This window comes from Dipteris shenzhenensis, chromosome 14 (genome assembly GCF_047967505.1).
Source record: "Dipteris shenzhenensis isolate YYH24624 ecotype China chromosome 14, Dip_SZ_1.0, whole genome shotgun sequence".
In the NCBI taxonomy this organism is placed as follows: domain Eukaryota; kingdom Viridiplantae; phylum Streptophyta; class Polypodiopsida; order Gleicheniales; family Dipteridaceae; genus Dipteris; species Dipteris shenzhenensis.
The window spans coordinates 54,919,722-55,208,079 of NC_141609.1; the positions used below are offsets into that span (position 1 = coordinate 54,919,722).

General features: G+C 44.4%; 2 protein-coding genes across 5 annotated transcripts; one reads left to right on the plus strand and one right to left on the minus strand.

Moving 5' to 3' along the window:
* Positions 1 to 35,945: 35,945 nt before the first annotated feature.
* On the minus strand, positions 35,946 to 206,468 carry LOC147894839 (alpha/beta-Hydrolases superfamily protein). Of its 2 annotated transcripts, none has more exons than XM_087384502.1 (18): positions 206,152 to 206,468; positions 190,381 to 190,565; positions 190,134 to 190,238; positions 189,944 to 190,015; positions 179,510 to 179,657; positions 179,197 to 179,279; positions 176,669 to 176,724; positions 161,235 to 161,359; positions 146,781 to 146,871; positions 96,686 to 96,751; positions 86,216 to 86,441; positions 74,964 to 75,065; positions 58,537 to 58,622; positions 38,782 to 38,904; positions 36,820 to 36,889; positions 36,609 to 36,703; positions 36,410 to 36,514; positions 35,946 to 36,333 (listed from the first exon to the last, which is right to left on the minus strand). In XM_087384502.1, the coding sequence occupies exons 1-18, from the start codon at positions 206,430 to 206,432 to the stop codon at positions 36,217 to 36,219; spliced, it is 2,136 nt and encodes a 711-aa protein (XP_087240628.1). In that variant the 5' UTR covers positions 206,433 to 206,468; the 3' UTR covers positions 35,946 to 36,216. The 2 variants fall into 2 exon arrangements, with proteins under 2 accessions (XP_087240628.1, XP_087240627.1); XM_087384501.1 differs by having other exon boundaries at positions 179,510 to 179,660; positions 206,152 to 206,441.
* Positions 206,469 to 224,636: 18,168 nt separating this feature from the next.
* Positions 224,637 to 226,605, plus strand: LOC147894840 (Plastid-lipid associated protein PAP / fibrillin family protein). 3 transcript variants are annotated; one of them, XM_087384903.1, is made up of 8 exons: positions 224,637 to 224,811; positions 224,899 to 225,012; positions 225,095 to 225,226; positions 225,415 to 225,501; positions 225,602 to 225,682; positions 225,820 to 225,906; positions 225,981 to 226,057; positions 226,151 to 226,605. In XM_087384903.1, the coding sequence occupies exons 1-8, from the start codon at positions 224,668 to 224,670 to the stop codon at positions 226,269 to 226,271; spliced, it is 843 nt and encodes a 280-aa protein (XP_087241029.1). In that variant the 5' UTR covers positions 224,637 to 224,667; the 3' UTR covers positions 226,272 to 226,605. The 3 variants fall into 3 exon arrangements, with proteins under 3 accessions (XP_087241029.1, XP_087241028.1, XP_087241030.1); XM_087384902.1 differs by having other exon boundaries at positions 225,406 to 225,501; positions 226,151 to 226,603; XM_087384904.1 differs by lacking the exon at positions 225,602 to 225,682 and having other exon boundaries at positions 225,406 to 225,501; positions 226,151 to 226,604.
* The last annotated feature ends 61,753 nt before the right edge of the window (positions 226,606 to 288,358 follow it).

The following is a 288,358-nucleotide window of genomic DNA, read 5'->3' on the forward strand; positions in this document are numbered from 1 at the left end:
GATTCTTCCATATTGGCATCATGATTATCAACCACAAATTGACTATAGATAGGAGATTCTAGGTGGTCCATTTTTGTCTTCTCTAAGGACAACTCTCTTATAGCATCCTTAATAGCTAGTAATGCTTTTACCACCTTACACAAAAAGCCTTGGGATATGGTTGTGACATTTTGCAAGGCTTCCCAATCCTCTATAGCTAATGGACCATTTTAGCTACATAAATATGCAAGAATGGATTCTAATTCTAGAACAAGATAGAGGATAGATGGGATGTCATGCACACTAGAATTTGAACCTATAGCGCTCAAACGGGAGATTATTTATCCATGTCTAAGGGAGGGAGGGATGGGAAAAGAAGAGAAGAGAAGAGAAGGGAGGGGGTGGTCAAGGGACAATGGGAAAAGAGTTGTGGAGGATGTATATGTGTGTGTCTATGATAGGGGAGGAGGGGAAATCTTATTGTAATATACCTAGTGGCATTTGGGGGTGGACATTGGGCTAATGATATGTGGGGGTGGGTATTAATCTTAAACACCTAATGGTATGTGGGGATGGTCATTAGGCTAGCATGCTTGGGATAGGCTGCCAAACATCAAATGCTAAGGAGTGGTAGAGTACAAGACCAAGTAATGTTGTTCAGGGAGGTGGACAAGGGCTTCACATACAAATATGGAGGCTTGTAAAGTAGGTCTCCCCAAAGTCCAGGGATCAAATAAGACCACAATTGTGTATGGTATTAACATACCTCAACCAACGCAACAACATGGTAGCATAGCTGCCATGCCCATGGCCTCATGCACCAACACTTAACACATCATCGTGCATGCATGCCCATGATATTGGATGCCACATCATCAAATGAAAGTCTCCCTGTCAACATCTCCATCATATCTCCATCAAGTAAAATTTTGCAACATGTGCTACCAAATGAATATATATCACCTCAAGTGAGGTGTCCCATGCCATGTAGTTGCCACAAGTGTGCCATTGGACATATTTGCTACCAAGGCAACAACATTGTAGCATAGTTGCCATGCCCATGGCCTCATGCACCAAGCATTAACACATCACCATGCATGCATGCTCATGATATTTCATGCTGCATCATCAGGTGCTTTGGGGCTGGATACTACAGTGTCTCCGATTCCTACCCCTCAAATATGTAAGATATGTTTCTTTCCACCATCCACTTAATCAAATGAGAGACTCCATGTCAACCTCTCCATCATATATCCATCAAGTCAAATGTTGCTACATGTGCTACCAAATGAATATATATCACCTCAAGTGAGGCATCCCATGCCATGTAGGTGCCACAAGTGTGCCATTGGACATATTTGCTACCAACAAGGCCCCTTGTAAACTTATAGTTTAGGTTTCATTTCACACATCATGAATTGCATTACATATTATAATACTCCTTAGCTCTACTACCCATCACCTCTTTCATACTTGTAAAGAGGAATGAAGAGATACATTGGCTACCCATTATGGACCTCTTCCCCATTCCTTGATCAAGGTATCTAATGCCATGCACTTGAATGGGACACATCTAGATGACAACTCTTTTGCCATGCACAGTCATTAGCTTCTTGCCCTTTGCATATGCTAGATAGCCCCTCATATCCATATCTAACTAAGGTAACTAGGTACACCTAGGATGCCACATTAGATATTAGAACCCTTGGTATCTTGCCATGCATTAACTCTTTATTATTTCAACTACAATGAGTGGGGTAATGCCACCCGTTGTATGTTTCATGCTACTCTGTGTGTTCTCAATGTCCCACTTTGCTAGGAGGAAACCAAAAGTGGTCATTCTTAGCTTGCAACCTCCTTTAGTATATACTTGTACCTTGTAGGTTGGGAAATGAACTAATTTTATAGTTTCTTCTAGATCCTTTTTGCTACTATTTGTCCATTAGAATTTATTGGTTTCGTGACTCTTATGTTGTAATTTTTATTGTATTAACTGCTTTTTGCTTCTAGAAACTTCCTCTCATAAATTTGAGACCTAAGAATTGTTTCTATTTCAAAATATTTGGGACATCAGAGATTTTTCTTTGTTGGACAATTTCTATATTGACTTAGAAGAACTCATAACGTTTTGAGTATAGTTCTTCACCTTGCTTTGGCTATAACTACACATGTTACCTAATAGAACTACAACTCTTTGTCCCATATATACCTTTGACATGCTTTATGCTGTTTTTTCCTCTTTGTTGTTATATACTTGCATTATAAGTGATTTTATATATTTACTTGTGTTCTGAGTGGTCCAATGATATGTTTGTGTGTTCCTTTTTTAAAAGAAGAAAAAGTATGTATTTGTTGATCAAAAGATTTTACATGATAGCTCCATTTTTTCACACAAGGAGTTACAAAATTGTTCACTTACATAGAAAAGGACAACTTCTACAATAATCATAATAATAGAGTTATAACCATCATAATTACCAAGAAACAATTGAATAATAATTAGAGTGGTTCTTCTTTGACATCAGAGTTAAAAACTTTGGTAGGAGGATGGGGATCATCAACAACATCCCTATTTGTTACAATAGGAGTTGTAGCACTCTACAGAGTAATGAAAGGAGGAGGTTATGTGGTTCTTGGGCCATCTCTAGTAAACTCTTTGACCTCATCCTGAAACTGGTCTAAAGAGTTGTTGGAGATCTTCACAGCTTGACTTAGCTTTTCATGTTATTGGACGACTAAGATACAAAAGCCATTTCTGGATTATTATGCACTTGTAGTGCAAATTATTTCTAGCTATCCAAATCAACCACAAGGCATTAGCTCTAATCAATGTCTAGTCATCTTGTTTGGTTTTCATCGTGTCTCCAAGAAGGATTTCCTTCCAATTTAGTGGCTCTTTAATGCTTATCTAGATTATTTCCAAACTGCTCTTAACTGAGGGCATACCATAAACAAATGAAAGATGTCTTCCTTGTTGTTGCACCTTCTACAGAGCCCATCCCCTTTGCCTATTGATAGGCTCCTAGCATTGGTCCATAGTACCATGTGCACAATGAGCCAGAAGAGTGCAAACTTTCTCAGGGATGTTTTTATTCCAGATTCTATCAAATGTGATCTTCCATTTCTTTCTACTATCTTGAAGCTTCCATATGCCATTCAAGACTCTATATATCTCTTATATGGAAGAAGAGGGTGTGGGTATAGGAAGAATATGAGTGCTGCCTATCCAATTAAATTCTTTGTTGTAGTTGACGGAGGAGACCCCTTTCCATTGTTTGTCACCATTACAACGCTCTATTTGTCCCATGACTAAGGCCTGGTAAGAGTTGGTTGGGGCAAATTCTCTCCTTATTTAGGCTAAGTTTTCTATCTTAGATTTTCTCTATCCCAAAGGTGGCCCCAACTTTGAAAACCTTTCTTAAAAATAAGCATGGTTGTCTCAGGATCCACATCTTTTAAAGGGTTATCTTTATGTAGTATTGACACCCAGATACAATCAAGAGCCATAAATTCCCCTTTTCTTGAGAAAATAAATTGACATCATTCCAGTGAGACCTCCACAAGGGGCTTCCCTTCATAGAATAGGGTTTGAGCCACACAATGCAGCGAGGAGGGGGTAATTTTTCCACATGGGAACTTTAACTGATCTGATTAGTTTGGCACATTTCATTAGTATTTGTCCCCAGTTCTTATATGGATTCACTATTCCACCAAGGTGCTACTAACTTCTTGGTTGCTTTATTAATGTTTACCCCCCCTAGGCCACTTTTAGATTTTGGAGTTCGGCCAACGGTCTAGCTTTTGAAATCTTGTTGTCTCCCCCCCAAACAGGCATTGGTTTGGGCTTCTTCCATGGGAAATTTTCAACACTATGGCTTTTCAACCACACATAAAGTAGGAGTTGGGAAAATTTTTGTATGGATCTCTGTAAAGCAATGCTTTACTTGGATCAAGGAAAAAATTAAGGCTAAGCTAATGGCCTAAGTTTGGGCTGGAATGCCAGGGTTCTAATAGTGAAGCATATCTTGTCAGCCTCAATTACCTATGCGGCAATGATCTGGATCTTTTCTAAATCTCAGTGGAACGAAGTGGAGAAACTCTTCAGGGCCTTCTTTCTTATGGGTGGAGGAGGATGGAAAAAAACACATGCACTATGTTGCGTGGGATGCCTTGAAAGTGATGAAGTAGGAAGGATGTTTTGGATTGCCGTAAATTTTCTACATGAACATCTCCTTTGTAGGTAAGTGACTCTCGACATATGCTCTCTAGTAATGGCCCATGGGTTATGTTGGCCAGGTGGTTCATGGAACACGAGACATGAAGGAAGGTAGGGGGGTTTGGAAGGGGATGGAATGGTATAAAAATTATTCTTTGATTTCCCTCTCATCGTGGAGGGCTCAAATCGGGTACAGGGTTTAATATTGGCTTGGAAGCGCTTCATAGCTTAACTCTCCTAGAAGGGGAAGGGTGGACTGAGGGGGGATGCCAACCTCAATGAATCGATCTAGTGGAGTGATGCAGTACACATAGTAGGCATTCAATTGCTAGATTGGACTTATTCCTGGCACAAAAGATCTATAGGAAGGGATTAATTTACTGGTCCCAAATTTGGGTGCCCTCAAGGGGTGAGTGGATGCATATTAGGGACATAAGCTGCGCATTTATGTTGTCGGTGCAGGAGACAGCCTTTATACATAGAATTCTCTGATTGCTGCCAGAGGATTGGCCATTAAACTGTGTCGAGCAGAAAAGCCAAAGGTTGTCACAATGGTTAATGGGCAAAACATGCCTAAAAAATATCTTTGGAAGAGCGATTTCTAAGAATGTGCTAGCTCCTCAACAACTATACTTTGAGCTAAACAGCAAATGGGGACTACGTCGCTCCCTAGGATGGTGGAGAAAGAAACTATAGGAAATTTAGCGAGGGTACCAACTACAAAAATTAGCCTTTCTGCTTTGGAAGGTCCCATAGTGGTTACCGGTCCGCACAAAATTAGCCGAAAGGTTTGAAGTAAATCCGATGTGTCCATTGGGCAACAAAGCTCATGGATCGCTAGTTCACTTGATGTGGAGGTGTGATGGGTCCATGGTCTCTGGTGCAAAGTAGAAGCTGCAATTAAAAAGTGTGGGCTCATGGATTCATTTAAGCTTGGCCAAAACTGGCACTTGGCCCTGTTGGGAGATGCTACTAAAATGACCTCCATGGTGGTGGCATGCTAGCCCTATGTGAGAGCGGCCATGTTGCTAGCAATCTAGTACCAGTGGAACCAGCTCGTATTTAATCAGAAGTTCCCAACTTGGTTGCAAAGAAGAATCCATGATTAGTCTGCTGAAATCGTGTATTGGGGATTCCTCCAAATTGATCGAATCTAGTGACTCGGGGGTTAGAGTCTCTGGCCCTGGCCAATGTGGCCAAGTTTCTCTAACTTGCTACTATGTGTAGGACTAAGTATAGGCCTTGGACTCTATCCTTTAGTTGGTTGACTTTTGTATATTCTGGGTTTTTGGGGTTTGACCCTCCCCCATTAATACAAGCTGACTTTTTTTTTTTTTTTAAGAGAGATGAATGAGATACATCAATAAGACCCCATACATCCGTATGCACAAGCTCTAACTTTTCTATCTTCTTTTGTTTCACAACTTTGAGAAAACTGAATCTATTTTGTTTTCCATAAAAACAGTTCTCACAAAAATCCAAATCAACTTGCTCCACTGGCAACAATTTTCTTGAGTAAGAATGAGCATCCCCTTGTCACTCATGTGTCTAAACCTATGTTGCCACAAAGCTGTATCTACTCTTGTAAAAGCTAAAGCAATAGAGGAGAAAGCATTATCCGTACATAAATACATCATACCTACCTTGTCTCCTTTTTTATATTACCATTGATCCTTTAGTGACCTTCCACAAATTTCTTGGAAATGTGGTTGTGCAACCTTCATCATTCGGCTATCTTGCTAAAATTAAGTTTCTTTAGGAACATGCAATTTTATAAGTACCTTACCCTTTCCAACAACCTTACATGCTTCATCGTCACCTAAATGTACTTTCTCAAAAGTCACCTTGAACATAGTCTTGAAAATATCTCCTATGAGGTGTAGCATGAAATGAAGCCTTTGAGTCTCCTACCCATGCATTATTAATATTTATCCAATGAAAGAATTAAGGCATCTTGCAACATATTACCTACTACAATTGCTTCCTACGTATTCTCTTGTTATCCATCTCCTTCCTTTTTCTTTCGTAACTAATGGCCAACACTCTAGATTCCCTTTGGATTTGGATCTACTTCTTCTTGATTGGTTGCCTCTCTCCCTTTGTCTTTCCCTGTTCTCAAGATTCAGAGCATTACATGATGTTTCACCTCTGCTTTTTAGTCACATTTAGGGCTAAGGAGAAGACCAAAACAACATCATCAAACTTTAAAGCATTTGACCTAGAAATAGAGTCAAGCCATCGCAAATTTTTGGCAATGAGCACAAAATCAAGAGATTTCAAACCTCATCACCAAAGTTTATCCCCTATAGACCTTAGTTGGCTTATATTCATATTGAACTAATTCAAATGACCAACTATAGACCCACCTTCTAACATCTTCAGATTAAATAAACGCTTCATAAGAAATACCTTGTTAGAAGCTGATGGGTTTTCATACAATGTATCCCACGTGCTCATCAAGTCCTTTGCTATCTTTTGATTGAGGGCCTTGAAATCCACTAACGCTTCCAAACAGAGTCGTATCATTCCTAGTGCCTTTTGTCAAGAACCTCCTAGTTGTTGGCTGACATACTCACAGGCTTCTTTGCTATCCCACCTATCGGCACGAAAAGGTCCTTATGGTATAGATAATCCTCAATCTACGTCTTCCAATGTGGTAGTTCTTGCTATTGAACTTCTCAATTTTGAACTTGCCTTCTTGCATGGTCATTGGTCTCACTCGAACTAGGAACCTCATTCCAAATGACACAATCTCATGACAAGTCCTACAATCCCCCTTCATAGTGTTAGTATTCCAACAATCTCATGACTATTCCAAAATCATAAAAGCGCTAGTGTTTGAAATGTTGCTTATGTTTTCATTGCTTTTTCTTTAAAAAGACTTTTGACAAATACGAAGAGGGGAGAGGAGAAGAGTGGAGATGAGGAGAGAGGGCATAGCTACATAGCACAAAATGACTAACTGTACACTAGATCTAGTTGAAATATACAAACCCATTTAGGGTTAGGGCTAGGGCATCTAACCCTTTCCTTTATAGCACTCTATTGGGTTAGTGCTATGCAGATATGATCACATGATGATGCTATGCACATATGATCACATGATGTTGAGCGTGATCTCTCATTACCTTCTCTCAAAATCAACATCATGAAGTAGGCCTTCCCTCAAGATGATGATTCCAGGGAATCGAAGAAGGACTGAGCATTACATTCCATCACACCCCTTTAATGGGAATGTCCTTCCTCTACATTTAACCAAGAGCTAGTCGGTGTTTCTCGAAAAGCTCTTTACGAAGTGGTTTGGTAAAGATGTCTGCAACATTTTCTTTGCTATCACAATGCTACAATGTGATGTCACCAAGTAACACTCTTTCTTTGATGAAGTGCTCTTTGACATCAATGTGCTTTGTCCTAGAGTGGTATATTGATTCTTGGCCAATGCTTGAGCCGATCGATTATCACAGTATATTGTTGTTGCCTTTGATTCATCAAAGTAATCTATTTTTTACAATAGTCTTTTGAGACATATAGCCTCACATGCACCTGTAGTGAGTGCTCTATATTATGCTTTAGTCAAAGACAAAGAAACTGTTGGTTGTTTGTTGGAAAACCATGCTATAGCACCTTGACCAAGCAAAAATGCATATCCCTGTGTGGATCTCCTGGTCTCATGATCTCCAGCATAGTCACTATCATAGTATCCATGCAACCTTAGATGACTTCTTCTGTATTCTATTCCAAATTGTCTTGTACCTCTAATGTATCTCAAGACTCTTTTGATTGCATTCCAATGAGACTTTTTTGAATTTTCCATAAACTGTGCTAGTGAACTTATTGCATAACAAATATTTGGCTGTGTGATCGTCAGATATATAAGAGATCTAATGAGCTACCTGTAGTACTCGTCAGTGACTATAGGATTTTTTAAATCTTTAGTAAGTTTCAAACTCTGTCCATGGGAGTGGCTGCAATCTTGCAATCTGCCATAGGAAACTTCTTCAGGAGACTATCAACATACTTGAGCTGACTCATGAAGGTGCTATCTGAATCTCTCCAAAACTCAATTCCAAGATAATAATGCATAAGTCCAAGAACTTTCATGTCGAACTCTGTAAATAATTCTTGTTTTAGCTTTTTAATGAAGCTATCCTTGCTTCCGGTCACAATCGGATCATCTACGTACAAAAGTGCAATACTAATGTCTTCCCCTTGAACTTTGTAGTAGAGTATGATCTGTATTGGACTTCATGTATCCTAGATTAGCAAAATACTTGTCAATTTTGTTGTACCAACTTCTGGGTGCTTGCTTTAAGCCATAGAGACTTTTCTTAAGATGGCAAACCTTATTCTCCTTTCTTGGTTCAACATAACCTGCTGGTTGTTGCATGTAGATTTTCTCGTCTAGATAACCATTGAGAAATGCATTCTTGACATCAAGCTGGTACACATTCCATCTGCTAAGTGTCACTAGTGATATCAAGAATCGTATGGAATCCATCTTTGTTACTCGAGCATAAGTCTCATCATAGTCTTGACCATATTGTTGTACAAATCCTTTTGCAACTAGTGTGGCTTTGTATCATTGAATACTTCCATCTGGATTGTACTTCACTTTGTATACTTACTATGGCCTTCTTTCCTAGTGGAAAGTCACATAATTCCCAAGTATTATTCTTATACAAAGCATCCATTTCTTCATTCATAGCAGTTTGCCATTCTGGCTTGTCTACTACATTTTCAAAGTACACTGGCTTTTATGTAGCCATGATGGTAGTCATAAGAGCATAGTTGGTGGTTTCTGTTAGATATCAATACTCCACTCTCGTGTAACTACGCGGGAACCAGCTAACTCTACTTGTAAGCCCCCCATATGAGGAGAAGGCATTTGAGTAGCTCGGTTATCTAGTAGGTCCTGGTTTGGACACCAGATGGGGGCCATGTGTGGCCTGATGGTTAGATGGCTTTAGATAGAGTTGGCACACCACCAACTAGGCTACATGCAAGTGCGGGAAGGCATCCCTTGACTGACCGCACTGAGGGTAGATGGAGCATTTCTCAGGGCAGCCCACTCTTGGGTTGCAGGGCCCGTTTGGAGCCTCAGATGATCTCAGATGGCTATGGGCTGAACGGAGACCGTAGGTTAGTTGCTCTGTTTTGCACACTGGTTCTATCGTATGGTCGGTGGCCTATTGTGGGACCGACCCCCAGTCGACTGTTTTGGGTAGACTAGGTCGGCCACCCAATTAAGCCTAACCGCCGACTATGACTGGTGGCTATATAAGAGCAAGCCTGTGAAGCCCATTTCATCACTGGCTACGGCAACCTTGATTCCTTAGCATTCAGCCTCCGTCTTCTACTGTTTCTAGCATGCCATCGAAGCTTCTTTCACAAGAGCACACAGCTAGGAGGCAATGCCATCTATTGCATCAATTCTACAGTGATCAAATTTTTTATTCTCCATACTATCTTGTTTTCTCTCTTGCGTACGAGATCCTATTATCTGTTGAGCACAGACGTTGTATTATTTTCTTACATGGTATCAGAGCCTGGACTCTAGCAAGAAGATTTGGTAGTGTGTTTCTGTTTGCAAGCAGATTGTGAGAGATGGCCTAGCCCGCAAGACTGCGAATCCCATCGTTTGATGAAAGCGAAAAGTTGGACGGCTCTAACTATCCTCTCTGGAAGTTCAAGATGAAGACCATCCTAAGCGCATATGAGCTTTGGGACACTACTACTGGGGTGGACGTGAGGCCAGTTCCGAGACTGAATCCAACCAATGCAGGACAACAGATAGTACCAACTACGGATGAGATTCTCGCGTGGACAAGAAGAAATGCAGATGTGCTGTGTTCTATTGTCTGCAGTGTTAGTGATTCCATCATGGCATTAATTCAACATGTCACCACAGCGGAGGAGGCATGGACGGTCTTGAAAGATCAGTACGAGACCATGAATCAGACATGGATTCAGAATCTGAAGACTCAACTCATGAATGAAAAGTCAGATGGAGTTGTAAAACAGTTGTCCAATGTTCTTTATGTGCCATATATCAAGAGGAACTTATCCGTTTTTACAATCATGGATCGGGACCTCAAAGTTCAATTCGATAAGAATGGTGCACAGATCCTGGATCTTCAAGGAAAGGTTATTGGTAAAGGTACACTGCGCAATAACATTTACGAACTCTCAGCTTTTAGTGCTCGAGTGGATGTGAAGAACACTAAGCTATGGCATGGGAGGTTTGGTCATCTAAACCTTAGTTCTTTGAAGGAGATGCATAAAAGTGGAATGATTGCAGACCTACTAGAAATTTTAGATCTACTCGATGTATGTGAAGCTTGCATGATGGGCAAGTAGCATCAGCAGCCCTTTCCTAAAGAGGCCAGTAGAGCAAAGGCTCCTCTAGAGCTCGTTCACACAGACCTCTGTGGAAAGATGGAGATGGAAGCTTTGGGTGGTTCCTTCTACTTCATGACGCTGATCAACGACTACAGTAGAAGGATATGGATATACTTCCTGAAGATAAAAGATGAGGCTTTCAGTAGGTTCAAGGAATGGCATGTAATGTTCGAGAAAGAATCGGGGAGGAAGGTGAAGAAGTTGGGATCAGAGACAGAGGTGGAGAGTTCACATCGACTGAATTCGAAAGTTACTGCAAAAGTCACGGAATCAAGAGGCAGAAACCCCTGCCACATACATCACAGCAAAATGGAGTAGCAGAACACAAGATGCGCGTCATCTATGAAATGGGCCGAAGTATGATGAAAGGGAAAGATTTGCCAAAGACTTTCTGGGTGAAGCATGTAACATTGCAGTTTACATCCTCAATCGTAGCTACACGAAGGCTGTGAATGGGGGATGACTCCACTGCAAGCCTTTTCTGGTAAGAAACCTTCAGCTACACATTTCAGAGTTTTTGGATGTGACTGTTTTGTGCATGTCCCTGATGCTACTAGGACCAAATGGGAACCAAAGAGCTGGAAGTGTATTTTCTTGGGCTACAGTGAAGAGGCGAAGGGTTACCATCTCTATAACCCTGTTACCAAGAAGGTAATTGTAAGTCGCGATGTGGTCTTCTCAGAACAATCGCATCAATTGAAGGAGGATGCTTCCTTCCCAGATAACCAAGACCAGGATATCCATCCAGTACCGCCACCAACAGTAGATCGAACTCCCCCAATGGTGCTTGGGAGGATTCAAGACAAAGAAGATGAAGAAGATCCTGTAGAACCACAACGGCAACGGCCATTCCCGAAGTGGGTAAAGCAGATTTTGGATGACAGAGAACCTCTAGCAATTGAGGAGGAACCATCCGAACACCGCCAGTCCAAGAGATTAGAGGAGCAAAGAAGGGCGCAGGAACACTTGGTCAACTATGCTTTGATGACAGAAGTGATCCGTGCTGATGAACCCAAGTGTCTTGAAGACGCACAAGGTGATGATAGGTGGATCGAGGCTATGCACTCAGAGTATGGCTCCATAATTAAGAACAACACTTGGGACCTTGTGGATCGACCACCAAAGCGCAAGGTAATCGAAACCAAGTGGGTGTACAACATCAAGTACAAGTCTGATGGCATGTTGGATAAGTACAAGGCTCGGCTCATGGCAAAAGGATTTGCACAGGTACATGGTTTTGATTATCAAGATACTTTTGATCCCACAACTCGACTAACCACAATTCATAGTGTTTTGGCTTTAGCTACCCAGGGAAGCTGGCCCGTTTTTCAGATGGATGTGAAATCCACCTTTCTAAATGGAGATCTCAAGGAGGAGGTATACGTGGAACAACCACCAGGTTTTGAGATCCCCAATTCCTAAGGTAAAGTCTGCAAACTAAAGAAGGCACTTTATGGGCTGAAACAGTCCCCATGAGCGTGGTACCAGCAAATTGATGCCTACTTTCTATAAAACAGGTTTAGCAGGAGCCCATCTGATGCAAATTTGTATATCTTCAGAGAAGGAGGCAGGTGTATGATCATGGTCCTTTATGTGGACGACCTTGTCATAACAGGGAACCATGAAGAGAATATCTCCCAGACGAAGCATTTGCTAGGAAGACAGTTTGAAATGACAGACCTCGGACTGATGCATTTCTGTTTGGGGATTGAAGTTTGGTAGGAACCAAAACAGATCTTCATTTTATAGTTGAAATATGCTGGAGAGATAATGAAAGCATTTGGCATCGCTGAGTGCAAAATAGTTGGTACCCCTATGGAGGTTGACCGAAGCTCTCAAATGAGGATTTATCACCACTGGTGGACTAAGCGAAGTACAGAAGGCTTGTGAGTAGCTTGATCTACCTGTGCAACACACGGCCGGACATCAGCTTTGCGACTAGTGTACTTAGCAGGTTTTCCAATAAGCCCCGGGAGAACCATTGGAGGGCAGGGATGTGGGTGCTGAAATACATTGATTATGGCATCACCTATACCAAGGGCAACATCTTGACCGGATTCTGTGACTCGGATTGGGCAGGAGACATGGACAGTAAGAGATTAGTGACAAGGTACTGTTTCTCACTTGGATCTGGAGTTGTGTCATGGGTCAGCAAGAAGCAACCCATAGTTGCTCTTTCTTCTACCGAGGCCGAGTACAAATCTGCATACTTTGCTTCTTGTGAGGTAGTGTAGTTGAGGAGGATTTTAGGGGACATGGGTGGCCTACGCAGTTATCATGTGATAATCAAAGTTGCATGGTGATTGCAAAGAACCTGCACGCTCACACAAAACGCATTGAGATTCAATATCACTTTGTATGCGAGCTGATCATGGATGGAGAGGTCGACTTGGTGTACTATTTGACTACAGAGAATGCTGCGGACATCTTCACGAAGGCTCTTGGAAGAGACCTCCTAGAGAGGCATCTTCATCGACTTGGCATTGGGCCGAAAAAGTAAGTTCACTTGCGGGTGGACATTGAGGGGGGTTGTTAGATATCAATGCTCCACTCTCGTGTAACTACGCAGGAACTAGCTAACTCTACTTGTAAGCCCCCCATATGAGGAGAAGGCATTTGAGTAGCTCGGTTATCCAGTAGGTCTTGGTTTGGACACTAGATGGGGGCCATGTGTGGCCTGATGGCTTGATGGCTTCAGATAGAGTTGGCACACTACCAACTAGGCTACATGCAAGTGCGGGAAGGCATCCCTTGACTGACCGCACTGAGGGTAGATGGAGAATTTCTCAGGGCAGCCCACTCTCGGGTTGCGGGGCTCGTTTGGAGCCTCAAATGATCCTAGATGGCTGTGGGCCAAATGGAGACCATAGCTAAGTTGCTCTGTTTTATGCACCGGTTCTATCGTATGGTCGGTGGCCTATTTCAGGACCGACCCCTAGTTGACCATTTTGGGCAGACTGGGTCGACCACCCAATTGAGCCTAATCGACTACGACTGGTGGCTATATAAGAGCAAGCCCATGAAGCCCATTTCATCACTGGCTACGGCAACCTTGATTCCTTAGCATTCAGCCTCCGTCTTCTACTGTTTCCAGCACGCCATCAAAGCTTCTTTCACAAGAGCGCACGGCTGGGAGGCAGTGCCATCTATTGTATCAATTCTACAGTAATCAAATTTTTGATTCTTCATACTATCTTGTTTTCTCTCTTGCATACGAGATGCTGTTATCTGTTGAGCACTGACGTTGTATTATTTTCTTCGAGTTTCAACCTGAATTGCTTTACCTTTCTGAGCATATGTCAATCTGGCTGGAGGTCTGCTTTCCCTAATAGACCGTCTGAGCTGCTATGACTTTGCTAGCAATTCTTGCTCTTCTTCATCAACCACTTTTGTAGATGACTGTGAAATTGATGCATCTATCTCCTCTGTGTTTGAGGTTTTCCATTCCGATTCCTCATCAAAGATTACATCTCTGGAGATAATGACCTTGTGGTTGATGGGATCATACAACTTGTATGCTTTATTTTCTTCACTGTAGCCAACCATGATGCATTTGCGTGACTTCGCATCTAATTTCGTGCGATGATCATCATGTATGTGGGCATATGCTATGCAACCAAATATGCAGAGATGCCCAATGTGTGGCTTATGTCCAGTGAATGCTTCATAAGGTGTCATACCCTAAATCGGTTCGGTAGGAAGCTGATTAAGCAAATAGTTTGCAGTGGCTATTGCTTTTGCCCAATACTAATTTAGAAGATGCTTCTCACTAAGCATTGCTCTAGCACTGTTAGCTAAAGTAACATTCTTCCTTTTAGCTCTTGCATTCTGCTAAGGAGTACCTACACAAGTGAATTGTCTTCAAATGCCGTGACTTATGCAAAAGTTCATGAATGTTGAAGACATGTATTCACCTCCTCTATATCAGTATCATCCTCAGCAACATCAGCATTAGCAAAGAGGAAATCATTCCAATTGAGGAAGATAAGGAGGAGGGGATGCATCTACCAACATGTCAAACATCCAGTGCAACTACTGTCATAAGTTTGGACACTATGAATGAGATTGTCGCAAGAAGCAATACGACCAAGGCAGTCAATCCACTAGTAATCGAGAAAATTTTTGCGGGAGAGGAAATCATCGTGGTAGAGATTCTAGTCATAGTCATTTTAATGACCATGGGAATATGTTTCTTGCAAACGAGGAAATGCAGAAGAATGATACAATGTATCTAGACAATGTATCTAGACACTGATTGCAATCCAAAAGAGGATTTCAGCTATCAAGTCGACCAAGTAGAATAGGATTCTTGGTACATCGACAGCGGTGCATCATCTCACATGACAAATCATCAGGAATGGTTCACAGAAATGAAAACATTAGAAGGTCAAAAGAATGTCATCTACACAGCAGATAATACATTGAATCCAGTTCAAGGGACATGCATTATCCCTAAGTCAAACAATTTCACTAGTACAAAAGGATTGGAGAAAGATGTACTCTACGTTCTGAAGCTCAGCAAGAACCTCTTGTCAATAGGTCAAATGACGAAACACAACTATCGAGTCATCTTCGACGGAGATGAATGCACTATCAGAGATAAATCCAAAAGATTTCAGCTAGTAGGAAAAGGTGTCAAGGAAGGATGCTTGTACAAAATGCTAGCTACAGTACCAGATATGCATGCCATGTCAAGTCAACTGCAACAGATGCCACTATTCGCAAAATGGCACAAGGGATATGGTCATATTAATTTCAAGAGCTTGCTAGATCTTAGGAATTAGAATATGGAAATTGGGATTCCTAAGCTACTATTTCTTGGAAAAGCTTTCGAAGGATGCTGCTTCGGCAAACAAAAGCAAACCAACTTTGACAAAAGTACCTCTCAAGCTGGAGGTGTTCTTAATTTGATTCACATAGATGTATGGGGTTATGCCCAAACCTGCAGCATTACTTTACTTTCATCGACGACTACAACAAATATTGTTGGGTCTACTTTCTGAAAGAGAAATCTGAAGTGTTTTCCATATTTCAAGAATTCAAAGCCATGGTAGAAAATAAGACAGGCATAAAGATCAAAGTCGTGCAAGCTGATGCTAACTTTATTATTGATGATGACCACTTCTCTAGAATGATCTACCTCTGCCTCTACCTCTGCTTCTGTCTAAAGCTGTAAATGCCTAATCATTAGAATGACCTTTGTGTGCATGAATGGCCTGAGTCTTGAGTTCTTTACCAAGTAAGATTGATTAAAGTCCTTTTAGTGTTGGAATTTGTTGTTGGATGGCAATACTCTAGACAAGATTCTCATATCCCTCTCCTAGTCCATTCAAGATGACTTGAACTATTTTTACAGGACTCATAGTCTCTCCTGCTACTGCAAGTTGATTGTTGTAGTCTTTGATCTTGAATATGTAAGCATAACCGGTTTCATTGATGTTGCGAAAACTCTGGTTGATTTGGTTTCTCAGTGTGATAATCTTGGAAGTGTTCTTGGACTCGTAGAGAGTTGTGAACATACCCCATGCTTCTTTGGATGTCTTGACAATGTTGAGCTATCCTAGCATATCTTGCACATTCTGCTTGATCAGATGATATGTGTACTTATCTTTCTTATCCCATTCTGCCTATGCTCGGGCAATGGCAGGATCTGCTATAGGTGCATAAACTGTTGTGTAGCTGGAGATCCCGCTACTGGTGCTGTGACAATAGGTGGAGTAGAGCTACTGCTGGCTAGATCGTCCAATGGTCTAGGTGCAGATCCATTGACATACTCCCATTTGTCTTGAAGTATAAGAATGGTCTCCATTCAATATTTCCATGTGCCATAATTAGAGTTGTCCAGCTTAGTAAATGCCTCTAGATTGAGGTTGCTAGTCGTAAACATGGTGCAAGAAATGTATTCAAAGTGTCGTGAAAAAACACTGTCTGAGTCTGAATCAACTGCAAAACACTGACTATGGGATACTCCCATTTGTCCTGAAGTACAAGAATGGTCTCCATTCGGTATTTGCATGTGCCATAATTAGAGTTGTCCAGCTTAGTAAATGCCTCCAGATTGAGGTTGCTAGTCGTAGACATGGTGTAAGAAATGTACTCAAAGTGTCGTGAAAAAACACAGTCTGAATCAACTCTGCAAAACACTGACTGTGGCAAGTGAATTCTGAACTGTCGGTGAAGGTAGAACTGCAATATATAATCCATTCTGAATTACAATGCTTGTGGCAAATGATGGTGGGAATAGCCAAGAGGCTTTGCAAGACTAAAATGATGTGCACAATGCCATGAGATAGCCAAATAGGCTTTACAATGATGGCATGTGTGTGTGAAATAAAATCATCTGCTATTTGCCCACGGATCATTCGATCGGATAATGCCTTTGAACACTTTGAAGTCTGCTCACTCAACTGATGAACGTCAAATTTCAGGTAATATGATGTGAAATTGTATGTGAGCATAGGGACTAACTCCGAGTAGGAACTAGTCGAGAATTTTGGGCATGGCTTCGATTGGCAACTTGGGGAGATTCAAAGCATCCCCTCTATGGCGATCTAGTCTACCCTGATTTAGATCTATACCAATCATCGATCAATGAAAGAACAACAAATAATTTCTTTTCTTTGGTTCTTTTTATGTGCTAGGTCAGATGCATCGATGTAGAGGCTGATGTGTGTGTAGGAAGTGGATTTATTAGCGAGGCTCAAAAGTGAGTGGTACTTGCACCAAAATGTACGTGTGATGTGACGAGCGCGTAGAGCACAAAAAATCAATCGCTTTACCTTTTGGTAGTACCCTTAGATTCCTCCTAGATCAAGAGATATGGCTTGATCTAGGTGGAGGGGCAAAAAATGAGTAAAATGTACAAAATGATGATGTGTCACTCTGAGTCACATGCAATGATGATGTGGCACTGTGCTTAGCAAGAGGTGTTCCTGTGGAGCAGTGTGTGTGAGGTGGCACCTGTGTTCACACGTAGTGGACCATGTGTGCTTGCCAGGGGGTAACTGTGCCTACAGGGGCACGTGGCAGTGATGATGTGGTAGATGATTGGGCATTGACATGGCAGTGATGATGTGCAATGATGATGTGGTAGCTGACTACAGGGGGTCAATGCCACATGGTAGTGATGATGTGGTAGCTGACTTGCTAGGGGGTAACTGTGCCTGCAAGGGGTCAGTGCCATGTGGTAGTTGACTGGGCATTGATGACTAGACTGATGATGTGGTAGGCACAGGGCCCGGATGGTCATGTGGCAGGCGGTGACATGGCTACCCTTCATGTTCTACCTCAAAATTTGCTCATGTCTACCCTTCAAGTTAGTGGATTTGCATTGTTAGGTTCAGTCAATTTTACATTAGGCATTGTTTGATTGATGTTTCTAGCAAAGAAACAATATGATCCATTCTACTATAATCAATATTCTCCTCTATGCAAATGAAACTACGGGTGCTGATTTTTACTAAACGCAACTCCTACATCAGTTCTCTTCTTACATTCTCCCCTAGCACCTGAAAATTTGAGAGCACTCACCCAGGCACCATATGGTAGCTAGAATTGCCCCACTCATTTCAGATCATGTGTAAGTCTGAGTGGCATATGCCACAGTTTGTAATTTTATATGTCACATCGTCTACTCTGGTAGCCCTGAACACACACCGACAAAAAAATAAACTTAAGAGATTTGAAGGAATTCAAGAGGAAATAAAAGGAGCAAGGGATGGCAAGGATGGGAAGCATTGGAAGTATACTATGAGCTCCATTCATGGGTTGATTCCAAGCATCACAAAAGTACATAGCGAAGAGAAGGGATAGATCAGATGACAAAGTCGACTAATATGGAAGGAGCAAGGCATGGATTCTTGTAAAAATGGGACTCAAAATAGTAGCAAAGCATGACAAATTTAGCAAAGATGGAGGAGGACATTTTTAAGGAAGCTTAACTACCTGGGTAGAGTGAAGTGATCATGTGGGAGTTATAGATGCAATTGAGGAGGAGATGTGCAAAGCCCAAAGGAGTTTAGTAGCCTACTTTATTATTCAACATATCAGAGCTAGAGAATTTGCGAGATCAAACAACCAGGCAACACAAATCTGGTTATGCATGCGAACCATGAAAGAGGTAAAGGAAACCCACATGAAAGCAAACCTATCGAGCGGCAAGCATCTCAATACTAATTGGAGATGGGTACATGGAGTAAAAGTAGTTTAAAGAGAGCTTGAGCTAAGAAAAGTGCACAGAATGGGAATAGTTGAAATTCAAAAAATCCAAGGGTTGTAAAATGGCCATGTGACTTAGACTTTTAATTTCATCACACTATGGCATATGCTACCCTGCATAACAAAGGAGCCCAAATGTTTCGTCGTCTTCTTCCACCCAAATGTTCCGGCAAGCATCTCGATACTAATTGGAGATGGGTACACATAGTAAAAGTAGTTTAAAGAGAGCTTGAGTTAGGAAAAGTGCATTGAATGGGAATAGTTGAATTTCAAAAAATCCAAGGGTTGTGAAATGGCCATGTGACTTAAACTTTTCATTTCATCACACTATGGCATATGCTACCCTGCATAATAAAGGAGTCCAAATATTTCATCGTAGTCTCCTTTCTCTTCTACTCCATTGCCATTGTCACCACCATCACTTCCACAACTTCGATCTCCCTCCATTCCCTACAGCACCCTACTCTACCCCACCCCCCTTCCATCCCTATGAATTCATTTTTCTCCATCTCATTTCCTCCTTCCTCAAGCACCTTATTGTCATGCACGTACTCCTTTGCTCACCTGTAAATTTCTCCCTCTCCGTATCCTAAAGACTCTCCATTTCCTCTCCATAAGAATCAGGGCTCCATCGGCATCACCATTGAAAAATTTTGGCCTGCTACATTCTACATTGAAAGCTATTTTGTTGCCTATGCATACTTAGGCAAGTGCATACTTATCCCACTACTGGTTTTCGGCATGGTGGTTAAAGCAATCTAGTATATGAAAGTGATGATAAAATGAAAGCTATTTTGTTGCCTATGCATACTTAGGCAAGTGCATACTTATCCCACCAGTGGTTTTCGGCATGGTGGTTAAAGCAATCTAGTATATGAAAGTGATCATAAAATCAGCTCCATCCATGACCCCAGTGTCGATAAGATTACTTGAGTGGACAACCCATTGAAAATGACTCGAGGTCAAGCACGCATCATTCTGTAGCCTAGCGTCTATAAGAGGATAATGGGTTTCAGAATGAGCGCAAGTGCTAATTCAAGGTGAGGGGTCCATCCACTGGACCTTTTCTATCATGGAGTAGATGGCTTGGAAGAGAAAGCAGCCATGGAGGAGGAGTGTTGGAAGGCATTGATGGAGTTGGCATGCAATCAGGACCTTTCCCAATGCACATTTGGAGGGCAAATGGAGGTTTAAAGGGAGGTTTTGGGTACCTCCATTGCACATCCAAAGCATCCATTTTCAACGGATGAATGGAGCGATCACATCTATTTCAATGTTTCATCTGGTCAAACCTCCAAACATTGAAACATTTATTTTGCATCTATACATTCATGCATGTGGCCGTGCTCTAAGGGATAGTGCCATGATGCTAGTAATGAGACATGGGTGGAGCTCTTTCGAGGGAAATTGAAGCACCATTGATGTGAAGATTGGCACCTTCATTTTGGAGGGTGCCATTTCTATCACAAAAGCGCCATTTCTTCCCATATTATGCCAAGTGCGCATTCTCTAAGCCTAAGCCTATGTTGCCGTTGGCACAAAATGGTGTCAAGGTGTAGATCTAGATGAGAGCGATGAACGAAAAGTCGCCAACCCCGAACACCAAGAGCCACATCCCTCCCTACTTCCATTCATACATAGCTCAAAATGCATTGGTACGCTTGTTGTAGTAGAGTACAAAGGTAATCCGGCGTTGGGAGCCATGAAATTCCTATTCCAATGCCCTTGCTGCTCCTGCTTTTGCTTCTTCAGGCGCAAGAAAAAGCAGGATCCTCCTCACGAAGTCCCGCCCAGCAATCCGCCCGCTCGGCCTCCAAACCCACATGACGCAGGCTAAGCTAGGAGAAGGTCGCAGCTGCTGCTCTTTTATCTCTAACTTTAAAGACGCGCCCCAGGTACCCAGCAATACCAGCACCAGCACCAGCAGCGCGCGGCCATCCACAACCGCAGTGCGATCTGTTTTCCGGGTGTGATGCACGATGGCACGCTGCATTTAGAATCCGCTTTAACAAGCCTATTTTAGTTGCGCCGTTTCCCCCCCTTGGATGACAGGCATTCTTCGTCGCTGCGTTCACGATCTTGTTCTCCCAGATACTCTCCACTGTGTATTCTATAGTTTCAGCATCAAATAAATTCAATTGCAGATTCTCTTTAGGCATCTCCATGGTTTGAGAGAGAGAGAGAGAGAGTGACTGACGCCGAACCAATGTACCTGCGCGTGTGAGAGAGAGAGAGAGAGAGAACAGACAGAATCTGCTCCAAAAAGGTGATGAATGGATCCATGCAACGCCGAAACGACGTAACGGGCCGATCAGGAGTACAAATCGACCAGCGACAAGTCGGTCTTCCGATAGCTGGGATCGCATAAGACATTAACCCCTTGAGGGATCTGGACGAGCATTCAAATTTCGAATTCTTGATTCTACGCCAGGCGTCCACTGGAGTACATCCTTGTCAATTGCGTCTTATCATACTTCTCATTGTTCGTTATCTTATCGAAGTTTACAGTTTACAACTTTACATTGTCCCAAGTCCATTACAATGCTTTTGAATTTTCGTATCTAGAGAGGGGGCATAGAGAGGAATCACGATGTGGGCAACTAACCTTACAAACGATAAATATGGAATCTACATGGGCAAATGTAATGGTTAGCCTTTACAAACAAAAAATATGGAATCTATATGGGAAAATGTAATAGTTAGTGTAGTTGTAAAAAAGAAGATGGGCTTAAATTGCACTTACGTAAGCTCATTGATGGTTAGTTCAATTATTGGAAAGATAACCCTTAATCTTCTATTCTATGAACTCATACATTCATTTCTCATGACTCAACCTTAGTAAGCTTAAAACACAAGCTCTATCCGAGCTACTTCTTAAATCTTGCAAGAGCAAAACCTCCCATTAAAGCTACATTTGATTTATCTCATTTCAAAATGCAATGATACTAATGCTTCCATGCTAAAGACTCTACCAACACATATCGATTCAAAAGCCAGTAAAAGTACACACTGCAACGTGTATAGGCCATTATTGTGAAATCCTAAAAGTGCGTATATGTCTACACTGGGCTACAAAATTTTATAGGTTTTGTCGCTCAAATAAAGTATAGCATTAAAAGTGGATTATAACATTCATATCTCTTGAACAAATTGACACTATGATAAACATAAATAGATAATTTGTACTTTGGGTTTTTCTTGTTCACATGACGAGATGGAAGATTGAGACTCAAAAAATAAAGTGAGCATTGAAATTTTTCTCTTTCTTCACCCCACTTGAGCAACTCTACATCATTAATCCTATTCTAGTATCTCACTGACATTTTCGCTATATCAATCGGCAAACAATGTGTGCTATAGAAAAATATTTTCTCAAAATTAAAGCCCCCCTTTTGAGAGAAAATAGACTATTTCAAATTGTGATGGCTTGATCATCTACATATCCATTATGAGTCCATTACCAAGGAGCAAGAACATCTTCTCTAACCTAGTGTCGATATTTTTATTTATTAGCCTTCAAACAATTTTTACTATATAAAACATGCCTCCTCAATATTAGATCCCCTTTTGGGAGAAAATAAATTAATTCAAATCATGATGGCCTAATTTTTAGTCTACATGTCCATTCTAAGTTAGTAAAGGAGAAATTAAATATGATGATAGTCTTCTCCAACATAAAGAAAAGCATATGTAAATGCTTAAGCAAGATTATTAGGACCTCATTGATATTGTAGTGTATCCCTCTACTCTATTTGTAGTCCATTTAACTCTTTTGTATATCTTTGTACATTAGTGGTACCCTAAACTCATTAATGATATAGTGTATCCTTCTACTCTACTGTAATCCATTTAACTTTGTAGTGTATCTGGGTATATTAGTGATATGTTTAAAATCATTAGTGGTAAGACTTTTCTCACTAATTCCAAAAATGATTTTTCTCATACAAATTATCTCCTTGGTTGCATGGCACATTCTATCAATATACCTTTTAGTATAAAGCTTAGGGGAGTCATTAGGTATAACCCTATATATCATGTGCGTTCAATGACTATTTATAAAATCTCTTATTTGTAATTTTTCCATTAGAGAATTAAAAAAACTGTGAAGGGTTTGGATAAATTCCTTACTATTAAAATTTTCCCTTTGAATGCATGTGCTATCTAGGTTTTTTAAATAGTATTGAGAAAAATAAATATCTCTGAATAGTATGGATGAATAGTATAATTGATAACAAAATGATCAAAATCACAAAAACATATGGCATTTGCTATGCAAGAAAAACATAATCAAACAAGTTGGCACATGGAGCTATTAGATACATTTGTCACCTGGAATCTAAAGATAAATTATTTTTTTAATTTTAATAAAAATAGCCTCCTCCCCCAAAAAAGCTACAAGGATAGTTCCAAAAAATTCACTAGTATGTATCTCAACATCATGGTTTATGATATGCTCTCATAAAGGGTTATATTTGTTTCTAAAAAGAGACCATTGTTGTTTAATAGACTTCACATAATAAATAAAACTTATTTTCTTAATAGAGACTTTATAGTGGTGGTGGTGTGATGGACCAAGGGTTTGACCAAATAACATGATCTAGTTCAATAATCTTATTGGCAAATTTGTTATACCTTAATAATTTAATGAATGCAAAGAAGGTATACAATCTATATCCATTGGGATATTTCCATAATTTACAACTAATTAGGATTAACTTTGGCCAATACTATAATAGGGGGAAGGATACTACATCCATCCTCATAATTACATTGATTTTTGTCAATGGCATCAACCTAAATGAAAACTTGCATTAGAAACACAAAGGGAATCTTGTGGACAAAACAACTCACATTGATAAGGAAATTTAATGCAAGCAAAGAGTTCAAATATTACAAGGCACACTACCAAAGGGTACTTATAAATAAAATCAATCTTAGCTATTAGTATTAGCATATACGATTTATACATAGGGGGCAAAAGAACACACAAATAGATTTGTAGATATTTCCCCTAGAGGGGTTAAGATGGAGCATGGTGATGGAGGTTGTGACATTGATGGGGCTCTCCCTGTAGTCCAAGTTACCTCTCCCTCCTCTCAGGCTAGATTATGGTTACTCAAAAGCTTCAAACCTTTCTCCTAGGAAATAAGAGAAGCTACTACCAAAATTTTCTTTTCTCCTTTGAAATGACAAAGGATCAATATAAATCAGCTTAGAACTTGACAGTGAACTCAGAAAGGAATTTCTGGCATGGACCCTCAAAATGTGAAACCTTATCCTACCAAGATGACCATGCACAATGAGGAGGGCGGCCCTCTTATGCCCATGTTGTAAAGGCATATAGAGGTGGGTTTTTCTCAATTCCCCCTAGGTTGAGAATGAATGTTGCTAGCTCTCCCTTCAATGGAGAGGCCTCTATCACTCCCTCCACCACCATCGAGAGAGGGTCAGCTACAAGATTAAGAGGAGAACATCACCCAAGTGAAGTTAGAAGAATAGCTTTTGATTAAGAAGGCAAGAGGGGAGGAGTCGCACCCCCAGATTAGTCCATGCTTGGAGGATACTCTCCCTTAATAGTTGAACAAACCTCAAGGGAAACCAACCATGAAGCAGATGCTGCAAGGGCTGGGAGAGGCAATATTGTTATTGTCTCATAAGAAAAATCCATACTTTCTCACCCATTTGAGGAGACAATAAGTGAAAGCACGTCCCCAAATATCCTACAAGAGGAGCTGTTGATGAGCCCAGAGCACAAGAAGGAGCACAATAAGTTGCCTAAGAGAGGAATGAATTTGTGGTAGCAACTTTGACAAAATATTTTACAAGTACATGCGTTTCAATCTTCTTTGATGATAAGCTTGATATGGAGTCGATTGACTGGTTGAGAATGCATGCTCTAGCTGGCTTCCTATTAGGACCCCATCCCACCAGCCTTAGTGCTTGAAACTTGGATGAGAACGAGCCTGATACATAGGGGAATCAATGTCATAAATGTACGATTTCTCAAGAAAGATTATTTTGTCTCTCTTTTAGAAACATCAGAAATGGCAGAGAGACTTTGGACCATGACCTATGGACCATTAGAAACTAGCCTTTCTACCTTGGATGGTGGTCTATAGACTTTTCTCCTGATAATCAAAGATCCACCAAAGTCCCTATTTGGGTTGAGTTGCCTGACTATCCTTTGTCTTTGTATAACCAGCTTCCAACCCTTTGTAGCAAGTTGGGTAAAGTCCTAGGTATTGAAAAGTAAAACTTTATTAATCCCAGATGTAATCCATAAATGTGTATGCTTATGGATATGGCTAAAGACCACTAACCCCCAACACCTCGGTGATAGTCAACAAAAATGGATCTATTTTTAGAGAGAAAGAGCTAGTATACAAAAATTCACCCAACTCCTACTTTTTATGTGGTTGAAAAGCCACAGTGTTAAAAGTTTCCCATAGAAGAAGCCCAAACCAATGCCTACAGCTGCCCCTTCATAAACACAACCTCCCTAAGGAGAAATTAGTTCCTAAAGAGAATCAACAAACCCCACCCACTCTAGTATCCCCTAGTAAATCAAAGTAAGGAGTAGTCAACTCATAGGCTATCTTGAGTAGAGGCAAGCACAAAGAGGTCACCATTCCCACTGAAAATGCATTTGATGGGCTGATTGACAAGGAAATTGAGTAGTGGATTAGAGAGAAGAGAACGGAGAGGGTGACATGTAGCTAGAAGGATAGTCAAAGGAGTGTGAGGATGATGTCAATAAAGGGGACAATATGGTCACAGAGCTACTGCGGGAAGAAGATTCTCAAGACGATAGTCCCCACCCAATTATTGGAGAGAAGAATTACTCACTTCAGGGTAAGGTCTTCACCACTATAAAAAATAAAAGAAGTCAGCCTCCAATTAAGGGTGTGGTCCCTCATGTGAATAACTCTAATCCTAGGGCTAATAAGGGTCAAAGAAAGATTGGTAAGTAAATCCATTTCTCTTATGACTCTAAATGTTATGGGTCTTATTGACCTTGGAGGTGCGGATAAACTTTCTCACTGGCTGAGAGCTAAGTCCTCTCTTACACTTTTCTAGCTGTATAGGATGTTAAAGCTATTAGTCCCATTTAGAGGCCAGACTAAGATAGGTAGATAGGAGGAGAGAATGGTACTTTACCAATCATCAAGATGAAAGAGGAGGGGTTGTTGTAGGAATTCTATCTTTCTTAAAAGAAGGTGTCAAACACTCTCTTCTTGATCCTCTTAATAGCTATATGTCATTATATTGTGAAATTGAAGGTTGCTCTTTTAAAGTGGTTTTGAAGTTTATGCCCCTACTATTGTACAGTCAAAATTTTTGACTTGGGAGTCACTAATAGTTTTAGGAGGAAACACTGTGGTTCTAGGAGATTTTAATGATGGCTAAAGGGGGTTACCAAGGAGATCTGAAGAAACTTTTAAGTGCAAAAAAGGAAATGAGAATCCAAGAAAAAATATAACTCGCAAAGACTAGGTTGTATTTCAGAGAATGGTGGGCACGGAAAATGGATAGACCAACAAAAAAACACCTTCAAACTAATTATAAGGAAGAGAGCAAATGAGGAAATACTTTTGCTTAACAGGAAGGATGGTACAATGGCCAACCCATGGCCAACAACATTGAAGACAACAAGTGAGCTCTTTGTGACCATTACAAAGAACTGCTATCCACCTCCATTGTGCCTAATGAATCAATAAAAAGAGCAAGAAGAATATGCCAAGAAGCTAGAAAAAAAACTGCCCTAAACTTTGATAACTTATACTTGGAGACTCCTCTCACATTGAAAGACCTCAAAGGAGTAGTGAATGTAATGGTAGATGGGAAGACTCCAAGGGAGAATGGATTACCCATTGAATTTTATGAATTTTGTTGGGACTTTGTAGGCCCTTGTCTCCTTTTGTTGTGGAATGAGAGTGTGGCAAATCAACAACTTCCTTACCACGTAAATGGAGGCATCATCAATTTGATACCCAAGGAAGGGAACAAAAAGAGGATTAGAAATTGGAGACCACTCACTATACTAGATTGTAGCCATGAAATTTTTGCTAAGGCCTTGGCCCTTAGAATTTAAAAAAAAATGGACAAGTGGATTCTAAAAGAACAAGAAGGATTCATTACGAGGAGACACCACCGAGAAGTCATAATCAACATTTGGGAAGGCTATGAATATGCAAAAGAGACTAAGCATGATATCCACTTTCTCAAGGTAGACTTTGATAAAGCCAATGATAGACCTGAGTGAGATTTCCTTGTCCAATCTCCCCAAGACATGGGGTTAGGACCTACTTTTATTTCTCAAGCTCAACTCCTCCCAACCAATGCCTCAGCCAAGTTTTTTGTGAATGGTGAAATGACTTAGTCATTCAATTGAAGAGGTGTGATTCAGGTACTCAATTAAAGATGTCAATAAGACAAGGTTGGGCTTTGGCTCCCTTGCTATATGCAATGGCTACTGATGCTCTTGGATGGCTATTGCATAAGAAAATTGAAGATGGCTTAACCAAAGTCATTAAACTTCCATCTCGTCACTAGCTCTTGAACCAACTATTTGCAGGTGACACCAATTTGACACCAAGGAACACAAATTAGGATATCCAAGGAATCATGGATATCTTAGACATATTTTGTACTACATCTAGTTCTATTATTAATCATGTCAAGAAAAAATATTCGACTTTGTCAAGATGAAATCAAGTTTTACTTGACAACAAGGGATGCCACAAAAATAGCAAAGGCGCAATGTTTAGATTGCTAGGTATACCTTTAGGTTTTGAGTTCACTATGAAACACAGATGAGAGTAGTTCCTAGAAAGATCTAGGAAGAAACTGGATAGGTGGATTTCAGGCCAATCTAGCAGGAGGAAAATGGTTCTTAACCATTGTATCTACTCTCTAGGTATATTCTACTTATTGTGCTTGTCTCCTTCTCAAGCTGGGCTACACAAGTTTATCAAACTCTATAGATCTTTCCTTTGTGGGGAGACAATAGGATTTCAAAAGTCAGGTGGACCTTTGGCCCAACTCTAAAATCTAAAAGTGACCTAGGGGTGATAAACATTAATGAAGCAGCCAAGAAGTTAGTGGATTATTAAAGCAATAGTGAATCCATATAAGGACTGGGCACAATTACTAATCAAATGTGCCAAACTAATCAAATTATTTAGAGCCCCACGTGGAAAATTTTCCCCCTCTTGTCTGCATTATGTGGCTCAAACCCTGTTCTACAAAGGGAAGCCCCTTGTGGAGGTCTCATTGGAATGATGTCAATTTATTTTCTCAAGAAAGGGGGAATTTATGGCTCTTGATTCTATTTGGGTGTCAGTACTACATAAAGATAACCATCTAAAAGAGTGGACCCTAAGGCAACCAAGCTTATTTTAAAGAAAGGTCTTCATAGTTGGGGCGAGCTTTGGGATAGAGCAAATCTAAGATAGAAAACTTAGCCTAAATAAGTAGAGAATTGGCCCTAGCCAACTCTTCCCAAGCCTTAGTCATGGGAAGAATAGAGCGTTGGAATGCTAACAAACAATGGAAAGGGGTCTCCTCCCTCAACTACAACAAAGAATTTAGTTGGATAGGCAGCACTCATATTCTTCCTATACCCACACCCTCTTCTTCCATAGAAGAGATCTATAGAGTCTTGATTGGCAAATGGAAGCTTCAAGATAGTAGAGAGAAATGGAAGATCACATTTGACAAAATCTAGAATAAAAACATCCCTGAGAAAGTCTGCACTCTTCTTTGGCTCATTTTGCACATGGTGCTATGGACTAATGCTAGGAGCCTATCAATAGGCAAAGGGGATGCGCTCTTTAGAACATGCAACAGTATCTTTCATTTGTTTATGGTATGCCCTCAATCAAGAGCACTTTGGAAATAATTTAGATAAACATTAAAGAGCCACTAAATTATAAGGAATCCTGCTTGGAGACACAATTAAAACCAAAGAAGATGATTGGACACTGATTAGAGCTATGCCTTATGATTGATTTGGATAGCTAGAAATAATCTACAGTTCATCAAGTGCATACTAATCCATAATGGCTTTTGTATCATAGTGGCCCAGGAACATGAAAGACTCAATCAAGCTGTGAAGATCTCCAAAAACTCTTTAGACCAACTTTAGGATGAGGTGGAAGAGTTTACCAAAGATGGCACAAGAACCACCATAGTTCCTCCTTTCACTACTCTATAGGGTGCTACAACTCCTGTTGTAACAAATAGGATGTTGTTGATGATCCCCATCCTCCTACCAAAGTTTTTAACTCTGATGTCAAAGAAGAACCACTCTAAGTATTCTTTACTTGTTTCCTGATACTTATGATGGTTATGTCTTTGTTATTTTTTTTCTAGTAGAAGTTGTCCTTTTCTATGTAAGTGAACAATTTTGTAACTCCCCGTGTGATGAAATGGAGCTATCATGTAAAATCTTTTGATCAATAAATACATACTTTTTCTTCTTTTAAAAAAAGAACACATAAACATATCATTGGACCAGTTAGAACACAATAATGCAAGTATATAACAACAAAGAGGACAAAAGAGCATAAAACATGTCAAAGGTATATGTGGGACAAAGAGTTGTAGTTCTATTAGGTAACATGTGTACTTATAGCCAAAGCAACGTGAAGAACTATACTCAAAACATTATGAATTCTTCTAAGTCAATAAAAAATGTTGTCCAACAAAGAAAAAGCTTTGATGTCCCAAACATTTTGAAACAGAAACAATTCTTGTGTCTCAAATTTATGAGAGGAAGTTTCTAGAAGCAAAAAGCAGCAAACACAATAACAATTACAACATAAGAGTCACAAAACCAATGAATTCCAATGGACAAACAATAGCAAAGGATCCCCACCGCTTTTGGTTTCCTCCTAGCAAAGTGGGATATTGAGAACACACAAAGTAGCATGAAATCTCCATGAAATAGGCAATGGGTGGCATTACCCCAATCATTGTAGCTAAAATAATAAAGAATTAATGCATGGCAAGATACCAAGGGTTCTAATATCTTATGTGGCATACTAGGTGTACCTAGTTACCTCATTCTAGACATGGATATGCGGGATTATCTAACACATGCAGAGGGCAAGAAGCTGATGATATTGCATGGCAAATGAGTTGTCATCTAGATGTGTCCCATTCAAGTGCATGGCATTAGATACCTTGATCAAGGTACAGGGAAGAGTTCCATAATGGGTAGCCAGTGTATCTCTTCATACCTCTTTAGACGTATGAAAGAGGTGATGGGTGGTAGTTGAGGTGGATTATAATATGTAATGCACTTTGTGACGTGTGAAATGAAACCTAAACTAGGTGTTTACAAGGGACCTTGTTGGTAGCAAATATGTCCAATGGCACACTTCTGGCACCAACATGGCATGGGACACCTCACTTGAGGTGATATATATTCATTTGGTAGCACATGTAGCAACATTTAACTTGATGGATATATGATGGAGAGGTTGACATGGAGTCTTTCATTTGATGAAGTGCAGTGCAATATCATGAGCATGCATGCATGGTGATGTGTTAAGGCTTGGTGCATGAGGCCATGGACATGGCAACTATGCTACCATGTTGTTGCCTTGGTAGCAATTATGTCTAATGGCACACTTGTGCCACCTACATGGCATGGGACACCTCACTTGAGGTGATATATATTCATTTGGTAGCACATGTAGCAACATTTAACTTGATGGAGATATGATGGAGATGTTGATAGGGAGTCTTTGATTTGATGATGTGGCATCCAATATCATGGGCATGCATGCACGGTGATGTGTTAAGGCTTGGTGCATGATGCCATGGGCATGGCAGCTATGCTACCATGTTGTTTCCTTGGTTGAGGTATGTTAATACCATACACAATTGTTTCCTTATTTGAACCCTAGACTTTTAGGAGACCTACTTTACAAGCCTCGATATTTGTATGTGAAGCCCTTGTCCACCTCCCTCCACAACATTATTTGGTGTTGTACTCTACCACCCCTTAGCATTTGATGTTTGGCCCATCCCAAGCATGCTAGCGTAATGACCAGCCCCACATACCATTAGGTGTTTAAGAATAATAGCATCCCCACATATCATTAGCCCTATGTCCATCCCCAGATGCCACTAGCTATTTTACAATAAGATTTTCCCTCCTCCCCTATCGTAGACACACACATACACATCCTCCACAACTCTTTTCCCATTGTCCCTTGACTGCCCCCTCTCCCTTCTCTTCTCTTCTTTTCTCATACCTCCTTTCCCTCCCTCCCTTTGACATGGATGGATAATTTCCCATTTGAGCGCTATGGGTTCAATAAATAGAAATTTCTCTAATGTTTATTCTAGGGTGCATGACATCCCATCTATCCTCTATCTTGTTCTAGAATTAGAATCCATGCTTGCATATCTATCTAGCTAAAGTGGGCAATTAGCTATAGAGGATTGGGTAGCCTTGCAAAATCTCACAACCATATCCCAAGGCTTTTTGTGCAAGGTGGTGAAAGGATTACTAGCTATCAAGGATGCTATAAGAGAGTTGTCCTTAGAGAAGACAAAAATGGACCACCTAGAATCTCCTATCTATAGTCAATTTGTGGTTGCTAATCATGATGCCAATATGGAAGAATGCTTTATATTCATCAAATATGCCTCCTCTTTGTCATGCAATTGTTTGTATAGTTGTTCTAGTGATTAGGTGAAGTAGAGCAACATGTAGCATGGTGGTGACCCCACCACAACGGGATGATACAAACTAGCCTAATGCGAGCAACATTTATTGGATTGAGTACATATTGTTGTTTAGCCATACATAAGGGAGGAGCCTATAGCTATACCAATAACTTTATGCAAGCACTAGGAGCACAAATTATAGTGTGTGCTAGATTAGTTGTTACATCCCTCTAACATGTTCTTACGATATTTTCAAGGTTAAGGACTCCCATAGGCACATTGGGATTTATTAGCTTTATGTTTGTAGTTTCTTGTCTACATGATACATGATACGAATTGAAGTTTTTTGTTCTTATTTCTATCTAATTTTCCTTTGTAAGCACTAGCAATGACAATGTCTACTAATACAGATGTGGCACCAGATGTTGAGGCTACGGACAAAGTACTTTCTCTCCCACCTGTTGTATGATTTGTTTTGAATGGAATATATCACTCTTTTCTTTTATAATTTAGGGTTTAAAAAACTTAAAGGGATCTTAACTCAACGCAAATGCAACCAAAATTATACATAAGCTCAAGAAAGGAGTTGGTTGCCCAATTCATTGCCTACATCAAGAGAAATAACATGCCTCTTCAAACAAAGGTAGAAAAAGGCTAAATAATCATGTTAAACTTCTTTCTTATGTTTCCTCACGACCTTGATTGATTTGATTAAGTACACACTTGAGTGAAATACTAAAAGAATCAAAGAGGGCCATTTTGTACTTTAATATTAATTTAGCAATGATAATAGGCTTTTTTAATATCAATCTAGCAATAATCACATGCTGGTTTAATTTTGTTTATATTCCTTTGGCTATAGCATCTATCTTTTCAAGCAAGGTTTTATCATTTGGGAGAAACCTTCTCATGTAGGTTACTTATGTCTTTGTAAATTTCCATCGTTAGTCAAAGGGGTAATGTCCTTATCCTTTCAATTGCCAACTTGGAAATACAAACCTCAAGTGTGTCATGAGTGTTATCTCTTGCCATAGGCAAAGTTGAAGAAAAGGAGACATCATGCTGGAATGCTTTAGTTGGGTGGTCAACCAATGTTTTTCTCTATCTTAGGTTCATTCACTGTTAGAATTTGAATTCATAGCGAATGCTGAGTCACAGTGAAAAGGGAACAAAAAAGGATTACTGGTAATTATTATCATGTTGCGAGTTGTTTGTTAGATATGTCGGTAGATTAGCAATAAGAGATGATCAAATTTGATATGTAATCTTGCTCAGTTCTTAGGTGGCACAAACTGCTCAAGATCTAGCAAAAGTCAACAAAAATAATCTTCATCAAAATTTTCAATTGACTACTCTCCATTGTTGGGCTCAATGATTTTAGGCATGAATTTGTTGAACCTATAACTTTTATAACAAACTCATAAATGTCCCTCACAAATATTGACTTTAGTTAGGATTTTTGTTAGCCCATAAATAATAATTCCACAACATAGTCAAGCATTTGACAACGGTTCCAATGATGTACATGTGATTTTCTTCTGTTTTTTTAAAACAAAGAGACTTGTTGAAGGAAAGTTTATTTGTAGCCAAAATATTTTGGGAAGTCTCCAAACTATTGTGCAAAAACTATTGACTCAAGGAGGGGAAACAAAAAGAACTCAAAAATAAAAATGACAAAAATAGTCAAAATTGCAAGGATTGATAATAAGATTAAAAAAGGGACATGGTGTGAAGTAGCTACCTTCCATTGCTCTCTCATCATGGTGGAGATGACTCTTGCTACCTTCCATTCCTCTCTCAGGGTGGTGGAAATGATACTAACTAGCCTTGGGATAGAAATACAATGATATACAAAGTTTCACTTACTATGATACGATAGAACAACCCATATCCCAAGCAATAGGGTAAAACCTTCATTTCTAGACTTCAGTTGCATCAATGATGAGGGTTGCTATCCTAAAGAAACTCCCCATATTCTATCACCAAGCATTATGGTTCTCACTATAAGTAGCACACAAGGGCATAAACATGAGAATCCCTAAGCTTCTTGTTTTTAAGGACACTCATCAACAATTACACTCAATACTCAACCAACACTTGTAGCTTGTGCAGAGAAGATGTGAGTACTTTTTATTAGGTTGTAGTGGAAACATATATGCAAAGTATAACTCTACCGTCTCCCTCTATTAAGTTGTATTTGATCCTGACAAATGCTAAGTTGATGCTGAAAATGTTTGAACATAAGTGACTTGGTGAAGATATTTACAATTTATTATTTAGTTGAAACATGAACAACATCTATCTCACCATTGAGTACTCTTCCTCTAATAAAATGATGGTGGGCCTTAATCTATTTTGTTATGGCGTGACACATTGGATTCTTGGACAATCAAATACTACTCATATTACTTGAATGCAGTAGTGTGGACTTGTTGAAAGAATCTTAATATTTGAAATAGGTCTTTTGAACCATTTTGCTTTCATATATAGCATTTGTTGATTCTCTATATTATGATTTTATGAAAGATCATGCCATAGTGGTTGAACAAGGTTTACTCAACCAAGAATTAATGAAAGACCACTTCTGCATCTTCTGTCATATACACTACTTTCGTAACGTACATCAGTGTAACCAAAGATATGAATATCCCTCATATTTTAGTCCATAATCCCATGTACCCTAAAGATGCATATGGACTCTACTTCTACATTAAGATGATAATGTTATGCGTGAATTGATTGAGAACATGAATTGCATAAGAAATATTGGTTCTAGTGATTTTCAGACAAAGGGTCTTGCATCTCATCTACCAATCTAGCATGGTAAGCATTCAAGTTATGGGATACTTTTCTTCCTTTCCATGTGGATCAAGTATGTGTCATTCCATGAAGGGAGCAAGGGACATGACTATCAATGCACTTACAACATCAATCAACTTCTTGGAACTTTTGAATATGAACGATTGTAAATCTCAAATTCATATTTTGAAGAATGTGAGAGAAGTCATCCTTATTTTCTTCTTGCAAATTACTTTTTTTTCAGCTATAATTTCTTCTAGACAAGAATTATCTTGGCTTGGTAGGTAGCGATGGGGGACATAAGGTCGCCAAATTCCAAGACTTTTGGACACAATCGTTCACCCCAAAGTCTGGGTAAGTTGAGGGATTTAATTAGAAGAGGAAAAGCAAGGATCCTTAAATTGGGATACCATTCCAAAAACCCTCGTATATCATTTGAAGAACTCTAATGGAATAAATTCTATATATTTATCATAGCATAAATTTAAAATTTTTTGAACATATTAAAATTCCCATTTGATAGTCTTACTTGTGCAAATCAGCACACACTACCCACTGTAGGATTTTTGGATGATACCGAATACACACAACTTAAGGCAAGGAAATCCTTTCATTATCCTAAAAAATAAAATAGAATCATACATAATGTACTTTAAGATGTCTCATACAACAAAATCACCACAATCACATGCTAAGTCAACACAAAATACAAAGAATGTAAATCCAAATTATGGAGTTAGGAATAGAGGTTGACATATATTTGCAGAATTTTGATCCTTGGAAGCGGTAGTATAGTCATCTTGCGCTGCACAAGCGCTTCTTGTCTGTGGTTCCTATGAATTTGGACTTGTGTCTAACCAGATCACCATCTAAGAAAATTGAGGCCTCAAGCTACAATGACTGAGTTGAGCCAACCTATATGTATTGAAAATGCAATAGGTTAATAACGGTTTCATTGTGTTGTACTTACCTTGTTGCATGACAGTGATGGTAGTTCCAGTAGTAACAACGTAAAGGAAAACTAATATGAGATAATTTGTCATGGCAGACCTCCTTCCTAACACCTCTTGTCCTTCAGAGATTTCAAATGATCTTAATTGTTTGGGCTATTTAGTGCACCTTAAACATGTAGGCGATGTATCCAAAACACTGGCTAAGAAAGAAATGTCTTGGAAATGTATATGCGCTTCTGCCTAGGAGCTTGAGGAATAATGGTAGCTAAAGTAGGCACGGCTTATAGAGCCATCAAGGTGTCTATCATGTCATTAAGGAATCTCTCTCCCAACACCAATAAATTGGAATATTTGGTGCATTGCGTCTTGCAGATGAACTTGACCAGGTAATCAAATTCCGTAGGTCCCGGGTGGAGTGGCTTCTTTGGAGTAGGTAGCAGACCAGGTGTGTTGATGCTCAAAGCCATTGTGAATGGGTTCTCAAATTGTCGAATAATATTGTATTCATGCAAGAAGGTGTTTTGGAATTAAAACTCATTGTTTCTTTTTCACCCACATAGAGCAATAACTGAACTTTTGGTGTCAACCATCTGGGTGTTTTTTGTGGTGTGTGATTTCAGTGAGCCTATATTGTGGGCCTCTCAATGTATCGGTTTTAGTTGGTCCTCATCTTAAACTGAATAACTTGCAACCAAAGAACACATCTACTCGATGAGCGTGATTTTTATTTTGCCAAAAAAAGAAGAAACAAGCTCAATAGTGAGATCTGAATTGCTAAGCTGTGCTCAGATATTTCTTCTGTACATAAGTATCCAATGAACTCCTGTGTTAAGCAAGCTCCCGTTTCAGCCATTGAAGTATGCTTCTCTATATTTATTACAGTGATGCCTCCTCTAGCTCCACATAAATAAGCAGACATAATACACAAAAATATCAGGAGGTGACAAATTTATTACAGAGCCAGCCATGCTAGCTGTCGAGGTTGTCAATATGCACAGGTTGAATATTGTCAGCCACTGTAAAACCCCCGAGTACACGAGCAAAGAAAACCATCTCTTGCTCCAGTGTATACTTTATATTCTCAGCCTGCACAACAAAACGTAAGAATGTACCATTGAAAGGAAATTGTGGAAATGAGTGAAGGTCTCAAGCTTTTACACACCTTTCGAAAACCATGCTGCTCCCCTTCATATTCTATAAGTGCAACAGGAATATTTTTCTTCTTTACTGCATCATAGATAAGGCGAGCTTCCTTTGCTGGGACTACCTGCAAATTGAGTAATTCAATTGAGTCAAGCATGTGGATACATAATCATGCATAAACTTGTTTTCATTATGAAAAATCACATTGCAAAGTTTACCTTGTCTTCCAGGCCCTGGAATAATATAATAGGACAAGACAGCTTCTCCAGAAAATTTATTGGTGATCGATCGAAGATCACCTTATTATCAGTACCTGAGTACATTGTTGATACACACTGTTTTATAACTCCATCAGCTGTAAATTTCTTAAAACAGTATGAAGGTAAAAAATGTTCATTTAAAACAAGACCTGCATTTTCAGCTGCTTACCAACCAGGGATTCAATGTAATGTGATTCAAATTTATGAGTATCACCCACCAGGAGGAACAAATTACCAATCTGCATGACAATAATATTGGAGTGTAAACTCACTGAAGGCTCTCTGATGCTGCACAGGTAATATATCGAATTCCCCACACAATGAAGTACTGTTTTAGAGCATACAACTATGGAATCAATCAGCCGTACAACTATGGAACCAATTAGCCGTAGCACATCTACATTTTTAAAATTGCAATAGACTCATACAATGTATACTGGTGCATACTCTTTTCCCTACCTGAAGTCAAGGATGCTTTTGCCAGAACACATAAGGTGGTCAACCACACTGCTCCCTTGCCTTTCCATCAAGACTATGACAGCCTCTAGCTTTTACCCATTAATAAGGCATACATATCCTAATGACCCTGGCCATGGCTGAGGTTGACCACAATGCAAACTGTAAGAACAAATGCTTTTGTGCTGTATTGATATCAGGAGACCTTGAGAAACAGGGGTTACGTATGCATTGGTTTGTCAATCTAAGAAAGAAGTGAGTCATGGGAAGTCCACCTTGGAGTCTCGTAGCCTTACAAAGCATATTGACTCTGAAGCCTCCATCCATAGTGGCTTCATACCATATAAGTACATTGCCAATTTGCAGGTGTTGTTATCCTCTATGCTAGGATAAATGAGGGATACTTCAACACTTCGGCGATGGTGGAAAAGAAAAAAGGTGAAGTGACAAAAGATGAAGATTGGGAAGTCACAAGGGATGATTCCATATGAAGGCTTCCTTGCAGACCAATTCTTAGCCAATCTGACAATGTCATAACTGGATCCAGGGTTGGGAGCACTAAGCCATCATAAGGTCATCTTGAACTGCATCTCCCAAGAATTACTTCTACTCACATTTGGGGGGTTGGGATGATGAGGATCTAGCAACGGCAACATCTCCTTCTCAGAATATTTTCTTCTCATATGAGCTGTCTGAAGTGGAGGTAGGTTGCAAAGGTGCTCCTCTGCTTGGCCATAAGACTTGTCTGCTACTTGGGATGTGCTCTTTTGAATATTGTCATCACAAGGGAGGTGGCTGGGTCTTCTCCTGCTTCTTAGTCATGGCTCTTGCCTTGGAGGCACTTGCCCTTGTCACCAAAGCTACAGGCAAGGCTGGGTCAAAGTAATTGGCATGGTGGATGAAGCACCTGGTGTTCCAAGGATGAAGATTCCTTCAATGATAAGAGGTGACATCAGTGCAGTAGCTCTCAATTTGGGAAAACCTCAGGTCTAATAGTCCTTGGACTCAGGGCAATTTAAAAAAGGAGAAGCACTGTTGGGAATTGAACACATTGATTGATGATGCCCAATTCTTCAAAATTTCTAGTCCAGGATGGATGTCTCATCCATGGCTGCTAAGCAGGCTGGTGATTGCAGTAGCGTATACTTGCTGGAATGCATAAGATAGGAATTCAGAGTATTGGTTAAGGCCGTGTATAGGTTTGGAAATAACTTGGGACGATGGAAGAATAAACAATGAATGGTGAAACAAGACTTGGGTGGGAAGTGTCTACCAAGTAGTCAACCACCACAAATGGATAGTCGCTTGGGTTGCTGGAGCTTCTACGTCTTCGTGATGTACCAACATTCAATAGAGTCTTTGCCAGGGCACTCACAGAAATGTGCACCATTCAAGTTCCATGAATGAACAATTTTTGTGCTCGTAATGTCTATGTCAGATCCTCGTGAAATTGGATCTAAGAACTGAGGATGGATCTGTCTAATATAGCTTGCTGATTGGGGCACCCAAAAGAAAACAAAATTGGTCACACTTTGGGGGGCACAACGAGGGTGTGCGTGTGTGGATGGGTGTGGAGAGAGAGAGAGAGAGAGAGTTCTGAGAGATCCAAGGGACCTATAACCCTTGGACATAAAAAAATCAACAAACAAGTAAAAGTGTTCTTTGCAAACGTTACCCCGTATAAGGAAGCACCAGCCTTAAATGTATTCTTAAACACAAGTGCTGCCAATGTAGTATACCCTCCTGCTGAGCCTCCATCGATACAAATCTGTTCACTGTCCACCTTCCCGGAATCCACCTAGAGAATTGAGCACCACATTAGCACATCGTGGTCTTTATCTGCCCAAACTGATATAATGGATGAACTTCCAAACCATAATTTTCAATCCAGCCTTAGTATCAACATAATAGATCCAATTAAAACCTAATTCATTCACTTAAAAGAGTGTCAAAAGCATGCTTGTGAAAGAGTGATTTCCCATACCTCTTTCATTAAATTTTTGAAATTTTAAAAGCCCCACAAACTGATACTGACATTTAGAACAACAGAAACTTTAAAGTGCACATATACTTTCAGGAGATGGGGTCTACAAGAACTAAAATAAAGAATTTGACCCAGCATGGCGTTTAAATGAGGAGAAACCCATACCAAGATATTGAACCTTGGCATATTTATTTATTTCAGTTATACATGGTTGTCATAGAATAACATGTAGAGATTGGAACAGAGCTCTAGAAGTACTATCCAGGACAACCCAAGTGGAATCTCTTCACATTCAAGAGATTACAATATGATAAGCTTGTGTGTTATATAAAATGACCCATGAAAGATCCAAATCACAAGTGTCTCCAAAATCCTGGCACTATCCACAACTCCGCAAAGTATAAGCTGAAATTAGTCCTTCAATGACAAGTGATCAATCTCTCAAGAGAAAATGCTGCAGCCCATTTCCGATGTCCATAGAAAATGGAGAACCGGTCCTTCACGATGCTTGAAAAGCATTATGGATCTTCCAATACAGACGTAAGCACAACCAGAAATAATAAACATTATTGATTTTATCCACTACGTGCAATGGGCCAAAATACCTTTAGTAAGCTTAACATAAGATTAAGAGCAAACTGAATCTGTGAACGACCTTTCATATCGCTGCTTAATAATATCAACAACACTTCGTTTGCCACTTCGCTTTGGCCATCAATCTCTGGAAAAAGGAAGATGAGCTCCAACTTGCTACAAATGAGACGTATGACTCCCTTGCAGTCTGAATATCAACACTGCTTTCAAACTTACAAAATTACTGCATAAAATATGAGATCCTGACAGAGAAATAGACCCAAAACGACATAGGATATTGATCAAAAGACCTGACCTCTGCTCAGCCCGACCAGGCTTGTTGCAGCTCACAAGATAATGACTAAAGGACTCAAAATTCTGCCACAAAGATTAACTACAGCTATAGAAAGCTTGCCACACAGGAAAATAAGATGATTACCCACACAGGCTTACAAAGAGCTTGCTGCAGCCTGCCACAGAAGCACCTCTAGAAATATATCTCCACACAGGACTAGAAAAAGAGCAACAGTTGCTAAAGACTCGATAACCATGCCACTAAGAGCAGCAGACTCACGTAGTGACCTGCTCGTTTATAAGGAGAAGATGCATCACACCGAATCGGCGACTCCACGCCTTCACATGAGCTTCAATCCAAGAGTGTGCTTGTTACTAGCCACGAATTACCAGGGAACTCTCCAAAGGTCATGCAGCTCCACATGAACACCGGAACGTAGAGCTTTGCATGCTTCCACAACACATAGCTTTAGATTATTCAGCACTCTCAAACCTTAGAGGAGTATCCACCACCCCAACGAAGTTTAGACCAGCTAAAATACCAACATTTCCCCCATAAACTGAGTAAGGGATAAACTGCCAAAAGAAAAACACTGCTATCCATAAAGGACAGAAAGCCACTCCAACAAATTTACTGCAAAATAATCGTCCACACACGATTGAAGGGAAAAAAAAAGGGAAACTGAGATAAAGACCGAGGATGCTTCCACATAGGAACCCGAAACTATCATGAACTCAAAATCCTGCAAATTGATCATGGTGTATCAGATGTTTCTACAAAATTTCCTGCCTGTCCATCTTCAATTTTGCAAGCCTTTAGGCCTTATTCTTCATATCAAAAGCTTTCTTGTAACAATGTGCCTATCATGTCCACAGTGTCGCAGATTGGTAAACTCTTGCCATCTTTATCTTTCCTCTTTTCTTTCACAATGTAATCTGGTCCACCTCTTCCTGGCATGCTCATTTCTGCCCGTCTTTCTTCACTCAGAAGCATAGATACTACATCACGAAAATTCAATCTTAAAATTCTCACGATTTCAGAATATCTGGGTGGAAGACTGATCAGCAAAATTGCCTTGGCATCGCCATCTTCAACCTGTACTCTGAGAGCTTGGAGTTGCTTCACAATGGTTTGCATCCTGTTGAGATGTGTCCCTAGGGAATCTCAACCTCCCAAATAGAGCCCAAAAAGTTCCTATTTTAGTGTGATTTTTGAATTCCTGACCCTTGAGCCAAACAAAGCTCTAGGACTGTGTTAGAAATGTCCACATGGTGGAACAATTTGACTCCTAGAGCCCTTCCTAGAAGACCCAGGGCTTTCTCATTCTTCAAATTCCAAGCATCCTTTTTTCGAGCCCTTGGTGTGTTCTCTAATTCTGAGATGACCCCCAAGAGTCCTCCTCCATAAAGATAAGTCAGACAGAGAGTTGCGGAAGGGAAGTTCTTACCATCGAACTTCACAACAGAAGTTTCGGGTAGAACTGACTTGGAGACCACTCATCCATTGTGACTAACAGAGAGAGACCACAAACGCCTCGTAACCTGGCTCTGATACCACTTGTCTAAATGAGACATATAGCTCCCTGACAGTCCAAATATCAACACTCCGTTCTCTTACAAAAGTACTGCATAAAATACGAGAGCCTGACAGAGAAATGGACTCAAAATGACATATGACATTGATCAAAAGACTTCCTAAAAGTTCCGACCTTTGCTCAGGACCAGGCTTGTTGTAGCTCACAAGAGAATGACTAAAGGACTCAAAGTTCTACCACAAAGATTAACTATAGCTATAGAGAGCTTGCCCTCTAATTTGGCAATGGTGAATACTCCTCTAAGGTTTGAGAGTGCAATTCTTGTGGATAATCCTCTTTGTGGCAATGGGGGAAGAGTGTCCTTGCATTTGTTTCTTGTTTGACTTATATGCAAGGTGATGGAAAGAAGTTACTTTTTTTTTTTGGGGGGTGAAAATTTGAGTTGCTTTATATTACAGAATCACCATCCCAGAATGGGATGATGGAAAATACATCAAGAGAAATCTCAAAATAGGATAGATACACATCATGATCTATGTACTTGGTCTGCAAACAATCATAGAAGGATTGCTGCAGAGAGTACCTAAAGAAAGAAAAAAGTGAAAAAGTAGGATCACTAAAGACTCTATGATTTCTATCCTTCCATAGAGTCCAATAACGAACCCCAACAAAAGATAAATCAAAACCCTGTTTAGGTGGGTGTATCCCAAAAATCCAGAAAAACTTTCCAAAGGTATGATTTGGAAATCAAGTTCGTAAGCGCTGCCCAAGGAAACTGAAAAAATCACGAGTATGGGAGCAATGCCAAAGAAGATGGGACACAGACTCCCGTGGAGCTGAACATCTGCGACAAACAGCCGGAGCAATATTCCTGTGTGCCAAAAGTTGCCCAGATGGAGAAAATCCCAACAAAACTTGCCACAAGAAGATGAGATCTGCTGTCTGAGTGGAATTTTAGAAATCTAAATTTGTCTCGATCTCTTCCGCCACCACTTTTGCGCTATTCATTCGCCAAATCTGATTCAGCTTGTGAGAAACCCATGGTGGGGGCAAATTTCAAAAGCACTTTGTATAGTGAAGAGACACTAATATGTGACAACCGTAAAGGGCGTAAAGATGACCCTGGAGAAGAAAGAGTCCAGTCCTGAAGATGGTCTTGAAGTTCCAAAGGTGGAATGGGCTGAAAAGGCTGAAGCATGCCAGTAATAGTCTGCCAAATAGATCTGTAATGCATACCAAGAACTTTGCAGCAGCCAAAGGAAAAGGAAGGGAAAATCCATCATCCCAAATGACATCTGCAACAACTGAGTGGATCCCCTTGAAACTAAGAAAATAAGAGCATCTAGGATAGAAGTTACACATGCATGTAAAGTGATAGAATGATGCTTTTCGTGATCATGAAGGGATACCCCTTTATTAATGTCCCTTGAGAACCCTCAAGGTCCGAATTTCCACTTAGACCTACCTTAGCCTATGGCTCATGTACTATTACATAGTTTAGTAATACCATCAGTACCACTTGATCCAATCAAGATCCGAAGGCTCCAACATAAATACAAAAATATGTGTCACCACCAATTTGGCACATAATGTAATAAGTTTCTAATGTCTATCAATTAACAAATAATGTAATAATATTTTAATGTCTATTAATTAACAAAATAATCAGTTTTCCTTGTCATGACACTCCTCTTGCTTGGATGAGGAAAAGTCCTCTTCTAGAATGCCTCTTACCTCTTTCTCTTGCATACACTTTCTCTTTTTGCTTTTTAATTTGCATCATTTCTTTATAATCTGGTGGAAAATCTATAAAGAACTCTTCTTCCATCCATTGTGCATCATGGCTGGCTGGTTTTTTAACTTTTCAGAAACATATATCTCTTCTTTCCACATGTATTCTTCTCTTGATGGTACTTCATTTGTTTTGGAGTAAGAGCTTCAATCCTATCTACAAGTCAGGTTCCTCAGCATTGCCCAAAAATGCAGAAGCATCACCGCGGTATCTCTCACATGAAAGACATTCTTCATGCACTAGTGGCCTAGTACTCTCAATTCATAGGCTCGAGACCCTTCTTCTAGATACAAAGCTTATATATGCCTTTGTAAGACTAGAATATATCCAATCATACAAATTTATATTTTTTCTTGTTCTAAAGTACAAAAATCTACACTGAAAATAAAAGAGAAAACGAAAAGAGAAGAAAAAAGAGGAAACATAATTTTTTGAAAAACAAAAGGAAGACATACTTAGCAAGCAAAACAACACTTATGTCATCAGTGCCGAAGCATAAGCAAATATATTGGGTTTCTAAAGACCCGCGGAGTCTCTTGGGTTGCTGAAATCTGAAATGGACCATAAACTTCAGTGCTAGCTTAACAATCGTGCACTCACCTTCACTGATTTGATACTTCTTTTGTCAATATTGTTATAAACAAACTCTAGTATGGGTAAGAGTTATGGACATCTTGTACGTTGCTCATGAACGCAAGCTTGAAGTAAGGTAATTATGGTTTGATTGGGTATTTCAACTTTCAAGTTGACCATCTGCTCGAGGATGGAAGGTTGTAGTATTTCGTTTTGGTTCCAAGGTTTTCAAACAAGGCTGTCCAAAAGTTACTAATGGAAGTCATGACTAGTTGCTCCTGCAGCTCCCCGTTGTGACTAGCTCTTCCTCCCAGCTTGACCTCCCTTCAGCCATCTACCTCCTGCTTCCCCCTCAGCTCAGCACCCAACCTCTAGCTGGTATTTGCTGCAGCCTCTACATGCCTTGGAGGAACACAGTTTTTGCGACATTTTCTGGTTCCAACAAGCCGTACACAACTGGGCCATACATCCGTAAAACAGGCCTATGTTTTCTGCATTCAGCTCATCTGATTAGCTTTTACTGCTGCCAGTCTTGCGCCTCTTCTGCAGATTATTAAGGCCAGGAAAGAGTGGTACACTGGGCTGTACTGTACCGTCTAGTACCGTACACTTTGCTAACTGTAACCCGACTGGTGGCTCCTTCTGCACGTTCTCATTCCCAGCCTCATTTTTGAGGCTCTAACTCTACAAAGATCTTGGCTTTCCCAGTTTCCTCACCAAGGCAGCTCCAGCTATCCTAGTACACTCCTCCACGCTCTCCCCTCCACCACCCTCTTTGCACGCATACATGGGTTCCACCCTTCCAAATCACAGGCTAGGGATTGGATGCTTGCAGCCTTACCTTTGGACCTCACCTAGCACCTTACTGATATTCAACTTTTGGGAGACAAGGTTTCTTTCAGGTGGCTTTTGATATTCCCAAAGCTGCGAGCATAATGCTCAAGGCTAATTCATTAGTGCTTGGTTCCCAAAAGTTTTTTCTCACGCTCTTCTCTCTTGGATTCGACCTAGGAGAGGAGGGCACCGCCCTTCTCTGCCCTCGCAGCTCCCCCTCCGACGCTACTCTCCTGCCCTCCGCTCCTGCTCCCCGCCGACGCCTCAGCCTGCAGCTCCCGCTGCTGCCCCATGCCCCTCCACCCGCGCTGCTCCTCCCTCCTGCGCTGCTCCCTCTCCCTCCCGTGCTCCTCCCTCCTCCCACGCTGCGCTGCAGCTGCTGCAGCCCCGCCTGCTGCTGCAATTCCGCCCGCCGCTGCAGCTCCCTCCTCAGCCCGCAGCTCCCTTCTCCGCCCCTCCGCCCGGGTCTATGAGACCCAAACATCCGAGACCCTATCTTGTACCATCTGGAACTGTAATGGCACCTTATGGTCAGAACCAAGGAACTTCTCGGAATCCTATACAGGTCACGACATAGTCTTTTACACATAGACACATCAGAGTCTAGAGCGCCCACTACCAGTAGTCAGCGGGTATACATGGGAGTCTGCCTACAGAGATGAGACGAGGGCTACAGGAGGGGTTCGAGGGTCAGGAGGAGTTGCGGTCCTTTACAGATCCACAATTTTGGGGGCCATCTCAGTGGAGTAAAGAGATCCATACTCCAAGTTTCTCTGGATCCGGATTCGACACATGGATAGCCGGGATTTGTTTATTGCATTTTGCTACTTCCCCCCCCCCGAGACCTCTTACTTTGCCAGAGATACTCGAGGGGAGGATGAGACATCCCCATTCGCTGCTCTTTACCAGTCCATTGTTGACTTCTGTAGCCGTGGGGAAGTCCTCTTAGTTGGGGACTTCAATGTGAGGACAGGGGCTCGTCAGGCACCACTTCTCGACTTCAAGGATGATTCCACTCTACTGCCATACATTGACCTTGAGGAGGCAGGTATGCTATAAGTTTCAGCTGACAGACGAGGACTGCTCACATCTTATGGGTAGGCACTTTTAGACCTCGGCAGGATGCATGATCTTATTATCTATAATGGTCTTGACACATGGCCCACATCAGATGGCTTCACTTGCTTTCCGCATGGGGGAGGCTGCAGTGTTGTGGACTACATCATGGGATCCCCTGCCTTCACATCTCCAATCACTGACTTTACCGAACCACCTCTCCTCCCAGGGGCTGATCACACCTATCTTTTCTTTAGCATTTCTACCCCCCGCCGCACAACACTTTCTACCCTGTTGAGTTCTTACTCCACCTACCATGATACACGCTTTGATCGTGATCACTCACCTACTTACTTTGGCCGTTTGTACATACTTCTCGCATACATTGACTTTATACCCCTATTAGAGGATCATGCTGCCCTAGTCACTCGCTCACTACACGAGGCTGCTCTTCACGCCTTCCCCCATACCACCCGCTCCATCCGCCCACCACCACCTGGGACCGTACCCTATAATAGTTGGTACGATGATGAGTGTAAGGCTTTACGACGTCGGCTCAGATTCGAAACAAAAAACAACCTTCCGGGCGAACCAGAGACGCTACGCGAGTACTGTCGTCTGGTACGCAGGAAGAAACTGGACTTCGTGCGTCGGAACGAGGAGGAGCTACTAAACATTCTGTTCAGTAACAACTCTAAGGACTTATGGTGGAGATTTCTAGAGGGACGATCCCCCCCACCACTCACTGACACTCACGTGTGGACTGATTATGCACGTACGCTCTATGATATTCCAAATCAGCCAACCCCTAACCTATCACATGTGCCACGCAGAGCTACAACTAGGAGACATACCAGGACTGCACCCTTGGGGGGGCGACAACACTCTATTGCTGACCTCATGCCTCCACTTCCACAGCCCCATCCATCCTGATGTCCTACTGTTGTTGATGATGATGATGATGGTTATGATGATGTCGACGGTGATGCTGAGATTGATATATATATAGTCGAGATATGACTATGTTGTACTTAGGATTTAGTACTGTCATTTTGCATTTTTTGCATTCTGCATTGGTATGGATGCTCGTTTAGTAGCTCCATTGCCACAACTCATTGTATCAGGTTTCTCACAGTCTCATAGACCCATCGGTCTTCCGAAGACTTTAATAAACTTTCTTTCTTTCTTTCTTTCTCTAGACTCCTTTCATTGATTGAGGGAAGCAGGTGGCTCTTGCCTCATCAACTTCTCTGAGTGTAGGGATTTTATGCACTCCGGTGCTAGGCATCTTTCACAAAAGCTCTTTCTTAGCCTTGGTGGACTATGGTGAGTAGGAATTTTCTCCCTCTGGTGTGTTTCATTGCAATTCGCAGATAGCTAATCCGCAATCAATTTCATGGAGCGTTTACTGGTGGTTCCAAATTGGATGCTAGAGATTGCACAAAGTCAGGTAAATTACTGTCAGGTCAAACTTTTTGCCCAAAGTCAGGTCAAACTTTTTGGTCCCTTGCTTTGGGCACAACGGGGGGAACATGCATTTCAGTTTCAGATTCCTTTCTTCCCCTTTTGGTTAGACACAGTGTCATTATGCCCTCAAGAGCACAATGGATCATTTTATTGATTAGTGGGCACAAGGTTGGTCTTCTCAACCTTTATGCCCCTAACAACAAAGGAGACTGTGTCCTTTTCTGGAATTAACTTTTCTCTTGTCTCCACTAAAGAGTCATGGATTACTCGAGGTGACTTCAGCATGGTGGAGTTATGTTTAGATCAAAAGGGGGGAAGAGAATGTGACATTCATTCTCTGGAGACATGGCATCCCATTGTCTTTCAGTACACTGGCAGAGATGCTTGGAAAGATGATGCCTTTCACACTTTGCCACACTTGCTTTAGTTGTCCTGGTGGAATAGGAGGGTGCACATGCCCATCCATGTACGTACCGTATAGACAGATTCTATGTTGATGATTGGGCACTTGACAGAGGAGTTTCACTATGCATTGCATTAGGGGTCCACTTTGGATCATTTCCCAATGGTTCTTGTGATCTCTGAGCCTCATCAGAGGCACCACTCTACTAGTATCAAGATTTTTGATGCATTGTATGTAGAGGAGGCCCTTATAGAGGATGTTTGCCATGCACGAAGCCAGTCTACGTATCATGAATAAGGTCAAGAAGAGTGGGCTGCAAACGTCAAAGTAATTGCTTTGGACAAAGTCTTGTAAATTGTTCCAAATAAAGTGATGGGTATCCATTGGGAGATAAAATTTTCGCATCCTCCTTTTGGAATAAGATGAATCAGACCCTCTATAAGTGAATAGAAACATTGTACTAGAGTCCCAAACGACTAAGGTAACATGGTCCCCAATTATGTCGTAGAAAGCAATAAAAAAGGACGGTGTTAGCCAATCTGAGTCCGGGTATCTACCCTTGTGGAGGGTAAGAAGTGTAGTCCTGAATTCTTTATTGGCGAAAGGGGCATCAAGTAAATCTTCTATATGGCATTTCACCAATACTTAATACTCTGCCAAACTATATGTCTGGCATCATCTCTCGGAAGTGAATCAAGATCTATTGAAAGAAGGAAGGCAAAAAAATCTGTAGCAATTTGCATGATGGCATCAGGATCTCTGTGCAAAATCCCATCAGGATCTCTGTGCAAAATCCCATCAGAGTCAATAAGCTGAGATACACTCTTTCTACCATGTCTTGGCTTGAGAGTTGAGAAGAAGTGTTTATTGACTCTTTCTCTCATCTGGATCTAGGACTCCCATGCATGAAAGACATAGTCTGCTCTTTGGTCTAGCAATATCTACATATGAGACCTTGCTGCAAGACCCTGCTGCTGAATCCAAGCATCTAAAGGCCTTTTTTGCTCTTTCCTCTGGAGAGCTGCTGACTGTCGAGGAAGACCCCTCTCCTAGTGTTAGCAATAGTCTGATAAAATCACTAGCACCAGACAAGACTGCTGAAGACCCCTCTCCTAGTGTTAGCAATAGTCTGATAAAATCACTAGCACCAGACAGGGCTGCTGAAGCATGTAAAGGAGAAGACACTCCACCCTGCAAATGAGAAACACATATCTTACGAAATGCTTTGCCTAGTAAATGGGGTGAAGCTAAAATCTCATATCTACATCTTTTAGGTTTGAAAAAGAAACAGTTTGTTGAGATTGATAAACTCCTTGGCAAGAGCTGCAAATGTATTTCATGCCCTCCAAGCATTGGATTATCTTGGACGATCCCTTCCAAGAAGTGAGAAGGAGAAGTAAAGGAAGGGGAGGAGGAGAGGGGAAAGAAGAAGGAAAAGGGGCAGGGAGTGAGGGGGGAAGGATAGAAAAAAGAGGGGGAAGGATAGGAAGAAGAGAAGAAGGGAGAAGGAAGGGGAGGAGGAAGGGGTATGATGAGGCCTATATGTAGCCTTTGAGGAGTCACCGGTCTCCCCACTAGCAATGCTCGCTCACCTTAAACCCTCCACCGGAAGAGATTGCCTTGAGTGAGAGGAGTGGTGGAGGGCAAAAGAGGACGAGGGAGGGGGAAGAGATTACCTTGAGGGGGAGGAGTGGTGGTGGGATGGTGGATGACCAAAAGGGGGAGGAGGAAGAAGGGTGATATAGTAGCCAAAAATATTTCATTCCTTTACCACCCCCCATCGCCCATCCCTCCCCCCCTCTTGCCTCACTACTAAATTCTTGCCCGTTCATGTTTTGCACCCCCTTCTCTTTTTTAAATCTCTTCCACATATTCCCTTTTTCTTGCTCCCCATTTTCCCTCCAAGTCACCACCATCACTCCTCCCATTTCATGCTCTATCTTTTCATGGGTATGTCAAAATGTTGAGCACTAAAAAGGAGATGTGCTCAAATTTTTAAACCTTTGACACTATGTCCATGCACAAATGTATTAATTGGAGTAAGATTATGGTAAAATGCCAATTTTAACGCATGTTCACTTCAGAATTTAAGCATGTATGGAAAAGTTTGAAAGCATAAATATCTTTTCCTTATGGCAAGCTTCAAATTGGGTTATGCAAAGTGGCTAGCACCTTGCCATTCTACTCTTGGATTTTGAAAAGGCATATGACAGAGTAGATTGGGGATTTTTGGAAGGTACCCTTGCAGACTTTGGATTCTCAGATGCATGGATTACAGGGGTTTCTTCCTTATACAAATCAGCCCACAACCAGGGTACTCATCAAAGAAGAAAGGGGAAAAGGATTTCATATTTCTGGATCAGTTCGACAAGGATGCCCTCTTGCACCTTTCTTGTACTTATTTGTGGCTGAAGCGACGAGCAGGATTTTGAGATGCTAGGTGATTTCACTGTAAGGACACGTGGCTAGGAGAATTATGAGATCAAGGATCCCACTTCAAGTTGTGGGACTACTCAGGTCAGATGGGAATGCCTTGTCTTTGATGTTCACTCTGGGGGCATTCTAGATCAGCGAATGATATTCTTATGCATATTGGATTTCTGCTTGTCAGAATGTAGGTGATGTGGAACAGTGTCTTTTCAAGTCAGGATGGCACTAGACCCTAACCCAGGTCACATTCCCTTAGGCTCATGGAATCTTTGGCTCTATGGAGGTGGTCCCATAAAGTGTTCGCAGTGGGACCAGGGGCGTGGGAATGGATTGATGTAGGGCACCGAGAGAAAAGACTTTCGATACACGATTAGTTATGCTAGGAGATTCCAGATTGGAAGCCCACCAGAGCTCCTCACTAGGAGAATTTTCAGATTTCTATTGATCTGCAGAAATCCTTTTGGAAGAGAATCTCAAAATCCCTCAGGAATAAAACAACCACTCTTTTCTTTTGGCTTTCTATTCATGTAGGGTTTGCCAAGAACTAGTGGAGGTGTACGTTCGGGGCAAATTTCACTTGGTCTCATTGCCTTTCTGATGATGAGTCTATTCAGCGATGCTTAAGGGACTACAGACAGGCAAGGATTATTGGAAGGGGATTGCTAAGCTATTGAGAACCTTTATGCGTTCTCCTTTCTTCATGACCTAGGTCTCAGTAGCATGGCTTTCTCTTTCGGGGCCTCAGATGTTCTACGAGAGACATGACTCATCTTGGGCTCTTTCAATTCGATGGCATTTGGTTGAGTCATGTTCGTTGGACGAGGTTCGTGCTTCTCTGGAGTCTGTACAGATGTGCGCATGCATTTGTGGATACTTTGTGGGAGATTCTGGCGAGCATATCAACGTGGCATATTTGGAGAGCCAAATGTATAGAGACTTTGGATCCTCAAGTCACCTTGCACACACATTGGCTAGGAGGACACAATACTACTCTGGTATCCATTTGGGCGACTATGTAGGGATCTTCATGAGCAGCCTCTACCAGGAAGAGTGCTTTCTTGAAGGAGTGGAATGGCTGCCTATTCATCTCGAAAGCCCCACAGAGTTGAGGTGGCACTATCAGCCTCAACCTTGGTTATTTCCTCGCTCAATTATAAGAGCTTGATTTTGCCATTTGGTTTTGTTTTCTCATTCTTTGCATGATGTATCCCTCCATTGAGTTTTGCTCTTGGAGGTTCTTTCATACTTTATGGAAGTCTCTTTTTTGAAGGAAAAAAGGTTACTAATGAAAGGGGCATCGTCATCAAAAGTAATAGATTTTGGCAATCCATGTAACCTAAACATATCCCTAATGAATAGCCTTGTTGTTTCAGGAGTAGATAACTCCCTTTTGAAGGAGATAAAATGGGCTTGCTTACAATGACGAAATTTTGCTCAAACTGACCAACCTTGGGGAATCTTGGCACAAAATCCCACCTTTTAGAGGGAATAGGTGAAGGCTGCAAAAGTCCAACAGTTTGCTTGTGTCATATTTAATGCATTGACATACATCACATTGTTGAGAAAAGTTTGAAACTTCCTTTGGAAGTTTAGGCCAATTGAAGTACCTCTCGATATTATCAAATGGGCCCTCTAATGCCTCTATGTCTTGAATGTACACTCGCACGTAACTCCCTCATCACTAGATGTATAAATGTTTTGGGTACACATTGTACTCCCCAATAGTGGGTATCCATCCACGATGAAGTATGCCTCTTTTCCCTAGTCTCATTATGTTGGGTCCTTCCATAAATTTCAGCGAAGTCCTCTTAGAAGGACAAGCTTCAAACATTGCTCCTAGTGCCTTCTCCTTAATCACAGAAATGTGATGAACTTGGGGTCATCTACTCAAAGCATTGTCTCCTTCTCTCGCTAATATTCAATATTTGGTTTGATCACAAATTGAATATATTTAGGCCATTTGATTTATCTTGAAAAGACAATGGGTTGGGAGAATAATTGCTTGATACTTTGATGGTCAGTCTTAATCTTGAAAGGAGAACCACATAAATAATGCTTGGATAATTTCAAAGCACATACAATTGCCATTAACTCCTTCTCATATGCCATATATTTCAACTCGGCCCCTTGGATCTCTCTGTTACAACAAAGAACTCCTTGCCCATATCAAAGAGTGTAAACACTGGTGTAGTGACCAATGTTTTCGAAAGCTGCTTGATGAACCTCTCCTAACTCGTACAAGGAATGTTTCTTTAACAAATCTGTTGATGGGGAAGCAAGTTGTGCAAAATTCTTTATGAATTTATGATAATAACTAAACATCCCTAGAATTGATCCCAAATCATGTATGTTTTGGGTATTGGCCATCCAATTATGGCCTTGGCCTTTTTCAACCCGTATTCCCTCAGCAGACACAATGTGTCCCAAATACTCTACCTCGGTCTTAAAGAACCCACACTTCTTTGTATTAAGGAACAATCGATCCTTATTTTCTTGTTCGTTCTTTGTATTCTCAATCCTTCCTTAGGAGCTCCATCACCTTAGCAAAGTGATCCTTATGTTCCTCTTCATTTTGGCTAAAAACTAGAATGTCATTAAAGAAGACTATGACAAACTTTCCCAAGTACGGTTGCAAAACCCTTCGCATTACCTATTTAAAGTGGCTGAAGCAAAAGGCAAAACCAAAAACTCATAATGTCAAGAAATAGAGCGGAAAGAAGTCTTATGTTTATCTCCCGCTTTCATCCTCAGTTGATGATAACCAGACTTTAAATCCAACTTACTAAAGACCTTAGGCACATCTAATAAAGCATTCACTCTTGGAATTGGATACCGGTTCTTAATCTAGACTTTATTCAAAGCTCGATAATCTATAGACATACGATATGATCCATACCTTTTTTGACCGATAATACAGGTGATTTAAATGGAGAACTACTTGGTCATATTAGGCCTTTCTATAATAGATCATCAATTTGTTTTTCTACCTACTCCATTTCTATCCTATTCATCCTATAAGGAGCTCTACATGGAAGAGAAGCTCTTGGCTCCAAGTCTATGGCATGATCATCTTCTCTTTTCATAGGCATTTCAAATGAGCCGTCCTTGAAAAATCTCATAAGCTCTACGGAATAGCTCTTTATTTCTGATTCTTTGTGAGCCAAATGATGAATAATCTCCTTCAATATAAGAACATAACCCCAAGTGATATCCTGCCATATGGCAGCTAGGGTAACCGCGGGTGGAACTGGGTGCTCACCCATCACAAGATTGCAGCGAGCCACCCAAATGTTCCAAGCCGTGATGCTGGCTACCACCTCCCAGACCCTGTCCTCCTTAGGAGGAGGAGGAGCTAGACTGTCAAGGAGGACTGCCTTGTGGAGTGCGATCCTCTGGATGCTCTGAGCTTGTATCCAGTAGGCTGGGGAGATCTCATCAATCTGAAACGCGTGTCCTCCCTCTATCAACCAAGCCACCATCCCCCAGGTGTAGTCTCTATGAAGACTCTACATACATGTCATGATCCTGAGGGCTCCCATCCAGATCCTCGCTGCGCTACGATAGCTCCACAGGCAATGCGGGATAGTCTCCAGGGCACCATCGGAGCAACAATGCATTGCACGTCCACTCGCATCTGCTCCAACCACGGTCCGATGGGCAAGCCTCCGTGGGCGATATCTTCCTCAGCTCCAAGCTGGACCACAACCGCGTCCAAAACTTGGAGCACACATCCTGGGGTACTCTCTGGATCACCCAATGTCTCTCCCTCGAAGGGGTCCCTCGACGAGTCCATCTGAAGCCTCCTACCAATCCGTGTGGTGTAGGAAAAGAAGGGCACCTCAACCACCTGCTCAGCTGGGCCGCACCTAGAGGGCCAGAACCACTCTCCCGGATCCCACTGGACCTCCCTTAGGGGTCTACCCTCCCACAGCCAAAGGGGCCATCTAGAGGGTCCACCTAGGAGCGTGGTACTCCAGGCTCCAAGGCGACTATCGAGAGGCGTGCTCGTTTCTACAAGGCTTGGCCTATAGGTGTTTTCTACATCTTCGCTCTGCGAGGGATTCGCTGGATGTATAGTCCCCCCACTTGGCTGTTAGCCCCAATTCCAGAGATCCCCTAGGCAGTGAGCTGGGTTTCTCTGGAGCAGGCCGGTTTTTCTTTCAGCCTTTTCCGGTTTTTTTTCATATTGAGCACCTTCGGGGCTGCTGTCTTGTATGAAAATCTTTCAAGCATTAATAGAAGGTTCCTTTCTTTGCAAAAAAAAAGGGGGGGGATAAACCTCTAATGAGGGAAAAGTGCCCCTAACCCACTTATTGATATTACATTGGTCACGGCCTAGAATATGGCAATAATTCTAACAGTTTTAGAATACCCAAACAAGAAGTAAATTGAGAGATATTATCCAAATTTTGGTGTGGAATGTGTGGGTATCTTTTCCCTATCCAACATTTGATGGTTACTACGTAGTTGCGTCTTTTGCGGATCAATCTCTTTTGGATCAGGCCATTCTAAAATTTTACATTTAACTAATTTAGATGCACCTTCATCTCGACTTTTGAAACAATATGACCTAGAAACTTGATTTTCGAAAATAAGAACCATTCGTTTTGGGAATAATGAAGAGCAAAATTTTCTTTAAATAATATCTTCAAGTGTTTCTTGTGTCTGTCTTCATTCTCACAGACAGACAAGGATATCATCAAAGAAAATGAAAGAACCATGTTTTAGAAATGTTTTGCTAAGTCACCATCTGTACAGGCGACCATAGATGGTTCGATTGTTTTAAGAATTAACAATCACTAGGCTTGACCAATACCACTCATAAAGGCCAAGAAAAATTCAAAGAGCTATCTTGTGGGTATCTTGTGTAGCAATCCTGATTCTTCACATGATGGTACCCCTTTTAAGGTCTAGATAGATGAAAATGTTGGCTCCTCTTAAACTGTCCAAGATCTCATCTATGCATGAAATAGGAAGCTTCTTCTTTATTGTCATCTTGTTTGATGCCCTAGTCCAAATATATTCTCCAAGGTCTACCCTTCCTAAAGAAAACATAAAGATGGACTCCTTGGTGGGATAGACACTACACACTCTGATGACCATTTGGTTGAGCATGCAGGGGTCTTCCTCCTAGGAGGACTATCTTCCTTAGGGAGTGGAGAGGCTCTCCTTTCTTCTCGGAGTTCACCACGAGTTTTGAGGGTCCTTTTGGGATCTGCTCTGAAATACTGGGAGGGTCAATGTGCCACTCCTTCCCCAAACGGCCCACCACTCTGATCATTTGCCAGTGTATCCCATCAAGACTCCCATCCATCTCGGGGTCACTCTCAGTGAGTGGCTGTAGTAGGCCTCCAGGTCCTACACGAAAGAAGCCGGGGTGAGTGCTGCCGCGCTGCATCACCATCCTCAAGGGAACACCAGTACGGGAAAACTGCTCCAACCATCTGCTGTCTCTCCAAACGTGAACTCCTTCCCACCAGGACTCTGGAATGGCTAAGTCAATCTCACCCATCCGCTGCCCTGCCCCTCGCAGATGCACTAGGGCATCAAGCCTCGCCTCTGTCTCCATAGGTAGTCTGCTCCAGCGGCCAAAGGACCCTGCTAGACCATTGTTCCACTGTGCCCAACCAATGTGAGTCTGCTCTCCGAGCATACGGCCCTCCTGATCTCTAATCTTTGGGTGCCACATAAGGGGCTGGTGCTCAAACTCCTCTCTGCATTTGGACGGAGTACGGATGAGATCCACTGCCAGTCTCTGCCATATCCTGTGAAGACTCCTCATCAGGGGAGAGCCCTTCCCCGTAAGGGGGGCCTCTGAGAAGATCCATCGATGTGAAGGCTGCCAATGTCCCCCAGTGCGTGGGGTGTTCCTTAGAATCCCTCGCTGTAAGAGGAGCTTCCAAGGCTCTGCACCTGGGGTGAGGCCACGAGCCACCAACTTGCCCAGAAGGACCCTGCTCTGCATCTTCGGATCAATGATACCCAAGCCTTCCAATGCCTGCGGCATGATTACTGTCTGCCAAGCTACTCGGGCCGTAGTATTCCTCGTGCCGTCTGAACCTACCCAGAGGAAGTTCCGTACCAACCGTTGGAGCTGCCCAATGCATCCTCTGTGAAAGCACCAATAGGAGACAATGTACCACGCAGTGGCAAGAAGGACTTGGTTTGCCACTAAGGCGCGACCTGCTAGGGAGAGTTTGGCCGAGCTCCAATAGAGAAGCTTGCGCCGAACACTCTCAAGGACCGGGACAATCTGCTGCTTTGCTGTAATGTCAATACCCACTCGGCATCCAAGGTATCTCGCTGTCTGGCCCCTCGGTATCCATCTGAAGCCAAAGTCACTCCCCCACTCACGGATCTCCTGTGTCTCCTCAAAACCTGTGAAGAAACCTATAGATTTTATCCAGTTGATCCATGCCCCGAAGGCTTCACAGTAATAGCCAGGGCGCCCTTGACTCTCTCCAGACTTGGTGTGGTGCACTCAATATCCAAGGCCGTGTCGTCTGCAAACTCCGAGTCAAGAAGCAGCTCCTCCTATTTGATGGGAAGCCTCAACCCTGTGAGACCTGCCACTTGTGATCTCAAATAGTAGCCCAAAGCCTCCGCCACAAACAAGAAGAGAAAGGAAGCAAGTGGGCAGCCTTGGCAGACTGAGCGAGAGAGAGGAAAGGCCTTGCCTGTGTGTCTTCCGATAAGCATCTGGCTAGAGCTCCCTGCATATAGTGTTGAAACTCATGTGTGTCCTCCTCCGCCTAAGGCGTGAGCCTACAGCTCCTCACTGCTCCTCTGAATCACATCGGCCACCCACGCAGCCCAACCCTCACATGGTGCCGTCTCTGACTGCTCTCAAATCCCTTCCATGACCTGCTAAGTCACCTCGTCTTGCAGAAGGTGCCCTGGAATGCGGACCCCCTTCTGGGAGAGACCTCGGCAGGGCTGATCCAAGTGAAGTACCACTGGAGAGTGGTCTGACATAGTGGTACCTGCCAAAATCCCGGTAGATCCGCCTTTGTGTAGTGCCCAGTCCCCAACATAGAAATGGTTTAGTCTCTCTAGCAATCCATCGTGTCTCCTCTGTCCAAAGGATAAGAGAAGCTGCCAGGTATCCTGCTGAAATCTGGCTCTCTCCACGGGTCTCTGCCACTGATCATGAAAATGAACTGCTCCCAGGTTGAGAGCTGAATTGAAAGCTACATTTGACATGTTAGATTTGGGCATGTTACATTTTTATTTGGGGATCCAGTTCATACAAGAGAGACGTGGCATCATTATGTCTCAATCCAAGTATGTGCAAAAACTCTTGGATCGGGTCAACATGCAAGATTGCAAGCCTATAGCCCCTCCCATGGAGCCAGGACTGAAGCTTACTATGTATGAAGCAGGTGAATCAGTAGATGCCACACTCTACAGCCAAGCTGTAGGAAGCCTCATTTATTTGTGCAATACACAGCTCTATATTCAATTTGCAGTATCACAGGTGAGCAGATATATGCACAGCCCAAAGACAACACATTGGCAGGCTGTAAAACACATCTTCTGTTACTTGCAAGGCACAAAGTCTTATGGCTTGATGTTTCCCGGGGGGGGCGACTTCCAGATGCATGCTTACAGTGACTCAGATTGGGCTGGAGATTATGACACTAGGCAGTCCACAAGTGGTAATTGTTTCTTTTTGGGTCATGGTTGTATTTCTTGCCTAAGCAAGAAACAATCTAATGTGGCTACTTCCTCATGTGAAGCTGAGTACAGGGTAGCTTTCACAGCAACAGTTGAATGTGTTTGGCTGCACCGTTTATTTGCTGATCTTCATCTTTCATTGGAGGGTCCTTCTCCAATTCTCACTGATAGTCAGAGTGCTATAGCAGTTGCAAAGAATCCTGTGTTTCATGCTTGCACAAAGCACATTGAGGTTCATTATCACTATGTCAAAGAGCAGTTGCATGCACGGGAGATCAGTATGATCTATGTGTCAACACATGACAATGTTGCAGACATCTTCACCAAAGCACTTCCACGTGAGAAGTTTGAGGCATTTTGCAATGCCCTGAACTTATCTCCTTTTGGTGATTGATCATTTCCTTGTACATCATCACATTGGCACTGCAGGGGGGTGTTAGAATTATTGCCATATTCTAGGCAATGATCAATGTAATGTCAATAAGTGGGTTAAGGGCACTTATCCCTCATTAGAGGTTTTCCCCTCTAAACTCTGAGCTACCACCTGTTCCAGGCTGTTTCTCAGATTAGAAGCGATTAATTCGTTGTTTTGGCAAGGTTTTGCCATAGCTGAGACTCCATCCTAAGCTGTCTCACCCTCTCCTCCAGCTCCATATTTCTCCGCGTGACCTTCTCTAGTTCCGCATCTTTGGACTTCAAGCGCTTGTTTAAACCTTCCTCAATAGCTGACAGAAATGCCTTGGGAAAAAATCATTAAATTAAGTGCTGATTAGGAATGCATCATAATCTTCTCAATGTATTTGAAAACTTACCAGATATTGTGCACAACTACAACAATCATCCACATCCACTTTGCCCCATGAGCCATAAAGTCTCTCTCGATATTCTCTTCCATATCCTTCACAAATAAACATAGAAATTAAGTTCAAATCTGTTCAAAGCAAGCACAAATGAATAGATGCCTCAAAATGTTGTTATCATGTTCACTCATGATTAACAATCTGATCATGAAAGACAAAGGACAAATTTAGAACAAATGAGTGCATATACATCCAAATAGGAAAGAGTCAACCCGCATTGAGAAAAGCACCATAGGACAAGCGTTGAAATAAATGGACCCGTATGCATGTATAAAGCTAGAAAGTTACTAGTTTGGCAATTATTGGAACATTACCCAAGTTACCCATGACCCTTCTTTACCATACTAAGCTATTCCTACTGTCTTTACAGCCATGACATATGTACCCCATCCTGGCGTATCAAATGTATTAATATTACATTCATTCCTTTCATTGGTTATAGAGTATCATACAAATTATTCTGATAACATAAGATCATGGAATACTCTTTATATAATTATTCTAAATGCATGGAGGCTATTTTCAGGTATATCGCCCTTAATGCATTCTGTCTTCTTGTCTAAATAAATCCTTGAGAATACTACAAAACTGTCATGACCTAGAAACTTCACATTTGCGGGCAATGATTTGATGCTTCTAAAAGGATACCATATGCCTTCGCTCTTTTATTCATTGAATCAATTGCTCTTGCCATTGCATCAGTTTATGAGACTTCTCTTGTAACCCTTTCCCACAAGTAATTGATCTCATCTTGTAACTCTAAAGAGTTTCGATAGAGGCTGCAATAAGTTGCTTACAGATTAAGCATTGAATGACTGGAATTTGGCATGACATAAGAGCTCATAACTGTAACCTCTGTTGGCAGAAAATCAAAACCTTTTTCATGAATGTGTCACACTGTGTTTTTTGTACTAAGACAGAACAGTTGAAGCCACTCAGTCATAATGTAGATGGAAGAGTATTTCCAGGTATTGACTGTTGATCTGCCAAAAAACCAACCTATACTTCCATCCTTCTATTGCAATAAATAGGGCTCACTTCATTTCATCAAAGGCATGTGACTACTGTGAAGCTTCATGCTGCCAAGTGGCAAAGTGTGCATGAGAAGTGGGTCACACGGTCAAACGATTCACTAAGAGCTCTCAAAGATGGGTTGAAACTGCTCTTTTGTACCTATGCGATTTGTGAGTTTGTACGACAAATAGTAGCAGGGTTGCGTAGAGGAGGTAACTTGATTGACCTTACTACACCCACTGGAGATTTTTTCCAAGAAAAGGGATAGTATATCTCCAAATACTCTTGTTGTATTACCAAGGATGTAGAGCAACCACATTTGTATGTAAAAGAAAGAAATTAAAAAAAGAAAGAAAAGAAAGAAGAAAGTTTATTAAAGTCTTTGGAAGACCAATGGGTCTCTGAGACTGTGAGAAGCTTGATACAACAAGCTGAAATGGTGGAGCTACCAAAACGAGCATCATCACCCATGCTAAATGCTAAATGCTACATGCTACTTACTCATAAAATCATCAGTACTACATAGTCATAAAATCAACAACATGATGATGATGATGATCATCATCCTCGTCATATCACATCAAATCCAATGCCAATCTGGTCCGATACAACAGATACTGGAGGCCCTAAAAGGGGAGGTCATGATGGACCCAGTGGCTGGTGGGGCTGTGGTGGTATAAGAACAGAGATAGAATGTTGGCGGCTATCTATGGATTTGGTTTGGCGTGGCCTCCTGACGGTGGCTTTGCGTCTAACAAGGGCCACGGTTAATCCCTATCTATGGTGCCCCGGTCTTGAACATGGAAGGGATGTCTCCAACCATAATCTGTGTGTGTCGTGTCACTGGCTCTAGATCTCTACCTTGTTGACTGCCTGTGGAGTGGCGACCTGTGTGGTCTGGTCGGAAGACTTGCAATCATACTATGAGACGAGTCTTGTCGGAAACATAGTGTGCGGGGGAGTGAGAGAGAGAGAGAGAGAGAGAGGCTAGGGAGTGAAGGCATGGTAGACAAATGTAGAATCCATGAAGGCTTTCATTCATTCATCTCACTTAAGGAGACAAGTGAAGTACAAGCCTTATAGGCTAGACACACACACTTGCACCAAGTGCATATGGGATAAGACCCAGAGTGATATGTGGCACTCACACATGACAAAAACAAGGACTAGTACTAGATCTCCTAGTACTACACACCAACACATCACATCAACATACCCTTTGGCTATGATATCTCCAACAAATCTACCTATGTGTCTCGTCCTTGTCTTTGTGGTCTTAAGTAAGCGCTCTCGGTGCCTAGCTGCCTCATGGATGAAGGCGTCCAGATTAATAGAAGGAACTCATTTGATTAGCCCAAAAAACAAATAAGAGTCAAAACTATAAAGGTATTCAAGGAGGATATTCTAAAATATTAGGTGCTCACAATGTACTACCAACCCGTGTAAGTGTGTGTGATGCTTGTTATGGTATCTCTCCGAAGTTGCATACCAAGTTAAATATGAGGAATGTAATAATTCTTAATCAAATGGGCACATCCAAAAGCATATTATCATGCCAAATGTTAAGTGACACACTAAATTTCATTCATGTTGATATATGAAATCCTTTCATTCTTTTTTAATGCAACAGATCCTTCTTATTGATTGAACGTTAATCCAACCACGTGGTTGATTTAAGATCGGTATGCTGAATCGGTTGTGCATTTCTAGGGGTTGAAAAGGGCTCTTCATATTGTTTGTCCAATTTTAGAAATAAGTATGTATCATCTACAAACTCAGTCCCCAAGCTCTACCTCCTGTTAGATTAGGAGGCGCATCTAGACCAAAGCTTGGTCCTTGAGATTTTTGAAAGGCCTCTACTACAAAAAGGATGCCATGGCTAAGCTACAATAAGCACTTGGCTCAAACTACTAGTCTACAATCCTGTAAGCAATTTGCCAAACATGAAGAAAAAGATGCTTTTCATGCCTTACCATCTTCACTCCTATTTTCCTTGTCAAATAAGACGTGTTCGATGCCCATCCATGCATGCATTGATAGATTTTATGCTGATGATTAAGCTCTTCATAGAGGTGGCACGATTTGTATTGCGCTAGGCATGTTACATACGATCACTATCCAGTCATACTTACTCTCTTTGAGCCACCATCTGCTTCTGGTTCAGCCCGTGTCAAAACTCCATAGGCTTTCTATGCAAAGGAGGATCTTTTAGAGGTAGTTACCCATTTATGGGAGTCTTATTTGAAAGATGGGGTGTCAAGATTCCTGAGGCTTTCTATGCAAAGGATTAGTCATCCAGTCATGAAAGTCTTATTTGCCCCTCCTACTTTGTAAGCAATTCTTTTTCATACTAGTAGTTCTATCACTTGGTATCTGGGAAAGGAGGAGATGGCCTATAAGTTCTATCATTCAGTCTCTAGGACAAGAGATAGAATGTCCTTGGGCAAGAGATTGCCTTATGAAAGTAGTTTGCATCCCTACAAAGGGAAGAGCAGCAAAGACTATCAAGCACTTGGGTCATGAGCACCTTGCTGCAGCAAGTACTCATCAGCAATCACTTTTTGAGCATAAAGATGAGTTTTGCACATTAATCATTTTGGGTTCGGAGTTAAAGGCAATAAATACTTCTTCTCTATTCTTGGTCTTGGACATGGCACAAAAGGTGTTTCATAGCTAATTGATTCACACACCTGAGAGAGATAGTGCTACATTGAGGATTTGGCAGACTATTTCTATGATGGTGACACCAAATATGAGGATTTACTTGATGTGTCACTCCTCAGCAAACTTGTATCCACTTGCTTGGTAATTTTTCTTTTACATTTCAATTTTTTTTCCAAGAGAAAAGAACTTCTATTAATGCTTGTAAAAAAGTAATCATACAAGTTGGCAAATACCATAAAGGTGCCAACCGTGAAAATCAACGAAAAATAAATGTTGGCTGTCAGAAAGACACTCTTGCTGCCAGAGATCCTAGCTCACTGCCTAGGGATTCTCTGTAACAGGGGCTAACAACCAAGGTGGCGGACTATACAACCATCTGATCCCTCTCGGGGTGATGTCGTAGAAAACACCTGCATGCCAAGCCTTGCAGAAACGTTCCCGCTGTGCGACGGTAGCTCAAGAACCTGGAGAGCCTCGCTCCCAAATGGTCTGAAGCGTGAAGATGATGTCCTGCTAGATGGCTACCAAGGTGGCCGACGGTGGAACATTGTGCTGGCCCATAACCCAGCTATAGCGAGCAACCCAAATGTTCCATTCCGTGATGCTGACTACTGTCTCCCACACGCTGTCCTCCGCCGAAGGAAGAGGTCGATGATTAGTGGGAGGAGTTGCCTCATGAAACTCAATGCTGTGAATGCACATGCCCTAAATCTTGTATGCTGGAGAGACCATGTCAATGGGAAAGGCATAGCCACCCTTTGACAACCAAGTAGCCATGCCCCACGTGAAGTCCCTCTGTGTGCCCAGAAGCCTCGCCACAATCCGAAGCGCTCCTCGCCATATCCTCTATGCTGCTGGGCAGCTCCAAAGGCAGTGGGGGATTGTCTCCAAAGCCCCCATCGTGCATCTATGGCAGCTACCATCCACCTGCATCTGCTCCAACCAAGGGCCAACAGGAAGATCTCCATGCGCTATCATCCTGGAAAAGTAGGAGATCTTCTGTGGTCGGAGACTGGACCCGGACTTCACCTCTCTAGGTACCTGCTTGTGAGAAGATGGTGAGTGAGAGAGAGCAAGAGAGAGTGAGAGCTAGAAGCTTGGAAGCTGAAAGCTTAGTTGCAATAGAAGAGTGTGAGAGTACAACACAATGAGAGAAAGATAAGGTTTTGTCCTAGTGACAAAACCTTAGTAGTCACTAACCATAGTTAGTGAACTAACTGCGGTTAGGGGGAAAAACCTCTTAAAGAGGGAAAAGTGCCCCTAACTAGCTTATTATATTACATTGGTCACTGCTGAATTATATCTATAATTCTAACACCCCCCTGCAGTGCCAATGTCATGTACAAGGCTGATCAATCACCAAACGGATATAAGTTCAGGGCACTGCGAAATGCCTCAAACTTTTCACGTGGTAATGCTTTGGTGAAAATATCTGCAACGTTGTCATGTGTGGACACAAAGATCATACTGATCTCTCCTGCATGCAACTTCTCTCTGACGTAGTGATAGTGAACCTCAATGTGCTTCGTGCGAGCATGAAACACTGGATTCTTTGCCACTGCAATGGCACTCTGACTATCAGTGAGAATTGGAGAAGGACCCTCCAAAGACAAATGAAGATCAGCAAATAGACGTCGCAGCCAGACACATTCAACTGTTGCTGTGAAAGCTGCCCTGTACTCAGCTTCACATGATGAGGTAGCCACTGCAGATTGTTTCTTACTCAGCCAGTAAATCTTGCTTACTCAGCCAGGAAATGCAAGATTTACCCAAAAAGAAACAATTGCCACTAGTGGACTGCCTAGTGTCATAATCACCAGCCCAATCTGAATCACTGTAGGCATGCATCTGCAAGTCACCCCCCCTGGGAAATAGTAAGCCAAAAGACTTTGTGCCCTGCAAATAACGGAAGATGCGCTTAACTGCCTGCCAATGCATAGTTTTTGGGCTGTGCATGTACCTGCTCACCTGAGATACTACAAACTGAATATCAGGTCTAGTGTTGCAGAGATATATGAGGCATCCAACAGCCTGACTGTAAAGTGTGGCATCAACTGATTCTCCTGCATCATGCATTGTGAGTTTCAGCCCCGGCTCCATAGGAGTGGCTATGGGCTTACACTCATGCATGTTAAATCTGTCCAAGAGTTTCTGAACATACTTGGACTGAGACATAACAGTGCCACGTCTCTCATGAGAGAACTGAATCCCCAAATAAAAGTGAAGCAGCCCCAAATCTGACATGTCAAAGTTGGTCTGCAAATCAGCTTTGAAATCTGCAATTTTTTCTTCATTGGACCCTGTGAGCAGTAAGTCATCGACATAAAGAAGGATGACTAATATTTCCCCCCCATCCATCTTGATGTAGAGGGTGCTCTCAGTAGGACTATTGTGCAGCCCCTTGCTGGTCAAAAAGGCATGTATCTTGGCATACCATGCACGAGGGGCCTGTTTCAACCCATATAAAGCTTTGTTGAGCCTGCATACTTGAAGTGCATTGGCTGTTATTTCAAAGCCCGGAGGTTGTTTGACATACACCTCTTCCAGCAAGTCCCCATTTAAGAAGGCTGTTTTTATGTCCAACTGATGAACATTCCACTCAAAATGTGCAGCCATTGTAATAACTGATCGGATGGTGGTCATCCAGGATGTAAGAGTGAATGTCTCCTCATAATCTATGCCCTTTTTCTGAGCATAGCCTTTAGCAACCAGCCTTGCCTTATATCTGTCAATGGAGCCATCTGGCTTCCGTTTGACCTTGAAAACCCATCGTGTGCCAATGGCATGTTTACCCTGTGGCAAGTCCACAACATCCCAAGTCGATTTTTTGCAATGGACTGCAACTCATCGTGCATGGCATTCATCCAATGCACATTATCCTTTGCCTCTTCGAATGTGGCAGGCTCCTCCTCATCAAGGAGAGTACCTGCATATGCTGATTCCACTGAATTAGCACCTTCCATGTGCCTTGCTGCAGTGCGAGTCCTGCCAGATAACGGAGCATCAAGTTTACTCTCCCTGAGAGTCTGTAACAGCCAGTTTGGGACTGTTTTTTCTGCATGTATGTCTGCAATTTCTTGCTGCACCACCTGTTCCACTGCCTGTGGAGGGGGCAAGACATCCTGTGGCGGAACTGAAGCATCTGGAGGTTGCTGTAAATTCTGATTTGCATCAGAAAAATCAGCAGGGGAACCCAAGGCAATGGGTAGCAACCCCTCAAAGACATCCTCTGAAGATGAAGGCATTTGAAATTCAGCCTGAGTGTGAGCTGAATTTTCAGAAAATATCACATCTCTACTTACTATGATTTTGCGTGTAGCAGGATTGTAGAGACGGTACCCCTTGCTTTCTGCACTATATCCAACAAATATGCATTTGATGGCTTTATCTGACAATTTGTGCCTAAATTCAACTGGCACATGTGCATAAGCAAAGCATCCAAAGACTCGGAAGTGATCCACTGAAGGCTTCCTGTCATTCCCGACCTCATAAGGAGTTTTTGTTTTTAAAGCCTTAGTGGGAGTCCGATTCAAAATGTAATTGGCACACATCAAACCCTCTAGCCAGAATTTATGAGGCATGTGTTTGCTTTTCAGCATACATCTGTCCATCTCCATGAGGGTTCTATTTTTCCTCTCAGCTTTGCCATTTTGCTGAGGGGTCAGCCTGACTGTGAGCTGATGCACAATACCCTTGCCTTTGAGAAAAGCATCAAATTCTGCACATAGGTATTCCCCACCTCTATCCGTGCGCAATGTCTGTACCTTGAGTCCGGTTTGATTTTTGGTTATGCCAGGCACATATAAGACATCTGAATGTCTGTACCTTGAGTCCGGTTTGATTTTTGGTTATGCCAGGAGAGGTTGAGCCATCAATGGCAGTGAGCTCAACCTCTCCTGTGCCACGTACTGAATATGATGAGTTGTTGGCACAAGTGACTTTCTTACCAACGGGAGGTGGATGCAAGGAAGTAAAAAGACACTTCCTAGAAGTGATGTGCTTGGATGCACCGCTGTCAAAATACCATGTGTTTAGTGTTTCATTAACACTGAAAGCAGAGGCATCTGTAGAAGAGTCATAGCTGCAAGTCAAAAATGCATATGTATCATCACTGCAAGAGGCTGTACTATCCCGAGCATCTGGAACAGCCAACCTAGAATCTGAAATGCAAGATAAAAAGGCATAATCCTGTCCAACAAAGTTGGCTGCACCATCCCCACTGTCAGATGAATCTGAAACAGCCATACCTGAGCTGTTTTTCCTTTCTTTTGCAAGCCTTTTCCTGCATTCTGCTATGTGATGACCTGGCTTTTTGTAGTAGTGACAAAAACCCTTCTTCTTGGGCTTACTTGCATCATTTTTAGCCTTTTGTGAAGGCTGTCCTGACCCACTGGAAGGCTGATTTACTGATGTCTTTGCCTGTCCCTTTGTTTTTTATTTAAATTTTGAGAGCATGGCTTGTTCACCTGCACGTGAAGCCAAATTTTTCCTGGTCTGCTCTTCCTGAAGCAGAAGTCCTATCGACTCATGAAAAGTGAGAGGATTTGCACCCCCCCTCAATGATAAGTTCAGCGAAGTGTGAAAGCTGAGATAAGACTCAGGAAGAGAATTCAGAGTGGTTGTAATCATCTCTGAATCAGGAATAATTTCATCTATGTTTAACAATTGCTCTCTGAGATCCTGTAGCTTTGTGAGATGGACTGACATGGAGTCACCCTCTTCCATATGTGTATTACTCAACTCTCTTTTCAAGAAAGATACCCTTGCATCATTCCGAGCTGCATACATGCTTTCCAAAATATCCCACGCTGCCCTGGAGGTCTTACACGACCGGATATGCGGAATGATAAATCTTTTCACTGAAAGAGAGATGCATGACAAAGCTAAGGCATCCCGTGAATCCCATCTCTTCTGCTCTGGAGTAGTGACTGTAGCTGCACCAACAACTTGTCCTACAGCTGCACCCTGTGCACGACCTCTTCCACCTCCTTGCTGAGGAGGGGTAGCAGGTGCAATATCTGCTGGTCGGATCTCATCCCCATTGACATAATCCCATAAATTTTGAGAAATCAGAATATTACGTACCATGAAACTCCAGAGGGAGTAGTTGGTACCATCCAACTTGTCTTCTTGTGAAAGACCACCGAACTGGAACTCATTCTGATTTTGATGGGCCATATCTGAGAAAAAGATTGAAGCAGATACAAAGCTGAATTCCCTTACTGGGAATGAAATGCACAACTCCCAAAAAACACAGCCAAGCACGGGCTGTAAATGCAACTTGGATTTCTGTACTTGCACTGTCAGAAATCTGTCCAAGCATCAAAAAACTCTCCAAAATCTGCCAAAAGTGCTTCAAACACTTCAAGAAAGGCAGTATGAACTGAATACTCCAAAAAATGCTCTCCCAACACAAAAGCCCCAATTTGTGGCTTGAAATTGCAACCAGAAAGGGGCAAAATTACTAAAAGCCCCAAATCTGCAATTTCTGAACAAAAGCCCCAAATTTCAGACTAGATCTACAGATCTGTCTGCAAAAGCCCCAAATTTTAGACAAAATCTGCAATTTTTTGCTCCAGATGTAGCTCCGAAACTACACAATGATTGCAATGTCTGCAACATACAAAATGCCCCAAATGTACTCCCAAAAAACTGAGCCAAACTATGGTTTTCTGCAAGATGTGCCTGCCAAAGAACACCTGGATGAAGGAAACCCCGTGCAGATCTGCAGATACAGATCTGCAAGTACAGATTGTACGGATGAACAGGTTGTTGACACACGTGTGGTACTGAAGAACTGCACGCAGATCTACGGAAGGTACGGCTGGTACGGTAAGTACAAAAGGTACGGTACGGTACGATTTGGTACGGCAAGTACGGAAGCAACGGCGTAGGTACGGTCAAACAGACGAGCTGTACGGCGAATCTGTACGGGCTGTACGGCGAATCTGTACAGGCTGTACGGCGAGTCTGTACGGGCTGTACGGCGAATTTGTATGGGCTGTACTGCGAATCTATACGGCGCTGTACGGGAGCTGTACGGTGCTGCACGGCGGGATTCTGTACAGTCGTACGGACTGTACGGACGAGATGATGCAGGCTGAAGCTGGAGCTGGACGGGGAGATTGGAGTTGGAGGCAAAGAGTAGGAGTTGAAGGGAGCACGGAGCTCTTGAACCCGCTCTGATACCAAATGTGCGAAGATGGTGAGTGAGAGAGAGCAAGAGAGAGTGAGAGCTAGAAGCTTGGAAGCTGAAAGCTTAGTTGCAATAGAAGAGTGTGAGAGTACAACACAATGAGAGAAAGATAAGGTTTTGTCCTAGTGACAAAACCTTAGTAGTCACTAACCATAGTTAGTGAACTAACTGCGGTTAGGGGGAAAAACCTCTTAAAGAGGGAAAAGTGCCCCTAACTAGCTTATTATATTACATTGGTCACTGCTGAATTATATCTATAATTCTAACACTGCTGCATTGCCCAACGCCTCTCTCTCAACGGAGTCCAAGCTACCGCCTCCAACTGCAAGCGGCATCCTATGCATGTAGTATAAGAGAAGGAGGGCATCTCCTCCGCTCTCTCTGAGTGGCCTACTCTGGACGGCCAGAACCACTTGCCTGGGTCCCACTGTACCTCGCTGAGGGGACGACCTTCCCATAACCATAAGCGCCAGCGAGCTCCATCCAGATCTGAGATGCGAGAGGGGTCAATCAACCACTCCTTGCCCTGAGGGCCCACTACTCTGACCCTCTGCCACCCTAACTGATCCAAGGCTCCATCCATCTCCGAATCTCCATCAGTCAAAGACTGCAAGAGTCCACCTGGACCCACACCGTAGAACCGGGCTCGCCTCTCTCTTCTGCCAGGCTTCTCTCTCTACAGGCAGCAACTCTGCCAGGCCTCTCCCTCTACAGCAACAGACTTCTCTCTCATCTGCCAGGCTCCTCCCTCTACAGCAGCAGAATTCTCTCTCATCTGCCAGGCTTCTCTCTCTACAGGCAGCACTCTGCCAGTATTCTCTCTCTACAGCAGCCACTTTCTTTCTCTCAACAGTTTCAGGTTCCTTTCACTGCAGAAATCTGCTCTTGTTCACTTCTGGAGAGCAGCACCAACATCTCTCCCTTCACCCCCCTACCTGGAAGCAGCATCAGCCCTCTCTCTCTAAACCATTACTCCATTATAAGACTGTCTCTCTCCTCCCTGCATCATCTTTTTTACTGAGTTTTCCTCTCTCCAGTCCCAAGACTTCATCCATTCCAGAAGGAGGGGCTGCTATTGCACCAAGGGCCTCCATAACCAAACGGAGCACAAGTACAAGGAGGGTTTGCTTCTGATATTTGTTCATCTGAGATTCACTTCTGCATTGATTTCTTTCTCTTTCCTAGAGATCTAGAATGTGCAGCTAATGTGGGATGAAGTTGTGATTATGCAGGCATCCTCCTTGCGAATTGTGGTGCCCATGGAGTCCGGTTCCCTCTAGTTCCAGCATTGAGTCATTCCTTATATAAATCTCAATTTGAGCATCCCTTGTTTTCCAATTGTGTCTGAGCCCTCTCTCTCTCTCTCAAGAGCTTAAGTCAAAGTTTGTAAGGTGCATTGCACCTTGGTCTTGCATCTCTGATAAAAGAGCCTAGATAAGGGGGGGGATGCATCTTGGCCTCTCAACTCAAGTGCAATCATTGTATTTCTCCTATTGCTCTTTAAAGTTATCAAGAAATGCAAGCATTCTCAGGCAGCATTTGGTCTATGCTAGCTAGCAGGTATTCTATGCTAACTAGCAAGGCTCCAATATCTAGAGGTAAGTCGCTAGAATAGAGATAAAAACTGTGCTCCTTTCTAGAGATAAACGGTGGTCAATTGGCCCTTGCCCCTAAAGGGGACCCCTCAAGGGACATACTGACAAATGTCTATCTCTAGAAATGCTAATAGGTAGAAAATATATCATAAATAGCACACAATAAATGCTAACTACTAGAGAACACATGGTACCTAGCACAGAACACACAAAGCAGTTTTAAAAGAGAAAGCAGTGGCAAAGCAGTTTACACGGAAATAAGTTTTACCATGCAAACTCCAATCCAACTTGCATCCATGTGCATTGTGAGATCTAAAAACAGTCTTTTAAACCCTTTATCTGAACTGTTGGAAAGCACAGAGTGGTTTCATGATGCACCATTCACCAACATAGAATATAGAGCTGCTCTATTTGCTTTGCATAAGGGCAAATGCCCTCGCTTAATGGGCTGAACCCCTCCTTTATTATTGCTTAGGACAGTGGTGATCAAATTTCTTTAGCTTTGCAGAGCATTTGGGACTCTAGGTTTATCACTTACTAAGGGTCTCATCCATCTTATCCCTAAAGGGGGTTGTAGAAATTTGGTCGTACAGTCATTTGGCTTTTCTGACTCCTATATCATAGGGGTTTCCTCTCTCTAGGAATCAGCCCATAGTCAAGGTTCTCATCAGACAATCATGAGGGGACGTGTTTCAGTTTTCCAAGAGCAGTCCGCTTGCTCCTCTACTATACTTGTAGTAGAGGCCATGAGTCTTTTCCTTAGATCACAATCTAATATCCTTGGTTTGAGACTCCCCCTTGAACACCATGAGGAGCTACTGCATACGAGGTTGCAGATGACACTGCTTTGTTTTAAATGCCTTTCCTCAGACTCTGTTTTGCCTTGCAGCAAGAGCACATATGAATTGTGCACAAGTTTAATGGCATTTGGGTCAATGATAAGTACTCATCTAATTGGGGTTCATATTGTGGTTTCAATTGGGTTTAGAGGTCTTGCCAGGTTAGATCTTGGCTCTCAGGTAGTAATTATCAACCAGGTGTTTTTCGCTACAGCCTAGTTTATTTGCTCTCCTTGGTGTCACTCTAGGAACTGCATTTGCCAGCTCAAGAGGCATATCAGGAACTTTCTTTGAGTGGAGTTGATGGGTCCATAGATAATAGATAGAGTGGCTTGGGAGACTTTGATTCTTCCTACCCAAGATGGAGGACTTATGATATTAATTTGCAGTGCAAAGGTTTCCTTTCAAAGCTTGTTGTCAAAAAACTAATGCCAGGTTAGGAGCCATGGAAGGATTTCTTCTTACGTTGCATTCAATCTTGTATCCATTCTGGAAATCCCTTAGGAATAAAATGATCACTCTTTTCTTTTGGCTTTCTATTCCCTCCATCTTTTCTTTTGGCTTTCTATTCATGTAGGGATTGCAATGAACCTGTGGAGATCCAAGTTCGGACTGACCCTACTTGTCCTCGTTGTCACATTGTAGTTGAGTCAGTACAACATTGCCTTTGGGAGTGCAGATAGGCGAGGACGATCTGGAAAGGTGTTGCTAGGATTTTCAGTATCTTTCATACAACACCTTTCTATATGACCTGGGGTTCAGTGGCTTGGTTATCTCTTACTAGCCCTCGGGTGTTTTTCGAAGGACATGATCCAGATCTAGCTCTCATTGTATGGCAACACTCAATGGAGTCTTGTTCCCTCCACGATGTTCCCTTCACTCCTTTATAGCTGCTCATGCCTCAATAGACACGTCTTAGGAGATTCTCGCTAGCATTGAAGCTTGGCATATTTGGAGAGCCAGGTACACAGAGGCGATGGAGGGTATTCAGGTTCAACCTTCCCAGGTTATGGTCAGTATTTGGACCGACACAGTACACACTCTGATGGCCATATGGGCCAGCATGCAGGGAACCTCCAGAGCAGCTATTCCCAAGAGAGTTACTTTTTTCAGAGTTTGGAGAGGATCTCCTTTCTTCGCTAAGTCTCCCTCAGGGTTGAGGTGGCATTTTCAGCCTCCGCCTTGGTTTTTTATTAGCTCATTTTGAGCTGTTTTTTTCCTCATGCATTGCATGATGTACTTCCACATTTGAGCTTGCTCTCGCAGTTTTCATTCATATTTAATGAAGTAATTTTCTTGGAAAAAAAAATCTTATATCCATTCTTCAGATGGTGAGTGGTGAAACAAAGAAACAAAGAAAGTTTATTAAAAGTTTTTGGAAGACCAAAGGGTCTATGAGACTAAAAGAAACCTGATACAACGATCTGAGGGGTGGAGCACTAAGCGGGCATCAATAATCATGATCATATCAGCACCAATACAAAGAGAGAATAACTCTTCGGGGTCAAAACATGGGAGCTAGCGGGGCATCAAGGAGGTATCGTGCATGAGGCTGTGGTGGTGGCATAAAACCTATGATGGAGCGCTAGCGGTTGTCGGCATGTGTGGTCCGTTGTGATCTCCTATCTATGGCCCGGCGGCGGCGAGCAAGTGCCATGTTGGCTGGAAAAAATCAACGATCATGCTCTGAGAGGAGTCTGTCTGTATGCCCTAGTCTCCCCGATCCCAATAAAGGTCTTAAGCTCATCTATGTAGAGGCCGAACAAGGTTAGTGATAATGGACAACCCTGTTTGATCCCAATGGTGCTCATGATCTCCTCTGTTCACCTAGCACCTGTCTGAACACTCTCATAAAATGCCACGGCAGCCCAGGTGATCTCCTGATCGCAACTCCTGTACCAAAAGCTGTGCAGAAATCCACAAAGCAACAACAGACCCTCTAGAGGGTCTCTGTGCCCTAGCCTCCTGGATGACCCCCTAAGAGTAAGTATATGATCCATGGTTCCGTGATCTATCCAGAAGCCAACCTATCCCATGGTTCTGAATCCCTGAAGCTTTGCAACCAGGCTAACCTCTATGTCAAGTAGTGATGCATAGATCTTGGACATGACATGTCCAATCAAACTGGTCCTGTAGTTTTTCGAGCCCATGGAATCTCTTGCCTTCTAAATGAGGGTGTGGTGTTAAGAGTCCCAGTGTGTGGGAAGCCTATGCAAACTGCTTCGTTGAAAGGCTTTGCTAAGATCGGGGTTAAGGTGTTGATGCCATATGCAATGAATTCAGTACGTAGGCCTTCATGATCCTTCGCTCGGTCGTTGCGAAGCTGAAGGGCTATGTGTTTGACACCACCGGCTGTGAAAAGTTGCATGAGGTGGGGCATGGTACATGTGAGAGATCCAGTGCTGGCTAGTTAGGGACGTCATACAGCGTGTGCATATGAGTGCCAAGTTTTGGTGTCCATGAGAGGAGATGGGGCTCGCCGCTCAAGAAACCTCTGCCAGAAGTCTTTAGAATTGATACTAAACAAAAAATTTATTAGAGAGCACTCCCTAGATCTTCATCACGCAGATCTCAAGATGTCTTCCTAACCTCTTATGGCTTCTACTATGAGAGCTTGGCATTAGCTTCAGGGTTTCTTTGAGGGACTCTTCTCGTTTTACAAGATCACGTTGATAGGGAGCTAGACATGTGGAATAAGTCCGTCTTTTTTTGTACCAAAAATGAAATACGTCCGTCTTGGATGACTTGGTAGACCTATGGATGCTTCAAGTTATATGCAGTGGTCCCAATGGGAGAGAGGCCTTGCTTCCTCTATGGGGTCTTGGAAAGCTTTTAAGAACCTCCTTAAAGAACACAAAAACTCTTTTGGTAAGTCATCTCTTTGAGAGTAGTAGAAGAATCACTTAGATGACACAATGGAATTAGGCCACTGCACATGAGGGACAGCATAGACACATTAGGTGAACAGGGGCTTTCTTGAGTACAGGTATTCCACTACATGTTGATGGCCTTATGTGGGACATAGGCGGGGACACCATGGTATTCTCGGTGCAGTCCAAGGGTGTGTTATTTAGGTCTTTCAGCGAGTATGTTATTTCAGGGGCGCACAATGATCTAGTCAAAGCATTGCCTTTTGGAGTACAGACATGCTAGGGTTACTAGGGCTGGGATTGCAGGACTTCTGGGTACGTTTTGTTCCTCCACTTTGCTCATTACTTGGGGCTTAATGGCTTAGATTTCTTTGAAAGGCCCTCATGTTTTCTGTGAGAGGCAACTCTACTCTTCAACTTCCTCGGTTGGATCATATATTGTAGATTAATGTCAACTTGACACTTTTCTTGACTCTCACTTCAGGCCTCCACCCGCATCAATGGACAGGAGTTGGGAGATTATTGCTAGTATCGCTACTTGGCACATTTGGAGATCCAGATGTAGAAATGCTATAGATGGCATCCAAGTCCACCCTACTCTTACCCTAGCTTGCATCTGGACAGATATTGTACACACTTTGAGGTCGGACTTCAACATCAGTCTCGACACTTTTTCATAGAGAGTGGAGGGACAGTCCCTTCTTCTTAGAGTCTCTCGGTTTTAAGGTGGCACAATCCTGGCTTCTTTCAGGCTTTGCTTATGCTTAGATACTTTGAGTGGCAATTCACCACTGTTTTCTCATCCTATGCCTTAAGTGTTTTGCTCTTGGAAATTTCTTTTTTAGTTAATAGAAGTCTTTTGAATGGAAAAAAAGACAGATAAAAAGAAACACAGATACAAATAACGTCTGATTTTTTGTAAAGCTAAATGCAGAATTGAACTCTCAGCAGGTCTACAGATGTGGATGACACATGAAAAAATCATCCACTCGTATTCTCAACAATACTAGAAAATTTGCAATCCTATATCACGCCCCTTAAGAAAGGTACTGACGTTTTCTGTTCTCACAGCAATCATAATTATAAATTGGGAATTTGCAATTATAACTAGCAATTGAGAAAATATGACACAATCTTCTATGCACTTTGCTAACAATATAATCATATATAGTCAGGGAGTATTTAGTATAGTGACATGTACCTGTGCTTCCTCCATAATTTACATCAGCCACAGCCCAGCCTCTACTTGTCCAGTACTGAATTCCTAAATTCAAGCTTGTTCGAGATTCTCCAGTGGGGCCGCCTAGCAAGAGTTACAAAAGCAATAAGGTAACAATTTCATGGATTATTTGAGTTTAAATTAAATGCATGTACTTGAAAAACTAGGGGAAAATCAGTACCTATTATCTAGTGAGAATATTGCTCTCCCCCATCTTTCCAATTAAATTGCAATAACACCGCTTTAATCTGATACTTCTCATTTTCTTTTTGACATTTTATTTTAATCTCCTTATGATACAGGTATGATAACTGTCATGCATAGGTTTATATGCTTCCAATGCTGTTGGCTGCATGGACTGACTCCATTTTTTCCACATTCTAATCCCATGAATATTTTTTCAGGGTGACACTATTTTAGGTAGTTCTATAGCAAGATCGCTAAATACTCAATGGTTGTTTACAAAACAGAAAAAGGCTTCCTTCCAAGTTTTGATGATAAGAAAGAAGAGCAAGCAGGACTAGAGAGACTCTCACCTGGTGTATTTAAAAAAACCTAAAGGGCAAGTTCCTTTCAGTCAGAGATGGAGCACAAAGCACACAAACATGGTGAGCAGGTGCTTAATTGTGAGAAGTGCTGAACAAAAACAATCTCTTATTGATTTGCCACACAAGTTTGTATCTACATCTAGGAAAATACACAATTGTCCAAAGTCGTTTACAGGAGGCCACATGGCAATTCAATCTGTGCAAATCGTACAACTCACCGTCATAAACCATATGGAGTATCAGAGTGCTTCCTTTCCCAGCATTTACAACTGCAGCATGCTAGCACACTTGGATGAAGCCCCCATACTAGCACACACTTGACTATTTAGCACGAAGCAAGTTTGACATCGCAATACATGCAAGCTTGTAGGCCAAGAGATATCATATGGGCATGTCGCTAGTGTATCAGTAACATTGGCATGTCAGGCAAAGCGGCTGGTGAGCTGTATGGAGGGCCAGTCTAGAACTTATCGAGAAAATGAACAACTCCTCTCGCCCCTTCCTCGTGCCAATATTTTGCTGAGATCCCCAGGAAAAATCTTCTTTCCCTTCTTTTAAGGAAATAAAGTGCTCTGACCTTTCAGTCAGCATTTGGTTTGAATATAAATGTGCATGAGTGCATGAGTGCATGCGTGCACGTGTGTGTGTGGAGATATGCACTTTCGTCTAGTAACTACTTATTGCTTCCTTCAAATTCTTTTATTTCCACTGTCTATCCTGGCTGTGCAGCAGCAAATTTTAGTGCCACAAGCTTAAATTGATGTACAATCCCAAGCTTTGGAGCATGGCCTAGATCTTGCTCAGCTTCATATTTTAATTTCTTCAACAACTTGCCCATACTATGGTCTTGACCCTGCAGAACAACAATCACATAATTTTATCAACGGGCAACATTGTTTAATTTATATGTGGCTCCAAATAAAAAAGAATAGCAACAATGGTCATCTGTAGGAAAGGCAATGTTACTTCATGGTGAGGATGTTACAAGATCCACTAAAGCAAACTTTACATTAAGAGAAAGAAAGAAAGAAAGAAAGTTTATTAAAGTCTTCGGAAGGCCTCTCGCTGTGCTTGGCTGCCTCATGAATGAAAGCCGCCAAGCATCTCTGGTCTGGATAGGAGACGAATCAGGACAAAACCCCATAGCTATCTCTGAAGAGGCAGTAGAAATGCCCTCGGATCTCATAGTAAATGGGACACCTGAAGATGAAGTGCTCCTCTGTCTCAACCTCCTGTATGTCACATAATATGCATATGCGCCTCTCCCAAGGGCTCTGCCGCTCTCGATACAAAGTCTGTGAGGAGACGCGAAACTGCCCAATAGAGATCCTCAGTGAGTGGGGTAAGTGGATTTGCGTGTATCCTGGTGGGTCAATGAACCCCTCCTCTGTGATATGCAGGCAATGATCCCTATAGAAGCTGAGCTTCACTCGAGGCCCACTCGGTCCCAATCAGGCCCGGAATGTGTATCTGTAAGAGATCCTCACGGATGACCTGGTTGACCTCGTGTGACAGGAGGGGAGAAAACGGAGCGTCCACATTGTACTGGAAGGGAGGGAGTCTATCCATGTGGAGCCCTAGTCGCTCAAACCATCTCCTGTGCGTACATACCATCATCTCTGGTCACCTCCTACTGAAAGAGCCATAGAGGAGGACAATGCTAGCCATGGTAGCCTGCTGCGCCTAGAAGTGTAATCCCCATACTCCCTGACTGGGTACAAATACCTGATGGCCTGAAATGCAACATCTAGCTGTAATGGGGATGACCCAAACTCAGACTGAATGATCTCGTGAGGAACGGATGGCTTACCGCGAATCATCTGTGATAGCATGAGAACCTGTGCCCGCTCCACACCAGCCCACTCTATATCCGACAAGTCTGACCCCCAACAAGGGCTGCCATACATCCCCATTGGGCAGACCAAGGAGTCAAAAAGCATCCCCTTGGTCCGTGGATCCTGAAAGTGTGAGTGGAAGCACTGCCTCTCTAGTCTGGCCAATGAAGCATATCCTTTGCCCAAGCGGGTCTGCATCGCGGGTCTCATAGTGAAGACGGGTCCGGAGAAGACAACATGTGTTGAAGATCATAGCCTTGGTTTTACCCGGGTTGACCTTCAAATCATGAGACTCACAAAAGGACTGAAGTGCGTCAAGGTGTCTCTGGAGCTGAGAAAGACAAAAGAGCCACGTCATCTGCATACAGCAATAACTGGATTAATGTGCCAGTTAGAGAGGGAGACAGACCATTGGCAATCCAAAACTAATTCTAGCAAATCAGTGACCAATAATTCAGCTTATTGTGGCTTTAAATGATAAGGATGTCAGGTGGACCATTATGAAGTATCTAATTCAGGGTGAAATACTTGAACTTGGCCTCTATTTATGCACCACAATCCTCTTATCAAAGAGAATTAATATGGGAGGCTATGCACCAATATCCCTGGAGGCAACATACATTTATTTGTGGGGATTTCAATAATGCAACCCATCAATGGATAATACATCCGGTAACACTCATATGCTGGCATTGGAGCGCCAACATTGGTCTCAATTAATCTCTCAGCTTGGTCTTGTGGATCTTTGGAGGGAGTTGAAGCCTATGCTTTCAGTATACTTTTCATCATAATGCTCAATCGGCATATAGGGAAAGATTGGACCGTTGGTACATGGGAAATGCACAGTAGTATGAAGCTCTTATTTGCCAAATGTGGGTGGATTATGCCTTCCCCCATTCCATTAATGCTCCATTATGGCTGAGGTTGTCTTTTCATGAGATGCCCCTTGACAAGTTGCTAGATAAAAGACTCCTTATAATTAATAATAGTTATTTGGAGCATGATGAGTACAAACGAATGGTTGCTAATGCCATTGCACCTCTTTGAGAGTAGTGCCAAATTGATCTTGATTATGCCTGGAATGCTTTTGCTTCTCGCATGCAACCAAACTCAACAAGATGTACTTTTGTTGCAAGTAGACATCGCCAAAGCATTTGATATTGTACGATGGGACTTTACCTCTCAAACCATGCAATTTTGGAATATAGTGACAGTAAAGCAGCCTGTATTTTGTCTAGGGACATTTCTCACTCAATGAAACTTTACATCGCTTAGTGAGACAAGGATGCCCTCTTAGTACATTGTTCGATGCAATAGCTACCCATCCAAGGCTTTGCTATATTGATCATCTTGTGGCTATTGATGCCTTGTTCTGGAGATACATGAAAGCAAGCCCATGATTGCACAAGCTTACGTTGATGATTCCTTCTTCACTCCAAAGAATATTGAGAGGGATCTTTTGCAACTCATGAGTGCTTTATCCCTGTATGCATCGGCCTGTAGGTGGACTTTCAAAAATCAAGCTTCTGCCTTCGCATGCCAAAGACTGGCGTAGCTCTCTGTGGCTGGGGGAAATTGTGTTGCCAATTCAGCTTTTTCATCCCCAAGGATGGATGGTTATCATCACCTTGGTTATCCCCTAGGATGGATGGTTACTCACCGTCTGTGGCACGAGTTTGATCTTTTTTACACATGGGCTCGATATTGGGGACTCTAAACTCTATGGAAATACAGAAACTATAAAGTCTTCGGAGAGTCTACTTCTTCCATGTTTCACTATTTCCAGATGTTGCTCAAGAAATCCCTTTATGATGGCATGTCTGTCCGGTGTTAGACAGATTACTTTGTTTACTTGTCTTACAATGAAATCTTCTGATATTGTAATTGCATGTGTCCACTTTGGGGATTGCCTCTTGTAATATAAACATACATAGATTTCACTATTAAATAAAAGTGTGTGTCTCACTACTGTCTTTAGTTTTGAGTGCTGGTTGTCTCATTCTGGGACAGCTATGAACGTGTCATGACAAGAGAAATGATTATTTAGTTAATTAATAGTCATTAGAACCTTATTATTGTTAGGCGCCAATTTGATGGTACAGTTATATGTTTGTATTTATGATCGATCAGGCGGTGTAAATAGTACCGCCAAAACTATGTAACATTGGCCAATGATTAGTAATACAGATGTGCACACACGTGTCTAGGTCCTAGGGGCAATAGGAAAGGGAAAGACTGCATTAGAGTGCATTGAATGGTAGACGCATGGGTCATAGGATAAGGGTAGGTGTAAATGGGAAGATGGAACTTGAGTGATCTCAAGGGACATTAATGAAAGGGTATTACCCTTTCATTGTGAATCTCACGTAGCATTGTCTCTGCCACATTGCATTCATCTGCCATCTCTCTCCCACCTTGCATGTAGGTCGAAATAGAAACAAGTACTCTCACGAGGACGCTCTTTCCCATTGGAGGGCCAATCGGCATTCAAATTCTGCATGCATTGCACACATTTGCATTCTCGAAAAGCCTGGTTTTTCACAACTGGTATAAGAGCGATGACAGTCTACGACCGGGACGAGAAGAGGGCGAGAGAGGAACGCACAGAATCGTGACAGATGTGGCGGAAGCACTAGTGGGAGGCACGAACCGCGACAGTCGCGCACAACGGAAGAGAAGCACAACAAGCGCCGGGAGCAGGCACGGAGACCACAGAAGAAGTCGCAGGAGAAAGCAAGACCAGGAACGCTATGTAGCAGAAGAAGGCGTGCAAGACCAAGGAACGCATGCGAGACAACGAAAGATTGGACGGGACGCACGCATGCGCTGCAGAAAACAGTCCACCATGCACACAATACAATTTCCGGGTTGCAAACATCTTCTTCTTGGCCAATCCTGAATTCTTGAGATTTTGAAACAAGGGATTTTTCTGAAATTTTTTTGTCTTGAACGGTGACCGGGGTGTCCTAACAGGGTGACACCCCCCCCCCCCCGCCGTGTGAATGTACCCTTAAAATCCTTACACCGTGAGAAAAAGGGACCTCCCCGTTCTCCCCAATGGAAAGTCGGATCGGAACAAGATTTTAAGGGGGTGGTCCACCCATCAAGTACCCCCTATAACGGTATCTAGAGCTCCAATCCGCTCAAAACAAGTAGCCCAAACGGAGCGTACCAGTTTACAGCAGAAATACAAGAAGAAAAGCTTAAATAGGAGGTCATTTTAAGTGTCTTCTCAACACAAACAAAGCGGGAGTCAGATAAGTACCACCAACTCTACAACACTTGACTTTTGCTGTAAAATAAACCCCTTTTTTTGAAATTACAGCAAGTCATTTTCTCTCTTGTATTACTAAAAGGAAAGAATGGAAGGGGAAGGGAGATATAACAATGAACTTATTCCTTTTCCTCCATTATCCCGAGGAGAGAGAGAAAGAACACCTTCACCCCCTCCTGAAGAGGATGGATTAGGTGAGAGTTACACACATCTTGAGTATGATAACCCACAAATAGATTTACAGTAGTCTCTCCTTCAAGAACCTCTTGACAGGGAGTTCTCCTTTCGTAATGAAAGAAGAAATGAGACCAGCCAAGAACAAGGTGATGAGTTTACGCCTTCAACCCAAAACCCAGCACACATGGATTATAATCCAAGTGCAAGAGGAAGAGAGGAGACTCCTGTTGATAAGCTGATTTTCTAGCTTAGCAATATAATTGAGCAGTCCATTATGACAAGATTAGGGACTAAGAGGACTTCTTCATACGCCAGTGGGCTGGTAATTTCAGCTCATACGCTCTGGATCCTTCTTCTGGATATAAAGCTGCTGAAATCTTTCATGTGAGCAATTTGAAGAGATACCATGGCGATACTTCTGCGTTTTTTGAATACTCAGCATCAGGAAGAACCTGAACTTGAAGATGGGACTGAAGTTCTTACTCCGGAACAGATCGTGTACCATAAAGAGAAGAGTAATATGGAAAGAAGAGATATATGTATTTACTGAAGTTTAAAAACCAGCCAGCTAGTGATTCGCAATGGATGGAAGAAGAGTTCTTTATAGATTTTCCACAGATATTCGCAGATTATAAAGAGGCGATGCAATTGCAGAAGTAACAAGAGAAAGTGCACATAAGAGGAAGAGACAAGCAATAATCCAAAAGAGGGCTTCTGCTCATTCAAGCAGGAGGGAGTGTCATGACAAGAGAAATGATTATTTACTTAATTAATAGTCATTAGAACCTTATTATTGTTAGGCGCCAATTTGATGGTGCGGTTATATGTTTGTATTTATGATCGATCAAGCGGTGTAAATAGTACCACCAAAACTATGTAACATTGGCCAATGATTAGTAATAAAGATGTGCACACACGTGTGTAGGTCCTAGGGGCAATAGGAAAGGGAAAGAATGCATTAGAGTGCATTGAATGGTAGGTGCATGGGTCATAGGATAAGGGTAGGTGTAAATGGGAAGATGGAACTTAAGTGATCTCAAGGGACATTAATGAAAGGGTATCACCCTTTCATTATGAATCTCACGTAGCATTGTCTCTACCACATTGCATTCATCCACCATCTCTCTCTCACCTTGCATGTAGGTCGAAATAGAAACAAGTACTCTCATGAGGGCGCTTTTTCCCATTGGAGGGCCAATTGGCATTCAAATTTTGCATGCATTGCACACATTTGCATTCTCGAAAAGACTGGTTTCTCACAGAACGTATATTTTTTCTAAATGGAATATAGTCTTACAAAAGAAGGTGTGTGTCTGTTTGTTTATGCTGAGAGTTTGCATTGGTCAAAGGTGTTTGCTCATCCACTAGCCTTGCAAGAGCCGAGATGCTTATATTTTATTACTTTCAAAGGAATTCAATTTGTGGGAGATGTTGATGGTACTTTGCTCTCTTTCCCTTTAGCAATCAGGGCAGTATGGTTTGGAGCAGCATTATTGACCCTTGTGGCAATATATTTCTCACATGCTTCAATCTTTTCTTCTAGTGCCAAAAATGGAGCTCATGTACCACCTTAAGAATTGGGCCCTTCACTGCCAAGGTTCAACATGTCATCCCCTAATGTTGGTTGACATCATGGTTGCTAAGTTATATAAGATTCTAATGCCTCAACTGTGGATTTCAGATCAAGCAAATCAGCTTTGGTCTATGAATTGTAATATAAAGTGCTAGCTGAAAAGACTACGACAGGTTTGGAGGTACAAACTCCCTCTTTGCCAAAATGTTTTTCTGTGACGGGTAATGCTGGGAGTTATCCCCTTTGGCCAACTCTTGGCACGTAGACACATTGCTCCTCTTGTTTGTCACAGATGTCTGGCTCCAAGGGAATCTTTGTCTCACCTCTTTCAGCATTGTCCAGAGACTCATGAATTTATTCATTTTTCAACATGTAGTCTGTACTGCCTAGCATGCTCTCCAAGGTGGTTTGCCGCAAGGCAACACTTCCGACAAGTAGAGAGACTACAAGGACAGGTGTGCATAATCGCCTACCATTGTGGTAAAGCACATGACATCCGTTGAATCTTGGTAAAAAAAAAGAGGCCAAGTGTCATGCATTTGAGAATTTTGTTGCTATATTCATTATGCACATGTTCGAAACAATAAAGGAAAATGTTGACATCAAAGCAAAAAACTGCAATTTCATTGGGTACAGTAAGGCAAAGGGTACATGCTGTAAAACCTTGAATCCCACAACATAACCATTAGCAAGGATGTCATTATCAGAGAGGGGAAGCCACTACAAAGGACAGCTCCAAAAATGTGCACCCATTGGTACACCCTGCTTCTCTGAAGTGCACCCAAGATAAACTGAAGTAGATCCTCCTAGATCTGCAAAGGCCAAGTGTGTTTCCTTTAAAGGCTTCTTCTCTTCTACAATTGCTTTGAAAGGCTCCAGTGGACTGTGACTAGAGGCAGGACTACCCTATTTGATAGAGTGGAAGGAGGGTCTAATGTCCTGCCTCATCCCTACTTGACCTAGAGTTGGTCATACCCACCCCAAGACCGGTCTTGGATTGCCTACTTCGCCTGAGTTCACCTAAGGAATGACTTGCAATAAAATTAGCAAAACTAGAGTGTCCATTTGCAATGCTGTCTACAAGGCTGCAATTGCAGAGTGATGAGGTGTCCATTGCAAGCCTTGATTACCCCATAGTAACAGCATGGTATCGAAAAATGTATTATCCTATACCGTGCTCTATGCCCTCCTCATATGGGGCGAGGATTACCAAAAAGCGAGCAAGGAAAAGTGAGTGAACCTAAAAAAGCGAGCAAGAAAAAAAGAGCGATTAAAAAAAAACAATTAAAAAAAAACAATAATAGATTGACAAATCCTTATTTTAGCAACTGTCTAAGTTCTTAAAAAGTCCATGAGAGAGTTGGAAGGATTACAAAAAATTGAATGAGTAAAAGTGAGCGAAGATAGGGTGTGTCCCTACTAATGATCCCTTGGCAATGACATAGACATAATCAAGTTCTCTCTCTCCACCAACATATGTGAGATCACCAATGGAATCTTCCACACAAGTCAAAAGTTTCATCGGACTTCTTGAATGGAATAGTCCACATTACATGCATGTGCAGATGCTTGGTTTTTGAAACTCTATTCACTCTTGGAACAAAACCCATGTTTTTCTGTTTGCAAAAAAACCCTCCCTAATGAATCACTCTTACATCCCACCAATCCAACAAAATCTAAAGAGTAAGTACATCCCTTTCTTTAAAATGAAACAAATCAATCTTTGCTTATAGAAATCAATGGTAGAAGCCAAAATAGACAACATATTGACATGGTCCCTATTAGGTAAACTTTCCTTCATATTTAATGCAAGAGATCGGCTAATTGTTTGTTAAATTCACATTTTGATGCATGAAGTTTTACTAAATGGTGCAAAAGGTCATGATAATCATCTAAATCATGCCTTGCCATTCGTTTTGATATGTAACATGACCCCATTTGGATTCGTAAATCAAAAGATACACGACGTCCAAGTTATCACCTTTTGGGCCAAAAGAGGGAGCACGTTAACGCGCTGCCTGTTTTGGCCCAAAAGGTGATAATTTAGGATGCCTAAATTATCACCTTTTGGGCCAAAACAGGCAGCGCGTTAACGTGCTCCCTCTTTTGGCCTAAAAGGTGATAACTTCGACGTCATGTATCTTTTGATTTACGAATCCAAATGATAATTTAGGATGCCTAAATTATCAACTTTTGGACCCAAACAGGCAGTGTGTTAACGCACTCCCTCTTTTGGCCCAAAAGGTGATAATTTCGACGTCGTGTATCTTTTGATTTACGAATCCAAATGGGGTCATGTTACATATCAAAACGAATGACAAGGCATGATTGAGATGATTATCATGACCTTTTGCACCATTTAGTAAAACTTCATGCATCAAAATGTGAATTTAATGGAATTTTTGCTCGTTTCTTGCACTAGAGTTAGAGCAAGGCCGCTCGTAATAACATGTTATGATCATGTTCGATGTTGAAGTTTTTATTGAATGATGCACTTAAACTATATAATACTTGTTGATAGCCAAAGCATTTCTATGCAAGCTCATCTCATGATGAGAATAAATAACACTATCACTAATGTAGACTTACAAGCATATGTTATAATCATCTTCAAAATTATGGTGATACTATAAAGCTTTATTAACGATCAGTACATACATATAGTGAGGTTATGTTTTTCTCGAGTGATGCACTGAATCAACTATATAGTACTTGTTTCTATTTAAGCTCGTCTCATTGAATATAGAGCACTATTACTAATGTGCACTTGCAATATTATGTTATAATCATGTTCAATGTTGAGGAAGCACTATAAATATTCATTAATGATGAGCACATACATACAATGAGATTATGTGTTAATAGCCCAACCATTGCTCACTTTTTCTCGCTCGCTTATTTGGTCCTGCTCGCTCGACATCGCTCGCTTGATCGACTCCCTCATATGGGGCTCACAAGCGGCATTGCTATGATCTCCTAGTACATTTTATATTCATAAGCCTCCTTTCAATACATGCAGGTCCAAGATCACCCCTATAATCACACATGAATCCATTCAAACATACATCCATACTCAGAAGATCTATGATCCATTGTTCTTGATAAAAGGGCTGAAATCAAACTGGTACTTTAGCCTTAAAGTTGTTCTATAGCTAAAATGGAACATCTTCCAGCGTGAACAAGAGACCCTGGATGATTCATTCACCCACGCCTTTGACTGTCATTCATAGTGCAACCTCATCAATTTTGGTCCTATCTTTGTGAGAAATCCCTTTCAAAAGACAAGAAAGATATTTACCCTGCAACATTGAATGAAACATATGCACAGAGTTCAGAGTTTTGCAAAGATTAGAAGACTTGTAGCTGCATCAACCTGACCTTAATCATCCTTTCTGATTTTGATCCTCCATGGCCTTGATATTGAAACCTAATATTTACTAAAGCTTACGACTATGCTTGACATACTCAGAAGCAAGCTTCCATCAACAGAAGTCTAGATCTCAGGCGTTTCGCTATTTGAGCAACTTCTATTGAGACTACTGAACTAAGCTCTTTAAGGCGCCTACCACATTCAAACATGATGTGTAACGATCACCCTCACAAGATCATCAAGGGATTAAGGTTTTCTAATAAGATTTATCCTTGTCAAACCACCCACTTTTTCCTAAGGATAAGTAAGCAACCAAGAAATGCATGGCTGCTAAAAATTCAGGCTGAAAATCCTCATAAACAGACTTCAACTTTGCTTCAACCCTCTTTCAGATAATCAACTCCCATTAAATTATTCAACATTCAACAATATGATCCGTACAAGCTACAAAAAGTACCATGACAACGAACAAGTAGCGGTGGTTTATCTCCTGCCGGCGGAATGTAATCATGATTATGTGGTGGATAAAAGTTGGCAAATGCACTCTTATCTGAGATGCTAGTTGGAAACTCCATAGTTTCAGGAGTACTGAGGTAAGGTTGATAAGTGGAGAGGTCCAGATTGCTTGATGACCATACAACTGAAAATTGGAAGCTCTCATTCTTTCCGCTTGAGAGTTCCACCTGTCACAACAATATGAAGAGCATGAACATAACATAACACAAATTATATAAAATTTAATGCAATCAGAAACTGAAAAAGAACAGTTGAAACCAGACCCTGTCATGAGCATTACAAATATGTATTAGCTATATTTAAGCATTGTTTATGAGCTCTCTTTTGACATAACATTTACATACCAGCCTGGGTTTACTTTCATACATCTTTTACATACAATATGAGTGTATCATTCCAAAACACATACACACATGTTTGAATGTCATGGAATGTTTAATGAGAATCATTCTACTATTTATAATATTTTTAACCAGTGATTACAAAAAATTATTGAGTCATGGTACAAGTCAAAGCATGGATCCTCATGGCATCGTCTTTAAACACCATTTGTGTCATGGGAGGATTTACAGGCTGAGGCGGTAACATGGGTTGTCCTGGTGGGGGGGTTTTAAAATTTGTCGGATGGACGGAAGTAGACTTGGTAGAATCTAATCCTCCAGGTACTGGAACTTGGCCATGAGACTAGCCAAGCTTCATAGGTTGCATCGGCTGTGTCTATTGCTTACGTAGGAATGCTTAAACGAGTAGGGAATTGACGTGAATGCTTGGTTTCTGGGGCGTGTGTGGCGAGCCATTGCGTTTCTTGTCACACGCGAGGCCATGGTTGTGAATTGCTTGCCTTGTGATTTCCTTTGCGAAACTGTGAACGGATCTATGGATTGCTGTGACGATTGAATGGTATACACAACATGCCTCTTAACAACTACCCTTTGAAAAAGGTGGAGTTGAGCATTTGAGCATTTCTAGGAATGGTAATCCAGCCTTACCGCTACAACTCAAGCATGGTATATACAACATGCCTCTTAACAAATAGCCTTTGAAAAAAGTGGCCTTGAGCATTTGAGCAAATAATACTAAACATATCTCAGTATATTATAAGGCCTTAGAAGAAGCTCTGCATGACTCTTTGAGTATAAGAAGAATTCCCAAGGAAGCTCTAATTTATTCATGTGAAAGTACGTTCCTCGTGTGTTTTATGAGATCTTGAGTCATGCTCTCTCGATGATGTTCTTGGATCTCGGTACAGAACTACGCATGCCTTTGTGGATACTTTGTGGGAGATTCTGGCAAGCATAAGAGCGTGGCATATTTGGAGATCCTGTTGCATAGAGGCTGTGGATGCCTCCGAGGTCCACCTCGCACCACATTGGCTAGTATCTAGACAAGCACGGTACACACCCTGGTGGCCATTTGGGGGAGCATGCAAGGGTCTTCCTGGGAAGCCTCTACCAGGAGGAATGTTTTCTTCAGGAAGTGGAGCGGCTCCCCATTCTTCTCAGACTCCCACTGGCTTGAGATGGCACTATCAGCCTCAACCTTGGATGTTTTCTAGCTCTTTCATAGGAGCTTGAATTTGCCCTATTAGGGTATTGTCTTCTCATGTCCAACATGTTGCACTTCTCCCTTGAGCTTTGCTCTCAGAGATCTATTCATATTTCATAGAAGTCTTTTCTTTGGGGGGGCAAAAGTACATTCCATAGGGCATCTATGGGTGTTTTTCTTCTTTTAGTATGCCCAGTTCAATCTTTGCATATCCAAAGGCATGCAACATTGGATTAATACTCAACACACAGTTAAAATGCTCATTGTACATATGAATTTCGTGTGCTCATGCTCCTACTTGCTTCCATCTAGACTAAGAAATTCATGCATCTCTCAGCTTTGCGTGCCTTCAAAGAACATCTATCCTTGCCTCCACAATTGTCACCACACAGCTCATATTACGTGCTTGCTTTACTACTTTTAAAGATGCAGCACACTTGCATCAATGAATTTCATTAAACCCTTTCAAATGCTAGCCATGTAAAAAGCCTCTTGACCTGCCGGAATGGAAGTAAGGCTTCAGTTTCCTTCTTCCCCTATACAGATGGTAAGATAGCACTCCAGCTCTCCACTGCTTTGTTCAGGTTAAAGGAATGGATGGAAGTTTGAAAAAAGATGTTCTGACTTGTAGCCAAAAAAGAGACTGGGGCTTGTACAAAAGAAATATGTGGACTTGCTCCAAGAAAGCGATACAATTCCTTAATAACAGTACAAAAGAATTGTACTAACCTTTATTTTAATCATGGAATTGGAAGGATTCCTTGCGCACAATCAAGAGCAATCATTAGAGCTAGCTACTATGCATCCATTCATTGTTTCTATCATGTGTCTTCCATTGTTTCTATCATTGTTTCTATCATTAGAGCTAGCTACTATGTATCCATTCATTGTTTCTATCATGTGTCTATCATTGTTTCTTCATGTGTCTTCCTAATTTCTATGCAGTCCCGATTGGGGCTCTACATGGAGTCCTCGTGCCTTTGAAACATGTACGAGATCTGCTACTATCACCCCCTACTCCTCTCCCATGGATGTTGTGAGGTAGCCTGATGCGGTAATGTGCCAATGAAGGTGCGTTAGATGGGACAGAGGAGCTTGCTAGGACCGTGTCTAATCTCCTATTGATTATAATGCCTTGAGCTTGAGACACCTGTGCTGATGGCATGTGAGTGGACTGTGTGATGTAAATCCCTTGGTGAAATGTGGTGAATGGCCCGAATGGAATAGGAGATCTCAGCCTTATGAGAAGGCAGGGTGGCTAGAACGGCCATGCGCGTGTTGGAGATAAGTGCACACTAAGTACTATTTCCTAGTCTACATTTGTCTAAGTCTGAGTCTAAGTCTAAGTCTAGTCTTTATGTCTTGAGTGTGTGCCATGTGGCACTTCTACAATTATCCCATAAGCACTCTTGCTTTATGTCTTGTACTTTGGCCCATATATTCAATGGGTCACATCATTGTAATCTATCAGTCTAGCTTGTGTCTTGTCTACACTCTTCTCAAGGTATTTCTCATTTTTCAGTCTTGTCATCTCATTTCTAGTTTCTAGTTCTAGTTCTTTCTTCCATATTCCAACATGGTATTAGAGCATGTAGATCCCCTCTCCTCTCCTCTCACTCTGCTGTAGCCATAGCTTCGTCTTCTCCTTTCAGTTTACCTCTCCCTCCGGCATCTCTCTCTTCAGCCTCTCGTGGCACCTCTACCTCTGCACCGCCCTCTTCTACGCTTCTGCTGGCCGCCCCTTCTCCGAGACCTGCCCTCTTTCTGCCCCGCCATTGCGCTCAGATCTGCCCTTTTCCTACCCCACCATTGCGCTCAGATCTGCGTGTCCACCTGCTCCAAGTCTCAGCGCCAGATCTGTGTAAATCTGTCGTCCGTATGTCCGTACTCTGCGCCGTCGACCGTACTCTGCTCGCCGTTGTCCGTACGTCCTCTGCGCCGTCGTCCGTACTCTGATCGCCGTCGTCCGTACAGTCCGTACGACTGTACGGAATCCGTACCTGCACAGGCTGACGACTTCTCCTGCTCCATCTTCACGGAGATTTACATCCTTTTTACACTTCTACTTCTGCCCGAGATTAGGGTGCTGAGCTTTTGCCTCTTTCAGTTTGCTGAACAGTCTCTTCTTTTTTGCTGGTTCCTCCTGCTTTGATAGGCTGTCATATGCTATGGCCTTGACAAAGTGGTGAGAGAACCGGCTTCTGGGATCTCTTCCTCTCATTTATTTCTGCAAAATTGTAAGGGAATAGACACTGCCCTTGCATCCTAGCAAGAGGTAAGACCTTCCTACATGGCATCTTCCTCTCATTCTCTCATATCTATCGACAAATTCAATGGGTCCAACTTTCATACTTGGCAGATCAAAATCAAGTGCCATCTTATGAAAGAAGGTCTTTGGGACATTGTTCACCGTGATGCTCCCGAAGGTCCATCTAAGCAAGTTGTTGCTGCCAAGAACGACAAAGCCTATGCTATCATATTGCTCGGCCTTGGAGATGATTACATTCATCACATCTCCGACATACAGTCTGCTCCTCAAGCATGGATCACTCTGGATACTCTTTTTGGAGCCCGATCTAAAAACTCTAAGATTGCACTTATGATCTCATTCTTTGATCTACATATGCAGGAAGGAGCTACTATAGCCTCTCATGTCAATTATCTTCGCAGTCTTATGGTTCAGCTTGCGTCAGTCAAGTCTCCCATCTCTGAAGATATTGCTATTGCTGTGCTTCTCAAAAGCTTACCTGACTCCTATGATACTCTTGTCACTACCTTCAAATATCATAATAATCCTTCTCTTGAGGGTATCATCAATGCTCTCCAAGAGGAAGAAAGAACTCAACAACGAAAGGTAACTGACACTGCATTTTTAGCAAAGAAAGGAAGTTCTAAGGTAAGAAAGCCTTGCACCTATTGTGGCAAAACTAATCATGTGGAGAAGGACTATTTCAAGGCTCATCCATGCACCATTTGTGGCCGTGATAATCACCGGGAGAAGGACTGCTACTCCAAAATCTCTACATCAGTTCCTGCAACTACCTCAGCCCATGTTGCTGCAACATCTCCATGAGCTGATCCTGCTATTTCTTCCTCACATGATGAGAAGTGGGCTTTCTGATTACTTCTATGTTTTGTCTACCACCTTGACCACCGATGATGTAGGTCAAGGGGTTCTAGTGTCTTGGTCTTTCTATTTGTATACAATCAGTCTTCTGTCTATCTAGTCTTGTCTGTCTGTCTATTTGTCTATCAATCTGACTGTGTTTTAGATCCATCTTGTCCTTACCCTTGTGGACCCATATGAGGATATCACTTGAGGAGGGGTGTCTCAGGATCATTTGTCTGTCATGTTTTCTATCTCTCAGTCTATCAAGTTTGTCTTCTAGTCTTGTCTTTCTGTCTTACTCCTAGTGTCCACTTAAGGAGGGTGTTGGAGATAAGTGCACACTAAGTACTATTTCCTGGTCTACATTTGTCTAAGTCTAAGTCTAAGTCTAGTCTTTATGTCTTGAGCGTGTGCCATGTGGCACCTCTACAATTATCCCATAAGCACTCTTGCTTTATGTCTTGTACTTTGGCCCATATATTCAATGGGTCACATCATTGTAATCTATCAGTCTAGCTTGTGTCTTGTCTACACTCTTCTCAAGGTATTTCTCAATTTTCAGTCTTGTCATCTCATTTCTAGTTTCTAGTTCTAGTTCTTTCTTCCATATTCCAACAGCGCGTGGGTGCGGTGTGGCCGGACCTTGTGCATAGCAAACTTTGGGGAAAGAAGGGGGGGGCGCGGGGAGGGGAGGGGGACAGCCGCCCTTATTTTTGGCCCCTAGTGTATATGTTCTTTGCTCCCTTTCCCCCTCTTTCAATTTGATTAGATTCCCATAAGAAATTTGCTGCTTTTTAGCCTTCAAACGATTATACAAGACACATGTTCCCTATGGCTACTGACATTCGAATTCTTCTATGGTGTTGTCTGCTGCAAATTTTTTTGAGCTGCTGCGATTTTGTGTTTATGTGCTGCGAATTAAAGATTCTACCGTGAATCTACTAAGATCCTAGCTACAACTCTCTCAGTCGTCTACACGTCCTAGCACCATGGAGATATCAGGCTGACAAGCCGACCCTGAGTAATGAGCCCTTGGCTCATACTTGTAGGTCTTTCCTTGGCTATCTTTAGCATAGAGCCCTAGCTTTAGGTCTTGCCTTTGGCTATCTTTAGCAAAGTGCCCTAGATTTCAAGTCTCATGCATAAAGTAGCCTACATTACATCCAGACCACTGCTTTCCATAAAGCCTTGGCATACTACAGGATTGGCTATCCTTAAATCCCAATGTTACTATAGGCCATAGCTTTCTAGGATTCTAGGGCAAAGCTCGTCCACTAGATCTAAGCCTCATCCTTGCTAGGTTTTTCCAAACCTAGATTAGGCTCCCCTCTAACCATAGATCCACTCCTAGTTCTAGGTTAGGTTTAGCATAGATGCCCATAGTTAGTTCAACTATGCTTACGCCCTAGGTTAGCCAATGTGGACATAACACTAGGGGCATTTTTAATTCCCAGTTAGGGGTTTCCCCCCCTAGGGTTAGTTAGCATGCATAACCCATTTTGGTTGAGAATGCATAACCCCATTTTGGTTGATTTTTGGGTTGAGGGTACGTAACCTAAAGTTTGTACTACTCTATTCATTCTAGTAACAATAGTCCGTGGACTCTCTTCACATGTTGCTCACTCCACACTCTACTCTCGGCCCCTGTTTCCATCATTGGTTGCTTAAGCACGATGCATGCTAAAACATAACATATATTGTACATGCACTTTCAAGAAAAGAACACTAACGTTACAAAAATATATATCGTCTTTGGGTTTAGAGGCATTGGTTAGGTCCTTGACATCAAGATTCCAATTCCGATCATTACCATTAGAATGATCAGCCAAAAGAACAGTTCGCCCATTATTTGAAGAAACTCTCCACCGTTTAGATAAATTATTAAGTGACATGTTGTAGTTTAGATAAATCTCCATTATTGGAAAAAAGTCTCCACCGTTTCGATAAATTATTAATGACATGTTATAGTTTAGATAGTTAAGATCAGTTCACCCATTATTTGAAGAAAACCTCCACCGTTTAGATAAATTATTAAGTGACATGTTATAGTTTCTACATAACTCTTCAAACACTGAGATTTTAATTCCTGAGATGTTGAAGGAATCCTTGGACTAGTTGCTCTAGATTTTTATGTTCCAACCTGGTTAGTTGAGAGGTCATATTATCCTTTGACTCATTCCTTGAACTAATTGCTCTGGATTTTGCCGTTCCAATGTGGCTAGTTTAGAGGTGATGTCGTCCTCCAATTGAATCAGAGAATAGTTGGGCTTGCGACTCCATGATTCCAACAAAAAATTAGAGTTTCAACAGTGGTTCTGAGGGGATAGCAAACAGCTTACAGAAGATCTTGGACAGAGGTTGGTGATAATCATGTGAAGAAGAGATACTATAATTGGGCTGTTGACAGTGATATAGAGCAGCAACTATTAGGGCATCCTAGAGGTGCTGCAGCATGAAGAGCTGCCCTAAAATTTGATGTTTCATGGATGTGGATCAGCTCATGCTAAGAAAGAAACCATGGCCTAATTTGGGAGTTTACTAATGCAAGTTGTCGTCCTAAATTTAACCCATGCTATGCCACAAAAAGATACCTTTGCTTTCCATACAAGCCTAGCAGCAATTTTAGGAAAGCTGACGATAAAAAGCTTAGCCCTATTGCTATAGGCTACATAACAGAAAATTGTTAAAAACCTGCCTGATAGCAATGCAAGTTGGCTTTGATACCAATGTGAAGTCCCTATCTGTAGGTAACCACTTTGGTAAGGATCTCATGATCAATCAAACCATAACAACAACAACAACAACAACAATGAGGTAACTCAAACCCTAAGGGTTGAGCTAGCTTGCTCTCCTCCAAGCCATAGGCTCAATACCTAGAATCACCTCGAGCCTCAAATCTAGACCATCAACGGAGCTAGTCCACTTGAAGGTTACAACAAGCATCCCATATCACAAGGCCCTTCCATTGGGTTACTACACCCTATGTTAGAAATGACCCAACAGAGGGTACGCACAGCGGAAGACTAATAGTAATGCCCAGGAGCTCACACAGTGTGGTGTAGGGTGTGGAATCACAAACTTCTTAACTTATGTGAATAAAATAGATGTGCAAACTCATCAATAGACAATGAACCAGCCAGATAGAGAAACCACCAAAATATATTTCTGTCCAAAACTATGGACACAATACAAAAGATATAGATCGAGAGTCCCACCAATGGTGTGGTCCTCTGATCTTACCACAAGGTCCTTCTCCTATCAGCCAGTTATCTCTAGACTCCAGTCCGCGTGCTCCACCTCGAGCGTCTGTAGACTTTCCGTCTAGTGTGTTCTTCTCCACCTTACTGCCTGTGAATCAGCCTAGGTGGGCAGCCCCTGCCAAGCTTTGCCTGCAGCACACAGGTCCCCTTGGTCCTCCTGAATGTAGGCCCCAAGATAGCTGTTCCACTACTCAAACCTGCTTGTGAATGGCTACTCCAGAAGGTATGATGATCACAATACCTTGCTGCCCTAGAAGACAGCCAAGGTCCAGCATCTAGGGAACTCAGTCTGCAGCTCACCTTCCACTCTCCTTCACCCCCAGTGTGAGGCCCAAGGGAGTGGCATCTGGCTGCTCCTGTCTGCTCCTGAACTGCTGGATAGTTGGATATGAAATGAGGCCTGAGGCCTCTGCTTTTATAGGCGCCAAGGCCGCCTGCTGTAAAAAGCTGACCAGCCTGCCCTAATCTGGCCAACCAGACTGTGGCTGGTCCAGCCCTTTAAAGACTCTAAAACCGGAGCCCTTTGGCCCACACTTCTAGGGCCTTTGGCCCTCCAATCTAGGCAAGGGCCCAGCCCTATATAAGGCATGCCACTGCCCACTGGCAGCCCCATTTGCTGCTTCACCAGGCCTCATACAGCCCCGTACAGCTTTGTACCCTGCTCCGTACACATGCTGATGTCAGTGCCACCTGTCCTAGATCTGCACAGCCTTGTACCCTGCTCCGTACACTTGCGCTCCTGACCCGCCTGTACCACGCCTTTGCTCCAGGCTCTCCAGGATGCTCTTAAGCAGTGCGGCCCACATGACAGCCTTGCTGCTGTCCATGTGGCAGCCATCTCTTCACTCTTGGCTGTGAGGTGCTACCCATGTGGCAGCCCCCTCTCTTTCTTCTCTCTTGGGCACATCCTGCCCTAGGTCTCCCTCCCCCACACTCTCCTCATTTGGGGGCTTACAGATGGGGAGGTGACCATTCCAACACCCTCGCCGATAGGTTTAATATCTGTGAGAATCATCAATTTTTGAACCTTGGATAGTAGGCCTTTTGGCTTATATTTATAAGCCCAACACCAACTGTACATCTAACCCCATTAAAGAGTTGTGACCTAAATAGCATGTCTTTCTATACCAAGCCTTGCTTTTCATGGATTAGCTTTGCCTTTCCTAGTATAGTGCTATTCATATCACCAAAACCTCATCCAAGCTAGCTCTAGTACAAACCCTTGGTTAGACTCGGTCCTATCCCTTGGTCATTATCGATATTAGCTTAGACTAGTCTCAAGCTTGGCTATTGCCAACCTTGGGCTAGATTACTCCTAAACCCTAGACCTATCAAAATCCTAGATTCGATGGGCCTTATCCGTATATCTTCCAACCATGTTTAAGCTTTGGGTAGTCCTAGAAGGGATGTAACAATGCCTCTTTTGCATGATACACTTACCATGCCATTCATTGAGCCTTCTATATCTCTTAAAGGAGGATCATCCTATGTGGCTACTGCTTGGCTTGATCATGAAACCCATGCATGTTCCGATTCATTAGGTTGGGGGTGAGGGTAATAAATTCAAGTAGTTCTCAAGCCCTAGGCACATAGAATGCTTGAGGAATTGATTGTCTTGGTCAAGGGAGACCATCTATTGACAATGGAGGTGCTCAAGAATATGTGGGTCCCAATCTTGGGGCTATGAGGGATCATGGGGAGGGGCATGGGTTGAGAGGAGTAGGTTGACATAATTAAGGGAGGGTGCCAAAGTTGCGAGACGAGGTGGAGGGTCTGAGGGTGGGGGCGGGGAGAGGGGGGTTTAAAGGGGGTGGGTCAATAAAAAAACGGTGGGTGACAGGAAAGTGGTTTTGAACAAAAAGAGGGGAAGGGCAGGGAAATGGGAGGTGGGGTGCATGCAAAGTCCAAGGGAAAAGGCATGGTGATAATAGAAAGAGGGACTGCTGGGGGAAGCTTTAGGGCATGAATGAACCAAAGATAGCAATACCCAACTAAGAATGCTTGGCATGGGCAGAGTATGCGACTTGGATGGATAGGAGAAGCAAGGAGGTCATCATCGGAATCTGATCTAGGCTGATGAGGTCTGATGCCAAACATGGCGGCTGACAAGAGGAGCTCAGAGAATTCTTCAGGAGATAGAAGCCCATAGTGATTGAACGTTGGTGTTTGGGACCCGAGATGGAGAGATTAGAGACTCCACAAGATAGGATCCCACATTGATTTGACATCGTCAGGTTTGGGACCCTAAGCCACACGGTTCCACGATGTGAGAGTTAAGTACTTGGGTCAATCGAGGACACATTGTCATCCCTTGCCAATAAACAGGTTCATTACAGGGGGGTGCATAGGGACGGATAGAGACCAGCTATGCAAATATCCTCTTACCCAAATCCTATTGTTTAAGTTGTGTAAACTTAGTAAATCAAAATGAGAAGATCAAATTCTAATGAAAACAGTCCTGATCTGCATACAACTTGAAAAAGCATGGAGAGTAGACCTTGATTATAGATGGTGGCTGAGCAGCAGAGGCCACTTGTACGATTAAAGTATCTCCTCTTGCAAACTGCAGGCATGCAAAACACAGAAATGTTTTTAAAATTTCCTCAAATAACAGCATCTCTCATCCTTCATTAAAAATACAGCCAAAAATAGTTCACTTCCGCATATAAGTCAGCTGAGCCATCGCTGTGGAGAGCAATCTCAGCTGATTAAAACCAACTGCAGACTCCATGGCATTTTGTACATTCTAACACAATATAATTCAGTAATATAGCTAAAATTCTATAAATCTCTGCCAGCCTTGTGGACCATAAGAGTCCCCTTCCATCAAAATTTACAGTGAAGGAGTAATGCCTTAAGCAAATTATGCTGAGGTTTTTGGAATGGAATTGGACATTGTTAGGCAAAAGCCATGATCATAGGGACACAACCGAAACACTTAGGCCTAGATCTCATAGACAGCTACAAATGGAACGTCTAGGTGGGGTGAAGGACTCCACAAAAATAAAAGACTCTATCAGCCTATAGAGTAAATCCAAAAAATCAGGCATCTCAAGTTAAGAGATGAGACTATACTGCTACAAACAGTCGTCCTCTTTGGATACTAGAAAGCTAGCTGCCTTGCACCCTGCTCACGGGGTCCTATCTCACTGCTACAGTCCCTTGAAAGTACATGCAAACAACTAATATGGTGGACTGCACAACGGATGGGAGTCCATGGTCCATGAATATGTAGAAAATGCATGCAGACTTCAGAGTAATAGATGAGGAGGATGGGAAAGTAGTAAATAGAGCTTTCCAATGGTTGAAAACCTGCAATGCACCAAGGGCATAACTAGATCAAAGCCCACCTTGTGCATCCCGCTTGAAGCTCACACTCTCTGCCTGCTAGAAGACTAGTTGGGTGATCCGATGAGGAACATTGGGGACTAATCCTCCGCATCAAGACGAACCACTACTGCTAAACACCCAAGTCCTAGCCCATCCTTGGGAAAGGCAATACAAAAAATTGCCTTGTGACCATGTTCAAACCACAACTCACAGTCCTGCTAGCCCAACCAATCCCTTAGCATCTACATAATCTAGGCTTATGAGAAAGTCAAAGAAGCCGAGGTTCCATGCTCCTCACATGTGGCTGCTAAATTAAGCCCTGGAAGGGGTGGGTCGAACTCCCAAATGTCTGTATGGTGTCCCCTTTCAAGGGCTATTAAATCACCGATACCTTGTGGGACAGGGGCGGGTGAAACCTCTTTATAGTCCTAGATCCCACTCACTAGAATTCCCAAGGAAGAAGCTATCTTAAACAACACTTGCTGCAAGGATCTAGTAAAAGGGCGCTAATCCACATGAAAGAGAAGCTACATGGTTTGAACCCACGAAGAGTGATATGGAGGCTTGAGAAATCACGTGAGAAACTATCAAGGGACGGAAAGAGGGAGCGTGGAGGAGGAGGGCTGCTCAAAGAGCATTGTGAGCTCAAGTAGAAGGAGGGTGGAGATAGGGGTTTGGGAAGGAAGCATGTGGTTAGAGTGAAGACCAAAGAATGGGGATCTGGAGGCCAAGAAATGGGTTTTGTGGGGGGGGGGGAGAGAGAGAGAGAGAGAGAGAGAGAGAAAAGAAAGAAAGAAAGTTTATTAAAGACTTCGGAAGACCGATGGGTCTATGAGACTGGTACAAATGAGCTGTGAGGGTGGAGCTACTAAACGAGCATCCACACCAATGCAGAATGCAGAATGCAAAAATGCAAAATGATAGTACTAAGTACAACAAAGTCATGTCAGTGGTGGTCGACTACATATCAATCTCATCATCATCATCATCATCATCATCATTGTCGTCATCATCAGGACATCAGCGTGGATGAGAGAGAGAGAGAGAAAGAAAGAAATTTTATTAGAGTCTTCGGAAGACCGATGGGTCTATGAGACTGAAAGAAAACCTGATACAAATCCCAGTAAGGGTGGAGCTACTAAAACGAGCATCATCACCCGTGCTGAATCCTAAGTCTGATCATACATAATCAAATACATCTGGGGCGGAAGAAAAGAAAAAAGACTGGAGCGGAACGTAATCCTCCGTATGTCATGTCGCCCTGGCTGGTGCATAGCCAGTGATGGGGTGCTGGCGTCTGTCAAGGGGTCCCGTGCATCTCGGTCTCTTGGAGAAGGCTCGATGCAAGACCAGAGCCACCGTGACTCCCGTGGGACGTATCCCGGGTCTAAACAATGACGGGAGGTCCCCTAGAGTGATCTGTGTGTCCCCTCGATGTCTCGTGTGTCGTGCTGCGGTTGTCCGGTCGGGGTCTCTGTCACGTCTGCGGCTAGAGATTGGACGATCAATGTCACTCGATGAAAAGAACTCTGTGATCCTGCTCTGAGAGGTGTCTGATGGTGTGGCCAAGCCCCGTCGCCTAAGTAAGTACTCTCTGTGTCCGACCCCCTCGTGAATGAAGGCCGCAAGGCATCTTTGATCTGGGTAGGCGAGGAATTTGGAAAGGAGCCCGGAGCCATCTCTAAAGAGACAGTGGTAGCGGCGGCCTCGGATCTCGTAGTACACTGGGCACCTGAAAATAAAATGCTCCTCCGACTCAACCTCCTGACAGTCGCACAATATGCATATGCGATGCTCCCTAGGGATCCCCTCTACTAGAGAGAGAGATTAACGTCCACGGGAGGCCTCACGGGCCTATGGGACAAAGTACACAAAAAAGTGAACTCATACAAGCCTCATTGGCTGAAGCAAAGGGCACGCTAGGACCCTTGCTGAGTACTAATCTATGCTAACAAAGTCATAATCTTGAATAGAAATAGTCAACTGCAACTGCATAGTGGGCCAGATCAATTTATCCAGTATCAGGAACAAACTGAAAAACAAGTCAGTATCGACACTGGGACTCGGAGTAGAATCAGAAACTGAAACCTGGTACAGTGATGGCTCTCTAGTGAGCTGCAAAGATGTCTTGTATCTGTGTCTGTCTCGCACTGCAGTGGGGGACGTGGTCTCCTCGCTCTCTGGACTCTCTGAGCTATGTCCAGAGTGACCCCTCATCTCTGTCGGTTCCCCATGAGGAAAGCTGTGATAGGTCGGACTCTCTGTCAAACATGTGGTCTCTGCGTCCCTCTCTCGGTGGTACTGTGCCGGCTGCTCATCCAGGCTGCTCTCATGTCAGCTAGCTCCTCCTCCTCCACTCCACTGTGTCCTGGGGCTGACTCAAATATATAGAAGTCTATGACGCATCGATGTGCCTGGTCATCCTCTATATCCTGTGGTGGTCTGGCCATCCCTTGCTGCTCTTTGATCTGTCGTAGAAGTGTCTCCCTGTGCCGACGCATCTCCATCAGATAAAGTCCAATACAAACCTGGTCATGGAAATGGATCAGTCGTGACAGAGGGCTAGTCATTTGTCCCGCTCTCTGCTAGTCGTCTGGATGACTCTAGGGCCAACCTCATAAGTCTCTAGTGGAGTAAGTCCCAGATTCAATGGATGAAAGTCACTGTCTGAAAGATGGCATCAACCTGGAGAGGTGTCATGGCGAACTCTGCCTGTACTATCTCATGTGGGACTGAGGGCTTCCATCGGATCATCTTGGACCCCATCGTCACTTGTAGCCGCTCGAAGCCCTTCCAGTCTGTCCTCGGAAGATCGCATCCCCAGAACGGTGTTGGATACATGGCAGTCGGTCGCACCAGCGTGTCAAAAAGCCAGCCCTTCATCGGTGGATCTTGGAAGTGCGCCTGGAAGCACTGTCGCTCTAGTCTAGCCAAAGCACTACGCCCTCGTGTGAGCCGTGCATGGGCTGCATGGGTCATCGTGAAGACGGGTCCTGTTAAGACTGTTCCCAAATATGCGTACGACTGCACTATCTCCACTCGCTCGCCACGATAGGTGAAACAAAGTTGACAAATCACTGCTCGTGAGGTGTTGAAGATCATAACCTTAGTTTTCCCAAGGTTGACCGTCATGTCTTTCTCTCTGCAAAACACCTCTAATGCCTCGAGGTCTCTCTGCAGCCCCTCCGCCGAAGAGGATACAAGGACTATATCATCAACATATAGCAATATCTGTATGAGGAGATCACCTAGTAATGAACCCTCGCCCCCTAGGCAAAAGAGAGTCGGTGAGAGAGGGCAGCCCTGCTTCAACCCAATGGTGTTGGAATATGAAGCCAAAGTGAGTCTAAAATGAGTGTTCTAGGTGGTCTAGGTGTGGTTTTATAGTCTAGTGAATCCTAGACATGCCACGTTTCTATTGTCTATTATATCAGTCAACATGAAGCCATCAATACATTGTGAGTATTTTGGTTATTGTCTTGCACTTGTACTTTCTTTCCTTTCATTTTGCCTTTCATTATGCTTTCCATATTTTCATTCCGTTCCTAGCTAGCTACCATGTCTCTTCATATGGTATCAGAGCCTTCCTTCCTCCTTGCTTCTCCATGAGGTAGAGGGTGGCCAGAAAGAGAAGCTGCCCTCTCTTCTCTTGGAGGAGCTCCCCTTCCCTTCTCCCTTCTTCCTTTGCCTCTCCATCTTGAGCTCTTCTCCTCCTACCCAAGCCTCACCATCGAAGACCTTGAGCCTCAGCAAGGAAGGACCATGTGGAGCTGCAGCACCCACCAATGCTCAGCCAACTGAGCCGCCTCTCTGCCCGCCATCCTGCGGATCTTCTGCCCACTCCTCTGTTCGCCATTCAGCCCGTAGCAAGCAGCAAACAAGCCCGCCATTCTGCTTGCTCTTCTACCCGCCTTTGCTGCCCTACCACGAAGCTGCCCACGCAGCTCTTGCTGACCCTACCGCAAAGCTCTTGCTGACCCGAAGCTGCCCACGCTGCTGCTCCACCTCCTGCCCACGCTGCTGCCCATGCAACTGCTGCTCTACACTGCAACTCTGCCCTACGCTGCCCACATTTTTCTACAGCTCATATGTGCCTCTCAATTCTCTCTCCCTCGTATTCCCGGCATTGACATCGGTCTTCTACTTCCTGACATTGCTCTCTCACTTGGCCTGGTGACATTGTCCTCTCTCACTTGGCACGGAGCGATCGATGTAAGCTCCGGAGAGCTCCTGAGCATGACACGGCCCAGCATCAACCTATGATTGCCAGTACCGATCGATGTGAGTTCTGGATATTTCTCGACTATCGATGATTGCTTCTCTGAGTTCTCGTGGTGCCCAAGCTTCACATTGATTGACTCTTCAAGTGCTCGTGACTTCCCCGGTATTACTTATTTGATTGGTGCCTGAGGTTCTTTGCATTGATCGACTTTCCGATTGCTCGTGGTACCTGTAGGCCATCTTCTGGTGGTTCTAGTGATGCCCTATAGGCCATGGTATGTGCCTTGTAGGCATAAGTGTAGGCACTTATAGTGTTAGTGCCTTCTAGGCCACATAGGACACTTAGTCCTATGTGACACCTAGGACACTTAGTCCTAGGTCTAGGTACAAGTACTTTGTACTTGTGTATTTTCATTTTATCTAAGTTTTGACGTGACTGATCTATCGACTCGTCTTGTACTTGCACTCTCTCTCTCTCTTCGTTCTGTACCTTCAGTGGTATCAGAGCAAGTATTGCTCTAGTCTTCCAGCTCTCCTCAGTCCCCGAGTCCTCCATTGCTCATTGGGAATTTTCTGTCCTGCTGGTCGACACATTCCCAGCCTGTTCGAGGCTCTTCAGCTGCTGTCCAAGATCCAGGCATCCAGCTTCCCAAACAAAAGGTGTAACTGCATTCCCTTCCGTACAGTTGTACGGAAGGCCAGGTATTTGCGTTCGTACTACACGTCCGTACCTGCACGTCGCTTTGCCGTACTGCACGTCCGTACCTGCGCGTCGCTTTGCCGTACCTGCATCGCCGTACCTTCAGTTCGCCGTACAAGGTACCTATACCTTTAGTTCGCCGTACAAGGTACCTACGCCGTACAACTATACCTACGTAGGAGTACAAGGTACTTTCACCGTACAGTTGTACCTGCGTAGGAACTCCGTACAAGGTACCTACGCCGTACAACTGTACCTGTGTAGGAACTCTGTACAAGATACTTGCACCGTACCTACAGATCAGTCGTCAGCAGCCTGTACCAGCTTCCCGTACACACGTACCTTCAGTCATACAACTTGTACTTGATCTGGGTATTCCGTACAGTTTCACCACAGGTTCCGTACCTGTTTTGGCATTGGCTTGAATCAGGTTCTTGGTCTCACTGCAGTCATCTACAAACATTTGCAGTTTTGGGGCTTTTGTAGGACATTGGCAAATTTGGGGCTTTCATTTCCTTTCACCTCCTTTGATTGTAATTTCTTGCAAGAATATTGGAGTTTTGGCATTTAGTCTGCAATTTCTTGTTTAAATTGCAGTACATTGGGTCAGATTGCAGGACATTCAGTTACATTTGCAGGACATTGGGTCAGATTACCTATTTGCCCTCAATAAATTTGGGGCTTTTGCCAAATTTGCTGTTTTTGCAGTGAACATTGCCTGTCACAGTCACATTTGGGTCAGATCTGCATTTGCCCTTTGATTTGGGTCAAAAATTTGCAGATATTTGCTGTCATTTTTGGGACAGCCAGCTTTTTGCAGTGATAGCCTTGAGGCTTTTGGGTTTTCAGGTCTTTTTCAGGGTATCACATTTGCTATGATTGGGAACAATCAAGATTTATTTGGAGTTCTTCGTGAAGATGATAAGTTGGATGGCACCAACTATCCGATGTGGTCTTATCTCATGAAACATATTCTTGTTGCAAAGCATTTGTGGAATATTGTTTCTGGGGCTGATCTGAGGCCAGCCAATGCTACAGTGGTTGTTTCTACTGCTGGTTCTTCTGCAGGGGGTACTCCTCCTGATGCCTCTTCCTCTAGCACTCCTGCTACTGCTCTTCCAACTCAAGAACAGTCAAGATGGGATGCAAGAGATGCAAATGCACATTCATGCATTGCTTTATCATGCAAGAGAATCATTATTCCACACATCCGGTCTTGCAGGACAGCAAAGGATGCTTGGGATAAATTGGCTTCTCTCTATCAGATACGCAATGAAGCTCGTGTTGCATATTTGAGAAGGCAATTACAGGAAGTGAATATGAATGAAGGTGAGTCAATGGATGCATATTTGACAAAGGTCAAGGACCTCATGGAACAGCTTGCCAACATTGATGAGGTGGTGCCAAATTCACAGCTTGTCAGTACCACATTGAATGGACTGCCACATACATATCAAGAGTTTGCTACAACCCTTCGATTAGTGGCCATGGGTAATCCAGACCACTATTCTTTTGACTAGCTAGTTACTTTGCTTTTGCAGGAAGAGCAAAGTAGAGCTAACAGACAAGCCATTATTCCTGATCATGCATTTGCTTCACAGCAGACAGGAAGAGGCAAGGCTTCCAAGCCTATGGGCAAGCCAAAATCTGCGCACAGCAGCTGCAATTCCTCTACACATAGCAGCTGCAATTCCTCCCATGCATCTAAAAATACAGCAGATAAGGGAAAGAAGAAAACATGCAACTATTGTCGCAAGCCTGGACATGACATTTCAGAATGCGGGAAGAGCATTGCTTCGGAGAAAAAGAAAGCAGGATTGACAGTTAATGCCTCACATGCCATTGAATCCCATGAGCCAGCAGATGCTTCACATGCACATGCTCTTCAGGATGATTGGGCATGGGCTGTCCATTGCTCATTTGATCCCTCCAAAGCTGATGCACTCTTTACTGCTAATGATGCTCAGTCCTGGTACTTTGATAGTGGTGCTTCCAAGCATGTCACATCTTGCAGACAGTTGTTTCATTCTCTAGCTGAGGGGGGACTGTTACATGTGCCAATGATGCTTTGTATGCTGTAAAAGGTGTTGGAGATGTGCAGCTCATATCCATTTCCAGCCATCCTGTCACTCTGACAAATGTTCTTTTTGTGCCTGGCATTGAAGTCAACTTGATTTCAAATTCAGCAATTGCTACTTCAGGTTTCAGAGTAATTTTTGATGTACAGATGCCTAGTATATGATCTTCGTGATGAAAATGCCATAGTTCTCACTGGCACTTTGCAAAAAGGGCTTTATCACCTTGATCATCATTCAGCTGCACTTTCTATGGAAGCATTGGCTATTTCAGATTCACAGCTTGCTGAAACTCATCTTTGGCATGAGAGAATGGGCCATCTCAATTATAGAGCTCTTGCAAAGCTACATTCACAGCAGATGGCAAATGATGTACCTCAGACTCACACAGTTTCCAAACATGTGTGTGAAGGTTGTCTTTTGGGTAAGATGCATCAATTCCTTTTCAAAAGAATTGTCCAAAACTCTCACAAAGGAAATTGCAGCTAGTACACAGTGATATCTGTGGCCCAATGAGGACAAATGCCATTGGAGGATACAAGTATTTCATGACTCTCATTGATGATTTCACAAGGTATTGCTGGGTATATCCTTTAAAGGCCAAATCTGAAGTTTTCTTATGCTTTCAGACATGGCTGAATATGGTTGAGAATGAATCAGGATGCAAGCTTGTCACCCTCAACACAGAAAGGGGGGGTGAGTATATGTCAAAGGAGTTTGATGCATTTCTATCCTCACGGGGCATTATTCACTCATGCACTACTCCTTACACTCCTCAGCAGAATCCTGTTTCTGAAAGGAAAAACAGGTCCACAATGGAGATGGCCAGATGCATGATTAAGGCCAAGTCTTTGCCCAATAAATTTTGGCTTGATGCAGTAATGTGTGCCAACTATGTGCTGAATAGATCACCTACATGGGCATTAAAGACTATTACACCTTATGAAGCATGGAAAGGCAGGAAGCCTTCACTTTCACATATGAAAGTTTTTGGGTCTCTTGCATATGTTCATGTCCCATCTCAGCTGAGACATAAGCTTGCAGACAAGGCAATCAAATGCATATTCATTGGTTACAGCCAAGAGAGCAGAGGGTATCGGTTATATCAACCAAATACTGGGAAGATTATTGTCAGTAGAGATGTGATCTTTGCTGAACATTCAGCTTCTCCTCTTGTGGACTGCAAAGCAAAGCCAGATGTTGATATGTTTGATGCCTTTGACTCTTGGTTACCTCTGCCATCATCAGAGGAGGATTTTGAGCAGCAACATAAGCCTCCTGCAGGCCCTCCACTAAGCAATAATCAGCCTCAACCTCATGCTGATTTGCAGGTTTCTCTTCCGGCACTCCCACTACTCATGATGCAGTCATTGAAGAAAGAGCTGTCAATAGACAGCAAAGGCAAGTTCCCAGATGGCTTCTTGATACCTTGAGGGACAGCAAACAAGATCAGCCTTTTGCTGCCCGGACAAGATCAGGGAATAGACAGCATGGTCACTTTCTTGAGTTTGCACTCCTTGCTACAGCTTGCAATGAAGAGCCTTTGTGCCATAAAGATGCTTTTGACAGCAAAGAGTGGATGGATGCAATGAAAGCTGAGTTACAATCTATTGCCAAAAATGACACATGGGAATTAGTAGATCTCCCACCTGGCAAGCATGCCATTGGAACTCGGTGGGTCTACAAATTAAAAAGGAAATCGGATGGCAGCATAGATCGATACAAAGCCCGTCTTGTTGCAAAAGGGTATGCCCAACAACAAGGCATTGACTTTGAGGAGACATTTTCTCCCACATCCAAGATTACTACCATTTGATGTGTCATTGCCCTTGCAGCCCATCATCATTGGCAAGTGCACCAACTTGACATCAAGACCGCTTTTCTTCATGGGGATCTGCAGGAAGAAGTCTATGTCACACAACCTCCTGGCTTTGAGGTATGCCGGCTTAGAAAAGCCCTTTATGGTTTGAAGCAGGCGCCCAAGGCATGGTATGCCAAAATTCATGCACACTTACTATCCCTTGGTTTTCAGAATAGTCCCACAGAACCCACTCTTTGTGTCCGTGGGAGTGGATCTGATTTTTTAGTGCTGATTTTATATGTGGATGATATGCTTATCACGGGCCCAGATACTCAGCAAATTGCAGCTTTCAAGGCTGATTTGCAGCAGATTTTTGACATGTCAGACATGGGACGACTTCATTATTATTTAGGCATTCAGTTTGCTCATGTTGAGGGGGGTATCATGATGTCTCAGTCCAAGTATATTGGACAGCTCCTTGATCGTTTTCAGTTTGAGGATTGCAAGCCAATCTCTACTCCAGTGGACCCTGGCTTCAAATTCTCAGCTCATGATGGGAGCCCACCATATGATATCACTCTTTATCAGCAGGCTGTTGGATGCCTTATTTATTTATGTCACACCAAACCTGACTTGCAGTATGCAGTATCTCAGCTCAGCAGATTCATGCACATGCCCAGTTCACAGCATTGGCAGGCAGTGAAGAGAGTCTTCAGATATCTCAGAGGCACTCAGGATTTAGCCCTCTTCTACGGTGATCAGGGTTCACTTACCATGCATGCTTACATGGATAGTGACTGGGCAGGATGTTCCGACACCAGAGTGTCACATACTGGCAATTGTTTTTTGCTTGGCAATTCATGTATTCCTTGGCTCAGCAAGAAGCAACCGACAGTTGCCACGTCTAGTTGTGAGGCTGAGTACAGGGCAGCTTTCACCGCTACAGTAGAGTGTGTTTGGCTTCGACGGTTACTTACAGATCTTGGTATTTGCCAAACATCCTCCACTATTGTCTACACTGACAACCAGAGTGCTTTGGCCATTGCGCGTAACCCAGTGTTTCATGCGCGTACCCAGCATATTGAAGTTCACTATCATTATGTTCGGGAGCGGTTGTCAGCAGGAGACATAGAGTTGTCCTATCTTCCCACAGAGGACAACATCGCAGATATGTTTACAAAGGCACTTCCTCGTCCCAAGTTCGAAGTCTTCCGACAGGCTTTACACTTGGTTCCCTTTGTTACATGATCTGACATTCCTTGTACATTCATAGGTGGCTATATCCTTTTGGATGAACATGTGCCACCATGACCAGAAACTACCAAGTATTCTGAGACGTTTCCAGAGTACTTCAGCCCATCCCATGGAGGGGGGTTTGTAGGCCATCTTCTGGTGGTTCTAGTGATGCCCTATAGGCCATGGTATGTGCCTTGTAGGCATAAGTGTAGGCACTTATAGTGTTAGTGCCTTCTAGGCCACATAGGACACTTAGTCCTATGTGACACCTAGGACACTTAGTCCTAGGTCTAGGTACAAGTACTTTGTACTTGTGTATTTTCATTTTATCTAAGTTTTGACGTGACTGATCTATCGACTCGTCTTGTACCTACACTCTCTCTCTCTCTTCGTTCTGTACCTTCAGTACCTGAGGCCTCTACATCAACTTTTGGGTGACTCTCCATCTTCTATTTTGAGAGTCACCATGTGAGTGCTCCAGGTAGCCGCCCCAAGGACTTCACCGACATATATCTTAGGGCATCCCTTCCCAGTGCTTCATTGACATCGTCATCGACTTACAGGGATGTGCACACATGTGCATTGGCTACATGGAGGACATCTCTTTCACAAAGAGAGATTTTTATTTATTACTACAGCTTGATGTATTTTGGGGTCCTCTGCCCTTGGTAGTCCCCCAAAAATGATATGTATTGAGTATTTGTTTTTTTATTCAGTCTAAAGGTCCTCTTCCTTGGATAGTCCTCCTAAAAAGATGTATTGTTTTTTCTATTTAAGTGTGTGGCTTCCTAACATTACCTGTGATGAAGCCAAGGGGAGATGTATAGTGGGAGCCATGTATTGGCTTTGATAGGTCTATTTGGTTATCAGGCCTAGCATATGAGTTCCAGGATGTTGGTGCATTGGTCTCCTAGACCTCTGAGTTGATCATGCATCCATGCATGATGAGCCTCTGAGCCATGCTAGATGAGCTTTCTATATTATGCTCACTAGCCTCTAAGCCATGCTCACTTGCCTCTGAGATTGTGTGGGAGCCATGTCTAGTTCTAGACCGGCATGCACAGTTTTAATGACCGTCATTGTCATTGAAACCGGCCTTCGATAAACAAAGGAGGCAGTGATCTTCTTCTACTCAGTCATAAACTTCATAAATGGCCACAATGCAAGCTTCAGTCACGTCAATCACTTAGCACAACTTAGAAACAAGCTTCAATGAGGCTAGAATGCCCCTGCTCAATGAAAGTAGTACACAGTGCACCCATTGGCCCCAAATGCCTTTACGCCCCTTATGGTATTTATTTAATGCTTCTGAATGGAAATGCTTACAACAAGGGTTCAACCCTGCACTGTTCCTCTCTGCAAATCCTCTACTTGTCTTCAAGGCATCTAATCCAAGTGCACCACTAGAATTCCCACTGGCAAGGCATACTCAGGCATTCACTTCTGATCTGACACAACTTAGAGGCATTCAGGCATTCAGGCATCCAAACCACTGGCAAACTGAGCTCAAGGCTATCACATGCATCCACACTGTCCTTCGGCCTTCCACAGGATCACCCTTGCCTTTGGGTGCTTCCTAGAACCTGTTGGAGTCCTGAAAGGACTGCACACAGCACGCATGCACTGCAAAAAGCTGCAACTCCCGCTGTCTGTGGCACAAGGAAAGAACAAGGAAAAACAGAACCTGGAACCAACTCCCGCTGTCTGTGGCACAGGGGCAAGCTCCTTCCTCGCACCTATCCTCTGTCCAGGTTCCCTGCAGGGTGCAGGTGTCTTCCAGCAATCAGGAGAAGAGAGAAATGAAGGTAGAGAGCGGAGGGTGAACAAGAAAGAGCTGTAGAGAAAAGATGGTTCCCAGATCTGCCCCGAAAAGATTGCCTCGGGACCTGTGCCTAAGTCCTCCTAAGAGAGGGTGCCAAAAGCAGCAGGGAAAGTTTCTCCTGCAGCCTGCACTGGTCCAAAACAGCTCCAGAAGCCACCACGCAACCAAAAACATGTGCACAAAGGTCCATCACAGCAAAAGACAACCCTAGGCACATGCTAGGGGCAGCTGAACACGTCCATACAGCCTCCGTACAATCCGTACAAAGATTTTCAGAAAGTTCAAAAATGACTTTTGGCACTTTCTAGAAGTGCGTACTAGCCTGAAACCATCAAAATAGATTTAAAACCGCTGAAAACAGGCTTGAAACAGCTCAAACAGCTCAAAAACTACACAAGAACAACTGAAAACGTCCAACATCTCTGGGAGAGTGAGGGGAGAGAGATGGAAGGTGGGGGAAGGGCATGCATACACATGCATGACAAATGGCACCTCCTTGCCATTTGCCCCTTCACTAAAGTCCTAACCCCCATACCAAGGACAACGTTGGTTGTCCTTGGGCCCAATTTTTAGACCCCTCTTTTAAAGCCTTTGCCTTGCCCCTAGGACCGAGTGGTGTACCTAGACTTTGCCCTTAGGAACTTCTAGGAAATGTGCACTTCCTCTAGCTAGTCCCTCACGGCCAAACCATTATAACACTTAACCATGGTTAACCCCAGGTTAAGCGTAGGTTGAGTTACAAAGATACTTTACATCACTTTTCACGTCCTCGTGACAGTCATGTTCTGTTCTTGGTTCCATTCCAGTGGTCTCTCACCTTGCCTTCATGGGGGGGTGTTGGAATATGAAGCCAAAGTGAGTCTAAAATGAGTGTTCTAGGTGTGGTTTTATAGTCTAGTGAGTCCTAGACATGCCATGTGTCATATTGGGCGTTATCCCATAAACACTATGGCTTTCTAGAGTCTAGTGTCACACTATATAGTCTTGTACTTGTCTATTGTCTATCATATCAGTCAACATCAAGCTATCAATACATTGTGAGTATTTTGGTTATTGCCTTGCACTTGTACTTTCTTTTCTTTCATTTTTCCTTTCATTATGCTTTCCATATTTTCATTCCGTTCCTAGCTAGCTACCATGTCTCTTCAAATGGTGCTCTCGACCCAATCCGATAGACCACCAGGAGCACGGACCCTACCTCTGAATGACTCATATAGGCTCATCACACCCCAGATCAACGTCTCTGGAATCTGCATCTCCTATAGTCTCCTAATCATGCAGGACCGTGGGACAGTGTCGAAAGCCTTACGAAATTCTACGAAACATGTGTAGACTTTCTGATATATGAATCTCGCCTCCTCAATGACAGCCCTCAAAGTGAAAATGTGGTCTAGAGTACAGTGTTGCCTCCTGCATCCTACCTGCCCTAGTGCTCGCAGCCCCCGTCCCTCTGTATGACTATTGATCTCCCTCTCTAGTACCGATCCATAGATCTTGGCCAATGTGTGGCCAATCATGAGGGTACGATAGTTCCCGGTATCCATGAGGTCTCCTGCTTTGTGTATCGGTAGGATAGTGGTGGTGCTCCATACTGGTGGGAAGCCATGACAAACTGCAAGGTTAAACATATGTGCAAGAATCGGTGCTAGAACTTCCTGCCCATGTGCGAGGTGCTCTATCTGAAGGCCCTCATGATCACTTGCCGGTTGTGGAGCCGATGAAGTGCAGCCCACACATTTTGCGTAGTGAATAGATGATAGGTAGTGGGCCTGGGCATATAGAGAGAAAGAAAGAAAGAAAGAAAGTAAAGATTCTCTTGAAATGGTGCGGGACAAGATCGTTTATGTTTGGGCAATGCCCAAATGTCAAAAAACGTCAAAATTGAACCTCAAAAGGTCAAAAAACAGCTGTTGAACTGCTCCAAAACAAGTTTTTGGCGACCAACTGACGAGGAATGTCCGCCAATGCAGAGGGAGAACCACGAACTCATGCAAGAGTGAGCTTAACTCGCAAACGAGGACCAGGAGCAATCACTAGGACACTAGAGTACTTGATGGCGAGGAACCATGGCGAGGCTAAGGGAAGGGAGGCTCTACCTTAGAGGAGAGGAGAGCTTCCATTTGTGGGCTTCTCTCATCCTCTACATAGAGCAAGAAGAAGGGGAAGGTACGAAGGGAGGCTCTGATACCACATGAAGGAACATGGTGGAAAGAGGGAGAGAGAGAGGATAGGCTAGGGAGAGAGGAAGTGATACTCAAAAGGAGACATAATGAAATGGAAATGAAATGACTAGAGCAATGAACAAAAATGAGAGTACTCACATGTAGACCAAAAAGCTTGTAGCTTGATACTTGATTGATTTGACACTAGATAAGTACAACTCTTATATAAGAGCACACACACACACATGAACACCTATGCCTATGGGATAGCTCCCAATATGACACGTGGCATCCATAGGACACACTAGACTAGAACTCGTAGTCCCTCTGAAGGCTCTGCATGCGGGTCATAATCCTGAGGGCTCCCATCCAAATCCTCGCTACGCTACGACAGCTTCAGAGGCCGTGAGGGGTCGTCTCCAGAAATCCAACAAAGCAACAGTGACACTGCCCCTACACCTGCATCTGCTTCAGCCATCTGCTTCAGCCATGGGCCAAAGGCAAGCCTCTGTGGGCGGCCAGCCAAAAAAAGTAGGAGATCTTCCTTGGCCGCAAACTGTGGACCGCGTCCAAAACCTGGAACAAACCTCCTAGGGCACACCCAATGCCTCTCCCTCGAAGGGGTCCAAATCGAAGAGTCCATCTGAAGCCTCCTACCAATTCATGTAGTGTAGGAAAAGAAGGGCACCTCGTCCACCTGCTCCGCAAGGCTGATCCTGGAGGACCCAAACCACTCTCTCAGATCCCACTGAACCTCCCTCAAGGGCCTACCCTCCCAAAGCCAGAGGCGCCATCTGGGGACATCCTGCTCTAGGATACTAGGAGGATCAATGTGCCACTCCTTCCCCAGTCGTCCCACCACGTTGATCATCTAGCAATGAATCCCATCCATCTGTGGGTCTCTCTCAGTGAGTGCTTAAAGTAGGCCTCTAGGTCCTACACGGAAAAAACCTGGTTGCATGCTGCCTAGCTACATCATCAACCTCAAGGGAACCCCAGTTCGAGAAAACTGACCCAATCATCTACTGTCCATCCACACGCGAAGTCCCTCCCACTAGAACACAGAGATGGCTAAGTCAATCTCCCTCATCCACTGCCCTACTCCTCGTAAATGCGCTAAGGTGCCAAGCCTCGCCTCTGCCTCCATGGGTAGTCTGCTCCATCTGCCAAAGAAGCTGGCCGGTCCACTGTCCCACTATGCCCAACCAATGTGAGTCCGCTGCCCGCGCATACGCCCATTCTGATCCTTGATCTCGAGGTGCCACACAAGGGACCAACGCTCGAACTCCTCTTTGCAATGGGGCTGATCACGAATGAGGCCCCCTGATAATCTCTGCCAGACCCTATGGAGAGTCCTCATCAAGGGGAAACCCTTCCTCGTAAGGGGGGCCTCTGAGAGGACCCATCTATGTGAATGCTGCCACTGCCCCCGGTGCGTGGGGTGTTCCTGAGAAGCCCTCGCTGTAAGAGGAGCTTCCAAGGATCTGCACCTGGGGTGAGGCTGCGCCTAACCAACTTGCCCAAGAGGGCTCTGTTCTGCATCTCCGGGTTGATGATACCCAATCCTCCCAATGCCTGCGGCATGATCACCGTCTGCCAAGCGACCTGAGCTCTAGTATTCCTCGTGCCATCTGATGCTGCCCAAAGGAAGTTCTAAACCAACCATCGGAGCTGCCCAATGCATCCTCTATGAAAACACCAGCAGAAGACGATATACTAGGTTGTGGCAAGAAGGACCTGGTTAGCCACTAAGGCACGGCCCACTCAGGAGAGTTTGGCTAGAGAAGCTTGCGCCGAACACTCTCCAGGACCGGGGCGATCTGCTGCTCTGCTGTAATATCAATACCTACCTGGCATCCGAGGTATCTTGCTGTCTGGGCCCCCCAGTATCCAGCAGAAGCCAAAGTCGCTCCCCCACTATCGAATCTCCTGTGTCTCCTTAAAGCCTGTGAAGAAACCTATGGATTTTGTCCAGTTGTTGATCCGCACACCCGAGAACTCACATTAGATAGCCAGAGCTCCCCTGACTCTCTCCAAGCTTGCTGGGGTGCCCTCTATGTACAAGGCCGTGTCATATGCTAACTCAAAGTCTAGCACCTCCCCCTCCTATCTGATTGGGAGCCTCAACCCTGTGAGGCCCGCCACTTATGATCTCAAGTAGTAGCCCAAAGCCTCCGCCACAAACAAGAAGAGAAAGGAAGCGAGGGGACAACCCTGGCGTACCGAGCGAGAGAGAGGAAATGCCTCACCTGTGTGCCCAAGCACCTGGCTAGAGCTCCCCGCATACAGCGTAGGAACTCCTCTTATCCATCTGTCTGAGAAACCCAACCTCTGCATAGTACCCTCCAGGAAAGACCACTCCACCCTGTCGTAAGCCTTCGGATCAGTGTGCATAATGCCCTGCAGATCCCGTAAACGCTGCAACTACGTGCCTGCCGATCACGGTCCAGTGGTTCGAAAGAATTGCTTCGTCATCCTATCCCCATGCTGTACCCACCGGGCCCGCGAGACGTGATAGGAGAATTGAGCCCGCCAAATCTCTGTGTCCTAAAGCTCAAGGCGTGGGCTCTCAAACCTGCCACTAAGCCACTGGGATCGTAGGTCCTGTTTGTATGGAGGCAAGGTCTCTCCACAGTGCCCACTCGCGCTCCTGAAGAGCCCTCCTCCATCTAAGGGCATGAGCCTAGAACACCTCCCTGCTCCTCTGGATCGCATCGGCCACCCATGAAGCCCAGCCCTCGCGAGGTGCCGCTTCTGACTACTACTAAATCTTTGCCATAACCTGCTGAATCTCCAGATCCTGCAGGAGGTCCTCTGGAATGCAGACCCCTTTCGGGGTTGCCATAACCTGCTAAATCTCCAGATCCTGCAGGAGGTCCTTTGGAATGTGGACCCCTTTTGGGGAAGACCTCAACGGGACTACTCTAAGTGGAGTACTGCTGGAGAGTGGTTTGACATCGTGGCGCCTGCCAGAATCTCGGTAGAGCCGCCTCTATGCATCAAACACCACTCAGGACACTTCTCCAATCCTGAGGGAATCTCCAAATTGGGTGTGTCTGGGAGCCCACTACACTGATCGAACCCCCTTTCCGAGACTGCAAGATCACAAGCGTTACCTCCAGGGGTAGAGGGTAAGAGTCCGGAATCTCAAGATAATTCCAAGGCTCCAATCTCCAAAAGTCCCGTGGTAAGAGACGCCCAAGCTGGAAATTGGGAGCTGCTGACCGGAAGGACGAGCCCCTTCCCTTTGGCTCCCCCCCAGAATGGAGAGAGGGGACAGGTTGCTGCGATGAGGAAGCGGAAGGGGGCGATGTCTTACCCTTGCCCACTCGCAAGGGGGTCGCGGTAGGTCCTAGGGAGGGAGGGGAAGGGGGGGAGGATGAAGAACCTGCTAAGGAGGTGAAGGGAGGGGGGCAGAGGGGGAGGGGGAGGGGGGGAGGTAGAGGGAGGGGGATGGGGATGGGTGGTAAGGATGACCATAGCAGGAGGGGCGAGGAGGGGGGGAGGGGGCGGGGGAAACTCAGGAGGAAGGTTAGGGAGATGTGAGGGAGATGGATCCGAGGGGGGGAGGGGGGGGGGAACGGGGGGGCGGTGGGGAGTAGGGGCGACCACAGGCCCACCCTGCTGATTAGGCTTGTCGGGGCTCTAAATCTACTCCTCCTCAACCGTTGCCGGGCTAACTTCTGCAGCTTTCGCCATCGCAGCATCAGGAGCTCCTAAGGCTCACTTTTGATACAAGGATGAGTGCGGACGCTGGACCTCCATCATGGGAGGATCCCCTGGCTGAATAGTGGCCCCTGTTGCTAGGGGGGTGGGTCTCCACGTATGGGCTCCTACTGTTTCTCCTCCACAGGTGCCTCTCGAAATACTCTCTAGCCCTCTGCTTGCGGCGCTTTCGAGCTAGTTTGCTTGGTTTCTTTTTCTTTTTAACCCTGGTCAAGTCCCCTTCTGAAGGGGTCAACCAAGGGGTCTGAGACTCCTGCTGCTCTTTTCAAGGGCGTGCTGGTCCCTGGCCTGCTGACTCTGCTTGCTCCTCGAGGGGTGCTGGGCCCTAGCCTTCTGACTCTGCCTGCTCTGCGGGGGTGGGAGGGGAAGAGCCAGGCCTTGGCCCCGCGAGAGCAATCTCTGGCTAGGTGACCAATCTGTCTGCAAAGAAGACACTTGCCTGGTAACCCAAAAAATCTCCACGTACCCCCTCAAGGGTCTCTAGGAGGATCAGCTCTGGGAGGGACTATGGGCTCTCAACCACCACTCTGATCCTAGGGACCCCGTCGTCTGCTACCACTGATGTGGCTGAATCTGGCGGAGAATCCAGCACAGTGCCAAATGCTTGACCAATGGAGGGGAGGATGGCTCTCTATTACTTTGGGAGCCCTGGGAAGCGGAGTGTAGCCGGAAAAAGGGGAACATGGTGTGTCGTGTCCATCTCCTCCACTGTAAAGCCATGGTACCAAGGGAAGAGGTGCATCAAATGCGGGCCAAGGAGGATGGGGCTCTCCTCCACAAGTGTCGAGGCAGTATCGGGGGAGCTCATTTAGATGAGGAAGACGCCTCTGGTGACCTCCTAAATGTGGTCACCCCATATATATGTAGGTATGTATGTATGTATGTATTTCTCTCTCTCTCTCTCTCTCTCTCTCTCTCTCACTTTTTTTTGTGGGAAGAAATCTTTTATTGCAGTAACAGGGGATCACCAAAGACTCTATGATTTCTGTCCATCCTTAGAGTCCACAGTGCCTAGTACTGTACCCATACAAAAAATAGATCAAAACCCTGTCTAGCTGGATGAAAACCAAACAACCAGAAGAACCTGCTAAAAGTAACAGTAGGAAATCTCGCTCGAAGCCTCTGTCGGATGAGAGCGATGAAATCACAAGTGTGTGGACAGTGCCACAAGATGTGAAGCATAGATTCAGCAGAGTGTAGACATCTGTGGCAAACAGCTGGAGCAATATGTCTATGTGCGAGTAACTGGCCAGATGGAAAAATGCCAAGTAGGACTCGCCAAAGGAAAAGTTGTTGCTGAAGAGGGACTTTATAATGCCAAAGGAGACGCAGTCGCTTTCTCCACCACTTTAGTGGGCAAGCCATATGCCAAACAGAATTTGCTCTGTCAGAAATCCAAGGCGGAAATAATAACACTTTATACAGAGATGACACTGTGATATGTGAGAGCTTCAAAGGATGGGCAGAACACGAAGAAGAATGTAAAGTCCAATCCTCAAGCCTATTCAGAAGTTCCAAACGAGGTACTGGCAAGAACGGTTGAAGCATTGCTGAAATCTGATGCCATAAAGGACGATAATGAGCTCCCAAACCGTATTTGCTAGTAGCCATAGAAAAGGATAAAAGAGTGCCATCATCCTGAAGTACATCCGCCACAGAAGAAATGCCTTTGAAAGAGAGAAAATAAGAACGTCTGGGTTCTTGGATGGCCAAAGAAGGGTGGAATACTTCAGACCAGTAAATATTCTCAGCCCTCAAAGAATTGCCCGACAAAGAATCCCTGCCATTCCATTCAAAGTGGGATAAAATATGTTTCCAATCAAGAAGCAGATGAGACACAAAAGGGAAACCTCTGATGTTGCCTTGGATAGAGCCAAATAGGAAATCCCACTGGGTAGGCTGCCAATGCCCAAAAGCAGAAGTATCAATATGTAATAAAAGAGAGCGGATCATGAAGGCCCAAGGCTGATCTCCTTTCATAAACTGCAACATCATTTTCCCTCTGTGAGCAAGTAGATGCATTTGAATATTGAGAATGTTCAGACCCCCATGCATCTTTGGAGAGCAAAGACGATGCATAGAGAGTAATCTGAGACTTTTCTTGCCATTTTTTGAACACCAGAAAATTTCCATGATAGCAGACATAAAGGAAACCAGATCTGCCTTAGTGAACATGATGAGAGGCAGATAAAATTGTATGTATGCTATCAAAATGGATTGTGTTATTCACAAACGAACATGTAATGGCCAAGTTGTCAACTGACTTCTCTATTCTCTCTTCTATTTCACTGATCACGGGAGTAGCACCATAAATTATCCACCCAGCCAATTCTATCAAGGCTTCCCAGCTTGGGAGAGAGAGCTATATCAAAATCACGTAATTTTCAATTCTTCATTCTCTCACAAGCCTTGACAGACCCCAATTCCCTAGATAGATCTAGATGCCACATGTCATCCATATAGGGCCTTTCTAATGCAACATTTCACCCCTCTCTTGGGATGCATTTAATTCCTTGCCCCTAGGCACATTCTTTGCACTAGGCCCTTGGTCTCAGATCTATCTAGTCCGGTGCTATCAGCCCTCACCTAGGACCTTGACATTAATCCCTCCCGATCATTTACATAAAGCGCAAACACATACATTACAAAGATAGATCCTATAAGGGAAATGTCGACTGATTCTTCCGAGGTCATGCTACCTCGGCTAGAGCGTAACATTCCTTCCCTCTTCAGACATCAGCGTCCTCGATGATAAAGTCTGGGAACACTCTCCGCAATTGATATACGGATTCCCAGGTAGCTTCGGATAGAGGCTGACCATGCCATGCAACCAACACCGTGGGTATCTTCCGATTTCGTAATTGCATTGTTCCTCGGTCCAGGATTCTTGTTGGTTTGCGCCTTGCAATATCCTCTATCTCCTGAAACAAAACCACACCTTCGATTAGTGAGTCACCAGTATGTAAAAATTTCTTTAAACGTGAAACATGAAAAACCGGGTGCACCTTACACCCCTGTGGCAATTCTAATTTATAGGCTACACTGCCTATTCTCTTTAGAATTAACCACGGCCCACAGTATCGAGGTGATAACTTAGCACACTCTCCTGAAGTCAACGACTTCGAGTGCGAAGGAATTCTGAGAAAAACTTTTTCTCCTTCTTCAAATACTCTTATAGACCGATTTTCATCCGCATACACCTTGGCTCTATCCATAGCCTGGCGGATATTAGCTCTCGCAAGTGCTAGCATCTCCCGCATCTGAACTACAAAGTTCGCGGCACTAGGCACTTTCTGAGGTACTCCAACTATAGTTGGATTGGCTGGCCTATAACCATAGTTCAGCTCAAACGGACTGAACCCAGTAGATGAATGTTTCCTGTCATTGTAGGCAAACTCCAACAATGGCAACCACTTGTCCCATGTATGTTGCCTCAATGACACATATGCCCTCAGCATATCCTCTAAAGTCTGGTTGACTCTCTCCGTCTGACCATCCGTCTCAGGATGATCCCCACTACTCATTCCCAACTCAGTCCTTAGTGTCTCAAATACCGCAGTCCAAAAGTGACCGGTAAACCTGACATCTCTGTCTGACACTATGGATCTAGGCAATCCATGCAGACGAAATATATGTCTAATAAACAAATCCGCTACTTGCGGGGCACTAACAGACTCTCTAGTCGGAATGAAGTGAGCCATCTTGGTTAGACGATCAACCACCACAAGGATAGAATTATACCCTCCTTGTGTTGCAGGTAACCCTACAATAAAGTCCATGGAAATGCTCTCCCACTTACTTAGTGGTATTTCCAAGGGCTGTAAAAGTCCGGGTGGCTTCACCCGCTCGGCCTTACTTACCTGACACGAGAAACACCGTGTCACATATTCATGAATATGCTTTTTCATCTTTGGCCAAAAGAAATCTCGCTTCACGAGATCATATGTCTTCTCGACACCTGGATGTCCCGCACACGGGCTATCATGGCATTGTCGAATGACTCTCTGCCTGAGATCATTCTGACCAGGTACTACAACCTTGCCATTTCTAACTAGCATACCATCCCTTATGGTATATCTTGCATAAGTTTGGCCTTTTCTGGATGCCAGGTCATCCTTTTCATTTTCCCCGGGTTTTAACACATGAGCCTTAGGCCATAAGCTCTGGACAAACTCGTCCACCTTCTGAGTTTCTCTGATCTCGGTCATTAGAGCACTCTCTAATACCGTGAAACTCAGGTTGTGCATAATGCGAGACAACGCATCAGCTACCTTATTGTCTTTTCCTCTTCGGTACCGAATCGTTAAATTAAACTCCTGCATGAGCTCTGCCCACCTAGCTTGGCGGCCCCTCAAGTCAGGCTGTTTACAGAAATGTTTCAGAGTATCATGATCCACATCCACATAAAACTCTGAACCATACAGATAATGCCTCCATGTTTTCAAAGCATGGATAACAGCATACAACTCCAATTCATGAGTTGGCCAATTCCTTTGAGAGGGAGAAAGCTTCTTGCTTTCAAAGGCTACTGGCCTTCCCTCTTGAAGGAGGACTGCTCCTACCGCAATGCCACTTGCATCGGTTTCTAGGAACAACGGTTTCTGGGGATCAACTATTTTTAACACCGGTCCTGAGACCACAGCTTGTTTTATGGTGTTAAAACTTTCTTGTTGATTCTGTCCCCAAATAAAAGGTACTTTATCTGAGGTCAGATCAGTCAATGGCGATACTATTCCGGAATATCCTTTGATATGCCTTCTATAAAACTGGACAAATCCCAAGAATGATCGCAACGCGGTCAGACTCTGAGGGATTGGCCAAGTCAGTATCGCAGCCACTTTCTTTGGATCCATTTCTACCCCCTGTGGAGTAATTATGAACCCTAAGTACTCAAGCCTAACCATACACAGTATAGTTTTCTTTTTATTCACATAAAGACTGGCTTTCCTCAAAGTACTGAACACTATCCTTAAGTGTTCACGATGTTCAGTAAGACTTTTACTGAATATCAAAATGTCGTCAATAAAATGTACTACGAACTTTCCGATATACGGACGTAGTAAATCATTCATAAGCATGACGAAGGTCGCTGGAGCATTGGTAAGTCCGAAGGGCATTACCAAAAACTCATAATGACCAAACCTGCTCCTGAAAGCGGTTTTATGCACATCCTCGGCTCTAATCCGGATCTGATGATAGCCGCACTTAAGATCTATCTTGCTGAAAATCACGGCTCCATGTAATGCATCTAGCAAATCATCAATCCGAGCCATCGGATACCTGTGCTTAACAGTGATATTATTCAATGCTCTGTAATCTATACAGAGGCGAAACGTATCATCCTTTTTCCTCTTTAATATCACTGGTGAAGCAAAAGGTGAGAAACTTGGTTGAATCTGCCCCAACTTGAGGTATTCTTCCAGTTGCCTACGCACCTCAGCTTCTTCAGTAAAACTCATTCTATAGGGAGGTCTATTTACAGGCTCTGCCCCCGGGATCAGTTCAATCTTATGCTGAACTTTCCGCTCTGGAGGTAACCCATAAGGTAGTTCATCCCTAAAGCATTCAGAGAACTCCTCTGTTATAAGATTAGCCAGCTTGGCCATCTCACCACTTTGCGTAACATCAGTGCTAGCCGAAGACTCATCCACCGGCTCTACCGATGCGGTGCAAAGGTATAAAAACTCTACTTGAGCCTTTCTGATTTCCATCACGGAAACCAACGGTCCCTGAGGTATATCTCTTTCACCTCGCAAGACATAAAGCACATCATTCATCTTGAATTGATATACGTGCTTTTTCCAATCAATGGCTGGATTCTTACTAGAATGCCACGCCATTCCCAGGGCTATATCCGCATGAGCAAGCTTGGTCATTTCAAAATCAAGCTTCTCAGCATAGTCCTGAATCCGAAGCTCCAACTGGGTAACCCTTTGGTCCCATACTTCAGTTGAACTTCCATCTGCCATTCTGACTGTATACGCATAGTCAGATGGACTTGTCTTTAATTTCAGCCTCTTCACGAGCTTGGAGTTAATCACATTGTGAGTTGACGCTGAGTCAAACAACACAATGACATCATGATTGGCCACTTGCCCTTTCATTTTGATTAGCTCCGTATCATTGAAGGCTGTATACCCCGTTGCTGCGGGCTTAGATAGGATGTTATCAGGTGCACTCGTCACTAACTTAGCAACAGATACACATAACAAACAAGGTACTAACCTCTGAGAAGGTCCCGCCAGTTGCATCTGCAAATGTTCCGCACTGGGACTCTCCTGCATTTCTACGTCGCATTCAGATATTATCATACTAGCCGTGCGACGATCTTTATTCAGTGGACAATCCTTCCACTGATGTCGCTGAAGGCAACCGAAGCACAATCCTTCTTTCCTAGCTTTCTCTTTTTGTTCAGGGGTCAACGAGGACTTTGACCAAGCCCGGGCTGCCATTGGAGTTATTTTCCTTTTCACTCCAACGGTGGTACTTGTTTTTGCTGGTCCCTCAACCGGCTTCACCTGCTTGGTTTGGCCACTTGGCTGCGAGACACTTGTCTTTGAAACCCATTTCCTCTGAAATCCCCCTTTCCTCGGGTGCTCATACTGAGTCCCTGCCTGCACAAATCCACCAGACCTACCTCTGGCATCCTCATAGTTCAGGGCTACTGCAATAGATTCATCTAGTGTAGTCACATATTTAGCCCGAACTTCCATTTTGATTTTGTCGTTCAGTCCATAGATATAATCTTTTAACTGAACCGACATAGGGAGAGGGTCTGTTATTTTCATAACACATTCTCTGAATTTGTCAGTGTACTCTGCCACTGACAAGCTCCTCTGACGAAGACTTCTATAAGCATCCCAAGCTCGGGATTCCTCATCAGGTGGGAGAAAGTGTTTCTTGAATTCAGCTTTGAACCCTTCCCAGGTGGTTGGAGCAACTTGATCCTTCTGTTGCTTTATCCACCATCTGTCCGCTGCCTCAATAAACAGGTGTGTGGCCTCGCGGATTTTCTTTAGATCGGATTTAATCTCACAAATGGCGAAGGCTTCTTCCCACTTGTGCAACCAAACCTCGATCACATCAGAGCTGCGCTCGGTCATCCGACCAGCGTACTTCTCTGGTCTATAATTAGCGATATTAGGCACTTTGACCCTTGCGCGCTCTAAGGAATGTACACTGGGCTCTGGCTCTGCTGGAGCTTTGCCCTTGTCAATTCTAGACGGTCTAGCCGACAAGGCTTGCACCATCTCCCTAATCTCATTTTGACCAGCATTCACCTGAAGCTGCTGGTTCATAATCTGCTGTAAAGCATCCTCTAACATTGAAATCCTACCAACCAATGTAGGTGCTGCCTGATGTGACATCTGTTGTGTTGACTGAACTCTAGACTCGCTAGGATTTATTCTTGAAGTCTGTCCTTCTGCTTCCATTTGTTGAAAGGGAGTTGTTTTTTTTTTTTTTTTTTTCTTTTTTTTTTGGAATGGATTTCTCCCTTTTCCTATACACAGAAATGAATAGACGACAGCCTCTGCTGTACAGACAACTTCGACTGAAAACTCAGATTTTAATTTTAATTTTTTTTAACAAAAAAGGACTGCTCCCTGGAATCTCCACGCAATCCGAATTCGGGCGCTGCTGACTCTGGGGTTTACGATCTGCTCCAACAAAAGTCAAACACCGTCAAAGGATAAAGAGCTCGTGGAGGAAAGGTCGAGAACTCCGACTGAGCCTTCGCTTGGTCGCGTAGAAGACAAAGTCTTCTGCAATTCAAACGACAATTCCCTCTTCAAGTCCCTCCTGGCGCAGATTATTCCTTCGTTGAGTATGAATCGCTCCTTCTTCCAAACCACCGCGCAACGCCTCACATTAAGCAGCGCCCCACATTCCGTCGCACGCCACTCAAATCACAGGTCGTGTGCAGCCTGTGCCTGCAATCCTTCATCACGACCAGTCACCTCGCCATCTTCATCGTTGTCTGTGTCTCCCTGTCGGTGTCTCCGTCGGACATCAGTCACAGACCTCGACTCTCCCTTGAGCCCGTCGGGTTTCTTCGTTGACCAATATCTTGCTGTCCGTCGACTCTCCGTTGCTGGCGTCGGTCACAGACCACCACGCTATCAACCCGTCCCTGCTCACGGCCGTTGCGAGATCGCCAATTCGTAGACCCCCTACGTTCCTACGCTCCAGAATACTGCTGTTCGTCAAGGTCACGAACCTCTTCCTGTTCCTTACGCTCTGATACCAAATGTCAACTGACTTCTCTATTCTCTCTTCTATTTCACTGATCACGGGAGTAGCACCATAAATTATCCACCCAGCCAATTCTATCAAGGCTTCCCAGCTTGGGAGAGAGAGCTATATCAAAATCACGTAATTTTCAATTCTTCATTCTCTCACAAGCCTTGACAGACCCCAATTCCCTAGATAGATCTAGATGCCACATGTCATCCATATAGGGCCTTTCTAATGCAACATTTCACCCCTCTCTTGGGATGCATTTAATTCCTTGCCCCTAGGCACATTCTTTGCACTAGGCCCTTGGTCTCAGATCTATCTAGTCCGGTGCTATCAGCCCTCACCTAGGACCTTGACATTAATCCCTCCCGATCATTTACATAAAGCGCAAACACATACATTACAAAGATAGATCCTATAAGGGAAATGTCGACTGATTCTTCCGAGGTCATGCTACCTCGGCTAGAGCGTAACACAAGTTGCAAGCTTCCAATATTCAAGTTTTGCCCTCAACTTTGTGAGCACCCAATCAGTTTGTTGAGAACGGGTGAGTCCCCAACCTAGAGGATAGCCAAGATGCCGAATCAATTGAGAAGTGGGAACAATTTCCCCAAGCCACAAAAGACTATGCCATTCATGAGCATGCAACGGCAACAATTTTGATTTCTGAAAATTGACCCGAAGACCAGCAGCCAATCCATATGTAGAAAGAGCATGCATAATGATGGACAAATCACTCCGAGTATTTTTTGGGGTAAAGAAAGAATCATCAGCATATGCTTGAGCGATCATGCTACGGCTGCCACGAATCTCCAAGCGATGCAACTCGCCAGTGTCCAAAAGGTGGCCCAGATATTGAAGCATTGGATGAGTAGCTATGGCAAAAAGTAAAGCACTCCTTGAATGATGCATTGAAGAATAAGCCATCTACCTTGATTGTCATTTAAAGCAATAACTGGCTGAAGCTCATGTTTGATCAGAAAGACTACCCCTGAGAAAGAGTGCTCCCCAGCATAGAAAATATCATAGCCACAATAGTGACCTGTCTATCCTGCATAGACATGTTGGTTGTGTTCTTGTAATGCCACTATGTCAGGCTGAAATCGATTGATATACAGCCACACAGATTTCCATTTCCTACTGTCACACATCCCCTGGACATTAAGTGTGAAACATTTGATATGAGCAGTCAAATTTACATATATTTTTAGTAAAATAACAGCTATGTACAACATAAAATTTTCATGATGTCAGCCCTGCATTTCGATCTCAGGGTCAAGGCATCTTCCCTGAGAAGAAATATCCACCTGAGGGGTAGACAGCAAAGCAACAACCTCTTCTTCAAGGAAGAGTGTTCTGCTAGCTGTCACTGCAGCCCATGTGATCCCAATTCCTGTATTGACCTCTGGGGAGTTTCCACTAGAAGACGCACCATTCCAAGTGCGAGGGGGTGGAAGTCTTCGAGCAGAAATAACTTTTCTTGGACTTTGCCATCCATCAATTGGAGGTTTCGGTCCTTTTGTTGAGGGTTGAATAGCAGGAGGTGAATGTGAAGAAACATTCCCATTTGAAATCACTGGAGCTTTGTCTTTATCCTGAGTTCCAAAAAACTGTCTATTACCTTTGTTTTTATTTCCAATAGAGGTAGGAGCATCCTTAGTGGGTGCTCCGCCAGATTACGTTACACTCTGCGACTAGCAGGAGGCATTTTATGCTGATTCATTGGACACTCCGAAGCCATGTGTCTAAATTTTTTGCAGTCACAGCAAGCCCCTGCAAATAATCCCCATTTCAATTTATAAAAAGCACTTCCCATGTCGACGTTGTTCACCGTGACTGAATAAGAGTCTGGTGTGGGATTATCAATATCGCACAGAATACAAAATCGATTCGAGTTGCCATTAGGCCATGGCGGGCAAACCACTCTGCCTAAAGTCGCTGCAATTTTAGGCAAGAGTGAAGCCATGCATTGCAGGAAGTCTACAACTTCAACCCAGACCGGACATCGGTGTCGGATCAAAGCCTAAAAATCCCTTGTGGGAGACCATGGCAATACGTGCACCATTTGCTGCCCAAAAAAATAGTGTACCTTGCAAACAAACGAGCCAGCCAGTGTGCGGGTCAACCAGTTGCCTACCTCTACAGCAGGTGGCATCCGACCTGGGAAAAATAAAATGACTACATTTTTGGCATATTCTCTAACTGGATCCACAATTTCATCCACTTCAACCATGAGGCCAACCGATGGAACCGAGTCTTTCCACTCTTTCCTTGTGTCTGCAAATCCTTCATGCATGACATCATAGACCAGTTGTGCCTCAATAAAATCATGTACCGGGTCATGCCGACCCTTAGCCTGCTTTTGCTTCTTGCATTGAACTGAACGATCCTTTTGAAAAGTATTTTCATAGGAATATTCCGCCATATCTTTGGAAGAAGGTGGAACCCAAAAAGGAGGTACCTGTAAAGTGATAGTAGAGAAAAAAAAACAGTCCCAAAAAAAGCCCACAGAGAAGAGAAAAAGAGTGTATTTGTAAAGAGAAAAGGGGAAAGAGAGATGTAGAGGTCGAGAGAAGATAAAAAACAGTTTTATAGAGGAAAAAGAGAGAAAAAACCAGTAAAAATTCCCATATGAACTATATTTCAGAGAAAGAGGGAAGATTTTGGCGATGGAAAAGGTGCACCGGATCCAGAGACCCAAGAGGAGAGAAACGGGAGCAAAGAGCCTTCAAAATCAGTGTATAGATGCAGTCCGCAAGCAAAACCCTGTATAAAATCGATCCAACTGGAGATAAACTGGCAGCAGCAACCTGTATCAGGCGAAACAGTCCGTACAGGCTGTACGGAATTTGTACGGGGCTGTGGCGGGCTGGACAGCAGATAGTAGATGCTCCAAATCATCGTATTTTGAGCTCCGATGCAGCGCAACAGGAAGCTGAGGCTCACGGGCTGGTTGGGGGAGGGTCTAGAGCTGTTGGGGAAGGCTTCTCTCACTCTCTCTCTCTCGCACCACCAAAGTCACACACACTTTTTTTTTTTTGGTAATATCCAGTGCTGTATTTATATGCTCATAAATTTACAAGATGGGAAGTCTCCAAAACGGAGAGTATCCCAAAGATTAGAAACATAAAAAGAAAAGCTCTATGCAAGAAGCATCTATATCACCCTCATGACAGGCATCATATAAGGATTGCGGCAACGATGCGCGGAAAGATTCATATGACTTGTGAATCTGCCGACCCAAGTATGCCAAATTGTGCTCACTCCAGATTGTCCAAAGAGCCCAATATCTCACCCAAGAGAGAAATAGTGAGTATTGGGACAAAGACCTCAGAAATCTGCCCAATAGCCAAAAATGTTTCCCAAATCTGTGACTCCGGAAACGGAGCCGAAGATGATCTGAAATTCTCCCTAGGAGGTTCCTGGAACACGGGCAGTGCCAAAGCAATGAGGGATAGTCTCTGAAGGAGCCTGACATCTTAAACATGTGGATGGTGCAATGACGTTTGGCAAGTGTGACTCCCACTGACAATGTGCCTGTCATGCATCTCCAAAGAAAAAGTCTTTGTTTCAAAGGCATTTTACACTTCCATAATATCCAGAGATTCTTCCGCCACCATGAAAGGGGCTTCCTAATATGCCACAGAGTATTGGCATATTGCTGAATCCATGGAGCAGGCTGAAGAAGCCTGTAGGCTTTGATGGAGGTCAGGGCAGGCAGAGGAACAGGATGAGAGCATGTAGCAGAGGGTTGCAGTTGCCAATCCATAAGTCTGTCTGTGTCAGCCACAGGGGGGAACAGGTAGAAAAGGATGTAACAAATCAGCAATTTTCTTCCATATCAACCGATGGTGCATTCCCAATGCATAGGAAGCAGTGGCCTGAGGAAAGGATAAGACATAGCCCTGATTATCTACCACATCATGTATAAATCTAATTCCCAATTTCATGAGATTGTATGCCCGAACAAGGGCTCCTGCGAGCTTCCCCTCCCCCCGTCGTACCCCTACCTCCCCCTAGCCTTCCCCTCCGCCCTCACCGCCCCCCTCGCCCTCTCCGTCCTCACCGACCCCCTCACCCGCCGCTGCACTCGCCCTCCCTCGCCATCCCCACCTCACCGCCGCTCCACCCCCCTCCGACCTCACCCCCCCCTCTCGCACCTCCGCTCACCCCCCTCACTACGCTCCGCCTCACCCCCCCTCGCTACGCCTCACCCCCCTCGCTACGCTCCGCCTCACCCCCCCTCGCTACGCTCACCCCCTCCCCGATCCGCCCCCCCCCTCGCTACGCTCACCCCCTCCCTTCCCCGCTCCGTTACACCCCCCCCGCTCCGTTACACCCCCCCCCCTTCCGCTCCACCCACCCCGCTACCACCTCGCTCACCCCCGCCTCCCGTCCCCCTCACCCCTCGCCTCCCGCCCCCGCCCCTCTCGCCTCCCCGCCCTTCCGCTCCACCCCCGCATTCCCCCTCCCGCCCTCCGCTTCCGCCCCCTCGCTCCGCCGCCGGAAAAAAAAAAAACTTCCTCCAGGCGGAGTGGGACGAGAGGGCGGGCGGAAGGCTCCCCCCGCCCCCGCTTTCGTTCCGCCTCGCCCGCTCCCCGCCCACATTTCTTCACCCCGCGCCACCTCCGCTTCCTGCCCTCCCTTCCCGCCTCCTCCGCCTCCGCCCTCCATCCTTCCCGCCACACCCAGGCTCCACCCTTCCGCTTCTATCCCCCCCTTTTTTGGGTGGCAGCCTCTTCCCCACCGGAAGCCTCGCAGTTTGTCTTGGCGGTATGGCGGCTCCCTGCCCGGAACCGGAGGCCCAGACGGACCCTCCCTCTCCAGATGCCTACCGCGTTATCCTGACAGAGCGACAATCATCTCGGGTTCAGGAAGTTGCCAATGACTTTGCCCTTACCTCTGTGTATGGCAGAGTCATTGGACATTCCCCCTCCAGATCAGCCATCAGGGACTGGCTCCAGTCCACTCTCAGGCTAGAGGAGGACGGCCATATTGAGGAGGTGGCCCTTATGGGTAGGGGCATCTTCTAGCTCAAACTCTCCACCGCGAAAGCGGCGAGCAACCTGATTGCTGGCTCCCCCACGTCAGTGGACGGAAAGATTATCATGATAGTCCCGTGGTACCGTGGATTCAGCGCAGCGGATTTTGATGCTCGATTTCGTATACCTCATCATCCAGTGACGCTTGTTTTTCCAGGTCTTGCTGCTGAGCTGCGGCCGATTGTCAGGGCCCTGGGCTCCCACTTTGGCTGGGTTATGCACGATACTTTCGCTGATGCGGTGACTACGGCAGGAGCCCCCCGAGTCCGTGTGGCGGTGGCGGATCCTGCGACTCTCCCAGCAGTGATCGAGATCGTGACAGATGCCGGCAACGTCACCCAGAGCATGGTGGTCACCGGACAGCCAGGACAGTGTCTGAGGTGTCACGGCTTTGGGCACCTGGCGGCTGTGTGTCCACGATTCGCCAGCTCTTCTCGGCCTCCCCCGCCCCCTCCCTCTCCGCCCCCTCCCCCCCCCTCAGGGCAGCCACGCCAGGAGGAGCAGAGGCAGCCGGAGCCTAGACCAGAGCTAGCTGGCGGCTGGACTGAGGTTAGAAGGAAAAGAGGAAAGAATAAGAAGATTTCTGATAAAGGCAAAGAGGCCGAAGCTACCCAACCTGCAGCTACACCTCAGAGTCCCGACAGGCAGCCGCCCCAGGGATCTGGGAGAGCATCTTCTTCGACAGTAGTCCGCCCTCCACAGCCTCAGGTCCCCCTCTCCTCCTCTCCCCAGCCTCTTCTCGTTCAGCCCCAATCCATCCCACATCTGCCCCCCATATCTCCCGACCCGCAGCTTCAGCCCCATCCTCGTCCTCCTCAGTCTTCTCCCCCTCCTTCTCAGCATCCCCATCCCTCTCCCCCCCCCGTTTCTCTTAGCCCTCCCGCCGAGCTAGATGCACAGACGGTTCCTCAGCCGAGGGCAGCCCCCGCTCCCCCTCCTCCTCCTCCCCCGCTAGTCGCCCCCGAGGAGTCTGAGTTGCCTATTCCCCAGCCTCCTCCCCCTCCCCCTCCGCTGGCAGGACACCCTGAGTCTACACCATCACCGGTGCAGGCCTCTCCGTCCGCTAGCCCCTCAGTGGCAGACTCTGACGGGCCTCAGCTTCAGGAGAGAGCGCTCCCCCGCGACTTTTACAGATCTGGCCCCTGGGACTACTTGGATGTGGCCGACCTCGGGACCTTCCCTGCTTGCCTCGACATCAGTATCTTCCTGCTCCGCAAAGGGGCGGATGGAAAGCTAGCCGCCTTGGCCCCCAGGGATGGCCCGAGCTTTGCTTTCACGTTCCTTAGTGACGGCACCGAGACCTGGACAGACGACTCGGTCTAGGAGGCTCTCAGGGAGCAGACACATGCTCAGGTTTGCTCCTGGATAGGCCCGTCCGGTGGGCAGCTTCTCGAGACTCAGTGATCCGAGGGTGACGTGCGCCTGCGGTGGCGTTGCGCCGCCAAACGCTTCAGACTGATTGTGATCCTCAGGCCCCCCTGTCTTGGCCCCTCCCCCAAGATGTCAGAGCCTGGACTCCTCAGAAACTCCGCGCCTTCTATGGTATGTCCACCTCAGAGATCTCGAGTTGGCTCGAGAAAGCTTTCGCTCATGGTACCAAAGGTCTCTCGCCTTTGCTGAAGGTGTTGAAGGATGGGCAGGACGATCCCACCTCCCCCTCCAAACCTTCCCATAAGCGTCAGCGCCTCCACTCCGACATGTCAGCTTCTTCTTCGACCTCGACCGCGAGCAGACAGTTGTTCGCAGCCTCCCAGTCCTCACCATGAGCCTACACCTTGTATCCTGGAATGTGAACGGGTTTCACTCTTCCGGCACCCGTGGTCCCAGGAAGCTCATCTTGAGACAGGAACTTCAGACAGCAGTGATTGGTCGTTTGGATGTTCTTCTGCTCCAGGAGCACAAGCTTTTTGCGGCTCACTCCCGTAGATGCGGGAAGATTCTCCCTGGACGCTCTCACACTTTTTGGGAGCCCTCGATCGGCGCTATGGGGAGGAGTGGTGGTGTCTGTACCTCCGTGGGCGAGCAGCTAGCCCAGGGAGTTTTCGGTCATGGCACGCTGATACCAGGCCGTGCCCTTTGGGTAGGCCTGGATCTGGAGGGCTCCAGAGTTGGAGTTCTCAACATTTATGCTCCCACAGATCTCCGTTGTAGAGTTACCTTTTGGAGGACACTTACAGGGATTCTCCCAGACATGGATTCCTGGATTGTTGGAGGTGACTTCAACAATCTGGAGACCTTGGAGGACCAGCAGGGCAGAGGACCGGAGTTTACAGGCATGTCTCAGGCAGAGCAGTCCGCTTGGGATTCCTTTATCTTTGCGACAGGAGGAAGGGACAGTTGGCGAGACCCGTCCTTCCGACGGTGGCACGGGAGCCTGGACTTCTCGTGGGGCTTCCGCAGGGAAGGAGGTAGACTCCTGGAGAGGCTGGATAGATTTTATGTCAGTGACTGGGCCATCAGCAGAGGCGGTCAGGCGGGTATAGTTCCAGGGACGACACTCTCCGACCATGCGCCTGTGCTCTTATCATAAGACTCGACAGCTCAGACCCTTCCTCCCCGCTCTTGCCGGATTCCCGACTCCATTTTCTCGAGGGAGGACGTACGCAGCAGTATTTGCAGTATTTGGGACAGAGACTGAGGCGAGGCCGTGGATTTGGTGGATTCGGTGGCGCAGGCTTTGCAGGAGTCCAGCCAGATTTGCCAGCTCGCAGCCCTACAGGTTCGACAGGAGTGGTGGGGCAGAGAGAGAGCTCTTCGGAGGGACCTCGCCTCCATTCAGCGACTCCAGCAGGCTTCCCCGGGCTCGGAGGAGCTCCGGATCCAGGCCCTTCGAGCCCGAGCCCTTCTTGAGGAGACACTCCAGTGTCGCTCAGAGTTTTCCTATCACGCCTCTCTCTCCTTCTGGGCCCGGAAGGGTGACCGGATGTGCAGGGAGTTCTTCAGGTCGCATGGTCAGAGAGCTGCAGGTGATCAGCTTCGGAGTCTCAGGACAGCGGAGGGACACATTATTACGGATCCGGGAGAGGTCTTGGGGTTGGCCACTGACTTCTACAGGACCCTTTTCCAGCATGAGCCGCTTGCCCCTCGTACTCGACGTGCCCGTGAGGAGGTGTGGAGGCACACCCCTTCCTTGGTACAGCCTAGCATGCAGGCGACGTTGTTGGCACCGTTCTCCACGGATGAGATGTTGGAGGCCTTGATGGCCCTCGACGGACAGAAATGCCCAGGTGAGGATGGGCTATCCCGGGCATTCTTCACCTCCTTCTGGGACCAGATCCATCAGCCCCTCCTTGCAGCTCTGCAGAGGATTTTCAGCAGCGGTCAGATGCCAGAGAGCCTTTCCTCGGGACTGATTTGCCTCATCCCGAAGGGAGGAGATAGACAGGAGATCCGCCAGTGGCGTCCGATCACTCTCCTTACCACTGCCTACAAAATCCTCGCCAAGATGATCAGCGCCAGAGTTCGGCCTCTACTCCCAGACCTCATCCATGACACTCAGACAGGCTTTGTCCAGGATCGCAGTATCCTGGATAATGTCTTCACCTTTTCAGAGGCGGCGGAGTGGGCTCAGCACAGCGGATCACACCTTGCCATTCTACTTCTCGACTTCGAGAAGGCCTATGATCGAGTGGACTGGTCCTTTTTGGAGGGGACTCTGGAGCGGCTAGGTTTCCCGGCAGGTTGGATTCAGGGTATCTCAGCTCTGTACAGGACAGCGTCCAGCAGGGTCATCACTGGAGGCAGGATGGGTGAGCGCTTTAGCTTGGAGAGATCAGTGCGTCAGGGCTGCCCCCTTGCTCCTTACCTGTTTCTCTTCTTCGCCGAGGCTATGACTTACTACCTTCGGGCGAGGTCCACAGGGATCAGGGGTGTTCGCCTTCCACTCCGGGAGGACACGGAGCTTTTGGAATCGGAGTACGCAGATGATACAGCCCTATATGTCCAGGACGATGAGAGGATGCTAGAGAGGGTGCGGATGGCCCTGGAGGTCTTCTGCTCGGCCGCTGGTGCGAAAATCAACTGGAACAAATCAGTTGGTTTTCTCACAGACCCTGGGGTGTGTTCTCAGTGGGGGCGATTTCTGGGTTTCAGATGGATTCCACGGGGACAGACAGCTAGATACCTTGGCTTTCAGGTTGGCCTAGACATCACGCCAGCTCAGCAGTTTCTCCCGGTGCTAGATTCCATCCGACGGAAGCTGGCTTTCTGGAGCACTGCTAAGCTCTCTCTTGCAGGTCGTGCCCTGGTAGTTAACCAGGTCCTCCTAGCCACGGCTTGGTATGTGGCTTCCTGTTGGTGCTTCTCGAGATCCAGCGTGGCACAGCTCAGGAGGCTGGTTCGGAACTTCCTTTGGTCCGGGGAGGATGGTCTTAGAGATACCAGAGCCAGGGTTGCTTGGCAGACAGTCATTCTTCCGCAGGCTGAGGGTGGCCTGGGGGTCATCGATCCAGAGCTTCAGAGTCAGGCCTTGTTAGGCAAGCTTGTCATCCGCGGTTTGACCCCGGGGGGGCAGACGTGGAAGATGTTACTCCAGCAGGGAGTCGGTTCTTGTGTCCCGCGCCGAGGTGGAGAGTGGCTACCGTCCCTCAGGTGGATCTTCACTTCCGCCCCGCTCACTCAGCCCCGTTCCCCACTCGTTCGTAGCCTCCTCATGGTTTGGAGGCGGCTCCGCCTCAGTCTCATTCAGTCCCCTCCTAGCTGTCAGGAGGAGATCGATCGCCAGTCGCTTATCTGGAACGGTCAGGTCAGAGATGCCAAGGGCCTTCAGTTGGGGGAGAGATCATATCAGGTGGGATGGCTGGATGAGGGGGCCAGCCCGGTCCCTTCGAGTTTGGAGGGATACGTACAGACATCTGGAGACGGCTGATCTTGCAGACGCAGCTGGAGGTGCACGTGGAGCCCAGGCGAGACGGAGATCGACGGCGCGATCCCAGCTGTTTGGTTGGTTCCACCTGAGCCTCAGGTCCTCATGCCTGGTGACGCCCGTTGGCAGGGACAGTTCACCCCCCGTGGCATCCCACTGGTGATCGCAGGACGTATGGATGACTCCTCTATCTCCTTCTTCACGGTTTTTGGGGATGGACGACTCAAGAGAGAGGATGCGCTCATCGATCCCCTACTCCCATGGCAGAGGGTTCGGGTCGTAGGCCTTTTGGGGAAGGTCTGGCGTACCGACCCTAGCATCGAGCAGGACCAGATGCAGCTTTGGCGTCTCTGGCTCTGGGAGGGGCGGGCCTTGTCAGAGCTTGATTGGGACCCAGGAGAGTGGTGGTGGCCAGAGATTGTGACAGGACAGGGGACGACTTCCTTCTTCGCCTACAGCACGACTCTGGGCAGGCGAGTTCTTGGGAGGATGCAGAGCCGCCCCCCCACCCAGCGCCCCAGCTGGTACGCACAGGGTATTTCCAGGTTCTTCTTGCAGGCATTCTGGAAGGCCTTGTGGGAGAGTTGGCGGCCGCGGAAGATCTCATACTTCCTGTGGCTTCTTGCCCCCAAAGGCCTTCCAGTGGGGAGCTGGTTGCGGCAGATAGGCCAGGACGGATGCTGCCAGATTTGCCATGCGGATGAGGAGTCACCAAAACACTGCCTATGGAGCTGCACTCGCGCCCAGGAAGTGTGGAGGTGGACTTTCGGGATTCTTACTCGCGCAGCACCAGAGCTAGGATTGATCACTTGGGGCGCGTTCTGTTGGTGCAGCACTGCACCTGGTCTTCATCACTTATTCGAGGCATGCCAGCAGGACCCCACTTTCCTTATCACACAGGGGACGTGGGGGCCGCTCGAGGGTATCCCGCAGCACCTAGCAGAGGCTGATACAGGAGTTCGGGAGAGGCAGCCAGTCTGGGAGATTATTAGCAGCATTACAGGGTGGCACATCTGGACCTCGCGCTGCGCGCAGATCCTCGGTGGCACCTCCTTATCGACTGCCTAGATCATGGCGGAGATTTGAAGTGAGATTATTCATACCCTCAGAGGCCAGTGGGACCAGATTCAGGGAACTCCCGGGCCGGTCAGGAGAAGCGGAGACGCTTCCTCCGGGCTTGGGACACACAGGGCCTCTTCTTCGAGCAGACTACGCAGGGCCTTCGGTGGCACTACTCACCACCCCGATGGCTGTTCATTCACACTCGTCTTATCCCTCCGTGAGAGTATGATTTATTCTGCTACCTTTTAGGGCTGTGTCCGATTTGTGAACGCAGCCCGTCAGCTATAAGCTGACCTTTTGTATCTTGTTCTCGAAGTAATATAATTAGCACTGTTTTTTCGGCAAAAAAATGCCCGAACAGGTTCCTGTAAAGCAAGTGGAATGTCAAAGATGGCACTCCAATGAATACTTTCTTTCCTCATTGAGTTTGTCCCCGAGCAATTGTCAGGAGCCCATTTGACCTTAGAAAGTACTTGTTTCCAGTCTAGTATCAGAGCAGTAGAGAAAGGACAGCCATTTATCTTCCTTACAAATCTCCCAATTACAACCTCCCAATGATCTGTAGTCCAATGACCATAAGCAGAAATCCTCATGTTGACACACATGGATGCTATCATACATGTCCATGGCTGTTGTTGGCGGAAAAAAGTATGGAGCATAGTCGCCTTCCTTGCAAGTACATGATATCTTATATTGAGGATATTAAGTCCACCATGCATCCTAGGAGAGCACACCATTTCCATCTTCATCGGTCTCAATGCTTTCACAGCTGTTTTTGTCTTCCATAACATCTCCATAGCTTGAGACATAAAGGCTGAAATATCTCTGGAGGACCAATGTAGCAATGGCAAAAAGAACTGGACATAGGACATTACAATGGATTGTACTATTCTGAGCCTGACATGAAGTGGCCAAGTATAAATTTTCCAGTATTGCACTTTATGTTGAAGTCTTTGGAAGATCCATTTTAACTGCTGCATCCTGGTGATATGCCATCCTATAGGATATCCCAAATGTCTGACTACATCTTTGGAATGCACCACCTGACCTGGCCAAAGAATAGAATGCCAGTCACATTGTTTCAAGGGAATCAATTTAGATTTGTCAAAATTAATATGCAATCCCGCTGCCAATCCATACCATGATAGAGCGGTCATAAGCATGTGAACATCCCGGGGAGAATTCTATGTCATAAAGAAGGAATCATCAGCATATGCTTGTGCCAAAAAAGATGCAGCCCCAGGAATTTTAAGAGCAGTCATCTGTCCTGTGTTTGTAAGATGATCAAGATACATTAAGAGGGGATGAGTCGCAATGGCATAGAAGAGAGCACTAAGAGGGCAGCCCTGTCTAACTGATCTACCCAATGTCCACGACCGAGATAGATGACCCCCAAGAATGCACTGAGAAGTAGACCCAGAATAAGGCCAGTAAACTGCATTTGCTATCTTTGGACCAAAGCCCAACTTTGTCATGATTTGAGAGATAAAATCCCATTGAATAGTGTCAAATGCCTTAGCAATATCTACCTGCAATATGAGCACATCTTGATGTGCGTACTTAGCATATTCAATTGCAGTCAATGCATTGGAGATATTGTCATGGATTTGTCTTCTCGGCACAAACCCATACTGATGAGGATGAAGGCCCGCATTCAGTATCCCGTGAAGCCTATACACAATCATTTTGGCAATGAGTTTGTAAACTACAGGCATCAAAGTAATAGGCCTCCAATCTGACATATGGTCACACAGATGTTTTTTGGGCACAAGTTTGACTATGCCATGCTTCCAAGAGCGCAGTAATTGATTTTCTTGCCAGGCAACGTTGATCATTTGCAAGAGGACATCTTTCAAATCATCCCAAAAAGAAATATAGAATTCCACCGTAAGGCCATCCCAACCAGGGGACTTGTATTTGCCGAGGTGGATCAAGGCATTATCAAGTTCTGTATCAGTAAAAGGTCTCTCCAAGGTAAGAGCATCATCCATTTCCACTATTTCAGAAACATATTGGAGGAATTCAGTCCTCGCATCAGCTAGGAGCAGAGAGAAATTTCTGGAAATAATTTTGGCATTCATCTTGGAGATCAGAGAAAGAGTGCGTCCAAGACCCATCGAGCTTCCTTACCCTTAGACATGGGTTTTTCTTTCGAGTAGCATGCAGGCCCTGGAAAAAGGCTTTTGATGAGCAGCCCTTATCCATGAGGGGCTTCATTCTTGCTCTAATCTGCCATTTGTGCAATTTCCTCCGATCATTAGCAGTCAATTTAATCCGAGCATGTGAAAGGGAATCATTTTCTGATTCAGAGAGAGGCCTTAAATGTGAAAATTCAGTCAATTGTTGTGCTGTCCTTTTTGCCCATTTAACCTCATTCCTCCATTTAGTCATATGCCAGTTTCCATACTCCCTAATGACATTCTGTATACGAGAGACAAAGCTGTCCCAAGCATAATCCATGTCCTCCTGGGCATGCAAAGGCAAGGGATGAATTGCAAATCTAATCATTTGCTGGAAATAATGATGTCGGAAATAAGCCTGATTGACATGCAATAATCTACTGGAAAGGGGTGGCAAATCATCCAGTGGCATACCAAGATGCATATTCATCCATAATGGGGCATGATCTGACAAGCCCAATGAAAAATCTACGAGGAGATGAGCGCTAAAATCTGCATATTGTTGTGGGTAAAACAAGTACCATCTGTCAAGCCTTGCCCAGTATGTAGTAAGTGCATTATGATGAAAAGTATATCCAGGCACTGACCCTTGGAGAAGCAGCCATAAATCTTCAGCCTGCACAGAAAGAAGCATGCTATCCCATTTCTGCCTTTCCCATGATAGCATATGAGATCTTGAAGTGGTGTTATCTCTTGGCAGAGGGAAATTATTAAAATCTCCACAAATGAATGCATTAGATCTCCATGGATATTTGCTTAAATAAGCCCATAAAGAAGCCCTCAAGGCAGAGGTCTGGGAGGCATAGACTGATGCAAACTCAAGAATATCAGCATTGATATTACATTGTATGACCATCCATCTGCCACTGCTGTTATTGAAGGCTAACTGAGGCTCCAGCTCATGTCTAACCATTATGCATACCCCTGAGGTACCAGCATAGTATATGTCATACCCACCAAAATAATCATGATGACCAACCTTAGAGTGTTGATTATGCTCTTGCAAACAAACGATATCTGGCTGCATTTTATGTACATAATTCCATAAAAGCCTCCACTTTGAGACATTGCATAGGCTCTGTACATTGTATGTAAAGCACTTAAGTGTTTGATGCATGAAAGAGGTATATACAGTAAAGTATAAGTATAAAACAAGATGTCAGAGAGGCAAAGCCTCTGCCTGCATGGGCTGCATTCCCTCATGATCCATGAAAGTGATAGCATTCTCCCCTTCTTCAGAATCACATATGGGGATGCCCTTCTTCAAAACCCCCACCCAATTTTGAAGGACAGGAGCTGAAGTGGAAGCCTGTCCTGGTGAGGGAGAAGAAGCATCCCATTGACGAGATTGAAAGGGGCGTTGCTTCAATACAACCACCTTCTTAGGCTGTTGAAAACCATCCCAATCAGTTCCCGCAGATTCCTTCATCTTCTCTTTTTCTTTATATTTTCCTTTTCCAGCAAGTGATTGCACTTGATTAATTGGTTTGGCATTCTTTGCTCCATTTCTATTTGCTGTCTTAGCTTGCAAATTCTCATTCTTTTCCCATGTCTGGGGCGGCAAGGCATTAGGAGGGGGTTGATGCAGAACCATTGGGCATTCAGAGGCTAGATGCCCAAACTTGTGGCAGGCAAAGCAAGCTCCTGCAAACACACCCCATTTCAATTCAAAATACTTTTTTCCCAATTGCACTCCGTCAACTTCCACTGCAATAGAAGGAGGGGTAGGTGTATCAGTGTCCCAGAGAATGCAGAACCTCTTACGGTTTCCCATGGGGCGTCGAGGACAAATGACCTGTCCCAAAGAAGCAGCCAGGCCAGGCAATTCTTCATGCATATAATCCGGGAAGTTAACAACCTCAACCCATACAGGACAATGATGTCGTATAAGACTTTGATAATCCTTGTTTGGGGACCAAGGCATAGCATGTACCATCTGCTTCCCGTAAAAGAGGGGAGAAAGCTCAAGTAGCCTCTGCTTACACAAAGCATCTAATAAGTGCACCTCATAAAAGCCTCTAGATGCAAAATAGACTCCTTCTACAAAGCATCCTCCAAGGATGGACTTGATCCACTGTGCAACATCACTGGCTGCTAGGATTCTTCCTGGAAAGAAAATTATTACCGCAGTTTGAGATAGCTTCCCGAGAGGATTCACAAGGGATGGCAATTTCAATTTGTATGTGACCTCTCGAACTGGTTTGCCCCATTCTTGTCGTGACTGCTGAAAGTCATCCTTAAGTGTATCAAACACGTATTGAGCTTCCATAGTAAGTTCATCATCTTGTGATGTAGGCTATGAAGGACGGCGCTTGGCATCTCCGGGTCTTTCTTTTCGAGCATATGTACAAACATCCGGTCCTGAAGCCATGATTGAAATATGGCAAGGAAAGAAAGAGCTGTACGGAGAAATATAGAGTGAAAGATAAAATAGAGAGAGAACTGTACGGAAAAGCACAGGAGGGAAAAACCCAGAACTGTATGGAATAGATTGTACAGAAACACCAACGGGACTATACGAGAAAGACTGTACGGACAAGGACGGACTGTACGAAAATACCAATGGGATTGTACGGTAGAAGCTGGATTGTACGGAGAAGCTGACGGGGCACTGAAAAGACTGCGTTGTACGGAGGGATTGACGAGACTATACGTATGTACGAAAAAACGACGTCAGAGAACTGTACGAGCCTGCGCGCAGATCTGTGCAGAGGTGTCGAGCCTACCCTAGCTGCTTGTACGGTCGTCCGAAAACCGTACGGCGACCGTATGGGCGTACGGACAAAGGGGGGGCCTGCAATGAGTTCTTGGCGAGGCGGAAGAGTAGAGGCCGCACAGAACACACACACACACACACACACACACACACACACGAATCACACACACACCACAGGAGTCACACACTTTTTTTTTTGTGAAACCAAGATACTTATATTATGAAACTTTCATTTACATTTGGGCAGTGCTCAAAAGAGAGCCAAAGCCCTATGCATCAGAACCAGTAAAAGAAAAGTTGAATACAAGAAACATCCAAATCTTCCTCATGTAAGGCATCATATAATGATTACCGCAATGAGGCTCGGAAGAACTCATATGGATGCTGAAGGGGAGAATTCAGATATGCTTGATTACGCTGCAACCAGAGGGTCCATAAGGCCCAGATCCAGTGGAAGAAAAGAGAATACTGTGACAGAGATGCTGATAGTTTGCCATACATCCAGAAAAACCTGTAGAACCTGCGTGCTGGAAATCTGAGAGATAAGAAGTAGGAGATTCTGTCTAGAAGGTTTCTGGAATGTGAACAAGACCACAGTAGATGCGGAATACTCTCAGAAGTAAGGTGACATCTTGGACAAAGAGGTGAAGCTATCCCTCTTTGAGCCAATTTCACCCCTACTGGAAGAATACCAACAATACATCTCCATAAAAATAGACGTTGCTTCAATGGCATTTTCAACTTCCATATCAATTGCAATTTTCCCTTCCACCATGCTAATGACTTGTTCAAATGCCATAGAGAATTAGCATGATGGGCAATCCAAGGAGGAGGTAATATCAATCGATAAGCCTATATAGAAGTCAATAAATGCAAAGGCCTAGAGGAGATGCTTGTATTTGAAGACTGAAGGTGCCAATCTTGAAGCCTGTCTCTGACATTCAATGTCGGTATCGGAACCAGAGGGAGTAAGAGATCAGCAATAGCTTTCCATATAGGTCTATGATGCATCCCCAGATTGTATTGTCGACATGCTACTGGAAAAGTGAGGATATTTCCTTGCATATTTACTACATCATCAATGAAACGGATACCCTTTTTCATAAGATTATAAGCTCTGATGGGTTGTTGAGCTGCAAGGGGAGAGGAGAACACAGCACTCCAATGAATGCTTTCCATTCTGAGTGAGGAATCTGTAGAAGTAGGAAGGGGAGACCATTTGATGTGCGAGAGAACTTGCTTCTAGTCCTGTATCAAGGAATTAGAAAATGGACAGCCAAGTATTTTACCTTGAAATTTGCCCAGTACTACTTCCGATGGATCAACTAGCCAATGTCCATAAGCATTTGTGGTCATCTATCCACACAAAATTGCCAACATAATGGACCAAGGCTGCTCTTGTTGAAAAAATGTCTTGAGCATAGTGATCTTTCTTGCCAACACATGAAATTGGATGTTGATTATATTCAAACCACCATGCATTCTTGGTGAACAAAGCATATCCATTTTGAGCAGCCGTAAAGCTTTTTTATGAAGCTTAGTTTTCCAAAAAATCTCCATGGCTTGAGACATAAAGGAGGTGAGATCTCGGGATGACCAATGTAATAGAGGAAGGTAGAACTGGACATAAGCTAGAACAATAGACTGGACAATTCGAAGCCGTACATGCAGAGGCCAAGTGGAGATCTTCCAATATTCTAATTTGTCCTGAATTTTGTTTGACACCCATGACATTTGTTGCTTATTGCTGATTTTCCAGCCAATGGGATAGCCCAGATGTCTTACTATGTTTTCCGGATAAATAATCTGGCCTGGCCACAGGGTAGCATGCCAATCACAATGCATGAGAGGCAAGAGTTTTGATTTCTGAAAGTTGATTTTAAGACCAGCCGCCAACCCAAAATCTGAAAGGGTATCCATCAAAAGGCGAATCTCCAAAGGACTATTCTTTGGCATGAAGAATGAATCATCTGCATAGGCCTGAGCAATGAAGGGTCGTGAACCAAAAATCTGAAGTCCCTCTAGCTGTCCAGTATCAACCATGTGATCCATATAAAGAAGCAAAGGATGTGAAGCGATGGCATATAGCAAAGCACTGAGAGGGCATCCCTGTCGAACTGAACGTTCAAGAGTCCAAGACTCAGACAAATGATTCCCTATAAAGCATTGTGCAGTGGAATCTGAGTAGAGCCAATATATGACATTAACTAGCTTTGGCCCAAAACCAAGTTTTGACATGATTTGAGAGACATAATCCCACTATACTGTATCAAAAGCCTTCGCCACATCCACCTGCATAACCAACACATCTTGATCTGAATATTTTGCATATTCCATTGCAATGAGAGTGTTAAAGATATTGTCATGTATGTGCCGTCTTGGAACAAAACCATATTGCCGGGGATGAAGTCCATCATGAAGGATATCCTTTATCCGATGTACCAACATTTTGGCAATCAATTTGTATATAACCGGCATCAAAGTGATGGGCCTCCAGTCATCCATAGTCTCACATAGAGGTTTTTTGGGCACAAGCTTAACCAGACCATGCTTCCAAGCTGAGGGAAGATGTTGCTGCTGCCAGGCTACATTTATAAACTGCAGAATTGGACCTTTCAGTTCAGGCCAAAAGGCTTCAAAGAATTCAACCGTCAGACCATCCCAGCCAGGGGATTTATGTTTACCCAAATGCCGAAGAGCTTCATCCAATTCCACATCTGTAAAAGACATTTCCAGCATTGAGGCTTTTTGCAGAGAGACAATAGGAGAAACAAGTGCAGTAAATCTGTTTCGAGCTGAAACAACCCGAGGTATAGAAAAAGATGGCCGAGAAAAAAGAAGCTGAAAATGATCCAAACATTGTTTCTCCAGCTGAGATAGAGTCTCGGTCCAAAGGCCATCTGATTTTCTGACCCTCATGATAGATTGGCTTTGTCTATTTGCATGTAAGTTCCGAAAAAAAGATTTTGAGGAACAGCCCTTATCTAGCATAGGTTTAGCTCTAGCCCTGATCTGCCATTTGGACAGCTTGCGTTTATCATTGGCATCTATTATAGAGGAAGCACAGGACAATAAATGCTGCTCAGAAGCAGCTTTGATGACCAAGCTGTACCAAATACTGCTTGTTTGATTTTGCCCAATCGATATGCTGTCTAGTTTCTGCCATGTACCATCTTCCATATTCCTTTATGACATTTTGAATACGATGTGTGAAAGAGGTCCAAGCAAATTCCAGATCCTCCTGTGAGATAGCAATGGCCTACAAGCTAGTCTGATCATTTGCTGGAATTTTTCATGTGCGAGATATAATTGATTGACTTGTAAATACCTGACTGAGGAGAGCTGCAAATCATCCAGAGGCATACCAAAAGAAAGGGCTAGCCAAAGTGGAGTATGATCAGATAATTGTTGTGAATAGTCAGTCCACATTTGACATGTATATCCATCATATTGCTGAGCATGAATGAGATAATATCTATCAAGCCTAGCCCAATATTCTGTAAAAGCATTATGATGATATGTGAATCCCATAACTGATGGGTGAGTTGCTGTCCATAAATCTGCAAATTGAAGAGATGATGTCATATGTTCCCATTGCTGAATTTCAGAGGGCAGCATATGAGATTTATGTGTGGTATTGTCCTTCCAATGAGGAGAGTTGTTGAAATCACCACAAAGTAAAGCATTTGAAGACCAAGGATATTGCTTGATGGAGTTCCACATTTGAGCTCTGGAAGCTGAATTCTGAGAGGCATACAAAGATCCTATTTCAAAAATCTCTCCATTAACCATACATTGGATGATCATCCATCGTCCACCAAGATCATTATATGCTATCCAAGGTTGCAGTTCATGTCTGGCTAGAATGCACAGCCCGGAAAATTGTTCAGATCCTGAATAAAATATATCATATCCAGAAAAAAACCCATGCTGGCCAGCAAAAAAATGCTGATTATGCTCTTGTAAACACACAACATCTGGGTGAGTTGTATTTATATAATGCCATAGAAGCCTCCATTTATTCTGATTGCAAAGGCCCTATATATTATAGGAAAAACATTTAAGAGAAGCACGCATGAAGATATATACAAGAGATGATCATTCCTCCAAAAGAACGGGAGGCCTCAAGCCTCTGCCATTGCCACAGGGTCTTGCTGACCCTCAGCATCCAATTCTCTGATAATATCATCTTCTTCACAAAGGGGAAGACCTTTCTTGACTGCATTAACCCATGCCTTTGAGATGGGGTTGCTTGGAGAGGTAGAAGATTGTCCTGGAGAAGGAGCAGAGGCATCCCAATTACGAGATTGAAGTGGTCTTTGTTTGAGACGCACCGTCTTCTTTGCAGTCTGCCATCCCTCATGAGAAGATGTGTTATTTTCCCCTAACTTGCTTTTTCCTTTTTCCTTATTTTGAGCTGAATTGGCCTGGCTCCCTGTATGCAGTGAAGGCTTTGCTCCTTTAGCCTCAAGCTTTTCCACATATGTCTTATGACCTCCTTTATTAGAAGGCAGAGGGATAGCTGTTGGAGGAGGTGGATGAAGGATAGAGGGACACTCTGAGGCAAGATGCCCAAACTTGTGACAAGAAAAACAAGCTCCAGCAAAAATGCCCCATTTTAGAGTGAAATATTTCCTTCCCAAATTAACACCCTCAATCTCAACTGCAATAGAGGAGGGGGTCGGTCTATCAATATCTCATAAGATGCAAAAACGATTTTTATTACCTGTGGGACAAGGGGGACAGATGACTTGTCCCAATGTCATGGCTAAACCTGGAAGCTCTGTTCTCATGTAATCTGGAAAATCAACCACTTCAATCGATACAGGGCAATGATGCTTGATAAGGTTCTGGTAGTCCTTATTAGGGGACCAGGGCATGATATGCACCATTTGTCGACCAAAAAATAAAGGGGACATTTCCAGCATCTTTTGTTTTGTCAGGGCATCCAAAAGATGAACTTCATAAAATCCTCGGGAGGCAAAATAGAGTCCTTCTACATAGCATCCACCTAGGAGAGAATTCGCCCATTGACCCACATCATTAGCAGAGGGAATTTTGCCTGGAAAAAATATGATAACTGCAGTTTAAGAAAGCTTCTTCAAAGGATGAACAAGAGAGGGCAACTTCATTTTGTAAGTGAGTTCCGGAGCAGGTTGACTCCATTCCCTTCTACTTTGTTGAAAATTATCATTCAACATATCAAACACATAGGAAGCATCTTCAGAAGGAGATATGGGAAAAGAGGTTTCCCTTGATTGTCTTTTGGGTTCAGGAGAGAGAGCTCTCTTGACATAATACCTATTTGCTTCTGCCATGGAGGCTAAGGGTTTGAAACAGATATCAAACGATGAGGATGAGGTAGGACTGAAGCGCTGTGCGAAGAAATGGGGAGCTGACAGAATTGTACGGACGTACGGAGAACCTGAGTGAACTGTACGGAATGATCACACGGAAGATCTGACAGAAAGGTACGGAACAGAGTTGCTGACGGGATGGAAAGAATTATCGCAATACCAGCAGGCTGCAACTTGGACTAAAACTTTACAAGGTGAAATTTGCATGTCCGCTAATACGGCAGAAGCATATACCTAGATGAATCCAAGAACATTCCCAAACTCATCCACTAAAAACACACGAGGGCATAGTGCTTTGGCTAGACTAGAGCAGTAGTGTTCCCAAGTGCAAATCGAGGATCCACCGACGAAGGCTTGGCTTTTCGACACACTAGTGCGGCCGACTATCATGTATGTAGCACCTTTAAAGGGGTGAGATTTTTCGAGGACACACTGGAGGAGCTTTGGGCGGCTACATGTGACAATAAAATCCAGGATGATCCGATGCAAGCCCTCAATTCCACATGAGATAGTACAAGCAGAGTTCGCCATGACACCTCTCCAGGTTGATGCCATCTTTCAGAAAGTGACTTTCATCCACAGAGTCTAGGACTTACCCCATTGGAGACTTCCGAGGTTGGCCATAGAGTCATCCAAATGACTCGCAGAGAGCAGGGCAGACACATGGTATGCACGCATATCTACATGGCTTGCCAGGCACGGTATCCAGATGGACAGGCTTCCCCCCTTTCAGTACAGCATGGATGCACCTCCTAAGTCGATCCCGCGAGATGAGATTAACCGTATCATACGGTTAGACCTCCTCCACCTTCACACATCCCGGACTGGGGGGGGGGGGACCAAGAGCTCCCCACCAAGACCCAGTTTTATCGCGACCACTTCCTGAGAGTATCGGAGGAGGGATTCATTATTAGACCCCAATATCTCGAGGATAGAGGAGTCTCTCATGCATTGAGGATTGCCATTGGTCAGATGTGGGTTTTGTCCCATCAACTGAGGATCGAGGCAGGGAGAGCAGCGGGTATACCAAGAGAGCAGCAAGTCTACACGCTATGTATGCTGGGGGCGGTTGAGACAGAGGAGCATTTTCTGTGTGTTTGCCCAGCCTACTACGAGATGCGGGGATGATACCACTATCTCTGCCTAGAGGAGAGTGGCTTCGGTCCTTTGTCACGATTGATCCATTTCCATGACCAAGTCTGTATCAGGCTTTATCTGATGGAGATGCGGCGACACATGGAGACGCTTCTACGACAGATCAGAGAGCAGCAGGGGATGGTCAGACCACTGTAAGACAGAATTTCTTCAGCAGCACCTCCAGGCCCGCTTTCCCACTGCTTGCTTTGGCAAGCTTTTTTGGATCTTTGGCATTCACCCACGGAGGCTGGAGTTTGGTCTTTTTTTCACATGGCTTTGATATTGGGCACTCTAGACTCTGTGGAAAAACAGAACTACAGAGTCTTTAGAGAGCCTACTTCTTCCATGTTCTACTATTTCCGCATGTCGCTCAGGCAATCCTTTTATGATTGCCTGTCTATTCGCCAGATAGATTACAATGTTTACTTGTCTTACAATGAAATTTTATGATCTTGTATTTAGCTTCTCTCCACTTGGGACAGCCTCTTATAATATAAAAATACATGGATTTCACTATAAAGACTGTGTGTGTGTGTGTGTGTACTTTATTTATTTCTTTGTGTGCACGTATGGTACATACTTGTGCAGGAAGGTGTGAATGTGTGTCTGTATGTTTGCCTATCTATATATTTCTCTTCCTATCACTCTCTCTCAAAAAAAAATCACTTCTGTGGTGTCAATCCTAACTTGTTGCATTATATAGCATTTTTCAAGTAGAGAATCTCCTTGAGTAGTTATACATTTTCTTTTTTAACCCATGATTAAACCTACCACTGCTAATTATCTAGCATGGCATGTCTGTATGTGGTAATCTTGCATCTTTCAGAAAGTTACCCTTAGAGACTTTCAAATACATTGCCTCCTATATTGTTTTCTATAAAAGCCCTCTAGCAGTAAAGAAATTTGGGATGATAGGGACACACCAAGTCATAGATGTCCGTGAAAGGAAGATCCAAATTGCTGAAGGACCCAGATGTCAAACCTAGTAGACCAACATATGACCGTCCCTTTTTCCTGCTCAAACAGTAGACCAAAATCAGTCACTGTCATCTAAAACAAATGTACCCAGGCTTTGCATGGAGTTTTCAAAGATGACTTTTGGCTATCTATAACAACAAGTGAGCTGAAACTAGAATTTTCAATAGGCTTCGTACGGGAAAAATAAGATCTTGTAAATTTAATTTTGCAATTAGGTTGAATAACATGTAGCACCAGTTACAAAGAAAGTATTATCTTGAGCAAGTGCCAAAGATCCCTAAGATTAAGAGGGACTCCAAAACGCTTAATCCCACAAAAAAGGCACATCCACTAGCATAGAATAAAATGCACAACAACAGAAGGGTCGTATTGAAATAGGATGCCCAAAACTGGGGGCTGTTTGAGCAAGAATGGAGCTGAACCGAGTATTTACAACACAACCTAAAGCTTCAAGACTAGACTATCCATATAAGGTAACACTTCAATTGGTGGGGCAACTGTATACACCACTAGCATCTAATATATTTCTTATGCACCCTAGCAATAGCCAATTAATGCCTAGATTTACTCATGTCATAATTATTGCATAGTGTCTTCTCTCATTACACAACGGAACTTGTGCTAACACCTAGGGCCTACCACTCTTACGCAATAGATACTCAACAAGGTTATATTGGATCTTATTTTGCATGCAAATGCTTGGCTCCATAATGTCCTAAAGAAATAGAATCAAACAAAATCTAAATTAGAGCATTAACCCAACATAGAGGTTCAACTAGAGCTCCTTCCCTCTTCTTTGACTACACCCCCAGCAGGTGCTGAAGGTTTGCAAGGAGAGAGAACAAAACTGACCCAGGTCTATGTCAGCCGAAGGACTGTTGCAGCTGCCCAAACATACATGGCTGGTTCGGTTCTTTGCAGTGTTCTTTCCCTTGCAACCCTTCTATCCATTTGTGACAATTTCTTCGATGAAGGCCTCTTCATTGACGTGCCGCCTGGTCAATGAACGACCGGTTCCGGGTCTTTCAAAGAACAATCTTCAAGCAGCTTTCGCAGGCTTCACTGCCTGCCAATGAACGACCGGCTCCGGGTCTTTTGAAGAACAATCTTCCACAGCTTTGGTAGGTTCCACTGCCTGCATTACCATAGTTTCCCCCCTTGGGAACGGATGCTATAATATTCAGTTCGGCAGACTAGAGCATTTAGAGGAGGCTCTTACACAGAGCCTTATTGACTAGCACACCACAATTGGCACACCACAAGACTTCTGAGATTTGAGGGCTGGCCAGGTGACCAGCATATCCTTTCCTGGCTTCATATAGAGTATTTACCACACATCCTTAAGATAAGATCGAGACAGATGGATCATTTGTGGATGCAGCTCGAGTGGATCATCCCTTTGTTCCTTCCATCTGAGTAATTGCACATGTTACCAGAGTGGAGGATCCATTCCTCTTCCTGACATCCATGGTGGAGAAACACTACAGTGGAGAGTATCTAGGTCTTCCAAGCCAGTGCTTTGCTTCTAGAAAATTGGGACATCTGAGCCGCATGGCCTGACTGCTCCCGCTGCCCTCCCCCACCATCACCCTCCTTCCTTCAGCCTCCTCCCCCACCATCTCGCCTCCTCCCCTCCGCCATCTCCCTCCTTCCTTCTCCACCTCCTCCCCTGCCATCTCCTCCCTCGCCTTCCCCCCGCCCTCCCCCCGCTTCATCTTTGCCTCCTTCCCCGCGTTCTCCCTTCTTCCTTCAGCCTGCCTTCTCCCACCTCATCTCCGCCTCCTCCCCCACCTCATCTCCGCCTCCTCCCCCACCATCTCTCCACCTCACCTCGCCCCCTCTTCGCCTCCTTCCTCGCCATTCTCTCCCCTCGTCTCCTCCTACCCGCTTCTCTCTCCTCCCGTCTGCGCCTTCTCCCTCTCTGCCTCTTCCTTCTCGCCTCCCTCCCGCACCCTTCTTGCCCCTCTTGTCTTGTCCTTTCTGCCCTACCTTTTGCCCTGGTTTGTGGCCTGTGGGTGGAACTTCAGAGTTGCCTACAAGGAGGCCACGTGTACCTTGGAGCAGCAACCTACTCTTGGTGCTGCCTTCGTGAGCAGCTAGTGCTGCTCATAGCCCACCTGTGGGCAGGTACCGTCCCACGGAGAAGGCTGGGCCTTTTTTCCTTTTCCAAAGCACCTCTTCGCAGCCTTTCAACCCTCTCTTGACTACTCCTTAGATCCTCGGGCCTTGGGGTGTTCGGGTTGGGGTCGCAAAGGCTTCTTGAGGTGCCCCTTTCTTCAAGGGATCTCCCTAGCCTCTCTTCGGGGTGAGGCAGCTCCACTGCCCACCTTCGAGGCGGCTTCTTTTCTCCTTCCCTTCTTTGCAGCAGGAGTTTTTGTGCTTCTTCAGAGAAACAAAATCTTGGTGGTGACCCTTGGTCTGGCCAGAGGGGCTCTATGGCAGCACCCTTGAATCCCACAGCCATTAAGGTCCTTCTTTCTCTAGCCGTCAAGCAATAGGTATAGCAAGCAGTTCGGTCCCTCCAGGACAAGGCGATCGTGGGCAAAATTGTGAGCCTCGCACCCACAAGGAGACATGTGAGAGACTGGATCCAAGAGAGCTTGGCACTAGAGGCCGACCACATTCAAGAGGTCACCATCTCCAGAAGAGGCGTCTTCCTCATCCAGCTGAGCTCCCCCGCTACCGCCTTGACACTTGTAAAGCAGAGCCCCATCCTCCTTGGCCCGCATTTGGTGTACCTCCTCCCTTGGTACCACGGCTTTACAATGGAGGACATGGACACGACACATCATGTTCTCCAATTCCCGATTACGCTCTGCTTCTTGGGTCTCCCAAAGGAATACAGAGTCATACTCCCATCCATTGGTTGAGCGTTTGGCACAGTGTTGGAGTCCCCGCTAGATTCGGCATCGTCAGTGGTAGTAGACGACGGGGTCCCCAGGATCAGACTGGTGGTTGAGAGCTCAGAGTCCCTCCAAGAGTTGATCCTCCTCGAGACCCTCGAGGGGAGTACTTGGAGCATGAGTGTTCCACGACTCTCTTCACACGCATCTATGGCTCCCACCCCTCCAGATCACACGCTAGAGATTGGATGCTTGCGGCTTCCTCAGGAGCTCGCTCCCCACCTTAAGGATGTCCGTTTGTTGGGACGAGGTTTCTTTCAATTGTGCCTAGATTCCCCGGACATCACGAGAGACTTGCTACACACTGGGTTTCGCTTTCTAGGCTACAGGAGGATTTTTTTATTTCCCTTTCAACTGGGCTTTGACCCAGTTGAAGAGGACAAGCACGGAGTTTCCATCTTCATCAGGTTCCCTGGTCTCAAGAGCATCGTATGTCAAATTTGGTATACATATGCTAATGGAATTTTTCTTTCAAATTCTAGATTTGCAATGTTCAAAATATTGAACTGTTATTTTGACAACAACCTTCAGAAATGAGGCAAGAAGGGATCTGAGAGTAGTATGATGCCTACAAGCTTTAAGCAATTGATTGACCGGGCTGCAAAATAAAAAGAGCATCGAACTCAACAACAATCTATCACTGTTAGTGATGGCATGTTAGAGTTTGACAGGGGGGATAACCATCCACCAAATTTTTATCGTGTGCTCAACAGAGATTGCAATGAATTGTCAAAAATAGTTCCAAAGAATGAGTACACGTTGGTCATTGCAGACACACCATACAGATTTAATGTTCCCGGATCCACCTTTGATGAGGTCCCTTACAAAGCGAAAGAACTAATGAGTCTTCTTGACCAATTCATGTCAATTACGACGGCAACACTTTGGCATGTCATAATTTTTCATTCGAACTTGTAGTCCGGGGTAGTGATGAGTGTCATCAATTATAAATGTGCTAGACAAGACCACCTTTATTGGTGAGTGCAACAAACCTTCAGTTTATCACCGACTTCTTTCAGTTTTTGGCAAGAGGTTTGGTGTGGTAGAAGAGATCCCCCCTCTTCCTGGCGAGCCTTCATCGGCTGCTGAGGTGGTCAGGATGGATGGGGTACCTAGGGTTAGGGTCTTTGTCAAGGACCCTAACATTTCAGATAACCACATCATGCTACAGCGACCCGATGGGTCATTCTTTCGCCCAAGATTTGAGGTTCCAGATCGTCAAGACCAATGTAGGATTTGCATATCCTTCAAGCACTTTGCCAGAGATTGCCCACAGAAGAAAAAGAGGCAAAAAAAGCAACCAGCTCGTACTAGGTTACGACAGAGATTAGGAGCAGGACCTAGCGCTCCACAGGCACCACCTCAGACATGGGCTCCCCCTCCTCCTAGGGCTGCCCGAGTCCCCTCCTGCACACCGCACTAGCTCTGGCCCCTGGTGGGTTCTGGTCGCGGTTAGGCCCTCTACTTCAGATCATACTTCCGCCGCTTCGGAGACTACCCCTCAGGAACCTCGGGAGGCTACCGCCGTGGAGCCTTTTGTTCAGGAGCCTTCTTCTGCTCCTCCACAGGATCAAGTTGTGCCTCCTTTAGCAGCCCAGGTTGTTGGAACCTCGTCCCCAACACTTCTTGATCAGGATGCAGCACAGGTGCCTCCTTTTGTTGACAAAGGGAAAGGGGTCTTACATTCTTTTCCTGCTTCGGTAGGAATCCTTCGGACCCCTTCCCCAGGTTTGGCTCAGCGGAATTCGTTTTTCGCTCTTGAGAACCTCTCTGACCTCCCAAATGATGATTTTATACCCTCCACTTTTGAAGAGCCAGTTATCGGCATCCCCCTTGAGAGATCCTTCTCTCTCTCACCAGTGGACTTTCCTCCCCTTGGACCTCGTGTGTATGGCAGGAGGTCAACTTCAGTAGAGGGTTCTTTTTCCGCCACCAGGTCGGGTAAGGTATTCCAACCCAATTCCTCCCGCCGATGAGGATAGCCAGTTGGAATATACAAGGGTTGGGCGGCATCCCTCATCGCCGTCGCAGACAACTGATAAGGAATCAGCTTCATCCAGGTGTGTCAGGTGGTTCCTTAGACATTCTTTTTCTACAGGAACACAAACTGGATGCCAGAGATTGCTCCAAGTCAGGTAAGTTGCTTTCAGGCCGGACGTTTTGGCTTCCTGCCTTGGAAACCAGAGGAGGCATATCAGTTTCAGACTCTATCCTCCCTCTGCTCATTGGACACGGTACCATCACCCCCTCCAGGGCCCAGTGGATTTTGCTTATGGTTGACGAACGTAAGGTTGGTTTCCTCAACCTCTACGCTCCGAAAACATGGATTAGAAAGGTGGCCTCCCTTTACAGATCAGCCCACAGCCAGGTTTTGATTGGAGGGGTAAGCGGTGACAGGTTTTAGATTTCCAGATCAGTCTGTCAGGGATGTCCTTTAGCCCCCTTCCTTTTTCTTTTTATGAGTGAAGCTATGAGTATCTTTCTTAGATCTCAGGCTGGTTTATATGGGCTCAGATTGCCCTTGAGACAGAAGCAGGAGCTTCTGGACTGTGAGTTTTTTTTTTTTGCGCAAAAAGTAGTGCTAGTTATATTACTTGAAAGCGAGAGTACAAGAGGGCCTAAAGGCCAGCGGGCTGCAATCACAAAATGGATACAGCCCGAGGAGCCAAAATGCTAATTACAAGCCTCTCACGGCATAATCATCGCAGAGTGGACAAACAGCCACGGTAGGGGCGCGTAATGCCACTGAAGACTCTGAGCAGAGTGCTGGAAGAACAACTCCCAGTGGTTCCAGTCGCGAAGGAAGCGCCGTCTCTTTTCCTTCCCTGCCCGGGACTCCCCTTGAATTTGATCCCACTGACCCTTGAGCGTGTGAATGATCGTGCTCCAAATGTCTGCTAGGGTCTGGGTAGTAGAAGAAGCCTGATCTCCTACGGTCTGTGCGCATTTAAAAGTCCAGATATGCCAGCCTGTAATGCTCCCTATGATCTCCCAAACTGGGTGCCTAGTCATCGCTCCTGCATCTGTCTCTGTCAAATGCCAAGGGAAGCTGTCCATGTATGCCCACGTGGCCTGCGTGATGAAGAAGACGGGATCCTGCCTAGAGAACTCATAAGCCAAGTGATGTCCCATCTCAGTGCTGCACCAGCAAACGGCTCCCCAAGTGATCGGTCCTAGCTCGGGTGCAGCCCTCGCTAAGATCCCCATGACTCCCTTCCAAATTGTCTGCGCATGCGAGCAACTCCAAAGGCAGTGCTTCAGGGACGAGTCCTCTTGAAAACACATCTGGCAGTGCCCCTCCTGCCCCATCTGCCTCAGCCAGCTGCCAACTGGTAGCCCCTTGTGTGCCACCATCCAAAGAAAGTAAGAGATCTTCCTTAGCCACCAGCTTGCCCAAAGAGTCTGCCAGAAAGTGCAAAGGAAGACCAGAGATATCCCCTGGGCATACCAACTATGTGCCTGTGTGGGTAGCCCGCGCTGGAGAGCCCCAAGAGCACGCCTGCCAGTACGCGCACTGTAAGAGAAGAAGGGGGTAGGGTTCTCTGAGGTCTCCAATGGTGGCCAGCGCCACTCCCTTGGGTCCCACTCCACCTCTGTCAAGGAACGGCCCTCCCATATCCAGAGTCTCCAGTCCTGGTCCTGCATAATCAGGGGGTCTATATGCCACGTTTTCCCTTGCAGCCCTACGATGCGAAGGCGCTGCCAGGGAAGCTGGGGGTCGATCACGGCCTCTGCTCTGTAGGCGGCTATCATCGACAACGGAGAAGAAGTGGATCGAGGAGTCCGAGAAAAGGCCTGCAACCACCAAAGGAATGCCCTGTGGAGTGAACTGTCCTAGCCACCTCTCATCTCCCAGGAAGAGCTGTCCGGTGACCATGGGAATCCTCCAACCTGCAGGAATGGCAGCATCGATCTCCGCTCGCCGAGCCTGGATCCCACGTGCCGTACCTACTGCTACTGCCAGCTCGCCTGGGCTCAGCTGGCTGTAGACGTCCCTCCAAACCCGGAGCGAGCGCGCGGGCCCACGCGCCCAAAGCGCCCAAGGGATATGGGATCTCTCTCCAAGCTAGCGACCTGTATCATCTGTCACCTGGCTGCTCCAGATCAAGGGCTGTCTGTCTATCTCCTCTCGGCAGCTAGGGGGAACCTGGGAGAGGCTGTATCGCAACTTCCTCCACACCGAGACGAGGCTACAGAGGAAGGGGGAATGGGGCTGAGTCAATGGGGCAGAAGTGAAGATCCACCGGATAGATGGCTGCCAATCACCCCCTCTCTGGGGGGTACACACGTTGAGACCATGCTGAAGCAAGAGCTTCCACGTCCGCCCTCTTGGGGTCAGACCGCGGATGACTAACTTGCCAAGTAGTGCCTGACTCTGCAGTTCTGGATCTATGATGCCAAGGCCGCCCTCTGTCTAGGGGAGAATGACCGTCTGCCAGGCGACCCGGGCTCTGGTGGTGCCGGAACCATCTGAACCAGACCAAAGGAAGTTCCGCACCAATCTCCTCAACTGGGCTACACATGATCTCGAGAACCACCAGCAAGAGGCCACATACCAAGCAGTGGCAAGAAGGACCTGGTTGACCACAAGGGCCCTACCTGCCAAGGATAGCCGAGCCGTGCTCCAGAAAGCTAGCTTCTGTCGTATGGAGGCTAGGACCGGCAAGAACTGCTGAGCCAGCGTGATGTCCAGGCCTACCTGGAATCCCAGGTAACGTGTCGTCTGTCCTCTAGGGATCCAGCGAAACCTCAGGAAAATACCCCACTGTGAGCTGGCTCCCGGATCCGTAAGAAAACCAACTGACTTATGCAAGTTGATTTTCGCCCCAGCGGCTAGGCAAAAAACCTCTAGGGGCAGTCTCACTCGCTCTAGTGACTCGACATCATCCTGCATATATAGGGCTGTGTTGTCTGCGTACTCGGAGTCCAGAAGTTCTGCATCGTCTCGAATAGGGAGACGCATCCCGCGAAGACCATTGGTACGGGCTCGTAGGAAGTGGGTCATGGCCTCCGCAAAAAATAGGAAGAGGTAGGGCGCTAGCGGACAGCCCTGACACACCGAGCGCTCGAGGGTGAATCTCTCCCCCATCCTGCCGCTGATGATAACCCGGCTGGAGGCCGACCTGTAGAGGCTAGCAATACCTCTGATCCACTCATCCGGGAAACCGAACCGAGAGAGTGTACCTTCCAAGAAGGGCCAGTCTACCCTGTCGTACGCCTTCTCAAAGTCAAGGAGTATGGCAAGGTGCTGGCCATTGTGCTGGGCCCACTCTGTCGCCTCTGAGAAAGTGAAGATGTTGTCCAGAATGCTGCAATCTTGGACAAAACCAGCCTGGGTGTCATGGATCAAGTCGTGTAGCAGGGAGCGGATGCGGCTACTGATCATCTTGGCGAGGATTTTGTAGGCGGTCAGGAGAAGGGTGATAGGGCGCCACTGTCTAATCTCCTGACAGTCCCCCCCTTTGGGGATGAGGCATATTAAGCCTGTCGCAAGGCTCTCTGGCATCTGTCCGCTGGAGAAGATATGCTGGAAGGCTGCGAGCAAGGGCCGGTGGATCTGCTCCCAAAAGGTGGTGAAGAAAGCTCTGGAGAGGCCATCCTCACCTGGGCATTTCTGCCCATCAATAGCGCTCACCGCATCCTGCATCTCCGCCACGGTGAAAGAAGCGAGAAGGGAGTCACTCATGCTAGGCTGCACTAGCCGCGGTGTAGACCTCCACACCTCCTCCCTGCATAGGCGCCCTGCATAGGCGGCCACGAGGGTCCGGGGGCTCCTGCTGGAACAATGATCTGTAGAAATCTGTCGCCAAGTCCCGGACCTCATCTGGATCTGTCCTGACACTACCATCCTGCGCTCTAAGAGATCGGAGTTGTTCCCCTGCTGACCTCTGACCATGAGTCCTGAAGAACTCTCTGCACATCCTGTCGCCTTTCCTAGCCCGGAAGGACTTGGAAGCATGAAACGAGAACTCTGAGCGTCGCTGGGTGATCTCCTCTAGCATGGCTTGGGCCCGAACCTCCTGCTGTCTGAGCTCCTCAGAGCCTGGAGAAGACTGCTGCATCCGCTGAATCGAGGCGAGATCTCGTCTGAGACCCCTCTCCTTCGCCCAACACTGCTGCCTGACCTGAATCGCCTCCTGCTGACAGATGAGGCTAGACTCAGCAAGCGCCTGAGCTATCTGTGCTGCCATATCCCCGGTGGGGTCCCAATCCTGCTCCCACAGGTCCACTATCCTGCTGCGAACCGCTGCTTTGGAGTAGATGGAGTCTGGGATCCGGCATGAGCGTGGAGGTGAGGAGTGAGAGGCTGAGTCCAGGACTAGGATGACTGGGGCATGGTCTGAGAGTGTCGTCCCTGGAACCACTCCTGACTCTCCACCTCTGCCAAGCGCCCAATCGCTGACATAGAAATGGTCCAGCCGCTCCAAAAGTTTGCCTCCCTCCCTCCTGTAACCCCAAGAGAAGTCCAGACTCCCTGTCCATCTGCGAAAGGAAGGCTCCCTCCAGCTGTTCCAACCTCCCACTGCGAATAGGAAGGAGTCCCAATCTGCCTGCTCTGCCTGAGCTATACCGAGGAACTCTGGGCCCCGTCCCTGCTGATCCTCTAGGGTCTCAAGGTTGTTGAAGTCCCCTCCTACAATCCAAGAATCCATCTCTGGCAACAAGTCTGTCAAGGAACTCCAAAAAGCGGCTCTCCGTCTGAGATCGGTCGGGGCATAGATATTGAGGATGCCGATACGGGATCCCTCAATATTCAAGCCCACCCAAAGCGCACGTCCTGGGATCAGAGTGCCAAAACCACACACATGCTGAACGAGAGAAGCGTCGATGGAGGTATAGACACCCCCGCTCCTCCCCTGCTCGCCAATCGAAGGTTCCCAATAGGTGTGGGAGCGTCCTGTGAGGACCTTCCCACAAATACTGGTCTGAGAAGCCGAAAGCTTGTGTTCCTGTAATAGGAGCACATCTACCCTTCCCACCAAGGCTGGCTGGAGCTCCTGTCTGAGCACCATCTTCCTGGGGCCGCGGGTTCCTGATGAGTGGAACCCATTGACGTTCCAAGAGATAATGCGTATACTCATGAGGAGGGAAGGTGGGCCACAAACAGCTGTCTGCTTGCGGTCGATGTCGAGGTGGTCGGAGGATGTCCAGTGTGCAGACGAAGGCGCTTCTATGAGGGTTTCGAAGGAGAGGCCGGATCATCGGACCCATCCTCTAAAACCTTCAACTGGGGGGAGAGGCCCTTCGTCCCATGGTGGTAGGCTCTCTCTAACCAGCTCGACGCCTCTGCCAGGGAAATACTGTAGAAGCCCGCTACCTCTGAGGTCCTCCACGGGCGGAGCCCTTCCGCGTAGACCCACTCCTGAGGTGGCCGAATAATGACCAAGAGGCGGAAACCTTTGGCGCTGTGGCGCCATCTCAGACGAACGTCACCCTCCTTCCACTGTTGCTGAAGAAGCTCCGCTGCTCTGCTACCGATCCAGTCCTACACCTGCTCCTGGGACTGATCTCGTTTCGTCTCCCAAACATTTTCATTCGTCCATTGCTCGTTCCCTTCACTGGAGATAGTGAAGGAATAGCTAGGACCATCGTGAGGGGCAAGGACGGACACCTTACCCTCCGCCCCCTTGTGGAGGAAGAAGATGCTGATGTCTAGGCATGCAGGGAAGGAGCCAATACCCGCTGCATCCAGATAATCCCAAGGTCCTGCTCGATAAAACTCCAAAGGTAGAGCTCTAGGAGCAGCCCTTGGGCGTGGGGACGAGGATGAGGAGTCTAAACCAGAGAGAGGGGTGCTGGCCTTCTGCGGGGACAGGCCTCTCCCCTCCGCCGGGCCAGGAGGGATAGGCGCGAGGGAGGCTTGTGCTGGCTTCGGGGCTGCAGGTGGCTCAGGCGGAGAGGGGGGTTCCCTCTGGATCATGCTCAAGGAAGAGAGGGGAGCGGAAACCACCGGTGCTGGGGGGGATCCTGGAGGGGGTGGGGGTCGGGGGACCGAGGAGGAGGGGGGAGGGGAAGGAGGGCGGGGTGAAGAATGAGGGGGAGGCTGGCTGATCTTCTCCTTCCCTTTCTCCTTCCCCTTACTGGGCTGTTGATGAGTAGTGACCACGGGGGGGGGGGGGGCTCTTGCTGTGGATGGGAAGGCTTTTTTGGTCCTGCTTTGTTTCCCTTCCGTTTTCTTTTGACCTCCGTCCAGCCTTCCCCTTCGGGAGGGGGTGTCGCTGACTGGTGGGGGGGGATCCTAAGTTGCCTGGATGGGGGCCTTCTGAGGTTCTGTACCCGTGAAGCGAGGGCAGAAGCGCGCCTGGTGCCCGAAGCCATGGCATCTCAGACACTGATTGGGGCGACCAGTGACCAGAATGCGCTGCGTCACCACACCTGTGTCCGTCTCGATCTCGAACTCCGAGGGGATGCTCTGCGGATCTAGGACTGCCACTTTGACACGTGGCACCCCTTGGGCTGCCGCCGCATCAACGTAGGTGTCCTGCATAGGCCAACCAAAGTGTGCCCCCAAGTCCTTGATGATCAGGCGAAGCTCGGTTGCGAGACCTGGAAAGATGAGGGTAACTGGATGGCGAGGAATGCGAAAGCGGGCATCGATGTCCGCTACACTGAAACCCCTATACCATGGGACCATAAGGATGATCTTCCCACCCACAGAAGTAGGGGATCGCCTGACCATATCGCTCGCAGCCTGTGCTGAGGAGAGCTTGAGCCAGAAGATACCACGTCCCATGAGTGCAACCTCCTCAATGTGGCTGTCCTCAAGGTAGAGGGTGGACTGCAACCAGTCCCTGATGGGAGGGAGCGGAGAGTGGAGAGGGGAGGAGTGGAGCGGGGGGGGGGGGGGAGCGACGGGCAGAGGGGGAGGAGAGGGGACGGAGGGCCGCGCAGGAGGCGATGGCGAGGGAGGAGGGGGAGGGGAGGGCCATGCAACGCGAGGGGGGGGTAGACGGGAGCGAGGGAGGGGAGGGAGTTCGCAAGAGCGCTATTTTCTCTTCTCGCTCCATCTTCCTGGACTGTGAGTTGGCTGATGACACTGCCATTTTTATTGAGGCCTCCTCGCAGTCACTGGATGCTTTCCGGACAGCCTTGGATATCTTTTGCTCAGCTGCAGGAGCACACATTAACTGGCATAAATCCTTAGGCTTTTGGATCAGCGATGAGGACACTCCAGGCTACGGAGTTGACATTGGCTTCTCTTGGATTCAGAGGGGTGTTCCTATCAAATATTTGGGATGCCAGGTAGGGTTGGGCATCTCTCCAGCACAGCAGTTTACCCCAGTACTGGAGAGTATAAGGAAAAAGCTTCTCTTCTGGAGCTCAGCCAAACTTGACCTTGCATCTAGAGTTGTGGTAGTGAACCATCTTCTCTTGGCCACCACCTGGTTTGTGTGTTCATGCTGGTGCCGGTCTAGAGAGTGCATCACTCAGCTCATTAGACCAATCAAAAATTTTGTATGGAGTGGACTCGATGGCACGACAGATGTTGTAGCGAGGGTGGCCTGGGAGACCATTATTCTCCCTACATGTGAAGGGGGCCTTAATATCATTGACCCGGACCTGCAATGCAGGGCATTGCTTTGTAAGGTGGTGGTGAGGGGTCTCATGCCTGGGTAGAAACCTTGGAAGGACTTCTTTTGTGGACGCATTCAGGCTTGCACACCTACCTTGCGAGATGATTGGGTGGACAACCCTCGCTGGATTTTTACTTCCGCCCCTCTCAAATCTCCTGCATCTCCTCTCATGGCTGCCATCCTAAAAGCTTGAGACAAGTTCAAGAATACACTTCGCAAGGTTGCGCCCTCTACCCTCGAAGAGATTGATAGGCAGCCGGTCATTTGGAATAACAGTATTCTTGATGAGAATGGCAGACCACTAGGCACTTCGCATTACATGCAGTGATCTAGATGGGAGAGAGGCCTCGCCTTCACAGTAGGCACTTGGAAAGCATTTTTCAGGCTACCTGAGGATCAGAGACTACATCCGTGAGTCACCTCAGAGGGGTAGCACGCAGGATTCAGCAGATAGAGACAGCCATCCCGGCAGACTGGACAATTGATATGCTTATTACTTTTTCCACTTGGATGGGAGCTTTCTCGAGGACAGTAGTTCCTCTTCAGGTGATCGCTTTTCGAGGTGTTGGGGAGGATGCACTTGTCTTTGACTTTGGGGATGGGGGTATACCTTCTAGATCCACGGATGATATTCTTCTAGAGGGCCTGTCAGGATTGCTGGCTTTGTGAATCATGGAGTGGGTTTGTAGTGGTATTTAGACCCTGACCCTCTGCTCTTAGCCTTGGGATCCTGGAGACTGTGGTTATATGGAGGTGCACCTATCAGGTGCTTACAATAGGACCCAGGAGAGTGGGAGTGGACAGATCATGGGCACCGAGAGAGGGATTCCCTTCTTTCGTTTCACGGTTGGTAATGCCAGGAGATTTCAGTTGAGCAGTAGGGGTTGGATTCCCTCCAGAGCCCCCCATTGGGACAACTTCTTCATCACTGCAGATTTGCGTAGGAACTTCTGGAGGAGGCTCTGGAAATCCCTCAGAAATAGAAAGATCACTCTTTTCTTTTGGCTTTCTATTATGGAGGGATTACACTGAACCTGTGGAAATCACAATTTGGAGCTGACCCTACTTGCCCTCGTCGTCATTTTGCAGAGTCGTCAGTGCGACATTGCTGCCTTTGGGACTGCGGTCAAGCGAGGACTGTTTGGAAAGGGGTTGCTCGGATACTCAGCATTTTTCATACCTCCCCTTTCTTCATGACTTGGGGCTCGGTCGCCTGGTTATCCCTTACTCGGCCCCGGATGTTTTATGAGGGTGAGCCTTCTTCTTGGGCACTCTCGATCCGCAGGTAGGTGATAGAGACCTACTCTCTTCAAGATGTACCATTTACTCCCTTCAGAGCTTCTCATGCTTCAGTGGACACTTCCTGGGAGATTCTGGCTAGCATTTCCTCTTGGCACATTTGGAGAGCCAGATGTACGGAGGCCCTGGATGGCACCCAGATACACCCTTCATAGGTGTTCACGGGTATTTGGACTAACACGGTTCATACTTTGATAGCCATTTGGGCTAGCATGTAGGGCCCTTCATGGGCAGCTTCTTCTAGGAGGACTGTATTCCTACGAGTTTGGAGGGGTTCTCCCTTTTTCTCAGAGGGTTCTACAGGATTGAGATGGCACTATCAGCCCCAATCCTTTCTTTTTGGCTTTTGAGCTTTTCACGCATTGCACGGTGTATCCCGTATGGAGCTTGCTCTGATGATTTTCTTTAATACTTAATAGAAGTCTCTTTTTGCAAAAAAAAAAAAAAACCCTTGGATACCAAAGATAATGATTGTCGTAGTGACATCCGAAAGAAGTGAAACTTGGAAAAGGTGGGATCACCAAAGACTATATGATTCTTGAACCCCCCCCACTCACACACACACATATGGATTTTAAAGAATGTGCTTTGGCAAAAATAAGTAGCAATTAAAAGAAACTACCTGTATGAGGTAGCAATGGTATCTTTTCCCAGAATATCATAAGAGCTATGGCCAAATACCCATGCTGGCCTCGCAAATTCAGCCTCCATGGGATAGAGAGACCGGTGAACATCAGTTTTTGCATCCTATAAAAACAATTTTGAAAACCCTGAATTGGTAAACTGTTTTAAAAAACATAAGAAATCAAAATTACCTCTTCGCAAACATATTACGTTGAAGCTTGGCAACTTCATTCTATACATCATTGACAGCTCTATTCAAAACTTAATTGTCAACCTGATTAGTTTACAACTGCACGAAAGAGGCAATTTTCATAGCAAATAAAACGGAAATGGACTCCCATGGTAAATTCTCCTTGCACCATGAGTATGCGGACAAAGCCAAAAGAGATGAAGCACAGATTAACCTAAGCTTGAGCAGTCATTGGGCGACTCCCTTGTATTTCCAAACCATGGAGCATATCAGTAGCTACCAAGTGATCAAGGTATTGAAGCATCCGGTGTGCGGCAATAGCATACAAAAGTGCACTAAGCGGACAGCCTTGGCGAACAAAACTACGAAGAGTCCAAGTCTCAGAGATATCCCCCCGACAAGATACAAGCAGCTTGACTGTCACTGTAGAGCCAATATATGACATGCTGCATTTTGTGCCCAAAACCCCATGCTCTCATGGTCTACGACATAAAATCCCACTGGATAGTGTCAAACGCTTTAGCAATGTCAACCTATAGCAATAAGACATCCTGCTCAGTGTAGTTGGCATATTCTATGCCAACATATGCATTGGCAATGTTATCTGTAATATGACGACGAGGAATGAAACCATACTGTGCAGGATGAAGGACATCATGCAAAAATCCTTTGATACGATCAACAACCATCTTAGCAATGATCTTATAAATAACAGGCATGAGAGTAATAGGCCTCCAATCAGTCAAAGATTCACATAGTTGCTTCTTGGGAAGAAGCTTAACCAACCCTTTTTTCCATGAGGCAGGCATGCCCAAAATCCCAATACTCAAGAAAGAATTCCACATTGATACCATCCCAACTAGGAGATTTCCATCTACCACATGATTTTACTGCATCAGACAATTCTCTTTTACTGAAGGAACTTCCAACTCCAAAGCCTCCACAGGAGAAATAATTGGATTGACATGATGCAATAAAACGTCCCTTGCTGAAAGAACCTCATGAGTAGAAAAATCTGCATGCCCACAATGTCGAGAAAAATGATCAATACAAACTTCAGCAAGCTGTGCTCAAGAAGAAGTCCAAACCCCACCTTTGTCCAAAAAAGCCCTTTGTTGTGCCCTAGTCTCCCACTTAACAATTTTCAAGTGATCATTGGATTGGAGACAATGTTTTGCCTGGCATAAGGACATATTTTCTTCAACTGATAGAGCACGAAAGTGGCTGAGCTCAGTGAAATATTGAGAAATGCTTTTGGCCTGAGAATCAGAGTCTCTCAAAATTTTCATATAATTTTTACCATATTCATGAATAATTGCTTGCATTCTAGCAACAAAAGCAATCCAAGCATAATCAATGTCAATGAGACTCTGACGTGAAAGAGGCTAAAAGGCATCAGAAACCATGGCCTTGAAAGTATCATGCCCCAGGTAACTATTATTGATTATGAGCATCCTTTTTTGTGAGAGCTTGTCATCTGGCATGTCATGAAAAGAAATGCTGAGCCAAAGAGGAGCATGATCTAAGTATGTGAAAGCATAATCAACCCATATTTTGCAAGTAAAATTACCATATTTTGCAAGTAAAATTATCAGAATGTTGTGGATCAACTCGATATCACTGATCCAAGCGAGCCTAGTAAAAGGACTGTGCATTATGTTGAAAGGTATAACCAGGCTGCATGGGCTGTAATTCTTTCAAAACATCAAGAAGACCAACATGGAATAAAACTTGAGACCAACTCTGCCTTTCAGAGGCCAACATGTGAGTATTGCCAAAAGTATTGTCACCCTGATGCGGAGCATTGTTAAAATCACCACAAATGGAGTATTGAGGTGCATAGACAGAAGCAAATTCAAAAACCTCTCCCTGATGCGGAGCATTGTTAAAATCACCACAAATGAAGGCATAATGTCTCCAAGAATAAGATTGCAAGGCATCCCAAATCAAGCCTCTACTCCCAGAGGATTGAGGTGCATAGATAGAAGCAAATTCAAAAACCTCTCCCTAGATGAGGCACTGCACCACAAGCCATCTACCATGTGGCTTCTGACTAGTGATGCAATCCCAAACCAATCTCCATTTATTTTATATTATAGAGACCCTAAACATTATGCGTAAAGCTTTTGATCAGTATATACATATTTACAATCAAGTATATGTGTACTATAAGATCAAAGCTCATGCATGGCTGCACCAAGCTGTGGCAAGCCAGCATACACTCAAAAGCACTCACTTGCTCATCATTTGAAATAGGTGCAAGGGAATATGCAGAACTATCTTACATAGCTGCCATATGCTATGGTTACAATGGATCCGAACAAACTACCGCAGTCAAGAGCCTACCAATCCCAAAACCATCAGCTACCGGAGCCTCCTTAGAATTGGATGCAATCTCTGTCTAGTTTCTACAGGCCATTGCTCTTGGCTTAAATACCTTTTTCGGCATCTGCCAATCAGAAGAAGGTGCTTTCGGTTCTTGCAGTGGGACCTTGGGGAATGGGAATGGATTGACGACGAAAGCCACCGAGAGAAGAGCATCCCCTTCTTTCGTTACACGGTTAGAAATGCCAAGAGACTTCAGCTTAGCAATAGAGGTTGGCGGCCTTCCAGAGCTTCACATTGGGATTCTTTTGGATTCCTGCACAGAGATACAGAGGAACTTTTGGAGGAGGCTCTAGAAACCCCTCACGAATTGAAAGATCACTCTTTTCTTTTGGCTTTCTATTCATGAAGGGATTGCAGTGAACATGTGGAGATCCAAGATCGGGATTGACCCTACATGTCCTCGATGCCACGCAGCAATTGAGTCAATTCAGCATTGCCTTTGGGAGTACAGACAGGCGAGGACGATTTGGAAGGGTGTTGCTAGGATTCTTTTGTATTTTTCATAGAGCACCCTTCTTCATGACCTAGGGATCAGTGGCATGGTTATCTCTCACTGGCCCTCAGGTGTTTTTCGAGGGACATGACTCAGATCCAGCCTTTAATATACGACGACACTCTGTGGACTCATGTTCCCTTCAGGATGTTCCTTTCACCCTTTCAAAGCTGCTCATGCCTCGGTAGATGCATCATGGGAGATTCTGGCTAGCATTACAACATGGCATATATAGAGGGCCAGATGTATCGAGGCGATGGAGAGTTCACAGGTTCATCCCTTCCGGTATATGGACTGATACTATACATACTCTGATGGCCATTTGGTTGAGCATGCAGGGATCCTCCAGAGCAGCTACTGCCAAGAGGGCTACCTTCTTCAGAGTTTGGAGAGGATCTCCCTTCTTCTCTGAGTCTTCTTCAGGGTTGAGGTGGCATTTTCAGCCTCCACCTTCGATTTTTGTCAGCTCTTTTTGAGCTGTTTATTTTCTTCTCATGCATGGCATGTTGTACTCCCGCATTAGAGCTTGCTCTTCCAGTTTTCAATCATACTTAATGAAGTGATCTTTTTGGGGGGGAAAAAAAAAGGTGGTGCTTTCTCTCCATCTATCACTTTGGCCTCTATCCTCGAATGTGTAGCAAGCATTTGGCCTTGGCCTTTTCAGCAGCCTTAGGCAGGTTGCATCCCCCAAACCATGAGCTCTTGGTGTCATTGCAGACCGTTGAGTTCAAACCATCCTTCCTGCAAAGTAAAGGCTACAATTCTGGATTGACGCATTGCTCTGGACCTTCTACAACCAGAACCTAACAAAACATGAGCTCGCCTTTTCTGTATTTAGCCATGTCCAATTCCTCCTAAGCAAATAAATGCACTCAAAAATGCTTCTACTGCAACTCCAGTTACAATCTAGCAAGAGCCAAGGCTTATGGACAGCAAAAAGAGCCCAAAAAACAGCAAAAGGAGAAACACTATGAACAGGGATATTTTCAGAAATTACCACGCGTTTGGTCATTGGCAACTCAATCACTAGGATTTCCTTTTTGGCTGCATTGATGGCACTTTGCCTGGCTGCCCTTTTGTCTCCCGCTTACTTCTTGACTAGAAGCATATTCTTTCTCATCTGGAATGGCATGGACGGCAATCTTTGCTTCGGAATTCTTTGAGAGCTAAAAGCATTCATTGGTCGAAAATCTTTCAACCTCCCTTGGCTTTATAGGAACCTCGACGTTCCTACTTTGTCTCGTTTAAAGGCATCAACTCGATTGCTGATGTTATAGATGATGCTAGTACTGTGCTTCCCTTTTCTCTAGCAGCCACTACATATGGATTGGGCTCTCATTATCGTCCTTTGTGGCGACAAATTACTTCTATGCTTTCGCCTTTTGTTCCGATTCCTCCTTTGGAACTCCACGACCGGCTGGAAGATTGGACTTTGACTTCTCCAGGGTCCTCTTCTTGTCCTTTGAGGCTATCTCAGATTACTGTACTTGCATTTGCCTCAACCTTGGGTTTCTGAGAGAGGTGATTCTGTTTGGCGAATACATCGCCCAACTAAGTGGTGGAGGAAAAGATTACAGCAACTTTGGGCCTATAAAGTACCACTTTGGCAACAGGTTTTCTTTTCGTGAGTTCTTTTGGGAGTGTTTCCATCTACACAGCTATTAGCATCGACACATTGCTCCTACACTTTGCCACAGATGTTATGCTTCTTCGGAGATTGTGCCTCACTTGTTTTAGCATTGTCCGTGCTCTCGTGAGTTTTTTGATCTGCTTCTACAGCGACTGCGAGCGAGATTCCCATCTGTTCTTTTTGGGAAGTTCTTCTGGCTATTTGGGTTTCATCCATCCAAACCAGAGTTTACTCTTTTCTTCGTTTGGGTTCACTACTAAGCACTATGGACTTTATGGACACATAGAAATTGTAAAGTCTTTAGTGATCCTACTTTCTCTCTGTTTGGCTCTTTTAGGCGTTCTCTGCAGCAATCTTTCTTTGATTGCTTGCAGACCCGCTGCATAGATCATGAGGTCTTTTTGGCATATACTGAAATTTTCAGTTGATGTAATTGTAGCACCTTGTTTTGAGGTTGCTACTCATATAATATAATCAATCAAAGATTTCAACAAAAAAAAAAAGTGTGTGTGTCTATTTGGCTTTTTCAAGCGTTCTCTACAACAATCTTTCTTTGATTGCTTGCAAACCTACAGCATAGATCATGAGGTCTTTTTGGCATATACTGAAATTTTCAGTTGATGTAATTGTAGCACCTTGTTTTGAGGTTGCTACTCATATAATATAATCAATCAAAGATTTCACCCAAAAAAAAAAAAGTGTGTGTATGTGTGTGTGTGTTTTAAAGTCTCTTTGCTGCAATCTTTCTTGGATTGCCTACAAACTCATCACATAGACCATACTATCTTCTTGTCATATAATGAGATTTTCTAATGAGTCATATTGAACTTCCCATTCCAGGGACTCCTTTTTGTGTGTGTCAGTGTCAGTGTCTGTGTCTGTGTCTGTGTTTGCGTCTGTGTCTGCGTGTGCATGTGCGTATGCATGTGCATGTGCCTGTGCGTGTGGGTGTGGGTGTTTTAAAGTCTCTTTGCTGCAATCCTTCTTGGATTGCCTACAAACTCATCACACATACCATATTGTCTTCTTGTCATATAATGAGATTTTCTGATGATGTCGTATTGAACTTCCCATTCCAAGGACTCCTTTTGGTAATATAGAATATTAAGATTTCACCCCAAAAAATTGTGTGTGCTTGTGTGTTTGTGTGTGTGTGTGTGAGAGAGAGAGAAACATCAAATATTATGTGTTGGCAAGAAAGATCACTATGCTCAAGACATTCTTTCAACAAGAGCAGCCTTGGTCTATCATGCTGGCAATTTTGTGTGGTCAGATGAGCACACATGCTTATGGACATTGGCTAGTAGATCCATCGGAAGTAGTACTTGGAAAATTTCAAGGTAAAATCCCTGGTTGTCCATTTTCTAATTCCTTGATTCAGGACTGGAAGCAAGTACTCTCTCACATCAAATGGTCTCCTCATCCTGCTTCTATAGCTTCTTCACTCAGATTGGAAATTATTCATTGGAGTGCTGTGTTTTCCTCTCCCCTTGCTGTTCAACAACCCATCAGAGCTTACAATCTTATGAAATTGGGTATCCGATTCATTGATGACGTCGTAGATATGCAAGGAAATATTCTCACTTTTCCAGTAGCATGTCGACAATACAATCTGGGAATGCATCATAGACCTATTTGGAAAGCTATTGCTGATCTCCTACTTCCTCTGGTTCCGATTCCGACATTGAATGTCAGTGATAGGCTTCAAGATTGGCACCTTCAGTCTTCAAGTCCAAGCATATCCTCTAGGCCTTTGCAGTTATTGACTTCTATACAGGCTTATCAATTGATATTACCTCCTCCTTGGATTGCCCATCATGCTAATTCTCTATGGCATCTGAACAAATCATTAGCCTGGTGGAAAGGAAGATTGCAATTGATATGGAAGTTGAAAATGCCATTGAAGCAACGACTATTTCTATGGAGATGTATTGTTGGTATTCTTCCAGTGGGAGTGAAATTGGCTAAACGACGGATAGCTTCACCTCTTTGTCCAAGATGTCACCTTACATCGGAGAGTATTCCGCATTTATTGTGGTTTTGTTCATATTCCAGAGACCTTCTAGACAGAATCTCCTATTTTTTATCTCTCAAATTTCCAGCACACAGGTTCTACAGATTTTTCTGGATGTATGGCAAACTATCAGCTTCTTTGTCACAGTATTCTCTCTTCTTCCACTGGATCAGATACTGGGCCTTATGGACCCTCTGGCTGCAGCGCAATCAAGCATTTCTGAATTCTCCCCTTCAGCATCCTTATGAGTTCTTCAGAGCCTCATTACGGCAGTCTTTATATGATGCCTTACATGAGGAAGATTTGGATGTTTCTTGTATTCAACTTTTCTTTTACTGCTTCTGATGGATAGGGCTTTAGCTCTCTTTTGAGCACTACCTGGATGTAAATGAATGTTTCATAATATAAGTATCTTGGTTTCACCAAAAAAAAAAAGTGTGTGTGAGAGAGAGAGAGAGAGAGTCTGTGTCTGTGTCTGTGTCTGTGTTTTCTGGGAAAAGTGTGTGTGTGTGTGTAGTGTGAGTGTGTGTGTGTGTGTGTGTGTGGTGTGCGAAGTGTGAGAGAGGTGCTAGCTGAGAGCCTTGCCAAGACCTCCTTACAGGCCCCCCCCTCTGTCCGTACGCCCGTACGGTCGCCGTACGGTTTTTCCGAACGGCCGTACCAGCAGCTACGGTAGGGTCGACATCTCTGCGCAGATCTGCGCGCAGGCCCATACAATTCTCTGACCTCTGTTTTCCCATATGCACGTACGGTTTCTGTCAGTCCCTCCGTACAACGTAGTCTTTTCAGCGCCCGTCAGCTTCCCCGTACAACCCAGCCTCTTCCGTACAATTCCATTGATATTTCCGTGCAGTCCATCTTTGTCCGTACAGAATTTTCCGTAAAGTCTCCTTGCTGTCCCGTACAGTCTATCCCGTACCATCTCTTCCGTACACTTTATTCCGTACAGTCTCTGCCGTATAGTTCTGGGTTTTTTTCCCATGTGCTTTTCCGTACAGTTTCTCTGTCTAGTTTATCTTTCACTCTATTTCTCTCCGTACAGCTCTTTCTTGCCTTGCCATATTTCAATCATGGGTTCAGGTTCCGATGTCTGTACATATGCTAGAAAAGAAAGACCCGCACATGCCAAGCGCCGTCCTTCACAGCCCGCATCACAAGATGATGAGCTTACTATGGAAGCTCAATATGTGTTTGATACACTTAAGGATGACTTTCAGCAGTCACAACAGGAATGGGGCAAACCAGTTCCAGAGGTCACATACAAATTGAAATTGCCATCCCTCGTGAATCCTCTCAGGAAGCTATCTCAAACCGCGGTAATAATTTTCTTTCCAGGAAGAATCCCAAGAGCCAGTGATGTTGCACAGTGGATCAAGTCCATCCTTGGAGGATGCTTTGTAGAGGGTGTCTATTTTGCATCTAGAGGCTTTTATGAGGTGCACTTATCTGATGCCCTGTGCAAGCAGAGGCTACTTGAGCTTTCTCCCCTCTTCTATGGGAAGCAGATGGTACATGCTATGCCTTGGTCCCCAAATAAGATTACCAAAGTCTTCTACGACATCATTGTCCTGTATGGGTTGAGGTTGTTAACTTCCCGGATTATATGCATGAAGAATTGCCTGGACTGGTTGCTTCTTTGGGACAGGTCATTTGTCCTCCACGCCCCATGGGAAATCGTAACAGATTCTGCATCCTCTGGGACACTGACACACCTACCCCCCTTCTATTGCAGTGGAAGTTGAGGGTGTGCAATTGGGGAAAAGTATTTTGAATTAAAATGGGGTGTGTTTGCAGGAGCTTGCTTTGCCTGCCACAAGTTTGGGCATCTAGCCTCTGAATGCCCAATGGTTCTGCATCAACCCCCTCCTAATGCCTTGCCACCCCAGACACCGGAAAAGAATGAGAATTTGCAAGTTAAGGCAGCAAATAGAAATGGAGCAAAGAATGCTAAACCAATTAATCAGGTGCAATCACTTGCTCGAAAAGGAAAAGAAAAAGAAAAAGAGAAGATGAAGGAATCTAGGGGAACAGATCGGGATGGGTTTCAACAGCCTAAGAAGGTGGCTGTATTGAAGCAATGCCCCTTTCAATCTCGTCAATGGGATGCTTCTTCTCCCTCACCAGGACAGGCTTCCACTTCAGCTCCTGTCCTTCAAAATTGGGTGGGGGTTCTGAAGAAGGGCATCCCCATATGTGCTTCTGAAGAAGGGGAGAATGCTATATCTTTCATGGATCAAGAAGGCATGCAGCCCATGCAGGCAGAGGCTTTGCCTCTCTGATATCTTGTTTCATACTTATACTTTTCTGTATATATCTCTTTCATGCATCAAACACTTAGGTGCTTTACATACAATGTACAGAGCCTCTGCAATGTCTCAAAGTGGAGGCTTTTCTGGAATTATGTACATAAAATGCAACCAGATATTGTTTGTCTGCAAGAGCATAATGAACATTCTAAGGCTGGTCATCATGATTACTTTGGCGGCTATGATATATATTATGCTGGTAACACTACCTACTCAGGTGTATGCATAATGGTTAGACATGAGCTGGAGCCTCAGTTAGCTTTCAATGACAGCGGTGGCAGATGGATGGTCATACAATGTAATGTCAATGGTGATATTCTTGAGTTAGCATCAGTCCATGCCTCCCAGACCTCTGCCATGAGGGCTTCTTTATGGGATTCTTTAAGCAAATATCCATGGAGATCTAATGCATTTATCTGTGGAGATTTTAATAATTCCCCTCTGCCGAGAGATAACACCACTTCAAGATCTCATATGCTATCATCGGAAAGGCAGAAATGGGATAGCATGCTTCTTTCTGTGCAGGCTGAAGATTTATGGCTGCTTCTCCAAGGGTCAATGCCTAGATATACTTTTCATCATAATGCATTTACTACATACTGGGCAAGGCTTGACAGATGGTATTTGTTTTATCCACAACAATATGCAGATTTTAGCCCTCATCTCCTCATAGATTTCTTACTGGGCTTGTCAGATCATGCCCCATTATGGATAAATCTGCAACTTGGTATGCCACTGGATGATTTGCCAACTCTTTCCAGTAGATTGCTGCATGTTAATCAGGCTTATCTCCGACATCAATATTTCCAGCAAATGTTCAGACTTGCAATTCATCCCTTGCCTTTGCATGCCCAGGAGGACATGGATTATGCTTGGGACAGTTTTGTCTCTGGTATACAGAATGTCATTAGGGAGTGTGGAAACTGGCATATGGCTAAATGGAGGAATGGGGTCAAATGGGCAAAAAGGACAGCACAACAATTGACTGAATTTTCACATTTAAGGCCTCTCTCTGAATCAGAAAATGATTCCCTTTCACATGCTCGGATCAAACTGACTGATAATGATCAGAGGAAATTGCACAAATGGCAGATTAGAGCAAGAATGAAGCCCCTCATGGATAAGGGCTGCTCATCAAAAGCCTTCTTCCAGGGCCTGCATGCTACTCGAAAGAAAAACTCATGTCTAAGGGTAAGGAAGCTAGATGGCTCTTGGACACACTCTTTCTCTGATCTCCAAGATGAATGCCAAAATTACTTCCAGAAATTGTTCTCTACCTCCCATCAAATCAAATGACTGATGCGAGGACTGAATTTCTTCAATATGTTTCCGAGATAGTGGAAAGGGATGATGCTCTTACATTGGAGAGACCTTTTACTGACACAGAACTTGATAATGCATTGTCCCACCTCAGCAAATACAAGTCCCCTGGCTGGGATGGTCTTACGGTGGAATTTTATATTTCTTTCTGGGATGATTTGAAAGATGTCCTTTTACAAATGATCAATGTTGCCTGGCAAGAAAATCACTTGCCGCACCTTTGGAAGCATGGCATAATCAAACTTGTGCCCAAAAAACATATGTGTGACCATATGTCAGATTGGAGGCCTATTACTTTGATGCCTGTGGTTTACAAACTCATTGTCAAAATGATTGTGTATAGGCCTTATGAGATACTGAATGCGGGCCTTCATCCTCATCAGTATGGGTTTGTGCCGCGAAGACAAATCCATGACAATATCTCCAATGCATTGACTGCAATTGAATATGCTAAGTACTCGCATCAAGATGTGCTCATATTGCAGGTAGATATCACTAAGGCATTTGACACTGTTCAATGGGATTTTATCTCTCAAATCATGACAAAGTTGGGCTTTGGTCCCAAGATAGCAAATGCAATTTATTGGCTTTATTCTGGCTCTACTTCTCAGTGCATTCTTGGGGGTCATCTATCTCCGTCATGGACATTGGGTAGATCAATTAGAAAGGGCTGCCCTCTTAGTGCTCTCTTCTATGCCATTGCGACCCATCCCCTCTTGATGTATCTTGATCATCTTACAAACACAGGACAGATGACTGGTCTTAAAATCCCTGGGGCTGCATCTTTTTTGGCACAAGCATATGCCGATGATTCCTTCTTTATGCCACAGAACTCTCCCCGGGAAGTTCACATGCTAATGACCACACTATCATTGTATGGATTAGCAGCGGGATTGCATGTCAACTTTGACAAATCTAAATTGCTTCCCCTGAAACAATGTGACTGGCATTCTATTCTCTGGCCAAGTCAGGTAGTGCATTCCAAAGATGTAGTCAAGCATTTGGGATATCCTATAGGATGGCATATCACCAGGAAGCAGCAGTTAAAATGGATCTTCCAAAGACTTCAACATAAACTGGAATATTGGAAAATTTCTACTTGGCCACTTCATGTCAGGCTCAAAATAGTACAGTCTATTGTAATGTCCTATGTTCGGTTCTTTTTGCCTTTGCTACATTGGTCCTCCAGAGATATTTCAACCTTTATGTCTCAAGCTATGGAGCTGTTATGGAGGACAAAAACTACTGTGAAAGCATTGAGACTGATGAAGATGGAAATGGTGTGCTCTCCTAGGATGCATGGGGGACTTAATGTTCTCAATATACAATATCATGTACTTGCAAGGAAGGCGACTATGCTCCATACTTTTTTCCGTCAACAACAGCCATGGACTTGTATGATAGCATCCATGTGTGTCAACATGAGGACATCTGCTTATGGCCATTGGACTACTGATCATTGGGAGGTTATCATTGGGAGATTTGTAGGGAAGATTCCTGGCTGCCCTTTCTCTACTGCTCTGATACTTGACTGGAAACAAGTACTTTCCAAGGTCAAATGGGCTCCCGATAATCGCTCGGGGACAAACTCAATGAGGAAAGAAAGTATTCATTGGAGTGCCATCTTTGACATTCCACTTGCTTTACAGGAACCTGTTCGGGCATATAATCTCATGAAATTGGGAATTAGATACAGCAATGATGTGGTAGATGATCAGGGTTATGTCTTATCTTTTCCTCAGGCCACTGCCTCCTATGCATTGGGAATGCATCATAGGTCCATATGGAAGAAAACTGCTGATCTGTTACATCCTCTTCTACCTGTTCCTCCTGTGGTTGACACAGACAGGCTTATGGATTGGCAATTGCAACCCTTTGCTACATGCTCTCATCCTGCTCCTCTGCCTGCTTTGACCTCCATCAAAGCCTACAAGCTTCTTCAGAGTATTAGCAATATGCTAATACTCTGTGGCATATCAGGAAGCCCCTCTCATGGTGGCGGAAGAATCTCCGAATATTATGGAGGTGTAAAATGCCTTTGAAACAAAGACTTTTTCTTTGGAGATGCATGACCGGCACATTGTCAGTGGGAATCACACTTGCCAAACGTCACATTGCACCATCCACATGTTTACGGTGTCAGGCTCCTTCAAAGACTGTCCCTTATTTACTTTGGCACTGCCCGTCTTCTAGGAACCTCCTTGGGAGAATTTCATATCATCTTCGGCTCCGTTTCCCGAGTCACAGATTTGGGAAACATTTTTGGTTATTTGGCAGATTTATAAGGTCTTTGTCTCAATACTCACTATTTCTCTCATGGGTGAGATATTGGGCTCTTTGGACAATCTCGAATGAGCATAATTTGGCATACTTGGGCCGGCAGATTCACAAGTCATATGAATCTTTCCGAGCCTCATTGCGGCAATCCTTATATGATACCTGCCATGAGGGTGATCTACATGCTTCTTGCATAGAGCTTTTCTTTTTATGCTTCTGATCTTTGGGATACTCTTCATTTTGGAGACTTCCCATCTTGTAAATTTATAAGAATATAAATACAATGCACTGGATTTTACCCCCCCAAAAAAAAAGTGTGTGTTTTCTAGGATAGCAAAGGTGTGAGAGAGTGATGGAGAGCTCTGGAGCCCCCGCAGCCCTGGTCGACCCTCCGTCCCCCTCTGTTCCCTCCCTGGTTTTGCCCGTACAGGCCCCGTCTTCCACCTTGCAGTCTTCATCGCCATCCGTACAGCTTCCGTCAGCTATACAAAATTTCATACAGCCCGTACAACCCCCCTGACCCCTGCAATTCTCTGTACAGCCTTCGGTTCAGCCCTTCGTACAACCCTCCATACAGGTACAAGTGGTGAAGATGCCCGTACCTGCTTCATCCGTACCTAATCCACCTGCTCTATTCGTACTGCAAATTCCGTGCAGGTTTCCCCGTCCGTACAGCTCGTACAATCTGTACGGCCGTACATACAATCTGTACGGTCGTCCGTACAGGCTCCCGAAACATCTTTTGTTTCTTCTGCTTCCTCCGTTCCTCCTACTCGAGTTTTTCATTTGACGGAAGCGCGGTGCTTTGCCTTCTTCATCCTCTTTCAAATCGGCAAAGCTTGATCTTGCAGATGGCCCTTCTTCTTCCCTGCAGCTGAATCTTCTGCGTCAGTTATGCTCAGCCTCTGTTACAGATGTTCCTACATCGGGTTCCCCGTTTATTTGTTCATTAGATTCTGGACAGGCTCATCAGTTTGAAGTCTGTCTCTACTTTATGGGTAGGGTTCTTTCTGCTGCTCATCTTCGTCGTTGGGCTGAAGCCGCAATGGGTCCGGATTGTATTTCCTCCTTTGTCTTTCTAGGCAAAGGATTTGATTATGCCCACGTTTCTTCAACTAATGTGGTGGAGCGGCTAGTCGGTCGTGTTGGTGTTCCTTGGGCTGGTTTCTTCACGTATGTGATGCCCTGGGGTCCACTTTTCAATCCTTTTGCTACCCTTCTGACTCACTGTCCAGTTTGGATTACTCTCAAAGCGCTGCCTGTGCCTCTTCTTCAGCATCTTCCTACTCTTGCAGCCCTTGTGGGAAGGCCTCTTCATGTTCCGCAACAAGAGTTCTTGCAAGCTTCCCGTGATGTTCGCCTTTGCGTTTTGTGGGATATGACAAAACCCGTGCCATCTACTCTAGATCTTGATTTGGGACTTGCCCATCCGATGCGCATTAGGCTGCATTTTGCATCTTTTCCCGCTGCATGTTATCAGTGCCAACAGGTTGGTCATTTTGCACGTGATTGCCCTTCTACATCCAAGCCCACTCCTCCTGCTCCTTCTTCATCTATCAAGGTTACTCTCCCTTCTCCTCCGGTTTCTGCTATGGCTTCTTTAGAGAAGCCTTCTACTACTCCGAAGCACTACTGGAGGAAGGTAGATAAATCACAAGCCAATCTTCCTCTTGCTGAAGAAGCTCAGAATTGCACCCCTGTTGAGCACCATCAGTCTCCTTCTCCTCAAGATATGCATGTGCCCGTTGCAGAGGGGATTTTATAGGATGATCTGCATGCTCTCTCTCAGGATGCTGCCCCTGCTCTTTCTCAGGTTGATCCTCACAATGAAGCTGAAATGATGAGTCATGCTTTATCAGATGCAGCTCTTTCGTCAGAGGATACAGATGTTGATTTAGCCTCTTTGCCTTTGATGCCTGTGCCAGAGTTTTCTTCTGTTCGGGATGCAGAAGTACATTTTTTACTGGAATTTTTTCATCCCATGTTACAACAGGTTTTTGACCCTGTGATTCAGAAATTTCGGGTACCAACCTATATCAAGAAGAATCACAAGGGCAAAAAACAGCTTGTTTTTATTGATGGTGTGGTTTCATCACTATATTAGTTTTTACAGAACAACAATTTGAAACTGGAGGATGCTATGTTTGATCCTCCTCCAACTTGATATGTAACTTTTTACTTTGGCTGCCTCGTGACTTTTGCTCTGAGGCTTTACTTGTAAATTTTTTCCTTGTACTTATTGGTGGGTTTTTACATAGAAATATAAGATTTCCCTATAATTTAAAAAAAAAGTGTGTGTGTGTGTGTGTGTGTGTGAGAGAGAGAGAGAGAGACCGCACACAAAAACTATGCACCCATAAATGTGTGTGTTATATAGATAAGACAGGTATATATAGAGCCACAGTTTGGAAGGCCATTATAATACATTGTTTTCAGCATTGCCATTCTATACACAGTGCACACTTTGATTCTCGTACATGATTGCATGTGTCTCTTGGTACATTGTGGAAGCTGACTCCCCACATCTTTGGCAGGTTGTGATGTGTGAGACATTGTTAGATGCTCTGCTGAGAAAATCTACAGACACAAATAGTTGGGCTTTCTAACCCTCTGATTGTGACAATTTTTCTATCTTGGTTTTGGGCTGGATATGAGGTTGATGTCACTGAATTTGTTTAACACTAGGATGTACCCCCATGTCTTTTCCTAGCTGTAAATTTGCAAAATATTTATAAGTGTACGACATTTGCTTTTTCCCCAAAGACTTGACAACATTGAAACTAGAAAAAAGAGTGGTAAAAGCAAGATGATTACCCAATGATAAAGGTTCCAAAATCCATTATCCTTATCTGAAATATAGAAGAGATCACCTACACAAAATGTAGCACCAAAATGTGAGAGGCCACCCAATGGATAACATAAATTCTGAAAAACAAATTCATTCTTGCAATACAAATCCCTCCTGCAGATGATATGGACACAAGGAATCCATACCTGCTCACCCTCAAATATCGAAGGCTGCGAAGGGATATCTTGGGAGCTCAATTCGGTATAAAATTGGAGGCACATACAGCAGCTTCAATACTCGTGGAGGATAGGGTGATGAAAGTGAGAAGTGCACTTAAGAACCCCCAACAACCTCCCCGTACAAGATTGTTTTGGAGACTTTGAAATGATAGATTTTGCACAATTACTTAGTCAGAGTTTCAAGTACACAGAGTTTGGCTATCTCCCCAGGTGTGCAGGTGGCTCTCAAGGAGTGCACACCCCCGCAAACCGCACAACAAAGGACACCAAACGTATAAGGCCCCAGAAAGACTACTGCGAGAAGTCAAAAAAGTGGAGTCCTTTGAAGCTACAGCATCTTTGGGACTCAAGCGTTGGAGGTTTCACTAGCTGAATTCCCTTTCTCAAGGAGTGTGCCTTCCCCCACCTTTGGACCATCCCGTCTTGAGGCAACAAACCAAGCACGCCTATGCACTACCCAATACACCCCAAATCCCTCCTCCCACTACAACCCAAGAAGTAATAACCATCCTCCATCCAACTCCCATCCTTGTTGCTACGCCTCTTTTGACCCCTCTCCTCCCCAACCTTGCCACCCAATCCCCCCATCCTTTTCATGTGCCATCACTCTTACGCTTCCTGCTCTAGTGAAAACCCCCAAGACCTCTCATACCAACTAGAGAAACAGAATAGCTCCCCCTCACCTTTACTTCATTGGGCCATACTACCGTAAACTTAACTAAAGGCTTTGTTAATTCCCCATCCTACCAACCACTTTTCATAGACAACCTAATTAAGATATCACATACGAATTAGATGACAAAGGGCTATAAATGTCTAGCGCACCTCCCAGCCATAACACCTGAAATATGCCAAGTCATCCTTAAGTTGAAGGTGTAGGGGTACTCTCCTAAGCTAGACCAACCAACACAAGGCCATGGCATCCCAGATCACCTGACCTACCCTAAGGGTGTCACACTGAAGCCTAGCTCCAAGGGTTACTACTAAGGCATCCAAGCTCCACAATGATTGTTCACAAAACTATGAGGGTTGACCCTCTTATACAGCATAATCCCTTGACCATAGACCTCCCTATAGATACATGTCACATTGGCCATTAGCCTTCAGGGTTGTCAATGCTTGATAATACCCAATGCTACCTAAGAGGATATTTCAACCAGGTTGGATACAAGAAAACTACAGCTATCTTTGCATATCCCCCCTTTGAAAGAGGATTTATGGCCTCATAAATCAGAAGTAGGGGATGGCTTTTAAAGACTATCAGCACTCTCCAAAGAATCATCATCCTCAGACCTGACCTTCTATTACATCAAATATCCATAGAGAATACATTTCCAAAGATGTATTGCTCTTTGATCGAAAACCAATTCTAGCCCTAACGTAACCAAATAGTCAAATCCTCTAGTTGGACTAGCTCCTCCTCAGAGACTAAGTTTTCCCCGGCACCAAGCATTTCTTTTGATCGGCTTATGTGAAAGTTTGGACTTTTTTCTTGTGAGGAGTTCCACCTAATAAGTGACAATATTTACCTTCTTTATGATCAAATATGGACCACAAATTCGAAAAGATAACATGTAGTGTTTTCCAATTTGCATATTCCTAGAATTCTTTGGAATATGTAAATACAACCACATGCCCTCATTCAGAATTTGTGGTGACTTACACATGATTGAGTAGACTCCAGAATACCTTGCTATGTCCTCGATATTGTTTTGCTTGAGGTAGCATTTCTCACATATTTCATATCAAACTCAACAGCCACCTTGACCTTGATATTCTTGAAGCTGGGCTAAAAACCATATACAAACGCAACGGGGTGGGAACTTGTGACTGGCCTGTGATTAGTCAGGGAGAATTCTAACCAGATGTCTTGGTTAAAATAAGTGAGCAAGCTGTGTGGGAGATTGTGAGCGCATTAGCATTGAACAAAGGGATACTCCCTAAACTTACTTCAACAGTAAACTAGAAAAAATAAGTTCCCATGAAATTTTAACAGCAGCAAGTGAGAAGCTGCTGTGACCAGAATGGGCATTCCACGGTGGCTCCACCATAGCTTCATCCACTTTGGAGCCTTCAGTTGTATTATGGATCTAATGTGAAAGATCTCCAATATACAGTATGCTTACCAGGCCCCAATAAGGGGTTGTCCTGAGGGTTGTCCAATTTAAAGATAACCATTACCAGTTCCAAAATCTGTGACTTATCAGATATTCTGAATCTAGTCTCTTTAGGAGTCTTTTTCCCTGCAATAGTATTTCAAAAAAAGACATATATAGTACCACCATTCCATGGCATTAGAGTCAGGAAAGGCTTACCTAAAGGGGACCACTTTGGCTCTGTGGGAGCTTCAACAATATTATGATCTCCACCCGCCAAACAACGTTGGTGCAGTATCTTCCTGACCATGAAGATGAAGCCCATGAGTTTCTTCACATTATGTTTTATAGAATGCTTCACAAATTCCATTTGCAAAAGCCAAGGATCCTTGAATTTTTCATGTAAAGACCCTGAAACTGAAGCCATATCTATGATAAAATAAATCCGCCTATGTGTTAAAGCATTCAGACAGCTTAGCCTGTAATAATGAGTGTAATGACAAAAACTTCACATTGTTTGGTGACAACATACCCATCTGGGGTCAGATCACCTATCCATAGTTGTGTTCTATCCCATGGCATATTTGGATGACTCCATTCAACCCAAGCAATCTTAGAAGCATCCATGCTTACACGTGGAAATGCATAAAAATCATTACCGCTGATAAGAACTTCTGGTTCTGCTTCAAACACCAAAGTAAACATTTGTCATTCAAAACTCCACAATCTAACAGCAATAACACAGATCCCACACTGATAATTGTTGACAAAGTATATGTTTCAATCTCTTTCTTGATGTAAGCAGATTAAGGTATCTTTCTCTATATTAATTTATTTGATTTTGCCATGAAAGGCGTTATATAATAGTTTTTCTATTGAATCAAAAAAGCTATTTTCTGTTGAGTAAGAGGATTATAAAGGACATTCGGGAAAATGGCAAACTAATTTTAAAAACATGGCAAAGGTTTGAGAAACAATATATAAATACTATCCATCTTGGTGTCACGACTGTCAGACTCACCAAGACTATCCATGACAATATCTCTTACAATGAAGTCAAAGGCATAGTCAAAGCATATTCAAGGACACTTTGATGCTAAAACTCCTTCAGCACCCATGGAACAAGAAGATGCAGTTTTGGAAAGACAATGGATCTAACACAGATGTCCTTTAGAGTTGCAAGTTGGCTCATCAAAGAAGATAAGATGTACATTTAGAAAACTCTTGGCCTTGGCAAAGGAATTCCATAATTTGTAGCCTATGTTTTCCTCTCAGGGTCTCACCCGAGGAATCAACAAGGTACTGGAATTGTGAGGCTGGTGCCTCAAATGGATGATTTCTCGACGGCCATGTCTCACTCCTCATGCTGGTCTGATGTGTGAAAACCAGGCTCAGAGTCAAGCATCCGACAACATCCAGTGAGCAACTCTTTTCCTGCGAAAAAGAAAAGTCTGCCATGCCATTGCCTTTGCTCCTAGTCAAGTGCTCACTGCATGAGCGTATGTCTGAGCTGTGTGACCTCAGAGACAAGAAGGGGGGAAGGGGAAGGGGGTGGGGGGGGGGCGGGGGGCGGATGGGGATGGGGATGGGATGCAGCAGGTTACAAACATCTTCATAAGACCAAAAAAGTCTATGAGACGAAATACGATACATGTGAAAGAAGGAAAAGGAGACAGTATGTGATTCTCTTGAACAAACATGTGGTATCAGCTGGTAGAAAGTCCAATATACTCCTACCAATTGAGGTATATCACCATCAGCTACCATCAACTAATAGACTGGAGGCAGATGTAGGTGACTGGCTCTATCATTCCAAGATCAGAGAATGAGAGCTGCCAAAGTAATTGGAAGAGGTGTGGCGTGTTATTGTCTATCCAACTCATCGTTGGTGGCTCAAAACCCTTGTAGTCCTCTGCTTAGGACCTCGTTGTCACTGTCCTCCTAGATGCCTAGATGCATACCCCTCTAGTGAAACATGACTTTGTGAAAATAGAAGAGGTCCGTAACTTGTATGTCAGGCTACTTTGCTCACCCAACTCAGCAATGGAACAAACTACTTTGCTCACTTGTATCGATGGCCCTGCACATGCTCTCTTCGTGCTTCACCTTCTAATAGATAGACATGACTTAACAGGTGCTATCTATGTCTCCTCATCTCCAAAAGGAAAAGGGCAAGGCACCTTTTATGGAGTCTCAAAAAAGTCAATAATATTGTAGTGGGGGTTTGGGGGGACCGGCGAAGATCCAATGGTCCTCGGTTCTGTCTTTCCAAGTGTATCCTTGGGACTGATACCTCCCCCTTTCCCTGCTTCAACCTCAATCCTGATGTAGCTTCTCTTCTGCTCAGATAGCCACATGATTAGGTATCGAAAGGAGGTAGCCTCTCTATCCTTAACCCACGTCTGTGAGCACAACGGGATTCATCCCTACTAATGCTCCCTTCCCCATCTGGGGTGAGCTGAGAGAAGGAAGATAAAGCAAGTATCAGGAATCCATCATTGTCCATCCCCTCAATCCTCTCTAGGTATGTGATAGTTTGGAAGCCAGTGGCAGAGGGTGAGGGCTAACAGCCGATTTTGTAGGGCGAGGCTGAAGCAAAGGCTACAAGGGAGACCTTGCGGGCCGAAGGAAGCTACCTCAAAATGGGTTAATCCTTGAAAATATGAAGAGCAACTAGATTCACTCTTGTTGCATGTCTGACTCTGGAGAGAGCAACGGATAAGCACCCAATTGCAAGTCTAGATCTATAAAAGGGGTTGTGCTCTCCACCAGCTCTACAGCTCAATGATCGTATCCCTCGCCACTTGCTTGCTCCGCGCCCATCTAATCTTTGGCTTGCTCCTAGGCATATCGGCCATGGGCTCTTCTCCTCACATTCTTGGCCACTTACCTGTGTTTGTTTTCCCTTATTCTTTGGTCCACAACCTAGTAGGAGTGGACACTGGAGCAAGGGCCTTGGGGGAGAGAGGACGGTGGGGGTGCTACGCAAGGAGGGGCTGGTCCCAATTGACTGCTCATGAGGACAGGTCATCCCTTTGCGAAGAAGGGGTTGCATCTTGTGAAACCAGGGCAAATCTTTTTTGGTAAGGAAAAACTTTGCCAAATGCTGCTTTTGTTAAGTTCTTATTATTATCATAGACTTTTGCAACACAATTAGAATAAGAATTAATGTCACATTTTGGCATTTACAACATAAGAAATAGAACATTCATATCAAAATTTTACAATCAAAGACTCCACCAAATAGATCATTGCCTGGTTGGTGTTGTCTCTGCCGTGGTACCCTTCACCTTATCACCTTCAACATTCCAAGGTCAATGAATACTAATACTGCTAACATGTGAATCCATTGTATAAGGATAAGAGACAAACCTAATGCAAGCCAAGATATATTGGGACCGTTGCATCAAGAGTTGGGTCATAGCAATTAAGGTAAGCTAGAGGAGAAGACTCTTTTCCATAGATAGTGACCTCCTAAATGTGGACATCTTTGAACGCCAACTCGCCTAGACCTGATCTCTAACCTAATGGCGGCAACCCAATCTTGCAGCTCTTGGACAACATACTCAAATTGGCCTATGGTGAAAGGATATCCTAATAACTATAGGAATTGAGGCTGCTGCTATGGAGCTCCTCTTGCCAAACCTATCCATCACCTATTAGATTCCCTTTCCAAATTGAAACCAAATCACCTAAAAACATGCTAGCAAGGCAGAAGAGTAAAAGATGAAGTCGAGGAAGAAGGGGATGTTCGATGGAAAGAAACAGAAAGAAAGGGAGGAGGAAAGAGGGGAAGGGGTGGAAAGAAAATGAAATGAAAGTGAGGAGAGCTCATGGGGGGAGAAAAGGAAGAAAGTGCAACTAGGCATGGCCAAGGGGCTGCAAGCTCCTCCAGGCTGCTTTAGGCTACCAGAAGGCAGCCAAAACCAATTTGAGCTGCCAAGGGAAGCTTGGTTGCCCAATGGTAGCTTGCCGGATTGGAAGGGGCAGAAGGAAGAGGGAGGGTGGAAAGGAGTCCCAACCAGCCATGATACAAGAAAGGGGGGTGGTGGGGGACCTTAGGCCAGCTCTGACCACCAAAAGAGGTGTGCAGGAAGGAGAAGCTGCAGTGTACGAGGGTGCCTCAGGGCAGTTGTAAGTACTACACCAATCAAAACAGGAGAGCTACGCCAGCCCAAAGGCTAACAGTGTATAGAAAGGGGGAAGGCTGGATTACAACGAGAAGGGGAACGTGAAATAAAATGAAGGGGGCAATGGTGGGACCAACTCAGGATCAAACGAAGGGAAGGGAAGGTGCGGGCTCGAAGCAGTAGAGAAAGAGACGGAGACCTAAAGGTGGAAGCAAAGCAAGGGTGGGACAGCTAAGGAAGACAAGCAGGGCAGGGCAAGCAACCTCAACTGTGGGAAAAAGTAGTTGGATGCACAAGCGCAATAGCAAGAGAGTGGAACAATAGTGAAGCCAAACTAAACTAAACGTGTATTGTAGTGTGTACTAGAAGTAAAGTACAACAACATACCAAGTCTAGTGTTAAGACTAACAGTCTTAGTGTCCTATAAGTCATGCGTTGACTAAGTCGACTTAATGTATCAAAAATGACTTGAACTAGCCTACAAGGCCATACCAGGGGACTAAACCTAACAAACCCTCTCCATGGCATTGGGTGAAGTAATTTGGGAAAATCTTAAAGATACCTGGAGCTAATGCCACGATTGCACATGTCCATCCAAAAGGATATAGTAACCTATGGAAGTGCATGGATGGCAGTATCATGTAACAATTGGAATCAAGTGTAAAGCTGAACGAAAGGCTTCAAACTTGTGTCATCGAATTGCCTTGTGAAGATATCTGCCAAACTGTCGTGCATTGGAAATAAAACAAGTGAATATTCCCTGTGCTAATAGTCTCTCTCCGAAATAATAATAATGAACCTCAATGTGCTTAGTGCGTGCATAAAAACACTAGATTGCGCGCAGTGGCTAAAGAAGTATTATTGGCACAAGTGACAACGCTCCCCTTAGATGCATCAATCAAAGAAAGAAACAACTTCTTGCATGAAGTTATGTGCTTAAAGCACTATCATAAAAGTACCAAGTGTTGAATGCTTCAGAGATAGCCATGCATCAATCATGTATAGAAGGATCATACTAGCATGTGACAACAAAAGCCCAATTATGATGTGCGATATTATCTCATTCATCCTTCTCACATGAAGATGAAGCATCAGTAACTACAAGGCTGGAATTGCTTCTTCTTCGGCCCTTCACCTCCGGAGTGCCGACAGAAACTCAGTACGAAGACTTTGTATAAATGGATGCTCAAGTATGTGTGGGTGTGTGGATTTGTATGTGTGAGAGCATATTTTTATACTATGGTCTACACCCACTGTTGGGCGCTGATGATGTCAGTGGGGATGTCATAGTAGCTAGTCCCTGCTATGCATGATGGCGTTTATGGTTTTCAACCTTGTGAGTGACTATCATGAGATTGAAACTGCACTCGTGGAGGTTGATTCCCAAGAGCTTCTGAATCAGGGGTATCCTTCAGCAAGGTCCTTGCCTTCCGGCTCCTACACTGGTGAGCCTCCTACTTGGGCTCTGATATCATGTAAGAAATGACCCAACAGAGGGTACACGCAGTGGAAGACTGATAGAATAGCCCAGGAGCTCACACAGTGTGGTGTGGGGTGTGGAATCACAAACTTCTTAACTTAATGTGCATAGAATAGATGTGCAGACTCATCAATAGACAAAGAACCAGCCAGATAGAGAAACCACCAAAATAATATATTTCCCTCCAAAGCTACGGACACAATACAAAAGAGAGAGATCTAGAGTCCCACCAATGGTGTGGTCCTCTGATCTAACCACAAGGTCCTTCTCCTATCTGCCGGCTACCTCTAGACTTGAGCCCGCGTGCTCCACCTCGAGCTTCTGTAGACTTTGTGTCCAGATCTCTTCCACCTTGCTGTCTGCAAACCAGCCTAGGTGGGCAGCACCTTTCTAGAGCTAGGTCTGCAACTCTCCAGCCTCTATGTCCTCCTGGATGTAGGCTCATAGGCTGCTGGTCTGCTGCTCCTTCTGCTCCCTAAAGCGCTGCTGCAAGTGATGATTATGGATGCCCCTAGGGCCCCCTTTTATAGGGCAACGCCCTACACAAAATAGCCGACCAAAACTGGCTGACTTCAGGGTCTGTTTGGGCCGACCCTGATCTGTAGGAATACATGCTGTAGGCAGCCCCTTTTAGGACCCTCTTTTCCAGGGCCTTTGGCCCACACTCCAAGGGCTTTAGCCCTCCTTCCAAGGCAGGGTCCCAGCCCCTTCTGTCTGCCTATATAAGGCTCAATTGGCTGACTCCAACCAGCCCAACCAGCCCCTCCAAGATGGCCTACCCTCCTGCTGGTACACCCCCCTCTTCTGCGCCCCTTTCTGGCACTCTGTCCTGCGCACACGTGTGCGCCTTTGCTGCACATGCCACCTCAGTCCGCCCTCCTGTGCACCTCTGTTAGGGGCCTGTTCCAGCCCGTACAAACAGTCCTTGAAGCACCTCTGCCAGGCTTCTGTGCTGCCCACGTCGCAGCCCCTTTTGGCTGTCCTTTCCCTGAGAGGTGCTGCCCATGTGGCAGCCCCCTCCCTTCCCTTTTCTTTCAGGCACATGCCCTAGGTCTCCCTCCCCCATGCTCTCCTCATATGGGGGCTTACAAAATGGGAGGTGACCTTTCCAACAATAGGCTGCTGGAAGCCACTCAAATTGCAGCCCCAAAAATGGTCATTTAACCTAAACTAACCCTAACTAACAACTAACTAGTTCTAGGCTGACTCTAACTAACCTAGACAATTCTCCAATGGATACAAGATGTGATTGACCCTAACGCTCAGAGAGACTGACTTACATAGGTCGTGCTTGACTCATCCCCGAACTGGGGCTCACAATGGGGTCAAGGCATACAACAAAATAGCCCACTACAGGGATCTAAACATGGTATAATGCGTCCCCGAACCTAGGTAGGTGTCTCAAAACTGCATGTTTGGTTTAAGAGAACCCCAAAAATAGCACCTTTGTTAACCAATGTGACTCTCTTGTTAACCGTTGTGACTCCGTTAACCCATGTGGTTAACACAAAGACCATGAGACAATGGACATCCAGGGCCTCTACCATAGGCTGCCCAAGTCCCCAATCAGACAGTGGAAGGAAGACTGGCAGATCTTGGAACTCTCGCCATGGGCACCAGAGCAACAAGCCGTTGCCGATAGTTGCATGCACTTCGGGTCGACATAACCTCTTCTTCTTAGAGAGCCTAAGCCACAAGGACAAGCCGTGCTCATCAGCACATCAAAAGCTCTACGCAATTGTTTTGTGCTAACTTTGAAAAGACAACCCCCACTGCCAGTGTAGCAACTACAATAGGGTCAGCCTCACAAACAATGCTGATATAGATGTAGCAGACAATGTTCCATCAGTGGGCTGCGATCAAGACTAGCGCCCAAATGATTTCAAGCATAGCTGCCCCTTGAATTGTCTGGATGGAAGCCTTACGACTAGGAGCATTGGCAACAGGGTTGTTCTCTCCAGGCAGCAACTACGATAGGGTCCGCCTCACAAACAATGCCGATATAGATGTGGCAGACAATGTTCCATTAGTGGGATGCGATCAAGACTAGCGCCTGGATGGAAGCCTTACGACTAGGAGCATCGGCAACGGGGTTGTTCTCTCCAGGCATTCAATCATGCCCAATTTTGGAAAAAATCTTTGCTCCAATGAGCCTCTCCAAGATGTACTCGATGCAAGGCAAAGGAAACTCAATGCTCATTGTTAACTTGTTGAGTGCCCTATAGGTCAACATAAAGTGCTAACTTATCCTTCTTCTAGACGAAAAGGATCAGAGCTGCTGATGGTGAAGATGACGCTCGGATAAACCTTGCACGTAGTAATTGAGACAATTGCTACTCCAATTCTCCCTCCATGGACTTGGAAATCATGTAAGGAAACTCACAAGATGGAGCGCAACTTGGAACCAACTCAATACGATGATCCTTAGGCCTATTGGGCAAAAGTTGGGATGGAAGATAATCTCGGAGCATCATATCCTGGAACTCTTCAAGAACAGTTGAATGCTCGTGGAACCAGTGAATCCCTAGAATCATGTCAACCAAGCAAAGGTGTAAAAATAAAATCCCGCATAAATGAGGCCTTTTGAACATAAAATGAAAACTGTGTGGCCTTGTGCATGATCTGAGTGGGTAAACTTGGTGTGAACCCGTCCATAGCAAGATGATGAGGAACAAGATTGGCCGGTAATGCCCGATAATGCGATGGCAAAGAAGGAACATCCATCAGATTGGTACAGCTTCTATTCACTGGGATAAAAGTATCCCATTATGCCCTCGCTTTTTCATCTAGGGTATTCTTAGGCTTGGAATCCTTCTTCCCACACCAGAAGATTGTTGATTATCTTTCTTCTAGTTCTATGTGTCCTTCTCCTGTGTTCCCTTGCACGCTGGTGTTTAGGCCTGTTGCAAAGCCTTGGCACCTAATTGGACCTGCTTGAGCTTTCCCCCACTCAGATCATCTCTTGATTTTAGGAGAACATCCGCTCATAGGTAAGCGGGTCGAAATTTTGTACTGAAAATCTGAAAGTTGGAGTCCAGCCGTCTGACGAATCGCTTCAACTTGTTGTGTTTAGATTCTCCCAACTCTTGTGCTAACGTGATGGACGTAGAAAACGTGACTAAAGATTGACACAAACATATTCCAAACAAAAATGCAATACCTTAGTGATGGGATCAGTATGACTAAGAGCCCAATGTTGCCACCAAGTAACCACCTGACCAGTGAGATGAGGGGTTGCGAGGTGGACTTTGTCTTGCTCATCTTGTATACATGCAAGAGAAACATGTGCGACAAACTGATGGATGAACTGTGAAATAGCTGAGTGATCACACTCATAGTTTTTTCCATACGTTACCATACGCATACGGCATCTGGGTACGGAAGTATGATTGGAGTATGGTTCAGCCCCTGGGACTGAATCATACGTGACCTAATTTTACAACCAAAAACAACAGGATAATATACATTGTACACATTTAATGAAAGAGAGTTACAAAAATTTCAACTTCAAATTTGTATTAATCTTAAAGTCATGAAATTGATTTTAAAAACGTTTCATAAAGATCTGGGAACCCCGTTTTCGCTCCCCAAAAAAAGGCAAGTATGATTGGCCGTACCATACGCGTACAGAGTTATTTCATACGCATATGGTTCAGCCAACCATACGTGTACGGACCCAACTATGATCACACTTCTTTGTAAAATTTGGAGTGCTGAGTGGAGTGGCTTTAGCTGTTGTAGAGACTAGTGGCGTGGACCCAACTATGATGACACTTCTTTGTAAAATTTGGAGTGGTGAGTGGAGTGGCTTTAGCTGTAGTAGAGACTAGTGGTGTGGAAGCCGTCATGCTCAAGCTGGCCTGCATACTAGCTAACATCGTGAAGCAACATGGCCACTAGGTCAATTCTATGCTGCTTCTCGATCTAGGTTAGTTCAGCACATCGAGGTGCCCCCTCATTCTTGTGTTCTTCTTGTATCAACAAAAGTAGTTTTCTGAAATCTGAGCCTCGTCTAGATTCTTGAGGCTTTTCTGCCTCCTTTTCTTCCATTTGCTTCTTAGTTTGGTCCAGCTGTCTTTCAGCTGCCATGAGTTTTCTTCTAGCTGGGACAAAGGCATCAATTCTGTTCCATAAGCATCTCCATCATTTCTTGAGTGCTTTGCAGACGCATACTTTTTTGGATGTGTTTGTCTTCTTGAAAGTCAGACTCTATGAACTCTTCTCTCCTTTCTTGATCTGGATACGTGACCTTTGATGTTCTCAACAAAACCATGCACTGGTGGTGGTCAAGCTGGGTCACAGACCAAAGCTGTGACACAAATGTAACATGCAACCGTTAATGATCGTATAATCGCATTAAGATCTTCTTTAAATCTTTAGCAAGTCATCTTTAATATGCACCAAAGAGAGGGGAGAGAGAGATAAGGGTTAAGAGATAAGCAAGTTGACAACCAATTTGGGTCCCTGTACCCATTGAGGGCCCCCTCCCCCAATATCAGGAGAAAATTTTCTTTAATCATGGAGAGCTGAAATACACTGAGAAACGGGTCAGTCACAACATCTTTTACTCACTCGAGAATCGTCTAGGCTAGTCTGAGTCAGCCTGGAATTAGATAGTTGTCTGTTAATAATTAGTTTAGGTCAAATGGCCAGCCTTGCTGTCCTTTGAGAGCCTTCCAGCAGCCGATTGCCTGGCCAGCTAAGTCTCCCAAGGTTGGCCCTAAAGGCTGACCAGGTCAGGTCATTTGACCCGACCAAAGAGGTCAGTGACCCAACCAGCTGATCTGTCAACCAGACTGATCTGGTCCGTGAAACCCACCAGACCAGTCGGCATTTACCAGCCTATATAAGGGGTTGTCGGCCCCTCTTCCAGCCGTTCATTTCTGGCTTTATTCCCCCCCTCAGTTCCAGCTTGTTTGCCATGGACATGAGCTGGGACATCCACAATCACATCAGCATGACCTCATAAGTGCATGCAGATCAAATAACTCGCCAAGGGTCTGCAGACCTCTAAGTAGGCATCAAAGAAACTATATGATTGAGCTAGCAACCAATCATTACAGTGATGCCATGTTTCCTCTCGCTAGACCCCTTAATCTATTATTAATTGTATAACACTTACCAACAATAACTACTTATGCTCATTGCAGGACTGCAAACCTCATCAGGTCTAGCAGCTATACTTACCCCATGTACGGCCCATTGGTGGGATCCACATATGCAGACCACAGTAAGTTGGTCTGGTTTTTAAAGGGCCAGTAATGAGTACAATAAACTGCAGCACTGTGTCATTTTATGGGTGTAAGTTAAATGGTATAAAGGTCTACCTTGTAAGTTAAATGGTATAAAGGTCTACCTTGGATCTGCTCTTCACCAAGCTGAATAGAAACAATTTCGTTGACAGGCTCCTTGTTCTCTTGCCGATGATCTGCTTACAAGCATCCTAGCTTACTTAAGTTGGATTCCTCTCTCGCAAACAGAAGACAAACGCATCCAAAGTGAAAAACCAGAACCACAAGCATGCTGAGTGAGCACCAGATATGCACCTTCTCTTACAGCAATGTATCGATTTAGTCTTTTATCCATCACACCATCTGCATAGCGAACTAAAGGTCCCCCATAATCTGGAGTTAAAGGTACGGGGGAGCTATCTGAAGAAAATATGAAGACCACAAACTTTTCAGGCCAAGAGACAAAAGCAGCCAGTTTTTGTTTCTATAATGACTGTCCAGCCTCTGCCTAAACTCATCAGTCATCAGAACTAAGGCAAAGACCTTTCGAGAGCAACTTCACCAGATTTAACAGCCTGCATGTACAGCCTCTGATCCCTGTAGTTAGAGAATATGACAATATTCCCCTCGACCGTAAACGCTCCACCACCATATTCATGAACCGAAGTCCTTACATTGAAGCCAGGCGGTGTGATGTCCCTGGATTTAAATTTTGTCTCATCAAGCCCCTGGACTAGTACTCCACGTCTGCAAAAAATAAGTCCACAACATGCCGAATTTAAGATTTATCATTTTTTGCAATCAAACTCTGAACCAGCTGAAGGCTAAATCAATTAAATCCACAATGTGGACATACTTCAGAAATACACTCTAGAAATCCCATAAAACACAGGCATTTCAATCCCTACCCACTCTTGCTCTCCCCTCCCTTTGAAACATGTCAGCAGGTAGCAGCCTGCTTCATACTTAGAACCATAGAGTCTAAGGTGACCCTAATTTTTCTAATTTTGTTTTCTTTTGTCGCTCTTTGCAGCAATCTCTTTTTGATTGCCTACAAACTCACTATATAGAGTATGATGTATATTTGTCCTACACTGAGAGATTTTCTCTTGATGTATTTTCAAGCTAGGTATCTTTCAGCTTCCCAGTTTGGGATAGCCATCTTGTAATATAAAGCATTCAAAGTTTTCACCCCAAAAAAAAAATTTGTGTGTGTGTGTTTCCATAAAGTCCAAAGTGTCCAATAGCAAAACCCAAGTGAAAAAAGATCAAAAGATCAAGCCCCTGCATGGTAATCATTTTTGGCATTTGGACAAGACTCTTGCTTGAGGGAAGAGTTTCTCTGAAACGTATATGGAACAATAAACTTCCTCTCAAGCAGTGGGTGTTCTTGTGGCAATGTTTGCCAGTGGGATCTTTGTTGGCTACTAGGCGTATTACTTCCTCGACTCCTACATGTTCGCATCTAATGAAGACCTTCTTATATCTTCTTTGGACCTGTTCTACTTCTCGTGATCTTTTTCCCAGATTGGCATTTCTTCATGCCCGTTTTCCTAGGATTTCCTCTAACAGGCATTTATGGTTGTTTGGGAGATAATGCCTCCAGACCAGATCATGATAAGTTCTTTTATTGGTGTTGTTACTGGGCTCTCTGGTCCATATATCTTGCCCGTACCATTCGACAGTATGGGCATTCCTCATCGGTTGTTATATGCTTTCTTTCTTCCTTCCTTGCATCAATCTCTCCAAGATGCTCACTTTCTTGGAGATCTTCCTCTCACCCAGCTAGAAGTTTTTCATCACTGTCTAAATTCTCAAGTAGTAGTTGCTTCCTTGTGGGGCACAACAGATGAGTAGCAATAGCAAAAATCCAGGCACTAATAGATAAACCCAATGTCCAAGAAGAAGAGAGGGCATCAGATAAAGAGGCAACGTGTTGTGCCATATTCATAAAGCCAGTAAACCACATCTTACATTTGGCTCCAAAGCCCAACCGAGCCATGACATCCACAATGAAATCCCATCGAACGGTGTCAAAAGCTTTCTCAATATCCATACATGATCAAGACATCCTGTCCTTTGTATTTGGCATATTCTATACCAATGTAAGCATTAGCAATGTTGTCCATAATCTGTCTCCGAGGCATGAATTCACACTAGGCAAGGTGCAACCCAGAGTACAAGAAACTGAATATACTACATATGGGCATCCTCAGACCATGGCATGCTTGGCATCCTCAGAGCATGGCATGCTGGACTGCCACATGCCACGTCAGCAAGCCACACAAGCAACCACATCAACGAGGCTTGTAGCACGCGCAGGTGACATATCAGTAGATCCGTCATATAGTGCCACGTGGTGGACTGCCACATGGCAATCGGTGGTTGACTGGAGACGACCTAACAGGCTGGGACAGGGGTCAGCCCTGGTCGGTCAAATCAAGGCCCAAGGGGACCTACATAAGCTCGCTATAATAAGGGAATAAACCCTTCTTGCAAAAGACTAGAGAAGTACTGTATGGAACCCTCATTGTACGAACTGCGAACTGATGGACTAAAGGGGCTGTTCTGATGCAAACCCCTGTTGCTGCTGTTCGGATCTGAGCTGCAGCCTATAGATGAACCTATAGGTGCCAAGGATGGGGCAGATATGCTGCTCTCTGATCCAGACCTGGACTCTTGTTGATCCCCGATGTTGTTGCTGAGAACTGTGGCCTCAAAATAGCCTACAATGTGGATGAATGGAGGAGCCAAGGGGTTGCCCTTATATAGTCCCTCTTAGGCCCTGATTTGACCAACTAGGGCTGACTCTTGTCTCGACATGTCAGGTCTGCTCCAGCCTACCACCGACTACCACGTGGCACTATACGGCGGATCTGTTGATGTGCCACCTGCACGTGCTAACATGGCTGTGCTGCAAGCCCTACCAACGTGGTTGCCTGCGTGGCCTGCTGACGTGGCTGCCAGCTAACATGGCAGTCCACGTGGCAGTCCAGCATGCCATGGGCTGAGGATGCCCATGACATCCTCTTCTGCTGAAACTCAAACTAGGGTATGAAGAGAGGCTCCCAATGAGGTGGCTGCCTGTGGTATACCTAGCTCATGAATCCCATTTGAGGGAACTGAATCTCAAGCTCCTCCACTGACTTCCTCTAAGGATGCTTGCTACAGGGTAATGATCCAGGAATATGCTCAATGCGATGCTCGGGACGGAGGGAGACTGGTCATGAGGAAAAATCATGGTCCTGCTGTAGTAATGCTCCTGCTAGGGGGTCCTGACTCAAGCCCTCTAAACTGCTGAAATCAAAGGTCGAGGTGGAGTATCCTTAAGCCAAGGAATAAACTTGGACCCACAGCCTGGGATTTCGATATCCAAGCCCTGATTCTGATGATCAGGTCAAACTTCAATTGGCGCCACCATCGTGTCCCCAAGATGATATCCGTTGCTTGAGTAGGTGCGACCCTTAGTGGCCCACTATCTACCTTCCTTGAAATCTTCAGAGTAGCTGAGGTGACCTCCATGTTGCTCTCCACCTGTTGTCCCGGAAATGCATCAATCAAGGCAAAAGTATCCATCAGCGTAAGGGTTAACTGGGCCTGCTTGGCGACTTTGGTGGAAATAATATCCTTGAAACTCCCTAAATCTACAGGATGAGGACCTTCTAACCACCAATCTTGCCGTAAAACTGAAACATTGTGGGAAACTTACAAGGCTTCCTCTTTTGCTGATCTTCAAGCTCCTCGATGACCAGTGATGTTGTCCTTGTAGGAGTTGAAGCTGTGGATGAACCACTTGATCTGGCTCCTTTTGCCTGGATCTTCTTTAAGTGAGGGCAATCCTACTTCTTGTGGCCCTAGATACCCCTAGTGCATCTCAAAGAACTGACTCTGCCGTCTTTCTAGGTACTGAGGTGGCAAGAACGTGTTCTAATATCTTTCACAAACTCTGTCCACCCAAAATGAGGTGTCTCCAGATCATCATTATAATGATCCTTTTGCCACTCGTGCCACCAAGTGACTGCCTCACCTATAAGGTGCATTGGCGAGAATAATCTCTCGTGTCTTTCATAGGCACGAACGTGTTCTAATATCTTTCACAAACTCTGTCCACCCAAAATGAGGTGTCTCCAGATCATTATTGTAATGGTCCTTCTGCCACTCGTGCCGCCAAGTGACTGCCTCGCCTATAAGGTGCATTGGCGAGAATAATCTCTTGTTGTCTTTCATAGGCACATCCGAAAAATAGCTTTCGAACTCATCGAGCCAAGAGTGAACACTAAAGGTTCAGTCTTACCATCATGCCGAAGAAAATTGAGCTTCCAAGGAAAGGAGCTGTGACAGGCTGCGTACTCTCTCCCTTTCCTCATGTCCCTATTGGCAGAGTAGAGAAATGAGAAGATGCCGGTCCCATTCTTCATTCTCCTCCTGAGTGGTGCGCTCTCTAAGGTCCCTGGCTTCTTGAGCTTCACTTTCCCTGAGCTCCTTCGCTTCTTGAGCCTCGCACTGTCTAAGCTCCTTGGCTTCTTGAGCCTAGCGATCTCTGAGTTCCTTGGCTTCATGAGCCTTGTAATCTCTAAGTTCCTTGGCTTCCTTGGCGCCTTTGCAACAACGGGGGTAGGATTCTGCAGTGGCGAGGCTTGGGAAGCGAATCTTCTTGCCCACCGGTGTTGGGACTTGTCACTAGTACTCATGGTGTCCTTTCCAGATCTTGTTTGTACCATAAAACAGTGGTTGTCCTTGAACTACAAATCCATACCCTATCTCAAGAAAGAAAATATGAAGCTGAAATCCTAACTCACTCTCTCTCCTACTCACTACTACCTGACCTGAGAGAATAATGCAGTCAAAACACAAGTGGAACTGTGGAATGAGTGTGGGAGTCTAAGGGAAGAATATAATGGGCCTCCGAAGAGGGAAATAAACAACTGAATATCTGTCTACCCAATAGGGCTGAATACAATTGAAAGAATAAATAATGAAGGGAATAAAACCTCAATGTATGGAGGAGACTAAACCTCAATGTAGGAACTAACGAACTGATGGACTAACTGTGCTGCTCTGATGCACAACCCTGCTGCTGCTGTGCGTAGCTGAATCCGAGCCTGTAGATAAACTTGTAGGCGCCAACAAGTATGGGGCAGATCTGCTGCTCCGTGATCCAGGCCTAAACAGTTGCTGATCCCTGATGTTGCTGCTAAGAACTGAGGCCCAAAAATGGCCTGCAATGTGGACGAATGGAGGATCCAAGGGGCTGCCCTTATATAAGTCCCCTTGGGCCCTGATTTGACCGACCAGGGGCTGACACTGTCAGGCCGGCTCCAACCAACCACCAACTGCCATGTGGCAGCCCGCCACATGGTGTTGATGTGGCAATGTACAATGGATCTGCTCACATGTCACATGCGCGTGCTGACAGGGCCCTGCGCTTGTGCTATAGGCCTTGCCTGTGTGACCTGCTCACATGGCTGCCTACGTGGCCTGCTGACCATGTGGTAGTCCAGCATGACACAGGATGAGGATGCCCGTGACAGCATAATACAAGCATTTTTTAAATTAGCTATTTACATAAAGGTTTTTTGAAAATCAAACAGAGCAATCCATATTTCCAAGAGCGAGGCATAGAGAGAGAGCCAAGCATCATTGATCATCTGCAGCAGAAGAGGGCTCAATTGTGAAGCCATCCCACCACGGGTATTTGAAGCAGATCAACTGAGACAAGGCTGATTTCAGCTCTTTATCAGCAAATGGCAATTCCAAACCATCTGCCTCATTCAGCAAGAGAATCAGTTGAACATGTTGAAGAAACACCTCCAGAGCGTGAACCTCTACAAGTCGAGAAGGAGGCGTGGCGCGGGGGGGTGGTTGCAAACAAATCAGCATAGTAATGTTTGCACTACATCATCAAGCTGCCACTTATTCTCTGTCCACAGACCATCTGAGGGGAGCACACAATGCAAGGAATGCATCCATCAAGAGGTATGCATGCTTTTGAAAAGCCTTGGAAGAATAGCCTATATCCTGCATGGCTTTCTGGCGAGAAGGTAACTGCCATTTTCTCAACTTCCGTTCATCATTGTTAGTGGAAAAATGGAGGGTAGCCTGAAAGCCCAATTGTTCAACAATGGAAATGAACATTGCTGCATAAGAACTGTAAAGTGTTACATTTGGTTCCTTGCATTTGCCACTTACGGCGTAGAATACCCATGTAGCATTTTCTATATTCACGAATTATATCCGGCATGCCCAAAGAGAAGCCACCCCATGCCCAGACCGCATCTACAGAGACATGCAATCCAAGTCTATCGATGAGGGGCATGATGCTTAAGATAAAGAGTTGGTGACCAATAAGAGCCTTTTGTAGAACTTCTCATCATGTACTTGGAGGCCAAAGCAAGGCTCTGAGAGGATAGCCATGCCGCACAGAGCAGCCCAAGGTCCAAGAAGAAGAGAGGACATCGGATTAAAGGCAAGAAGCTATGCCATTCTCATATTCTGACATTTTGCATTTTTGTCCAAAGCCCAATCGCCGCATAACATCAGCAATAAAATCCCATCTGACACTGTCAAATGCTTTTTCAATATCTCCCTGCATAATCAAAACATCCCGATGCATGTATTTGGCGTATTCAATGCAAATATAAGCATTTGCAATGTTATCCATGACATGTCTACGAGGCATAAAACCATACTGGGCAAGGTGCAATCCAATGTATAAGAAATGTGACATGCGCAATACCAACATATTGATAGGCATTAGTGTAATCGGCCACCAATCTAATAAATATTGGCATAGGGGTTTTTTGGAAATCAATCGCAGCAACCCCTTTTTCAATGAAGGCATAGTGCCAGAAAGCCAAGCATTGTTAATCAATGCAGCAAAATAAGGCTCAATTGCTCCCAAGTTTCAACAAAAAACGACTGTGAGGCCATCCCATCCCGGCGTAACGCCCCAACTTAGATAATGCCACATTCATCTCTTCATCAGGGGATGGAAAATCTAGTACATGTGCCTCATCCTGAGAAAGAATTGATTGAACCTTGCAAAAAAAAGCATACCAAGCATCTACCTCTGCAAAAGAAGTTGGAGGGGCTAAAAACAAATCAGAATAATATTTCTGCACCACATCATCAAGTCGTTGCTTGTTCATCGTCCAAGAGCCATTTTGACGTGAAAGAATGCATGCGCCAAGAGGTATGCAAGCTTTTGAAAAAAGCCACTCTAGGCCAACGGCCTCGCATGCCACAGGTGGGTTGAGTGTCATTTGATTGTATACCATGCATATTATGTTCAATAGCACCACCGGGATCAAAGGGGAGATCAACCCCCTTCGTGGTTCCAGTTCTGGAGCTTCCTAGTCCTATCTACTCAGATGATCCACCGCCATAACAAATCGGTCGGTGTCCATCATAAATACATATACATGTTACACCATTGGCGTATAATATATAATAATGTTTTAATGTCTACTAATCACAGATTAGTGATTTCTCTTGTCATGACATCTTGTTGCCCGTAACAGTAGGAAACTTCGGAAGAGGTGCTGCTGCTGATTTCCTATCATGCCAATCAATCACCTTAGGCTTCTTCTCAGCCTCATTTGCAGTCCCATATGCACTGCCCGCTGCCATTTTATACTTGTTGCCATACTTGGGTTCAAACACGTTTGCAAGCTGGGCTGCCCTCTCAATAGTCTGAGGGTTATGTGCCTTCACATCTACAGCCAGGGAAAGACTCAATCGCTAGACGAAACGCAGCAACTTCCCTTTCTCAGATACGTCCTGTACAAGCAAGGAAAGCCTCCAAAAGCGCTGCAAATACTATTGGACCGTACCAGTCAACGACAATGCATAGAACTCAGCCAAGAACTGATCCAAGATGAGTGGGGATACGAAGGTAGTAACCATCATTTCTTTAAAACCCCTCCATGTGGTTGGCCTTTGAGGTGAATCCCTCGTATACCACCACCAAGTATGTGCATAGTCCTGCGTCTGCATACTCACAAAGATTATGCAGTCCTCATCTTGACTTGGGTAGAAGCGAAAACAGCTTCGTAAGCTACTACTCCAGCTCATTAGGTGTGCGTGTGTCCCCTTTGAACTTATGCATTGTGAGTTTGTCCGTAGTAGCTACTGCCATATGATGCACTGGCTACGATGGCATGCTCTATGTCTGGCTTTTTGACGTCTTGTAGAGCATGCCATCGTCAAAAAGCCTGGAGCTGAACCATAACTCCGCTCTGTGCATTGCCCAATCTGCCACATAGAACCTATCAAGACCCTTTAGCAAGCCATCATGCCTCCACTGTCCAAAGGAGAAGCGAAGACTATGCCAGGAAGTCTCGAGAACTCCGCCTCTCTTCATGAGTCACAACCACTAATCACAAAGATGAACTCTCCCACATGCTCCTCTCTACTGCAAGCATCCTTGAGAAGGAGGCTCCACTCTACTTGTCGTCCTCAAACTCTAGGTTTTTGAAGTCACCTCCAACAACCCAAGCATCAATGTCTAGCAGGCTCTCAGTCTGCCGCCTCCAAAAAGCAAGGCACTGTTATCTACAAGCAGGGGTGTAGACATTCACGATCCCGATCTTGGAGTCACCCATCCATAAACCGATCCATACTCCTGGTGATAAGCTTACACTGATCAAACACATCTAGGAACAAGGCCTGGGAAATAGAAATGTAGTCTCCTCCACTCTTGCCTATTCTGGGGGACCAAATCTCAGCACCCCTTCCTAGAGAAGGCGGCATCTGCGTCTATATATCCGCTAGCGAGTACATTTGCTCCTCAATCACTCCTAGCGAAGTATCATCTGCGGTGGCTGCTATCGTGCAAGATTGTGAGGCTTGTGCACGTTCCTACTCACCATGGTCCAACTCATGGGAAGGAGAGGGAGGTGAAGAACAAGTCCCTCCTGTGAGTGGAAGCCTGAACGACAACGTTGGATTTTTGTGACTTCAAAGGAGGTTTGGAAGGGGAGTAGTCCTCGTCCGAGCGACGATGCACCGAAGGCTGGATAGGCTCGATCCCTACCTTTTGTGCCCATTGCAGCATGAAGGAAACCTCTACACCAAGCCACGCTAGCACACAGATGTAAAGTCCAAAGTGTAAGTTGAACCTCCAGCCTCAACTAGAGGAAAGCTATTGCTAGGCATCTATTTGGCGAGAAACTCAACTAGAAACTAGTAATATTCCCATGGGTAATCCACAATTCCCCCCCATGAGGTCCCAACCACTCCATCATGTAAAGCATCTGGTCCTTGTGAAAGCATAGTTGAGACCCCAATAAGGAGGAGAGGAGAAACCAACTGCAACTATAGTCCCCCCTTACATGGCTGCAGGATCACTACCGTCACCTCCAAGGTGTGGGGGAAACCATCCGAGACATTGAGGTAGTTCCAAGATCCAAGCCTCCATAACTCGCACAAGAGGGGTTGTCCTCGACGAGGTCTTGGACCTAGAAGCTAAGAAAGGAAAGGAGCCATCTGCCTCAGATTGCTCCGTAGGAGCTGCATTCTGTGCCGAGAGAGGACCAGATTGGGATTGAGAAAAAGAAGCCTAAGACTATGAGGAAAACACCTCAGCCTTACCCTTGCTTGAAGGCTTAGGCACCAAAGAAGGCCATGACATCAAGAGGGGAAAGGAGAGGAGGAAACGGGAGAGGCCTCCGCAATGGGTGGGGAAGGAGGGGGAGGCAGAGAAGAGGAGGCCGGTGTTAAGCCAGGCAATCTCCAAACGCAAAAGCCAGGGCCAAACAAGTGGCCAGAAAGGCCAAAAATGGCCAACCATTACTGGCCGACCAGAAATGACCGACCTGGAACTGGCCGACCTCCTGGGTCAGGCCTATAAAAGGCAGTAGCCCCCTGGCTACCACATCACTTTTGGAACATGCTGCTGCACACCTTCGCTCCAGCATCTCTGCCTCCTCTGCCTCTGCTCCTGCATCCTCTCCAGCATCTCTGCCTCCTTTGCCTCCGCTTCAGCATCTCCTCTGCCTCTGCTCCAACAACTTCTCTGCCTCCTCTGCTTCCGCTCCAGCAACTTCTCTGCCTCCTCTGCTTCCGCCGCTCCAGCAACTTCTCTGCCTCCTCTGCTTCCGCTCCATCATCCTCTCCTGCAGCTGCTCCAAATCAGCATCGACTTACTCCTCTATTGTTGCTACCCTTCTTTGCAGATCTGCAGCAAACCTTTGCTCTTCTGGCAATAGGTTGCTGACCCAGATCTGGTTTAGTTCCAACTTGTGGAGCTAGTGCAGAGCCCACTTCACTTAACTGCTCTGGAGGACTGCTGTTCGCTCCCTCCACAGTTTCTTTCGCAGATATCTCTTCTCTTGTATTGAGTTCCTTTGGTGATATATATTTCTTCTTCAGCTATCTTTCGTCTTCAGTGTTGTTTTATTTATCTCCAAGAACTTTCTTTATATGGTATCAGAGCAAGGTGTGCTTGCCGACACCTGAGCCTTGACTTGGAAAGCTTGGAAGATAGATCATCAACTGAAGATGTCTTCTCCTTCTTCCCCGAAGCGATCTCAGCCCGAATCGACCTCTATTCAACCACCACCCTCGTCATATGTCGAGAGAGAGTCTGCAAGGATCGAAGGTGATGAATACCTCTCCAAACTCTTTAAAGAATTCGCTGAATTTCAGAAATGGAAGGAACTTGAAGCAGGTACCCGCACACCCCAAGCTTCTTCTTCTCCACGGCTTTCTCCGATACATCAACAAGGACCTCTATTCAACTTGGAAGAAGCGGAGCAACATTTCAAGTTCGGTGCCAACGAAGAACAAGTATACCCTGACGAAAGAGGACATGCCGGCATGAGGACAATGGGTTATTCGACAATGCCTATCCCACAAGAATCAGTGCAAGGTATGTTGCCCTATCCCTTTGGTGCAAATCCGTCTGTTATGCAAGGCATAGGAACAAGTAATCACGAGGACACAGATCCATACATGCATGTGAACACTCATAGACGAGAAAGGAGAAATTCGTCAGGCAATGAGTTTGCTTTCGGTTCTCATTCTTCCTTCCCTCCCATCCCTCTCATATCTTCCGCTGCCATCTTCCCTCCAGTGGCTTCTCATCCTCCATCTTCTCCCATGCCACTAGGCTCCTATAGCCTTTTTCCCTCTATCTCTCCCACTGCCCCTTTTTCCCCTCTCATGTCGTATCCCGCCTCCCATGTTTATCCCTCCCCCTCAGGGCCTTCTCCGAATCCTTTTGTTCCTCCGGTGGTGCCGCCTCTCCCACCTTCTCACTCCGCTCCTGTCTTGAGTCCTCTCATGCATCCACCGGTTGCTTCTCCCTATCATTCCCTTTCTTCCTCTCACCTGGTCTCTGCAACAGCCAAACATGCTTTTACTGATATGACTCGTTTTAACGGTTCTAATTATACCACTTGGTCAAATCTCATGCACCATGTGCTTGATTCTCAAGACTTATGGGAACTCGTTCAAGGTACTGAACCGCAACCTGATCCTCATGTTTATCATTATCAGGTCGTTCGCTCGTGGCGGCATCGTAATGCCACTGCCATTGTCGAAATCATGCAAGGGCTTTTGCCTGAATTTCACTCTCAATTGCAGCATTTTGACCTTGCCTCTGAGCGATGGGCACATCTCACTGACCGCTATGCGGCCCGAGATCATACTCGTCGCATCAATCTTGACCACGATCTCCAACAATTCCAGATCACTGCTGATGATGATCTCAAGGTAAAGCTGGCAGACTACCGGCGGTTAATTGCTGAATTTGCCACAACTGGTCCTCCCAAATCCGAGGATGACCAAGTTACTTTCTTTTTGAACAAACTCCCGCCTAAGTACTTTAGTTTTATGCAGCAAATCATTTCTCAACCCTCCCTTCCTACCTTTTATGAGTTCGAATGTCAACTCTTGCATTATGCTCGTCTCTACTCTCAGGTTCACCAAAAACATAGTGTTCCTACTTCAGAGGGGGCTCTTCTCTCCGGGATTCGAAAAGATCAACTCAGCTCCGGGAAGCCCTCTCCCACTCCTGACTCCAATAATTCCTCTGGTATTACACCCGCCTGGCACAACCTTCCCAAAAAGAACCGGTTTTGTCAGCATTGCCAGAAAGTTGGGCATGTTGATGACGAATGTCGCTCCAAAGCCAAAGGCATTCTCCCACAGCCTATATCGTACATTCTGAACCCACCACTTGGCAAGAAGCAGTTCAACATCCTGAGTGGCATCGTGCCATGGAACAGGAGCTTGAGAGCATTGATCGCAATGAGACCTAGACTTTGGTCGATCGACCCAGTCACAAAAAGGTCATAGGAACAAAGTGGATCTTCCGAACAAAACTCAAAGCAGATGGAACCCTGGACAAGTACAAAGCTCGCTTAGTAGTGCAAGGATTTCGCCAAAAACATGGTATCGATTATGAGGAAACCTTTGCACCTACTGCTCGGTTGACATCCTTTCGCCTTCTCCTCGCTCTAGCCGCTCATCACACCTGGTCTATCTATCAGATGGATGTCAAGAGTGCCTTTCTCAATGGCTACCTTGATCTGAATTTATATATACATCAATCTTCAGAGGGGGCTTTATCTTACTTTACGTAGATGATCTTTTGCTTTTGGGCTCTACCACCACCACGCTTCAATCCATTAAAACACAACTCAGCACCACATTCGAGATGACCGACCTCGGTCTTCTCTCCTATTTCTTGGGCATGGAAGTTGTCCAGCATTCTGGTGGTATCTTTGTTTCTCAACAGAAATATGCTCTTTAACTCCTTGATCAGATCATCCCCCACGAGCCTAAGCCAGCTGCCACTCCCTTGGATCCCACAGTCAAGCTCTCAAAGGACTTGGAGTCTCCTCCCTTTGAACATCTCTATCGTCAGGTTGTTGGTGTTGGCAAGCTACTCTGGCTCATTCACACTCGTCCGGATCTTTCTTACTTAGTTTCTATTCTCAGTCAGTACTTTAATGAACCCAAGCACACTCATTGGCATGCATGTATTCGTATCTTACGGTTCATACGTGGTACGTACTCTTACGGTTTACATTTCAGACCAGGACTAATACTACAGGGATACACTGATTCCGACTGGGCTGGCGACTCGGACAATCGCCGTTCTCATGGCAGCTACATTTTCTTGTTCGGCTCGGCACCTGTTTCTTGGTCCAGCCGTTAACAAGAAACTGTTGCTGGATCTTCTACTGAGGCTGAATACCGGGCCTTGTATGATTGTACCACAGAGGCCATATATCTCCGGCAGTTTCTGGCAGAGCTACACTTTCCTTGTACTGAACCAACGGTCCTCTACGTCGACAACAAAAGTGCCATCGCTCTCGCCGGCAATCCCATTTTCTCCAACCGCACCAAACATGTTGCCATACACTTTCATTTTACTCGCGAGCAAGTGGAATTGGGTACTATTCGATTGATATATGTTCCAACTGCCGATAATCATGCTGACATTCTTACCAAGACGGTTAACCGACCTATTCTTGAGCATCTTAGCCCACGGCTTGGGATTGGTGTACCGCCTCCTTCTCCTTAGCAGTATTTTTTTTTTGTATACTAGTGCTTAAAAGAAGTGAACAAATCCCCTGCGAGGGCACTCCTTAAGCACCTCTCTTTATGTACTCTATGATTGTACCATCACTACTAGGCATTTAGCGAAGATGAAAACCTACTTTGTAGGCATTTCCATCTAAATGAAAACCCTCTTACCCAAAAAAAAAAAAAAAAAGGGCTGATGAAGAGGATAGATCACCCCTAGAACCATTTTTTTGATTACCCCTGGAACCATTCTACCTTGGACATTGAGAGGGGGTGTTAAGCCAGGCAATCTCCAAACGCAGAAGCCAAGGCCAAACAAGTGGCCAGAAAGGCCAAAAATGGCCAACCATTACTAGCCGACCAGAACTGGCCGACCAGCTGGCCGACCTCCTGGGTCAGGCCTATAAAAGGCAGTAGCCCCCTGGCTACCACATCACTTTTGGAACAGGCTGCTGCACACCTGCGCTCCAGCATCTCTGCCTCCTCTGCCTCTGCTCCTGCATCCTCTCTAGCATCTCTGCCTCCGCTTCAGCATCTCCTCTGCCTCTGCTCCAGCAACTTCTCTGCCTCCTCTGCTTCCGCTCCATCATCCTCTCCTGCAGCTGCTCCAGATCAGCATCGACTTACTCCTCTATTGTTGCTGCCCTTCTTTGAAGAATCTGCAGCAAACCTTTGCTCTTCTGGCAATAGGTTGCTGACCCAGATCTGGTTCAGTTCCAACTTGTGGAGCTAGTGCAGAGCCCACTTCAGTTGGCTACTCTGAAGGACTTTTTGCTGTTCGCTCCCTCCATAGTTTCTTTCGCAGATATCTCTTCTCTTGTATTGAGTTCCTTTGGTGATATATATTTCTTCTTCAGCTATCTTTCGTCTTCAGTGTTGTCTTATTTATCTCCAAGAACTTTCTTTATAGTCGGAGGGCGGGAGGTGAGAGTGACTGCAAAAAAAAAGGGGCGGGAGGAGGCAAAGGAGAGAAGGAAGATAGATGGAGCAAGGGCAAAGAAAGATTCGGGGGGGATGGTGGGCGAGTAAGCAATGGGAATTCCTGCAGCCTGCTGCTCAAGAGAAGACTGAGAACATCGCACCACTACCTCGGACGACTCTCTTGGGAGAGGGAGATCAAAGAAATCTCCCCCTCACAAGTCTAGGGACTCCCCCTAAGGTGAGGAAGTTGTTGCTTGATCTGCCATCGCTCATTGCCCAAGTCTGGCTTGCCGCCTGCAGTTCTTTTGCGGCCCTCTTGCTAGGCTTCTTTCTCTCCACCCTAGCTTAAGCCCCTCAAAACGCTCCACGCAGGGGGTCTAGAACGCTCTTGCTGCTTGGATGGACGCTGAGCTCTGTCTGCTCAAAAATACTTCTGCTGCCCTTAACAAGCTTGCGAAGAAGGGCAAGCCCGGCCCTATCCCTGGGACAAACCCGTGCCAAGTGTCCCATCTGTCTGCAACAAAGGCACTGACATGGCAAACCAAATACCCCAATCCTGTCCCAAAGCTCTTCCCTTCAAGAATCTCGAGGAAGATCTCCTCAAAAACAGTCTCCATACACTCCACAATCACCCTAAGTTGAGGGAACCCATCATCACCATGATCAAGGCTGTTGAGGCCAGCGAGGTGTCTACCCTATGCCAAAAGCGCCCCCAATGGAGGGAAGGCTGGAAAGTACTTCCTCGGAAGCCCTGGGGAGCGAAGCTTAGCATCATCAGGAAACAAGACATGTGATGCGTCAAGTCCATGTCATCAACTATGAACCCATGGTACGAAGGATAAGATAAACAAGATGCAAGCCCATGAAAATGGGACTCTGCTCCACTAGGGCAAGGGTGCCTGGAGAAGGCAAACCCTGAGATGCAACATGTGTGCACTTGCCTTTCAAAAGAGGGAAAGAATGCAACAAATAGCGGAAGCTTGTTATCCACTTTTTTTAAACTGGCATGATAGGCATCCCAAAATCTCCTTAACCACATCACTCCAAGACGCCTCTCATAGATCTTTGTGACATCCTTGTGCTCTGCCATGGAAGAATAATTATTGCTAAAACTGACATTCTATGTTATGAGCTGGGAACCCAGTAGATTATGTCCTGAAAGCAAACACCATCTTGCAACTTAAATTCAAGGCGATCCTAGCATTATGGATCCTGCTACTCTGAACTGCTGCCTTCCTCAACTTCTGCATGTACTCTTGAATGCAGTGACCTGGTGGATAGATCAGCATCTATGGGATAGGAGCCTTTCTTCTCTGGTTGAGTTCCTCCAACACCAGCAGATGCGACAACAGTGGTTGGATGGCAGGCTTACCGTGCAACCCAAGAGCTGGAATTTAGTGTCTCATTCCCATATCAGTTATTGCATGTTTGAGCATATGGGCTTCCCCAACATATTGTCAATGACAAGGATGCCGAGTTTAGGGATCATGAGAAGGTCGTCATATTTACTAATAAGATTCAACTCTCTGCAGCTAAAGATCCAACCTTTGGCTATCCAAACAAGATCGAAGAGGAAGAATATCGAGGCAAACCCATTTCATTCCGTGGGAAGAAGCAGTTCCAACTGATCCCAAAAAGAATATGGCTGTAACAGCAGAGACCGCGTGTTTCAGAGGCCATATTGGTAAATGAAAGCACGCCGCATGGACGCGCAAACGCGGATTAACAGTTATGGAGTTGAAAACGAATGGCGCATGGATGCGCAAACAGCTTTGTTTCCGCTTTAAGATTTTTAGTGCGACCGACTGCACTTGCCATTAGTGGACAAGCCTTAAGACCAACTGGCGGTTTGATTGGAAATGTGGTGACTACCTACCCAGCTTCTGTAGGACGCCCTTCTAACAAAATTATCGACCCTTCTCCATCGAAAGCCATGCCACCCAATCGTTTTCCGGACGTGGCAACAAGATCAGCTGTGAGGGGAGACCTCCACGAACCAAATTTGGCCTCTTCCTGTGCGGCCATTATGATGGGGAAGTTAGTGTGCAAGGATGCACGGAATGGATGAAAGAAAGAGCAGCGTTTGAGAGTGGCGAGTGGAGTGAAGGAGGCGACCCGGAGGGTTGTAGACATCGCAACAAAGTCAACCCCCGTCATGTTTTTATATGTATTTACGGTAGGCAGCCTAGAGGCATGTTTTGGTTTTCAGGTCCCTCCTTTGTCATGGTCTTAGGCCTTGATCTTGGAAAAACCGAGTGGTCTACGTTGTGCATTATTTTGACTTGATCTCTTTTCTCTATTTTTGCTTTATTCAGAAGCTCTCCGGTCACCATGATCTCCCTTCACAAGTAGCCTATCAAGGTTTTCTCCTGCTTTGAGTGTCATTCTTCTATTACATCCGTGAGGGTGAAGACGACGGAGGTTGGGAAGTCTACGAACGATGATATCCATGGCGAACAGATGCTTTCTGTCCTTTGCGTACATAAAGTTTAGATTTCGATTAGTAGATGAAGGATTAAATACTGATAGATTCAATTAGCACGAACACGAAGCATGGATTTGGAAAAGCTTTGCTTGCTCGTATAATTTAGACGAACATAGGGGAAGTGCTAACAGAACAGATATAGTTTGAGAAGCTCCATCATCTTGTCCTGAACTATATTATGTTCTGAGGCCACTAGGAAGACAGCCTAGCATTCCAACCAAATTTTTTGATTGGAAAACGTTTGTCCACAAAGGGTGTTCGTAGTGTAACAAATTTTGTTCTTTATACACTCTGAGTTACGAACGCTTTGGTGATTAGCTGGGTTGTCATGATCATCATTTTGATCTTGATGCAATGGTGTGTGTGCACTCTGAGGAAAACATGATTTTTGGACACACTCGCTTGTCGATTCGGCATTATTTCTTGTAACAAAGTCTTCTCAGCATTCAACTCAGCGTGTTGTATCCCTGTTGGCCTGCCAAAGTTTCCAACTTACAGTATGAGATTGCTTAACAAGGAACATTGTTTCAATGTTATCCACTTTTGACTGCAACACAAAAAGCTAATGTAGGCATATATGAGAAGCACACAAGCCAACAGCATTACAATGGAGATTGCCAGCCGGGTGATGCAGAGAAGAGACAATATTTTGAAGTATCCTTTTCTTGATCACGACTGCATGCTTAATATCTTTATAGACGATACATGAAAATGAGGAGGAACTCACAGCCAAGCAGGTGATATCCCCAACAATGGCTCATTGCACAACTTTCATCTAGTAGAAAATATTAATGCCACCGTTGAGAACGTTTAGAGGGTTTTCGATGGCCGTTGCGCCGGTGGTTTTTGCGAGCTTTTTGTCCGCATGTAGCGGCGAGATCGTCGAAAAACAAGAAAATTCAGGATGCAGAAAATCCACCAGATTGGTTGATGAGAACAGCGGGGAGCAATTTGCCAAAGCTGGCTGGGAAAGTTGTGTTGATTTGATGAGAGCATTGTGTATGGATCGGTGGGAGGCACGAGGGAGGCCACGATCAGGGAAAGATGGCAAGGATCCAAGATCGCATAAGCTGGGAGTAATATAATTGGAAACGTAGGAAGGGAAAGGTAAATTGATTTGCGAGGGGACAAAAAATTTTTACGATTCTAAAAGTTGACCAGAAGCAAAGGCCAAGTAAAACCGGGAGAAAGGGCAGAATCAATTTGGCAATGTAAATGTCCTCCCAAGGCAAAGCTGACGAATGTAAATAATCAGCTGCGTGAGGAAAGCTCACAATCATAGAGCACAATGGGAAGTGCTTTCCTGATTTCTTCTAACGCCCTCAACAGCAACAGGTCAGATCCCACGCCGAAACCATCTGGGAGGTGCAATAAGGAGCTTTCCCTTCTGTCCACCCCTCGTCGTAATTTGACAACTCGAAGAAGTCTGTCATTCGAGCCGACTATGAACACAACTAAGCAAAACACGACTATGGGTAGGACTGCCGCGTAGACAACGGAGGAGCCTAAGAAATCCATGTTGAAATGGAAGCAATAATGGCAATAAGCCAGGATCCGGGTCACGGCCTAAGCTGGCATGGAGATGAGTAAGAATCAAGCACGATGTGGACTCATGGTCCTAAGTGCTAGAAGAATAAAGACGCAAAGAGATTCCGAGGATTGATGAGGCAAAATGGTTAACGACGTCGATGAAGGTTGCTAGCAAGGATGTCAAAAACAAAGAAGATGACAAGGAAAAGAGCTGCAAAAGGGAGCACAATGGCTGAAAGAAGCCTTGGCAGAGAACATGGCAATGTCTAAGTCTCTTTAGGAGTGGGCAAAGAGTATCAATAAACTCGACAGCATCAAAACTCGAGAACAATGTGCTTTAGGTTAGCCTAGGTATCACGGAAAAGGAGAACGCTAGGTTCAAATATGAGCTACGTGCATTAAGCAAGGAGTTGCAAATCCAGAATGAAGAACGTGAATACTATTAGAAGGCAGGAGAAGCTACAAGCAACTATGTACGTAAAAGAGCAAGATCCTCGAGGACAAATCCCATTCTGTTTGAAAAGAATCTGACACAGATTATCCTTGCTTTTTTTCTAGATTATCCTTTGCTTTTGGAAGAACTTTATGCCTTTTAATTCCCTTATTGGGTGGACACATAAATTTAGTATTCCATCAATCTAGACGCTGCAAACTGATTCAAAGCTTGCAAGTTTCATTGATGGCCAGGTGGAGGGAACTAGAGCTCAAACCTCAACAACGAGACAGGAGGAAGGGAACTTGTAATGGACTTACCATGTTCGACTACGATTATGACTATTGACACTCATGTAATATGCTAGTATCTTATCCATTCGCAGGACTTATTCTCGACGCTAATATTCTTGGCGTTTATATTCTCGATGCACGGGGAAGGGCCCATTCCCTTAGATTATAACTCTTTGGGGAAGGAAGTGCGCTGCCTCCCCGCCCACACTATGTGTGGTTATAATAATTTAGGCCTTATGTATGCAAAAGGTTTCCAATCATCTACAAGGTGGTATGTTTTTGTATGTGACGGGGCAGGTACAAAACATTGGGCACCGATGTCAAGGAACCCTTCGCACTAATCGAAAGAAGGTGCCATGAGATATTCACAAAACTACCCAAAAAGGATCTCCGATGATTACTAATTTCTTGAATCATTCTTGAGATTTATATAAGGCTTTTTGATGACCATGAAAGCTTGGGCTTGATCTTTCATGGATTGAAGGAATTGTGCAGGTGAAGAAGATTATTGCCACTGGCAAAGAACAAAAGAAATAAGGAAGGAGATCCTACAAAGTTGGTGGGCACATCAAAAGTAAGTTTGGACCTTAACAAAATCCCAATAATGACTTAGAAATAATTACTAAACAAGAAGATAGGAGGCAGATAGGCAAGTGACAAAAAGTGAGGGGGAAGTAGATCCAACAAATAGGGAAGAGTCCATGCAAGAGAGGATGAGAGGCAAGCCCATTCAAGCTTATAGTTTAATTGACTTTGTGTTGCAAGGTTACAATGACTTTGGTATGGCCTTGGATGAGTGGAGAAGTAAGCAGCTTCAAAAGCAACTTGAAGCATGTGCACTAGAGCTGGATGGCAAGTCACCATTAATAATTTTTTATGATGCATACCTTAACATGGCTGTTAAGATCTTTCATAAATTGGAGGATTCATAAATATAGTTTGTCATTGTTTGCCCTTAGAATTATGTGCATATATTAGCTGATCTATAAATTTTCAATGCAACTATAAGTTGATTCTTTTTCTAACCAAGGCTCCCCGAGTTAAGTTTGCAAGGTCCAGTGTATATGTGCAAGAGCAGATTTATGATGTGAGAGATCAGCCAAAGCTTGGGGACATCTGTTCTAGAGCTTGGAACCTAGGTGAGAAATATAAGTTCTACCCATTTGGTGATCCTATGTAGGTAGACGCCAAGCTCATTTTGATTAAACATAACCTTAGATCCCAACCTTAAGACCGATTTCAAGGTAACATTAGATCCCAACCTGCAGACCTAATAGAGGCAAGCTTCAATCCCGTCATAGACGGGTCATGTAGCTCATGCATATAAGAGGTGGGGGACAAAGACACATGTCATCATTCAACTCTTTCAGAGTTCCCATAGTTCTAGTTCCTAGGGTCTAGATAAATCCCACTCTAAACCCATCCTATACCACTCGCTTTTGGATGGGAGTATTGATGACAATGATATTTCTATCCTAAACCCAGCCATGTGCTAAGGCCCAAAGTTGGGATTTATTTTAGCTAATTTGATCACATGTTTTGTTTAATGTGTATTGGGTCAACATGACTTTTTTGAATCGAGGTTCGTGTTAAGTATTGTAGTAGTTTTTTATCTTACTATAAGTTGTTAATGGGCTTTAAAGGTTTCCTTTTCAAATGTACAACTACTCTACCTTTCATTAAAGTAGGGCTATTGGCCATTTTAGAAAGTAGTTGTCCTAGTGGGCATTAAAGGTTGCCTTTCTTTAGTACTACCTCAACTACTTTTCCTCTCATTAAAGCGCAGCCATAGTGGTTTTGCCACCTTGTTTTCCTTTTAAGGCCAATCCCAATTAGAAGGTTGAGTTTTAAGGCCAGCATTAGTTTGCGAAGGAAAAAATTCCCCCTTCTCAATATATTTCCAATTATTGATAATTCAATTAACATGACACATGCAATACTGAAAGGAACACACTCCATAGTCCAATATGCTCAACACTAGATAGACAAGAGTACAAATTTAGAGAGGTCCATTACTTTTGCTATGTAGTGTTAAAGAAAAGATCTACATAATAGAAAGCTCAAAGCATTAACTACATTACAAAAAGAACATCAACCATTTAGTAAGGAAGTATATAATTACCAACACCATGGATGTCAAAGTAGATTAATGAAGAAGAACATGCATATGATTCATAGGAATTTCCCATTTTTCAATGTCAGGGGGGACATACAGATGGACAATAATTAAAAAGATGGCAATTGGTTTGAAAAGCAACATAGAGTATGAGAAGTAAGAAGGTGTAGATGAAAGAGGCCCATGACCCTGCCACGACTTGTTTTAAAACAAGGACATAAAGACTAAAATGGAGATATATTTGCATTGTTTTCTAACATTTTCAAACTAGTCACTATCTTCTTTTTCCTTTTTTTTTTTGTGATGGCCTCTTTGTCACATAGAGACTAAAATGCAGATATATTGGCATTGTTTACTAACATTTTCAAACTAGTCACTATCTTCTTTGTCCTCTTTTTTTTTTGTCATGGACCTCTTCGTCTATCAAGATCGACATGGAGACTAAAATGGAGATACATTGGTACTATTTTCTAGCATTTTCAAACTAGTCACTATCTTCTTTTTCCTTTGTTTTTTGTTTGGACCTCCTCATCTATTATCCAAGATCCCTCTACCTTTTCGTTCAAACCAATTGCCTTCTTTTTTTTTAAAATTGTCCTCATCTTCAATCCATCGTCTCTTTTCCCCATTTTTTGTTATGGGCATCTTCCTCTACTTTTTTTTCAGACCAATTGCCATCATAGTTATAAGTATTGTCCTCATATCCCCATCACCATCTTTGTTATTATCATTATCACAAGGATGTTCTTCTATAATAGCCTACTTTTACATGCGAGATGATGTTGGAGGTGAAGATCTTACCCTCCTAGAAAGTGGAAAGTGGTCTAAATGTAAAAAGGGGGGCTCACAGTGATTGACACATGAACTTGGGAGACAATAGTTTTATTTTCAATGTTGTGAAACGATGGCCCCTTTTCGGGAAGTCGAGGAGGCAGAGGAGGAGGTCTTACTCGCCCCAAGCTTAGAAGCCACATGGGGACTTCTTTAGCCACCCTCGGGATTGCGTCTTGCTCCTAGCTTTACCGATTCAAATGGGTCCTTGGCTTCTAGGTACCTATACCAAGCCCCATGCTTTAGCTCTACCTAGCCCAGAAGAGGAGCGACCAGCCCTGGTGAAATAAGAGAGTTCAATGCAACAGGTTCCAATGTTGTTGCGAGCAGTGTCCTTGCTACCTGACGTGAAGGAGGAACTAGAAGAGATGTCCTTGTAGGAGACGATTGACACTGTCAAAGCATAGATGGTGGGAGAGTCTCTGGTGAAGAAGGAAGCAGTGGAGCTATTGGCAATCAAAATGGAGATGGTGGAACAATAGCAAGTAGTTCCCTATCAAGTGGAGGAGGCACAGGTGGAAGACCCACAACAAGAGAGGACCACATGAATACTAGGAAGACTTTGAGCGAGCATGGACTTACCTCCCCAAGCAAGAATAAAGAGAAAGTTCCGACATCCCAGGCTAATCAAGAAGCAGGTGTTGATACACCACCAGCTGATGGAGGAGCACACCAATTTATGGGTGAGGGTGAACAACCTGGTAATGGTAAGTCCATCATGGCCTTCTTTGACAACAAACTTCTCACTAATTCCATGAGGTGGCTTAGTACTCATGCACTAGTAGGATTCCTTCGTTGAGTTAGACCCACAATGGCCTTTATTGAGACATGAATTAGGACAAAGTGAGTGAGGAAGGGAATGAATATATTGAATATAAGATTCCTGAAAAAAGGGCTTTTTTGTTTTCTTATTTGAGAAGACTGAAATGGCAGCTAGAGCTCTCTAGTATGGGATTTGGACCATCAGGAACCAACCTTTGTACTTGGAATGGTGGACCAAGGAGTTCTCTCTTGATGTCCCCATATCCACTAGAATTCTTGTGTGGGTGAAGCTACCTGATCTTCCTTTACATCTGTGTGATCAATTACCTTTCCTACGGTGTGGGATAGGAGAAGTCATGGGATTAGAACATGAGAATTTTATCAACCCCAGGGGCAATCCCTAGGTGTGTATCAAGTTAGATATTGCAGAGGAACTCCCTAAGATGATCTTGAGTAGGAATGCAACATTTTCAAGAAACAACCTTTGGTTTATAAGAACCTGACTAACTCTTGATTCCTATGTGTAATTTCCACACCTGAGGTTAAAAATTGCTCTCTGAAAAGGGGAAAGCTGCTCCTGCATCCTAGAAACAGCTGCTGCTTCTAAGAAATGGGTCCCTAAGACTCCTACTACCCTGACACTTCTAAACAAGAGGCTCAAACCTCCAAGAGAACCTTGGAAAAAGGAAAGGAAACTATTGGATCCCCTCCCATAACTAAAAACTCATTTTGAAGCTCATAGAAAAAGGGGAGGACAATGAGGTCAGTAATAGCCAAGATCCTAATGGTCTTATGATTATAGAGTCTAGCTGGTCTACGGAGTTTGAAGAGGATGTTAATAGAGAAGATGCCATGGAAGGGGAAGATATTAGTGGAGAAGACTCAGAAGAAGATCAAATTAAAGGTACTCTTGCAAATAAAGGATACACTAGTCGAGGTAAAGCTTTCAATGTGGTGCAGCACAAAAGGTTGCAATCCAAGGCACTTCCACTCAGGTGAATAGCCCCAGACCCGAAGGCTAAGAAGGGGCAGAAAAAGAATGCCAGCTAACAAGGTCTCCTTCTTTACTCTCAATGTTACAGCGTTGATGGACCCTGGTAGAGGAGAGGAGATAGCTCATTGGTAGAGGGCTAACTCACTTTCTCCTACCTTTCTAGCATTACAAGAAGCAAGGCTAGTGGAGTTAGCTTAGAGAGTAGATTAAAAGTTATTGGTACTTTACTTCCCATGCTGAAGGCAAGGGAGGGGGATACTCCTCCATCATAATGGAGGAGTCACTCGTGTAGTGACTAATGTCCTGAATAGATGGGCGTTACTCAAATGTCTCATTAAAGGTAATGATTTTGTAGTGGTTTCTCTGTATGTCCCAAATATAGTAGCTGAAAGAAAGGCAATGTGGAAATCTCTGATATGTGCAAAAGGCAATTGTTTTGCCATGGGGGATTTCAACATGGTAGATGGCTAGAAAAGGACAATGTAAATAGATGTATTGAGTTAGCTACTTGGGAGGAACTCAAAGAGCATAAGAAGATGGTGGATGCCTGTCTAGATGGTGACTTTACTTGGTGCAACAATCAAATGGGAGGACCTAGAAGAGAAGCCAAGTTAAACCGATTTTATATTTCTCAAGGGTTGTTGGGTAATCTTAGTTCTATGAAGGTTCAAACTTTCTCCTCTCTTACCTTGTCAGACCACAAACCTATCCTTCTTGGCTGTGACTTTGGTAATGGTCACAGAGGATCCATTTAAAGAAAACCCAAATTTGTTTGCAATGAAGAGTGTACATGGTGGAAAACAATTTTGGAGGCTGCATTTTTTGAGTGCACATCTGGTGCAGAGGCATGGGTTGTGGCAGTAGAAAATACCCAAAAGCTCCTAAAATTAGCGAGAAAGAACATAGCTACAATTAGAGCTCAGAGAATGGTCAATATTTAGGTTAGAATCAAAAGCCTAGAGGAACATGCCAGATTAGGAGATGTGGATACTCAAAGGGATCTTCTGATTGGTAAAAACCAACTCAAAAAACAAATGATTATAAGGTTTACTATAGAGATTGGTGGGCAAGAAAGGTAGACAAACCCACTAAGGAAACATTTAAGCTTATGAAGAGGAAGATAGCAAATGAGGATATCCCTCTGCTTAAAAAGGTTGATAACACTCTAGTCTCCTCTGCAGAGGAAAATATCAGCCTAATTAATAATCATTTTCAGACACTTATTTCCTCTACAGTAATCCTAGATGAGGAGGTACAGAGAGCCAGTGAATTGTGCCATGTGGTTAAAGATAAAGCTGCTCGAAGAGCTGAAGGAAGCTGCCATAGTAAGGCTGATGGGAAAACTCTAGGAGAGGATGGGTTGCCTGTGGAATTCTAGAAAGCTTTTTGGGATATTGTTGGGCCTTACTTGCTATTATTGTGACAATAAAGTTTAAACAATGGAGAACAATGCAAGGATTGGTTACTAATTCCTTGGGTGCTTCACCTTGATGGTTGTCCCATGAGGTAATGGTACCTCTCCAGCATGATCCTCTTTGCCAAATGTAGAGACAAAGTAAGCACAGACCTCTTTGTCGTCGATAATGCATCGCATTCCACCTATCCCAAAAGTCTTGACTTGTTCAATCTTTATGTCACTTGAGGATAAACACTGGAAGTTGGTAAGCCTCTTTATAATAAATTATGAATTGGGTTTCTTTGTGAGGGTCTTCTCTATGTTGGTCCCAATTCAACTATTAGATCTACTCCTAGTGAGGTCTCCTTTGCAAATTTAATATGCTTCAATTCTTATTCTCCACTAGACCTCGTGTCATTCTTGTTGGTTGTGGTTTCTTTCCAAGTCCAAAAATTCATGGTTTTTCTTGATTTCGATGTGCGTGATGGTATTTACTCAAGTTTTATAGAGAAATACATGACTTTCTTAAGCAACTAAACGCATGAAATTGCACAAGTTTGTGGATGTTGAAATGGGAAACTCACAACTCATGGGGAAACATGCATAATATTTTCATGAAACTCAAAGGGAAACTCTATGAATTGTCTAGAAATGGTGGGGAAACTCATGAGTTTGCATTGAGGAGGGTTGTTTGTAGTAGTATGGCAATACTTATTGATGAAGAGGAAAAATATAAGGGAAATGGGATCAAGAGAGAAAAATGTTGATATGTTGAAGTATCAATAACAGATTCATTTTTGAAGAAGCTAGGGCTTCACTCACAAGAGACAAGAGGGTTGAGAAAACCTAGCACAGGGCACCACTAGCTCACAAAGCTTGGGAATTAGAGCTCCATGCTAAGATGGTTAAAATTGCATTATGAGTCCTACAAGGCTAGAAACCAACATGCTTGCTAGATTTAATTCATTTTATGCTTTTGCAAAGCCTATAGGTTGTTTGAAAAAGTGAATGTGCCTTGTTTGAACCTACAGGTCTAGCTCTTCTATGTGAAGTGGTATCAGACTAGTAATTGAAAAAGCTTGCAAGTTTTTGTGCACTACATGTTTCATACTCGGTTGATATTTTTAATGTTTTACTAAGTAAGTGAACCTAGTACTAATAATAGTAGTGCAGAAGAGCAAAAAGAGCAACACCAAACTACTCTAAATATCAGAATTGTGGGAATAGAGGTAGATGACAATGAACTGCAAAGAAAGAGAGGAAGGTGCTTATTTGAAAGATGGAAAAGCAATCATCATAGAGGAAAGGAAAGGGAAGGAGGGGAGAAGCACAAATAGGAACTCAAGACTCTCAAGCTCAAGTTATGAAATATAGGAGGATGGGCATTAGGCAAGTTCGTCACATAAGAAGAGGAAACGTAAAAAACTAGTATATTTATACCTCTAGAGAAATGGGAACGTGAAGAAATTAAGCCCCAGAATCACAAGGATTTTCAAAGACATCAATATTGGAACACCAAAATATGTATAGGAGGAAGAGAATTTCATAGGATTGCATGCTACATTAGCAAGAAATGGGAGAAGTTAGCCAAATCATCAAGGAGGACACATACAAGAAGTATACGTGGGTAGAAATAGGGACAAAGAATAGAAACATCAAATTCACAGCATGCTATTTTGCACCCCTGTAGCCACCCATATACAAACACAACAGTCACATCTCAAGGGAGGATCCATTCATGCATTTGGGAGAAGATATAGCTAGATTTTCCAAAGATCACACAGTTATCTTAGTAGGGGACTTCAAGAATGGGCTCGAAGCGAAGTGTTGGATGAAGAAACCAAGGAAAGAAAAGAGTGGAAAGGGATATGAAGAGATGCAAGAGAGGTCACCTCAATGGGGAGGTAGCATCTTACCTTATCCAGTCGTTTTGGGCTACAAATATGTAATGGCACATTACTCTTCAAAGATACCAAAAAACAATTGCAAAATATGTAATGGCACATTACTCTTCAAAGACACAAGGGTCACGTGTAGTCGACTATTTGATAAGCAATCCAAATGCGATACATGCTTTGGAATATCTCAAGATTTACGAATAGACCTAGAATTTGATCACAAAGCAATGTCATTGGGACTCAAAGGGTAAAAGTATGATGCAAAAAAACAAGAAATTATAGAACATCCTCGCTAAGGATGGGCTATAAAAAGGATCGGATTTAAGAATAGAAATTGGAAGTAGATATAGCACAATGTCAAATGCCTGCACATGCCAAGACATAAATGACTGTATAACAAAAATTATGCCAAAAACAGCCCAAGAGCGAGGGAAGGATCAAAGGTATGCCTTGCAACCATTGCTACGACCACAATTCCAGGATAGCAAAAAATGCATGGAAGGTAGCCAAAATGAAGGAGAAGAGGGATAAAGATAAAGTCTACAAATAAAAGGTGAGAAGCAAAAAAAGAGACTTTCTCAAGAGCAAACAACTTGAAATCTATGAGGATCTCAAATAGAACTCAACAAAGTTTTTTGAGAAGCTACATGGTAGCAAGCAATACAAGATAAATGGATCATGGGGAGACATGATACAATTTGTCAAAGAACTACACGAAAGAGGAGAGGAAAAGGTTAGACGTGATTTCTCTACAAAGAAGCACACAATGCCATAATGGAAGAAGATGTGGAGAGTGGGCTGAAAAAGCTAACAAACAAAAAGTCTCAAGATAGCCAAATTTTGGTGGCTAATATGCTTAAATGGAGTGGGACAAAGACAAAGAGCATGCTTACCTTGACTGTGAAAAAAGCGCTAGAAGGAGGCTTCCCCACAGAATGGCAAATAATTAGGATTGTGCCAATCCACAAGGGAGGCGATAGCGGATGCATCAATTTTACGAGCAAAAACCTATGAGTAGGTTTATCCGAGCGTGTTTTTCAAGAGATTTTTAAAAATGTTTTTCTTTAGGAAACATGGTTTTTACACTTTTATTTTCACTAGAACTAGATCCCTTTATCATAAAAATATACAGACTAGTCACTCATTCATTTTTACATAACATAATTTTCTTATTTAGAGACATCCCTTTGTACCCCTGTTATTACCTTAAAAAAGTGTTGATTCCTTTAAGAAACATTCCTCATAATCACTCTCAATGTAATAATACTATGCATATATAATTACTTATTAACACATTTATATCATATGGCAATATCTTTTTAGTGTTTTTATAGCATATTTATGGACATGTTTCTAAAGAAGTTTAAATTACTATAAATAAGTATTAACTTAGGCTTATATATCACTCTCATAAAATACATGTAATATTTAATACTATATATGAAAGATTTTCCAAAATATAACTCCATAGATGTGCTCCAATGGTGTGTTCCAATCAATTTGAGTGGTTGAATGACTATATTTGGACATTGGATATGAAAGTTATGTCACTTTTAAAAGTGCTGTCCAAGGTAGTTTTGCCAGCGAAACTACCTTGGGAGACTTGCTTTAAAGGGGTTTCGCTGGCGAAACTACCTGGATGGCTTGCTTCAATGAGTTTTCTTTGAAGAAACTCTTTCATGAAGATAGGTTGAGAGAGGGTTTTCAATGTCACCTCCTATTAAGTAAAAGTTGTAAGAAAGATCATAAGGGAATTTTCATAGAGAAGTCTACTCTACATGTGGGTTTTTTCAAAAGCCATCCCATTATGCTCTCACCATTCCTACAGATTCACCTAAAGATTTTTGTATAAAATAGGCATTGCTATAATACTTTGCATATTTCTAAGTGAAACTATGTTTTCTTCTGATCGATTTTTGCCATATTTATGCATAGTTGGAAGCTTTTTTTTTCCTTCGCTCGGACGCTCGGAAGATTTCGCTCAGAAAATGCTCGTCCCCGGGGATAGCAAGATATCAAAAAACTATAGGACCATCATGGTGAGTAGCTTGATGGCCAAACTATATGGAACCATTCTTGAATGAAAAATCAGCAAGTGGGTAAAGGAACAAGGGGTCAGAGCACCATCATTAGAAGGTTTTCTCCCAAGCACTCAAGGGTAGATCATCTAGTAGCCATAAGAGCAACAACTCAGCGAGCAAAGAACAAGAAAGGGATTTTATTGTTTATTTGTAGACTTCAAGAAAGCATTTGGCACAGAAAAACTTCAAGTCCCCATGGAGCTCACAGAAGCCATGTATAGACTCTATGAGAAGGTACTATCTTAGCTAGCATAGTCACTTACAGATGGATCCAGTTCCAAATAAAAGGTCGTCATAAGCAGCAATATAGGGGACAAAAAGGGATGCTCCCTGTCCAACTCTCTTTGGTCTCTTGATAAATGAGTTGGAATATTGGATGACAAAAAAAGAACAAAGAATCTAGGTGACTTGTTATGCACTATTATTTCTCATTTATGCAAATCATGTGGTCTTCTTTGAAAAATATAAGAGTGATATGCAAGCACACTTGTATGCCTTATAGAATTTCTACAAATACTCAAAATGCAGGTCAGCATAACAAAAACCAAAGTAATGGTGATTGGGTCTCAATATAAGTAGATAAATTTCACATTCAAAGGGGAGAAGTTGAAAGCAGTCACATCATACAACTATGTAGGGCTAGATTTTATAGATAATTACAGGTGGAATGCATGTGTGGAACGAAGGATTCTGAGACATTAAAATCACTCTATAGCTTCTAAAATAAATGCAAAAATGCACATTTGTGGAATTGGGAGATGAGGAAAGTTTAATACACCATGCTTGTGCAAACAGTGGTTCTCTATGAGTATCCAGCCTTGGAACTTATTGGAAAAGAATATAAACATTGCAGAAACGTTCTATCGTATAAGAGTTGGGAGTTAAGATTTGGACACCTTATCCCATCTTGTTAGCTAAAACATGTATGATACCACTAAAGGTGAAGCACTATGCTATTATATGGGATACCTCAATAAGGTTAAGAAAATGGATGCACACCAGATACCACACAAGGCAATGGCAGCCACTAGGACCGTAGGTAGGTACAGACATGGGGAGGACTGGATGGAATTATGGGGGGTAAAGTCGGTTGATATACGAAAATGAAGTGAAATGAGAGACTTAGGACTCACAAAAATGCTACAGAATATATGGCACGACCCAAAAACAAAAATGCAATTCTACAAATAGAAATCAACAATGGATAGTTATGCAATGCATAAATATCTTGGGGAGGACGTCTCAATATTCAAATGCATTTAATCTACAAGGAAGGACCAGCTCACATGATCTAGAAGTGGAGAAGGGAAAATGGATGTGGCCCAGGATTCCAAGAGAGGCAAGGTTATGCAAAATCTACCACAATAGGTATAATCTGAAGAATCTATTGGAATAGCCATCCCATAAGTTTGGGAGCTACCTAAAAGAAATCTTGGAACATTGCAACAAAGTACTTTGACTAGCACCGAAAATAGTCCAGCGAATACTCACAGTCATAGAAAGATTTGTGAGAATTGTATTTCAATAGTTATAATTGACCACTATTTAGGTTGATAGTGGTTGCCAATCCCATAGATTCTGAGGATCTCAAGAGGACTTTAATACAATCATATCATCATCTCTCTCTCTCTCTCTCTCTCTCTCTCTCTCTCTCATGATCAGGAGACTATAGGATATGCAGATTCCAAAGGTTTTATCTGGGGAGTGCTGAGCCTATACGAGTTCGTCAAACCCAAGAGTCCTATCAGACTAGGTTGAGAGCATGATCAGAGTAAAGCAAGGATGCCCTCTCTCACCGACTCTCTTCGGGCTCTACATTAATGAGATTACATCTTTCATAGACCGTATAGGAGGTGAGGAAGCACCACTAGCAGACTTGATGATACAGATTCTACTATATGCGAATGACATAGTCCTCCTGCCATCTTTGGCAGACAGACTACAGAGACATCTAGATGCACTAGAGGTGTTCTGCAATGAGAGAGACCTGATGGTTAACCTTGGGAATACCAAGGTCATGATCTTCAACACCTCTTACATAGTGCTTCACCGACATAGCTTTACATACCAGAGTCAGCCAGTGGAGATTGTGTAGTCCTACACATACTTGGGTGCAGTTTTCACAAGGCCAGTTTTCACGATGACCCATGCAGCCAAAGCACGACTCACATGAGGGCATGGTGCTTTGGCATGACTAGAGCGGTAGTGCTTCTAGGTGCACTTCCAAGATCCACCGACGAAGCATTGGCTTTTCGACACTCTAGTGAGGCCGACTGCCATGTATGGGGCACCTTTTTGGGGGTGTGATATTTCAGCAACAGAATGGAGGAGATTTGAGTGGCTACAAGTGATTATGGGCTCTAGGATGATTCATAGTAAGTCCTCGGTCCCCCATCATATAGTACAAGCCGAGTTTCCCCTGACCCCTCTCTAGATTGATGCCATTTTTCAGACAGTGGCTTTCCTCCACAGAGTTTGGGACCTACCTTGCGAGAGACTTTCGAGGCTGGCACTAGAGTCCTCCATACAACTAGTAGAGAGTGGGGTAGTTACAGCATGGTTTGCATGCATCACCGCATGGTTTTCCAATCACATCATTCAAATGGATCAGCTTCCCCCTTTTCAATATAGCATGGATGCACGTCCCGAGTTGATCCCACCGAATGACATTAACTGCATCATACGGTTAGATCTCCTCCAGCTCCACACATCTCACACTTTGGGGGGGGACCAAGAGTTCCCCACCAAGACCCAGCTCTACTATGACCACTTTCTCAGAGTATCGGAGGATGGGCTCATCATCAGACCTCAGTATCCTGAGGATAGAGCAGTCTCACATGCACTAAGGATTGCCATCGAACAGATGCGGGTCTCATCCCATTAGCTGAGGATCGAGACAAGGAGAGCTGCATGCATACCCAAAGAGCAGTGGACTTGCAGGTTGTGCATGATGGGGGTGGTTAAGACAGAGGAGCACGTTCTATGTGTCTGCCCAACCTACTATGAGATCCGAGGGTGCTACCACTGCCTTTTTCAGGAGGGGTACAGCTTTGGCCCACTCTCACGACTGATCCACTTCTAAGACCAGGTTTGTATTGGGCTCTACCTAATGGAGATGCGACGACACAGGGAGACACCACTATGACATATCAGAGAGCAGCAGGATGGGACCACCGCACCACAGGGTACTGAGGTAGACCGAGTGTAGAGACAGGTCACGAATTTCTATGCATTTGAATCAACCCCAGGGCACTCTGGGATAGAGGAGGAGGATCTAGCCGACATGAGAAATATATGGATCGGTGGAGAGAGCCGACACAACACTACTAGGTGAGGGACACAGAGACTGTACATGGTGCAACAGGTAACCAGAGCACACACGATTGAGGTTTGACCTATTTCAGCTCTGCTTAGGGGAGATCAACCGAGGCGAGGCATCACCCTTGGCATAGCCAATTGGATCCAGATATTGAGGAGACCACGCCCTCCACCACCACAGGAGACATCTCGACAGATGCAGATACATGAGCTCTTTGCAACTCATTAGAGAGCCACCATGGAGCCTAGATACATGGAGCCGTTCATGTGCTCGGAACTCTAGCTCTTAGCATTTGATATTTTCATGCCACCCTCATGCTATTTTTCACCTTTTTTTGCTATTTAGTACTAGTATAGCATTTTAGTACTCAGCAAGGGCCTAAGTGAGCCCTTTTCCCTGGCCCACAGTGGTATGTATAAGTTACTTGATTCTGTACTTTGTCCCATAGGCCCACCAGGCCTCCTGCGGATGTTAATATCTCTCTCTCTCTCTCTCTCTCTCTCTCTCTCTCTCTCTCTCTCTCTCCCCCCCCCATGTGTGTGTGCATGCACACACACACACATGTGCACACGTGCGTGCTTAGGCGCACATGCACATTCTTACACTTGAATATATTGTTCTTCTCGGGATAGATTTCTGCAAATTTGGGACAAAATAATCCCAGAGAAAATGTCATTACTCCTATGGCTAATCTTACACAAAGCGGTGTGGTCCAATAGCAAAAGTTAATGATTGGCAAAGGACATGGCTGTTGCAAAAGATGCCCAAGGTTAAAGGAAGATGTTTTCCATCTCTTTGTTGCTTGCCCTACAAATAGGAAAGTTTGGAAACTTATCCAATTGCACCTAGGTGAACCCATTAATTGAAAGGCCATACTCCTTGGGGATGCAGCTAGAGTAAGTCATATCAAATGGCCTACAGTGAGGACACATTCTTTATGGCTCATTTGGCTATCCAGGAATGCTTTCCAATTTAATGACTTAGTTTCTAAACCTAAGCTAAGCTTTATAAAAGGGTTCAAACGGCACTCAGATACTATCTCTTAATGTTTTTTTTGTTATTAATTCTATGCTTATGCCTGATTTGGTGGTCCCTCAAGCCTAGATGCTAGTGGACTAGCAGATCTTCACCTACAATGAAGCTCTCAAATAATTACATAGAGAAATATTTGCTCATGATCATTGATCATTTGTTTAATGCATGCAAGGTATAATAGAAAGTTTTGCAAGCTCCTAAAGCTCCCATCCTCTTCTAGGTCAAAACTAAGGAGACCTATTCTAGTTTCAGGCTGGTGCTAATGTTTTTTGTTCCCTTTCAATACTTCTTCTCTCCCCTTGGGGGCTCGCTCAATGTATAAGAAGGAATATGTAAAGACTAAGTTCCTATATTGCTCGACAAACGCATGTAGAACAACTACAGTGATTGTCTCGCAGTTATGATTGTCACAGAAGTCGGCTCGAATGCAAATCGGGTAGTTGGGATGTCTAGCCTTATATGTTTCGCATTTCGCTAACAACTTCCCCTCGAAAGCAAAACGATGATGAATGAACTTAGAGAGAACATTAATGGCTAGTGTGGCCAGAGAGTAGCCAACAATATTGGAGTGTTGGCCTACAGGTATAATTCCATGTAGCTTATAGTGCTTGCTATGGAGTGGGGGTGCGTCAATGCATGTCCTCTTTAGTGATGCATCTGATGTGGCATCATCTTCGATGTCTTTCTTTTGGAAAAAATGATTGCTTACTGGGATAAAAAACAAAACAAATACATAAGGAACACACCAAGTAGGCACATAGCAAACTTAACATCATTAAGTGCATCCGTTAAGCAATCCGAATGTGGAAAAACAATTGGTTTATGAGTATAGAATGCCATAAGAGTTGTTTTAATCAAGTGGTCTTACACAGAGAATCCATCAGATTTCACAAATGAATTATACTTGAAAACAACCTGTAGGAGCTGCGGCGCTTCCATGCTCGCAAGGTCACTCCACAGCCTGAGGTTCTCCCTTGCTCCAACAGAGACGCGCCATATAAGGAGATAACACATGCACAAAGTCGCGACGGTCTAGGAGTAGCGGCCCTCCTACATTCAAGGAGACACTCCAACACGGAGGTCGGATCATCACCGACCCTGCTAGAGAGGCTCCCACAAAAACGAAGGGTCCAATTCACGAATAAATACTTTAAAAAATCGGAATTTTGCCGAGCACAGGGCCTTATGGGTATTGAGGCATAATAGAGGGGCGAAGGTAATGGCGACCAAGGTTGCTTCTTCTCCGTCTTTCCTGCCCTCCTATTCCCATTCCCTTGCTTCAGCTGCAGCTGCTACTGCGACACGCTGCAGCTTTTCCAAACGCCTGCATTGCTGCGCTGCTCTTGCCTCGGCAGAAACCCAGGTAGAATCGTTTCTCTGCAGTTGGATGTGAAAATTAAATTATGGTTCTGGCAGACTTGGCTCTGAGGTTCTGCTGCTGCTGGATCAGACCGTGGATGTCCAAGTCCAACATGTCAAGCATAGCCTCCTCAGGGCCGTTCGCGAGACAGAACGCGGGTTGGTGTCCTCCGCTGAGCAGCGCGCTCTTGTGGAAGAATCTATGGTCAGTTCATTTGATTTGGCTTCGTGTTGGCGCGGTTTTTCACTAGTCTGATTGCCTTATGTGAAGCGCGTGAGAACGGCAGGTTGCTGTTGAAGCCTTCGATGCCGGCTTTCCCCTGGACTTGAAGAAACTAGATGGAACGTGGCTGTTACAGTATACAAGTGCGTTGGACGTCCTCTCCATTTTGCAGGCTGCTCAATTGCCATTTTTTCAGGTGAGGCGATCGAAGTTTTGGGCCGTATGAAGTAACTGTTTTGATTGCGGGAATTCGACAAGGTCATCTGCAGTTCGTCGCGTTTAATTTGCTCAGGAGCAGACATAGAGCTTGATTGCACTGGTTAAGATTGGAAATGTAAGATGTCATTATGCGAATTAGCTAACTACTTTGGACAGGTAGGACAGATATTCCAAAAATTTGAGTGCCTCGATAGTAAAGCTGACGGGGTCGTGAGGAACGTGGTCCGATGGAGCGTCCCTGGTGTTCTACAAGTTAGCCCATTGGCTCCACCGTTGCATATTTTGACGTAGTGATTGCTTATACTCTTGCCATTCCCAGCAATGCGCGTGATGATTTTCTTACTTTAACCAGGAAGTTGATGGAGCAACCTTGACGGTCACGGCTAAGTTTCGCGTAGCGAGTGCCAGGAACATTATCCTACAATTTGAAGAAGTTCGTTAGCCAAAGGCTTCGATTATTGAGCTCCTAACTGAAAAGGACTATCAAAAATTAAGAATTGCTGAGCGGTCTTCCTTAGTTGTCTATCAAAAGTTTGTTTCTCATCTTTTCCTGGGGCGCGATTGATGCAGGCTAATGTTGGAAGTTTGATAATGAGCGAGGAGTTGCAAGCTTTAATTGCTCCTGCAGTCTTGCCCCGTACATTTCTCAGCTTGGAGGTATGTGCATTTTTGGGAGGAGGATCTTCCGCAACATCTGCTCTCGCCTCACTGAGCATCGGTTTTTTGGCCAGGTTTTGCAGTTCATTCGGGGATTCAGTGCACGTATCCCCCTCAGAACCGAAGATAAAGTCAAAACTGATGTCGGAAGGTACGTTTGAAGCATGCGTTGATTCAGAGCTGATGCGTTATCTTACTAAGTTCGTGAATTCGCTTCAATTCTCCTTGTTATGATGCTCTGTAGGGCTCCTCTTGGACTACTATACTATATTTCGTTCGTGGACAATGAGATGCTTCTAGGGAGGGCACTTGGAAGTGGAGGAATCTTCATTTTTACTCGGACTCAGGCTCTCCAAACCTTTTAGGAAGTACGTCTTGTGCCTTTTCAACAACGTGCCCTGCGTCCAAGGTCTATGATTTGAGATGTTTGGGAGACCTATTGAGCTTCCCGCAGAGTAATGTAGACTTTTGCTGTTTTTAGGATCAGCAGACTTCCCCCTTGCCCCTTGCCCCCTTTTGGAATTATGTTCCCTTCAATCTAAAGTCAATTGGGAGCAACAAGCTATGGTGTTGACTCCTGTCTCTCATGGTCTTTAATCGAACCTTTTATTCAATCTATTTGCTTCTAAGAGGATGCATCTGGCATAACCTTAACTTTGTATATTCGGCATATAGGCTGTATTTTTTCTGTACAAAAATTAATTCGATCAATTCCTGGTCCCAGCCTTCCAATATGTCTATGTATAATGTCACACATACCTGCTCTTGTGAACACGCACTAGCATCCACATTCACACATTCTCATGCACACAGGCGTGCACAAGTCCAAGGATTTAGTTTACACGTCTCTCTCTGTCTCTCTCTCTCTCTACCCTCTCAAAAAAAAAAAAATCCCTCTGCACTTGTGCTCTTAGGATGATGCACAGAAATTGTTGCACAATTCGGAGCATTTTTGAGAGCAAGGTGGGCTTATAGAGACAAGACTACACGCAGCTGACACTCTTTTACAAATCATCTAGTGGAGGCTGTGAATACCTTGGGTTGGAGCACACTCCTCTTCTCACAAGTGGCATAGAGGTGTGGAGAAGAGAATAGAGGTGGGATGGTGCCAATACTACACTTTTGGAACATGTGTAGATATGCTGATAGGCAGCATGGAAATCATGAAATGTCTGTTTTTGGGGTTGTGTTTTGGGGGGGCAGCCTCTGATGAGTATGTGGAAAGGATTTGGAAATGGTTCTTGACTGAAGAGCCTTGGAGAGAGAGATTCTTGCAACGTGCAATAGAGATGGCTCATACTCATGCCCAGCAGGACTGTCTGGCTTCTGAATGAGTGGCAAGGAAGCATGGAGAGAGGAGTACTGTCCACAGTTGATTGCGTCTCTTCTCAAGAAGGACACTTTGCGGACAGCAGTTATTTTAAGGTGGTCAAGGAAATGGACGAGGAGAAATGTTATATAGCGTCCATGCATTTAGGTTGGCAGGCCATCACATGGTCACAGAAGTGGTCGGCAGATCACATTGATCTCGTCAAAAGATTTCCCTTCCTGTACCTGGCACGAGTTCTGTTGCGAACTGCAAAAACAGTTTTTACCACCACGGTAGTTGTTCGTGTGCATGGCCAATCCATTGATATGCAGCAAGGGAAGAATGAGATAGTCTCTCACCATTCCAACAAGGTTTTTGCAGGTAGCTATTGAGCTCTAGAAGGATGGTGATTCCATGTGGGTCAATTTCCTTCATGGCCTTCAGCTGAACATCCAGTGGTATGTTCATGGCTATGCATATGATTGGGCATTCAATCTTTGCTCAGAATTTTGAGCTGATGCATAAGAGACTGCAAGCACAAGTACCGTTCTCAAAGCAGGGTTCTTCATCATCTTTAGACCAGGGAGGTGGTGGTGGCAATCACCAAGCGAAACCCAACAACGAGGGAGGTAATGGTTCACAGAATGAACAGAAGGAGAAAGATGGCACCATGAGCAAGCCATCTTCGTTTTGGAGGAGCAATAACATTACCAGAAAGAGGGATGTTGTTTCAATTGTCACAAAACGGGCCATATGAAGAAGGATTGCCCACATCTTAAGTGCTTCATCACTCTTGACAAAAGTCTCGACGGTTATGGCACCAGCTACTTCAGCCTGGACCACGCCAGTGGTAATGGAGGAGCTACAGAAGGAAAAGTCAGAGACATTGGAGCTGTTGACGTGCTACCAGTCAGAAAGGTCTGCTATTTTCTGACTAGGGGAGCACAGAGGACATTGTGTCACCACAGGTAGTTAAGAAGGCTAGGCTGTCACCGAGTCCAACCCATGTTATAGATCTTGGTTGCTTTCACAAGGCAGACGGTGGATTCTTCACAAGAGGTTCTAGATGTGGAGATGTGCATTCAAGGCTGGTCATTTGTGGGTTACCCTAGTTGAGGTTGCTGATGTAATTTTGGGGCATAAGTCACGAAAGAGTTTCGAGCCCAGGGCCACTTTGACAACAATGCCTCATATATCATGGTTCTAGGATTATAGTCTAGGACTATCCCGATCTTAAGGGCATTCCAAGTAACCCTCTCATTTCAGACGTTCAACTCAAGATGGAGATCCGTCCTGCGTATATCATTTATGTCAATTGGCAGTTCCACTCAATCCACAAAAGGCAACTTATTGCAAGCATTTGATAGTAATTTTCTAACCTCCGGCTTTGCCACCCAGCCGGCCTGAAGACCATACCATAGAGCTTTTTCCCGGGATCTAGCCACCAAGCAAGAATCCATACCGTTTAAGCAGAGCAATTGTGGCCAATCTTGATCTCGTTAGCTTCAAGAGTAGTTACCACTTGCAGCTCCAATACTGTTCGTCAAGGAGAGAGATGGTTCTGTGTGCTTGTGTGTTGAGTTCCGTGCGCTTGTGTGTTGAGTATTGGGCATTGAACAGGGCCACATTCAACAGTTGGTTCCAATGCTGAGGATTGATCAGATTCTAAAGCGATCTAATGGAGCCAAGCATTTCTTTAAGATTGATTTTAAAGGTGCATATCATCAGGTTTGCATTGTAAAGTCTGACATTTCAAAATCCACTTTCAGGACATAAAAAGCATCGCATGAGTTTGTAGTCATGCCTTTTGGAACAACTAAGGGCCCTTTGACTTTCACTCACACTTTAAGAATATGACTAGCAAAATGTCCATCATTTCCCTCAATGATGTTCTGATGTTTCCGAAGGATGAGGCCCAGCGTAAGGAACAGGTATTACAGCTTTTGAAAGAGATTTATTTCTACATTAATGCCGAAAAGTCTGATTTTTTGTGGAGGGAAACTTTTTTGGGTGCATTGTTAACACTAGTGGAATCAGTTCGGATCTTGCCATAATCAAGGAGATCATTGAATGGGAGGTACCCTAGACAACTCAGGAGGTGTGGATGTTCATGGGTCTATGTCAGGCCTATCGCAAGCATATTTGCAAGCTTTCAGAGCATGCGGTGCAGAGTACCAAAGGGGTCGCTTCTTCATGGAAGCAGAAATGGTATTTACAGACTCAACTTTAAAAGCATTTCAGCTTTTGAAGAAGGAACTTACATCAGGCCCTTGTCTTGTGATGGCACAATGGGATCATGCCTTTAATGATGTTATTGATTGTCACGGGGATGTGATTTTTGTTGGCAAACTACCTTGGCTTTGGGGGACTAGCCTAGAGGAAGTGTAAAACTCCTAAAAGTCCCTAGGAACTAATGTTAAAAGTAGGGTCCAATTCTAAGTGCATTTACTAGGCCAAAGTGCTAGGCCAAGGCAAGGAATTAGAGGGCCCAAATGTTTGGCCCAAGGCAAGGCACAAGTGTGACAAACAAGAGTGGATTAGAGGCATTAATGAGCCACGTGGCACTTTATTTGGTTGCATGTGCTTGCATGCACGTTTTTCTCTCTCCAGCTCGCATTTTCCAAAAGCAAGCATCAGCAAAATGATACATGCTGGACCATAATAGATTGGTTCAGTAAATTCTGCTTGTTGACTCCATGCAATAAAAAATAGCACACAGCCTGCCTATTCGTTAAGCATTGGTATCCTATTTGTGGGTTGCCTTGCAGCATTGTATCTGACTGGGATTCAAAGTTTACCAGTCAGTTCTGGCCAGCATTGCTCGAGAACTTTGGTACGCAGCTGTACTTTTCCAGGTCCTTTCACCTGGAGTCGATGGGCAGACAGAAATTTACAATCAGCTAGCATTTGATATTCTCAACTGTTATTTAGTGATCAACAACTTCAATGGCAGTTTTATCTTTGCTTGGTCCAGGCTGATTTCTTTTCATCTAAATTTGCGCGGATGTGATATGAAGCAGCCTTTGGCAGGCAGTTTAAGTCTTTTCTCAAACGGACCATTGAGAGTTTATGAAGCAGATTGGGTTGTGGACATGGGAATCTTATGCTGAGATTCTGAAGTCTGTGAAGGATCAGATTATCCTATACAGACCAATCGTTACGAGTTGCATTATAAAGAAGGCGGCAATTAGATGTACTTACACATCATCAAGAAATGATCAAAGAATGTTCAAAAGAAGTGTCCCAAGCTTCCATCCAAATGCTTCATAAGCACCGTGATGTCTCGTTTTCGCTGCCTAAAACCATACTTGCATTTCTGCAAGAGTATTTGCTCTGGCTCTAGCACCTCTAGTGCATCCACAATCTTGAGAGGATCTTCATTCTTATATTGAGGTCCCACATACGCTTCAACCAAGCCCCATGAAAGATTGGATGCATGCACCATCATGGAGGGGGCCATAATTCCATGGCAATCTCATTGGTCTTGCAGATGATGGGAAAGGGCCCAAAACTGTGGTAGGACTGAATCTTTCTTCAACGACTATCCCGACTTGCTCGCTTCTTACAAGGAGGCTTTGCATCTCATTTTGAAGGGATGTCACATGCCTCCATGCTAATAGTGCAGATATACAGGCTACACACAATTGATGGTGCTTTTGGAAATGGCTAATAGTACATATATACAGGCTACACACAATTGATGGTGCTCTTGGAAATGGTTCATGACAGTTTTAAAAGGGTTTGTGGGAGGATGCACACAGGATCCATGCTCTCTGCTTGCTTCGCCCGCTCTCCCCCCCGCCCCCCTCCTTCCTCATCTTCTCCCTCTTTCTACCCCCGCTCCTAGCCTCCCAGCCCCCCCTCCCTCCCCGTGGGGACGCATTTTCCTCTTCCATCCGGTGCTGCCTCAGGAAGGGGTTGCACGGTTTCATGACCCTTAGTTCATCTTTTGGAGCTGATACCAGGTCACGCAGCAGCTCCTAGCCCCCCTGTGGGCATTTTCCTCTCACAGCCCGTGCTGCCTCAGGAAGGGTCATGCTGTTTCGTGACCCTTGGCTCATCTTTTGGAGCTGATACCAGGTCGCACAGCAGCTCCTCTATTACTCAAAGGCTTTTCTTCTTATGGGGGAGTATTGGAAATAAGAAAGTCTTCTTCATACGCACACACTGAAGTTAACCCCCCTCTGCGGTCTCCAGCCTGTGCACATCAGAAGGAAGCTCTTTGACTAGCTCATTGGCTGTGTTTCCTAGCGGCTAGCAGCCAGCCTAATTTTTGGTAACGGCAGTTCCCTCCAAGGCTTGCTTTGTCAGTTGCAGTTCCCAGTTTGGAGGTGGGTTCAAGACGTGTTTTGTGGCTGAGCCCGTGGCAGTTCGTAGGTTCCTCCCTTGGCATTCTACAGCATGTTATGAAACGGGCCTTCAATAAATCAAAGGGCAGTAAACTAACAAGTAACTAGTCAACACTGTTACATTCACAATTTAGCAAAAGTATTTGTAGCAGATTGGGAGCTAGAGTGCCCCTGCACCAAGACAAAGACACAGATTGGCCCCAAACCTTGGCGCCCCTTTCGGTATTTCTTTAATTAAGTGAGAGGCCCTGAAATCCAGGCTACATAAAGGGTACACTACTTACAGCTGGGGCATTCCACATCCCAGTGAGCAATCACATGCCCTGCATAGCCCTTACTGTTCACTGCTCTCACTACTCCTGGCAGTAGGTCTCCATCCCTAGTCCAGGAAGCTTGCACACAGCCCAGAACTGTTACTAGCAGCCCACTCAGTCACTCAGTTCTTCACAACTGTCACTAGTGCCCAATTAGCGAACTATCCGCTCCAAGAAGAAAAGGGAAAACATACACAAGCTTTCTCCATTGTCCAGGACTGTCATGTCCAATAGTCTCTCACCCTATTGACAGCATACATCCTGAGACATCAACTTGATTTCCATAAGAGAACTGGCATCACAACACAGCAAACACACCTGTACCATCCCTCACGGGGTTCCTGGGATACTTCCCATTCCAAGCACGGATTCCCGACCCTTGCCTACTCGGCAATGAGGCTGTACCAAAGATGTGCCATCTGCCTAGCAACCCTTGCCTGCATGTGACCCATCTCCTAAAGAAACCAAACCATAATCTCTAGTGAAAGTGATCTCCATCCAGCATAGCTATTGGAGCATCCATTTCAGGTCCAAAACACTTGCACTCAGCTTAGGCCTGTTCCTAGCAACCAATACTTGGTCACACAGACTCCCTTAGCTGCCTTGAGTGCCCTCTTAGCCATTCACTTGCCCAGGACAATGTTAAAGCAACGATACACAACTAGCATCCATTGGCAACGCTTCATACTCTGGTAGGCATCAACGCGCCATGTTTACACTTTGTTATGCATTGCTCTCACCAAGCTTAACAGTAAGCATTTAATTCTGATCCCGCGAAAGGCCCTCAGCCCAAGACTGTTTCTAGTAGCCTTACCAGGCCACAGTCCATACAAGTAAAGGCAACCTGCCCTTGCTTTCTTGCATGTGCAGCAATCTGTACGGACCTGAGCGTCCTTACAGCCTGTAATTAGCATGAGTACCGAACAGTTGTACGTCTCTTGCAGCCCGTGTCTACGCCTGTAATGCCGTACAGCGAATCCGTACATCCCTGTACAGTGGCTCTGTACACCGCTGCCCGTACACCAGTGACGCACAGCCATGCCGTACAACAGCATCCGTACCACCTATTAATTGGTAGTACTCGCAGGCCATACTATACATCCCGTGTACTATCTGCACCAAACAATGAGCTGTCCGTATAGAGCTGTACGTCATCCGTACACAGCAGATGATTACAACCGTACAAAGATCGTACGGGACTACGCCAGCATTTAGTTCGTACAAAGGCTGTACCAGCCCGCAATCCTTGCATTCGTGCACCCATGCTGAATGGTACGCAACGAGTCCGTACAAGCATGTGGATATCAACCGTACTCAGCCCGTACTTTAGGTACTCACAGCCAGCAGCGTCTTCTACAACCGTGAAGTCCTCAGCTCCCATGCGTGGCATAGCTCTTTTTCGTAGGCGCCAACTCCCGGGACCGTGAAGTTTCGTAAAAGGGGTTGCATGGGCTTGCCATGTGGCAGCGCATGCCTCGGGTTGCCCCAAGGGTCCCTAGGCCCCCTCTAGTGGGTCCCTTTTTAGAGCCCCACCAATGACTAACTTCAAGTCCTAAGGTTCTTTGGGCCCCTCTTGGCCCTAGACCTTTCATCTGCCCCCAAGGCACAAATGCTAGGGGTTCTAGCACATCAAGTAACCCTTGACCTCACCCCTTGTTTTCCCAAGGTCTTGCTCACACGTAGGCCAACATGCATGCGCCAAAAATCACACCCTCGTGACATGTTATCTCATCAAAGTTCCAAAGGCTGACAGTCCGCCTTTAGAGAGACCTCTAGGGCCGTTCTTTTCCCTGTTGTATGGCCTCTTTTTGTTAAGTTTTGGGCCCCTCTTCAAACCCCTCAGTGAAGATTTAGCAAGCCAAAGTTTACATCAGCTATGGCAGGATTTTGGTGGCTTTCCGCCTCCTCCCTCTTCTTTTTGCTCGAAGTCTAAGGACTTGTGCAAGAGCCCTTCTTTTTTTTTTCCTTTCTTTTCCACCCTTTCCTCTTCGCTCGAGGTGCAACATTCTTGCTTTTTATGGGGCAAGAGAATATTGGTGGCTACCCTTTGGTCTGGGTCTGCTGGCCAAAGGGGCTCTATGGTAGCACCCTCAAATCCCCAACCATTAAGGTTCTCCTTCCTTCAAATGATAAGCAACAGGTGAAACAGGTAGTGCGGTCACTTCAGGACAATGTAGTAGTGTGTAGAATAGTCAGCCTCACACACGCAAGGAGACAAGTGAGAGATTGGATCCAGGCAATCTTGGCTCTAGAAGGGGACCACAGCCATGAGGTCATCCTCGACGGGAGAGGCATCTTCCTCCTCCAGTTGAGCCCCTCCGTCAGCACCGCGGTACTCGTGAAGCAAAGTTCCATTGTCCTTGGTCTCCACTTGGTTTACCTCTTTCCATGGTACCATGGATTCACAGTGGAGGACATGGACTCGACTCATCACGTCATTCGACTCTCAGGGCTCCACGGGAGTATAGAGTCGTCCTTCCCTCCATTGGCCAGGCTTTTAGAACCGTACTAGAGTCTCCCACAAAGACTACAGCTTTAGTTGTGGTAGGTGATGGTATCCCTCAACTTAGGATGGTAATAGAGGAGCCTCGGAGATGATTCTCCTCGAGACCCATGGGGGGAATGCTCTGACAGAGGCTAGAGGTATTTGGGTTACTAGGACAATGTCTTCATTTGTAGGTAGATGGGCCACCTAGCTAAGGATTGTACCAGAGGTCAGAGTCCGACCCTCCCCCAGTAGGATGGATATGGGATGGAGAGGGAGTCCTATGACAATCCTATGGCTCTAAAGTTGATCCTACATCTCAAAAAGGGAGCTCAATTATCATGTATGGTGCTTGTGCTCATTTTCAGCTCAGCTTTATCCCAAAGAGGTCGGGCTCATGCTAGGTTAGGAATGATTCGCTTGCCACCCCATGCAATGCTCACGCAACTACACTCTTGGACGCTTCAGCAGCACACTATTTTGTTTGGGTTATATATCTCCTTTATGCTGCAGTGAGCATAGAAGGCTAGGATTGAGCCAGTCACGACCCTAGTACGTCGGCACGTGCACACAGATTACTCTCCCTCCAAACCCCCTTCAAAGCCACAGAGGTCTAATTCTCAGGATCAAGCTCCCATCCATAGGTGAGCCTTGTTCTCTACCAACCCCTTCCCACAAGCTGGACCGTGGTGAGCTGGAACGTGCATGGGCTTCACGAATGTGCACGTAGTCAATCGCAGTATTCGATACTTCAATAGGAGTTGCAGAGAGCAGTGGTAGGATGGGCAGTAGACTTCCTTTTGATTCAGGAGCACATGTTATCAGTAGTAGTAGATATCAGACCGTGGTGAGTTGGAACCTACATGGGATCCACGATCGTGCACGTAGTTAGCCGTAGTATCTGATACTTCGATAGGACTTGCAGAGAGCTGTGGTAGGACAGGCGTTAGACTTCCTTTTGACTCGAGCACATGCTATCAGTAGGAGCAGATATTTGCTAGATGTATAGTCTGCCACCTTGGTTGTTAGCTCATGTTTTGGAGATCCCATGGCAATGAGCTATGATCTCTAGGAATAGACTCATTCTCTTCTGATAGTCAGTTTTTCCATTTGTATTGACAGTCCCTGGCTCTTTTTGGAAGCTGATTTGTATGGTGTTTTTCAAGCATTAATAAAAGTCTCCTTTTTCTAGGGTAAAGGGTTTGTGGGAAAAGACACGGCTAGAAGTTAGCATTTGTGGGAAAAGACATGGCTAGAAGTTAGCATTTGTTAGGTGGTTGGCTAATGCAAGGCTCAATGTAATGAGTTCCTTGTGCTGTGGACTCCACTTCTGCCTTGACTTTGGGATGATACGAGAGAGTGGATACATTTGTCTTCGTAATTGCGGAGGAATCAAGAAATGGATTGAAAGATATGAAAAGGCAAAAAAACAAAAGTGGGAAAGACAGAGCTTTTAGAAGAAGCAATATTGGTTGATGGCATCTAGACAGGTCACTTTGTTCTTAAGCAAATGTGAGATAACATAGCAAGAGATGTAGTCATGGAGGCTTGTTAGAGGGGAGAGATAGTGACTGGCAAGAGAGAACAATCGGCCAAGCTTTGTGATCTCCACAAGCCATTCTTTGATGCCACTTGAAATAACACATGCAATCTTCTCATTCTCACTAAGATAGATATGAATGTCGTATCTACATGCTAATAAACTCTTTTGATTTTCATGTTTAGCATATTTCATACCAATACAATGTGGTTACATGGATGTTAATTCATGTGAGAAGGTTGATGCTTGGTTATAGATTCATGGAAATTTCTCACAAGAGAATCATGCCACTCACGTATTTCGCTCTATCCCCTTCCATCTTTTGGTCACCTTGCCTTGCCCTCTCCCTTGTTGTACTAGTACACTTTCATATAGGGAGGGAAAATGCAAACTAGAGAGAGTTATTATACCAAGACAACCCATGATTGACTTGTTGACTATTTCCTTGCATGCTTCATTGTGCATATATACCTTTAAAATGGCGTTGGTCTTGTCTCGATCCTTCTCCTCCTGTTTGTTTTCTTATGACAACCCAAGCATAAAGGACCACTTAAGATTTATGTAGAACATGTGGAGTGGAGGCCTAAGGGATTAACTTGATCATTAGCTTATAAATGGTCTTTAAACTCTAGATATTTACTTTCTATGGGGTACCATGCCTTTTCATCTATCAAGGTTTTTTAATCAAGTTCTTAACATTCAATGGCAATGATGCACACTTGTGCAATCATATCATGTCGCTCATTGGTCATTCATGGTTCAAAATATAGTCCTCTATAATTTGAGATCTTTGTCACTAATGGGTCTTGAAATATGAAAGACCTTATTGCCATTTCAAAGATATAACATTTAATGGCAAAGATGCATGCTTGTGCAATCATGTTGCCCAATAGTCATTCATGGTTCAAAATATAGTCCTCTATAGCATGAGATAATATGTCTTGAAATATGAAAGGCCTTAATGCCCACTAGTCTTTCATGGCTCAAAATACAATCCTATATAACATGAGGTCTCTCTAATGGGTCTTGAAATATGAAAGACCTTTATGCCATTTCAAAGATTTTGAAGCTTATCCACTACTTGGTGCATGGCATGGGTCACTATATGCCTACTTTGTGCTATGGTAGAATATAATACTTCACAATCATCACTGGTCATGTAGACCAACGTGTGGATTAGAGGCTAAAGAGATTAACTGCCTCCATAGCTTATCCAAAATATAAATGGTGAGGCTCTTCTTTAAACTCTAGAAAATTACTTTCTATGTGACGCCATCCCTTTTCATCTATCAATGTTTTTCCATCTATTAAGCGATTCTGAGATGCTAGTCCATAAGTTGAGCTGTTGAAGCACTATAAATCATGTTATATTAGCCTAGATATTATAGGTATATGTGACAAGACCTTCTTAGGTATTTTGTCCCCTTATGTATATTGTTCATACTATCATGCTCCATGCTTATGACAGATTGTTGCATGCTTATATGTCTTCCTGTATAGAATCCATCATTTTGAAAGGCATAGATGAAGTCATGCTTTGCCTTTTTCTTGGATTTTAGCATTGCATCTTTCAAAAGCAATGTGTGAAGCAGCCTACAACAAAATGCAGACATGAGAATTTTTCTTTCAAATAAATAGAACTCCTCTTATGGTACAATAATACAACTTTTCTTAAATAATGTTCCTTACGAAAAAATGGATGTCACACTTATATCAAACCATCCATATGTAGCTTGTCTATTCAAAATGAAAATAACTATGACAAGATGTGATGATTTGATCATTTGTATAACATTATCTTTAAGTCTCAAGGGTTTGGGATTAAAGAGCTTGAAGTTGCTCTCGTTTTGTAAAGGATCTCCTCTTCAATGCCCATCCCTTTGCAGGGGGGATCAAAGTATGCGTATATCATATCTTGCATCTAATGTCCGATTGAGCATTGCACAACACAATAGAACTACACACAATTTCATAAAATCAAATTTGTAATTCTATGATTTGATTTTATGAAATTGTGTGTAGTTCTATTGTGTTGTGCAATGGATGTTGTGCTCAACCATCCATATGTGGTTAGTATATTCAAAATGTAAATTGTTATGATCATTTGTCTTAACATTGTATTTTAAGCCTTATGGGTTGGGATTGGGTTGGGATTGAAGCGATGAAAGTTGCCCCCATCTCTTAGAGGATCTCCCCTTCATGTCCATCCTTTAGCAAGGGGCAAAGTATCCATATAGCATGTCTTGCATTCTATTGCCCAAACTTAGGAGTATTGCACAACATAATAAGTTACACACAATTTCATAAAATTGTAAAAGAAAGAATCTCGCACAATTTATCCATTATTTGCTCTTAATATGAAGTGGGATGGAAACCACAATGTACCCTACTCAAGTACTATAGGGAAAGGATTTGTCTATAGAATATCGAGACTTTTTTGTGATAGCCTTGACACTAATATTGATGGTAATATTAGAATATCTTTAATGCTTATTTTGATGCTCTCACCATTTTAGAAAAAGCAAAATAAAATTTTAGTATTAAAAAAAGAAACGGTAGTAGTGGGATTTGGGGTGCATTATATGGTGGCCAAGATGACTTTTTAAGCTTGGCCATTTTGACAATTTCTTTTAATTCTTACCCGCTAGTCTAGCCTCATAAACACAGCCCTCCAAAAATGGTTGTTAAATTTGCTATCCCGGTCACTAACAATATCGGCTAGTAGCCCATACAATCTATAAATATGCTCCACAAATAGCCTAGCTAATTTTGGAGTTTTAACATCCTAATTGATAGGAATAAAATGAGCCATCTTGTTCAACCGATCAACAATTACCCACATAGAGTTGTGCCCCCTTTGTGTCCTAGGTAATCCCACAATAAATTCCATGGAGATGCTTTCCCATTTGCTAGATGAAATCTCCAATGGGTGTAGGAGACCTCATACCTTAAGGTGTTCAGCCTTATTGACCCAGCATTTTTGGCACTTCAATACATAATCTTGGATGTCCTTACCTATTCCAGGCCTAAAGAATTGCCTTTTCAGAAGCGCATACGTATTCTGAATTCCCGAGTGTCTAGCACTCGGACTATCATTAGATGAATCGTCCACGTGATCCTCTAACAACACATCCACACCATCATGTCATCATGTACTAAGTCTTTGATTTCCTAATGGCGCCTAATGTCATTATTATCTGGGACACATACTCTACCCTTGTAGAGCAGGTAGCCACCTTCAATAGTATATTTTTTCCACTTGAGTCCTTGATCACCAACTTGTGGTGTGTCACCATTTCCATGCGACTCCTTAGTGAAAGCCCCTTGATTAATTGGATCCCTATTTCTAATTGCTTTCCATATTTCAGAGAAGTGAGATCAAACTCACATTTACCCTTTAAGGACTTTATGAAATCATTTTGAAATTGAGTAAAACTTAATTCATTAACAATTGGCATTTGGCTAAGGGAGTCTACTACCACATTGAACTTGCCCTTCTAATATGTCAATTGTATATCAAACTCTTGCATTAATTTAGCCCATCTAGCTTTTCTGCCTTTAAGCTATGGCTGTGATTGCACTTAATGTTCTCCTGAAAAACCTTTATTGCAATATCTTAGATACAAACACACTTCACACACTAACAGATGCTCATCCCTACAAGGCTTGTTGCATTTGTGAACAAGTGAATCACTATCACAAGAAGAAACAAGAGCTTCTATCACTACAAGCTCTCCTATACTCACACCGAGCATCTGCTCCAAAAAAGAATAATATAGAAGTATACTACTCTGAAGAGTCATAGACTCATGCTAGCATAGCCAACCAGTAGCTAGAAGAGGTGTCCTATTGGTCGCCCTTGGAGATCCGTGGAGGGTCGATTCCCATGAGAGATGAAGGGCTCATGACCCTTCCATGCGTGCAAACTCCTCAGAGAAGGTGATTGCCACCTTATGTAGAACCACATAGAAGTTGTACTATGCCACATGGCATGCTGCCTCCATCCCCTTCACAACCTTAGCAAGGTCCTCTACTCCTTAGAGGTTTACTATTCAAAAGCCAACGGAAATCTAAAGTTGGAACTTCAAAGCAAATAGATTTTGTTTCTAAGTTCAACAAATTTCCCAATTCGAAAAGGAAGGGGCACTTTAAGAAGGAGGTTCCTAAGGCACCACCTAAGAAACCTCAAACACAAAACTATCCTATCTTGAAGAAAGAGGATTATGAAAGGGGCAAGCAGGAAAATCTTTGTTTCAAATGTTTGGGCAAAGACCATGTTGCTTGGAGCTGACCTAAAAATAAACAAGCGGGAGCTAAAGCCCCAAATAGACCTCCACAAAAACAAGTACATGCACTGCAAGTGTTGTCACTAATGGTACTAAAAAGTACATTGAGCTAGAGGTCTATCATGAGGATAGCACCCACATGTGCTGTCTATCATCAGCAATGTGGCAGAATGTGGCAGGCCACCTTTGGTCCTCATGATTTAATGAGGATGCATGGAAAAATTTAGGGGCAAAGAGTAAGAGTGATGGTGGATGATAGTGCAACACATAATTTCTTGGACTACTTGTTAGTTAAGAAATTAAAAATGCAAGAGAGTCCAAGTGCCCATAAATATGTGGTCTCTTTGGCAAAGGGCAGTGATAAAAAAGTTTGGGACATAATGATACATGGTGTAGAGGTGGATATTCAAGGTTATCAAGATGCCTTGGATTTCCAAATCATGCATCTTGATCGAATAGATGTAGTACTTGGTCGAGAATGGTTATATAGCCTTGGGCGTAGCTTACAGCGGAGTTATCTTAATAACTCCATTATGTTTGAAAAAGAGGGTAGAAATTCAGATTGTACCCAATGGAATTACTCGGCATATGAGAAGGAACTATATGCTATAGACTATGCTTTAAAGAAGTGGAGGCACTATTTATATGGTGCAAAATTTGAGATCATCTTTGACTTTAGTCCGAGTGTTTTACCTTAATCATCAACGATAGTGTTTGAGGTGGTGTGTCTTCTGTGCATGAAGGCTCCTTCTTAGCTACCAAAGGCTAAGTTTCTTCTTTCAGTAAGTGGCTTGTAAGTTGTCAGCTCTGCTACCTTTTTTGTAGTCTAGTGTTTCGAAAGGAATTTCCTTGTTCATCTTTGATGGTGCAACATTGATCTGGAAGTTCAAGTTGAGTATTGGTTCATGCAGAGCTGGTTGATCATCTTGATCAAGTACTGACCCCGTTTACATTGAAATGTTCTTGGTAATGCTTTCTCCTTTGTAGTTCCCTGGTTTTGTTGCTGAAAGTTCTCCAGGAGTGCCTTAAGTTTCTTGCCTTCCTCTCTGGCATTTCTAAGGAGTTTGTCATGCTTTTTCAAGCAGGGGCTCTTAACCACCCGTTACCTAGTGTTTAGAGCACATTTCTTGCTCATTTGGGGAGAGTTTGCTTCTCTTTTCTTTTCTATTGATTTGTTCATGGAGTATGAAGGTTCTTCATCTATTTAGAGTGGCATGCAAGTATGAGTATGTGAGCATGCACATAATGTAGCTCAATCTTGTCTTACGTGCCCTGCCTCATCACCTGATCTTTGAAAGTTATATCCATGCCTTCTTGTGCAGGTGTTGGATTTACTACTTGCTTGGGAGCTACTTACACTAGTCGTTCTCTGGTTCATGATAGCGTGCAACTAGCTTTTGTGTTGTTCTTCTTTCTTTGAGCACGTTTCTCTGTGAAGTGGCTAGTGACGAGATCTCACATCCCTTCAGGGATCCATGGGCTTCCTTCGTCTCAAGTGCTCAGATACTTGCACTCATTGTCCTACTAATAGTCTATTGGCTTATACCTTCCCTAGTTGGTTGTGTTGTCGATCAACTCCCTGCTTGGTATTCATGCTACTCGTGCCTCCTTCATTTAATCTTCTTTAGCTTTTTCTGAAGTCATGTGCTTGCACCTTTGCTTCTCGTCTGAGTCTTGCTTGTTTCATAATTTTTGGTCATCTAGTTTCTAGTTTATTTTCTTGATTTCGCTTCATTTTTCATTTTCCACGTCATTCATTTTTTATTTCTTTCTCTAATATGTCAGGATGATTATTGTCTAGGCAGACATCTTTTTCAATTATGTTTTCATATTTATACAGATAATTATATATATATATATATATATATATGGTGGTGTGTGGTGAAAAAGTTTTTTTTTTATAGAATTAGCATTCCTTTATTAGATTTTATTAATGAACGGTTTGCTCCTAAATTTATATACATAGTTAAATTTAGATGTGTTAAATTAAGACTGAAAAAATACTTCTACCTAATCAATATTTGACCTGACAAATTTTGGAGAAGCATAAATAATGTAATAATTTATAGAACTTTAGAGTTATTAGATAATATATACTCACACAATATATATACACATAAACATCCACTTGTACATAATGAAAATAAAGGCATGCTCACACATTCCTCATACAACCAAGACGAAGACACCTAGTTCTAAATCCATACAAAAACCAAGAACTTAAAATAAGACTTTGATGACACATAGTACACATTTGAACCTAAAAATTAAAGAAAAGATGTTTGACAAAGATGAGTAACGTTTAAATGATATATATATATATATATAATTATTTATATTTATATTTATATATAAGCAAAAGGAGGTGAGTGTGCCACGTGCGAGAGCCTCAAAGAAGGAGCCTAATCTGTCATGCAGTGATAGCCACCTCAAGCTAGAGCCTGGCTGGCCATTGTTCAGTGCGAGCCTCCGTTTCTTGAAATTTGAGAAATGGCATTTTACGGCATTTCATAGACTTCAAAAGGTCAGAGCTAGTATTCAAACCACAATTGTCTCTAGAGATAAATAACAAAATACCCCTCATGGATAGCATGGTCTGAGAAAAGCAAAACCTTACCAGCCCTTACACTTGGCATCTGAACAAATGTGCTTGTCCTTAACAAGATGAAACAAAAAGTCATACAGGTGCTACATGGCTATCATCATATATATATATATATATATATATATATATATATGCATGCATGCATGCATGCATACATACATACATACATACATAAGTAGTGGAAAATATTTTTGTTTAAATGTTACTCGTCTTTGCCGAAGGTCTTTTCTTTAATTTTAGGTTGAAATGTGATTACTATGTGTCATCAAAGTTTTATTTTAAGTTCTTGGACTTTGTGCTTGATTGGATTTAGAACTAGGTGCCCTCGTCTTGGCTATATGAGGAATGTGTGAGCATTTGTTTATTTTCTTTATGTATAAGTGGATATGTGTATATATATTGTGCAAGAATATGTATAGATCTTATTATATGTATGTAGGTGTGCCCTTTTATATATACTATCGAATCATTGTAAAATTCTAGAAATTATCCCATTATTTATGCTTCTCCAAAATTTGTCAGGTCAAATATTGATTAGGTAGAAGTGTTTTTTCAATCTTTTACTTACACACACACACGCACACGCACGCGCACGCACGCGCGCGCACACACACACACACACACACACACACACACACACACACACACACTTCCTACCCTTTCCCCCCTTCTGCTTAAACCCTTGCTTTCCCAAATTTTCCTAACCCCCTCCCCGATTCCCTTTTTTCCTAAGTTTTCCAAGTTATTTCTAAATTTTCTTATTTTTTTCTTTAAACGTTCCTAAAATTTTTCCTAATTATCTCCTTATCTTGTCCCTTTCCTAATTCTCTACATCTATCCTTTTTTAACCCCCTTATTTTTCCTAATTTCCTAATTTTCCAAGCTCTGTGGTTTTTTAAAAAATAAATTAAAATTCTTTACTTAAGTTCCCTCGCTCTTTCGCTTATTTTCCTTTTTCATTAAATTTTGGAGTTCACACTAATTTAAGTTGTTAACCTAAACTCCTTCTAGTTTAAATATATTTTTCCTAAAGCACCTTTTCTAACCTCACCATTACTAAAACTCAATTACCCTACACAACCCCTAAACTACATAATTTTACTGTCCCCCTTGCTCTTTAACTCCTAGACTTCCCGCTTTTTGCGTGCCTCCCTAAATCCCTTGTACTTCCCTAAAACTCTCGACTATCCCTCTACCTGACTACTTGTACCTCCCCACTATTTAAAAGCCTAGTTTCTGCCTTACACTACCCACTATAATCCCTCTAGCCTACTGCTCCCCACCTAGTTGGCTGTGCTACCCTGCCCTCTGTCTCCACTGCTCTCTACCCTCACTGCTCCTTACACAATCGTTTTTTGCACACCGTCTCAGGTTCGTGACCCGTCTGTAATGTTGCACCCTCCACCCATCGCCTTGCATCTTACTGACCCTCGCTCGGGCTTCAAGCTTCATGGACAACACTTTAAAGTACTCCCTCAGCTACGCTATCATCGCCAATAGCTAGCCTTCAATTGTGTAATAGGCTCTGCAATAAATCTCTGCATTGTGCACGCCCAAGAGCTTTTACTCTGCCTCGATTTCTATCTGCCCGCGCCTGTCCCTTCGTCTCCATTATCTTTTCCCGTGCCATGGATTGCCAGGTATTTCGGGACTCCTTTGCAAGTTTTTTTTTGCCTATCTTAGTACTTCATAACCCCTCTCTAATTATATAGATTTCTCTCCAAACCCCCTCGTTAATTATATATAACCACCACCCCCCCCTCCCTCTCTAATTACCTCTCCCCTCCCTCTCCAATTATATTAAAAACCTTTTTCCCCTCCTTTACATTATATCTTCCCTCCTCTCCCTTTCTTTTTTCTCCCCTCTAACTCCGATTATACATCCCCTGCCCCCTCTCTCTACCTATATATATATATATATCTCCCCAACCCCCTCTATAATTATATACCCCCCCCCCTTTCTTTTCTGCTTGACACAAAACTTAGGCCTCAAGTTGGAACAGGTTAGTATCCTCACGGATCTAAGAATAATGCAAACAGTGTACACGAACATAGCACTTTTAACTGTTGGGTGTGGGAAGTAATGGAATGAGAATGAAGCGCAAAGGGAGCAAACAACATACTGAAGCAAGAATGAAGTACTGCTCAAAAGGATGATAGGAAAATACAAAGGGTGGCCTATTGATATGCTTATATATTTGCATTTATAGAGGTACACTTATTTATGTATTCGTTTTGATTGATTAATTTAGAATAATTTCCTTTTTTTAGTTTCTCCTCTTACTTTTTTCATAAATGTATTTATTTCTAGAATTTTTTGAAAAAGGTTACTTATATATATTTACATCAAGATGCTTTTATTCATGATATTTTATGATTACTCAAATAGATCTAGATGTTTGTTGATTGTTAGATTTTTATTTGCACTTGGGATCTTCTTAGTTTCTTTGCTCTACCAGTGGGCAGTGATAATTGATTTAGCATTCATATATATATAAATATATATATATATATATATAAATAGATAGAGATAGAGAGAGAGAGAGAGAGAGATGGTATATTTTTCCCCTTGGTTTTTTAAATCTGGTTTGCTTGCTTTGATCATTCCAAAGTGATGGAATATAACCCATAGCCATAATTAAACATGAGAATTTAGCATTTTTGACACTTAAAATACAATATTGAACAATAGATGTGATGTCATATTGGAAAATACATCTTATCTAGTGATAACATTACACTCATCAACAACATCTACATCAAATTGAACATTAAGATTTGAAGGTCAGCATGTCAAAGTTGCCATGTATTAGGTATGTTCTGTGTGGGTTAAAGGTCACTGTTCTCCCTCTTCCGTTCTTGCTTCCGTTGAGAGAACTCTCAACTGGTATCAGAGCCCGGGTGATCTAGCTGAGCGTACGTGAATGCCTGGAGGCTCAGCAGCTTTGTGGGAGGAAGGAGAAGCTCTGTGGGAAGCTTTGTGGGTGACTTTACTTGCATCTGAGTGTGCAGAGACCTTGGAGGAACCTTTGGAAAAGTCACTTTGGCTTTGCGAAGTGGTTTGGGGAGCCTGTTAGGTATTTTCAAAGAAAAAGTCATTTTTTGAGCTTTTCCCTATTCCGTTCGATGACAGAGACTCCGTATTGACTTGTAGAGGCAACTTTTGCTTGCTTTTGGTATCCACTTCACTTCAAGAGCTTGGAAACACCTTCACTCTTGAATATGGGATCATTTCATTGGATTTTTGACTCACTGTGTCAGTTTTTGCGTTTTTATGCCCGGGTGTTGGAACTCAAGTTTGGAGCAACCATTTGCAGATCTGTCAGTTCCGGTGGACTCACGAGATCCTAAAACTTCTATGTTGCTCATCATTCGCACTCCGGTGGAGTTTACAAATAACTCTGTTTCCAAAAACGTTCTTCAGTCCGTGTGTTGGACCCAGTGATTGAGACCACGGTTTCCAAACCCGTCTATCCCATTGCGTTTCGGACGCCCAAAAACCCCTACTTGTCAGTTCTTACACGATTCGGTGGAGGATTTTTAGATTTTTAGATCTCTGTGTATTCGATTTCATCTCTCTGTTATGCATTTTTCATTCTAAGGTTTTGAAACCTTAGATTTATGCCACATGGCAGTGGATAAGTGTTGACTCCCATTTCTCACTCATTGGTTGGGATTTTGGAGTTCCAATAGAAGAGAGATATTTGCAGATTTTATTGTTGAGTCTGATTATGCAATGGCACCCATGTTTTGAGGCATCTCAGGTTCTATTTTCAGTAGCGGTCATTACTGTAGGACTATGATTTCTTGAGCATACCTTATGCAGATAACTCTGGTTGCAGTTTGAGCAGTGTGCGCTCATTCATGGTGTGCATTGGGTTGCAGTGGATGATTTATAGGCCATTTAGATGCATTGCGGTCCTTATTGGATGCGCTGATAGGCCCAAATTGCCTTGTGGGATGTTATTTTATGGACGCTTTGCACATAGATACTATTTTATGCTGAGGGACAGCTTTGACACGTTGCAGGTGATGCACTGATAGTGCTATGCTCTCTTGGATGAGATATTATTAATGCATATGCCAGTGGACAGTGTTTATGCTTGAGTCATTTGGCACTTATTGGCATTTTGGATTGCCATTGCAGTTGGCATTTTCTTTTGGGCCAGATTTGCTCATATGGATGCATAGTATATGCACATGAGTTAGATGCTTTGAGACATGAGTTTTGGTGATATTTCACTCTATTGTGGCATACACATTCGGGTGCACCTGGTATATGGTGTGATTCTCTCTTGTAGGCACTAGCGTTTTGGATTTTTGCTTCATTTGCATCATGGCATCCTCTTCCATGTCTAAAAAGGAGTTTTTTAGCATTATAAAGTTTGATGGGGACAAACTTTTCTTTTTGGAAAGAACAAATAAGGGATGTGCTTATTCAAAAGAAGCAGATTAAACCCTTGGCAGGGATTGAAGCTAAGCCTGCAAATATGTCTAAGGATGATTGGAATGAGTTGGATGTATTAGCAAAATCTACTATTAGACTTCATCTTGCAGAGTCATTTTATTTCATAGTAGTAAATGAGCAGACTACGGAAGATTTGTGGAAGAAACTGTGTGCCACTTATGAAAAGGAAACTGCCTCTAATAAAGTTTACCTCATGAAGAGGTTGTTTGAGATACAGATGAAGGAAGGGGTCTCCATTGCTTCTCACTTGAATGAATTCAATATTATTTTCAGCCAGCTTCAGGCTCAGAAGATGAATTTTGATGCGGAGACTTAGGCAATATTTCTCTTATCTTCATTGCCATCCTCATGGGATACCTTCCGTACAGCTGTCAGTAACTCTGCACTTGGTGGAGTACTGAAATTTGATGATGTTGTGGGTAGCTTGTTGGCCGAGGCGATTAGACAAAATTCTATGGACGGCAACAAGCAGGATGCAGCCTTAAATGTGCAAAGGGACAGATCACAGTTCAGGGGGAAGTCCCAAGAAAGAGGGAAGTGTCGTAGCAAATCTAGGGCATTGAACATTGAGTGTTACCACTATGGCAAGAAGGGCCATATGAAAAAGGATTGCTACAAGCTGAAAAGAGAGCAAAAGGATAAGAAAAAGAATGCAAATTGGGGTGCAAATCAAAAGGAAGAGAGTCCAAGGGAGGACAAAGGAAAAGTGAAGATCGAGGAGATCAATGTAGTCATGCATGATAGTGACAATGACGTTCTTTTCATGTTTAGTTTATTTGCAGAGTTACTTACCACTTCAGAAGATGCATATTCCCATGATTGGATTTTGGATTCTGGTGCTTCATTCCATGTTACTCCCCATAGGGAATGTTTCTCCACTTATGACAGTGGAAAGACAGGTTGTGTGCATCTTGGAAATGATTATACATGTGACATAGTGGGAGTAGGTGACATAAAGTTTTCTTTTGCAAATGGGTCTGCATTTGTTTTGAAACATGTGAGACATGTGCCTAAGCTAACCAAGAGTCTTATTTCAGTGGGTCAGCTAGATCATGCTGGTTTTCATACCACTTTTGGCTTTCAGAGTTGGAAAATTCAGAAGGGCTCTATGCTTTTGGCTAGGGGTGCCAAGTGTGGGACTTTGTATCCCTTACATGTATCAGGGGTTTTTGATCATGTTGTTGCAATAACCGAGCAGCCAAGCACTTCTTTATGGCATTGCTGGTTGGGCCATATGAGCCAAAATGGGATGAAACTCTTATGCCATTTGGGTTATGTATTGCATTTGAGTTTCTCTGATTTTGAATTTTGTGAGCACTGTTTCTATGGGAAGTAGACTAAATCAGCTTATAAAAGAAGGGGAAAGAAAGAGTTTGAAAAGCTTGATTTGGTGCATTCAGACCTATGTGGTCCTATGCCTACATGGTCATTAGGCAGGGCTGAATACTATGTGGCATTCATTGATGACGCAACTAGGAAAGTGTGGGCTTATGCTATTGCTCGGAAGAGTGATGTGTTCCAGGTATTTCAGAAATGGCTGGCCTTGGTTGAGAATCAGTCAGGTAGAACGCTTAAATGCCTACGGACTGACAATGGTGGAGAGAATCTCTCTCATGGCTTTCAGCATTTCTGTGATACACGTGGGATTAAGAGGGAGCTCACATCCCCTCGTAGTCCAGAGCAAAATTCAGTTGTAGAAAAGATGAATCGTACCATTCAAGAAAGGTTGCAATGCATGCTTTCCAATGCAAGTCTTTTTGGTGTTTTTTGGGCTGAGACAATGAAGACTGCAGTGCATGTGATCAATAGATCACCTAGTAAGAGTTTGGATGGCGGTATTCTTGAAGAGGCATGGAGTGGCAAGAAGCCCTCTTACTCTCATTTGCATAAATTTGGGTGTGAGGCATATGCACATGTGCCGAAAGAGCTTCGAAAGAAGCTAGATCCTAAGTCTAGGAAATGCATCTTTCTGGGTTATGGTGAAAGTGGAGAGATGGGCTATCATCTCTTGGATCCAGAAGCAAAGAAGATCATATGCAGCCATGATGTAGTCTTCAATGAAAAGAAGATGCATAAGACATCCATGAGGGATGTGGAAATGAGGAGAATCACTTTCCAAGATGTGAATCCACCTGCATATGTTGATAGACAGCAAGCTGTCCATGCACCAAATGTGCAAGATTGGGTACCACCAAGTACTCCCACAGGTATACAATCAAGGGTAGATGATGGATCATCTATTAGTGGAAATGATGAGCCGAATGTGGCTGATATGTAGGTGGGACAGCAAGCTGAAATGCCCTTGAGAAGATCATCTAGAGTGTCTAAACCGCCTGATAGGTTTGTTGCAGGGTAGACTATGTGATGCTTACTGATTGCGAGGAGTCTTCTTGCTACAGAGAGGCTATGATGCGCGAGGATCAATGCAAGTGGGAGTATCCTATGCAATCAGAGATGAGTTCACTTATGAAGAATAAGACTTGGGACTTGGTTTCTTTGCCACATGGAAAGAAAGCATTGCCATGTAAATGGGTCTACAAAATGAAGGTCATAGGTGATGATGTGCCTAGGTACAAGGCCCGTTTGGTCGCTAAAGGGTTCAAGCAAGAGAAGGGTGTGGACTTTGATGAGATATTCTCTCTGGTTGTGAAGATGACCACACTTAGATGCATGCTTGGACTAGTGGCATCAGAGGATATGGAGCTTATGTAGATGGATGTCAAGACAGCTTTCTTGCATGGGGATTTGCATGAGGAAATTTACATGGTGCAGTTGGAAGGCTTTGAAGAAAAGGGCAAAGAGCATTTAATTTGCAAGCTGAAGAAGAGTCTCTATGGTCTTAAGCAAGCGCCTAGAGAATGGTATGAGAATTTTGATGCTTTCATTCGGTCCCAAGGTTTTAGAAGGAGTGAAATTGATCACTGCTAATAGCCTGATAATCTTGGCACTATATGTGGATGATATGCTATTGGCTAGCAAGAATACTTATGAGCTAGATGCATTAAAGGCCAAGTTGCGTGAGGCCTTTGATATGAAGGATTTGGGACTTGCAAGTCATATTCTTGGTATGCGCATCACGCGTGATCGGAGTAGGAAACTCCTTTGGCTTTCACAAAAAGAGTATGTTACAAAAGTATTGCAGTATTTCAATATGGAGGGGGGGAAGCCAGTGAGTACTCCATTTCCTCCATATGTGAAACTGAGTCATATAGATAGTCCCAAATAGATGAGAAAAGGGCCATGATGGCCAAGGTTCCTTATGCATCAGCAGTTGGGAGTTGTTTGAGGGGAGGGGTTCCTATCCTTCCGGAGGTGTTACCGGAGGCCAAAGGCCACTAGCATGAGAAGCATGAGTTTTGCAATGCTCTAATGCAATGGATCGTGCAGAGCACACCGTGCAGTAGTGTGCGAGTGTCGTATGCTATACTGCAGTGAACGACGACGTAGGAGTGCACTATGCTAAATGACAATCACCGGTGAACTCCACAACATAAGAAAAATAAGAAAATCCTACACTGGTGAACAATCCCCATATCGGGAAGAGACAAGAGAGATGAGAAAGTGACCGAGTTGGCCAATGTACATATCACTGGACGTGTCCCCAGGTCACAAGTCGCAAGTCACAAGAATACACAAGTCGCAAATCACCAGAATACACAGGTCTATCCCCATAGTAGACAAAGGGTACACACAAGTCTCTCCACATTCTCTCCTTGGCGAGCTCGTAGCTCTAGCCTCTATCTCTCCTCACTCTCTTCTCTTTCGCTCCCCTGCCGAATGCCGAATGCCCCCCTTTCTCTCTCCCTTCTCCTTCATCTTCATCCCCCGCCTTGGAGGGTCCCTTCTTCGCTGAGAATCTCCCCTCTTTCTTCCCATTAGTCATTATCTTATCTCCTTAGCTGTTGAGGATAGCCGTTGCGCCGCTGGCTCTCTTGATGGCTTCGGCGACTTCCTGACTCCCTGACTCGCCAGCCTGATGGTATAAATTCTCCATGTGCAGGTGAGCTGGTTCACCGCACCTCTTGATGGCTTCGGCGTGATGGTATAAATTCTCCATGTGCAGGTGAGCTGGTTCACCGCACCTCTTGATGGCTTCGGCGACTTTCTGACTCCCTGACTCGCCAGCCCAATGGTGTAAATTCTCCATGTGCAGGTGAGCTGGTTCATCGCACCACTGCACCACTGTATCACTGAACCACTGTGTAATATAAATACTCCTGACTGCTCCATGTGCTAAGCTCACTCTCCGTGTGCGCAGCTCTTGATGACCTGTGGTTGACATGTGTCGACCTGTGGTTAACATGTGTCGACCTGTGGTTGACAGCCTCGGACAGTACTCCTGGATGAACCCGTGTGATCGCGTGGCTAACTTGTGTTGCCACATGGTCAACATGTGGTCAACAGATGTCGTCATGTGGTCAACGCCTGTCGACAGGTGGTTGTGTGATAAGGTAACAGTTTCCCCCACCACTATCATTCACCGTCCTGGTGAATAGAAAGGTTGGACGAATCCATCATAGAAAAATAAAGATGAACTTTCAAACCATGGATATGGTGATGGAGTGGGAAAAGGAAAGAGTACAGACCATGTGGTTGGCCGTGGGAGTAATCCAAGATTTGTATTAAGTGGAGATGTGAAAAATAAACTGCTGTATTACAAGGGACAGCATGGAAAATTGCAGAAAAAACTGAGTACAACTTGAGGTAAAACACTGATATTTATAGTGAGGGCCAAACAGCTTGGCAAAATCTAACAGTGCAAAAAAAAAAACCCAAACACCAACAGCCATGTATCAACTCTTCTATGAGATTACAGAGGGTGGTAAAGCTGTAGCCTGTTCCTCTGCTTTCTCCTCTTCCGCCTTCGTATTTGCCTCTGTGGCTTTTTGCGCATCCCTTTGCTCTGGCTCAGTCATAGGTATCTGTGGATGGGGTGCTTCCTCCTCACACTCAAGCGTGTCCATCACATTTCTCAGATTGTCATACTTGTCTTTATATCGGTGGTATCGCCAGTAGTAATGATCCTTTTGCTCTTGCAAGGTGGACTGGGAAGTCTGGAGGGTGGCCAACTGCATCCGAAGAGCTATGAATTCTTCCTCCATGGATGCACGCTTCTTTTCCAATTCAGCCACTCTGGATTCTGATTTTTCTTTGGCAATCTCAGAGGAAGACAAAGACTCTTTTAACTTGATAATCTCCTGGTGAAATCTGGTCACCTCCGTGACATGCTGGCTGTGCAAAGTTGCCAGAGCTGCAGCATGTTGGCTGCGTAAAGATGTCATTGCTGCTTCCCATTCCTGCCTGTGATTATGGAGGCGATCCTCAAGGGCAGCCTTCTGAATATTCCAAGCGATGTCACGCTCATGTATTGCTGAGTCCTTCTCTTTCTGCCACCTTTCCTCCTGTTGTCGAAGTGTCACGCTAGTGGCGTGCTGCTGGGCTGCCTGAGCTCTCTCAAATTCTAACTTTAAATGTTGCTGTTGAGAGAGGAGCTTATGAGCATAACCTGTGGAATTGAAGACCGCTGTCCCAAGCTGCGTGAAGGTGTCATCCATGATACGCTGAGCAAGATGCAGGGACCTTTTCATCCACGCATACCTGTCGCTGTAATTCATCCTGTTCGCCAAATTAATGACGTCCCCCAATTCCTCAAACATGTCAGGAAGAGCTCCCTCTTCCTCGGTTGACAGGTTTCCTGTAGGTGCCAATTTGTCCAAGTGCACAAAACATGTTGGGGCCCTGGAGATCTTCTTGTTCTATGCGAGGCAGTCCTGCAAGGGAATGGTGAAGATTTGAGTGAGATCCTCCTCTTCCCCACATACTGGTGAGCGTTTTTTGTGAAGGACAGATAGTAGTTGGCTGTAATCTTCATTCTATTTTTCCACCAGGGAAATATTTGAAAGAGGTGGGCCCGATGAAGCAGCTATGTAAGCTGTGAACATATCATTTTCATGAAGGGGTGGGCAATCCACAGATTTGGGCAGAATCCCTCCCTCAAATACCTCCTCTGATGCTGAAGTGGCCGATGGAGCATCTCCGCGAGAGGGGCTCCCACTCCCGTCTCTAGTCCTGTCTCTGCCTAGGGAGGCTGAAATGTGAAGTACACCCTGGGATGACATCTCCTGAGAAAGCCCATGGGAGTGGGAGTCAGGTCCCAGGCTAAGATTCAGGTCCAATACCTGGTCCAAAACATGGTCAGAGGTCACCTGAACTGTGGTGATGACTGCATCGGTGAAAGTGGTAGGGGGTGAAGACGAAACAGCTACAGTCTTGCATAACAATACACCTGTCGAGGAAGTCTCGGGTACAACAGTCGTCGTCACGGGTACAACAGGAGGTGTACCTGGTGCAATTCCTGGAGAAGCCTGGACAAGTGTGACTGATGGAGAGGCAAGTCCTGGCACGGGCACGACTGATGGAGATACAAGACATGTCACTGGTGGCAACCCTGTGGCACCGGTAACAGAATATACTGAAGAAGCTCCGGTGCAGACTTCATGAGGTGGCGCTCGCCGAGGTGTCCTCCTGAGCGAAAGAGGAGAAGAGGCAGTCCCGGGAGAAGGAACACTAGAAGTGACAGTAAACGATGTGGAAAAGGGGGTGATAGAAGGGGAGAGAGATGATGAAGGGAGGCGACCTGTGACAATGGAAGGAGGGTTGGCCTTCCACTGATGAAGTAAGAAGGTGAGGTGGGGCCCACAAGTACAGGTATATGTGCCCCGACGCTTGCGAACTGTGTTACGAAAGGCAGAGTAGAAGAGTGAGGCAAAATCATAGGGAGTGACCGAGAGAATGGAGTCTAAGGCAGAATGGATCGCCTTGGTGATGAAGAAGTGACCTGGGGCAGAGTAGAAGTGTGTGAACAAATACCTCGCTAGAAGCGCCTCTCAGCTGTTACCCTCGAGAACTTTCTTGCACTCATGTCCTCTGCGATGAGTTTTACAGGTAGACAAGAAGGACAGGAATGTGGGTGAGCCAGTGTGAGGTGGCAAAAAGGGAAGTGTGGGAAGACGGAGATATGTGGATACGAGACTAGGAGTGAACATGTGACGGGAATTCAAGAATCCGAATGTGTCTGTTGCAAAGTCATAAGACTGAATGAACACAGTACACATTTGGACATCCACCGGGGGAAGTGTGACATCATCAAACTCCACGAGAGACATGCGGGCTATCTCATCAGGTGACAAGATGCTAGACAACTTGAGTGTGGGATCAAGGAAAGGTTTGAAAACCACCCAAATGATCGAGGAGGATGAAGCTGGGGGTGGAAGATCACAAGCCGTACTTTGTGGGGCCAAATCACCGTCACCGTTACTGTGACCACTGTGCCCACTGGATGCCTTGGATGGTGTTTTGATTGTACCTGTGGGGGGCAGATAGTCAGAGCCTCCATGATCTGAATCAGAGGAACTCGAAAAGGGGGATAGCTCCTCATCCGATATGATAGTGATCCTGTCGGAGGGAGGTGAATCTGCAACTGCTCGAGGTCGTTTCGAAGTGCTTTGTGGTGTAGACCCGGCATCCAGGTCATCAGTGGTGCACTTGCCAAGTGATGCCATGGAAGATGGGCCCGATCCTGTCGTGTGGCCTGCTCGAGCCCGATGGAAGTCAACGAATAAAGTATCGGGGGGTAATCTGGGTTTGAACTTGTGGCGAGAGGCACGGATAGGCATGAACGATGGCGTCGTACGAAGAGGAAAAGAGTACAGAGGGGGTGTCGATGTCAAGGTCTGGAGAGGCAAGGAAGAAGGAGGAGGTGTAAAAGAGTACGGAGGGGGTGTCGATGTCGAGGTCTGGAGAGGCAAGGAGGAAGGAGGAGGTGTTGAGGTCGAGGTTAAGCCCGGAATCTGCTACGAGAGAATACTTTAGCAGATCCACCAGTGCAGGCCCAGGCTTCGATGGAGAGGAAAAGAGTGAGGAAGGGGTGTCGGTGGAGAGGGAGAGTAAAAGGACGGATGTAGACTGGGGGGAGGAGGGGGGCTGGAGCTAGGAGGGGAGAAGGGGAGATGCAGAGGGTGTAGGGAGGAGAAGGGGGGAGAGCTGCGCAGGAGAGGGGGACGTAGGCTGTGCACAGGAGAAGGGGGGAAGGGCAGGTAGAGGGAGAGGAGGGAGGTGCTGCGCAGGAAGGAGGGGGAGAAGCAGGGTGGTGAGGATAGAAAGAGAGGGGGGGCTGTTGCGCAGGAGGGGAGGGGGCAGGTAGAGGGAGAGGAGGGAGGTGCTGTGCAGGAAGGAGGGGGAGAAGCAGGGTGAGGAGAGGAAAAGAGGGGGGGCTGTTTCGCAGGAGGGGAGAGGAGGGGTGGTGAGGAGAGGAAGAGAGGGGGAGCTATTTCGCAGGAGGGGAGAGCAGGGGTGGTGAGGGGAGGAAGAGAGGGGGAGCTGTTTTGCAAGAGGGGAGAGGAGGGGTGGTGAGGAGAGGAAGAGAGGGGGGCTGTTTCGCAGGAGGGGAGAGGAGGAGTGGTGAGGAGAGGAAGAGAGGGGGAGTTGTTTTGCAGGAGGGGAGAGGAGGGGTGGTGAGGAGAGGAAGAGAGGGGGGGGGCTGTTGCGCAGGAGGGGAGGGGAGGGGTGGTGAGGAGAGGAAGAGAGGGGGGCTGTGTCGCAGGAGGGGAGAGAAGCGGTGGTGAGGAGAGGAAGAGAGGGGGAGCTGGAGCTGTTGCACAGGAGGGGAGGGGGCAGGTAGAGGGAGAGGAGGGAGGTGCTGTGCAGGAAGGAGGGGGAGAAGCAGGGTGGTGAGGAGAGGAAGAGAGGGGGGCTGGAGCTGTTGCGCAGGAGGGGAGGGGGCAGGTAGAGGGAGAGGAGGGAGGTGCTGCGCAGGAAGGAGGGGGAGAAGCAGGGTGGTGAGGAGAGGAAGAGAGGGGGGGCTGTTGCGCAGGAGGGGAGGGGGCAGGTAGAGGGAGAGGAGGGAGGAGAGGGAGCTGCGTGGAGAGGGAGCGAGCTGGTTGCCAAGGAGAGGAGAGTTGGGAGGAGGATAGTTGGCCACCCAACTAGGGCGCTTGTGAGTGTGGTATATAAAGGGTGGAGAAACCAATGGAGGGGGGAGAAAGCCAGAAAGCAAATCCGCCAAACTTAACCTTATCCACCAAAAATAGTATATCCACTAAATTTAGCATATTCGTCAAATTTAGCTTATTGCCAAATTTAGCATATCTGCCACATTTAGCTAAGTGCCAAAAATAGGTTGGACGTGCATCAGGATGATGGAAGATGGAAGAAAAAGAGATGAGTGTGACAAAGGTGGAAAGAGAAGATATTTGTAAGAGGGAGGTAGGGGTTTGGTCATAGGGTGGAAAGAGAAGGTGTTTGTAAGAGGGAGATGGAGAGTTGGTCATAGGGTGGAAAGAGAAGGTGTTTGTAAGAGAGAGGTAGAACTTGGACAGAGGGTGGAAAGAGAAGAGTTTTGTAAGAGAGAGGTAGAATTTGGACAGAGGGTGGAAAGAGAAGGGTTTTGTAAGAGAGAGGTAGGGGGTTTGACATAGGGTAGAAAGAGAAGGTGTTTGTAAGAGAGAGGTAGAACTTGGACAGAGGGTGGAAAGAGAAGAGTTTTGTAAGAGAGAGGTAGGGGGGTTTGACATACGGTAGAAAGAGAAGGTGTTTGTAAGAGAGAGGTAGAACTTGGATAGAGGGTGGAAAGAGAAGAGTTTTGTAAGAGAGAGGTAGAAGTTGGACATAGGGTGGAAAGAGAAGGTTTTTGTAAGAGAGAGGTAGGGAGTTGGACGGAGGGTGGAAAGAGAAGGTGTTTGTAAGAGAGAGGTAGAAGTTGGACATAGGGTGGAAAGAGAAGGTTTTTGTAAGAGAGAGGTAGGGAGTTGGAGAGAGGGTGGAAAGAGAAGGTGTTTGTAAGAGAGAGGTAGAAGTTGGACAGAGGGTGGAAAGAGAAGGTGTTTGTAAGAGAGAGGTAGGGAGTTAGACAGAGGGTGGAAAGAGAAGGTTTTTGTAAGAGAGAGATAGGGAGTTGGACAGAGGGTGGAAAGAGAAGGTGTTTGTAAGAGAGAGGTAGGGAGTTGGACAGAGGGTGGAAAGAGAAGGTTTTTGTAAGAGAGAGGTAGGGAGTTGGACAGAGGGTGGAAAGAGAAGGTGTTTGTAAGAGAGAGGTAGAAGTTGGACATAGGGTGGAAAGAGAAGGTTTTTGTAAGAGAGAGGTAGGGAGTTGGACAGAGGGTGGAAAGAGAAGGTGTTTGTAAGAGAGAGGTAGGGAGTTGGACAGAGGGTGGAAAGAGAAGGTTTTTGTAAGAGAGACGTAGGGAGTTGGACAGAGGGTAGAAAGAGAAGGTGTTTGTAAGAGAGAGGTAGAAGTTGGACATAGGGTGGAAAGAGAAGGTTTTTGTAAGAGAGAGGTAGAAGTTGGACATAGGGTGGAAAGAGAAGGTTTTTGTAAGAGAGAGGTAGGGAGTTGGATAGAGGGTGGAAAGAGAAGGTGTTTGTAAGAGAGAGGTAGAACTTGGACAGAGGGTGGAAAGAGAAGAGTTTTGTAAGAGAGAGGTAGAATTTGGACAGAGGGTGGAAAGAGAAGGGTTTTTTAAGAGAGAGGTAGGGGGTTTGACATAGGGTGGAAAGAGAAGGTTTTTGTAAGAGAGAGGTAGGGAATTGGACAGAGGGTGGAAAGAGAAGGTGTTTGTAAGAGAGAGGTAGGGAGTTGGACAGAGGGTGGAAAGAGAAGGTTTTTGTAAGAGAGAGGTAGGGAGTTGGACAGAGGTGGAAAGAGAAGGTTTTTGTAAGAGAGAGGTAGGGGGCTGGACAGAGGGTGGAAAGAGAAGGTTTTTGTAAGAGAGAGGTAGTAGTTGGAGAGAAGGTAGAAGGAGAAGGATTTTGTAAAACAGGATGAAAAGGGGAGGCCGTAGTTAGAGAGAGAAAGTAACACAGAGTGAAAAAGAAAGGCCGCATTTTAAGGGTGGTCGTTTAGAGAGAGATAGTGGCACGGGATGAAAAAAGGTGGTCACACTTAGAGAGAGAAAGTGGCTCGGGGTGAAAAATGGAGGGCTCACTTAGAGAAAGAAAGTGACACTTGGGTGGAAAGAGAAGGACCCATTTAGAGAGAAAAATTGGCACCAAGGGCAGAGAGGAGGAGCCATGTAGAGAGAGAAAGTGGCACTAGGGGTAGAGAGGAGGACCCTTGTAGAAAGAGAAAGTGGCCCTCACTTAGAGGGAGAAGATGTCACCAGGAAGGAGAAGGATTAGGAGGGTGTTTTCTCATTGATCATGGTACCTCTTGATGCGTGACCCATTCACTGGGGCAGGTAGAAGTCTGCCTTCTAAAGTGGCCAAGTAGACTCCGCCACTTGGGATAAGCTTGGCAATGAGAAATGGACCTGTCCAACCACTCACAAACTTAGGTTTGTGTTTGAGAAACTTACTGGAATACAAGAGTACTAAATCTCCGACTTTGAAATTCCTTTTTCTGAGGTTCCGGTCATGCCAAGCTTTTTGTCGCTTCTGCCAAACTTCTTGAGCGAAAACTGCTTCACGTCGATGCTCTGCCAGTGCTTCCAAATCCCACAAGCGTTCCATTGTGTAGGCTTCAAGGTTGTCATTTTTGTCTGGAAGAATCCTGTGAGTGTCAAGATGAAATTCATAAGGCATAACGGCCTCCAGTCCATAGACAAGCTCGAAGGGTGAATACCTAGTACTCGCCTTGTAAGCCGTTCGATAGGCGAATAAAGCAGCTGGAAGTACGTCGTCCCAATCGGCTAGAGAATTTAGGCAAAGTCGATGCGCGATCCCGCACATTGTGCGATTTGATCTCTCAGCTAGACCATTGGCACGTGGGTAATAGGGAGATGAAAATTTGTGAACTATTTGAAGCAGGTGAACTAGTGCAGCAATGATGTCATTTAGGAAGTGAGACCCTCTATCACTTATCAACTCAACAGGACAACCAAACCGAGAGATGATTTGGTCATATAGAAATGTGGCTACTACCTGGGCTGTACAGTTCTTGACTGCCTTGGCTTCGACCCATTTGGTTCCATAGTCGGTGGCAAGCAGAGCATACTTGTTCCCTCGGCGTGTGGCAGGAGAGATGGGTCCAATGAAATCCAATCCCCAGCGATAGAAGGGAGGCACCGGAGTGAATGGTTTGAGAGGGAGGTACTCACGCCTCGTAGGCTTGGGGCCCGCTCGTTGACATGAATCACATCTGGTCACATGAACATGGTAGTCGTGGAAGAGCTTGGGCCACCAGAACCCTGCTCGCATGATCTTACGAGCAGTAGCATCTGAGGCCATATGCCCTCCACCTATGCCAGCATGTGCCTCTTTAAGAATGGATTGTGTCTCATGTGGAAGCACACACCGCCTCAAGATCTGATCCTTCCCAAGCTTGTACAATTGACCTGCAATAATTGACCTGCAATCAACTTAAAAGAAGCAGCTTGAAGGATCCGTTTGCGTTTCTCTGTTGGAGTTAATCCTGGAGGAAAGCCACCTGTAGACAAGAGGTGTACGATGTTGGCATACCATGGTGGGAAGCAGTCCACCGCAAATAGGCATTCATCAGGTAGTTCTGTTATTCCGAACAAGCCCGCGTCGGGTAAGTCATCAGTGATACCACTGGCTGGTTCCCCGGAATGTAACCTAGACAAGTGGTCTGCAGGTTGATGCAGTCTCCCAGCCCTCACCACAATGTCGAATTCAAATTCTTGAAAGAGAAGAATCCGTTTGCTTATCCGGCCACCAAGAGTAGGCTTATTCAATAAATACTTAAGAGCTTGATGATCCGTGATGATCACAAACTTGTTGCCCAAGAGGTAGTGACGATACTTGGTCATGGCATAAACCATGCCGAGACCCTCCCTTTCTGTGGTACTGTAATTGCGTTCTGCTCCATTGAGTTGTCGACTCGCGAAGTAGATGGGCAAATCAATCTTAGTATCCTAGTTAGGTTGGGCCAGTATAGCACCTACTGCCCACCCACTAGCATCCACATGGACATGAAAAATTACATCCCAATCAGGCTGCCTGAGGATGGGGGCCTTCACGAGGCGATGCTTCAGATCATCAAAGGCTAGTTGTTGTGGGGTGGCCCAGACAAACGATCGGTCTTGATGTAGGAGTTCTGTCAGTGCAATAGCAATGTCGGCATAGAAACGTATGAACCTTCGGTAATATCCTACATGCCCTAAGAAGGACTTCACCTCTTTGGGTGTACGAGGGATGGGTAATGAGATGATCACCTCTACCTTCGCGGGATCCGTGGTCATGCCCTCCGCAGAAACAATATGACCAAGGAGAACACCTCGGAGTGCGAGAAAGAAACATTTGTCAGGGTTCAAACACAAGCGCACTTCTCTGCACTTATCAAAGACCCATCTCAACTTATGTAGATGATCATTTTGTATGGCCGCATCAAGATGGGAGGCCGATTTACCATTAAAAACAGAGAAGTCATCTAGAAATACCTCAAGAAACTTGCCGATATTCTCTTGAAAGAGTTTGGTTACAAGTCGTTGAAAGATTGCCGGGGCATTACATAGTCCAAAGGGCATCATTCGGTAGGCGTATGTTCCCCATTGAGTGACAAAGGTAGTCTTGGGCTGATCCTGTTCTTTCACTTGAACTTGGTTGTACCCGCTATATCCATCCATGAATGAGTATAAAGCATGTCCTACCACTGTCTCCAACACTCTATCTATGAAGGGAAGAGGGAACCTATCACGTCGTGTTGCAGCATTCAAACTCCGATAGTCAACACATATTCTAAGTTTGCCGGTCTCTCTTTTGGGTACAATGACAATTCCACTGACCCAATCGGAGTAATCCACTAGGTAGATTAATCCTGCTTGCTCCATTTTCTGTATATCTGTTTGGACTGCCTTGCCATAGTTGGGATTCATGCGGTATGGACCTTTAATCATAGGGTCTGCATCGGGATATAAGTCGATGCTATGCTCCATGAAATCAGCGGGCACCCCCTTCAGATCCTTGTAGGACCAAGCAAAGACATCCACAAATTCTTTAAAAAGGTCGGTGACTGCAGCTAGAAGATAGTCATGTTCCCAGACCCAAGCGGCTAACTTCAAATGCCTGGGTTGGGGTCCTCACTTCCAATGTTGAGATACCACCAGTTCCGTGCCTCATCAACAGGGGGAATGCATTGGGATGTTGAGGTATTTGGTTCATCCATTCTCAGTCCTGTATGTGCTGGAGTATCTTCAAGGGGAAAGTCCCCCTCCACTTCTCTCAACCAAGATGAGGGGTAAGTAACTGGGGGGTTCTCAGGCATTGACTGAGATGTAGAATCAGTAGATGTTGCAGATGCTGTGTGCCTTCGATGCCTCGGTGACTGTTTCAGCATGCCCCGGTAAGGTAAGCCTTCCACCTCATAAGTGGTTTTCGGACGGTCTTGAATTGAGGGGTGGTCGGCTTCTGATAAGAAAAGGTCAAGCAAAGTGATATCGGCCATGTCCTCATCGGTGTATCCGGTATGCACCCTGGGTCCGCCCAAGACCTTAAGCTGTTGGTGGTGATTCTCCTCAAGTTCAGCAATGTCTATGTCACTTTTGTCTAAATCACTATCATCATCAATCTCGTCTTCATTAGTGTTCCTGTTTTCTCTATCACCATCATTGCACTTAGCAGCACCATGGTTGTACACCGTAGTACCATGGTTGTGCACCGTAATACCATGATTGTACTCTGAAGTACCATTGGTGGGTTGTGCCCTACTAGCCTCGTCCCTAGTAGATCCTTCATTGTATCCTATAGTATTGTCAGCATCATTTTGACCAATGTCCTCATCATTTTGACCAATGTCCTCCATGTCGGCCACTGGACGATCCTCAATGTTTACTACAGTACCATCATTGTCCTCAGTACGATCTGTGGTGTCCACTGTAGTACCCCTAGTGACCATTCTCTTATACATGTGTGGACTATTGCAAAGTCCAAAGGGCATCCTTTTGTAAACTAATTCAGCCAGACCATGTCGTTCTGGGTGGATTTCTGATACTGCAAGTAGCTGTTCTTCTTGATCTTCTTGTTGGCATAGTTCCACCATGTTGACCGCTAATGAGCCCAGGGCTCCCATCCAATCCAAAATGAAAGCCTCCTCGTCTTCTTGATCAGCCCGATCCAACAAGTAGGTCAAACTTTCAAATCCTTCTAGGGTTGTCTCCTCATTGATACCTTGGTCACCACCCCTGGGCCAGTCCCCACAGGCCCAATGCTCCTCTTCGACTTCGGCTTGTTCTTCAAAATCCTCCTCTCCTAGTTCTATTGGTATGTGCCTTGCCTGCCCTGTGACCATATCTATTTCGAGGGATGTCGATCCCAGGGGCAATCGAACTTCATCAGTTGACCAATCTTGAATGGCTTTTGAAGACCGCAACCATGGACGACCAAGAAGTAGAGGGTAAGTTTGTTCATTTTCGGTCATATCAAGGACAACAAAATTGGAGAGAAAAGTTACTCCGCCAATCTTCATGTGAACACCTTTGACTACACCCATTGGTTTTACTCTGCGTTGATCAGCCATGCGTACCTGAAAGTGAACATCACTTGTCAACTTCAACCCTAGTTTCTGGAGTGTACCTTTTGGCATAATGTTCACAGCCGCCCCACCATCGAGGAAGACGTCCTTCAGCTCCACTCCATGGATCTCCACGGTGAGCTTGGGACTTTGTTCACAAGTGAGGGCAGCATAGGCAGAGAAGTGGTCCAGTGTAGACCCATGCTGAGCCGGTAATGTCTCTGGTGGTGGCCCACTCGGAGTAGATCCCTTGTGTCGACCCCCTGGGAGGCGATTCAGGAATGTGATAGTCTGATGCTTGATTTGGGGGGATAATAGGCAAAGTTGTCGTAGAGTGAGGTTGGGTTTGAAACTCATAAGATCTTCAAACAAGGAGTAGTGGTGGACACTAGCATTAGCCTTTTGTAACTTCATCCTCCTAGCCTCTGGCCGAGGGTCGAAGCTTACATGAGGATGTGGATGTAGGTCTGAACTGTGAGTCATTGTCTCTAGTGGTTTCTCTTCCATTATTCCTTTCCCTTTTTCCTGGGCAGAACTAGATCTTGTCCCCATAGCCTCTTCTCTGTTGAGTGCTGTTGAGGACAAAGTGGGAGGACCTACTCGTGCCTCCTTATCCCGGTACTGTCCGAGGGTTGTCACTTCTGTTGCAAACCTCACAGTTCTGGACTTGCGGGATGGAAGCTGAGGTGTGCTACCTTCATCTTCAGAACTTGTTTGAAGATCTCTCGTGACACCCTTTACTACCTCCTGATACCTCAAAGGCATAGAGTGATCCCCCGAGGATGAGGCACTCCCAGAGTTAGTGGTTGACCTTAATGGTTGTGGGCCCTTCGAGTTTGTTTCTGAATCACTATCAGAAGCCAGCATGGGTGGTCTATTCCTGGGCGTATTGTGTACCTTGGAGGAGGAGAATGACCTCGGTGGGAGAACACTTGTCGGAACTCATTGGTGCTGAGGTCTCCGGTGCTGACTCTGAGTCACCCTTACATTTGTCACCTTTTGTATGTGACCGTGTCACAGCGCCCAACACTGTGCCAATCAAATGGGGATTGTTGCCCTCCCCCGCCACTACTACATCAACCATATTCACTTGGGATGCGGGTTCCACTCTTCTATTGGGACAATCTCTGGTGTAGTGGTCATTTGTGTTGCACTGTGTACAAGAGGGTCCCCCGAACGGCTGTGTACAATCATCTTGGTAGTGGCTGTACTCGCCACATCTGTAACACATGATGGGTCTTCTAAAGTTTGTACCCCTGCCTGCACCTCCGCGTCCACCTCTGAAACCACCCCTTCGACCGCGTTGATAAGAGGGTCCATAGCCACCTCCTGACATAGGTGGTTGGTACGGGGCATAGTATGGCTGAGGATAGAAATAAGGGGAACCAATTGAATTGGGGGCAAGAGCTTGGAGCAAAGGGGGAGTCGGAAGCAATGGAGGTGGCATGACAGGAGGAGGAGGTGGCTCAGATGCTCGTGCAAGAGGGGGAGCAGGAGATACTTCTACTGGACCAGAAGTTATGGGTACCGTTCTGTTGACTGCAGCAACCAGAGGTTCCCCCGAGGTATACTCTGGAAGAAGCTTCCTTAATCCTTTAAGGTACCTACACTCAGAGGCATCATGTCCATGGATCTCACAAAATGTACAAAATGAGGTAGAAGTAGGTACCTTTCGCTTGGAGGGGCACTCCCAGTAACCATGGTTAGAACCCTTGCATTCGGTGCACCAAAGGCCACTTCGAATTTGGGCCTCAAAGGACGATTGGCCATCCACCTTTATTCTATCTTTCAGGCCTTCTTTGATTTCTTCTAACTCCTTCTTGAGTTGCTGCCATGCGGATGATCCCTCCTCTCTTGGGAGTTGGGTGGTCGTATTCGTTGATGAGGCAAAGCTTAACTGTGACCGTTCCATCTTGACAGCTTCTTTTAGGAAGTCTTGAAGTGAGGCATGTTCAGGGAGTTTATCCACCAACCTTATAGCAATGGAAGGGGGTAATGCTTTCAAAAACCATCCCTTCATAACAGCATCATTAGGTGGCACAGACATCTTTGCCACCAAGACCCTCATCCTTGTGTACATCTCAGAGATGCTTTCTCCAGGCTTCATGGTGTCAGTGGACAACTCTTGGACAATCATGTGTTCGAATTTTTCCAACTTGAAAGTGCGTAAGAATTCCTCCCTTAGGTCTATCCACGTTTGGAAGTGGTCCGGAGGAAATTGACTGTACCATACATCCGCTGCATCCTCCAATGACGAAGGAAAGATGTGAAGGAACGCATGCTCATTCTCTGCACCTTTAGCTTTACATGCTGTGAGGAACTTCCTCACATGAGCTTCCGCATCCTCATGGAGGTGGCCTTTGAACTTTTGAGTCTTCACGTGGACCTTGTTGAGTAGCTCAAGAAGTCTAGCTCTGTCTGGGGGACTGAGAACGGCCATCCCCACCCGAGAGGTTGGAGAAGATGCAAGAGTTGGAGGGAGTCCTGATGAGGCTGTAATGAGTGTTGGTGTTCCCAAGGAGGAGACCACCCCGACAACTCCTCCTGTGGAGGACCACAATGGGGAAGTCACTACTGATGTAGTCATAGAGGGAGTGTACCGAGATGGTAGCGCGTAAGTGGGGGGTCTCGGTGTTGCAGAGGGAAAGGGTGAGAACATGGAAGATGTGGGGGTGAAAGAGGATGGGAGAGCATTTGGGAAAGAGAGGGACGGAGCTGAAGTCATGGATGAGTAGGCAGAAGGGAAGGAAGGAGGTGGTGGAAAAGGCAACACCGGTGTGGATGGAAAGGGAGATGAAACCATCGTGACAGGTAAAGGCATGGCCGGAGCAAAAGTACCCCCCAATGGAATAGATGTAGAAGAAGGATTAGCTAGGAGCCCGGAGCTATGCATAACAGATGAGGTCGCAGCTTGTCCACAAGAGGTTGAGGCAGGAGCAGATGGAGTCACCACTCCGGTAGAAGAGGTGGTTGATGAAGACATCGTTGCAGGAAGAGAAGAGGGGCTTCCTTGACCTTGATGAGTCCCTGAGGAGCCCTCGTCCTTAGTACCCTCTTCTTTCACCTGTTCTCCGCTTTGCACTTCTTCTTCTCTGGAGTCCGGATCTCTGACCACCAGGGTCCCTGTTGATCCAAGTCAATGAGAGTGTCGATGAAGTTACTTGCTCTGGCTACTGCTCCAGTGGGCTCACTTTGTGCTTGAGTTGAGGGCTTCGCAAACTTACGTCGCACATAATGCTTCTTGTACCTAGTTTGGTCTGCCGAAAGTCTTTTCTCCACTCTCCTCAAGTACCTCCTAGTTCTCTCACTAGCTCCTTCAAAGGTTTCAGAACTACTCGGCATAAGACCTCTCTTTAGGACCCTAGATCACGACTTCTCTCGTGCTACTCAATACCAACAGTGTCCCACCGTGATCGCCATAAACTGTTTGAGGGGAGGGGTTCCTATCCTTCCGGAGGTGTTACCGGAGGCCAAAGGCCACTGGCATGAGAAGCATGAGTTTTGCAATGCTCTAATGCAATGGATCGTGCAGAGCGCACCGTGCAGTAGTGTGCGAGTGTCGTATGCTATACTGCAGTGAACGACGACGTAGGAGTGCACTATGCTAAATGACAATCACCGGTGAACTCCACAACATAAGCAAAATAAGAAAATCCTACACTGGTGAACAATCCCCATATCGGGAAGAGACAAGAGAGATGAGAAAGTGACCGAGTTGGCCAATGTACATATCACTGGACGTGTCCCCAGGTCACAAGTCGCAAGTCACAAGAATACACAAGTCGCAAATCACCAGAATACACAGGTCTATCCCCATAGTAGACAAAGGGTACACACAAGTCTCTCCACATTCTCTCCTTGGCGAGCTCGTAGCTCTAGCCTCTATCTCTCCTCACTCTCTTCTCTTTCGCTCCCCTGCCGAATGCCGAATGCCCCCCTTTCTCTCTCCCTTCTCCTTCATCTTCATCCCCCGCCTTGGAGGGTCCCTTCTTCGCTGAGAATCTCCCCTCTTTCTTCCCATTGGTCATCCTCTTATCTCCTTAGCTGTTGAGGATAGCCGTTGCGCCGCTGGCTCTCTTGATGGCTTCGGCGACTTCCTGACTCCCTGACTCGCCAGCCTGATGGTATAAATTCTCCATGTGCAGGTGAGCTGGTTCACCGCACCTCTTGATGGCTTCGGCCTAATGGTATAAATTCTCCATGTGCAGGTGAGCTGGTTCACCGCACCTCTTGATGGCTTCGGTGACTTTCTGACTCCCTGACTCGCTAGCCCGATGGTGTAAATTCTCCATGTGCAGGTGAGCTGGTTCACCGCACCACTGCACCACTGTATCACTGAACCACTGTGTAATATAAATACTCCTGACTGCTTCATGTGCTAAGCTCACTCTCCATGTGCGCAGCTCTTGATGACCTGTGGTTGACATGTGTCGACCTGTGTCGACCTGTGGTTGACCTGTGTCGACCTGTGGTTGACCTGTGTCGACCTGTGGTTAACATGTGTCGACCCGTGGTTGACAGCCTCGGACAGTACTACTCCTGGATGAACCCGTGTGATCGCGTGGCTAACTTGTGTTGACACATGGTCAACATGTGGTCAACAGATGTCGTCATGTGGTCAACGCCTGTCGACAGGTGGTCGTGTGATAAGGTAACAGGAGTCTTATGTATGCTATGATAGCTACTAGACCAGACATTGCATTTGCAGTGGGAGTTGCTAGCCGGTATATGGCTAATCTAGGAAAGAGGCATTGGGAGGCAGTTAAGTGTATCATGAGGTACATGAAGGGTACCAAGGAGATGTGCATCTGCTTTGGTAGAGGAGACATGCGTGTACTTGGGTACATAGATTCAGACTATGCAGGGCATGTGGATAGTAGGAGATCCACTTTTGGTTATGTGTTCACCTTTGCAGGTGGTGTAGTGTCGTGGATGTCTCGCGCACAGAAGTGCATTGCTTTGTCTACCACAGAGGCTGAGTATGTTGCAACCACAGAGGGTTGCAAGGAGGCTATATGGCTTGATCGGCTAGTGGGAGATTTGGGGATTCATACAGGTGTACCAACATTGCATAGTGATTCCATGAGTGCTATTCAGCTAGCACGAAATCCAGTCTTTCATGCAAAGACCAAACACATTGAGGTCAGGTACCATTTCATCAGAGAGGTACTTGAGGACAAGCGCATAGAGCTTGTCAAGGTTCATACAGATGATAACCCTGCAGATATGCTGATGAAGAGTCTATCTAGTCAGCGGTTTGAGTATTGTTGTGTATTGATAGGCATTGGATAGTATGCTCGCTGGTTGTTCTCCCTTAAAGGCACATTGTCCTTTAAGTGGGAGGTTGTGGGGGTTAAAGGTCACCATGCCTTTATCCTGGTTATGTACAATACTCAAACACATATATAAATGAATGAAAAAAAAAATTAGGGTGTTCTACACCCACCAAAACTTGTGTGGCTCTCTGTTTCTCTCTCTCCCTCTTCCGTTCTTGCTTCCATGGAGAGTACTCTCATGTTCTTGGTCAAAAGTACTATGAATTATTGCAATTCAAGAGGTGTGAGTCGATGTTTACTTTGGAAAGTGGTAAGCTACAATGAGAAATATGGGGTTCCTTAGGTGTTGCAATGAATATGTTGTTGTTTATTGCATTATATGTCAAGTCTGGAGGGCTAATGTTTTATCTTAGAGAATGGGGAAGTTGATACCCTAATTTTTTATGTCTAGACGTTTGGGTTGGCCTTGAACTTTTTGTATAATATTGACATTAGTAAGTATGGAAGATATTTGTAGTGTAGGCGCAATAGTGCCATGTATGTTAGCTTGCATTTGTCTATCTGATTGGATTGATTGCAAGTACCCACCTTGGCCTATCACATGATTTGGTCTCTATGTAATAGTATTTCTTTTGCATTAGTACTCATAGGGATGTTACGCACTTAATTCTTGATTGTGGGTGCAAGCTTCTTATAAATGGGTGTTTCTGATGGCTATGTTTCAATGAGAGTGGGAAGAGGGTTGGACCTTCCTAATGAATGTTTGGATATTCTAATGCTCACAAGGTATGATAAATGGGTGTTCATGTTGTACATATTTAACATTCATCTATGAGCATGGGAAAAGTTTTCAAGAGTGAATATAAGATAGTTAATGTCTAGATTTAATATTACTCATGAGTGTGTAAGGAATGATGATCCAGATAAATGTGAGAATTGTGACACTATAGGGATATGATGTATTGTATTCTATGAGAGTTTCCCTGACAATATCCTAATCGATGTTAAGGGATTACTTTGATAATGCACATATATAGGAAAAACTACGCATCTTCCCTTATCACACTCGTGAGAAGAAGTCATGCATGGGCATCTAGTGCATAATTCACTCACAAGAGTAGCCTTTTGAATGATGATTAGATGTGGAATTATGAGATAGGAGATGGTAATGAGCATATAAATAAAATATTGTATTGATGAGGTGATGATTGCTGGCTTTGGTAAGAAAGAGCCAATGAATTGATATGATGGGACAAAGCTCATGAGTTGACATGATGTGCTTAAAAATTGTTGGTATGCCTTGGCCTACTTGAATGGGTGAATCATGTGGACATGATGGCAACATTTCTAGCTGCTAGTTATAACAATATTTTTTGTGAGGCTTGCATATGTTTAGAACATTAATTGTTGGTGTGGGACTATAATATCATGACATTGTAGAGCCAATCAAGTGATCCACCTTCTCTTTAAAACTCTGTGATCCAAGCTTGCAGTGGAGAGTTGTTAATGTTCAAGGAGTCAAAGAAAAAACATCTTGAGCATTTTTTGTAGCACAAATGAAACAAGTATAATTTCATGAGTAGTAAGTTCTCTAAATATTATATAGATTTACATGTTCTTAACGTGTTTAAAAGAGAGCCTTTTTGAGCATGTTTACTTTTTTAAGTTAGTAGAAGTAAAATTTGGTATTTCATAATAGTTTTGAAATAGCCAAAACTTAAAAACATTATTAACTTGAAAATTATTATAAGCAATCTAATTTTTGGGGAATTTTTAGGGAATGTTTACAAGATTCCTTTTGTATTACTATTTTTGTGTAATACATCCCATTTCAAATGTAACAATGTGTGTGACTATTGATATGGGTGATAGCCAAGAGGTTGAGAGATTGAGAGAATGAGGCAATATCCAAGAAGGAGTAAGGGAAGCAGTCATGATGTTGAGTAGAGAACCACTATGGAAGGGAATCCTAAGTGAGGTGAGTGAATGGGAGAGAGATTTGTTGAGTGGCATCTTCATCGACTCACCATCAGACCAAAGAGCTAGTTCACCTTTGGGTGGGCATTGATGGCGAGTGTTAGAAATCAATGCTCCACTCTCATGTAACTACACAGTATTAGCTTGCTCCACTTGTAAAATCCCCCCTCCCGGGCCCTTTCCCTTTATGAGTAGAAGTATAGTATGGATGAATGGTAGGTCTCATCAGAGGGTTAGCTATGGTCCAAGGCAAGGCTTGGGGTTTTGAGTGCGAGAACCCCTAGCTTGAGGGAATGGGTTACCTAATAGGGAGTGGTGGTTTAGTTGATCAATGACTGAGCACCAACAGACCTCCCAAATGATAGCTCGTATAACCCATCAAAATCCACTTTCTATCACCCTTACATTTTCCCTTCCTCTCTCTCTCTCTCATCTACAAATATCTTTTGTCTATGTGATAGGTAGAATGTCATAGAGTTCTTACAATGGAATCCTCTAGAGTGGCTAGTAATATCGGAGTTGAATCTTCAAAATTTCCCTCTACCCATAGCTTGAGATAAGCCCATAACCTAAGATTGGATCTCAATAAAGGTACCTATGGAAGACAAATCTGTGAATCCAATATGAAAACAATATCAATTTCACCACGCTCCAATTATTTTTGACCTTCTTCTTCTTGCCTTGGTGATATGAGCAATCATGAATGGTGTCAAGATGTTGTCATTATTTACTACGATTCCCAATCCCACAAATTCTAGCCATACCAATGTTTTCATTTTCCTCATCAAGGATTGGGTCAAGTTTAAGAGGTGAAGCCTTTGTAGAGTACAAAATCCTCAGTTTATTGGGAGTTACCCTCTTTTGCTTATTGTCTATCCTAAAGCAAAGTATGTGAAACACCCTCTTTCATGTGTCAAGATTTGGGTACTCGTTTATATTGGACCAAGGCTATTGTATTGTGAAGAAGCTAAGGAGGTTGACATAGATCTCATCAAATTGATTTTTTCTAATTCTGCCTTCTTTTACTTTGTATACCCCAATTTTGGAATCAAATAGACATTGGATTAACATAATTTAAAGTGGTAATGTCTCCATTTGCTATCATAATCCAAGTTCGTTTTGTTTACTATCTCCACTACATGAATTCTAATTGTGGAAGAGGGTCAATATTGTGTAGTGGAATTATGGTTAATTCCATGTGCATGAGTTTAAGCCTGGTTAAATGATCAAGAGTTCCAATCCCCATTCTTTACATACATGTTGGAAGACACCCCCTTGTATTATTCAGTACACACTACCACCTTATGAGAGCTCAAGAGATTGAAGTGACTCATGGATTTCTTACCCTTCCTCAATGTAGTGAAAAATGGAGAACTTGGATACATTAGAATGTGATTCCTAAAGTCACCTCTTATTTATAGTAAAACATTGCCTTTTCTTTGTCTTGCCTTTGTACTCTCTTCTAGATTTATATCCCATGCTTTCCTTAGTGATCTCTTCTAGAGTGATATCCCATTCATCACTCATCATATATGCAAAGATGATGGATGGTTTGCATTGGGAGGTACTTGTGGAGGTAACATTGAAGGTAGCATGGGAGTGTCAAGGTGAGTCTAAACATTCATCTTCTAATCATTCTTGGCTACTTATCTATGATATTTGTTGTGCTTGATCAAGTTGACATTATGGTATTGGCACATACTGCAAGTGCATACTTAACATTTTAATTCTTGGGCTCAACTTGCAACTATGTATCCTATAATATTTTTGCATTATTGGCCTAGTTGTTCTAATTATGGTCATTCTATGTTGTGAGAACCATGCTAGATCTCTCCTTGGGCAGAGGGGTCAATGAGGTTGGACTTAGGCAGGTAATTGAGTATTTGCTTAAGGACATACTCTCAAATTGGTCTTGAGACTATTTATTTGTTGATAAAATATACTTATAACTTAAAACTATAAAAGATACACCTTTTATATTCTTGGGATGCTAAGAGTGGTGATGGCACTTTTGTCATTACTGTGGATTGAGCCGTGTCATCATTGTTTATGATTTTCTATCGAGTTTGACCTAAATCATCCTCAATCTAGATGGCTATTTTATAAAAAGATACAAAACTAGTATAATTCTTGCTTGCAAGCAAGAAAGTTTTGATTTGTACATTCAAACCTTGGAAGAAGATTAAGTAGAATTTGATCACTAGGTTTCTCTGAGCGTCTTCCTACTAAGGTCTTTAGTCTTGTTGGATTCCTTGGTTTCTTGATGGTGCTAAGGTGTTCAATTTTCATGCAACTTGGTTGGAACCTCAAGAAGACCCTTTGAGGTGTATTGGGGTCGATTTTCCCCTTAGATTTGAGGTTCATAAGCCATTTCAAGGATTTGTGTCACTAAGGCACATGGTAAAAGCATACATTTAGTTTGCATCCCCATTAAACATATAAGCATCCTCTATTCTATAATACTTGGGTGGCAACTTGGCTATTGCTTTTGTATCACCCATCTTGTCATAATTTAATACTTGAATGGTTGGTTGAACTCATCTAGTTGCAATTGAGCATGATATCACACGATTCTCCTAGTTTTGACATTTCCTATTCTTCATATATAGAAGATTCTGATTCAAGAATTTGAGAAGAAAACTAGGGGTGTTAAATAATATTCTTTTAATCCTTTCAATATTCTTGTGAAGGTGTAGGAGGATCTTGATGTTGTATAGATTGATGTGACTTTAGATGGAACCCATGGACTAAAAAGCCTTTCTAAGTGTGTTCTCTTACAAGGGCAATGATGGATAAAGTTTTCCCTAAACTTAGGTGTGTTCTCTTACAAGGGCAATGATGGATAAAGTTTTCCCTAATCCTAAGTTTATTCATTGACCCTCAAATGCAATATGTATTAAAACACTAAGAGAAAAGAGTATTGGAGGTGGAGGAAGAATGAAAAGAGAGAATCTAAAATGAGAGAGTGGTTAGTGTAGGCTAAGTGTTCCTTGAACCAATTCTTTGTCCTTCATGCAAGTTTCTCATGTGTTTTCATTGCATAGTATGTGCAAGCTGCACTATGTCGGCTCCACAACCAGAAAGATCTAGACCATGAGAGGTTGAGGATGAAGTACTTTGCACATGGACAAGAGGCTTGGCCATGATCTTAGCACAAAGGTGTAACCATGCAATATGCCGTGGCTTCCCACCTACTTGGAGCACCACTACTACTACTGTATCGATATAGAAAGTAGGGGAGCCCATGGACACAGAGAACCATCACACACTCATGATAGGCCACAAACTGGCCAAGATCTATGGTTTGGTACTAGAGAGAGAGATCAACTCATACACAGAGGCACATGGACATCGGGCATAGTGACATACTAGCTTTTGATGGCATCGTTCCACCCTTGACCACATCCTTACCTTATGAGTAGTCAACGAGGAGGCGAGATTGAGATCCCAGAAAGTTTATGCCTACTTGGTAGACTTCCAAAAGGCCTCCCAAAAACCCACATGATTTGGGAGACTCTAGAAGATGCAGATACTAAGAGTCATGATCTGGGGGGTGATGAGCCTATATCAATCAATCAGAGGAGCATACACCTATCTTGGGGTAGTCTTTGCAAGAATTGTCTTTGCAATCACACACATGGCTAGGCACAACTCACATGAGAGAAGGGAGCTCTAGCTCACCTAGGAGACCATTCTTCCAAGAACACTTCCAAGACCCCTCAATGAAGGGGTGGCTTTTTAATACACTAGTGAGATGGACAACCATGTATGTAGTGCTACAACTTCTAGGGGCATGACGACCTCACCCGACAGCCCAGTGGTGGATGTTTGAAAGACTACAAGTGACTAAAAGATCTAGCATGATTTAGAGTAAGTCCTCAGTCCCCCAGGAGTTCATATAGGTAGGGTTCTCTATGACACCACTACAAATTGATGCCATCTTTCAAATAGTGATTATCTAGATAGGTTATGCCTTGCCTAGCATAGACTACCAAGATTGGCATTAGTCATCTAGACAAGTGGCCAAGAGTGGGGTCAGCATAGCTTGGTACCTACATATCCAAATGATTTCACAATCAGAGTATTCAAATGGATCACCTCCCCCCTTTTAGTACAACTTGGATGCCCCAACCCTTCAACCTATTTGGCTATTTCACGACATTGTGCACATCATTTCAGCCTTGTAAAGCCTCTTGGATATTCCCGATATCATTTGCCACAAGCTTTGTAATTCAGATCATATATATTGTAGTTCTATCTTCACCGACAATTCAGATTTCATTTGTCACAGTCAATGTTTTGTAGTTGATTCAAACAGTGATTTTCACGACACTTTGAGTACATTTCTTGTACCATGTCTATGACTAGTAACCTCAATCTAGAGGCATCTACTAAGCTAGACAACTTAGATTACAGCACATGGAAATATCGAATGGAGACCATTCTTGTACTTCAGGACAAATGGGAGTATGTCTATCGATCTAAACCTAGACCATTGGACGATCCAGCCAGTAGTAACTCTACTCCACCTATTGTCACAACACCAGCAATGGGATCTATAGCTACACAAATAGTTTCTGCACCTGTAGCAGATCCTGCCATTTCCCGATCTCAGGCAGAATAGGATAAGAAAGATACATTCGCATATCATCTGATCAAGCAGAATGTGCAAGATGTCATGCTTAGACAGCTCAACACTGTCAAGACATCAAAAGAAGCATGATATATGTTGCCAGCTCTCTACGAGTCCAAGAACACATCCAAGATTCTCACATTGAGAAACCAAATCAGCTAGAGTTTCTGCAACAGCAGTGAAACCGGTCATGCTTATGTACTCCAAATAAAAGACTACAATAATCAACTCACAGTAGTAGTAGCAAGAGAGACTATGAATCCAGTAGAAATGGTTCAAGTCATCCTGAATTGACCAGGAGAGGGATACGAGAAACTAGTCCAGAGTATTGCCATCCAATGGAAAATTCTGACACTAGAAGAACTTCAGACAATCCTACTTGGTGAAGGACACAGGACTTAAGCCATTCATGCACGCAAAGGTCATTCTAATGATCAAGAATTCATAGCTTCAGATAGAGGCAGAGGCAGATCATTCAAGAGAAGTGGTCATCATTAGGAATAAAGTCATCAACAAAGTCAGCATCAGCATCAGCATCATCTTAGCAACAATAGCATTAGTAAAGAGGAAATCATTCCAACCGAGGAAGATTCCAAGGACGAGGAAATGCATCCACCAATGTGCCAAACATCTAGTGCAACTACTGTCATAAGTTTGGACACTATGAAAGAGATTGCTGCAAGAAGTAGTACAACTAAGGCGGTCGATCCAGCAGTAATCTTGGAAATTTGCTCAGAAGAGGAAATCATCGTGGTGGACATTCTAGTCACACTCATTTTGCAAATAAACATGAAAATATGTTCTTGCAAATGAGGAAATGCAGCAAACTACTCCAGTGTACCTAGACATGGATTGGAATCCAAAAGATAATCCAAAAGAGGATTTCAGCTCTATCAAGTTGACTAGGCAGATCAAGATCCTTAGTATATCGATAGTGGTGCATCATCTCACATGACAAATCATGAGGAATGATTCACACAAATGAAGCCATTAGGTCAGAAGAATGTCATCTACACATCAGAAAATACACCAAATCCAGTTCAAGGGACAGGTGTTATCCCTATGAATAATTTCATTGGTACAAAAGGATTGGTGAAAGATGTACTCTACATTTCGAAGCTCAATAAGAACCTCTTGTTAGTAGGTCAAGTGATGAATCACAAATACCGAGTCATCTTTGACGGAGATGAATGTACTATCAGAGATAAATCCAGAAGATGTCAACTAGTAGCAAAAGGTGTCAAGGAAGGACGCTTGTACAGAATGCTAGCTACAGTATCAAAGAAGCATGCCATGTTAGCTCAACTACAATACATGGCACTATCTGCAAAATGGCACAAGAGATATGGTCATGTCAATTTCAAGTACTTGTTAGATCTCAAGAATCAGAATCTGGCAATTAAGATTCTGAAGCTATAGTTTCTTGGAAAAGTTTACGAAGCATGCTATTTCGACAAATAAAAGCGAACCAACTTTGGCAGAAGTACCTCTCAAGCATGAGGTATTCTTGATTTGATACATATAGATATATGGGGTTATGCCCAAAACTACAACATCAATGGTTCACTTTACTACTTGACTTTCATCAACGACTACAGCAGATATTGTTGGGTCTATGTGAGGGGATAACTAGGCACCTAGAATAAGGTTAATGAATAGTCACATGGGGGGATGTGAAGGGATGTGAATGGACCCTTGAGGTTCCAACTGCCCATAACTTCCCTTAGTCTTCTTTCTTGAGGTACTCAATGCATGTATGCAGAATTACAAGGATTCCTCTACTTGTATTTCGGAGTTTCTGAAGTCTAATTTCTATTCCTCTCTTCCTCAAATTTGAATTCCTAAAAGGTAGAAATGTAGATTGAATCTCTACCTATTATACTGGCGATCTTGCAGTTGGTTCGATTATTCCAGCCTCTCTTGGGAAATGTAGAATCAATAAATTCTGAGGGATGAATGCATTAGAAGAGATAGTCTTGAGAAGAATGAATCCATAGAATCATAGGTGTTGACATAGAGGAGGATGGAAAGATTGTCTGATTGGAGCCTCTTGGAGCACCTTATGACTTTCAAATCCTATGCAAAAGTAAGCAACAAGCATGGCAAAGCATTGACACACTTAAAAAAGGAAGTGAGCAACAAATGCCCATGCAAGAGATTGGTAGCTCGTCTGGCTAGCGACGTGTCTTGGAGGATGCGACGAGACGTTTCTTTAATTCCAAGTAACGCCAATTCTAAAAATGTGAAGATAGTTGAATCTAGTGATGCCACTCAGAGATCTATATGTCTATCTAGCACTTGACAGAAGGGAGACGATTGCCTTAGGATAGACTAGGCAATCAAGAACATGACCAAGACAAGAGGGAGCATGAAGAAGGAAGAAGGTCGATTCTGATTAGCATGTTGCGGTCAATTCATGTAACGTGAAGAAGGAAAAGAAACGCCCTATCAAGAAGAAAGATTGTTTGTTCCTGATGAAGAAATTGGCCTTTTTCTGTAGCATTACCGAGTGAAAGAATTGACAAAAATCATCTGTGATTTCAATTATTGCATCTGGCCTATGGGATCGCAAATTCCTAAAGACATCACTGATTGCAACCAAATAGTTACAGTTTGGTGAAGAAGAATGAGTATGCCACATGAAGATTACCAATTTATGTCGTAGAGGCTTCAACCCATGAAAGTTAGTCCCATGCCTATCTAATTTTTATGAGGCAATCATCAACAAAAGGTGGCTACAATGAAGCAGAACGGCACCCATAGACTTTCTTGAAGATGATTGATGATGTGAAAGAAAAGCACAGCTTGTTTTTTGTATGAAAAGCCATAAAAACGACCAACATATGAAGCCATGCAAAGCTTGATTCGGCAATATGATGATTAGCAATAATTCGAGGGTCTATGCAACTTCATGTCCATCTATTGCATTGGTGGCTTATTGGATGGTGTTGACAGATCTCATAATCTGACTATCCAGGCTGAAGCAAGTCTCAGAATTTGACTGTCAAAAGTTTACCCTACAAGTCCAATTTCCAAATTCAGATTCCAATTCTTGGATGAAGGTTGCTAGTGGCTGCAAGACTGCGAAGATTGTGATGATAAGTATTTCTAGGCAACACTATTTCTTGGTTAGCCTATTTGACAATCAAGAAATCTAAGAATCAAGAAAACATAATTAAGGCAATAGCAACATATTGTAGAGATGGGATAAGTACAAATGTAGGAAGTTGTCAAGAGACCAACATATGCAATTTAGAAACCTGTTAATAAATAATACAATGACTATTCAAAGATTCAACAGTAATCTGGTTCCCTTGTTGCAATCTGCCATAGTTTTTGTCAACAAACCGATTCATCTTGGTTGGCAAAGTCCAATCCTTGCAATGAAGGCTCTCAAGTCAACTTCAGAAAGATTGTGGTTCATGATTGGAACTATTCCAAGAGGATTGAGTTCTAATTTTTGATTGAAATACTTCTATTAGGAAGACGGTTGTCCTAAATGGGGGAATGATCTATAATGCTGGAACAATGATCTATAATGCTGGAATATTGGTGATGATATGTAAAACCTAATTTCTTTGGATTGAGATATAAAAGTGCAAACTGTCAAAACAAACTGAAGCATGAATTAGAGATACCTTCATCTCTTTCTTTCTAATTTACATCAGGAACAATTTCTAAGTTTCTGATTATCATCATGGCAAAGTCTAAGAAGAAGAGTCGAAGCAAGCAATGTCATTTATGTGGAAGTGTTGATCATGGTCCGAAGGATTGCTATATGTATTTGTGCAAGCATTGCAAGAAATATGGGCATCACAGGAAGTATTGCACTAATCTTTTGGAGCAAAAGTTCTATAAAATATTTCCAGCTTTATGTGACGAAAAAGCAATCCAAAAAGCCACAAAGCTCTTAAATAAGGTTTCAGAATATTCAATTTTGCTTGATAATGCAAAGGATTGGTATGCCAAATTTCATAAAGATGATTGTAGATCTTTTTTATATATTGCTAATATCTTGGAACTTCAAGAAAGAGTTCAGATTTTGTAGTTCGAATATTCGCATGAGGAAGATGATGATTTTGATTCCAATTTTGATTCTGAATATGATTCCAAAGATGAGCAAGGTATTTGCTATGTTTATTCAGATATTTCAGTTTCTAATCAAATTATAGATGTTTTAAATTAGATCAAATCAATATCTCATCCAAGAGAGCATAGCACTATCAGTGCATCACTTGCAATGTGTCAAAGCTGTCCCTCAGCATAAAATAGCATCCATGTGCAAAGCATCCATAAAAATAGCATCCCACAAGGCAATTTGGGCCTATCAGCGCATCCAATAAGGACCGCAATGCATCCAAATGGCCTATAAATCATCCACTGCAACCCAATGCACACCACGAATGAGCGCACACTGCTCAAACTGCAACCAGAGTGATCTGAATAAGGTATGCTCCAGAAATCAGAGTCCTACGGTAATGAGCGCTACTGAAATTAGAACCTGAGATGCCTCAAAGCATGGGCGCCATTGCATAATCGGACTCAGCAAGAAAACCTACAAATATCTCTCTTCTATCGGAACTTCGAAATCCCAACCGATGAGTGAGAAATGGGAGTCAACACTTATCCACTGCCATGTGGCATAAATCTAAGGTTTCAAAACCTTAGAATGAAAAATGCATAACAAAGAGACAAAATCGAATACACAGAGATCTATAACTCTGAAAATCCTCCACCGAATCGTGCAAGAACTGATAGGTAGGGGTTTTTGGGCGTCCGGAACGCAATGGGACAGACGGTTTTGAAAACCGTGGTCTCAATCACTGGGTCCAACACACGGAGTGAAAAACGTTTTTGGAAACAGAGCTATTTGTAAACTCCACCGGAGTGCAAATGATGACCAACATAGAAGTTTTAGGACCTCCTGAGTCCACCGGAATTGACAGATCTACAAATGGTTGCTCCAAACTTGAGTTCCAACACCCGGGCAAAAAATGCAGAAACTGACACAGTGAGTCAGAAATCCAATGAAATGATCCCAGATTCAAGAATGAAGGTGTTTCCAAGCTCTTGAAGTGAAGTAGACACCAAAAGCAAGCAATAGTTGCCTCTACAAGTCAATATGGAGTCTCTGTCATCGAACGGAATAGGGAAAAGCTCAAAAAACGACTTTTTCTTTGAAAACTCTTAACAGGCTCTCAAAACCACTTCACAAAGCCAAAGTGACTTTTCCAAAGGTTCCTCCAAGGTCTTTGCACACTCGGATGCAAGTAAAGTCACCCGCAAAGCTTCCCACAGAGCTTCTCCTTCCTCCCACAAAGCTGCTAAGCTTCAAGCATTCACGCAGCTAGATCACCCGGGCTCTGATACCAGTTGAGAGTGCTCTCAACGAAAGCAAGAATGGAAGAGGGAGAGAGAGAAACAGAGAGCCACACAAGCTTTTGGTGGGTGCAGAACCACCTGACAAAATATGAAGAGGGGAGAGGAGAAGAGTGGAGATGAGGAGAGAGGGCACAGCTAGAGAGCACACCACAAATGACTAACTGTACACTAGAATTAGTTGAAAAAATAGAATATATACAAACCCTTTTAGGGTTAGGGTTAGGGGATCTAACCCTTTCCTTTATAGCACTCTATAAGGTTAGTGCTATGCACATATGATCACGTGATGGTGCTATGCACACATGATCACATGATGTTGAGCGTGAACTCTCAACACCTTCCCTCAAGATCAACATCATGAAGTAGGCCTTCCCTCAAGATGATGATTCTGGGGAATCGAAGAAGGACTGAGCATTACATTCCATCACACCCCTTTAATGGGAATGTCCTTTCTCTGCATCAAACCAAGAGCTAGTCGGTGTTTCTCAAATAGCTCTTTACCGAGTGGTTTGGTAAAGATGTCTGCAACATTTTCTTTGCTATCACAATGCTGCAGTGTGATGTCACCAAGTAACACTCTTTCTCTGATGAAGTGCTCTCTGACATCAATGTGCTTTGTTCTGGAGTGATATACTGGATTTTTGGCCAATGCTTGAGCCGATTGATTATCACAGTATATTATTGTTGGCTTTGACTCATCAAAGTAATCTGTTTCTGACAATAGTCTTCTGAGCCATATAGCCTCACATGCACCTGTAGTGAGTGCTCTATATTCTGCTTCAGTCGAAGACAAAGAAACAGTTGGCTGTTTGTTTGACAACCATGATATAGCACCTTGACCAAGGAAAAATGCATATCCCTGTGTCGATCTCCTGGTCTCATGATCTCCAGCATAGTCACTGTCACGGTATCCATGCAACCGTGGATGACTTCCTCTGTATTCTATCCCAAATTGTCTTGTACCTCTGATGTATCTCAAGACTCTTTTGGCTGCATTCCAGTGAGACTGTTTTGGATTTGCCATAAACTGTGCTAGTGAGCTTACTGCATAACAAATATCTGGCCGTGTGATTGTCAGATATATAAGAGATCCAATGAGTTGCCTGTAGTATCTGTCATTGACTGTAGGCTTTTCTGAATCTTTAGTAAGTTTCAAACTCTGTTCCATGGGAGTGGCTGCAATCTTGCAATCTGCCATATGAAACTTCTTCAGGAGACTGTCAACATATTTGAGCTGACTCATGAATGTGCTATCGGAATCTCTCCAGAACTCAATTCCAAGACAATAGTGCATAAGTCCAAGATCTTTCATGTCGAACTCTGCAGATAAGTCTTGTTTTAGTTTTCAGATGAAGCTATCCTTGCTTCCGGTCACAATCAGATCATCTACGTACAAAAGTGCAATAGTGAGAGTATGATCTGCATTGGACTTCATGTATCCCAGATCAGCAAAATACTTGTCAATTCTGCTGTACCAACTTCTGGGTGCTTGCTTTAGCCATAGAGACTTTTCTTGAGATGGCAAACCTTGTTCTCTTTTCCTGGTTCAACATAACCGGCTGGTTGTTGCATGTAGACATCCTCGTCTAGATAACCATTGAGAAATGCATTCTTGACATCGAGCTGATACACATTCCATTTACTGAGTGTCGCTAGTGATATCAAGAACCATATGGAATCCATCTTTGCTACTGGAGCATAAGTCTCATCATAATCTTGGCCATATTGTTGTGCAAATCCTTTTGCAACTAATCTGGCTTTGTATCTCTGAATACTGCCATCTGGATTGTACTTTACTTTGTATACCCATTTGTTGGCTATGGCCTTCTTGCCTGGTGGAAGGTCGCATAATTCCCATGTGTTATTTTTATACAAAGCATCCATTTCTTCATTCATAGCAGTTTGCCATTCTGGCTTATCTACTGCGTCTTCGAAGTACACTGGCTCTTCTGTATCCATGATGGTAGTCATAAGAGCATAGTTGGTGGTTTCCACCTGAATTGCTTTGCCTTTCTAAGCATATGTCAATATGGCTGGTGGTCTGCTTTCCCTAGTAGATCGTCTGAGCTGCTGTGGCACTGCTTGGGGTGTTGCTGGCAATTCTTGCTCTTCTTCATCAACCTGTTCTGTAGATGACTGTGAAGTCGATGCTTCTATCTCCTGTGTAGGTGAGGTTTTCCATTCTGATTCCTCGTTGAAGATTACATCTCTGGAGATAATGACTTTGCAGTTGATGGGATCATACAATTTGTATGCTTTACTTTCTTCACTGTAGCCAACCATGATGCATTTGCGTGACTTCGCATCCAATTTCCTGCGATGATCATCATGTATGTGGGCATATGCTATGCAACCAAATATGCAGAGATGCCCAATGCGTGGCTTGTGTCCAGTGAATGCTTCATAAGGAGTCATACCTTGTATCGGTTCGGTAGGAAGCCGATTAAGCAAGTAGTTAGCTGTAGCTATTGCTTCTGCCCAATACTGATTCGGAAGATGCTTTTCACTAAGCATTGCTCTAGCATTGTCTGCTAAAGTCCCATTCTTCCTTTCAGCTATTGCATTTTGCTGAGGAGTATCTGCACATGTGAATTGTCTTCGAATGCCGTGAGTTTTGCAAAAGTTCATGAAGGCTGAAGACATGTATTCACCTCCTCTGTCTGATCTCATGACCTTGATCTTTCTGCCTGTTTGGTTTTCTACCATGGCTTTGAATTCTTGAAATCTGGCAAACACTTCAGATTTCTCTTTCAGAAAGTAGACCCAACAATATCTGCTGTAGTCGTCGATGAAGGTTAAGTAATAAAGTAAACCATTGATGCTACGGGTCTGGGCATAACCCCATACATCTGTATGAATTAAATCAAGAATACCTCGTGCACGAGAGGTACTTTTGACAAAGTTGGTTCGCTTTTGTTTGTCGAAGCAGCATGCTTCACAAACTTTGCCAAGAAACTGTAGCTTCGGAATCCCAATTGCCATATTTTGATTCCTGAGATCTAACAAGTACTTGAAGTTGACATGACCATATCTCTTGTGCCATTTTGCAGATAGTGGCATCTGTTGCATTTGAGCTGACATGGCATGCTTATCTGGTACTGTAGCTAGCATCCTGTATAAGCGTCCTTCCTTGACAGCTTTTGCTACTAGCTGACCTCTTTTGGATTTGTCTCTGATAGTGCATTCATCACCGTCGAAGATGACTTTGTAGTTGTGTTCCGTCATTTGACCTACTGACAAAAGGTTCTTACTGAGCTTTGGAACATAGAGCACATCTTTGACTAATCCTTTTGTACCAGTAAAATTGTTCATAGGGATAACACCTGTCCCTTGTTGAACCGGATTCGGTGTATTGTCTGCTGTATAGATGACATTCTTTTGACCTTCTAATGGCTTCATTTCTGTGAACCATTCCTGATGATTTGTCATATGAGATGATGCACCGCTGTCAATGTACCAAGGATCCTGTTCCACTTGGTCGACTTGATAGCTGAAATCCTCTTTGGGATTGAAATCAGTGTCTAGGTGCATTGTATCAGTCTGATGCAATTCCTCACTTGCAAGAAACATATTTCCATGTTCATTTGCAAAATGACTGTGACTAGAATGTCCACCACGATGATTTCCTCTTCCTCGGGAATTCCCTCTCGATTACTGCTGGATTGACCGCCTTGGTCATACTGCTTCTTGCGGCAATCTCTTTCATAGTGTCCAAACTTGTGACAATAGTTGCATTGAATGTTTGACACATTGGTGGATGCATTCCCTCGTCCTTGGAATCTTCCTCGGTTGGAATGATTTCCTCTTTGCTGATTTTGATGTTGCTGAGGATGCTGCTGATGCTGATGCTGATTCTGACTTTGATTTTGTTGATGATGACCACTTTTCTGATATGATCTACCTCTGTTTCGGCCTTTGCCTCTGCTTCTGTCTGAAGCTGTGAATGCCTGATCATTAGAATGACCTTTACGTGCTTGAATGGCCTGAGTCCTGAGTTCTTCACCAAGTAGAACTGACTGAAGTTCTTCAAGTGTTGGAATTTGCCGTTGGATGGCAATACTCTGGACCAGATTCTCATATCCTTCTCCTAGTCCATTCAGGATTACTTGAACCATTTCTGCGGGATTCATAGTCTCTCCTGCTGCTGCAAGTTGATTGTTGTAGTCTTTGATGCGGAGTACATAAGCATGACCGGTTTCACTGCTGTTGCGGAAACTCTGGTTGATCTGGTTTCTAGAATCCTGGATGTGTTCTTGGACTCGTAGAGAGCTGCGAACATATCCCATGCTTCTTTTGATGTCTTGACTGTGTTGAGCTGTCCTAGCATGACATCTTGCACATTCTGCTTGATCAAGTGATAGGCATATTTGTCTTTCTTATCCCATTCTACTTGAGCTCGGGCAATGGCAGGATCTGCTACTGGTGCGGAAACTGTCTGTGTAGATGTAGATCCCGATGTAGATCCCGTTGCTGGTGCTGTGACAACAGATGGAGTAGAGCTACTGGTGGCTGGATCGGCCAATGGTCTAGGTATGGATCCATCGACATACTCCCATTTGTCCTGAAGCACAAGAATGGTCTCCATTCGGTATTTCCATGTACCGTAATTGGAGTTGTCTAACTTAGCAGATGCCTCCAGATTGAGGTTGCTAGTCGACATGGTGCAAACAATGTACTCAAAAGTGTCCTGAAAAACTCTGTATGAATCAACTGCAAATACACTGAAGATGCCAAGTGAAATCTCTGTACTGTCAGTGAAGATAGAACTGCAGTAAATAAGATCTGACCTGTGTTACAAGGCTTGTGGCAATGATGCCGGGAATAGCCAAGAGGCTTTACAAGGCTGAAAAAATGATGTGCACGATGCCGTGAGATAGCCAAATAGGCTTTACAATGGTGGCATGTGTGTGTGAAATCAAGTGCTATCTGCCCACTGAATCAATCTGCAATGCCTCTGAACTCTGAAGTCTGCTCACTGAACTGATGAACGTAAGGTTTCAGGTAATGTAATGATGTGAAATCGGATGTGAGCGTATGGACTGACTCCGAGTAGGTACTAGTCGGGAATTTCGGGCATGGCTTAGATTGGCAACTTGGGGAATTCAAAGCGTCCCCTCTATGGCGATCTAGTCTACTCTGATCTAGATCTAAACCAACCGTCGATCGATGAAAGAGCAGCAAATAATTCCTTTTCCTTTGTTCTTTTTAAGTGCTGGGTCAGATGCGTCGATGTAGAGGCAAATGTGCGTGAAGGAAGTGGTTTTGTCGGCGAGGCTCAAATGTGAGTGTAACTTGCACCGAAATGTGCACGTGATGTAACGAGCGCATAGAGCATGAAAAATCGAGCGACTTTTCTTTTTGGAGCACCCTCAAATTCTTCCTGGATCAAGAGATACGACTTGATCTAGGTGGAGGGGCAAAAGGAGTGCAAATGGTGCTCAATGATGATGTGTCACTGTGAGTCACATGCAGTGATGATGTGGCACTGTGCTTAGCAAGAGGTGTGCCAGTGAAGCTCTGTGCTGAGGTGGCAGGAGTGTGCACATGCAGTGTGTGCACAGTGTGCCTGGCAAGAGACTGTGCCTGCAGAGGTCAGTGCTGATTGGACTGCTGAGGTGGCACAGATGATGTCAGCAGGGTGACGTGGCATTGATGACGTGGCCTAATGATGTGGCAGATGATGTGGCAGTGCTGACGTGGCAAATGACGTGGCAGTTGATGTGGCAGTGATGATGTGGTAGCTGACGTGGCACTGTGGATAAGGGTGCCACGTGGCTGATCCTTGACCACACCTGTGTGTGTGGTGACCCTGGGTGGATAAGGTTGGGGATAAGGCCACGTGTCTCAAGGAGGGAGACCTTAGGAGACTTTGTGGATTTCTGAGGCGATGTGACATCGAGGAGCGATGGCGATGCAATGGAGAACGACAGCTCGTTGGAGTCGCCTTGATACGCTAGTCAAGCCTCTTGAGAGCTTGTAGCTAGCAGTGTTGTGGGAGATGCTCGTCGGTTGCCTTCGGCTAGGGAAAGCTTGATTTGCATGGAGCAAGAGCACGCTGGTGGGAGCCTAGTCGTTGCGAAGAAGAAGTCGAAACCGATTACCGTGCCCACATTCGGTTGATCTCTCAGGACACAAACAAGTATAACACTCCAAAGTACCGATTCGTGGTGCGATTTACGAACAAAGACATAATCGCGCAGATAACGTACGCGATTTACGAACAAAGGGGTGTTGTATTGGCGCTGGCGTCGGTTGGGAGTCTGTCAAGGAGCCAGCCGTTGGAGCGCTTTGTAGGCACTGTGCTAAGGAGCCATCAGTGGGCTGGCCTTAGTGGCTGGAGACGACGTGCAACGTTTTGCAGGCTTCGTTGGAGCCTTTTGCATGGCCGAGGCTCGATGTTGGAGAAGCGGTGCAGTTGTGATCTGTAGAAGGCAATCCAACTGTTGTTGTTGTCGACTCGTGTATTTTGAAAATCTGTGAGTGTGCATTCCCATTTGGTTGGTTGGCAGCCAGAAGGAAGGTAGCCATGGGGGCCGGCAGAAGCAATAATATATGGATATGTATGCGGCGGCAAACCGGCGTAGTCGCGGCCTGCAAGTATTTAAATCGCTCTATATTCTGTTGCAGAGGAAGAAGGCGCCCGAGCCATTCTTGGACCAGTTCTGCGATAGAAGACTCTTCTTAGACGACCAGGTAGGCAGGCGAGAAGATGGTGAAGGAGTATAACGCAGCCGCGAGTGCGCATGAACCAACTAATGTCAATACCCAGCCGCCCATGAAGATGAGCAACAAACAGTGAAAAAGAATGGACAACTGAGAACCACAATCCTCTTCAACAAGATCTCTTAACAATCTCTCAAGAGAATGAAGAACTCTTTTTCATCATAAGAAGAACTCTCAAGAAAGTTAATGGATGGAATTTTCTCTCAACGGAAGTGAAGGGAAGGATCTCACAATCACTCAAGAGAACTCTCAATCTCACAATCTCTCTCACACTCTCAAGAAACTCAATGTCTCAGCGGAAGACAAGGGGGCTCTGATACCATGACAAAATATGCAGAGGGGAGAGGAGAAGAGTGGAGATGAGGAGAGAGGGCACAGCTAGAGAGCACACCACAAATGACTAACTGTACACTAGAATTAGTTGAAAAAATAGAATATATACAAACCCTTTTAGGGTTAGGGTTAGGGGATCTAACCCTTTCCTTTATAGCACTCTATAAGGTTAGTGCTATGCACATATGATCACGTGATGGTGCTATGCACACATGATCACATGATGTTGAGCGTGAACTCTCAACACCACCCTAATCTTTTTTTTCATTCATTTATATATGTGTTTGAGTATTGTACATAATCGGGGTAAAGGCACAGTGACCTTTAACCCCCACATTATGCAGTAAGCTCACTAGCATAGTTTCTGGCAAATCCAAAACAGTCTCACTGGAACGTAGCCAAAAGAGTCTTGAGATACATCAGAGGTACAAGACAGTTTGGGATAGAATACAGAGGAAGTCATCCACGATTGCATGGATACTGTCACAGTGACTATGCCAGAGATCATGAGACCAGGAGATCGACACAGGGATATGCATTTTTTCTTGGTCAAGGTGCTATATCATGGTTGTCAAACAAACAGCCAACTGTTTCTTTGTCTTCAATTGAAGCAGAATATAGAGCACTCACTACAGGTGCATGTGAGGCTATATGGCTCAGAAGACTATTTTTAGAAACATATTACTTTGATGAGTCAAAGCCAATAACAATATACTATGATAATCAATCGGCTCAAGCATTGGCCAAGACTCCAGTATACCACTCCAGGACAAAGCACATTGATGTAAGAGAGCACTTCATCAGAGAGAGAGTGTTACTTGGTGACATCACACTGTAGCATTGTGATAGCAAAGAGAATGTTGCAAACATCTTTACCAAACCAATCGGTAAAGAGCTTTTCGAGAAACACCAACTTGAGAGTGCTCTCAACGGAAGCAAGAATGGAAGGAGAGAGAGAGACAGAGAGCCACACAAGTTTTGGTGGGTGCAGAACCACCCTAATCTTCTTTTCATTCATTTATATATGTGTTTGAGTATTGTACATAACCGGGGTAAAGGCACAGTGACCTTTAACCCCCACAACCTCCCACTTAAAGGATAATGTGCCTTTAAGGGAGAACAACCAGTGAGCATACTATCCAATGCCCATCAATACACGACAATACTCAAACCACTAACTAGGTAGACTCTTCGTCAGCATATCTGCACGGTTATCATCTGTATGAACCTTGACAAGCTCTATGCGCTTGTCCTCAAGTACCTCCCTGATGAAATGGTACCTGACCTCAATGTGTTTGGTCTTTGCATG

Bases quoted from the DNA above. Each gene is read 5' to 3' on its own strand.
- LOC147894839 (XM_087384501.1), bottom strand. From the start codon at position 206,432: ATGACGGGGGTTGACTTTGTTGCGATGTCTACAACCCTCCGGGTCGCC. The intron at 190,566-206,151 runs GTAGGTAGTCAC...TATTTTTTGCAG, and splicing joins GGGCGTCCTACAGAAGCTGG to ACGTGGAGTACTAGTCCAGG. The intron at 58,623-74,963 runs GTACATGTCACT...TTATTTGTGAAG, and splicing joins AAATTATGGAGGAAGCACAG to GATATGGAAGAGAATATCGA.
- LOC147894840 (XM_087384902.1), top strand. From the start codon at position 224,668: ATGGCGACCAAGGTTGCTTCTTCTCCGTCTTTCCTGCCCTCCTATTCC. The intron at 224,812-224,898 runs GTAGAATCGTTT...CTGCTGGATCAG, and splicing joins TTGCCTCGGCAGAAACCCAG to ACCGTGGATGTCCAAGTCCA. The intron at 225,683-225,819 runs GTTCGTTAGCCA...CGATTGATGCAG, and splicing joins TTATCCTACAATTTGAAGAA to GCTAATGTTGGAAGTTTGAT.